At 43.5% G+C, this 219,523-nt stretch overlaps 2 protein-coding genes across 3 annotated transcripts; one reads left to right on the plus strand and one right to left on the minus strand.

Moving 5' to 3' along the window:
* Positions 1–8,683: 8,683 nt before the first annotated feature.
* On the plus strand, positions 8,684–31,868 carry UPK1B (uroplakin 1B). Of its 2 annotated transcripts, none has more exons than XM_081908058.1 (8): positions 8,684–8,959; positions 19,670–19,757; positions 20,602–20,802; positions 22,264–22,338; positions 24,523–24,645; positions 26,929–27,108; positions 27,933–28,016; positions 30,663–31,868. In XM_081908058.1, exons 2-8 carry the CDS (start codon positions 19,689–19,691, stop codon positions 30,711–30,713), a joined length of 783 nt encoding a protein of 260 aa, XP_081764184.1. In that variant the 5' UTR covers positions 8,684–8,959; positions 19,670–19,688; the 3' UTR covers positions 30,714–31,868. The 2 variants fall into 2 exon arrangements, with proteins under 2 accessions (XP_081764184.1, XP_081764185.1); XM_081908059.1 differs by lacking the exon at positions 8,684–8,959 and adding an exon at positions 15,370–15,411.
* Positions 31,869–39,572: 7,704 nt separating this feature from the next.
* ARHGAP31 (Rho GTPase activating protein 31) lies at positions 39,573–133,424 on the minus strand. Its single transcript, XM_081909294.1, has 12 exons — positions 133,304–133,424; positions 68,983–69,085; positions 67,857–68,001; positions 61,791–61,873; positions 60,601–60,708; positions 57,030–57,175; positions 55,188–55,386; positions 52,597–52,721; positions 51,541–51,600; positions 49,545–50,165; positions 47,788–48,077; positions 39,573–43,739 (listed from the first exon to the last, which is right to left on the minus strand). The coding sequence occupies exons 1-12, from the start codon at positions 133,401–133,403 to the stop codon at positions 41,307–41,309; spliced, it is 4,413 nt and encodes a 1,470-aa protein (XP_081765420.1). The 5' UTR covers positions 133,404–133,424; the 3' UTR covers positions 39,573–41,306.
* Between the last annotated feature and the right edge of the window lie 86,099 nt (positions 133,425–219,523).

Consider the following 219,523-nt stretch of genomic DNA (forward strand, 5'->3'; position numbering starts at 1 on the left):
AGGAATTTTTTTTGTTTTGACTATGGCAGACCAACACGGCTACCTATCTGTAACTTAAAAAAAGGAAATTGACTCAGAATTCACCCAACCAAATTATGGACGAATTTTCTAAAGGGACTTCACTCCTCATTTCTAGCTTTGTGCTCAGGCACGGAATGCTTCAGCAGGTCCATGGCCTAATCATACACAGTATGAGGGGAGAGAGAGTGTCACGACTAAGTTCGTGCAGCACGCAAACCTCAGGTGTGTTCTGCTCAAGTCATTGGCTCATAGGGCGACGCCTGCCCCATGAAACCAATGAGCCCTGGGCAAAATATGTCACTCTCTTTCTCTCCATATGTCTAACTGCTTGACTACTTGTGTGTTTTCATAGCACCTGACAGAAAAGAACAGGCGTGGAAAAGGGAGGGGAGGGAATGCAGAAATAGACCTGTGAGGGACATACTAGCCAAGCTTGAGAAATTGCCTCCAGGCATGATTAGCGTTATGATTATCTAAAGCTAAGTTTTGAGGTTGGGCAGCATCAAGAGCCGCCACAAGCTCTATGAATAAAACGGTCATCTTTCACAGCCGGTTTTAGAAATCTCAGACAACCCTTTCACAATCTCTATCAGGGTAGGAGGAGCACAGGGACATAGGAACTGCTTCATATATCCAAGTGAGGTCATGGGCCCATCTAATTTAGTATTGCCAACAACACTGACTGGCCTCCTCAAGGTTTCAGGCAAGGGCCTCTTTCAGCCCTCCTAGAGATGCCAGGAGCTGCAGCTTAGCACAGGGGACCTGTATTTTTATGGTCCTCATAAGGTCTTGTGATGCCAACATGGTCCTCCTATTTGGGTGTTCGTCCTTTTGTAAAACAATATTTTCCTTTAGAACTGGGTGTGCAGAGCTGAAGTCACCCTCTACTCTCTGGGTAGCTTCATTTTGCTGCCACCCGTTTCCTTATTGCAGGGAATAATTGTACATCTGTTCATATTGTTGCATGCACACACACCATTCTCAGAGGACTGAGAGACTCCAGGGATTCCAGCGCATCCCCTAGGTCTGGTTTCCTTGGAATGAAGGTCAATAAAGACTGTGGTGTTGTAAATATATGAACTATTTGAAAAGCAATTGTAATGAACAGATTACGCTAGTAGGGCTTCAAGAAGTTCTGTAAGGAGGACTATTTGAAATATTACAAAAAAGACTATGAAGAGAACTATTAGTTAATGATAATGAAGAGTAATAGAGAAATTAAGAAATGCAGAATAAGTGATAAAGAACAGAAAATCATCAGAGGTGGTTGATGGAAGTCTAAAACATTGCATTGTATAAGATAAGAAGTTATGTTAAATGATTGTTGGAAAAGATATGTTAAAAAACCAATAAAATGTGTGTGTGTGTGTGTGTGTGTGTGTGTGTGTGTACATACTGTGGTGTCTTTAGGATATATGGTTTTATTTACACATATATACAACGTGAGAGTAGGGTGGAAGGGCTCACAGCATGAATACTGCAGCAGACCTGTCTCAGAGATGGAAAGAAAATACAGTTCCTACCAAGGAAGAATGGCAGATAAAACTGATGGACTATGCTGAAATGGCAAAACTGACCGGAAGAATTAGGAACCAGGAAGAATCAAATTTTAATAAGGAATGGAGAATGTGTATAATGTATCTGGAAAAATATTGTAAACAATTAAAATCATTAGTAGGATTGATATGATACTTGTAGTTAAAAAGCTGAATTATGGATTATTTTAAAGATTTGACAAAATTGGAGTAATAGAGGAGATGCAGGAGAAAATTTTTGGCATAAGGATCCACAAAAGGTGAGGAGGGAAGTCAAAGGTGATTTATAGATTATACTTTAATTGGTTTCAGCACAGAGCAAGCCAAACCTCTGTGTCTCAAGCTTTCAGCACCAGCCAAAACACTCTCTCTCTCTCTCTCTCTCTCTCTCTCTCTCTCTCTCTCTCTCTCTCTCTCTCTCTCTCACACACACACACACACACACACACACACAGTCCCTCTTGGCATATTGTTCTCTATTCTAGGATGAGGTGGCATCCAGCCAGGTGAGATGGGGGAAGTCCTACCCATTTGTCTCTATGGCAACCTCTTTGGACATGTAAATGGCAGCACTTAAGTGGGCAGCTAAGGCCGTTATCTTACAAATAAATGATCCAGCAGGTTCAGCAGGTTTCCTCTTACAGATTCTAACCTCACAGTTACAAGTCACAGGTTTGGAAGGAAGCCACGGCTATCACCCAGGCTGATACCCCTATAATGCAGTTGCTGTGTGCACAGGCCTGTTGGAGATACATCTAGCCACTCTAGTGCTTTGAGACTGTTCATACAACTTCTTCTCCTGGGACATCATCTACTGTACTCACCTTGATCCTACTATCCAACTATTTGATAGTAGCCCCTTGCAGGAATCATGGCTAAAACCTACATACAAGTAGGTACAATGGGGACGAGCACACAAAGCTCCACCCCATTTCCAACCCATGCTGGATCAGGGTCAGAAATCGTGCATGGATCCTCCAGGAATAGGAGTCAACTGACAGTCATACTCTACGAATTTGGGAGTGATGAGTATGAAGCTCAGTGCACTCTTCCTGCTCACATGTAGATTTTTATGAACAAGACTATTCTATTTTTAATATTGTATCATATATGTATGGACACCTTTGCCACCTGGAATAATTTTATACTTAGATGAAGAAGTGAAATCTATCACAATATCTATTGGCAATAAAACTCTAGATATGGAAGAAGGATCATTGTGATTACACCACTGTAATGTAACCTGAGATGATATGTTGCACTGAAGCTTTTCCTTGATAGCCACTTTGTGACTTTCATTTTCTGCTGCTGAACTAGATTTACCTGTAGGGAAGAGATAACATATGTGTCACCCAGGATATTTTTCAGTTTATCTTTTTACCGGCAGCATCATACCCTGCATTGCTTGGGAATTATGGGGGGGTGGAGGAAATCAGTGCAGTTATGAAAGGTTCGGTCCACCATTCAAAATGGCATCCAAACATATCCAAACATAAGTGGAAACCTTGTGCTTGATATCAGGGGCCATCATGCAAGAATTTGGTTATGAAATCTGAAGAAGTGTTCAAGTGCATTGCTCACAAACATTTCAAAATGCAAAGCAGAATATATTTTATTTTTATTGTTTGATAATTGTTCTATATTGTTATTTTGTTTGCAGAATAAATACAGTGGCACCTTGGGTTAAGTACTTAATTCGTTCCGGAGGTCCGTTCTTAACCTGAAGCACCACTTTAACTAATGGGGCCTCCCGCTGCCGCCGCGTCACCACCGTGTGATTTCTGTTCTCATCCTGAAGCAAAGTTCTTAACCCAAGGTACTATTTCTGGGTTAGCAGAGTCTGTAATCTGAAGAGTATGTAACCTGAAGCGTATGTAACCCGAGGTACCACTGTATATAACAAAATCTGAAATAGGTTGGAGTCAACTGACAGTTAACAGCCTTGATCAAGATCAAGGGTCTTTTACCACACTTTTTATTCATCTCCATAAAACAGGATATTTGTCTCTGATGGAGGGAGGTCACATATTACTTACATCTACACAAAACCCAGTCAGTGAAGTAAGAGTTTCTTTTCTGAAGTGACAGGTGATGCTCAGCTGCAGGAATATGCATACCTGAAGGTGTTCAAAACACAAACTAACAAAACAAGGGGACACAGAAAACTTCCAATTGAAGGAGATGTTTGTTGAAGGTGGGGGAATGATGTCTTTTTTAAAACACAAGGGGCCCGTGGCCCATCTAGTCCAGCATCTTGTTCTCACAGTGGCCAACCAGTTGCCTATGGGAATCCGGAAGCAGCACTCCCCAGTTATAGTTCCCAGCTACTGGCATTCGGAGGCATACTGCCTACAAGACTGAAGATGGAACATAGCCAACCAAGTAACTGGTTCAAGTAAGGAAGCCATTCCACAGATATCCTTGCTCAAAAGTAAATCCTATTGAATTCAATTGGGCTTACTACCAGCCATGTAAGTACTCTTTACAGTCCTGTTTAGGGAAGTTTTTAATGTTTAATGCTGTATTGTGTTTTTAACATTCGGTTGGGAGCCACCCAAATTATTATTATTATTATTATTATTATTATTATTATTATTATTAGTTTGGACTGCAGCCTTAGGGAATGAGTAGTTAAAAAGGGGCCATAGCTCAGTGGTATATCTAAGTGGGTGAATAGTGGGAAGGATAGATGTCATTCACAATGTCCCGGTTTCTATCCTTGACATTTCCAGTTTAAAATGTATTAGGTGAGCAGCAGATGTGAAAACCTCTGCTTGAAATCTGCTGCCAGTAGACAATATGGGGCTTGGTGGACAAGAAATCCGATGCCATATAAGATGGCTCGCGATGAATATGGCTGATTTATTTGGCATATGTTTTCATAGCTAGCAGCCGACAGACTGTATTAGAGACACATAAAATGGGATAGCAAGGCTGCTTCCCTCTCTTAAGCAAAAGTAATTTTTAAAAACCACCGCTTGCTTTGTAAACCTGGGCTTCTCCATTCATCACACTGCCTGCTTGTCAAGCCAGTTTGGCAGAACACGCTCTCTTGCCAAGGAGCACTGGCAGCTGAAGAGCAAATTCCATTCCATCTTCCACACCCTGCTCCGCTCTGCTCATGGAGGGGATTAATTCTGAAAACCATCTAAAACCACTTGAATATTATTAGACCAGCAGCGAATCCTGAGAATTAGCAAGGATTCCTTTTTGTATTGGCAATCAAACCACATAGTCATCATGATTCACTGCCTCAGAATCAATGAAGTGACCAATGACTGGTAGTATCAGCACTGCGGGGCCAAGTTAGTCACATACTTGGACTCTCAACCACTCCCTTCGCCTGGGGTTCAGAAGCCATATTTGTGCATCAGCTGGATCCTTAAAAGTTGGTGATTTCACCTGTTTTGCAGGGGGAAGTTTGCATTCAATCAGATATACTACTTGAGATATTGTTTGTTGAACTGTGGCAACTGAATTCCAAGAGATGAATCCATGGAGAGCTATCAATGGCTACTAGCCATAATGGCTATATTCCACCTCCACTGCCTCTGAATACCAGTTACTGGGAATTGCAGGTGAGAAAAGTGCTATTGCACTCAGGTCCTGCTTTTGGACTTCCTATGGGCATCAAATTGACCACTGTGGGAACAGGATGCTGGGCTAGATGGACTTTGGCCAGACTCAACAAGGTCTTATATGTGCTTCACATAGATGCTGGTAGCTGTACAGCTGAATTTTGCATTAAACCAGGTTTCCTCAACCTCGGCTCTCCAGATGTTTTGAGACTACAATTCCCATCATCCCTGACCACTGGTCCTGCTAGCTAGGGATCATGGGAGTTGTGCGCCAAAAACATCTGGAGGAAGCCTGCATTAAACAAGCCAACAAACCTGAAAGGGGAATTGATGAGCTGAAACATGCGCAATTCAACAGGCAGTTATCACCGGTCCCCCATCTATGCTGATCAGAACGCAATAAAAAGGTTTAACCCCCAAAGAGGATTCTTAAAATTAACATTTCTGGTAAACTTTCTCTGAATGGCATTTAGTACGAGTGAACATTATAAGAGGATCTTAATCTTGTCTGTGCTCCGTTTGCTTTAACTTTTATTTCTTAAAGTCAATATTTTAAGCAAACATTATAGGAGGATCTTAGCCATGGGTAAAGTGCATTGCTGGTTAATTTAGCACTATATTAAGTGTCAAGACTCTGTTTTAATTCTAGTAGAAAAGGACTCTGATCTGGTAGCAACCTTAGTTTAGCCTCTGGTCTAAAATCATCTTACATGGCTGCCACATGTCACATAGCAGCTGCTATTTATATTTCCTCCTTCATCACAATTTCTCTACAATATACATTGCATGGAGAATCAGAGCAGCATTGCCAACTTTCCCCCCCAGCAGAGGTTGTGAGCCTTTAATACCCATGCTTCATATCAAACAGAAATTTAGCAGGTAAAACTTTGCACAGATGGCAAAGAGGGTTCCTGCCAGAAAAAGTTGGCAACCTTCCCTTGCCCCATTTACCTACCTGGCTATCCCTTTCATATAAGGAAACCATATCTGCTTGTAGATTAAGAATTGCATCCAACATAGTGTAATGATTTCTGCCTGTACAACAGGACTGCACCATTCTCCCCAAATCTGTTCCTTAGAGTTCCTCCAACGCTCTGGAGAAAATGGGGGAGTATGGGTGTGGGAAAAGGGAGAGGAGACCCACGGCACAGGTGGAAGTCCTTGGGCCAGCAGGACAACTATGTTAGATATGGCCCTATGTCCTGAGTGTGCAGATGTTCACATAATCTACACAAAGTTTTCTTGCGCAGAAATGATATTATCAGCCTCTGTACCATGGCTTTTAACAGCCAGTGTGGCAGGAGTCAGTGTGATATAGTGGTTTGACTGTCGGACTAGGACCTGGGCGACCAGGGTTCATATCCCCATATAAAGCTCACCCAATGACCTTGGGCCATCAGTCCCTCACTCTCAGCCTAAGCTAGCTCACATGTTTTTGCAAGAATGAAAAGAGGAAGGCAGAGGACTAGTTACACCATCTTGAGCAACTTGGATGAAAGGTGGAATATAAATGTAAGAAGCTAATAAAATAAAATTGATCAGCAGATGTTATTTTATTTTATTTATTTAACTTATTAGTCACTTGTCACCAAGAAGCTGCACAAGTAACTTAAAGAAAAATATACACTACATAATACCATGGCAGGGGAAAGGGAGAATTAGATAATACACAAATATTTCATATAACATAGCATTTATGGAAAAACCAAGCCAACACAATATAAATAGCAGCAAACATAATTAACAATACTCAAATGCTACAGTGATACTTCCAACCACTAACTAGAAAATAAACAAAAACCATTCACATTAAACCAACCATTTCCTCCCTTAATCTCTCCATCCCACCCTCCCACCCAGAAGTGTGGTGTCACAGCCAGCTGTAGCAAATCAGCGGTAGGTAGGTCCAGTGCTATCCAGGGATGGCTCAGTCTCTCTCTTCTCTTGTCAGCAGGGGAGCGGCAGTTAGTAGAACATGCTACTCCCCATGCTGTAAGAAAACATCATATGCCAATTTCTCAGGTGCAGCACCAGACAGCTGGTGCCTCTGAGCAATTGCCAATGGTCTGAGTCTTCAGAAGGGCTCCCCACCAAACTTGCTGCCAATACCAAATGCTACCCAGGTTTCAGTGACCACCCAAGCACCAGAGACCGGGCAGCTGTGAAGAAATTCAGGCCACTGAAACAATCATATGACTCATCTCCAAAATAAAGGCATTTGGAGGGAAGGAATTAAGTTTCCCCATTCTCTTGCTGCTTTTTATGGAGAGTCACCATATTAGTTATTTGACATTTGGGGGGTAGCCCCCCGGCAGGCTCCATTTGCTGCCCAGGTGTCCCTTTTTGGTTCTAGTCCTGTTGGCACTCACAGCCTGAGTTTGCTATTAGAAGAAATGATGTTGGAACATATATTCTTATCTCCTTGCATTGAGGGGTTAAAGGTGGAAAGGGAAGAAGAGATTGATTGGTGGTGATTGGAAATCCCTGCTCCCTATTCATGATTCTGCAGTAGAAGAATATCTCTTCACCATAACTTAGTGGTAATTCTTCCTCTTGACCCTGTAGTAAAATAGTAATTGAAAGGTTATCTCCACTATAAAGTATAGTCCTTTTAATGATGGAAGCAGGAGAAAAAGGTATTCAGGCAATGCTTAACCCAATTGCTCATTAATACAGGAAAGGCTTCAATCCTAAACATAATGACTATGGAACAAGCCCTGCTAGAGACATTGTGGCTTCTAAGAAAACATTGTGCTGGAAGTGACTTTAAACACAGTTCTTTATATTCGGCATTTATTGCATTTATTCCCTGCTTCCTTCAACCACCTCTGCTGAATTTCTGAGTGACTGCCATTCTCATGGCACAGGAGCCTGCCGGGGGGCGGGGGGGCGGGAGGGGGGGTAGACCACATAGCCATTTTCAGGCATCCATTTGAATGATTATTAACAAGTTAACAGACTCTAATGAGAGGTTATGGACTCTCCTTCCTTGGAAGGTTTTTAGGCAGAGGTTGGATGGCCACCTGTCATGTACAATCTAGGTGAGATTCCTGCATTGTAGGGGGCTGAACTACAGTAGATTACCCTCGGGGTACTTTCCAACTTTACAATTCTATGATTCTGAGTTATGATACAGGATTTTATTTCGTTACGACCTGTTCTTTCGGAACCTCGACAGTCTCACCTCTCCCCAATTGGACCTTATTGCTCACACTGCAACTACAAATCCAAGGACTTTGTTTATATAAAGCCTAAACATATCTGAATTGTGTCAGGACAAATAGAACTGGAGAGAGAGAACTTCAGCTGAGATACATGAACATTTTGAAGGAGGTAGGGAGACGAAATCTTAAACACAATTTTTTATAATCATCTTGCCTGTAGGCAAAACGCATTTTTAAAATTCTGCTTTCTTATCTCTTCCACTACGATGTCCACTTTTTTCTTCATGTACGCTTAGTAACAATGTTAACATCCCTTTGCACGTCTTTGTACATTATTTTTATTTGCCTATCCACTTTAAAGATTGCACATGGATGAGTCACCTGGTCACGCTTGACAGAATGAAATAACAGAAACACCACCAGCTTTGGTGAATGGGTTGGTGCACAACATTCCAGTACAATCGGAGAATCTTGGGTCCTCTTGCAATTGAAGAACAGGTCTAGCCAGATCAAGGACAATCTCATGTGATATGTGCGTCCACCAATCATAGGCGATTTTACTTTGTTGCCTTGGGCTCTTTTAAAGACTGATTGAGAGGGGATTTTCCTCAGTACTGTAGGTGTGTTTGGGGATCCAGCAGTGGAATAAGGAGGGTGCAAGGTGAGTTTTCTGTGTCTATGAATCACATTCCTTTTATGTCTTTGAATGCTAAGGTCCTTTATTTTAAAAATATTTATTAAGTCAATAGATGTTCAGACCTGTTGCTTATTATATTAAAACAATTCATCATCTCTTTGCTGCTGTTTGATGCTAAGTTGCAATTCTCTGCATGGCTAGTTTGAATTTCATGGGATTTGAGCAGTTTTTGGGTGGGAGTTTGGAACTTTTCATCTGTTTCCTATAATGATGATATCATTCTGTGTATCGCTGCTTAATGCTGATACCAAGTTAGGCTGCAATCATAACACCACTTACTTGGGAGAAAATACTGCTGAATTTGATAGGACTTACTTCTGAGTAGAGTTGGTTAGGATTGCACTGTTAAGAGGCAGGAGAGCAGTACAGGTGAAGGATTTGCATTTCCCTTCATTTTCTGTGAACAAGCACAAGATAAAAAAGGATGAGTTTCTCCCGGTTCAGTTCAGTTAATGAAAAATTGGTACACACACACACACACACACACACACACTGGCTTTCTGCCTAGTGGATTCTTCATAAAGTTCTTGTAAGGATTGTTTCAGTTTTTCCCTTGTAGTATTTTGAAGGAGGCAGCCAACAAAACAGCTTTCAGGAAGGAGTCTTCAGTGCATTGAGAAGCTTTGAGCTGTTCAATTAGGTTCATTGCAATCTTCTGACCTGTATGTTGAATTTGTGTTGTCTCAAGATGAGCCTCGTGTTTTGCTTGTGATATCTGTGTTGCTGAATCATAAGGGGAAATCCAGAGTGTAAATTTTTCAGATACTCATTATCTTTTTTTGGAAGCCCCCCTGAATATTATGGGGCTTGCTCCAAATAAGTGTGCGTCAGATTGCACCTTAGCAAACTGTGCTATGACACAGCTTTGCTCTGATCATACATCCCACCCCAGATGGTTCATTCCTATTTTTTAAAATGTGTTTGAGCACTGTTATTTCTGCCATATAATCTGCTTGTCTGGCAAGCCTGTTCTTATTTATATAATAGCATTGTGTGGATGGATAGCTGTAATTTTATGTTGTTGTTTTTTTAAAAAAAGATGTTCGAAAGCATGGGGGTGTTTTACAAAGAGTAGAAACATTGAAATTAATGGATCTCACTTAGTCATGTTCTTTCATTTCAGTGTGTCTACTCTGTGCAAAACTTAGCTGAATGCCACCCCCATGACTCCACCTACTTAAAAGGGTTGTATTTAAGGGTGTGTTGTTAACTCTTCCAATTACGTTGCAAATATTCAGATGTGCTCTCTTAAAATCAAGCAAACCCCACCCTTTTCAAGGCAGTGTTGATGGTCTTTGAAGCACCTCAAAATCTTGTTTGGAGTGTATTTGTGTGTCTGTGTGTTGCTGTGTTGGGGTGTGTGTGTATATATATATATATATAATGAGATAATATGTAATTATAGTACAATGGAGAAGTAGTATAATCACTTCCCCAAAACAGAATTGCCAAACCATCAGGCACAGTGTTTGGACATCATTTTCAGTAGATGAGGACAGGATAACCACAGGAAAGCATTCAGCCAAGTGCCCTCTGAAACCCCAAGCATCCTAGCTGATTGAAACTGGTCAGAAGAGGGTGGCAAGGTTGTGAACGCATTTTTGCATTTTTGGTGCTAGCCACCCTCAAGGAGGCAGTGGAGTGCCTGTACCTACTCTTTAAAAAGTGCAACCAGGATCCAACATTGTGCAATGACTACCAGCCAGTCTCCAGTAGGGTTGAGGTAGAGACTTGATTCTACTCTCATTTAAACACCAGCCTACCTAATTTGCACTTTCTGGGGGTGGGGGTGGGGAGTGAGAACAGAAACACAGCTATCCTTTCCAAATCCTCTGAATTCTGCACACAGTTCTTCAGCCAATAAGCATGCACAAAAATTACCTTTACCTATGCTGGTGAAGATAGTATATGAAAATTCATTCTGCTGTGGGATATTGCTCTGTAAAAAAATGTATATAGTAGACAAACTTGCATGCAAATATGTATATTAGGAGAAGTTCGTATGGAAATGCCAGTGAATATTCATGATGACTTTTTAAAATTACAAACTGCTGTGGAAATGTGAAGAACTGAGCTTAACTGTGGAAAAAATGAGAAAGCGAGACAACCCAAAATGTACAAAATCACCCACACCTGGTCATACTTCTTTTGGGAAGAAAGCAGTGGTGCAGCAACTGCCTGTGTTCCTGGAGAACTCTGATTTCTGGACCCACTTCAATCTGGATTTCGGCCTGGTTTCAGGACTGAATCAGCCTTGGTTGCGTTGATGTATGACCTTTAGCAAAAGAGGGAGAGGGGGAGTTGTGTTGATCTATCAGAGGTCTTTGACCACCGTTTCCTCCTAGGTGGGCTGTGTGAAATGAGTTATCAGAGACACAGTATTACACGCCTACCTGTGCAGTTGAGTCCAGATAGAGACACTGGGGGAGTGCTCCTCACCCTGTGGCACTTGTCCTGTGGTGCTCCATGGGACACCACTTTGTCTCCAGTAAATATTTAACGTATTTATGAAATCGTTGGGAGTTTTGGAGTATGGGGACCTCAGCGTGCTGATGACAGCCAGCTCTGTTTCTCTGTAACCTCTAAATCAGTTGAAGCTGTGCAAGCCGTGATTAACTGAATGAAGGACAATAAACTGCGTCTGAATCCTAGGAAGGTGGAGGCTCTGTGGGTAGGTGGTTTCTGTGTCTGGAAGACAGGCCAGTTGCCTGTTCTGGATGTGGGGTAGGAATAAAGCTTGGGGATACTCTTGGATATGTATTTGTCATTGGAAGTGCAAGAGACCTATGTGGCTAGGAATGCCTTTCACCAGCTTCATTGGGCATACCAGCTACAGCCATTTCTGGATCACGACCATTTGACCACTTTAGCCCATGCACTGGTAACCTCAGGACTGGATTACGGCAATGTACAGTATGTGGTGCTGCCCCTTGGGTTCAATATGGAAGCTCCAGTTGGTGCTGAATGCAGTGGCTAGACCGCTGATGTGGACAGGTAGCTGACCACAGGCAACACCTCTGCTAAAACGTCTGCACTGATTGCCTCTGTGCTAACAGGTAGAATCTGCCTGCCCATGAGGCAAGCTGAGGCAGTTGCTCAGGTGGCAGATCCAGCCTCTGAAGAGTATACTACCGCTGCATGTCTGTGCCCACTTGCCACCACCCACTCCTCCTCGACTTACCTTTATTCCACCAGCACCATCAGCATGGGGGATGGGGGAACAGCGGAGGAGAAACTCATAGTGGGGCTGCATTTTGTGTTTTGTCTGAAGCGGCAAAATGTCCTGGGTCAGGTTGGCTAGTGGGCCACGTTCAAGGCTCTTGTGATGATATACAAAGTCATGAACAACTTGAGTCCAGGATACATTAAGGACCGCTTGAACCCTTAGTTCCCAGTTTAGTCACTGAGATCATCTGGAGGAGAGCTGTTAGTCGTTCCCCATGCCACAGAGACCTAACTAGCTTTGACCAGAAGATAGGCATGTTGTGGAACACACTTTCAGCAGGGAATCGGCAGCCATACTCACTTTTAGCATTTATTGAAAACCTTTTTGCAGCTGTTTAAAACATTACAATACTGTTGAGCCAGACTGAAGAACCCTTGTTCTCTTAGAATGGCAATGGCGCCCACCTGAGAGGTGCCAGAATTGAGTTCCAGCGAGTTTTGGCTGGCGGTGGGAAGCCCTGCTGGTGTATAAGGTCTTAGTGAATACCTACACCATTGATACAATTGATAATTTTGATACTACTTTTAGCAGTATGGTATGTAGTGATGTATGGAAGTGAGAGCTGGACCATAAAGAAGGCTGATCACTGAAGAATTGATGCTTTTGAATTATGGTGCTGGAGAAGACTCTTGAGAGTCGCATGAACTGCAAGAAGATCAAACCTATCCATTCTTAAGGAAATCAGCCCAGAGTGCTCAATGGAAGGTCAGATCGTGAAGCTGAGGCTCCAATACTTTGAGAAAAGAAGACTCCCTGGAAAAGACCCTGATGTTGGGAAAGATTGAGGGCACAAGGAGAAGGGGACGACAGAGGACAAGATGGTTGGACAGTGTAGCATGAGTTTGACCAAACTGCGGGAGGCAGTGGAAGACAGGAGTGCCTGGCATGCTCTGGTCCATGGGGTCATGAAGAGTCGGACATGACTAAATAACTAAACAACAACAACATTTTAATGATGCACACTGCCCTGGTGTTTCACAATGTAGCAATATATAAATACTTTTTTATAAATAAAACCATTGCTGGTGCTACTTTTCTAGAAAAAGAGGTACTGGAATTTACCATGAACTCTTAGAGTGACGAACCCTTGTTCTCTTAGAATGGCAATGGCGCCCACCTGAGAGGTGCCGGAACTGAGTTCCAGCGAGTTTTGGCTGGCGGTGGGAAGCCCTGCTGGTGTATAAGGTCTTAGTGAATACCTACACCGTTGATACAATTGACAAAGCCATACTTTGAAGCCTATTTGGGCATTAAGATGCATATATAATCTGAATGATTGACTTTCTCACTACCACATCCCTACTGCTTTTGTAATAAAAGGTCCACAATGACAAATTCAAATCGACGTGGAAATGCTAAATATGACTATGAAACTGATCAATGATGCCATAATTAAAAGTGAAGTGTCTCCCCTTTCCCTAGATATAGATTTGTCATGGAGCCTTGGGGCAAAGCATTCTCTACCATCAGATGAAAAATCGTTAGAAAATTGAATAGGGTTCACTGAAGAAACAGAGGTGTGGTCCTTATGAAATGGCTTGAGGACATGTTACGGCATGGATGCGTCATGTCTTGGGCGAGTGCACAGGGTAGAAGAGCACTTTGCCAATCTTGAAAAATTTTCTATTTCTTTTCTTTTATGCTTCAATTCCTCTCAGTAGGCATATTGTATTATCTGGTGTGCCAATGTCCTGCCCTAAAAATTGGTTAACAGTGAGGTGAAACGGAGAACTTCAGTAAGCGCTGTTCTTGAACCAACAATCCTGTGGCAAAAGCTTTGGCAGACTATCTGAAACAGAGTGCAAAGTATCGATAAAGGTGAAATTCAGCCCCTGACTATGAAACACCTGTATAGGAACACCAATAGCTGAATATTATCTCTAAGGCAGCAATACATACATACTGGGAAGAAAGCACCACTAAATGTAATTGACTTCCTTCTGAGTAAACTTGCACAAGAGCATATAAAAACATTTCCAGGACCTGAAAGGCTGTAGAAAAAAAGCCTTTAAAAATAAAAATAAAAACCTACATTTCTTTTGAATGAACTCTTTGTGTAAAACACATAGAATTTCCCCAGATGCAACAAAACGTGTCTCTTCCAAATTAGTCTCTACAGCCGCACTGTAACCTTCAAGCAATTTTATTTTACTCCCAAAGGCTCACTCCTCCATTGTCTCCAGAGACAGATGGAATATCTTGGACTCCTGTAGATACCGTATAATAATCTCTCATGAAGGAGTGATGTCTGGACCACACATACCATGGCAGCTATTCATTCTTCTGATCTAATATAAACCTGGAACTGTCCTTTAGTGCTATCGCTGTACATGGCAATTAGACTGACATGACACTCAAAAGACAAAGCCCTTCCTATAGGAGCTTACAGTCTCTAAATTGTTAATGGAGAATGACACAGGGTGACCTGAGAAAGGGAGAGGCATGAGTAATGAGGACTTGCCTTTTATTTGGCTGGCAATGCATCTCTCACCTGCTAGTCCAATATGAGCAAGTATAGCTCTGTGAACTTCCACAAGTGGCGCACATACCAGACACCATTTTTTTTTTTAATTATAAACTGCTGGATCAAAAACTTCTCCATTCTCCAGGCTGCCACCTGGTCCACTTGTTTGCATAGGAATTTTAGACTGTGCAGTCCACGAATCCACAGGCAAGCATAAGAGGGTTCGATTTCCCACCTTGCTCATAACAATTCAGGACAGTTGTCAGTATGGAAGCCGCCTAATGCTGCTTTTCCCTAGATGTGGTTTAATGTGCATCAAGATCATGCCATAGAATTCTCTGTCTCCACCCATTATACACACCTACACGCCCAATAAACCTAACTGTCCCTCTTAGAATATACAAAAATGAAATAGGTCAGTCTTCCCAGACCTGATGCCCTCTAAATCTTTCAGACAGACTTACCTCTCTCATGATCTCTGACCATGACCCATGATGATGTGAATTGTAATCCAAAACATCTGGACTGTGGCAGGGGATGTCAACCTTCCTGGGCCAGTGGACTCCTTTGCGATTTTCAGTAATTTCTGTTGGCGCCAGTCACAAAATGGTTGCCATGGAGGCATGTAAGAGAGACTGATCAATCCAAAGAGCTACTGAGCAGAGAGAGAGAGCTGTCTTTCGTGCTTTGTGGATTTTCAAGGGGATGTGACCTTTCATATGACAGGTACATTTGGTGCCCATGGGTGCTGTGTAGGTGACACCTGGGCTTTGGCTACCCTTTTCTTCATCATGGCATCCTGTTGTACTTTTACATTCTACTTTTTATTTCATACCAGCTGCTTCCTTAATACGTGCATGGCTTCATTTCATTATCTGGACTAGACCTGGGCAAATAGCTGAGAGCAAATCAGAACTCCGGTTCTGAGAGCAAGCTTCCTGTGTGTGTGTGTGTGTGTGTGTGTTTGAGGACAATAAATGCATAAACTAACATGATATTAGTTCTGAGAGAAAGATAAAGAAGCCTGTTCAACAGGCTGAGGAACTGGTCTAAGCAGGGGCATTCCGGCCTCTGTGGCACGAAGGAAACTATTATCTGATCTCAATAATTTTAAGGGTAGTGGAGGCAGTGCAGATTTCACTTGCTTAGGGAAGAGTAGGAAGTTAAACATTTTAAAATTAAAGATTACAATCCCATGTATTACTACTACTTGGCAGTAACTGTGTTATTCAGTAGGCCTTTTGTCTGTCTATACATTTGTGGATTTGGAGTGAAACCTATGTTAGCCACCATGTAATGAAAGCATTCATACATAATGGTAAAGCATGGTTTAGCATTTCAAGAAAGAGCCTCAGGTTTGTCTCTCTTCCCTACGCTCTCTTCCTTTAGTATCATAGTGAGGATACTGGAAACTTCCACTTCTGCTTTAGATTCACCACAATGTTGAATTAACTTTTAACTTTAAACCATTGCTGTGTTGAAATAACTTTGAACTATGGTTAATCTTAACTATGGTTTGTGAAAACAAGCTGGCTCCTGAACTGTGGTTTGAAGTTGGCTTGTTTTCACTAATCATGGTTAAGATTAACCAGTTTATGTGGGCTTGGACAATACATCAAGCTGCTCTTCATCCTAAATGGAACCAAAGCTTCTGACTGCCTTGTGGCCAGAAAATAGTTAATGTGGTCAGAAAACTCTGAATATAATCGGAATATTCAAATCATAGCAATTATTTCTAAATTCACACCTGTAAAATAGCATGTGAAAAATTTGTGCAAATCTCAGTCCTCTTCTACCCTCTTTTCATGTGATGAATTTTCTCTGTTTGGCGGTGGGGGGTAGGTGTAATGTGATACTCTACCTATAGGTAGAGAAATGGGGACAAATGCAATTCACTTCTCATTTAAAGGCAAATCTACCAAATCCAAACTTTCCAAAACAATCTGTGAACCCAAACAGAGCCTTCTTTCAAAATCTGCACATCTGCAAATTGTGCAATTGAGTTTTATAGCCAAATATTGTGTATAGAAATGCATATAGTTGAGTAATACATGCATAAATAAGTTTGCAATAGTGAAAATTGTACACAAAACATCATATTAGTGCAAAGATGTGCATTAGACACAGTTATGTAAAATGTGACAATTGGGGGGAAATTGTATTAAAATGCTGGTGAACTTTCATGATAACCTTTTTTTTAATAAAAAGATTACAAAGTGATGTGGAAATGTGGAGAGCTGAACTCAAGACTGGAAACTTGAGAAACCAAGAGAAATGGAAATGGACAGATTTTCCCTTCCCTACCTGTGCAGCAACCTTTTTAGGGCATGCCTACTCTTCTTCATTAAAAGTGAGAACTGAATTGGTAGTGATGAAACAGCCTTCCCCAAATGTCTTCTACACCTTGTCAAAGACTGGCTTGGATGCTCTTACACCAATACCACTTTTCTTGCACTCCCCATCTTGTTCTTCAGTGTCTCCGTTGGCATTAACCCTACTGCAGGGTTTCCCAAACTTGGGTCTCCAGCTGGCCAATGGACCACTGAGCCTCTTAGATATACCCTGCAACATACTTCATTCACAGTATCCCTGCCATTTTAGTAGATCGGGTGATTGAGACCACAGTGGGAGTTGCCAGAAGTGGCATTAGGGCTGTTGGTTTGATTTAATGGAAAAGAGGATCTATATCCAACAGGATCAGCAGAAATTTGACAGGCCCCCCATAATTGTGTGTACTGGAATGGCTTCAGCTATTGATTTCAGCCTGTGGTTCAGTTATTAAAGGTGCAGAACTTCCGTCCATGAAAAAGGTGACTAGCATGATGACACATCATTCCTGCCCATGGCTGAAGGATGTAAGCCCTATTCAGATGTTTAAACCCATGCATTTCCCATTGTACAAGGGTGTGTTGTGCTTGCTGCATCACTGTGACCAACCTCACAAACCCTCCATGCATGGAAGGGTGAACTTCTAAGGCAGGCAGACTGCTGTATCCTGCAGGCTCACAACATGACTTATAACCCTGATCTGAAAGGGAATTGACACGAGTGTGCCAGGTTCGCCACTGCAGATGTTTAAACCCTATACACGAAGGACTGTGGGATCCAGCTGTCCGGAACATGAAGGAGGAGCTTGTCTTGCCCCTGTCTGTAGCATCTCAGAGTTTTGTGTTGAGGGTATTTGAATTCCGTTAAGAATTCCTGGGGTGCCCAGTCGAAATCTCAGAACTTTCAAAAATGCAACTGGAATGTGACTCTCCTGGTCTCTCATGTTCCAGCTACAACTGGCTCTTCACATTATCTTCCCGTGCCTCTTTTGTCACGGATGCTGAGGCATAGTTTTAGTGTCTCACATGGGTGTGACTTTCTCCCTGGGAAGGTTGGGTCAGACTCGCTGCAGGCAATCTGCGTGAAATGGGCAATGACATTTTCAGCTATGCAGCAGAACCCATAGCCCAAGGTAGAAGGTGCCTCCTAGACTGGAAACGGGTGTGACAAGTTTATGAAAACACTTCACGCATGATGCAGCTTTAGACTTCACAGAAGTGGGAAGATGTACAAGCATTGTATTTTATTTTTATTTTTTAGAAGGTGACTGTAAATTCAAGCAGGGCTGCATCGGTCCTCTTGTTTATGATGTTTGGGTATGAGTACCAATGCTTATTTAGTCAAAATTCCACCATTTATTATTTATTATTTATTTATTGACTTTATATACCTCCCTATACCTGGGGGTCTCAGGGCAGTTGTGGGGTACCGGCAGGCTTGGGGAAACTCCAAGTTTTGAAGAAGTACAAAAAAGATATTTAGGAAACAAGCCTAAAGCCACACACATGGGCTTGTTTGGTGGCTACAGAATGCCGACCAGGGTGGAGGAGATGGCAAACCAGATGGAAAGGGCAATGGAATGGAGTGTCCCAATGGAGGGCATGGCCCACTGACTAGAACACTGAACAAGGCTATTCCTCACTGCAACATTTTGTGTATTTGTGTATCCTGTGTATTTGTGTGTGTGTAATCTTCCAAATGTGGTATTGCAAGAAATATAATCAGTCTGAACCTGCATTTATAGATCACTACACATTTACAACATCTGTGCTGCTTACTCTCAAACTTTGGGAATACACACACAAAAAAACAATCAATTTGAGTTGTGCAGCTCAAATTGGTTGTACTAGACCCAACATTTTTAAGCAATGTGGACTAAAGGGGGCCATCTGGGATTAGGACCAGAAGCTTAAACTTCATTAGTTTCCTAGTTGATCGGCCCCTGACCCCACTGAACAGTTCTCCTCAAAGGGCAGCTTGGTGACTGCAGCATCAGGTATAGCCAGATGCATTTTGTCTATTCTCTTCCTTCTGTGCCTGGCCATTTGGATAATTGAGGACACCTGTGGGATTCATGAAACTTTCTTTTCCTAGGTATGGTTTATACCAGGGATGGGGAAGCTATGGCTCTCCAGGTGTTCTTGGGCTCCAATTCCCATCAGTCCCAACCAGCATGTCCAATGGTTTTTAATAATATGGAAGCCCTCTCATTTCCCATCCCTGGTTTACACTGCGATCAGATTCATGTGTGCTCCGTTTCCTCTGCTTGCCCTTCTAGATAACTTTGAACAGCCTTTGGTCCAATAAAAGATATGGCCTCTGTTTGCTCTGTCTTCTACTTTTTTTATCAGTTCTCAAATGATCTCTGAGTTACCTTTTAAATTCCAGAAATGTATGCATACATCATATATATCTGTGATGAAACTTTCCATTTTCCATGGGTAGGTATTGAAAGAATGTACAAACCTGCTTACAGGTACACCAAATAAAAAGTTATGTGGATAGTTTGTTCTGATGTAATTTCCGAGGCTTCTTTCTCAATATATCATCGTAGTTTGCGCGTGCTTGTTCTTGCTTTCAAGGGCAGAGGTGGGAGGGCAGGCAGAAAGCTTTTGGGAGAACCTGCAGTGCTGATAAATCTGTAATTTGCTTCTAGGTTGCACAGCAAACTGAAAATGGCAAAAGGTGACACTGGTGCACGATGTTTCCAAGGCTTGCTCATCATGGGGAATGTCGTCATGGGGGTAAGTGGACTTGAATTGTATAGTGTGGGGGTTGGCTACTTCATGGATGCAGTCCCTCATAGATTAATTAAATGTACTTCTAGAGGGAAGCACTTTTCCAGTGATATGTATGTCTCTTGAAATTATCCCATCAATACATATGCGTAGTAGAAGGTATCACGATTATGGCTGCAAAGACAGATGAAAATATAGATCCACATTTTTGATCCCCAATAGTCTTGTCACATTTGAAGTACCACTGTATTCCCTCCTCTGAGGATTGTAAATGCAATTTTGTGTGTTGTGGTGTTTTTTTTTTAAAAAAAGCAACCTTGTTTATATATATATATATATATTTAATGCATAAATATATTTTTGTTGGCAAGGCAAGAAGGGTTGTCGAAAAAACCTTGAAGGCACATCTCCCATTTCATTCTTCAAAGAAGTAAAAGGAAAAGAATAGCAAGGTGTTTGTGTAGGATAGAGGTCAGCAAAATCTGGTATATGTCAGGTGGGGGGGCGGTGCTGGCACAGGAGGCATCAAGCAGCATTTAACTCAAACACAAGCAATGGACAATGCAAGAAAACTATTGCCATGTTAACTATTGCCTAGCTTCTTTGCAAATAAATCTGAAGATGGAGAATTAGCTGTGACAGGTCATGTGGCAGAAGTGTAGATAGCAATGTGTGGTTCTTGCAATCACAAACGTGTACGAGCATTGGATGATGTGGGGTGCCCTTAGTAGTAGGTGAGTGAGCCAAACTTTTGAATTGTGTATTCAATATGGGCTCAAGTTTTTGTCCTCAGGTCAAGCACACACCCTTGGGTTGACAGTCACATGTCTGTTTGGTTGTGTCTTCTCAGTGTTGTGGCCTTGCACTCATGGCAGAGTGTATATTCTTCGTGTCAGATCAGCCAACACTTTATCCATTGCTGGAAGCTACCGACAATGACGACATCTATGGTGCTGCCTGGATTGGGATCTTCACTGGCTTCTCTTTCTTTTGTATGGCAGTCCTTGGTATTGTTGGTGTCGTGAAGTCAAATAGGACAATGCTATTGGTGGTAAGTTGGATAGTCACCAAGAGTATTCAGCGTTCTCTAAGAGGTTGGTCAGTATATTTCTGACTTTCTGCACACAAAGGAATTTCCTAAACGGTAAAAAGGGTGTTGGAGAGAGTATTTCCTTGGCAACTTAGTTATTACTATGTGTGCAGAGTCTCAGAAAATGGAATAATCATGAGTGTCGGGGACATTGTGCACAAATGAAACTTAATGTTTTGTCTTCCATTCTGTTGCAGTTCTAGCACAGAAGAAGTAGAAACTTATTCAATTATAGATATGTGTGCATAGTTTGCTGTCAATCATTGTGAAAGATACGGCAGAAAAAGTGAGAGACATATTATTCTGAGTAGATACTTTGCATTATCATTCCACAAAGCACAACTGCAAAAAAGATTAGAAAAAAGGATGTCACCGTAGGAATTGTATCCATGAGTTTCTAGTCTGAGAGAAAAAAGGTTCCAGTTCACTATGACTGAAATCTTAGTGTAGTGTAAAGCAGTTTTCTTCAGCCTTGGCCCCCAGATACTGTCTACCTGCAACACCTGTCATCCATGCCCATGGCTAAATTGACTTATGATGATGGAAGTTGTCATCAGACAATATCTGGGGACCCCAAGTTGAAGGCCACTTGTGTAAGGAAACATCTCTTTTTAAAGGGATGATGTAGCTATTATAATCCAAGAATTCATCCTTCTTTAGGAGGAACTGTGTTGTTGTTGTTGTTGTTGTTGTTGTTGTTGTTTTAATACCCAAAACAGATCTTCCTATTGAAGATAGAGTGGGCATGAGGTGGAAATTACTTTGCAGTATAGAATCAAGATCTACAACTTTCTGCTATAGGATCACTGAGGTCTTTGTGGGAGTCACTGTAGGTGGTCTCCTATGACTTGGAGGCATGGCTCATTTGCACCAGGAATCGTGTGCTCAGAATTGGGGTGCCCAATTTTATGAAACTTACTTCCAGCTGAGCTCAAACAGGGTCCCTCCCAACACCTGTTGAAGGCATTTTTTTTTTTTAATTTATTCTAGCAGGTATTTTAATTTTTACCTTTCCTCTAGTGTATTTTCTGTACACTGCTTGGAAGCAGTTGTAGCTAAGCAGTATATAAATTGTTTAAGTAAATAAATAATGTGCGCCTCCACTCTTGGAGGCAGTATGCCACTGAATGCCAGGGGGGATTATGCTGGGATATGGGTGGTGTTCTTTTGCTCCAGTTCTGCTTTGGGGGTTCCTGTAGTCATTTGGTTGGCTGTTGTGATAAAAGGATGCTGGACTACATGAGTCTTTGGCCTGGTCTGGCAGGCTGCTCTTAATCTACCTTTTCAGAAGGAAAAAGTAGAAGCTTAGCAACCTACTCCAATAATCACGTGTTCCTTTTCATCTCAAGGATCTAAACCTGACCGCTAAATGTACATAGCATCCTTTGTTGACATGCTGTTGTGTTTTGGGCTTTTTTTCAGTATATCATCCTGCTGATGATAGTCTTTGCCTTTGAAGTTGCCTCCAGCATCACAGCAGCTGTGCACCGAGACTTTGTAAGTACTCTGTGCTATTGGTTTCTCATTCTTTCAGATCTTCCCAATTTCATCCTTGAGGTGAAAAGGATAAAATATTTGGCGGAGGCCCTTCTGATGGTGCTTTCCTGAGCAAAAGTACATCATGAATGTTGGAAGGGGAGGCCGTTTTCTGTAGTGGGGACCCAACTTTGGAAGGACTTGCGCAAAGAGGTTGAACTGGCACCAGCATTAGAATCTTTTTGGCATGAGGACAAGGCATTTTGATCTGCCCAGACATTTTAAATCAGGCATCCCCAAACCCAGCCCTCTAGATGTTTTGGGACTACAACTCCCACCATCCCTAGCTAACAGGACCAGTGGTCAAGGATGATGGGAATTGTAGTCCCAAAACATCTGGAGGGCCAAGTTTGGCGGTGCTTGTTTTAATGGCTGTGTTTCCTCTCCATTTACAGTTTGTAAGAAGGCGTTATGTACAAAAGTATTTAGTATGGGTGGGTTTTATTTATTTCTGTCTTTTTGTACACTGACCCCAAATCTTGGTTGGTTTAGCAATAAATTAATAAAATTAAAGGGACACAGGTGGCGCTGTGGGTTAAAGCCTCAGCGCCTAGGACTTGCTGATCGAAAGGTCGGCGGTTCGAATCCCTGCTGCGGGGTGCGCTCCCGCTGCTCGGTCCCAGCGCCTGCCAACCTAGCAGTTCGAAAGCACCTCCGGGTGCAAGTAGATAAATAGGGACTGCTTACCAGCAGGAAGGTAAACGGCGTTTCCGTGTGCAGCTCTGGCTCACCAGAGCAGCGATGTCACGCTGGCCATGTGACCCGGAAGTGTCTCCGGACAGCGCTGGCCCCTGGCCTCTTAAGTGAGATGGGCGCACAACCCCAGAGTCTGTCAAGACTGGCCCGTACGGGCAGGGGTACCTTTACCTTTACCTTAATAAAATTAAAATGGCTTGGGACTGGGTTGCATATGGCTCTACAAGAATGAGGCTCTAAGCAGAATGAACATGATGGCTAAGAAGATATATGACTGACGATTTGTTGTTTTTTCTCTACAATTTATTCAATGTTTATGATATTTTATTATGTTCTATCATATTATTTATTGTTTGTAAGCCACTTTGGGATTCATTTGAGTGAAAAGCAGCATAGAAATATTATCAGTCAATCAATATGTGGGAGACTTGCAAGCATTTTTAATGGAAAAGAGAGCTTCCTGCCCACACCTGTGGCCTCAGAAGTATTATTAGGTTTTATTAGATTATATAAATTATTAGATTATCAAGTAATTTGGAGATCCTTAATTTTAGTATTTTGGCCATTTCCTAACAAATGTTTAGGCAGCAATGAATGGCAAACTGTTCATTATTTATTTCCTTGAACTTTCCTCATGATGTAATCCTCTGTCAAAGTCTGGTCAAGGGTATCTCTGCATTTACACAGCAGTTTATTCCATTTTCCTACTAATTCCCACATTATATTTGAGCTTTCATACCACGTAAAAGCCATTCTGGAAATCAAGTGGAAGATAGTGCAAGTTTTGTTCTCATTCCCCTGTTGTTTCTTCCTCCTTCTCCTTCTCCTTCTCCTTCTCCTTCTCCTTCTTCCTCTTTAAAAAAAAATTAAAAAATTGCAAGCCTGTAAACCTGGAAAATCAGGGGAGTTTTGCAAAGAGCTGTTGACTGGATTCAGCCAAGGCCTTACAGGATCATTCCCTCCCCTCAACAGCTGCTGAAAGGAGGTGGCAATCCCAATTTCTAATGTTCCTTTCACACTGTAGTAACCTACTGGTGTGAATAAGATTTAATGTGACATGGTGTGGTATACAGGTTCTGCAGTGTGAATGAAATGTTAGAAATTGGGACAAGAAGTGGTACCATTGTACTTAGTAAAACAAACACAATAAATACCATGTCTGGATGATGATGATGATGATGATGATGATAGGCAGTTTCCAACAGGATATTAAAAATACATTAAAACATTAGTCATTAAAAAACTTCCCCAAACAGGGCTGCCTTCAGATGTCTTCTAAACGCCAGATAGTTGTTTATTCCTTTGACATCTGATGGGAGGGCGTTCCACCAGGAATGTAGCCTCCGTTGGTTATTACTGGGATGGAGGCTTCTGTCCTATTGAGAGTCTTTCTTTCTCCCAAAAGAAATCTGGCTGACATTCATACACCCCTCTCTCATTGTCATGCAGCTCACCCCCAATCTCTTTTTGAAGCAAATGCTGGAGAAATACCAGAATCCAGACCCCATCAACAATGACGACAAATGGAAGAGTGAAGGTATCACCAGGACGTGGGATCGGCTCATGTTGCAGGTAATGATGAGGGGTGCATTTTTGTAAATCTTCACTCCAGCCTTAAGAATACAGCTCTAAATGTTGTCAGACTCTCTAGTCTGGTGCTTCTGTAGGTACATCTTTCCTCTGTCCTGTGAGCAAACAAGTTTTTGCTGGACGGTTCCTACGTTTTGTATGAATATTAATAGTGAAATGCTGCTAAATCCCTTCTAAGGCTTCTGTTGGATTCTTAAGTGTATTTGTTTATTCTTTTATGTTGCTGTGCACACTTCCTTTGGGGAAGGCGAAGGGTTATGTTTTTGAGAGTGGTCAGTGTATTAACAATGACTTTCCACATCTTGCTACTGTCCAGTATTAGAAGCACCACATTTCAACACTTCTTAAACTCATATTATCCAGCTTCCGTATGTCAGCCCAGCTGTACTGATACACATTCAGATTTTCTTCAGATATAAAAATAATGGGTGGAATTCATAGTCGTGCTAAGGTGAGACTTCCACCATCACAGTAATTTCTGCTTACCAGACAGAACAATCTCCCCTCTCCTTCCTTTGCATGCTGCTATTGGGGTTCTCTTGACCCTCCCAAGCAGTTGTGGGAAGCAAAGTCCCATTGTGCCAGCAGGAAACGTTAAGCTGGCTTCTGCTAGCCCAACAACTTAGATGAATCTGGGCCAATGAACATGTGGTATAAAACAATAATAACTTTGTTTAGCACAGTAGTAGCTACACTTGGCTAAAACTGTAATCCTGGGATGATTAACCCAGCTGAACTCAGGTGGATGTTATTGCAAGTATACCCTCCAGGTATAGGGTGATATATAAAATCAATAATTTAATAATAATAATAATAATAATAATAATAATAATAATAATAATAATACATGTATTGGATTTGAACTGGCCTATAAATGGCTTAGAGTAGACAACTCTGTTTAAAACTCCTTGAGATATTTTACTGCTCTCTCTATGTCTCCTGGAACGATGCACCATCTTTCCACGCATGAATGAAATTATCTTGATCCAGGTTTAATTATCCTGATTCAGATTGAATAGTTGGGAATAATATAGGTCAGTTTTATTTTAAGCATGCCTTCCATGCGAATCCCACTCAGCCGAATAGAATTATGAAAAGGATTCATCCAAGACCTGAAGGCTTTTGAATGCAATGTATGGTTAGGCTCCATTTGTTTGCAACTATGTGATTCCGTTATGTTTTAGGTAAGCCATCTTAGGATGGCATCTGTGCCCTGGAAAGGTGGCCTAGAAATATCAAAAATATTTGATATCTACAGGTGAATTTACAGGATTTACTAGTCAGAGCAAGCTGTAATAAACATAGCCCATTGATGTGGTATTCACACTATGTTCTTATAATTTATATAAGAATATAATATAATATAATATAATATAATATAATATAATATAATAATAATATATTAATAAATCATATAACATAGGACAGTCTTTAGGTGACAAAGGCTGCAATCCACCCCCCACCTTCATGCCAGGACTTTATGAAGGTGGCACTGTTGCCAGGTAAGAAAGTTAAGGCTCACTACATCAATTTAGAGCTGGTGCAGCCATATGGTCAAAAGATTTTACTCAATGGCACTGTAGCCAAGTCAGGATCTCAGTGTGGCTCAGCCCTTCCCAGTTCCTGCCTCTGAAACACCCCATTTCAAGGCATTCCACCAGCAGAAGTCTTGCCCACACTCTTGGTAGCCAGGGTAGCTGGGAAAGCTGATTAGAGGGACATATCTGTAAACATCAGCTCCACCCACCACCCTACCCCGTGCCATGGGGGGCTGGATTGCTCAGTTACAATTACGTTTTAAAATCGTTAAAAACAACAACCATGGTGGAGGTGGGAAGGAAAATTTCAACAACCTAATAGATGAAACATAAAACACCAGCTTCCACCTGGGTAAGGGGAATGTTCTGGGACTTTTCAGCAGCCTAGTGCAGCACTAACATAAAGCTTTGTATCAGCTGGATGAAATTCCATGAAATACCCAAAGGGAAGGAGAAAGTCTTAAGCTGCTGCTCAGAGGTATGTCTGTGTTGGAGCCAGGCAGGCCTCACTTGGGAGGGCAGGAGACCACAGCTGAAGATTCCAGTAATATTCTAGTAGTTTCACTATTTGTAGAGCATGGGGTCCCTAACTGAATATCAGCCTATCCTACATTATTTTACATTCCTTTCCTTCTCAGCAAAGTTCTCTCTAGTTTTTGAATGTCGCACGAGGTGCTTAATTGCCTTAACCCTAATGAGCAACTTTCTCTCTCCTTCTTAAACCCAGAATAAGTGCTGCGGTGTGGTTGGCCCATCAGACTGGCAAACATATAGCTCTGTATTCAGAAAAAGGAACCAAGATGCAGATTTTCCTTGGCCACGCCAGTGCTGCGTAATGGATCTTCTAGGAAAATCAATCAACGTGGATGCCTGCAAACTGGGGATGGATGGCTATTACCATAAAGACGTAAGAATACCTTCTTTGTCTTACTTTTTGGGGTGATTGAAATGCTTATCTCAATTATTTACTTCCCAGAATGTTGGTGAAGTGCTGAAAACCAAAAGTGTTATAAAAGGCTGAAGCCCTGCAGCTCTATTTGGGGTGGGGTAATAGAAAGCACAGGGGCAGGGGAATAGGATGCAGATGATACCCAGCTCTACCTCTCTTTTAAATTGGAACCAGGCAGTGAAGGTTCTATGTGACTGCCTGGAGGCAGTTGGAGGATGGATGGCAGCTAATGGATTGAGGTTGAATTCTGACAAGACAGAACTACGTTTTTTGGGGGGACAGGGGGCAGGCGGGTGTGGGGGACTCCCTGGTCCTCAATGGGGCAGCTGTGCTCCTGAAGGAGCAGGTGCGTAGCCTGGGAGTCATTTTGGACTCACAGCTGTCCATGGAGGTGCAGGTCAATTCTGTGTCCAGGGGGAAACCCAGCCAGATGGGCGGGGTATAAGTAATAAATTATTATTGTTGATGTTGTTGTTATTTGTGGCTCATGCACTCTCATGTGCAGTGTGTACAGAAGCTGGGAGACATAGCAGCAAAGCTATGTGTGAGTGCTAATAAGTTTGTTTTCATGTTTTACAAAGTGGGCCCTGAAAGCATGTTTGGACTTCAGGTTAACTGCTGCAGTCCTCATTCCAAGGCTTAATACTGGAAACAGTGAGCTAACCTGAGGCTGTAGAGTTTCTAGACAAGCTCACCAACTCTAAGCTAAAGCCTGTGATGTCTGGAATGATGCCTTGGTTGCCTGAAACTGATTCTCTTGTTGGTTTGTTCTTATTACTTAGGGCTGCTATCCAATCATCTCTGGCCCAATGGACAGACATGCTTGGGGTGTTGCCTGGTTTGGTTTCGCCATTCTGTGCTGGACTGTGAGTATCTAATTGTAATGTCTTACATGTTGGGTAAGATACCTCTTATTTAGAAAAAGCATGAAACTGGTTCTGTATCTGTTGGGGACTCTCTCAGTTCAGAATGGTACATATTCAGGTGCTATGCCTGAGTTTTCAATTTTTAAAATGTGATATCTTAATTGTTTTAGCCTGCCCTGGGACTGTGGGGTGAAGGATGCACAAATCTCAATCACCATCATCTTCCTCTCCCCCACCCACTGGCTTCTAAGAATAAAGTTCCTAGACATTTGGACTTATTAAAATCCACAGTTTTCTTTATTGAAATGACAAAAATTAAGTTGTTGGGGTTTTTTTGCTAATTGAGCTTTTGCCTTTGCTTCCATGTTTTCAATCATACATTCACTTCATTTCCCTAAGAAAGCTTTAACTGCCATGAATGACATATTTGAACTAATACTGACTTCTGATGGTGTCAGAACCTGATGACTTTTGTAATATGTTCAGTGTAGCAGTTTATGAAGATGATGATACACAGTGGTTCTAGAATTATAGCTCCTAGTTTTCTCTATTGGTAGAAATCAGTTGGCAGGATTTTTACCTTGAATGACACAAACACACACCACAAACACACACCACAAAGCACAGTAGGTCCCTGCACAGACACAACAGCTAAGAGGAGGCATGTTAACTCCTTATTACTCATTCCCCTTTGAAACTAGTTCATCCCTTGTTACTCTTGCTGCCCTTCCACCCTCCTGCCATTTTAGAACTTGATTGTAAGCTACTTGAGGCAGAGACCTGTCTCTTCCTTCATATTATTCTGTACACTAGTGCTGTATAGCCAATGCCACTTGGTTATCAACGAATCATAGATAAATAATATGGCTTGATTACCTGAAAAACGTTGCTGGAAGAACTCTTAAAAATTTCTTCCTATTTTGGAACCATGCCTATGGGTTGATCAGTACTAAGCTTTTTGAGCCAGCTAAGGTCAAATAAGCCTTTTGCATCCGGGAAAACTTGTTTCGAGTACCCAGTTTGTTTGGACTATCCTTGCAGGACACTTGCAATACCAACCTATGTTTACATAGTGCCTAAACTGGTGTAACCAGCAGCAGTGTAAATGTGAAATGACCTCTAGGGAGACAGTAAAATGACTATGAATAAACCCGGGAGACAGGTTATTGCCTAATCACAGGCATGTGGACAGCACAGATTGGTCCGCACGTAATACAAAAACATGGAGGAGCCACTGCAAACTTTGGGTTGTGTGCCAGCCCCTTCTTCTCTTTGCATCCAGCACAGCTGAAAGGAAGAGACTGGAAGTTTCTGCTACCAATTTCGAGTAGCTGTTCACTCAAACCCTAAACTGTAGTTCAACTCAACTATGTTTTGTTAACAATAATGGTTTGAAGTTGGGGTTTTTTTAAAAAGCAAACCGTAGTTTAACCCCCGTTTGTTGTATTCAGATGACATGGCAAGACTTGGTTGATCTACAATAGAAGTGGAAGCTTTAGGATTCATCAATGCAGCCATAAAAAAGGGGGAAGTGGGAGTTTGTGAGCCCTTTGGGTGGTTAAGATAGTTCTCATAAGATTAAACTATAGCTTAACAAATATTTGCACCACCCATGGGGTATACAAATCACCTAAATCAGGGATGAAGAACCTTTTTTGGTCAGATCTTTATTAGATCCTATCAGATCATGGGTGCCCACTTGTCAGTCACCTGACATCACTTAAGTGGTCAGATGGGTGTGGTCTGATGAACCCCTTGGTGGGCCACGTTTGGTGCAAGGACCACAGGTTCCCCACCCCACCCTAAATGATAAGCACAGAGAAATAAAATCGTGAATTGACCAATGTGGGATTGGGGGTGGAGAGATCAGGGCTGAGCAGGAATATGGACCCGCAAATTAATTAATAGCTTCAGGCAACTGGAATAGTGTCTGTCTGTCTGTCTGTCTGTCTGTCTGTCTCTCAAATATTGTAGGATAGGAATCTAGCAGGAATTGGGCCAGGGTGTCTGTGTGGTAGAAGGCATCAAGAAAGAAGTATCCTTCTGGCACAATATCTTCTCCCCCCCCCCCCCAGCTCTAAAAGGAATGGGTCAGTGGGAAAGCACCTCAACCTGATTTCCACTCCACTTCCAAACTTTTGTTCCCTCCTTTTTGTCTTATCCAATGGGAAATGTCTTGAATGTTCTGAAAATAGATTGTAGCTATGCTGCAACATGGGACAGATAATTTTTCTGCTTTGGATGGAAACAGTGCTAAAATGTTAACATTATCAGAAGATGAACAGAATTGTAAAAAATAAATAGCCGAGGAGTCTTGGTGGGCCTCCTATGAAAACTTCTTGTTGCTGCTGCTTTTCAGCATATAGGTCTCCTTCTTTTTAATTCCAGTGCATTGGTTTTCATCTGTATTTCTCCATTGTGGTCAAACATCCCACAGAAACTGGGCCTCAGGGTCAAATATAGTAGATGCAGCCCAGAGTTACTTCCATTCCACATAATTATGTTGTTTGTGCAGACTGACTTCAGGCTGTCCCTCTGGCTGGTAGAGTTTTAGGGTGGGAAATCTGGGCAAGCTGCGTAAGTAAGCTGTTGCAATGGCACAAGGTGTGGTCCTTCCTGAGTTGTTGTTTTCTTTTTCCCTTGCAGACTTGGGTCCTTCTTTGTACCATGTTCTACTGGAGCAGAATCGAGTATTAAAGAAGCAGTATCCTACCAACCTGTCCTCCTTGGAGTTGACACTTTCTTTTCTTTAAAATGTGATGTCTATGTAATATATTTCTTTCTATGGAAGTTCTGATCTCTCCTCTTCACCACAATGCTCCCCACCCCCACCCCCATTTCAAACACAGCAGGTCTAATACCTGCAAGATGAAAAACGGGTAGTTGCCTTTTAATTTGCTCTGTATTCCAAAACTTTGGGTACATTAAAACATCATTGGATGGGTATGCTACTCCCAGAAAGAGCAAAAGAGGAAGAAATGGCTCCAAATGCATCAACTGATCTGAAGCCAGTTGTCTGGAACAAGTAGGTTTCAAGATGTAAGGCTCCATCAAGTATTATAATTTCCTCTGCTTTGTGTGTCAGATCTTCTTTCTTTTGTAATGTTTTGAACTATTTTAATGGACCATTGATCTCCTCACATGTTATACAGCAAACAACTTTATCCATGAACTAGTCGAGCTAGTCGGATATCACCCTTTCGCTATAAAAATTGAATTGGGTTAGCCTGCTTTGCTGTGGTGATCAGTAAACTACATGTGTGACGCTGTTTTCATAGCTACCTATTTCAACTGATCACTGATATTCACACCTTTTCCCGTGTTTCTTACCTCAACCAGCCCATGGAATATTTGTTGTCACTTTTGCTTTGGAGAGCTTTATTTTTAAAGCAGCGGAACCTGGCAGTGGAAGAATTTAACATTTTCTTCTCCTCTTGAATTAAATATGTTGTTCATGGAGTTCACTAGAAGGTTAAGCTTACTAACGTGACATGAGGGCAAAACTGGTTTTACAAGGAATATTTTTGAACTGGTCCATTCTGATACTTTGTTCTACATACATCAAGTTTTGCTCCTTTTTTGTGATATTTTGTTCCTTGTACAGAATGTTCTAAGATGAAAACTTCCTCTCTCTCCCCCCCATCCACATGTAAGCTCCAAGAACATACCACCTGCCCTGTTTCATGTATATTTTATTCTTCAAATCTTTAATAATAAAGTGGAGTTAAAAGATAAGAAAGACAGAAATGTTTAGGACAAATGGAGCTTTCTTTCACATGTGATCCAAGTATATTGGTTTTGTGTTCAAAAGCTGAAAAATGAGAACAAATAAAAGTTTATGCTGGAGGGAAACCTTCAAGGACAAAACTGGCTAGTTAATCCCAACAAAACATCTGCGGCTTCGCATTCTTGTGATGAAAATGATAGCATCCTTCCACAGTGGGATTCTCAAGCAACAGGACCTGACTTTGAATATAATTTTAATGTTATTTCAGCACCCAACACTGCCCACACCAGAAAAGTAACCTGCAGATTTAACAGCTAAATTGGTAACTTACAAATGAAATAGCAAGTCTGTAAGGCAGCCCTGATTTACTGCATGAAAACCTAAGCAGCTCTTATTACTGGGGACTTATCTAAGATGAGGTTGCTTTAGACCCTCTGTCTACTGCTGGAAAATAATGGGGAAATGTGCCCTTTTTAATAACATACACATACATACAAACAAACTTCCCATTGTTGTGTGCACGTGGATGTTTGCTTCTCAGTATCCCACCTTCACAATATCTGATCACTTGATCAACAACACAAGCTGTTTCTCTTCATTGCTGAGTAAAAACAGCTATACTGCATTTTTCCCGCAGCTTAAACAAGGTGGTGTGGTATTTGACTAAGCAGCCAAGTATGTGGTTGTCATTCTGCATAACTGGATTTTGTTATAAGTCCTCAATGGTCATGCCACTTCTCTGCCAGCTTAGTTCTTAACGAAGTTCACGATCTAATGCTATGTTGGCATAATAGAACAAGAATGCGTCAGTGCCCAATCGAACCTGTATGGTGTCACATTCTAATGTGTGTCCCAGTAACGCCTGGACTTTCTAGCTGGAATCAGTCTGGAGTGTTTTTCTTCAGCGTTGCAAGTAGGCAAGGAGCGCAAACATTTAGGATTAGATTGCCATTCGTCTTAATGTGAGGCAGGGACAAATGGTTACTTCCTGCCAGAGAATCACTAGGCTTAGTAGTGCTGCTTTTTAACAGTGAAGTTATGTGTACTTTTCCCAAAGAGAGCTGCTGTTTATCACAGAACTGTACTTCCCTTTGATCGCATACCAAAGCACAGTCCATTCTATGGCCGAAGAACGGGCTGGTGGCAGAATGCTGCCAGACAGGCTTACCTGGAGTTTGCACTGCTGGTTCTGGTTTTCTGGCCCCTGGAGTTATCACATTTCAGTCTTTATTGTCGTGTAAGCTGCTTCTACTCCTCTGCTGACTGTGGCTGTTGGAAATTCCAACACAGGGTGGGTAAAGGTCAGAGGAACAGTTGCAGAAAAAGGAAAGGGAGAAGCAATAAGGAGATCAACATGCTCATGCGGGATACATGAAGTTCCTCCTGGAAGGCAAATCTGCCATACCTGTGGTGCTTGTTCTGAGACAAAAGCCAGGTCTGAATCAGTCAACGTGACTTCCAGTATGCAGACAGCAATAGTTTTGAAGCAGAATACTACAGTGTCCTTTACAAACACCAGCTTGGCATCGGCTAGCCTTTATTTGGTGATCTGCAGCTCTAGATCTGCTTCGCTTTAGCAAAATTGTGGCATCATGCACCTTTAAACCAGGGTTTACAAAACTTGAGTCTCCAGTTGTTTTTGGACTACAGTCCCCATCATCCCTGACCACTGTTCATGCTAGCTAGAGATGATGGGAGTTTTAGTCCAAAAACAAGTTTGGGGAACCCTGTTTTAGCCTAAGGGTGAGGAGAACACGTAGCTCTCCAGATGTTGTTGGACTCCAACACCCAGCATTTCTGAACAGGTCATCCAGGACATCAGATCTTTTCATTAAGAACATGAGGGGATTTACTGGATGAGACTAAAGGCCCTTCTAGTTCAGCATCCTGTTCTCGCAGTAGACTGTCAATATCAGGCGTGAGTCGGCAGGCTTGAACTGTGGAAGAAGAAACAGAGTGGGGGGCTGAATGTTGGAATGGGTTGGAGAAGGGGGTTCTCCACTTTCCAACCCAACAGTCTCTTTGAAAGGGGTAGCAGGGACCCCGAGTCCTTCCCCCAACCTCCTTGTGGAGAGAAGAACCTCAGTGAAGGGTAGGGAGGGTTTGATCAGCTAGAAGAGGTTGAACAGGAAGCAGAGGCAGCAACTGAATAGGAGCCTGAGCAGAAAGGTGCAATCTTGTTGCCTAGAATTGGGTGCTACATTTGCAGATGGGAGCAGAACCACCCACCCCAATGCAGAACTTACTTACAATCATGATACTCCCACAAGGCGAGAGAGTCTCGCAGGTGAGCTCACCATGCCACGTCTTTAATTGTTTGGTGGGAGGGGTGGGGAAACTTGTTGGGACATCTTTGGTGCTTCCATCCAGTTTGGAACTTCCTGCCCTCCTGAATTGGCTTTTCTGAACTCTTTGTCTGCTTCTGAGCCTATACTGTTACTTGCCTGAATAAAAACACAATCATTTCTTGCTTTCAAGTACTAGTCTGTGTCTGCATGTGTCCCTTGACTTGACACTTCACCACTGGGAAATCAGCTGGGATTCCTCTCTTGCTTGTGGATGGGGTCAGAACCTGCAACATCCCAGATGTTCTGCTCCAACTCCCAACAGCCCTAGTCACCATGACCAATGGCTAAGGATGAGAGGACTCAAAGGCCAGCAACAAGCGGAGGGCACCAGATCCCTAACCTTCCTTTACCTGGAGATTCTGGAGACTGAACCTGGGCACAGTATACTTTCTATCCCTGTGTTATGCACTCTCTTCAGAAGCATCATTTCTTCCTTGCCAATTAAGTCTTTCATGGATCAAGCTGCTCACAAGCATTTGAGCTGGGGTTCTCACAACATCCCTACCTTTGCTCCACCAGCACCTGAGGGTATTGGAGAGTCCCAGACTCCTAGTTCATCATGACTTACATCCAAGACATTTCGCAAATTGATTTTGCAGCAGTAGCAGCTGATCCACTGAGGCAAAGCTGGACCCCAAATTTCCCGGTAAACTCAATCCCACTCGGAAGTCTTCTCTTCTGTAACAATAAAGCAAAGCCTCTCTGAAATGTGCTATATGTGTTCTGTGGAGAAAATCCTTTGCAGAACCTCTGATCTGAAGCATCTTTCTCAACCACCAGGAAACTGGTTGGATGATGCTAGGCTAGGTTTCTGAGTGGGTCATGAAGGCTTGTAGAAAGACTGGAAGGGGCTGGGCAGCCTGTAAGAGAGGCTCAGGTACCTAGTTGAAGCTGCGGGCACTCTAGGACACGTTGAAAAACATAAGGGCTCAATTGTGAGCATTTTTCTCATTGCAAAATTCCTAAGAAATGCAGTTGCCTCAGGCAACAGTAATGAGATACACTGAACCTTGAATGCTGTATATGCTTTTAATTCTTTTTTTTTTTTTAAAAAAAAGAGCCTTCTTTTCAGGTTCTCTGGATATTTCAGAATGAATTCAGCATCTGCTTTTTGTTTGCTCACTTAAGCTTTGCCTTTCAGAAACGGCTCCTTATTCAGGCTACGTTAGTTTATCCCCCTGCCCCTGCCTTTAATCCCATGGTTTATTCTTAAGAAGCTGCTGTATTTTCTTTGAAGTTCTAAGGTCTTTTCCTATGGACAGAATTAAATATTTCTGGATCAGAGATTTGCTAAAGCCAAGAGAATGTGTTGCAGTCCTTTGGTTTGTCAGCGTCACTGAGATTCTATCGGAGAAAATTAGCGTAACTATTGTGGCTAAGCATTAGGGACCTAAAAGCCAAGGCTGAGTTCTGTTTTTCACATCAGTTCTAGTATATATAGGTCCAGCTGTGATTTCCTAGCTGTTGTTTCCATTTTTGCTTTATGAATTCCATACCTGAAACTTTCAACTTAATTTCTTCCTAATCAAATCAAATTGCAACTTAGAATGTGCAGAAGCTTTTGCCCTGAACCACATGACAGCTGATATAATAGCAACGGCAAAGCCAGCACATTTATCTCCTACATCTTGTCATCTTGTCAGGCACTTTCTTTTGCACCTGGAGCTACTGTAAACATGAGATGCTATTTTGAGCAGGAAAATGGTAGACAAGCTACAAAACCCTGCATCTGTTTGCTTTTGTGTCTCATGTCAGGATTTCCAAGCAGAAGAGAAAGGATTACTTGTGTACGAAGGAAGAACATCGGCTGGTTTAACCTCTTTCACCAATGCATTTGTGGCATTTCCCCTTGTATGGACCCAGGAAAGGAGGTGTTGATAGCCTATGCATGACTCTCCATACGTTGTTGGTCTGCAACTCCCATCAACCCCAGCCAGTATGGCCAAAGGGCAGGGATGATGGGAGTGGGAGTCCAAGAACATCTGGAGGGCCACAGGTTTAACACCCCTGATACAGAAGCCCTGGCCCATTTCAAATCTTGGAACTTTAACAGTGTCCTACATCTGACAAGAGTACAAGAGCAGGCCAGGGTCCAGTCCCCTGTCCCCCCAATCACATGGCAACTTCAAATCCAGTGCTGGCAAGATTTCAGGAAGGAGCCGGAGGTTAAACCAATCCTCCAAGTGTGGTCCCAGAGTTCTGGTGTTTCCCATCCAAAATAGCCTTTGTAGAATTACACCCTCCCCACCCACACCCATGGCTGTGCTGCATCTAAGCACACAAGCAAGACACCAATGAATGCATTTGGTTTCAGAAAAGTAACAGGCAGCTTCTGAAAAAGAGATTAGAGAGCACTAAATCACTCCTATTCAAAAGCTGGTGTGACAGCAGTCAAGATGGATGCTTTGTATAAAGGTGTGAGGATCAGCTACCACAGAATGTAGCATTCGATTTATTCAGGTTGCTGTGGAAACAGTGACGAATGACATGCTGCTAATTTTCCTTCAGGGGACTATACGGAGGGAGCCAGGGTACCACAAGGAGCCTCAGTCCGTAAAGGACCGCAGAATTGCCACACAGACTAAGTGACTTTCCCTTCTCGGACTCCTGCCCACAGGTCTGTCTGAACAAATGAACCGCAATGCATCTCTGTGGCCGAGCATTCTGTTCACTGTTGAGGGCTAATAACTCTGTTCCAAAGTACTCTTCCTCTCACATTCAGAGAGCTATCTGTTCTCCCTAGGAAAATCCCAACCAATCAGGGAGCATGCAGAGTGATGGCATCATATCAGCCTGCATTCTCTTACATTTGCCTACATGACAATGGCACAAAGCGGAACACAAGTAAGAACAAGAAGCATTGCCCTCGTTCTGAAAAAGTTTTCTGATGGTGCCACATATATTTGGTTGGGTGAATAAAGGAAAAGTGAAATGGCTGAGGGGGAAGGTGCTTCCTTGCCTAACTTTGCCTAGACAAATGACTTTTTCCAAACAACCAAATGAAGCGGAGCTGCATTTCTGGAATGTTACATTTCCTAAGATGCAACACACACAAACACACATTTATTTCTAGGGAGATGCTAATTGATTCAGACCCATTTATTTTATTTACAAATTCCAGGCACATGCAAACCTTGTCGCCATCCCCCCCCCAAAAAAGAAAGCTGGGTTCTGAACATCTGGAGTCAGTTTTCTTGTATTATATAACTACTGATGGATCAGTTCCAAATCCCATGGTACTTTGGGCTAGCTAGTCAAATAATAGAGACCTCAACAGAAGCAGTTCTTTGCGTTTGCCGAGATTGCAACAAATAAGTAATCTTCAAACACCACAAGGACACATTTCATATGTTGTTGTTTTTAATTAAAAAAAACCAAACCTCCAGTTTAATCTCATGGTTGAGACATAGCAAAACTCCAAAGCAATAAAAGCGCTGAAACAGATAGCCTACAGGAACAACAATGAACCATGAAAACAATACCCACCAGAGCTACCAATGAAAACACAACACATTCATGCATGTTCCAGACCTCATTGCACTGTGATGGACTCTCTCTCTCTCTCTCTTCCCCTCCCTACATTGAATTTTATGGATATAGCAGGAACTATACACTTATCCTGTGCCTAGAAAGCATGGGTCAGACCGGTTTTCCCCTTGCCCCATTCCTTTCCCCCACTCTTTAGTGCTAAATCAGAGCAAATGTTAATCCAGATAAACCTAATTTGCTGTTTGCTCTGATTGAGCACTAAAGAGCAGGTTTTACCCCCAGGGAAAAGCAGTGGGGAAAGAGGAAGTGTGGATAAGCCATAGGTTTGAGCACCTTTTTCTTGGAATAAAGATATATATTTATCTCTTGACTTTACCCCTCCTCACTCCATCTCATGTGTGTGTTTGTGTGTGTGTGGTGTGCGCGCGCACGTGCGTGTGTGTTCAAATATTAGGAAGGCAGTGATGTGAAACCTGGGATCCTATAAAACTGCTGCCAGGCAAGAGTAAACAATACTAAACTGGATGGACATATAGTTTAACTTGGTATGAAGCAGCTTCCTGTGTTCCTATAGAACTCTAAAGGCAAGGAAAACCCTGAACCATCAAATGTGTTGCAGTGTTGTGTTGAGCCATCAATAAATATTCATTCTCGAGTACTGAACTTGGCAAAAAATTGCAGCAAAACCTATGCTGCAGCTTTTGGATGGATTGCAATCATTGTCCTACCATTAAGAAAAATGTGCTCTCATTTCATTGCAGAGAACCACTGGAAGGGGGAAATGTTGGTGTGCAGACGTGATAATTTGCACTTCTCCTTTCAGGATACAACTGCTGATGATAAACTTCAATAGATGATAGATGATCGATTCAATAGATGATAAACTTCAGTTACTGCTCAGCTGCTTGGTAGGCTCAAACTGCTATTAAGGGCAATGCAGGAGAAGGGACGAGCAGAGAGAGAGAGGGATTGAAATGCTGGTCTTGTGATCCCATTGCTTGCCTTCTATAGAAAAGTGTTGTAAAACTTGCACATAAGGAGTTTTCAATGAAAAAAAGTCATTTCTGTACATTGGATCCACCCAAGATTCGCAGGTGTAACGAATGCTGCTCGGAGACAATTTCTTAGTTTTTAATTACACTTTAATATATTTATATATGTTCTGTTTATATATAAATTTAGCACAATATTAATCAATACAGCTATTTCAAAACTCTGAAGAGAGGAAAAGCTAGCTATAACTTTTGGTTGCAACTTTTGTGGGGCAGGGGAGGGGGGATTGGTCAGTGGGAAGCTGCTCAGACCCTTCTGCATTTTCTTAACCGAAATACTCAAAAGCATTTTAACATACAGAAACACTGCTTTGGGAAACTTCTCTGCTCTTGGCAAAACAGTCAGTGCTCTAAGTTTTATGCAAGTCTTAGGTTTCGTTTAACCAAGGTGGTGCACTGCAGGGGTTAATGGACTACAACTCCCATCAGCCCCTGTCAGCATGGCCAATAACCAGGGATGATGGGAGTTGAGTCCAACAACATAAGGAGGGTACAATGCTGGCTACCTTTGGATTAGACGAAGGGGCAATTCCTTCCAACCAGATGAGTTTTGCACTACCTCCCTTCTCATTTAGATAAGTAACTCTTCTGCCACAATTTGAACCAGTGAACTCTTCCTGCTATTCAGATAGTGGAATGATAAACTAACCTACTTCCCTCTGTTCAGACCACCTGTTTCACTCCTACACTGATCCTCCCTTATTTCTACCAGAGAGCACAACCTCATGATACTACTTAAGCTACAAGAAACAACAGCAACAAAAACCAAACAATTCCATCTCTTCTTCCCCCTCTTTCCCAGATCTCATAAGCAGCATAGTGTGGCCCAGCCAAACTGGAGGATACAAAACCCCTAGCAGATGCCCCCTCATTTTTGCTCTATGCACAAACAAACTTGTGTTACCTTGTGGATCAATCTAAAAAGCCACAATACCTAGTAATTGTTTAGCCAAGAAGATCATTTTCATTTTAATAAAAATAAGCAAAAAGGAAAGGCAGCACGGACCTTTCCTTCTTTAGAAACAGGCAAACAATGCTCTGGGACTGATGGTGCTCAAATCTACTCTTACCATAATCTTTTAAATGCCCCCACAATGTTTTTGTTGCCAGGCAAAGTTAGGGTACCCCCCCAAAGGACATCTAGATCTCTGGAGCCTCAGAGAAGAGGTGCCCATTGTGTTTCATGAAGCAGCCATTGTGAAATTCAGTTCTTCACCATCAGGGTTGGAAATTCTAGGAAGAAACACATGCATCACAGTAGAAATTCATACACCTCCCTGTCACTATAGAATCCTGCCGCTCTCCAATACAAGCAAGGCTCCTCCATCGTGCCACCACTTCCATTTTGCATGCCGACATTCACTACAACATAGCTTATCTACATTTTTACTGCCTGTAGCCAACCTAAATGCACCCTGGGAAAATGTAACTCAAAAATGCAATGTTGTGACCTGGGCCCTGATCTATGAGAAAACAAAATGTAACGTTTTTAATTCGCCCAGCTTTCAGATGTTTTCAAGGCTCCCAGTTCCAACTTAGTGACTCACAATTGCGAATTAGCATGGGGATTTCTTCGCTAATCAGATCCTACAACTGTTTCTCGCCACCTACAGTCCTGATTATGCAGACTGAGTGGCAGCTTAAAGAACAAGCTTATTTTGAGCAAGCAGCAGCAACACTTCTTGAAAGAGAGAAGAAAAACCACGCTGTGATGTCTTCAAATAAAGAGCAGCACACTATGAAAATACAAGAAATGTGGTTAGGTTGCAGCTTATTGCGACTGCCCTGTCCATCTCTTGCTTCAGCAGCTACCAAGACCTGTGCCTGATACTGCAGAAAGACTAGCAGGAGGGTGGAAAAGCAGTGCTTTTTGGATAGGGTCAATAGAGACAGCACAGTGGTGGGACTGTCCCGGCTACCGGGTCGCTAACTCTGCCAATCACTGTGTGCCAGCAGGTAGCCTACATGGCTATTTGTACAAATCCTTGTAGACAATTAATATAAGAACTCTGCAGTTAGCTCTAAATTATCAAAAATTACAAAGAAACAGGTGCTAGGGGAATAGGACTGTAGACACAAACAGGTGCTTAATGGCAATGGCAGCCTATTGAAGAAAGCTTTAGCTCAAATGCATCACCATTCCTCTTAAACCACTTAGCTGAGTGCCCATTGAGCACATAACTCTCAGTACAGTAAGTCTGTGCATAAACAAGTACAAAGGGAAGGGAAAGCCTATAAGCTTTTAATACAGATGTGGACTGGAACCCCCAGGAATACGACATATCAAGATAAACAAGGAAGCCATTTCAGGAACACGGTGAGGAACGGAGCATTAGTTGCTGAGATGATTCTTGTGATTGTTCTCTGTTGCTGGAAAGCTAAAAGACGAGGAAGAGTCTGGAGAGGGTAGCTTTGGCTAACATAACAAGGATTGATCTCTTATTTTCTTTCCACATAATTTTGCTTTCATTGGCACACCTTTTGCCAAGGTGGACTCAAGGTCAAATCAACTAAACATTCTATCAATCATCAAAGTGACAATCAGTAAAATAAGGGATTGTTGGAAACGACAAAGGAAGTACTTTTTGAGTAGTATGGGTTTAACAATAATCATAGTTCTCCGTGTGACCACCCTATCTCATCCACCAGGGAAGAGAGGTGAAGGGAATGGGCCTTATTCTATCTGTCTCCCGCTTCTACCATCCAGAATCACAGACCTTCTCTGGGGTTGGTAGAAGCAGCTTGTGGAAGTCTCTAGTCTTTGGCCATTCTTTGGAATGGTCATCTTGTTCCGAAGTGTGACCCCCTCTGAAGCTGTCCCTGACAAATCACTGGAAATGGGGCTTGGAGAAGGGGTCTGTAAGGGGCTTCTTATGGGAGAAAGCAACACTCTGGAGTCTGCAGAGGAGGAAGGATGGTCCATGATGGGAAAGGGAGGACTAAATAGTATAAGACTCTGAGGTCTTCCTGGTCTAGATCTGTAAGAAGGCTTAGAAACCCCTGAAGACCTCTCCATTTTTGAGGACTGGGGATTGTCCCCTGTAGATTCCCCTTCAGAGCTGCGTTTCCGACGAAAAACTGGTGCATCCTGCGTGGAATTGTGATTGGCAAAGGATGGTTCTGCCTTTCTACTTGCCGTTGAATCTATAAAGGCTGCATTATTATTTTCCTTCCCCTTCCTTTCCACTGGTGGACTCTTTGGAGGCTGCAGCTGACCCTGAGAATTTTCAGTTGACTTGCGTTGACCTACATTGGCTTCTGTTTCTTTATTCTCTGGCGTCCTGCAGTTGGGGTTCTGTGTCTGCAGGGGCTGCGGGACCTGTGTGTATTGAATCTTAGGTGGTATAACTGGCACAGCTCTAGCCTGGCACATCTTAACCATGAAAGAGGTTCTCACTGCCGAGACGCTCACTGGAGCAGAGTTGCGGCGACCAGTGGTAGCATGAGCCATCATTATGTAGTCTAGGTCTACGTCTTGGGGGTCAAAGTGAGAACCCCAAAGGTCAGCTTTGTTTTTGCTCGGACAGGTCACAGGGAGTGATGGAACAGAGTCACTTGTCTTAACTTCTTTTTGCCCACACAGGAAGTGCCTGGGTGGGGTGGGCACAGAAAGACTCTCAAAATTAAAAAGGTTGGTTATGGGTAGGACGGAATCCAAATTGAGAGAAGAAGGCCTTGGCCTCCCTTTTCGTGGGATGTCTTCACCTTTACCGGTCTGTGACTCCTTGACAGAACATAGATCTTTTGTGGCAGAGGTTCCAGGACTATCAGCCTGTTGAATACTTGGTACATCTTTTTCTGGGCTGTTTAAACTCAAGGAACTGTTCTCAGTATTATATTGTGGCAAAGGAGACTCGGGCTTTGAAAATCCCTGGTCTTCTTTGTCCTCGTATGCTTCCTTCTCACCTGACTTTTTGTGAGCAACAGGGTAGACCCTGTCATGGCTGGATGACAGTTCTCTGGCTGCAAAGCCTGCTTCGTGGCTCAGAAGTCTCCTGCTTGTCTCATCTGGCTTAGAAAGCTCCTCTGGACAATTCAGCCAGGCTTCTCCTCCGTCACTTTCTCTCCACTCTGTTTGTGAGGGTTGCTTGACCCCTAATCGGATGTCAGCACAAAGATGCTCCACATCTGCGCTCTCAAAAGGCAGCTGGATAGCCCGGTGCCTCTTCACAAAGTCTTTACTGTCTAAGGAAAAGCTACGATTGAAACATGGCTTTTTGAAATGGCTCCTGGTCCCTCCTTGATTCAGTGGCTGAAACTCATGCAGTGCCTTTCCTTGGATGTCCTTGAAGGTAGGGGAGTGGAGTGGGCTGGTGACCCACTGGTGCTCTTCCCAAGGCTCCACCAGCTCTAAGCTCTGAACATGGTCCACCCACGTATCTTCCTCTTGGTGGTCAAGAGAGTCTCGAGCTTGATTCTTCAGTTTACATTCCTTGAGCTGGTGGGCTCCAACTCCACTTAAGGCAACTGAACTCTGTAGGCCTCGGCTCTCTAAAAGCACTTGATCATTTTTTGCTGCCTGGGTCACAGCAGCACCTTCCTTCTCCCTGTGAAGAAGCCATTCACTACTTTTCCACTCTGGTTGGTCTAGACTCTTTTCTTGAGCAAACGAAGACTCATCTCTCAAAAGAGCCATGTTTTCTTGTGGATCTGATGGAAGTTTCCAATCGTCGGGCTGAGATGGATGGACACACCTGATGTTCTCTGTTTCTAAACAGTCCTTTGGACAAGGTTTCCCACATGGGATATTTTCCAGTTTTAATGAAGCGGAAGAAGCACCATCTTGCTTTGAAGATAGTTCAGAATCACAAACAGGTGAGTCCTTTGATCCTTTGGAGGGAGGACTAAACGAATAAATGTGAGGTGCGACTGGTGGATTTCTCACCATGCTTTCTTCTTCAGGTGGTGTCACAGGCAGCCCAGAACTGCATGGCAAATTGATTGCTTCCAAGGATGAAATCAGTGAAGCACTGGGTTTAAGGTCTCGCTGTTGCTGGCCTGTCTCCAGGACAAGTGGCAGCTCCTCTTCAGATTCAACAATTTTCAGCTCTTGCTGAATTTCTGGCCACAGAGGTACCATTGAGGCACTGGAATGACCGCCATGAACCTGAACAAAAATAAAAATAAAACCAGCATTATTGGAAAAACTCTCTCTTGGCAGTTTGCTCTCCCTTTCTTCACAAACAATCACCTTCTTTCCTACATGCTGCATTCTGGGTAATAAATAAATAAGTTAATCTACACATATGAGCACATGCATATACAGAAGCACACCAATACTTACACACATGTGTAAACTAGAGATGGAGCTCAGATGAAGTCTGTTTAGTGATAGCATTGGCTATAGAACTGCCCTTCCTGGGAAACTCACTTGGCTTTGACATTGTTGGCTTTTTGGCACCAACATAAGACTTTTCTGTTTTCCCAGGTCTTTTAAGATCTGGTTTTATGTCCCTGTGACATGGTTAGTGGTTTTAATGTAAGTATTTGATGTAGTTCTATGTTCCTTAGGGTATTTTCATTTAATGCTGGTTGTCTCTTAAGCTTATTATGGTTGTCACTGTGGTACAGTTCTGTCGTTTTTAATCATTGTACAAAACCTACCTATCTGACTAAATCACGCATGCAAGACCGGCGCAAGACATTTTGCTGCCTGAGGTGAAAAACAAGATGGTGCCCATCTTGTGCCTGTTCTGTGTACAGAAGCTGACTGGACTGGCAGTTGGATCTTACTTCAACATGCTGGGTAGGGCAGCATCTTCTATAGCACCTAATGCAAGCAAGCTAGTTTAAGAGTTTAAGGACTGCAGGGTAGGCTGTGTGGCATACACAGCACTGATTTTCAACACCATTCCACATCCCTAGCATCTGTCGCCCAATGGTAGGGCCAGCCCTGAACACACACCATCTTGTTAAAACTAGGCATTCTTTAACATATGGATTTTCAAATGCAATTTACAACAGCACAGCAGTTAAAGCATGTACCATGCTGAAAGAAAAACAAATTTCCTTCAGGCTTTGCATTACACTTTTCTATTTAAAAAAAACAACAACATGCTGCATCAAACATCACATTAAGTAAATACAGACAAATTGAAGTTCATGCCCACTGACGGTAGAAATCTTAATTATTTGTCTATGTTGCTCTATTTGGAACCAAATGTTAAAAATGCAAGACATGTTGGGGAGCTCTGGAGGTAGGAATAAGTTTTGCAACCCCCACACACCTGAAATCATTTCCCCCAAAATTACTTCAAAGGGCACCACTGCCTCCAAAATGCATATATACTGATCCTGGTCTACCTTTTTCTGCAGCTTGGGAGAATAATTGCACCATTGTCACATGTTTATGATGTTAAAAACTTTTCACCTGCCTCTTTTCTAAACTAAAAAGTCACAAACCCTGCAACCTGTCCTCATAAGGGAGTGGCTGGATCATTTTGGTTGCCCATTTTTGAAACTTTTTCAGCTCCACAATATCCTTGTTGATGTGAGGATGGCAGATGAAGGTGATGGACTATATGGAACTGGTGGAAATGACTGGCAGAATCCGAGACCAGGGAGAAGAGTCAGTAGAAGAAGATTGGAAGAAATTTAAAGACTATCTACAGAAACACTGTAAAATTAAGGAATGCTAAAAGGATGTTGGAATGATGTAATGTGGCTTTTGCAGTAATGTTATACAGGGTTAAGGAAGAATGGATTGTTAACAGGTCAAAATGTAAAGTTACAATATATTAAGATAAATTAGTAAGATAAAAACAAGAATGGAAAGGATTTGCTGAAATAATCAATTGAACTAGAATACAAAAAAGGGAGGTGTGAGGAGGTCAAGGAAACAAGTAAATGAAAGACAAGACATGGAAAGATGGATTTCTTTTTAATTGTTTTTACTTTTTCTGTATTTTGTATTTTCTGTTTCTCTTTTTCTTTATTTTTGTAATTTTTTTGAAACTTTAATAAATATTATTAAAAGAAAAGAAAAGATGTGAGGCGACCAGAAGTGCACACAGTACCCAAAGTACAGTTGTATTGTAGATTTGTAGAATGGCATTATGATATCAGCAATTTTGTTTTCTATTACTTTCCTAATGATCCCTAGGATGGACAGAAAACATGCAGTCTTTTATGTCAGGCCATGACTCCAACACAAATCCTGACAGGGCTGACCCTATTATTATTATTATTATTATTATTATTATTATTATTATTATTATTATTATTAATTGAATTTATATACTGGCCTATATCTGGAGGTCTCAGGGCAGTTCAGAGTCAGACAGTATTGGCACATAATTAGACATTTCATTGTTAGACTTTCACTGTTAGACTTTCTGTTTGAGCTTACATGGTTTGTCCAAACATATTCAATTGCTTTTTTGTGATTGAGAGTTCTTTCCTTAACTTCCAAATGTGGGCAGGCTCCCCAAACCTGTCCAGCTCCAGAATTTAGACAGCAGTTTCCAGATAAACATTAGGCTAGGGCAGTGCGAACCACCTGACAGTTAGCATGCATTGCTAATGATCAGCTGGAAGCACAAAACCTAAAGACACAATTATTGACAAATGGGTTAATTCCATTTATAGCCTCCCTTTCTTCCACCATGGAACTCAAAAGTGGCATTCGCAAAATCATAGAATTGTTGAGTTGGAGGGGACCATGAAGATCATCTTGTCCAACCCCCTGCAATGCAGGAATTTGTTTTTTACCCAATGTGGGGCTCAAACCCACAACCCTGAGATTAAGATTCCCATGCTCTACCAAGTGAGCTAACAGTTTCTAAGCATTGGCCAGACCCAGATCTGCTTGGTTCAGCCAGAGGTTTTTCTGAATGGGACTTTAAGCCACATCTGGGGACAATACAGCAATCCAAAGAGTGGAGGCAGCATCAGATAAGCAAAGTTATTGTAACAGGGAGCACTGGAGGAAGACTTTAAGCCCAGGAGGCTTATAGAGGCTTTTAACTGAAAGAAGACAGGTCTGGGACTGCTTAGTAAGGGGTACATGCAAAGCAATGAACTATAAAGTTGACAGGCGCTTGGTGGAAGGTGGTACAATGCAAAAAAGAAGGTATTGCCAATGGGAGTTGCAGAGAAAACAAGTTTCTTAGCAAAGTGGTGAGACATTTCCCAACCAATTCAGATGACCATGCAATCATAGAGTCGGATGGGACCCCGAGGGTCATCTAGTATAAGTCCCTGCAAGGCAGGAATCTCAAACACGCAGTTCCCCATCCAATTTGCAACCATATCAGATCCTACTTAGCTTTGCGAATGTACAGGCAGTTTTATTGCTGCACCACCAGCTGGAGGGTGAGAGCCAGTGTGGTGTAGTGGTTAAGAGCGGTAGTCTCGTAATCTGGGGAACTGGGTTCGCATCTCCGCTCCTCCACATGCAGCTGCTGGGTGACCTTGGGCCAGTCACACTTCTTTGAAGTCTCTCAGCCCCACTCACCCCACAGAGTGTTTGTTGTGGGGAGGAAGGGAAAGGAGAATGTTAGCCGCTTTGAGACTCCTTAAGGAGAGTGAAAGGCGGGATATCAAATCCAAACTCCTCCTCCAGCAAGCAGAGAGGGAGGGGATTTTGGTTTAGCTTCCATTTTAAGGCAAGCCAGTCTAATGTACATTTCCCACAAAAATATGTGAGCCAAAACACAGCCATCCTTTGAAATTTGCAGTTCTCTGAATCTTGCACTGTACAAATTTTGTACTTTTTGTTCTCCAACAAAATGTCTATTTAAAATGTGTACAGTAGTACCTCTGGTTAATTTGTTCTGGAGGTCCGTTCTTAAGCTGAAACTGTTCTTATCCTGAGGTGTGCTTTCGCTAATGGGGCTTCAGGGTTAGTGGAGTGGAGCTTGTAACCCAAAGTGTGTTTAACCAGAAGGGTTCATAACCAGAGGTACTACTGTATACTAAGAGGGCACAAAGATACACATATCAGGGGAAATTGTCTGCAAATATGTGCATATAACTGGCAAAATCATATTTAAAATGAGAGAAATGTGCATTAAAATGCTAGTGAATTTTTGGGGGGGGACTTAATCTCCTGCCACAAATGGATGTGAAATGTCAGGAGCTGAATTTAAGAGCAGGAAAATGGGAAACTGAAACTGAAACCTGTCCCACCCCTAGGTTCAACACCTTCTTCTTACCTGCTCCTTTAAAAGTGATGTGTTCTCCACTTTATCCCTTGTCTCTTCCTGTGTCCAACAGCCTTGCTCTGGCTTGTCCTTCATCTCTGGTTGGTCCTGGCTTGCTTGGCCTGCCTGTGGCTGGCTTGTTGGGATCTTGACTTGCTGCTTTGGTTCCAGAGACTGCTTATCTTCTGACTCTTGGCTGCAGCTGCTGTCATTGCTCTTTGCCTCCCAAGTTTTCATTGTTGACTGAGAGGCATTTGTGGACTCCAGCTTGTTGCCTATTGTTGGTTCTTCAGTAATAGAATCTGTATCAGAAGCAAAAAGAAGAGCTTTAAAAACTTCATTGGGCTGGGGGTGGTGGACCCAGAAATGGTGTAAGTAAAAGGTGAAAATGGTCACAAGGTGGCCTGAGCTTTCAGCGTGGGCTTCTCTCAATAGCTCCACATTGACTTTCCCCCTCTTTTCTTTATTTTTACTGCAATAAGTTCAAAATAGACTAAAAAAAGAAAAAGAGATTTATGCAAATAAAATTTTGCAATAGCCAAGGCAGCCACATGCCTACATGAGAGCTATCCATGATTTCAATGGGTTTAAGAACACTTATGTCTATTCAGAAATAAATCTCATTAATTTCAATGGGTGAGTGTTCCTAAATAAGTGGGTTGGGTCTATTGCACCTCTTTTGAACTGAGTGTTCTGTTCAGTGATGTGTTTCACAAGAGACATCTGTACATTCATAGCACGGGGTTCTTCCCGACAGGGGATTAATTTGCAAGCTGCTTGGGGGCATCACTGCCAATGGCTCTGTTTTCCTTATTGGGTTTCCCCTGGAAAGGGAGAATCTGGATTAAATGTGGTGGGGGTGGGAATATGGGCTGACATTTTGGTGCCAATGTTGTGTGGGTGCTGCACAACACAGTCTGTAAGCTCTAGGGCTGGGCAATGTATCAATATATTGTCCAAACCCATTTTGAAGTCTATATTGCAATATCATTTTCATAATTTTAGACCTGGGAATATATCGCTTAATCATGGTGTGCGTGTGTGTGCACATGCTATGCAAAAATCACAATGTGGGAAAAATTACGAAGCCAACCAATGCTTCTCTCAATTTCTGCAGCTCCTGTTAACTCTGCTGGCTAAGCTCTCCCCTGCCTCCTACAGGAGGCAAATCACAAGAGCAGGGACCAGCAAAAATCATGACGTGGGAAAAACCATGAAGCCAGTCAATGCCTCTACATAGCTCCATCCTTATTTCAGACATTGTGATATATCAGTATGTTTAATCATTTCTCTTACTATGCTTTTGGAAGTGATTCTTTCAAAGTCCTTTAATGACTATGTGGGAATTATTATTATTATTATTATTATTATTATTATTATTATTACCCTGCACATCTGGCTGGGTTTCCCCAGCCACTCTGGGAAGCTCCCAACAGAATATTAAAAGCACGATAAAACATCAAACATTAAAAACTTCCCTAAACAGGGTTGCCTTCAGATGTCTTCTAAAAGTCAGACAGTTGTTTATTTCCTTGACATCTGATGAGAGAGCATTCCATAGGGCGGACACCACTACCAAGAAGGCCCTCTGCCTGGTTTCCTGCCACATCACTTCTCACAGGGAGAGAACTGTCAGAAGGCCCTTGGAGCTGGACCTCGGTGTCTGGGCTGAACAATGGGGTTGGAGACGCTCCTTCAGCCACATCCAGCTGTTCCTTTCCAGGAGCAAGTTCTCTGCTCAAATTGCTGCAGCCTTCATATAAGCTTACCTTCTACTGCTTTGGACTCGGGCTTCTTTTCTTCCTTGACGGTGGCATGCTCTGGCTTGCTGTGGCTGTCTGCTTCTGGGATTGTGGAAGCGGCGCTATCCAACCCCAAGAAAGAAGATTCCTGTAGGCTCGAGAAGGTGGGCTTCTCTTTAGCCGGCATGCGGCAAGGAGTGCTGTTGATACTGATGACGGCAGACACCCGAAGGGGCACCGACACAGCAAAGGGCTCTGAAATGTTCAGAGCTTTGCGCTGGTGGCGAGGGGAGGCTTCCAGGGGGAAGAGGGTCCCATGGAACCCCGATTTAGCCGTCCCATCATTGGAAGTGTAGAACATACGACACATCTTTGGGGAAGTTTGCTCATTCTCCGGGTCTTCTATGGCACGGAACACTTTCAGTTGCTCAGGAAGTGGTCTGACATGAGTAGACCGGGCAGCATCGTTCTGCCCACCATCCTCCAAACCACCTTCTGCTCCTTTCACAGCACCCTTTGGATCCCATTCGCTCTCCTGTTTGCTGAGGTCCGATGAGCTGCTTGGGCCCCCTGTCCGTGGTTTCATCACTGGAACGAAGAACCCTCCAGCCACGACGGTGCGCTTGAAGTGGCCCTTCTCACCATCTCCTGGAGAAGGGAGAAAGAGCAAAGCCACTGAGTATTGCCAAAGGTACCCTCATATTCCAAGCACATCTGGGGAAGACAGGGCAAGAGCCATCAGTCAGATAGAGTTCTTCTGGGTGCTTCTTCAAAGGTTTAGTCACTGAAGAAGCCTCTCTTATGAAGAGTTTCCCAAGTTTATAATGACTGAGAAGATACGGCCCCAGCCAGAACAGATCAAAGGGGTATCAAGACCAACATTCCCTTTCCTACGATGGCCAATAGCCAGTTGCCCATTGTAGGAAAGGACCTTCCATTATTTGGAAGAGGGAGGGATTTTACTTCTGGGTAGTACAGCCCAGAGACCCTGGTTTTGATTGACGGGATACCTATTTTGAAAGATCTGCATTGACTCTTCATTTCCAAGCCCGAGTTAAGGTGCTGGTAACTACCTTTAAAAGCCCTAAATTGCATAGGACTTAAATACACCAGGGAGTGCCTCTTCCCATAGCAGCCTGCCCATGCCTTATGATCTTTTGAAGAGGCCTTGTTCATAGTTCCCTTTTTAGTACAAGTACACTACACTTCTATGGGACACGGGTGGCGCTGTGGTCTAAACCACAAAGCCTAGGGCTTGCCGACTGGAAGGTCGGTGGTTCGAATCCCCACAATGGGTGAGCTCCCATTGCTCGGTCCCAACCTAACAATTCTAAAGAACGTCAAAGTGCAAGTAGATAAATAGGTACCGCTCCGGCGGGAAGGTAAATGGCGTTTCTGTGCACTGCTCTGGTTTGCCAGAAGTGACTTAGTCATGCTGGCTACATGACCCGGAAGCTGTATGCCAGCTCCCTCAGCCAGTAAAGCAAGATGAGCGCCGCAACCCCAGAGTAGTCCGCGACTGGATTTAATGGTCAGGGGTCCCTTTACACTACACTTCTACAGAAGAGAGGGCATTTTCTATGTTGGTGCCCTGTTTTTGGAATGCCCTCCCTCTAGGCTCATCTTGCACTGGCATGGCAAACCATTTAGTGCCTTCCTATTTGCCCTGGCATGTTAGATTGCAGAAGATTTTTTGGAATTGTGTTCTGTCCTGCTTTCTTGTATTCTTATTATACAAATGTGTTGCTTTTTAATTGCTGCAAGTTGGTTGGGTGACGAGCAGGAGGGGAGGCAAGGGGTTTGCCCCACACTCTCTTTGGCTGGGATTGGACTGGCTGTCTTTTGGTGGCCTTCCAAGCCTCTGATTCTGTGAACAGAAACACATTCACATACACACAAGAGCATGCAAAACTATTGGGATATTAAATAAACAAACCTATTACTGTGAACAAACATATACATTAAAAAAAACCCACAAAGGCCGCTTTAACAACCTCTCATGTGCATGCCAACAAAATCTCACCTTCTACTGGAAGTGAACACAAGGAGTCCATGCTTTTAGCTGGCCGAATGGTGACTTTTTCTGCAGAAAGAAAGGTTATAACACACTTAATTTAGTGCTCTGGGTTTTTGGGAGATTGAAGTGTAACTCCAGAATACAGTGCAATTACATGGAAACTAACTTTTCCAAGTGCAGTGTAGAAAAGGTTTTATTCTCCAGGGAAAACTCAGAGCAGCTTCATCTGTGATTTGAAGCTAAGAATGTCAGACTAGGGAAGAATGAACTCTTTCCTATTATTTCCACAGTTATTTTCCTACCTTGCTGAAAAGGGGCAATACATGTTTGGCATGTTTATCTGCCCAAATACAAGTGAATTTTTTATAGGGTTTTTCCAAACCACTAATTCTCCAACTTGCATAATTGTGCATGGTTCGCCATTGTGCATAGTTTGGCAGCTTCTGTTTGGACACATTTTGTTTACTGAAGACACATATCTGTAACTGCAAAGATGCAGATAATATCAGTTGTGTCTCTTTGCTATTTCATCTCAAGGGAGAATGTAGGGGACCTAGTATAGCATTAATGAGATGTTAATTTCCCCGTAAGTAGATCCCTAATCAGGAGCACAAATCAATACAAAGTGCAGACTCCACCAACCTTTCCCAGTATATTTTGGGACCAATCCTTGCTAAAATGACTGGCAGATACATATTCCTAGTAACAGAGCTCTGGCACAAATATTTGACCCCTCTAGCTGTTTGCATGTAGCTGGTTGAAGAGATGCATGTTCACCCCAGTACTATAATGGGGCGTATTCAGAGTCTTTTGCTATGACTGCCTCTCATTGTCCCACTGAAGGGATACTCCGTATGACGCATGAGGTTAAATATGCGATCTCCCCTCTGCTCCCTTCAAAAGTCTTTCTTGCCATCTCTGAAATCCTTCGAGCTTTATTAGCATGAATGCCCCCTTGCAATGTGGTGGAACATTTCTGTACTACACAAAGGAGGAGAGGCAAGGCTGAGCTAATGGAGGAAAGACAAGTCTCCCCCAGTGAGGGCCACAAACAATCCTTACCAGAGAGCTTCTGTCCTCGGACAAACACACTCCCATTTCGACTCAGTTTGGTCTTGGCTTCTGATCCAGACCGGCCCAGGTTGAATATTGACTTCCACTTCTTGGATTTTGTGGATAACTTTCTCCTGGAAGAGAAATTTAGTATGATTTCTATGAAAAGCAAGTAGGCTCAATGTGTTTGTCTTGCAGCTGTCTCCATTCCATTTTTTATTTATTGCATTCAAACATGCAAACCTTTGCGCTCTCTCTCTCTCTCTCTCTATATATATATTCATTGTCTTATATAGGCAAGAGTAGAGGCCAATTGGCCCCATCATTTTCAATCAGAAATAAGCATCAGCAGCCTTTAAAAATTCAAGCTTTAATATTACATCAGGGCATCAAGAATGTCTCTCTCACACACATATTGCATGCATTTGCATATTATATGTATTATTATTATTATTCTTTATTAGATTTACACCCTGCACCTTCCTCCAAAATTGCTCTGGGCAGCATATTTTATTCTAGTTCCAGGATTCAGGTTTTTCTTACATTTGGAGTTGACACAGCAGGGCTGTTTGTCATAAGGCAGGGCTATGTAACATGAAGGCAGCCTATCAGTTTTGAATAGTGGAACATAGGAACTCTCAATAGCCCTCCTGTTTTTGCTGCCTTCAGGGGCCGTGCACACAGAACACATTGCTGATGGGCTGCATTCAGTTTTCTCGGTTAAGAGCAGAGATATTGGAGAATTCTGACAAAAACAGGAGCAGGAATTGCTGGCGTTCACTTATTCATTCCATGTCTGGAACAAAAATGAATTGTAGTTTGCTAACGATATGTTGTCGGTGGCTTTCCCCTGTCCCCCATTTGCCCTGCGTTTCCTTTGCACTGAAATGAATGGCGCTGAATGAGGTAATGATAATGCAACAAATTATGTAGAATTTTGGCACAGTGGACAGCGAGTGGAATAGTGTCGTTTTTGTCTGAAGCCAAATTGCTGTGGCACAGAAACACAGCTGCATGCAACGAATACGGGGCGGAACAGAAACCAGAACCTCCTTAAATCCCTATTCACAAGTTGCCAAGACGTTCCATAAGGATTTCTACGATAATGTATGTGTAGTTGCTAAGATATTCTACAACATACTGATTATTAACATTCACGGTGGGAAAGACTCCCCCGGAAGGTGGTGGACTTTCCTTCACTGGAGGTTTTTAAACAGAGATTGGGTGGCCTCTGCCATGGATAATTGAGATTCCTGCATTGGACTAGATGACCCTTGGGGTCCCTTCCAACTCTACAATTCTGTTTCGATATACAGTGGTACCTTGGGTTAAGAATTTAATTCGTTCTGAAGGTCCATTCTTAACCTGAAACTGTTCTTAACCTGAGGTACCACTTTAGTTAATGGGGCCTCCTGCCGCCACCACCGCGCGATTTCTGTTCTCATCCTGATGTAAAGTTCTTAATCTGAGGTATTATTTCTGGGTTAGCGGAGTCTGTAACCTGAAGCATTTGTAACCTGAGGTACCACTGTACAATGCTTAGCTGGCCATGTGGGAGAAAGGAGAGTCTGACTGGAGCAGGCCCTGATGTTTTCTCTGCCTGCCTGACTCTCTTTTTTCCTTCCCATGGGGCAACTGGTCTCTTCAATTCAGGGCCAGTCACTTTCTCTCAGCCTATACTACCTCACGGGGTTATTGTGAGGATAAACTGGAGAGAGGGAGAATCGTGTTTGCCACCTTGAGCAACTTGCAGGAAAGGCAGGATAGAAATGTAAGACACAAAATAAGGTGAAATGACCTCAGGCCTCTCAGGACTAAATTCATCACAGCCTCTCATTCAAGCTAATGCTTCTTTGGATTAATAAGTTTCCTGTGATGGTCTTACAAAGATGTTGTTATGCAGCGGCTGTAAGTTATTGCACACCACAGATTTGATTGAATACCCTAGGCACAGTAATTTAAGTAACTTGAAAGCAGTGCTGACAACTCCACGGAGGCCGGATGACATAAGGCTCACGTTAGCACTTCTGCCATCTTGCAAGAGTCTCCGCATTGTGCACCTGGAATGAGAAGTAGGGCTCTCAGCTGCCCTTCACATACAAGAACAAATGTGAGGTACAGTAAGGAGAGAGAGAGAGAGAGAGAGAGAGAGAGAGAGAGAGAGAGAGAGAGAGATGGACACGGCATGTGTCATTGGGGCAGGTCACCAGCAGGTGGCTCTCTTACGACAGACGTCTCAAGAACCGATTGCCATTCAGCTCACATTGATCAAAACTTGTAAATGAAGGAAAGTGGGAAAAGCCATTTCTCCAAAACAAGCCTATATTCGTCTCTTTTTTTCCTGACTAGTAAGAGACATTTACACTGGTGGGGAGCCATAGCTCAGTAGTGACACACATGCTTTGCATCCATAATGCCCCAAGTCTCCACCGATAAGCAACAAAGAATGGAAAACAACTGGAAGGGCCACGGAGGATCACAGGGAGCACTGCTTGGCTAGAAGAGGCTCTGGTCTCCGCTCCCCATGTTCACGTGACAAGGGAAGCCTAGTCCATCTTTTGAGTCCAGCTTTCAGATAAGGGAGAGATGGAGCCACTTACTTGCTGTCAGGTAAGTCAAGGACGGTGTGGAAGAAGGAGCCTGTGACTGGAACGATTTCTGGTAAACTGTTCTCCCTCCGCTCTTTGCGGGCAGGATGGCAGGCGGACAGGCTCCGGGCCTGTGCTTCTTCCAGACTCACCAGCTTCATCGGCAGAGAGGTGGAGGGCAGTGTCAAGCTCTTCATAATGGGCTTGTTCTCTGGAAAGCGACAGGGATAGGAAATTGCAGAGCCCAGCCTGGTTTGAGGGTGGTGGAGCAGGATAACGGAAGGTCCTCAGTGGGCCCCTCAAGCGTTTTCTTTTCTGATTGAACCCTTCCAGCGAAAACATTTTTTGGGAGCGTGCTTGTTGGTTGAATTCTCCTCTTACATAGCAATCTAATCCATTGCCCCTGCCTTCCACCCCAGCAGGTCCCTGGTCACGAGCCAGACTCCATAGTGCTTTGGCACATATCTTCTAAATACGAGGCCTGAAGATCCCTGCTGAACTGAACTTTAGGACGGCTCAGCTCCAGCTCCGACCTTTGAGATGAATGAACTTTCTCATCCCCTCCCAATCACTTCAGGGGATTTGTTCTAAAAATTGCTGCCTCTTTTCCTATTTAAGAAATGACAAATCTTGTTAGCAGGAAGTGTCAAAGTGCCAGGTCTGGAACTGGGGGACAGGGGGGGGGTCTCATCCACACTTCCACTTGTCTTGTGCCTAGAAAGCACTTTCAAAGCATGGGTCCATGTGGTTTTCCCCTTGCCCCAGTAATTTCTCAGGGAAAACCTGCTCTTTAGTGCTAAATCAGAGCAAACATCAATCCAGAGAAAACCTGAATTGCTGATTGCTTTGATTAAGGGCTAAAGAGCAGTTTCCCCTGGGTGAAAGCAGTGCGACAAGAGGAAGTGTGAATAAGCCCAAACTCCTGTGGAGGCCATTTTCCAGAGCTGGTACTTTAGCACTTCTCATTAATGACAACAGTAGTCACTGATAAACAGAAAAGGCAATGGTTAAGCAAACAAACCCACTAAACTTCCCTTGCAGAAAAACGGGGAGAGGGACATTTTTCAGATGCTTCTGTGGGTGGCGGCAGGGGCACATGCCAGTGGTCAGTGTGGCCATAGGCATATGTTGGGGAGGCTTCCCACCCCTACAGTAAAATAAAGGGTGGAAACAAGCAAAACATAAGGAAACAAAGATGGGTTGGAATTAGGAGAAAAACAGCAGACTGTACCAAGCCAAGGTTGCCAAGGTCCATAAATTTAACAATGGGCTATAAATTGTAAACAATAACTACCGTATACTTAGGGTCTGTTTAGATGCTGTTAGGGCCATCACGCAAAAGCCATTTTAATTTGCTACTCAAGGCAACAGTTAGTATTGTGGCACCTCTCCTTTGGGTGCCACCACACTATGTAATATGTTACATATTAGATGGGTGTCATCTCTGTTGCCTTTTTGGTGCCTATTGAAGACTTTCCTCTTTCAATAAGACTTCTAAGTGGAGGTTTTTCTCCCAGTCTGTATCTGCATTACAACTAAATACAACTCTTTTTATATGTGGACTTGCTTTTTAATCACTTTTTACACTTTTCTTATTTCATGGCTGTAAAAAACTGTTTCATCTAGTTTTTTAAAAAATATTTGTGTATTTTATGGTTGTAACCCACCCTGGGACCCAATGGGAAAGAGCGGGTAAGAAATCTTAAATAAAGAAATAAATGCCTGTAGTATTATTATTATTTTAATCAAGTCTGTTTGCATGCTGCCCCATCAACACAATGTTCTCTGGGTGGCTTCTTGTGGATGTGGATTTGGTCATTTCTGACACGGAAGGATTAGCTCAGAAGGACTCACCCTCATTTTCCTTCGGTTTGGCAGGGATGTTGTCACTGAAGATTTCGCCCACATGGTTCAGTATGAACTCAAACACCAGCTGCTGGACTCGCACCTCCAGGAAAGCTGCGTCTCCATTGCAGCCTACAGCCTCAATCTCCTTGGACCTGTGACACAGGAAAGGAGGAGGTTGGAAGAGCAATCCCCAAGCCATTGCTTGTCAGGAACAGAATCATAGAATATCAGAATCCTAGAGCTGTAGAGTTGGAAGGGACACCGAGGGTCATCTACTGAAGTGTCAACCCCATTAAGCCTTCTCTGTACCTAACACACACACACACACACACACACACACACAATCTCCCTCTAACTAGATGTGATGTTAAAGGCATCCTTTTATTTAACACCCAGGGTTTTTTTTTAAAAAAAAGATGCAAGCTCTGTGTGTATGTGAGTATGTGAGTGAGTGTGCGGCTAATAGTTATCAGGGTGACAATAATTATCACGCTGGCTACCACAGAGGAAAGGTGGGATACAAGTATATCGTAAATAAATAAAGAAGAGCTGTTCTTTTAAAAGATACTAAACAAATAAAATAGAGTAAGATTCCCCCTCCCCAAAAAAAACCTAATGAAAAAGAACCACCAGCATATCAGCAGAAACAAATGCATAGGCCTAAATCATTTCAGATTACTTCAAAGAGCATTCTGATCAAATGCTTATCTGAACAGCACTCTTTTAACTTGTCGACTGAAGACAGAAATTTATGGCCCAGACTTATCAGCAATGAACCAAAGAAGAGATCTTTAGACTGCAGCACATTTCTTTTATTCTTTTATAGATTTTTTGTTTGCTTGCTTGTTTTATCCCACTTTTCTGGAGAATCTCATTGCAAAGCAGTGTCTATGGATTTTGGTGGGACAGCAACCCCAGGGGAAAACGAAAAGGGCAGGGAATGGAAGCCTGACTGAAAGCATGAGAGATTCTTCCATGGAACACTCTGTCTGGAAACGATACTGCTGCAAGCTGTCTAGGAGGCATTTTATACTCTCAAAAGACCTGGTGTTTTCCGAGGCACCGATGCGACACAGGACATTGGGACTAGGGAAGGGCAAATGTGTCCATTTCTTTTTGTAATCTTAAATTCAGTTCACCACATTTCTGCAACCGTTTGTGCATTTGTTTCATTTTTTTAAAGTTCATGAATATTCACCAGCATTTTACTGCACATCCCTCTTACTATACCTATTTTTGTGTGCAATTTTACTTGATATTCTGTATTTATGTATGAGAGTTTCGCAGATGTATGCATTTCAATGCATACTTTCTCACAATAAATGCAGTTACACATGCATTTCTGTCATTGATAAACTGTAACACAAAATTCGGAGAAGTGCAAAATTCAGAGAAGTGCAAATTTCAGAGCATGACTGCATTTCAGTTCATGGATTAATTGATTGATTGATTTGCTTTCTCTAGTTTACTTGTGTCCAGCCTTTCCTCCATGGAGTTCAAGGTGGCATGTGTGGTTTTCCCTCTCCCCATTTTATCCTTACCACAACCCTGCGAGGTAGGTTAGGCTAAGAGAGAATGACTGGCCCAAACCCATCCTGTGAGCTTCCTATCTCTCCCAGCTCCTAGTCCAGCACTCTAACCATGATGCCACACTTAGGTATACATTTGCATTAAAACACAAACTGAACTGAATTTATCCTCATCCCTAATTGGCACAAGGGACTTTCAGAGGGGCTGGGTCCACAGGAGCTGCAGATACCAGCTCCCACCATAAATAGCCTACCTTGCCAAGGGATTTCCTGGCAGGCCATTTCACTTTGCAGACAAAGCATGGTGTGATTCAGCTGCAGCAGTGCTAGTTACAGCTGGGGCTGGGGCAGCTTAAGCTAATCCTCAGGATTTAGTTTATCTCTGAGTAGAACCATCACATCAAAAAAACATCAAGTGGGGATGGAAGGGAAAGCATCAACTGTGAGCATCGCAACTCCTCTTGGTGAATTTTGTGGGCCTTGTGCTTTTCCCAAATGCCTGTTTCTTGTTCTCCATCGCCTCGCTGGTATGGACAAACCAATCTCTCCTTCCACCCACATCCCCCCTCCCGCCCCCAAACAGAGTAGCAGACAAACTGTTCCTTATCATGACATGCCAAAGTGTTACTGAAGACATTATCTCTGGGCAGCGAATCCTTTGTAAAGTTAATGGCTGGAGTGTGAGATAAAGCACAGAGGGGGCTTTTGCCGGTGGGATAGCCATGTAAGGAAACTACAGCTGTGCCTCCCGCTTCTTTCAAGTTCTCCTTGGGACCTATATTTATAAAGGGAATTAGACTCCCATCAAAAAAGAAAGAGGACCATAGATAGAATGAAAGATTTTGAGCTGTGGGTGTTCAGCAGATTTAACATCTCTTGCAGTTATCGTGGGACCTTTTCTGCCTTGTTTGCAGTTGCAAAGATTGAGAGAGTTTATCCACCCAGGACCAGCTGTTTTCTTTGCTATTTATTTTTATTAACAAAATTTATATACCACTTGATTTTTTAAGAAGTACCTCTAAGCAGTTTACAAAAGCTGAGGAAGTTTATCTACCGTTATTCAGCTAGGTGACAATGCTCCTTATTTTTTCTTATGCTATTCTAGTTGCCAGGCTATCGCATAAATGAACCAGGATTCCTCAACTGAGCTATCTTTAGCAATAGCTCACAAATGACTGTTATACATGCACTATGGATATCATTGACCAGGGACTTCATGTCCATAAGACCAGTTGAAACAAATATGACATGTGACTCTCATTTATTGTGTTGGGTTGTTATAAGTAGAAAAACCCATCAGATATTTCTATTTTTCATAAAACATTGCAAAACTTAATTCTGGGAACTGCTTGCGTTCCAATATAATATCAAACCATAGTTTAGTGCTACCCATCTGGTTCTGTTTTCAACCAATCACACTTTTTCTTCCACCCTAACCAGGACAATCCATGGTAAGTTTAAGCTACAGTTGAATTACAGTTGAACTGCTAACCTAGCAGTTTGAAAGCATGCCAGTGCAAGTAGATAAAAAGGTACTGCTGCAGCAGGAAGGTAAACAGCCTTTCCGTGTGCTCTGGCTTCCGTCATGGTGTTTAGTCATGCTGGCCACATGACCCAGAAAGCTGACTGTGGACAAATGCCGGCTCCCTTGGCCTGAAAGTGAGATGAGCACTACACCCCATAGTCTCCTTTGACTGGACTTAAGCGTCCATGGGTCCTTTACCTTTTTACCTTACAGTTGAATTAAGCAGTAGCTCATGCACAGGGTTGAAGGCAATGGTGTCATCCTGCTGGTGCTGTCTTGTTGGGATGAGGCGCTGGTGAGGTCAGATGGGTTCATCAACCCAAGCACCTCTGACTTTGCTCCCTTCCTGCCACAACCAATGCAGCGTTGTTGTCACTGAGAAAACATCACTGCTTCCATACACCCTTGCAAGCCACCACTGGCTGGATCACTCTAGCCAGTTCTTAAACTTATCGCAAACTCCAATAGACATTCTTAGTGCTCCCCGCATTGCGATGTGAAAGAATCAGAGCGTCTACTGTACCTGAGGAGATTAGGTGCCCACACTAAAGCGAGGTTCCTGGTGTGCATGTTGGTCGTGCTGCTGAAGGACGCTAAGTGAGTTAGGTGCTTGCTCAGGTATTCCAGGGTCCTGCAATGGTGTGACAAAGATAAAAAAAAAACACTCACATTGATACTTGCACATGCGGTTATGTCTTGGCCAACTGGGTCTGTTCAGAGAAGACAGGTGCCCAACATCCCCAAGCACCACATTAAATGTCTTAAACGAGTCAAGAGCTACAACCCATGACACTCATGCTAGCCCAATAACCTCTCCCCACTTGCATCCCTATTTTCCCTCTATCATCCCTTGCTTCTCCTCCTGCCAGTCCACCTGTGCCCCCTTATCTCTTCCCTTCACTGAGTTGCCCAAAGACCATGTTGCTCCTTCTCACAATTCTCGACTCTTTCCATCGTATCGTGTTTTTGAAAGGAGATAAGGAAGAAGCAAAGATCATCTACCCTGAGTTGCCTGGGAGCCGCACATGGCCAGCTGCTAGTGCTGCTATCCGCCACAGTGTCTACAGATGTGATACTCGGAAGCAGATCTACCAGTAGGGCAGAGCCGCAGCAACAACCTCCCAGCAGCAGCACTGCTGCCACTTACCGAGACAGTGAAGGTTGGAGCTGGTGAGAGTGCTGGACTGGTGCACCATGCATGCAACTCCAAGCTCACCACTCCCTCTTTGGGTAAGTGGCAGTGGCATTGCTATTCAGAGGCTATTGCTGTGGCTCCCCCACCAACACAGCTCCTGGTTACAAAGCAGAGTTCTACAATACAAAATAAATAAAAGGGTCCCTGACGTCTTTACTGTTAGAAGTGAGTGTGACAAAATCAGCAATAGCCTCCCGGCAGGTACAAGCAACTGCTAACACCCGAGTAGCTCTGAAACATAAGATCAGCCTTTATTATAGGTAAGACCACTGCACAGAACTTATTCACAATTTGCCATGTGCATTCTGTGGGTTTCTGGGGAGAAGAAGCTTCAAAGATAGTCATCTTTCCTTGAACAGGTGAATCAAGTCTGGCTAGTGCAAATAAAGAAAGGTGAAAATAAAGTAGTTGACTCACCGGCTGAATGCTTAGGTAATTCAGGTAACTACCATTAATCATTACTAAGATTGTCCCTAAAACTTAGAAGCCAAGGCTTAGAGGCCAGGTTTCTCTTTTACCTGTAATGAGATGGCGGAAGTTCCTGGATGGCATTTTGAATTTGGGCCAGCTGGTCTTCCTCCGGGAAGCACGATACTGCCTCCTGAATAATAGTAATAATAAAATAATCATAAAGTCAAAGACCTGTAGGACTGAAAAAGACTTCAAGGGTTAATTAGTGCATTACTTCCCGAAAGCAAAAATCACAAGTCAACTATCTCTAAACCAGGAAATTATGATTAATGCCTTCAGAACACAACAGGATATCAAGGCATCTTCAAACCATGGTTTATTATGCTGGCTTCTAAGCATCATTTTGCTGAAATGATAAAATGATAGTTCATGGGGAAACTTCCTAACTTATTTGCTCACTTGTAGCAAGGGAGGAGGGCAGAAATTGGGTACATACCCAAAAGGCCTCTTAAGTTGAGACATGATTGCCTAAACATGGTCAACATCTTTCTGGCTTCTTCAACTTCCCCCGCCCACTGCACCTTCCATTTGGAGACACCCCTGAGTACCAAATATAGGAAACTCAATGGATTATGTGTTCACTTAGCTCACTGTTGTATGCTGCAACTGGCAGAACTCTCTATAGTCTTAGGAAGAAATCTTTCCAATCAACCTTATGAACTAGAGATGCCATAGACTGCTGCTGAAACCACTTGCGCTACTACTGAGCTATGGCTGTTCTCCAGAGAAGTGGCAAGAACCCCCACCTAGGGTACCAATAGGGGATTTTCTCTATTGTTGTTGTTGTTGTTGTTGTTTCTGCCCTTCACCAATAATTACAACAGGTTATAGCAATTTAAAATTAATAACAGTTAAAACAGATTACTCACACGAATAGTGTGGTCCCTGAAAACCAACATCTCAGGTGTCAAAAGCCAGGATAAAGAGGGGCTATGCAAAATAGCAGCTTCAGAGGAAGGATTTCCCCCCTTCTCGAGGCATGTTCCCCATACTTACCACCCCCTCCCCTGTGAATACTGTTTGCATTTAAAGGAATATGCACGTTGAAGACAAAGGTGCCATCTCACATCCTGCCTAGTTGAATTGCTGTTCTCTGAGCATGTCTCCTGCTAGGAAGAAGGCACACTCAAAGCAGTGACTCATGCAGATACATGGGTGGCAGACGCACCTGAGGGCATGCAATTCTGCTGCTTCTCTGCACCAGTTGTGATTAGAGGTCCATCATATTTGACTCATCGCTGCTCCGCTGTGGGTGGATACTTTGGGTTTCCTAATTAATTGCTCATAGCACATTAGCACGTCCCTTGCAACGCAGTCATGGGAAATGCTGTTTGTTCCAAGCCAGACCAATGATTCACCCACCTGGTGCTAATAAGAAGATGCTGGTTCCTTAACTGAAGCTCACACTGAACCTTTCACATTAGTGGGGGGAAACGGGTTGCCCAGAGACAGTCCCTTATTTGCAAAAATTCACTTCTATAAATCCTCTCTCTTTTATCAGTTCTTTCTCTCTTTGTTTCCTGTCATTTTCTAAACCAGGTATGTTTGCTAAAATGAGAGGCGGAGAGAAGGGGAAACAGCACAAACAGAGAGCAATGCATCACTTTGTGAGCATTGCAGGAAAGAAAACCCTGCAATGATTTTCTGTATTTTCATTGAGCTCTCTTATAAAGTGTGTCGGGATGAAAGGGAGCAGAAATCTATGCTGCATTAAATATTCACTACCATAATTAGGCAGCTGTATACAGGTAGTGTAATTTGTATGGCACAAGATTGGAGATACTTGCTGTAATAGCACCTTAGGAACGTGATTGTATAGTTTGACAGAGGTGGTGCATTCTGCTTCCCACACACTTCTCCCAGCATCCCATATTACTCAGTATTCCCAGAGTTTAACAAAACTCATAGTTTTCTCACAAGGCAAGCCCTTAATCCCATTTTACAGATGTGATGACATGGGATAAGCCAGTGACTTGGCCAAGCGCAGCAGTGCTGGGAGACTGAGAAGAAGATGGGGTAAAAAAAAAAGAGAATTAGTAGCCTCTGCCTGCCATTGGCTTTGGCTCTGCCTACTGTTGGCTGGCGCTGTGGGTTAAACCACAGAGCTTAGGACTTGCCAATCAGAAGGTTGGCGGTTCGAATCCCCACAACGGGGTGAGCTCCCATTGCTCAGTCCCTGCTCCTGCCAACCTAGCAGTTCAAAAGCACATCAAAGTGCAAGTAGATAAATAGGTACCGCTACGGCGGGAAGGTAAACGGTGTTTCCGTGTGCTGCTCTGGTTCGCCAGAAGCGGCTTAGTCATGCTGGCCACATGACCCGGAAGCTGTACGCCAGCTCCCTCGGTCAGTAAAGTGAGATGAGTGCCGCAACCCCAGAATCGGTCATGACTGGACCTAATGGTCAGGGGTCCCTTTACCTTTACCTTTACCGTTGGCTTCCTTTCTAGTAGAGAGGAAATTCTGCAGACGCAGGTGAACCTGACTGCAACACTGTGAGCCTTAGTTTTTAATCTGCGTATGACATCCAGTATACATTAGTCACTTTTGCAATAAATAAATAATTATGGTAGAAAACCAAGCTACTTAAAGCAACCTTTGCCAACCTGATGCCCTCCACAATGCCCATCACACTCCAGCCTGTTTTTCCTGGGGCTGGCGGGAGTTTTTAGCCCAACACATCTGGAGAGCACCGGGTTGGCAAAGGCTGCTCTGATTATGCCTGAGGGTAGACTGGGGGCCTGGGACCCTTCTAATTTCTGGATCCAGCAAGTGCATAGCTGTCAACTTACAGATTTGAAAATAAGAGACCAGCAGCCAAAATAAGAGACCTGCAGCCTCACCTGTTCCAGGCACTCCAGTCTTCCTGTCCTCCTGCAGTCTGGTCAAACTCCTGCTGGTAGCTTCGAGAACACTGTCCAACCAACTTTGTAACCAGAGGTTCAACTGAATAGAATCTGAATCACATGCACCACAAGGCCTATGCAGCCTCAACTTAAGATGGCTCCCCGGCCTGGCTTTGCACTGCAAAGTTTGCAGCAGCACGTGCAACAAAATGGCGTCCAGCATTCAAAAAACCCCTCAGCTTGTATTAACTAGCCACACACAAGGCATGCAAGCTCCGCCCCCCAGTTGTTCTTAGACTCCCTATTGGGTGAGCAACACAGCCAAGCAACACAGTTGGAGCCTCCCTCCTCTCTGGCCGGGAGGGAGGGAGAGGAGCTGCTTCCTTTTTAATTTAAGGGACATCATTTAAGGGACATCCATCAATAAGAGACAGCAGCGGGACATGGTGCTGGAATAAGGGACTGTCCCTTCAAATAAGGGACACTTGACAGCTATGAGCAAGTGTTTAAATCTAAGGAAGGATTCAAGTTGTCGTAACAGCCAGACACGTTTCTTGGTAACAGCCCCCTAAGTATAAGCCATTAAGGAAGTGGCTCTGTTCTAACTGGTGGTTAGAAAGACTAAGTTGGGAGTTGGTGTGCGTAACATAGAAGTTGGACACAGGCTGCAGGCCGAAGCCTGTGAGACAGAGCCATGCCTGATTTCTGCTGGAATGCAAAGCTGTGGCTGTGGGAGAAGCAAGACCTTCTTGGAGTGTTAATGCTGTGAGTCCCTCCACCATAGGCACAGGCTGCATATATGTGTAAATAAACCATTCTTAGGAAACTTAACCCTAGGTAAGCACCTGGGACACCTGGAATCTTGCACCTCTCAGAGATTGGGTTGGTGTGCAACAGCTGCCTTAAGAGTTGGTAGCAGTAAGACAAGGTGAAGTCCAAAGCAGTATGAGCTTACAGTTCCTTGGTCAATTCAAAAGTGACGAGTGAATAGAAGTGGCGGTTGATGCCCATTAGGAGTGGCAAGGTAGAAAGTGACTAACAGAAGGCGGCAGAGCCAAGTATTTCTAGTTTTGTCCCCACCTTCTACAAAGGCACTACTGAGACTCAGGGGAGGGAAGGAAGCAGGCAGGCTGTGCCACTCTCTGGACTGGATGTAAGGAAGAAAGCAAGCAAGTAGGAGCTAGCTGAAGGGAAACTAAAGTTGGTGGGGCAGTGCCCTATCTGCCCTGTGATGAACCAGCCTCCACTGGGAGAGGGGCCCTTGAAAGGGAAAGGTCACACCAAGGGACTGATGTTATGGTGATGGGCTGCATAGTCAGTCATGACAAGATGGAATGCTGCTCTCAGTGACAGGGTAGTAGAGAATAGAAGGAGGCAGAAGGCTTCAAATTATGCTCTTATCTCTGAGACCTCTTGGAAGGTGGTTATCCAAACTGCATTTGGACTCTACTGAGTGAGTTCCTGGCTGAGAAAACATCTGGTCAAACAACCGTACTGGTGTTAACTCTTCAGCTAATTGACATCTTGCCTCTGTAATACTTATGATAATAATTACATTTGTTGACCCTATTACAGGACCAAGGAACAGCTGCACAGTGCAGATTTTGACAACAGAACTTCTGGCCTATTGCTATGGCTCCTCCAACCTGCTCACAACTTTGGAGCTAATCTGTACTCATTTCCCCCCTCCTGAATCAAGTCATTACATTTTGCATTAAAGTTGTTTGAAGATTTCTGCTTGGACAGTTTCCACCTACACCCACCCTCTGCATTCATGGCATGACAATTTTGAACCTGATTTTCCACTGCTGTGCACCTTGACTCATTAACTTCAGCCTAAGCAGGGAGGAGAAAGTAGCTGTGCCACCAGAAAATATGCTGCTTTCACCCATTTTGCACTGGATTAAGTGACAGTAAAAGCCCCTGCTGATAAAATTATAATAAGAATCCACTGGTATAAGAATTGTGAAAGAAAGTTTTTTTTTTTTTAAAAAAAGAGAAGTTACCCAAGCCCTACTTGGAAAAAAATTATGAACAGAAATAGTGTATTATGAATTCCCAGAACTGAAGTTGGCTCTGGTTGCAAAAAATGTGTGGAGCCCAATTTTTATTTCATTTTTAAATCTTTGCTATTGCATCTTGTGACCATTATTATATGGCCTTTATAATTAACTGAAATTGTTTTTAAAGTATTCCTAAAAACAAATTGCAGGCAGTCCTTTATTAGGATTTTAGTGTGCTACTATATTCCAGTATCCTCCAACTTCTTCACATCCAAGACCTATCGTTAGTCCAAAAACAGCTGGAGACCCAAGTATGGGAAACCCTGATCTAGTCCAACCTCCTGCAATGCGGGAATCTTTTGCCCAACGTGGGGCTTGAACCCACGACTTTGAGATTAAGAGTCTTATACTCTGCCAACTGAGCTACTCTTCCTATAGAAGAATCCTGTCCAAAGAATCCTGAGAACTATAGTGTGTTAAAGGAGCCAGGAACTGCAGCTCTATGAGGAATAAACTACAGTTCCCTGGATTCTTTGGAGGAAGCCATGTGCTTTAAATGTGCTTTATGTATATGACACATGTATAAAGTGATTTAACAATCAATTCCTCTTCCCAAGGAACTCTGGGAATTGTAATTCCGTGAGTGTGGTTGGGGGTCTCCTGACAACTGACAGCACCATTAACAAGGCCACTTCCACCTTAAGGAGGAGGTGGGGTTGCAGGTACTCATGACCCTTCCATGTGCGTGGAGGAGGGGATGTGGACAGTTCCACGTGATTGGGGGGTTCCCAGTTGCGTCACTGCCCAGGCAACCAATCAGGTCACTCCAGGGGTGTGGCCTGCTCAATTTAAGCAGGATGCCGGTGGGAGCTCTCCCCTTTTCCAGGACTCCCTGCAGACAGGCAGGAGTCAGATATAGTAGGTTAGCTCCAATGCCTAAGCCAATACCGCTCACAATCTGTAACCGATAAAGTTGTAGCCTTTTTTAGCCCATTAACCTAAAATACTGGTGTCAAGTGTCTTTATTCAACTTGGGGGGGGGGCAGGACCTTTCTCATGCAAACTACAACTCCCAGAATTCTTTGGGGAGGCCATGAATGTTTAAAGTGATATCATAATGCTTTAACTGCATTGCGTGAACGTGGCCCTGGACTTCCAAAATGGCAGTACAGCGTATAAGGAAAGCCCAAAAGTGATAAAAGTTTAGTGTGGGCCAAAGAGTGGAAGAGGCCTGTCAGGAATGGAGACATAGCAGAAAACATCTCACCGTGAATTTCTTGTAGAGCTCATACGTGAGGAGGGGATTCGGTAGCTCCCTGAAGTATAACTTGCAGAGTGAGCCCACACAGTGAATGTCCTGGAGGTAAACTTCCCTTGTCAGGTCTGGGCATTGATCTGATCCAAACTCTTGCCTGAAACAACAGAGATGGAGGAGGTACAGTGGGTTTAACGAGCAAGAGATGGAATCAATTTGCATCTTGATTTCTGCCCAGACAAAGGCTAAAAAAGGTGTACTGATTGGGCTGCAAAGATCTGATAATGTATTACCTCAGTGACGGGGAACCTGCTCAGCACCGAGAATCACCATGGAAACCTATCATAACCTTGAGGGCTGTATGGATTCTGCATATGCTAGTTAGACATCATTTCCATGTTTTAACTGCCATTTGCATGAAGATTATCTACGATAAGCCACCGCCGAGCTGGTGGCCACAATTTTGCAATGGTCTTAGGGCTGGTTCACAGAAGGCCCAATTACACACGCTGTACACAAGCGCCTTTGCAGGAACAGCCCGTTCAATTTGTGTTCTTTCTCCCCCCATTTTTATTTTAGGAATGGAGAGAGACCTAGCTGAGTATATTCATAAGCAAGTCAGCACCGTCTATCATCATCCATTCACCCCTTTCCTGCAGCAGGAAACTTGAGTGAGGGTTTAACCTGTAACGTACATATATAGGACTTAGTTATACTTTAAGGGGGAAAGGAGCAGGGCAGGATTTATTCCCATAATCTAACACCTATAAAACACAGAAGCCATGAGGATAAACCTCAGGTAGATCTTCAAAAATAACGAAATGAGCTTTGAAGAAAGGAATGAGTTTTCTCAAAGCCTGTGCTCTAAGATCCAGAGTCCATCTGCACAGGAGGGCAGTTGGACACATTGGTAATCTGCATTGCAAATGCCCTGTAAAGTTCAAATGACTTAGTTCTGGTTATAAACTCGTTTATCGTGAGCTTTAAGGCTACTCTGGAGTTGGCTTGCCATAGTTGGGTTGCTATCTATCCACCAAAAGCCAGCCACCCTCAATCCAGGCATATTCATATGCTGTTCTAACACAATGGATGGTTAACACTGGGCCTTTCTTGCATTTGGTTCTCTTATTCACCTCACCTCAGTTTCTGGATGTTGGACGTCACTCCAGAAAGCCGGTAGATTCCGTCCACAATTCCGTGCGTCTCTATGAACTCTGCGCAGCTCTTCAGTACCAGGGGAACTAGAAAGAAAGAAAGAAAGAAAGAAAGAAAGAAAGAAAGAAAGAAAGAAAGAAAGAAAGAAAGAAAGAAAGAAAGAAAGAAAGAAAGAAAGAAAGAAGATTAAGCACAAAAGGGAGGTCTTTCCCTGGGGTCCTCAGCTTGAATTGCCTTTTATGCCATAATATAATCATTTACAAGGGTGGCGCTGTGGTCTAAACCACTGAGCCTCTTGGGCTTGCCAATCGGAAGGTCGGCAGTTCGAATCCCCGCAATGGGATGACCTCCCGTTGCTTGATCCCAGCTCCTGCCCACCTAGCAGTTCGAAAGCACGTCAAAGTGCAAGTAGACAAATAGGTACCGCTCTGGCGGGAAGGTAAACAGCGTTTCTGTGCTCTGGTCTGGTTCACCAGAAGCGGCTTAGTCATGCTGGCCACATGATCCAGAAGCAATTCCCTTGGCCAATAAAGTGAGATGAGCACTGCAACCCCAGAGTCATTTGCGACTGGACTTGAGGTCAGGGGTCCCTTTACCTTTTATGATCATTTACAATGGCCAAAAGCTGATGAATAAAGAACATAAAGCTTTATTATTTGTTGCATTCATATGCCACCCAAGAACAGAACAATCTCTAAATGGCTCCCAATAAAAGAGGGACGTCATTTATTTGCAGTATTTATAGTCCACTCTTCATCAAATGCTTTCTTATTAAAGTAATAAAAATAAACCCAGAAAAAAATATACAAAATAAAATCATATAAGGAGGTCCAATAGACAACTACCAGTAAACAATCATACAAAGGGATAAATAAGCAAAACTATCCTGCAACAAAAATATTATTTCCTATTTAACCAAATACTGAGGTAAAAATGAAGAAAACATTCAATGTGAAACAGATTAACCAACTGAAGCTTCCAACAATATACTTCATTAACAGAAGCCTACTCATTCCCCTGTCTCTTATACACTATTCCATACACACATGCACAACAACCGTAAAATCGAAGGAGATCTCCACACTTGCACCTGCCCAACATACATAAATATGAATTAATACCAAAATAAAAACGTGAAAACTTTGCAAAGAGGCTTATGTCTCCATGCACTCATTACGAATTCCCTGTATAATTAACCTGCAGTACAGTGGTACCCATGTCCACTCAGAAGTAATTTTGTTTGTATTTATTAGGGCTTGCTACCAGGTAAAGCCGTTCAGAATGGCAGCCTAGGCTTTGATTTACAGTTGGCATTTGGGGAAAGCATAGCTCTTGAGCCTTTAGCAGCTGTGTGGTAGGCAGAAATTCAACAGGCTAAGCTTTTTCTAAAAAGGAAATACAATTATGGGGAAAGCTTCACCCGCTCGCATTTAGGCATTCTATTGCATGCATGGCTGCTGGATTATATTTGGATCCTCCATTCCACCTGCAAAAGAGGACACAAATTTGCTTATGTTACAAAGCCTATGCAAATTGTATGCAAATTGTATGTGAGGGGGTGAGAGGGCCCAATCCACAAACAGTGCTGGCACCCTGGCTTTGGCACACAACTACAAATATTGGATCCAGCATGACGTGAAGTATGGATGGTGAAATATAGGTGCTCACATTGTTTCTTCTCGCATGTGGCTTATGCTGTCTGCATAAAATCTGCGTTTTCCTACATCTGTGTCACAGGCAGGAAAGAAAGGTGTTCAGGTTGTTCATTTGAGTCAAAGGTCTTGGGATATGCTGAATGAACATATCCCAAATGGAGGGGGGGGACCTGTAGGTAAAATCATCCTTAGATAATACCCTGCCAGCAAACACTACTCTTGCAACTGTAGACCTTGGCTTCATATTATTTCATTATTATTATTATTATTATTATTATTATTATTATTATTATTATTTCAGGCTTCAGTGAAACAAATGGAGTAGGTCAGCTCCATTGAAGATAAAACAGTTACAGATTAAGAGCTCAGAAATCCTGAAAAGTACATTTTATAAACTGACAGGATCTACATGCGACAGTTTTCTACTGTCCATAAACCTGTCATCCGAATAATGCGGCTATCAAGAAAGAAAAATAACAGTCACAAATCTGAAATCGTTGCAAATCATTTCTTTCCTTACAGGACTACTCGGTAAGAGCATAAATTCGCAGCAGGAAATGGGAGTACACTGAATACTGAAACCTCTTTATTTTATCTTATGCAGAACACATATTCTCTTAAGAAGCAACTTAGGTCAACAATACCCTCAAGCACTTTGAATGAACCTCACACAGACCAGTTTAAGGAGGCTATTTTCATCCACCCTACAAACAGAACCAAGGTAAGAGCCAGGTGGAATATACAAATTGCTTCCTTGAGTTTTCTTTCAGATGCTTGCATTTCCCCCTTTTCCTGTTCAGTAAAAACCAGCCAGATTTCCTAACTTGATCTCTTTTAGGAGGACACGCTTAAATATGCCACAAACCCTGGTCTGGAGCCCTGAACTATCCTGCTGTTTCAAGTACAGTGGAGGAAAGTATCCTGTCACCAACCTTGAAGTAAGATTCAGCTGCCAGTCCTGTTGTCTTCTGTACATGGAATGGGGAAAGGACAACATCTTGGCTTTTGCAGCAAAATTTCAGGGACTAATCCTGGCATCAAGGGACACAGGAGGTGCCTGGCACAACCTATAGATAACCCTGAAGCTACACTAGGCCTTGTTACGCAGGCAAGGGTACCGTGGGCACATTCACAACATATATTTAAAATGCTATGATACCACTTAAAATGCAATGATACCTGTCAGGGACTGGGCAGAAGAGGAATGGTGGAGACCGCTTTCCCATCCTGACCTTTCCAGGGAGGAAGAAGAGGAAGACAGTACAGTGGTACCTCGCAAGACGAATGCTTCGTAAGACGAAAAACTCGCAAGACGAAAGAGTTTTTCGTTTTTTGAGTTGCTTTGCAAGACGAATTTCCCTATGGGCTTGCTTCACAAGATGAAAACGTCTTGCGAGTTTGTTTCCTTTTTCTTAAAACCGTTAATACCCAGGGAATCCGTGCTTCGCAAGATGAAAAAACTCGCAGAACGAAAAAACTCGCAGAACGAATTAATTTCGTCTTGCGAGGTACCACTGTATAGATTTACAACAGGGGTTTGAGGGAGGTCACAGCTCAGAGGCAGATGAGGGGGAAAGTTGGGAAATCATGGGAGAGCCAGAGCAACACCTGGCTGACACGTTGTCATTAGAAAGTATTCCAGACCCTCCATCTCCCAGAACCCAGTGAGCCTTAAAAGTAGGAGAGCAAAGAGCTCAAAGACAGAGGACACTTAGCAGCACCTGTGGGAGAGATGATGAGATTGACAAATGAAGAAGCGGGTTGGAGATTCACTTAGGACAACACCATTATCCAAGAAGCTGGGTTCTATAGCCTCTCTCTGTAAAGATTGAAATAAAAAAGGACTGTAAGAAACTTTTCCTTGTCTTTATACATTCCTGGGCAACCAGCTGGGAGCCACTAACAGCATGCTGACAATACCACAAGTTATGGTTTGCCCCCAAAGAATGATCAGAGCTGTTGTTTGTTGACGGTGCTGAGAGTTGTTTAGAAGATCCCTGTTCTCAGAGAGCTACAATTTCTAGAGCTTTAACAATCAATACTTTTTCCCAGGGAATCCTGAGAATTGTAGCTACACCTCCCAGAATGCTTTGGATGACCATTCAAAGTGGTATCATAGCACTTTAAATGCCTGATGTGAAGCATTCTGGAACCACAAGTTTGGGGTGGGTTAGAATGGCATCACACACAAAAACTATATTCTCCTTTCCCAATTCGACGCTTTCCACTGCTCCCCTCCAACTTGACAAGAGAGATCTTTGTTATTCTGGTGCCAATTTACTTTGCTTTCATCATCCTTTACCCATCTTCTTTCTAGTTTGCCACAGCCTTGACCTGCAATGCCAAATTTGGCATTCCAACTCTACACTTCCCACACCACTGCAGCCAACTCCCTCCCCTAACTCCACACACACCGTTTCCTGCTCTCCCAGTCCTTGAACTCTACAGAAAACAGCCTATTTTGTCAGACTATGCAGTGGTTTTGTGATGTAAAAAAAAAAAATTCCACCAGGGACTCGTTTTTGCTTCTGACCAAAAATTACAGTCCTGACCTCAAGTCCCTGGAGATGAAAGGGCTATGCATCAATTTCCTGCAGAGCCCAGCTCCTCAGTGCATTGATTGTACAAACGAAGAATACAAAAAAATGTTCTCTTTCAGGAGAGCCGAAATCCAGAAGTAGCTTTGCTCTGTGACACATTAGGTAGTGCTAGCAGGAGGTAGGGTTAAGATGGTAATCACTACATGGTAGGTCCTGAGATAATTTATTTCTGATTAGTCTGCAGAGGTCCTGTGCGGAAAGAAAACGAAACTCAGATCCATTTGCAGCAAGATCCGCACATGATACGTGTGGAAATGTAAATGGAAAATTCTTGAACTTTGAATAAGAACTTTTTAGTTGTTTCTTTGGGGGGGGAGAAGAAGGAGGAAAGCATATGTAGGCAGCGGGGAGGGAAAGGGATGGAGCTGGATGTCCCAATCTTCTCATGTCTATAATTGAAACCATATTCAAGGCTTGGAAGTTGGAAGAGGCAGCTGGTGTCACACAGTTTCTGCTAGTTGTGCCAGGCAGCCAAAATGTCCTCATTTTACAACTACAATAGAAACCAGATGTAGAAGAAAGGGAGAGTGTGGACCCCCGGCATCAGCTGGGAGGGGGAAAAATGAGTTGCAGTGAAAACATTTCTTTCTTTTATTAAAAAAATAAAATCCAAAAGTTGACCAAGTGTCATAGAAACACTCCCCCAACCTAGGTATTGTGTGATAACACATGTATCATAAACAGGTTCTGTTAAACCCAAACATTTCCCACTCTTGTCTATCTTCTTCCCATCTCCTTTGTGGTATGGGTGCATTTAATATTCCACAGCCTCCTGCTTAACAATGTTAGATAGCATTTTTCACTTGTTTCCCTCCTGTATACAAAAAATAAAAGAACTTTCTGTAAGCTGCTCAAATCTGTATTGAATTGCCAGTTTCTAGAAGCTCGGAGTGCAGGGATGTAAGGAGGCCGCAATTTCTGTTCTGGACTGCATTCATCACCATCGGTGCTGCTTCCGTTCAGCTGCAGTTTGGTTCTTGCCAAATACTACATTATTCCTCTTGCTGTCTGCTATTTAATGTAAGTCATAGAACAACAGAATATTGGAGGTGATACCAAAGTTCATTTAGTCCAACCCCTGCAATGTAGGCATAATAACAATAATTTTATGATTTATACTCCGCCCATCTGGCTGGATTGCACAGCTCAGTGTAAAGGAAATGTCAAAACAATGTTTAAAAAAGTAATTTATTACATATCATTTGTGGACTTAGAAACAACAACAACGATGATGATGCTGTGAATGAATACTGATCATATTTGCTGGACCAATTTCTATCCTGACCGTAGACACACACACACAGAGAGAGAGAGAGAGAGAGAGAGAGAGAGAGAGAGAGAGAGAGAGAAGCGCACAAACTGCAGCAATTTCTCTTTACTTCCTTTTCAGAGTTCTCTGACATTCCTATTTGAGTTTGCATTTGATTAGGCCCTGGCTGGGCAGCTGAGCAAAATATTAAGCATATAAACTATGAGCAAAATATTAAGCACCTGAATGATCTCATTAGGATCCAGGTTTCTTACATTTAATGTTAAGCAATTCCAGCAAAGCATGGAAAGAAGCACCGCTCTTGTTGCAGACTTTTCAGGGTGCGAATGGCACCCTGGAACAGATTGTGTCTGCAACTAGATGTACCACTGTATATATTAATCAACTTTTAGTTTCAGAAGTCTTCATGGAAGTCTTCATGTCTCCCATGTGGTGTAGTGGTTAAGAGAGGTAGACTCGTAATCTGGTGAACCGGGATCGCGTCTCCGCTCCTCCACATGCAGCTGCTGGGTGACCTTGGGCTAGTCATACTTCTTGAAGTCTCTCAGCCCCACTCTGAGCCCCAGTGTTTGTTGTGGGGGAGGAAGGGAAAGGAGAATGTTAGTCGCTTTGAGGCTCCTTCGGGTAGTGATAAAGCGGGAAATCAAATCCAAACTCTTCTTCATCATCATCTGCAATATTGCACCCGCTTTAACATTTCAAATTATATTATAATGTGTTCTGAGTCAATGTGGCTTTTGTGCAAAAAAAAATATTTCACTGGTTATGAAGTATACCTCCACTTACTACTACCATTGGTGTGCCATCTTTCAGGAACAAGCCCTGCTCGAGAAATCAGGCCTATGTCCTTGTAGCTCGCTCAACCAAAATCCCAAATCTAAACACACACGCCCACACTTACAGTAGGACATAAATCAAACCTTTATTGCCTATTGATGATAACCTTGGGACGAGAACCTTGTAGTAGAAACTAGGAAGCAGGCGTCCAAACAAAATGTTATCTCCACATTTTCTTATGCAGTTTACTGCACCATGGTGATATACATCCATTTTACTGCACATGTAGCAACTTCCTTGCTTTAGCTTCTTTCTTTCTTTCTTTTAGAAGAAAACAGGGATTTGTTGCAAGCAATAAATATTGCATCAACTAGAGCTGGAAACTTCACATATTTACTTCCTAATTTGAAGGTCCAAGGACAGTTTAACCGAGAATTGTCATGAAAATTTACCTTTGGTCTTACATCAAGACAGCACACCCAATGGTGTGTAATGCATTTAAAAAGTGCAAATTCTATAATGAGGCAAATCAGATCCATTGCATGAAACAGGGAACTGGTGACCTATAAACCACTATGCCTTTTTGCACTAGAACAAATTATTTGGAAAGGCCTTCAAAGTTGCCCCATAAAAGGTATGCCTGTTTATGATGAATGTTTACCTATTGTAGATTCACACACACTTGGGAGGAAGATACATAGCAAAGGTCCTTATGGGGCAGATGAGAGACTACTAAGGACTGGATATGTCCCGTTTTCCTTTTAGACAGACCCACTGAGATCAGAGGATGAGACATGTCAACAGAACAGTGCGAGCGGATGTCTGCTCCACAGTGCCGTATGCAGACAAAGGCCTTCGTTCTCCACAGCTGTCAAACCAACACCTCTCACCAGCATTGCATTTAGTTTCTAAATGAAGGGGGGGAATAACATGGACCAGCCCTCCTCTGCCAATGTTTACTTTGGCTAGGGTGGCGGGGCTGCTGGAAGTCCCAGGCACCTGTGTTTGAACAGGGAGATAGCTAACCAACATCAAACGGATTTAAAAATGAATCTCCCTTTTAAAACTTCCATGTTCACTTCCACTTCTGCTTGGAAGATGAACAGACAGGTCGACACTGCTGTGATCCTGGACTAGCTATGTAGCAGGTACTATTGCATCAGCCGCCTGTACTTTCCCACTTCATTTTGTTGGGCAAGTTGCTACAACACCGTGAGGCTTTCTGCAAAGGAAATTGAGCCGTTTATCCCAATACTTAGATGGCAAGTGCTAGAATTCCTGCTGCTCCACCAGCAAAGTTATTTTAAAGCACAAGTCTAATAATGTCCAGCAGACATGTTCAAGTACTTTATTAGCTCTCAGGGCTTGCCCTAGCAATAGGGGAGAAATTCGACGCCATTCAAATCCAAAGGCAAATCTACCTAATCTGCAATTTCCGAAACAATCTGAGGACCCAGAGGTAACCATTCTTCGAAATTTGCACATCTCCCAATTTTGCCATGCTGTTCTCCAAGCAAGCAACGGGTACAAAAATGCATACACAGGGATGAAGTGTGTGTGAAAGGGCATACATCTGTGAAAAGGGGAAATGGCTTTGCACAAATGTGCAAAATTGGCAAAATTGCATACATGCATGTATATATGAGAATTTTATATCAAAATGCTGGTGAATTTTCATAAAGACTTTTTTTAAAAAAAAAAAAAAAGCAAAGTGATGTGCGAATGTGGAGAACTGAAGATTGGAAAAATGTGAGACCATGTTTGACAGATTTATCCATCTCTTTCTTGACCGGAAGATTCAGGGGTTTAACCTCCTTCTCAGAGTCTCCAGCAGAAAGGTCAAGGGGGCAGCCATGTCCTCCCCGTCAACTCCCTCTGGGAACGATGGCATGTCATCAAGTCCTCTTGTTCCCAGAGGCACTTGCTATAACATCGTTTTGAACATGTGTGGTGGTGGCGGCAGCACTAGCTAGGCACTTGTAGGCCACTGCAGTTGCTTTTGAAGGCAACCAGGAAGACAGAGTTGGAGAAGGATCCCTCAGGTCACTTTGCAACCCATTAAAGGATTGTGCACATTTCTCCTGTTAATCTGTATGCAAAGAAGGTAAATCTACTTTTAGCCCTGTCCCATCCTGAACCAGGATGTGCTGGATTTTGCTCCTGGTGACATCCTACTGGGTTTCATGGGCATTTAGTGACAAATTGCTTGTTGTTTTTATTCCCACTGTATTTTTATTTGCTCTAGTGTTTCTAGTGTTTTATGTAGACACTCTACATTTTAACTTGACACTTGCTCTGAAATTGTTCACAACGAAGAGTGTGGTTGATGAGCTTTTCGTAAAGGAATAATAAATATATAAATCAGCAGAAAATTCTACCACGAAAGTGCAACCCCAGGCACGATTCCAAGGGGTTTCAGCTCCATCAAGCTCAGTGGGGCTTTCTTTACATGCTGATGACTGCACTACACATTAGCCTGGTTGCTAAATTTCGGGTCATCACATCACACTCACACTGGGGTGCATCTGGGGCACATTTCAGTTATATTAGAATCAGAATTGGCAGGCTATGAAGCAGGCCTTAAGGAACAGTGCTGGGGAGACGCTCTCCCCAAAATGTCTGCTTCTGTCCTAATTGATTCCTTTGCCTAAATTCAGCCTCTGGTTACACCACCTGTTTATGTCAAGAACTCTTAACAAACTGCTTCCTCTTTTTCTCATTGCATGTACATTGCTTCCTTTCGGTTAAGTCGCCATAGTGACCCATCGTTGCTGTACCACCCTCCCACCAGATCTCCCACACGTGTTATCCCATTGGTCTACATCATTATAGAACTTAGGAAGGCTTGCTCTGATAAAATTTCAGAATGATACTTGACGAGTTCAGTTTAAACTTCCAAGGCACTCACAGAAAGAAGTAGCAAAAATTGGAAATGCACACACAAAGCAGCAAAAGTGAACAGGGGAAATTATAGTTCCGGAAATTTAAGAAAAGCAGGATTTTCCCATTCAATTACATGCATAGCTAGACCTTTAAATACACCATTCTGAAACATATCTATACTAAAGCTTTCACTAGAGTATTTGAATACCTAACTAATACTTGGAAGTATGGAGCCCAGCTTTTCTCCCACTGAAATCCCTGCTTTCCCCTGGACACTGCTATGTGCTGCGATTTGTTCCTTGTTTTGTTTTCCGTTTCGCAGACCACAGGCACAAAATCTATCATAAGGGAAAACATGGCCTTTTCTCTCCCCGCTATCTCTGCTCCATGTCAGACCAGGTAGCGCTTATCATTTCCTCTCTACCACACACAGCAGCGTATATTCATTTCCTGCTAGCTAGCTCTAAATTACTGGCAGACATTGTTTCAGAGAGCTCTCTCTCTTTAAAGCAGCAGTAGTTGGGCTGCCCAGGGCTTCCTGTTGATGTCAGGTCCCACTTCCTCTTAAAGCAATGGAACTTCCTGTTAGCATATGTAACCTTTTCCATGAGAGCCATTTGCCTGCAGAGGAGATAAATAAATAATAAAAGAAAATAGTGGAAATAGTAGGTAGGTTTGACTTGCCTTACATTTTCACAGGAAATCGATGGCTCCCCCCTGTTAAGGGAAAATGATAATATATCCAGAACAGAACAGCTATATCTCTGTGATACCCGTGCTTACGAGTGATTTCCTGTGATGCAGAGTCTACATCAAAGACTGGTTATAGTCATTGATTTCTCACTATTACAGAATGCAGGAATTACAGAGTTGCCAGTCAAAGGGTTAGTGTTACTTGTATGTAAATGTTTTTTTTTACTAGCATGACTAATTCTCTGGTGGTTCCCAATTAGCCCTTGTTTTTCAAAAGCCAAGCCATAGGCCCTCTACTTTTGAATATTTTGATATCTCTGTGGTAGTTTTTGTTATGTGAATGGTGCAACAGACACCTGGGAGGGTTACCAATGGGGAACCACTGTTATAGAGTATTGGCGGAGAATCTGTGCCCCCCCCAGTTACTGTTGGGTTACAGTTCCCATCACTCCTGATCATTGGTCATACTGACTAAGGGCTGATGGGAGTTGGAGTCCAAGGATATCTGGAAGGCCATAGGTTATCTGACCATTCTAGAGGCTTCCAGTTAATTCTGTGGCTTTAAAAGTACATGCACAGTTCTTCAGGGAGCAAGGCCACACATTGCCATGCTATTAGAGTCCATGTTGCCACGTTGAAAAGGGTGTAGAATAACGTTCACCTACACATTTTTGCATCTGCAATAGCAATATTTCAGAAATCTCAAAGCATGTGAAATGTGATTCTATGGCTTTACACTTTTGGAACAATTCAGGATTCTCCATTTTTTGCACAGAAGTGGGAAAAGTGGGATGAGTGTATATACACACCATTTTCAAAGGGCTTTGAGCCCTTTGAAAAAACTAAGGTCTGCCGCAATCCCAATATGCAACTGCGAATTTAGTTGGTAAAACACCAGAAGAATCCAAAGTCATTACAGAAGCACATATCCAGCATCTAGGTCCCATCAGAATAAAGAGATGGCTTTAAGCTGTTAAAACAATTGACGTGACCTGTTCAAGCAAGCAGGCCCAACAGAAATTCCAAATGACTAATGGTCTATCCCAGCCTGGGGAAAGCGAGAGTATGCAATTACTGGTGATAGGGCTACTGCTGATTTCATGAACAAAAGCGGACAAGGAAATCAATCATGAAGTGCAAGGTAAATTGAGAGAGGCAATTGGGATGCCAAGTGTGGATGCAAACGATACATCAATCTTCACACTAACTGAATTAGAAGTGGTTCTGAAGGCTTCTAAGGCTGAAAAGGCACAAGCACTTGATAAAACCCATTGCAAGTTTCTTCATCATCTTCGGCCCCATGTCAAAATGCACCACATTTCTTTAGCTTCCCTAACAGGTGCTTGAAGTACTGTATTACTCCTGATATATGGTAGAAAGGTAAAATTGACTGCAGTACTCCAACCTGGCTAGACTTTAAATGACGCACAAAGTTATTATCCAGTTGTTCTATTACATTGGTTGAAAACTTAAGAGCAGAAGCATTTTCACAGCTTGCCACACATCTCCACCAACATCTAATTTCCCCCTTACTTTGGTGAGGCTTGGGACACCGACACCAGGCATCTAAGCCAGAGGACCTGAAGCTATTTTTATTTATTAATTCTACATACATACACCTAAATCCCACCTCTCCTCCAAGCAACTCAAGGTGGCGTACATAGTTCTTCTCACCCCCTTTTTTATCCCCAAAACAAGCCTAACTATCATCTAAGCCAGTGTTTCCCAAACTTGGGTCTCCAGCTGTTTTAGGACTACAACCCCTGACCGCTGGTCTTGCTAGCTAGGGATGATGGGAGTTATAAAAAACAGTTGGCAATCCAAGTTTGGGAAATACTGAATTCTAAAGCTTTTGGAGAGACCGAATTCAGGCCCGTCTCAGAGGTATGTGCCTATCTGTTCAGGCACCGGCCGAATTCCTTAGACCTCCCTCCGGCGACTCCCGGCAGGAATAAACATACTCGAGGTCCGTTCCGGCGATTTTCCTCAGGCTGTGAGGAAAACACACCAACTGCTTCTCCTCCTCCCTGCTCCCTGCATGTCCCCAGGGAGGGGAATCAGACACAGACAGTAAACGTATCTACATGTCTTTATTTGTGTCTTTTAGCAGTCATACAGTAAAGATGTCTGCTCTCTTCAACAAAACAGAGAGAAACTCCGACTCCACCCATGTACATCCTGTACAGGTCATATGACACACACACTGAGCTAACATCCGGTGCTCAGTACAGAATGGACTGCCCCTTTGTTCCCATGGCAACAGTCACAAACTTCCTGTTTGGCTTTCCAGCCACAAGCAGCAGACTTGGCTGCTATAGCCTTTGCTTGCTGCCGCATTGCTGCTTTAGAATAACACTATGGTTATTATAAGCAGGTCCTAAAAAAGAGTGATGCCAACATGGAAGAGTCACCTATTATTTCACCTATTACTGATGTTCAGGCTGTGAGTGCTGTATCTTATCTATCCAGCACGGCACCACCCAGTAGGGTTGGGGGAGTGATGTGAATCAGTTTGCATTTGCAGGCAAATCTACCTCATTTGCACTTTTCAAAAGAATATAAGAACCAAAACATGGCATCCTTTGAAATTTGCACTTCCCCGAATTTTGCAGAGCAGTTCTCCAGCCAAGTGACATGTACAAAAATGCACGCATTGGGGTTAAACTGTGCATAGATTGAATATATCTGTGAAAGTAATATACGGAACTGCAATATTTCGCTTTGTGAAAATTGCATATTAGGCCAAGTTGCATATGAACATATGCATATTAGGAGAATCTGTACAAGAATGCTGATGAATCATAGAAAAGTTGGAAGAGACCCTGAGGATCACGCAGTCCAGCCCACTGCAATGAAGGAATATACAGACATCCCATACAGGGACTGAACCTGCAACCCTGGCATTATCAGCACCATGCTCTAACCAACTCAGCTGTCCAGGCTCCTGGTTAAAAAAAATTGCTTTAAAAAATGCAAACTGATGTGGAAATATGGATAACTGAACTAAAGACTGGAAAAATGAGAAACTGAGCAAAACAGAAATAGACAGATTCATCCATCGCTGCCCGCTATCCACAAGAGGGTGGGATCAGCAGACTTGGGGGAGCCCCAAGGTTTGCAGATGTATGGCACATCTTTAGAGAGGGAAACCTAAGTGGAGAGGGAACCTCAAAAACTGCCAGTGGTGACTGAGCTTGCCTAGTAGCCCTGGAATGCTGATTGACTGTTGGAAGAGAAAAGGTGGAGGAGGAACTCAAAGAGAGTGGCTGGAAACCTGAAGAACAGTTCCCCCTGATGCTGCAGGTTCTATTGTTGTTGTTTTTTCCATTCCTCAAACCAGACACTGTGAAACAAAGACATGTCTGGTGCCAAACTTCAATAGGTCCTTGGCATGGTGCTACAGATGCCTCTCTAGACCTCTGGTCCTCTGCTACGGCTTGTCACACACTTCTTTGAGATGTATTTATCTGGTTGGCAGCTGTGATGGCGTTGTTTGAATGGGAGCCAGGCCTTTGCTTTGATCTGTTTTGAGCTGTCATCATCTTAGATTGCCCAAACTGCTGTGCTTGGGGCTAGGCACGGCATTTTAGGCAACCTAAGAAGGAACTGCCTACAGCAGAGCCCGCCAGCAGCTCAGTTCCCATCCCAAAGCTATGTGGTTGCCTGTCCAACAGGATAAGGTGAGTGACTTCAACCCTCAAGATCCCCAGGTAGCACTGCTGCTTGCTGCCACTGCCAGTCACTCAGCTGCTATGCCTTGAAGTGAGGGTAGTGGTGCTTTTGGATGGGAGGAAACAAAGCCACCACTCAGCTCTGATGGGTGAATGGCTGGTGGTAGCAAGCAGCAGCACATGGTATGGTCACAATGGCCTTTGCAATGCCAGGTGGTGGTCCACAGTGTTTGGGTGAGTGGGGCTGGACTTGACTGCTCAACTACCCCAGGGCCTCACCTGATGTCTCCTTCCAAGTCCCAGGAACATCAACATGTGCCCAATCATGCCAGCTTTTGATGCCAAGGCTGAAGACAAACTTCAGCAAGAGAGAGATCTACTAAGTCAATAAATCTATGTACAATAGGCAGGACTTATGCGTCAACACTACAAAAAAGCAACTAGAGATAAACAACAGGGAGTGGAATCACCTTCATTGCTTTTAAGCTTCCAGGGGTTTTTAAGCTTCTTGTTGGTTACTATTAGAAACAGAATGCTGAACTCAATGAACTGTATATGCTTCAGCAAAGCAACTCTTAATTTTTGCCAGGCTGCCAACTCAGGAACCTTTTAAACTATGACATTACAAGCGCTGATTTGCCCTTCTCGGCAGGAGATGCATTACTATGCTTATCAAGCAAAACTGTGAGACAGAAAGCCCACTAGATGCTGTGCAAGGGGTTTATGAGTTTCTAACTCTACCAATCTGCTAGTAAATTGCTCTAACAGACCCGGCATTTGACAACAATGGATTTACATTGGCTCATAGAGCTGGATCATTATTTTATGTAACAACCATATTCTCCATCCAGCTTTCCAACCACACCTAATCCTAGAATTGTAAAGTTGGAAGGGACCACAAGTACCATCTAGTCCAACCCCGTTCACTGCAGGAATCTTTTGCCCAATGTGGGCTCAAACTCACAACCCTGAGATTAAGAGTCTCATGTTCAACCAACTGAATTATCCCTCATCGTGAAAGCAATATGATAAAAGTATATGAAACACATACAATTGCTTGGTTCATACATAACAGGAAATGATGGCTTCCCACTATGAGAACAGCCATGGTGAGGCTTCAGGCTTGCTGGCTCCTCTCTTCTTTCATGATGCAGACAAGCTTTTGGTTTCAAACTATCCACAGTTGCCCACAACATCTGAGCTTGAAGAACTGTGGATTGTTTAATCAATGCTTTCAGAACAAGCTAAGATCTGAAACCATGGTTTCATGTTTACTTGTTCTCAAGAGAACTAGGTAAAGGTAAAAGACCCCTGGATGGTTAAGTCCAGTCAAAGGCAACTATGGGGTACGGCATGATCTCGCTTCAGGCTGAGGGAGCCGGCTTTTGTCCACAGTCCGCTTTCCGGGTCATGTGGCCAGCATGACTAAAATGCTTCTGGCACAACAAAACACCGTGACAGAAGCCAGAGCACACAGAAATGCTATTTACCTTCCCGCCACAGCAGTACATATTTATCTACTTGCACTGGTATGCTTTTGAACTGCTTTTTGAACCATAGTTTTAAACTATGGTTAGTTTAAACTGAATGCAAAAGCTTTCAATCTTCTTGTAGAATTGGGAGGCAGGGGATAATCCTGCCATTGCTCATTCATATCAGAAAACCAAGGTTTCCCATAACATCTAGGCAGAATCAATGTCTCATTGCTTCTAGTAGGTACCAACGACTTTATTACAAAGCTAAAAGAGGATCTCTCTCTCTCATATAACTTTTGAAAACATTAATTTCCATTCTGCATGAAGCTATGGCAAAATTTCATTTGCCAGGGTTACCACTGGCCAGATCAAAATTCTTCACTGGAAAAATCACATTCATAGGCAGCCAGCTACCCATCCCTATCTTTTCATTATTTTGGCACCTCCAATTATTATTTTTTAAAATTCAGGATGACTATAAAATCTTACTGATATATAGATATAGAAATTATAAATGCTGGAAAAACAAAAATAATTTGTAACCATTTTGAGGAGAATTTTAAAAAGAAGCTAAATTAGTCTGCTCTCTAACATGATGCCAACTACTGTAAACAGTCGTCAGCGCTCATCATAGCTCTGGTAAAGAGCACATCATGTCGATCTTTAGCACAGACAATAACATAGTCTAAGAGGTGCCAGTGGTTTGACCGAGGATGCCTCCATGAAGTTTTTAATTTATTTTTCTGTTGAAAGGGTGTGTTGGTAATAGCAAGGTTGTGCGCTGCACATATCATCAAAAGTAAGATTCCGTTCTGGTTGCTGTTGCCAATTCCTTCTTTCCCAATAGTCCCAGGCCACAGCCTGAAATCTCACCCAACTTTTGCATTAAAATCACCCAGGAGGATAATTTTAAATTCCTTAGGCGTCTCTGATAGGACGGTATCCAGCTGAGAGTAATATTTTTCTTTAATGTCTACACACCTCAACACAGGCTTCAAGGAAGGAAACCAAGGTGCAAAATGAACACTCAAGCCCTTCAAGATCCCATTAAGTGGGATTGCTTCCAAACGACTCTTAAGGACCATCTGCTTTCAGAATTCCCTGATAACATAGAGGAACACTGGGCCAAGCTAAAAACATCCATTATTGCAGCCTGTGAACAAACTATTGGATACCAAACCAAGAAACACCAGGACTGGTTTGATGAGAATGACAGTGAGATTGAACGCATGATTGACAAGAAAAGGAAGGCCTTTTAGATCTGGCAAAGAGATAGAAACTGTGCCACTAAGAAAAAACCTATGCTAATGCTAAGGCTGAAGTTCAAAGAAGAACCAGAGAACTAAAAAACACCTGGTGGATTAAAAAAGCTCAAGAGATCCAGCACTTAGCCGACACTCATGATGCACAGAGTTTCTTTAAAGCCACAAATGAGCCAATAAATCATTGCATATGTCCCCTACGCTCAGCAGATGGTACCACACTTCTAAAAGTTAAAGAAGCTATTGCACTGCACTGGAAAGAACACAACCAACATCTCCTTAGCCACAACTCCCCCGTAATTGCTGAGGTCCTCTCACAAATTCTGCAAAAACAAGTTAGAGATGAGCTTGCAGTATCTCCAAATCTGGGAGAGTTGTGTACAGCGATTAACCAAATGAAAAACAACAAAGCCAGTGAACCTGATGGGATACCTGCCGAAATCTTCAAAGTGGGTGGAATTGAACTTACACAACAACTTCACAAGCTCATCAAAAAAATCTGGGAAAGAGAAGCGATCCCAGAAGACCTTAGGGATGCCAAAATTATCAATCTCTTTTAAAAAGGTGACAGAACTGATTGCTGAAACTATCAAGGCATCTCTCTATTAGCAGCGGCCGGCAAAATTCTTGCAAGAATCTTAGCAAACCATCTCTTAACAATATCCAAGGTGACCCTTCCTGAATCCCAAAATGGTTTTCGGCCTTCTAGGAGGATAGTGGACATTATTTTCACCGCTCGACAGATTCAGGAAAAATGCAGAGAGCAAAACCAACCTCTGTATATGGCGTTTATCAACCTGACTAAGGCTTTCGACACTGTAAATTGTAATGCCCTGTGAACTATCCTTCTGAAAATTGGCTGCCCAAATAATTTTTTAAACATCATTCGGCTCCTCCATGATAATATGACAGCAACAATCACAGATAACAATGGCTCTCAAAGTGAACCATTCACAGTGTGATCAGGTGTTAAACAGGGTTGTGTTATTGCCCCAACTCTATTCATTATTTTCATTGCCATGATCCTACACTTTGTTGAAGGGAAACTCCCCACTGGGGTAGAAATCGTATATCGAACAGATGGAAGCTCTTCAGTCTAAGCAGGCCGAAAGCAAAGAGTAAGGTTACCGTAACTTCCATCATAGAGCTCCAGTATGCTGATGACAACGTAGTGTGTGCACGCTCAGAGGATGACCTTCAAAACATCCTAAATATCTTTGCAGAAGCTTACGAAAAGGTTGGCCTGTTGCTCAACATCTAAAAAACCGAAGTGCTGCACCTGCAAGTACAAAATAACCCCTCTGCAGTGCCACAAATCCAACTCAATGGTGTAATGTTGGAAAATGTCAATCACTTCTCCTACCTAGGCAGTTATCTTTCCACAAGGGTCAACATTAATGCTGAAATCCATTAATGCTGAAAATTACGAGACTTCCGGTTTGGATCGCCACCGGGAAGGGAGCGCGGAGAAATCTCTCCGAACTACATGGGGACTTTGAGGGGCGACGCATAGGCACTGCGACCCCTAATTAATCTCAAGGGGGGCCCCCTTGAGAGAAGCGCAACCAACGGCGTCGGAGTGATCCGCAAGCTTTTGGAGGTTTTTTTCTCTCCATTTTTTGGGGAGGAAGACTCGGAGGCAGCGGATCGAGAGACGCGCATCGGCAAGGCCTGCGAACCCCATGCAGTTATGCCTCAAGCTCCCACCGAAGTTGAGCGACAAATTTCTGCAACCTTAAAATCTGACGTCCTTGATACCATATGATAACCGAAGAGACAAAAATTTGAACGAAAAGGTTCAAGGAACGAAGGATGCAAATGGATTTTGTTGAAAGAGCCTGACTTGATCCCTGGATTTAAGATGGCGCTGGACACTAAATCGTAAGTTCTGAAATAAAGAGACTTAGTCACTTACCTGCTGTAGCGAGAGAGAAGTGAAGTCCTTGCTAGCGGTACTGCAAGGCAGCGGACAATCGATAGAAAATTCGGGACAAAGAGTAAGCTTTTAGAGACTTTGTATCATTTGGGCAGTTGCGATAAGAACAGGAGGGGCTTGGAAAAGACGGAACGGAGGTTCAAACTAGATCGGAGGTCCAAACTAGATCGGGAGACAGGAGGGGAGAGGAGAAAGAAAACTAGAAGGGAAGCACTTCACCTCCCCCCCGTCACGGCTGGGTCTGAAACAACTAAAGACCCACAAACCCCCTCCTCTTTTAGCCTTTGGAATCTGCCGCCTCCCGCTAGTGACTAGCAACGGGAGAGAATATCTGCGGAAGATTGCGTCCCTACGGCCAGCGGGCAGTACATCCATTCTCCTTTTCTTTCTTTCTTACTTGCAACAGCGAGACGGGACACACTCTTTATAACAGTAGGATCGGACATATTTTATACTATTTGGGGAAGCCCGGAAAGATATAATTGGAGATCTGGGAATCCCACGGGAACGGTAGAAACGCGAGGACACTACAAGCGAGGGGCCTGCTCCCTTGGCCCTCTGCTGGAAGAATATAGAATTGCGTCCCAAAGCCGTAGAGAAAGAAGGCAGAGAAAGAGGGTCGAGAAATCTCTCGCAGTAACGAACTCCTTTCTACACTCCCTGCGGATCAACCCCGGAATACAAAGAGACAGAACTATTTTTTACCTTCTGTGAGCTTGTTGTTTCCGCGCCCTCCTTTGCTCCCCCCCCATTTTGATTGCCTCCTCCCCTTGTGACATCCCTTGTCCTCCCCCCCTTCTTTTGCCCCTTTGCCCTTTCTCCCGCTTCCTTCCCCTTGCCGCACCCCCCCAGCCCTCTTTCCCAATCACTACTTCTGACTTCAGTAGGAAGACAACAGATGGCTTCTCCCTGACAAAGCCCTCTGATATATAAAAACGGATTAGGCCAGACAAGTGGCTGAAGACTTATCATCAAAAAAAAGAAGAAATAACTGGTACCTAGTTGAAATTTAGAGAATTGGAGCAACATAATAGAGTCCGGTCTTTGAACATATCCACTCCCCCCCCCTATATAATTTCTAGGAAATCTCCACGACACGGTCCCCTTACTCACTTAGGGGTTTCACCCCTTTCCATCAAACTCCTCTTTCTTTTCCCCCGAGCATCCCCCCCATTTTACCTGCCCGTCCCTACAACTCCCTTCTGAAGAAGTATTGGTTATAACTGCTAAAGGGGCGGTGGTGAAGTGTGATCGCCTGAATAATTAAGTGGTTTTTATAAGAGTGTACGCCCTTTATGGGAGAGCTATAAAAACGTAAATTTACTTTGTTTGTAAATATAGGAAGGGGAGGATGGCAGGAAAGGATGGGAAGAAATCAGTGGGCAGAGAGGAAAACCTCACGTCACGAGGAAATTAAAGATTTAGATATACTCTGGCTGAAAATAAAAGAAGAATTTAAGCAGAATGAGATTCATATGGAGGAGAAGTTAGGTGAGATGCAGAAATCAATAGATAGGAAAATAGAAGGGGCAGTAGGAGAACTGTCAAATAAGATAAAAGATTTAACGACTCGAACCAAACTTCTAGAAGACTCAAATAAAAAAACACAAAAAGAGATAAGAGACCAGAGGAAGGAAGTTGAGAAAATAAAGGAGAACTTGGGGGAAGTAGGTAAGAGTCAGGAGCAAATTTTGGACAATCTGGCAATGATGGAAATGAAACAAAAACAGTTAAATTTAAAATTCCGAGGGGTAGGGGAGGAAGTCAACGAAGATGTCAAAGGGAAAATGATAAGAGAACTGGCAAGGTGGTTAAATTTGAAGGAGGAAGAAGTCACACAAGAAATAGAAAATGCCTTCAGAATAAAAATAAAACCTAAACAAAATAGAGCAAGAAAGATCCCAGGAGACTGTCTGGTAATCTTCAAATCGACAGAGTTGAAAAACAAGATTCTAAGAGAAAGTTTTCAGAAGAAATTGGTGATAGATGGAAGACCAATTATCATTTTCAAAGAAATTCCAATCAGACTCCTTCGTAAGAGAGAGGGCTACAAACAACTGGTAAATATCCTAAGGAAGAATGGCATTCAACATAGATGGGAATTCCCAGAAGGGATCTCCTTTTTTTATAAAGAAAAAAGATTTAAAATCGCTGAAGGTCAGGAAGTCAGGAAGTTTCTACGAAGATATGAGAAAGAACTTGGCAGGACGGGGGAGGTGCATGGGGGTGGGGGTGGAGAGGGGGACGGGGGAGATGACAAGGGTTTGGGGGGGACTCGGAGGGGGAGGGGGGAGAGGGGGGGAGGGAGAGGAAGGTGAAGAAGCAGAAAGTAAAACCACTCGAATCTAAACTATCAGAAACTTAAATCCGCAAACTACTGTTTTATAAGTAAGTAAATAAGAATGAATTTAAAAATCCTAACATGGAATGTAAACGGTGTGAACGATAAAGTGAAAAGGAATAAAGTTGTAAATGTTTTGAAAAAGAAAAAATTGGATATAATCTGTATACAAGAGACTCACGTAGCCAAAAAACATAATCGGGTATTAATAAATAGGAATTTAGGAATGGAATTTATAAGTTCCACGGCAGAGAAAAAAAAAGGAGTGGTAACATATGTTAAAGAAAAATGGGAACCTAAACTGATTTATAAAGACGAAGAAGGAAGGATATTGGGGGTACAAATCAGCTTCCAGGGGGAAAAAATTAATGTGGTAAACATATATGCCCCAAACTCAAACAAACCAGAGTTCTTTAAGAAACTAGAACAAGTTTTAATAGAATTAGAAAACAACAGGACGATACTGCTTGGAGATTTCAATGCTGTGCCAATCCCAGAAATTGACAGACAAACAGAAAAGGGGAAAAAGAACCAAGGGAAGCTGCCAAAGTCTTTCCAAGATTTGGAAGAAAATATGGATTTAATAGACATCTGGAGACATAAACATCCAATAGAAAAGCAGTTTACCTTCTTTTCAGAAGTACATAAGAGTTGGGGCAGAATAGACCAAATTTGGACGTCAAGAGAACTCTCCTTAAGAGTTACGAAATGTGAAATCCATCCGAGAACTCTTTCAGACCACAACTCAGTGACACTGGAAATAAAAAGTGAACTACAAGGAGGTTTTAGATGGAGACTAAATGAACAACTTTTAGAGGACGAGGAAGTCATCGAGAAAGCTAAAGTCACCTTAAAAGACTACTTCGAATTGAATCTTAACACAGGAGTTAGTTCAGAAATAACCTGGGACGCCAGCAAGGCGGTGCTGAGAGGCTTCTTCATTCAGCAGAACAGTTACAAAAAGAAACTAAGGCAACAAAAGAAAGAAGAGATCCTAAGTCAGATAAGGCAGTCAGAGAAAAAACTGACAGAGAACCCAAAAGACATACAAAGTATACAAGTAATCAAAATATTACAGACACAATATTCGATGCTAATGAATCAAGAAATTGAATGGAAAATCAGGTTAATGAGGCAAAGATATTTTGAATCAGCCAATAAAACTGGAAAACTATTAGCTTGGCAACTGAGGAAAAGACAAAAACAAAGTGTGATAAACAAAATAAAAGTAGAAGAAGAAACAATAGAAGACCCAAAAAAGATACAAAAAATCTTTCTGAAGTTCTATGAAGGGTTATATAAAAAAGGAGAGGAGGATGCAATACTAATAGAAAAATATTTAGAGAACTGTAAAGGGAAGACTTTAACGGCTGAAGAGAAAATACAATTAAACAAACCCATAAATATAGAGGAGACTCAGAATGCAATCAAAAGAATGAAATTGGGGAAGACTCCGGGCCCGGATGGCTTATCGGCAAAATACTATAAAGTCCTAGGAAGCCAACTTGCGCCAGTCCTCTGTGAGGTAATGAATAACATTTTAAAGGATGGGAAAATACCGGGGTCATGGCGGGAGGCATTCATAACCTTAATTCCAAAATCGGACACTGACAAATTAAACATTAAAAATTATAGGCCAATATCTTTACTAAATAATGATTATAAAATATTTGCTGATATAATGGCGAACAGATTGAAACAACATCTAACGGATTTAATTCATAAGGATCAGGCCGGGTTTCTGCCGAACAGGTTCCTGAAAGACAATGTTAGACATGTCATAAATGTAATTGAGTATCTGGAGGTTAATAACAATGTACCGGCAGTATTGATGTTTGTGGACGCTGAAAAGGCGTTCGACAATGTATCATGGACGTTTATGATAAAATGTTTGGAGAAGGCGGGGATAGAGGGTGACTTCCTGAAAGGAATACAAGCTATATACTCAACTCAATCGGCCAAATTGATAATAAATAATAACCTGACAAACCAATTCAAGATAGAAAAGGGAACAAGACAGGGTTGCCCTCTCTCCCCGCTTCTATTCATTATGGTTTTAGAAATATTGGTGAATAAAATTAGAACCTCATCTGAGATACGAGGAATTAGAATAGGACCGAAGGAATTTAAGCTAAAGGCCTACGCAGATGACCTGATATTATCCTTGGAAGAACCTCGAGAGAGTATTGGCAAAGCGTTAGAGATCCTGGAAGAATACGGCAAGTTATCCGGCTTTAAACTAAACAAATTGAAGACAAAAATGTTGACAAAAAATCTGAAAAGTGAAGAAAAAGAAGAATTAGAAAGAAATTACGGAATAAAAATTGCAAAAAAAATAAAATATTTAGGAATCTGGCTCACATCAAAAAATATAAACCTAATTGAAGATAATTACTCGGTAGTTTGGAAAGAGATCAAAAGAGACCTTGATGTCTGGAATAGAGTCAATTTATCGTGGCTGGGTAGGATGGAGGCGATAAAGATGGTCGTGCTTCCTAAGATGTTGTTCCTTTTCCAAAACATCCCAATAATCAGGGGGTCTAAACTGTTTAAAGATTGGCAACGGACTCTCTCCAGATTCATCTGGCAGGGCAGAAGACCAAGGATTAGATTTAAAATTCTTACGGACCGGAAGGAAAGAGGGGGCTTCGCCGTTCCGAACTTAAAGTTGTACCATGAGGCCGCATGTTTATGCTGGGTCAAAGATTGGATCACGCTAAAAAATAGTGACTTATAGGACCTGGAAGGGGCAGATAATAGATATGGCTGGCATGCCTATCTATGGCAGAGCAAAGGGAAGGTGCATAGGGGATTTTCGAGTCACATCATTAGAGGCCCCTTGTATGAAGCCTGGGAAAGGAATAAAAAACTACTGGAATGGCGAACCCCCTGGTGGCTGTCCCCAATTAATATTATAACAACTATAAATATAAATACGGGAGTAGAGAATTTAACATATGAGGACCTATTGGTAAGATCGGAAGACACGTGGAAATTAAGACCGTACGAGGAACTGAAGGGAAAACTGACAGTTTGGCTACAATACTATCAAATCAATGCCTTATGGGCGGAAGATAAAAAAATTGGAATGAATGAAAAAAATCGAAATTCCAGATTGAAATAATTGAAGGTGATTCTAAATTATTATCTAAAATGTACAACATACTATTGGAGTGGGACACAAAAGATGAGGAGATCAAAGAAGTCATGGTCAAATGGGCAATAGATATAGGACATAGCATAGCCTACGAGCAGTGGTCAAAACTGTGGGAGAAGGGAATAAAATTTACGGCGTGTGCCGCAATCAGGGAAAATATAGAAAAGATGATCCACAGATGGTATTTAACACCAGAAAAACTGAACAGGATATATAAGATTGGTAGCGGGGTCTGCTGGAGGTGTAAAGTAAAGGAGGGTAATTTCATGCATATGTGGTGGGCCTGCGAGGAAATTAAAAAATTCTGGGATACTATATACAACGAGTTAAAAAAAATATTAAAATACACTTTCCCAAAAAGACCAGAGGCCTTCCTATTAGGCATCATAGGAGAGGAGATTAGGAAAGAAGACGTAGTTTTGTTCCAGTACTCAACAGCAGCGGCCAGATTGCTAATTGCTCAAAAATGGAAAGGCACGAGCACCCCAACGATGATGGAATGGCAAAATAAACTATATGACTTCTTTGAATTGGCAAACATGACGCAGAAAATCAGAAACCAAAAAAATACAAAGTTAAGGGACGATTGGGCTAAATTTATGATATATATAGAAAGAAATTATGAAAACATACCAACTATAGTAGGTTTATTATAAAACTTTCGATGTTTCAAGTTATTAAACTACAACAGCTGTAAAAATGGAATTTTGTAAAAATTAGGAATCCGGAATCAAGAGGGATGGAAGTCGAACTGTAAATGTAATGTGCTATGTTGTCTTGTTTTTTCTCTATTTTTTTCCCCTCTTTTTTACTTTTTCCTTTTTTTCTTTTTTTTTCACATCTATTTATTTTGTCATGTGTATGCATCAAACGAAACTTAATAAAAAGAATTAAAAAAATAATAATGCTGAAATCCAGTATCGCCTGAGTTCTGCGAGTAATAATAATAATAATTTATTATTTATACCCCGCCCATCTGGCTGAGTTTCCCCAGCCACTCTGGGCGGCTCCCAATCAGTGTTAAAAACAGTACAGCATTACATATTAAAAACTTCCCTGAACAGGGCTGCCTTAAGATGTCTTCTGAATGTCAGGTAATTCTTTATCTCTTTGACATCTGATGGGAGGGCGTTCCACAGGGCGGGCGCCACTACCGAGAAGGCCCTCTGTCTGGTTCCCTGTAGCCTCACTTCTCGCAATGAGGGAACCGCCAGAAGGCCCTCGGCACTGGATCTCAGTGTCCGGGCTGAATGATGGGGGTGGAGACGCTCTTTCAGGTATACAGGACCGAGGCCGTTTAGGGCTTTAAAGGTCAGCACCAACACTTTGAATCGTGCTCGGAAACGTACTGGGAGCCAGTGCAGATCTCTCAGAACCGGTGTTATGTGGTCCCGGCGGCCACTCCCAGTCACCAGTCTAGCTGCCGCATTCTGGATTAATTGCAGTTTCCGGGTCACCTTCAAAGGTAGCCCCACGTAGAGCGCGTTGCAGTAGTCCAAGCGTGAGATAACTAGAGCATGCACCACTCTGGCGAGACAGTCCGCGGGGAGGTAGGGTCTTAGCCTGCGTACCAGGTGGACAGCTGTGAGTCCAAAATGACTCCCAGGCTGCGCACCTGGTCCTTCAGGGGCACAGTTACCCCATTCAGGACCAGGGAGTCCTCCACACCTGCCCGCCTCCTGTCCCCCAAAAACAGTACTTCTGTCTTGTCAGGATTCAACCTCAATCTGTTAGCCGCCATCCAACCTCCAACCGCCTCCAGGCACTCACACAGGACCTTCACCGCCTTCACTGGTTCTGATTTAAAGGAGAGGTAGAGCTGGGTGTCATCTGCATACTGATGAACACCCAGTCCAAACCCCCTGATGATCTCTCCCAGCGGCTTCATATAGATATTAAAAAGCATGGGGGAGAGGACAGAACCCTGAGGCACCCCACAAGTGAGAGCCCAGGGGTCTGAACACTCACCCCCCACCACCACTTTCTGGACACGGCCCAGAAGGAAGGAGCGGAACCACTGTATGACAGTGCCCCCAGCTCCCAGCCCCTCTAGACGGTCCAGAAGGATGTTATGGTCGATGGTGTCAAAGGCCGCTGAGAGATCCAGCAGAACTAGGAAACAGCTCTCACCTTTGTCCCTAGCCCGCCGGAGATCATCAACCAGCACGATCAAGGCAGTTTCAGTCCCATGGTGAGGCCTGAATCCCGATTGGAAGGGATCCAAATGGTCTGTTTCCTCCAGGCATGCTTGGAGTTGTTCAGCAACCACCCGCTCAATCACCTTGCCCAAGAATGGCAGATTTGAGACTGGGCGATAGTTGGCCAAATTGGCCGGGTCTAAAGATGTTTTTTTAAGAAGCAGTTTAATGACCACCTCTTTCAGCGGGTCTGGGAAGGCTCCCTCACAGAGGGAAGCATTCACCACCCCGCAAAGCCCATCGCCCAGCCCTTCCTGGCTCGCTTTTATCAGCCAGGATGGGCAAGGATCAAGGAGACAGGTGGTCGGTTTCACTCGTCCAAGCAGCCTGTCCACATCCTCGGAGGTAACAGATTGGAATTGATCCCATGTAACAGGACCAGACAGAACTCCAGCACTCTCCCACCCTAGCCCTGCTCCCACGGTGGAGTCTACCTCCTTCTGAATCTGAGCGATTTTATCTGCAAAAAAACTTTGCAAAAGCATTTCAGGAGATCTTGGGGTCCCTACCAGGCCCCGGTGGTACAGGTGGTTCCGATAGACTGCGAACCACCTGAAAAAGTCTCCTGCTGCTGTTTTCTGCAGATGCAATGGAGGCGGCGAAGAAGGCCCTCTTCGCCGTCGCCATTGCCACTTGGTAGGCTCGACGTTGAGCTCTAACCCATGTCCGGTCTGATTCAGAATGAGTTTTCTGCCACCGGCACTCTAGCCGTCTCAACGATTGTTTCATCACCCTCAGCTCCGGGGAAAACCACAGAGCTGTCCGGGCTCCATGCAATCGGAGAGGGCGCTTCGGAGCCAGTGTGGCTTTCTCCCGATTGAAGTGCAGAGTGTTTGATGACCGGGACATTCACAGGGAAACCAAAATGCTTGTTTACAAAGCTATTGTACTACCAACCTTACTGTATGCTTGTGAAACCTGGACCACTTACAAATGCCATCTCCAACTTCTTGAAGGATTCCATCAACGGTGTCTCCAAAAAAAAACTTACACATCACTTGGGAAGACAGGCGAACTAATATCAGTGTACTGGATGAAGCAAAGATCACCACTGTTGAAGCAATGATTCTTCAACATCAGCTTCGTTGGACTGGTCATGTTGTGTGGATGCCTGTCGTCTTCCAAAGCAACTACTCTATTCCGAACTTAAAAATGGAAAGTGTAATGCTGGTGGTCAACAAAAGTGGTTTAAAGACTATCTCAAGGCAAATCTACAAAAATGTAGTATAAACACCAACAACTGGGAAACACTGGCCTGCGAGGGCTCCAGCTGGAGAACAGCCTTTACCAAAGGTGTCACAGACTTTGAAGACACTCAAACTCAGAACGCAAGGGAGAAACATGCTAAGAGGAAGGTACGCTTGGCAAATCCACACTGTGATCAACTCCCATCCAGGAACCAATGTCCCCACTGTGGAAGGACGTGTGGGTCCAGAATTGGCCTCCACAGTCACTTACGGACTCATTGTTAAAACCGTGTTTATGAAAGACAATATTACTCGGCTAAGAGTGATCGCCAAAGAAGAAGAAGAAGACTGTAAACAGCCCTATGATCTCCTAAGTATCACCAAAACATAGGCCCCAAAATACAGTTATACGTGCCTGAGGACCACTTGTGTCTACAAAACCAGAGGAAAGGAGATGCTGACATCACTAGTTGGTCCTTTGGAAGATATTTCAGATTCCGTGGGCTTGCTTAAAGGTCTCCATCCGTTTCCATCCCTGGATATGCTATTTTGTTGTGGGTACACACATAGAATTCCTGCACTGTGTTCCCTCCCACACACGCATACCTCCCTCCTCCTCTGCTATACTGGGAAAGAGGTAGGGCAATTTAATTTTGAACAACTGACAGCCTTCCATTGATATTTTTGTGTTTTGTTCTGCACTTGTATGATTTCATATTGTTATGAGTTTGCAGTGCCCTTCTAATCCCTGAATCCAGCAAGTCACCTGGTGAAGTGTAAGGAGAACAAATGAAGGGGTTATGTGGGGTAAACATGAACAAGACAACCCTCTTCCCAGAAGGAATGTGGAGCGAGAACCTTTGGCATTTTTCTTTTCTTTTCTGAACATTGTATAATACATAGCATTGGTTCTGAACAGAAACAAAGAATAGATGCAAACAAGTTTGCCCCCGATCAAGGTTCCACTCCTCCCCAATCAAGATTCTTCCCTCCTCCATTTCATCGGAAGAACTGGTGTGCTGAAAGATGGAGTGCTACTCAGCAGTGTATCATGTGGAGAAGAGTTCAAATTCTTTCTTTTTTAAAAAAACATTATCTGGATACAATCTCAGAGCGTTTCATGTTCAATAACACCACTTAACAGGTTTTGTACAGAAAGGAATTCTGCTGGTCAGGGCCCTGACAGCATCTTCAGATCCTACAGGACAAAACTTCACTCAAGGCGAGCAAGCCATGCCATTCTTGTTCCTTGTTAGAGAAAGTACATATATGCTTTGAAAAAATGTTCTACAAAAATAGATCAGCAATTACCACAGAAACTCAGTTTTTCCTTTCGCTGGCACTCTCAGATTTTCTCCCTACTTATTAGTACAGTTCCCTACCCTTGAATGAATTACCTCAATCCCTTCTTAAACAGCATACTGGCCAGGAAACGGGTGTGAGGATTATTAATGGAAAAATCCTTGAATCCTTTAACCCAGTGTTCTGTCTAGCTGCAGTTACAGGGAGAAAAGCAAAACAGGATACCAAGCTGTTTATGCAGAGGGCTGAAGCTGTGAAGACCTAAAACTTAAAGGAGCAACAAAAGTAAATGCAAAAATAGGTGCGCAATAGAAAAAGGAGGAGAAGGAGACTTTGGCTGTGTATACACCATAAACTGAAAGCACATGACTTCCCCCAATTGCTGAGATTCCTGAGATTCCTATAGATTCCTGAGAACTATAGTTTACCCATCACAGAGCTGCAATCCCCAGATCCCTTGACAAACTACTGTTCCCAGGATTCTTTGGGGACAGTCATGCATAGCTGTCAACCTTTCCCTTTTTTTGTGAGGAATCCTATTTGGAATAAGGGAATTTCCCTTTAAAAAAGGGAAATGTTGACAGCTATGGTCATGGGCTTAAAATGTATGGTATGCACACAGGCCATGTGTTTGTAGGAAATGTTTTGTGGGTGTAATAGTTGCATTTTTTGTAGGTGTTTGCCCTGTATCTGCTGGATAGGATTAGTTAAGGAGAAATTTAACTGCTACACAAATATGGACACTCGGGAACAAGAGAAAACTTTAGATTTCAGTGTGGGATAAGAACTTAGAGCAACCTAGTCTAGTTTCCAGGTGGCCAAACTAGAAGCCCACAAGCAAAGCAAGGTGGGGACTGCCATCCCTTTGAGCTGGCCCCCAGCTCTGAGAAATCAGGGGCATACTTCTGCTGAATACAGACTTGCATTTTAGCTGTCCCATTGCAGAAACCTATTTGCTCGGGCCGCAAAATACTGTGCTCAGACATCCATATTATAAGTTTATTGACCAAATGTCTGGCATAGAGTTTTCCTATAACAGAGAGGAGGCTGATAGGGCGATAATTGCTCGGTAGTGAGTGGATGCCTTCTTAAATAATGGTATCAGCATTGCATTGGTCCAAGAGCCCAGCATTAAGCCAGTTTTATCAATTATTGTAAACAGAGCTGCCAAGAGATGGCTCACCAGTCCAGAACAGCTTTAAGAAACTCCATCAGGAATTGCATCAGGACCCAAAGCCTTCCTAGATATTAACTGGACATTTTAGCTGTCACAGAAAATTGCCACTGATAGGCCTAGCTTCCAAGCATTTGTCTAGTCCTTTTAAAAAGTCATATTGAATACTGAAGATGAAACTAATTCCCTCCAGAACAGGCACCCAAACCTGTGTTGCAGATGTATGCACCCTTACTTTTGATGAAAGTATTGTTAATTGCTGTTGGCTATGCAACCAGAGTATCCAATCCACCAGTCTTTTATGTATTTAGTATCCGCTGTCTTTGGGCCGATCAATTGCCTTGACTGTTTCTTGTCAAGGTTTTTCTGGCTGTTAATCTACTCCAGATCTTCATTCATTGTTCATAGATCCTGTATCCATCACATGACATCAGCTAAGAAGAAGATCCAGCTGGAAGTTTAACTCTTCTAACTGCAGCAAGAAGCAATCAAGGCAACTAGCTGGCCCAACCAGAGAAGATATTCATTGAACAAAGGGCTATTTGTGTCAGGTGGTCTTGGTCACATAGTTCACAGTCTCAGGTAGACACAAAGGAGACCAAAGGCTTGATTACCTAGTTCCTCCCCAGGTCAGGGGATGTGGACATAGCTAAGCCCAGCAGGACAGCTTATTCTATGGTATTAACCCCTTCATGCATTAATTAGACTTCGGCATGTTGGTTAGATGAGGCTGGTTATCCCACAGATATCAGTATTCAATTTGTAATACATGTGAGCATTACAAGCTGGACTGAACCTAAGAAGAGACCCTCTGGATAAGATGAAAGGCTCATCTAGTCCTATATCCTATTATCAGAGTGGCCAACCACATGCCAATAGGAAGCCTATAGGAAGTGTTAATATGTTTTATATGTGTCTATAGTTTAAATTTAATCAATGCTTAATTTTTTTAAATTATTATTTTTAAGCAGTTCTTATTTTCATCAGTAAGCTGCCTTGAATCCTGTCAGGGACCTGACAGCAACAGCAGTCTCCCCACTTGTGTGTCCCAGTAACTGGTAAACTGAATGAGATAACTGCGAAAATTTGGGGACATAACTAAATCTATCCTAGAAGCCATCACAGCATCTTGGAACGAAGCAGTGTTTTCTTTCAGAAGTTGGTAAACAAGGTGTCTAAATGTATTTTTAAGACTGGAGGGCCTCTTTCTCTTTTTTCAAAAAGCAAAACAGTGCTGGAAATCAAGGCAAGGAATACCACATCAGGAACTAGAGGATTCAGAAGGAAGGAGCTAGCTACCCATCTGCTCTTCCTGAATTGGCCCTGACAGGTGCTGATGTTGGTGGCATTTCCCAACTGCTGAATAAATACAACAAATAAGCACAGAAGTGGACCAAGAAACGAACCCTGAGATTGTAAAAGACAACACAATAGTTGAGGAAATCCCAGGAATTTATGAATCTGGCATTACTGCCTGTGACCCAGGACTGCACCATAAATCACCTCAAAGAAGCCACGCTGGCTGAGAGAATACAACAGCTAATAAAAATCCAGAGAACATCTATTATATGCTTAGTGGGTGACATTTAAAGCCTGTAAAGTTTTACATTTTATACATCAACTTTGTGCATTCAGAACATATGCCTGAATGCAATGCTCAAGAAGAAAGTACGCTGTGTGTACTTCACCTCTTAGGGGAAGTTAGGTCAGGAATTTTCTCTTCCCCTGCCATACAAGACGAAGAGTGCCACAATTTTACAGGCACAGTCGGTGAAGAATTTATTCAATATTCTGGACATTCCTCCCCTCCAAAAAACAATAAACCCAAACAAGCCTTGCATTTAATCACAATGCAAAAAAATGGGGAGGGGGTGTTTTGGAACCCACCTGGTTTTACACATAAAGGATCATTGCTGTCACCTAAACTGCTTCCCTGTGATCCCTTCCCTCTCCCCATAAAATCTAATGTTAGAAAACATCCAACTACTTTTCTATTAAGTAGTGGGTGGACATAGCAGACGACACAGAGATTTCTCCAAGTAGTTCTTTATAAGTAACCTGGAACTGAACTGAACTGAACAACAAACAGCTCAGCCAGGTGAATCTTCGTGCAAGCTCAGAATACCTTGCAAGATCTCAAGAACCTCCTAGGACCGGTGTGCTTAGTAGGTCTTGCTCCCTGCTTTTATAGGCAGCCGGCTGTCAACATTGTAACAACAACAGCCCAGGGTTTTCCGCCTAAATTAAATTACGTGGACCTGAGTGAAAACTATATACACAATACCCCTGGTGGCCAGGGTGAGAACTTCAATACATAACATTTTCTTTCTGGGCTGATGGTGCCAGTAGTCCTACTGATATTAGTCCCCTTCATATGGTACTCAAGTGATGAAAGTCTCATGCAGTCAAGAAACAGTGTGGGCTGCACAGCTTCCCCCGGCCCCAATCCTAACATCCATGCATTAGAATGGGTGTCTACAGCAGCGAAGATCTATGTGTAGATCCCAGGTTCCAGGGAAGACTATATGTGTAGAGCAGCGACTGAATCAAAATGTTTAGCACTCAGCAAACCACATATTGAGTGCTCCTTTGAGATTCTCTCTCATGTGTTCCTGTTCTCACAACAACCTTATAAGGCAGGTCAGTATTATTACCCCTCTCTTAAGAGATGAGATGGGAGTTGATGCTGTGAGACAGCAGCTTGCCTACAGCAATTAGTTCATTTATAACAGAGGGAGATTTGATCTAAGCACCAGGATGAACTTTCTGGTGGTAAGAGCTGTTTGACAGTGGAATGGGCTCTCCTTCATTGGAGATTTTTAAGAAGAGGTTGGGTGGCCACCTGTCATGGATGCTTTGGGTGAGATTCCTGCATTGCAGGGGGTTGTTATTATTATTATTTATTAAACTTGCATACCGTCCTATACTGCAGGTCTCAAGGCCCTTCACATGATAAAATCACAATATAAAAACACAAAATATATCATCAAAATAAAAACAAAAACAACCCACTAACACACACCCCTAACAGATTTTAAAAAGGCATTGGATGTCAATCAGCCAAAGGCCTGGTTAAAGAGAAACACTTTTGCCTGGTGCACAGAGGGGGTTGACCTAGATGACCCTCTGAGTCCCTTCCAACAATTCTATGATCCTGTGATATGACCAGGGGACTTCCTGATTCACAGGTCGTTCTGCCATCCATTCTGCTACACGCCTGTCCTCCTCCTCCCCTTTCACCTGTATTGACATTTACAAGGAGTATAAGGGGGAAGTCCCTGGTATGGTGAAGTCTTATATGAAAGCACTTGAGGATGACCTTTGGCTGAGTACATTTAGAAAAGAAAAGAAAGGACAAGACAAGACTTCAAAGTTTTTCAAAATCTACTTTCAGATGAAATTGGCAGTTGGTTCATTCCAACAGATTGCCAAAGACATCAGGAAACACAGCCAGATGAGGCAGCAGGAGAATCCCTGGACTCTTTCTTTGTTGTCTTTATTTCTGGGAAGGAAAGCCAGTGCTTCAGATGCTGAACAAAACTGCAAAACTCCAGAAGAGTCCAGATGTGTTGGAAACACCACACTATGGCACCTTAGAGACTAAGGGCCAGTTTATAAATAACATCCACACAGAAAAAGCTCTTGCAGATGTTGGCTGCCCATATGGCCGGCACCAGGTCTAAAATATTCTTACTCTGTGCACCAGTTTGTATATCTGCAGCTATCTGTGGCCCAGGCATGAATCTAGAAGCCTTTCATATGTTGGATAGCCTTTCAGACATGATGCCAGTAGAAGTCAGAGCCGGCTCAGGTGAGTGTGTGTTTGTGGTCTCCTTGTGTCCATTGTTATATTGAACTGGAGCATTCAGGTGATATTAGAGTTGTCACTGCTTGCCATACACAGCTTGTCACCCCAGCCCAGCCCCCATCTATTATAATAATAATTTATTATTTATTCCCCACCCATCTGGCTGGGTTTCCCCAGCCACTCTGGGCGGCTTCCAACAAGGGTTAAAAATACATTAAAACATCAGTCATTAAAAACTTCCCTAAACAGGGTTGCCTTCAGATGTCTTCTAAACGTCAGAAAGTTGTTTATTTCTTTGACATCTGATGGGAGGGCATTCCACAGGGCGGGTGCCACTGCCAAGAAGGCCCTGTAACTTGGCTCTCTGATACATTTTGGTCCAACTGCCTTTGCCTTCGCCTTGGCACTTACTATAATACCTGAGAAAAGACAAAATTACCTCCCAGATGTGTAACCACCAGCATTGCCATACACATGTGTATATTTTAATGTGACAGTTGCAAGCACTCATTGGATAACGTCCATGCTAGTAACATGCTCGCCTACTATCTGCACATAGAGTACATTTTGATGTTATTGTAAGTGAAGTCAGGGCTGCAGCTTTAGAATTTTGTTGTACTATTTTACCTTGACTGCCTTTTGGGGTTGTCTTTTACAAGAATGGTGGGTTATAAAATTCTCACAAATAACTTAAAAATAATTCATGATGAGAAATGAATAATAGCAACAGTGATATCTGAGAGGACTGCGTGAAACCTAAGTTCAATACACATAGAAAGTCCTGGCCAAATCAGGGTCTTTCCTCCAGTCCTCACCAAGTTGAGTGGGAATAATAGGGATCTACCTCTCAAGGATAAGGGACACGGGTGGCACTGTGGGTTAAACCACAGAGCCTAGGACTTGCCTATCAGAAGGTTGGCGGTTTGAATCCCTGCAACGGGGTGAGCTCCTGTTGCTCAGTCCCTGCTCCTGCCAACCTAGCACGTCAAAGTGCAAGTAGATAAATAGGTACTGCTGCAGCAGGAAGGTAAACGGCATTTCCGTGCGCTGCTCTGGTTTGCCAGAAGCGGCTTAGTCATGCTGGCCACATGACCCGGAAGCTGTACGCCGGCTCCCTTGGCCACTAAAGCGAGATGAGCGCTGAAACCCCAGAGTTGGTCACGACTAGACCTAATGGTCAGGGGTCCCTTTACCTTTACCTCTCAAGGTATTCTGGTGCCAAACCCAGTAAGATGCTACAGTGCTGTGTGAAAAGTAAAACTGTGGCAGGTTGTTTTTTGTTTTACATAGCAGTAGTACTAGTAAGTAGTATGAAATTCTGCAGAAACAAACATTTCCAAGGCGTTCTTCAAAGCAGTGCTATTTTCTTTTACAGCAGAGCTTTCCAAACCTTTCGCATTAGTGACACACTTTTTAGACATGCATCATTTCGCAACACAGTAATTCAGTTTTACTAGCAAACTGGAGGTTAAATTAACCTCTTTCCAGCCCAGGGAGGAGCGTGGGGAGCGTTTGAACGACACACCTACACACTGCAGCCGACACACTAACGTGTCGCAACATACAGTTTGGAGAGCTCTGTTGTACAGGAAAGGTTGCACACTGTCTTCAACACTTCTGAAACCGGATAGATTGCCAACTGCTTCAACATCCACAAATAAACAGTCTCTCTCACATGGCTGCCTCTGTACTTTGGGTCATTATCCTGCCAGCAGAATACAAGAAAACTGCCTTGGTGCAGGCAGATCTGGGCTTGTCCTCTCCATTACAAAGTGAAAGAAGCATCTGTTGTGTGTGCTGCTTTCTGAACTCTGGAAAGGCCCCAGCTGACAGAGGCTGACTGATGCATTTTCTCTGATTAAAGGCCAACTGTTTGGAGATCTTTTTCCTGTCTCTTATTAAGACCTAAAAATGCACAGACACTTAGGGTAAGGGCGGGATAGCTGCTAAAAGAAAAGAAAAGAAAAGAAAAGAAAAGGTTACGACCTTGAAACCACGCAAATCCTCTGCTAATCCAGAAACACATGGTTTTCTATGCCCTGGAGTGCATGTTGTGGTTGGCAAGGGGAGGGGGGGAGTATATTTTGCCTATTCTAAACAGATCTCTGGTGTGTGTCCTGCAACTGGGGAAAACCCCACCTTTTTATTTGTTTGTCAGCATCATAGACACATTAAAAACTATTGCAGTTAGATAGAGAGAAAGAGAGAGAGATAGAGAAGATGTTGCAGAAAAATGCAAAGATCTCACTTAAGCTTCCTCATATGTTGAAAGATTTACACTTGATGCATTTAGTGAAAGAAATTCCACAGCACTGCATACTTCCAGCATTCAAAACAATGTCAAACTTCTAAGGAGTCTTGGATACAGAATCATATTTAAAATTCGACAGCTATTTCAAATGATGGATTTTGCCGCAATAAAAGCTAGGCCTTTACTTCTCTGTTGCATGTAAACAGCAATTTATTATTTTTATCTATTTGTTGGAAAACAGCCATTTTTCTAGAGCCAGGCAGTGGGAACAGTACTCATCTGCAGCTTCTGAACAGCAAATGAGGAAATGGGAGATCTCATGCTCTTGTACTGACTGGGGAATGGTGACAGGGGCAGCATTATACAAGCGCATAGCTCCTCACTGACCAACAGCACCCCCTATGGATTAAGCCTACACCTCAGCTAGGCCTGATGTCAACAACAACAACAGTGAATAAAACTCCAGAAGCCCTCTGAAGACAAGAACCTCACTGAGCATGTGCAACTCCAAGTATTATTCCTGTCCATTCTTAAAAGTCCATAACCCAAAATTATACATGCAATGGTCACTAATTTGCCTAGATGTTCTCCCGGGAAGCAGTCTCACCGAATGCAAATCATGGTTTTCCAATGCTCAAACAGCTAACAGAATTCCACGGGGAGAGTGCCATTACTGAGAAGGCCCTGTTCCTTGGAACACTCTTCTGGTTTCTGAAAACTGATATGCTTGGATCAGGGACTGTGCCTGTGAGCAAAGTGAGGGGGGGAAGCAGTGGCGAAGCTGCATGCTCCACTACCGGGGGCAGAGAACAGGTAGGGTGTGGCTGGCGCCCCCGGGGGACATGATGCGCCCCCTGGGGTGTGGTACGTCACCCGCGAGGGCATGGCACGCCACCCACAGGGGCTTGGCACGTGTTCTGGGGGTGGGATGCGCCACCTATGGGAGCGTGGTGCCCAGCACACGGGGGTGTGCGGCGTGTGTCCGGGGGGCCTGCCGCAATGCCACCCTACCGGAATAGTGGTGCCAGGGGCGGTCCGCTCCCTCCCCACTCCCGTTCCTCCACTAGTGGGGGTAAGGTTCCTTAAGATATCCCGGTCCAAGACCGCTGAGAGCCGAGAACAATAAAAACCAGTGCTTTGAATTGCATGTAGAAAATCACGGGGAGGCAGTGAAAATCTCACGGCATAGATGTAAAGCACATTCTGCGGCCATTAACTGGGATGTTGCCTTTGGAACCAAACATAGTATCTGCCTGATCAACAAAGTCAATGCCACATAAAGAGTTTGTCCATGAAATCTGACATTTTCTGAATTGGGAGGAAAGGTGTGGTGAGGTGATTGTACGTGTGTGTGCATGCATGTGTGTGTGCATGTGTGTGTGGTAGATGTTTTGTATTTTTTTTAATGGTACAATGTATCTATGTTCAATAATAAATTGTAAGTCGCTTGGAGACCATAACAAGCAACTAACAAATATAATAACAATAATAATAATAATAAAATAAAGCATAGGGACAAGTGTGGTGTGGTTGTTCAATGAGGCCTTTAAAAATATGACAAACTATGGGCAGTAAAAGAACACTATCAGACCATGCATAACAGGGGGCTGGCCCTTCCTCTCTCACCCATGTTTATGTTTATGCGTAAGTGGGATGGCTATATTGAATGGTGATTTTTATATGCTTAGAGGCAGTATAGACCTTCGGGTATAGGGCGGTATAGAAATTAAATAAACAAATAAATAAATAATATTTTATCAGTGCAACGTCCAGACACAGCACTGCAAAATAGTTGCAAGCAACTAAGCTCTGATCTTCTCCAGATTCTTAAACAGATCAGAGCCTATTTTCAGGGATTTGATCTACAAACTTTGCAAATCTAACATGAGGCCTTCCATGCCTCGCTTTAAAACAAGACAAAATCAGGTTGTTCCTCTCCGCCACCGCACAACACCATCTGGTTGGTTCACAACCCTTTCTCTAGCATTTTGTCTAGCCAGATTGTTCACGCTCCGTTTCTTCCTACTTTCATTTCTTCTTTAACCAGTCTTCAGATTTCTCTCCTTTCTCCATCAGCCCTGCTTGCTTGACTGTTTGGGATTTCATCCGCTTTCGCCACTAATGACTTAACTTGGTCCTAGTGGTTAGGCGGGGGATTTTGAAGAAAAATCCAGGATCTGATCTGGGTGACTCAGCAGCTCCAACCCAACTGGATGAGTCACTGAACCACAGCCCCTTTATCACTATGTCACTATGGAGCCCTGAATATTGTAAAGTGGACAAAAAACAGATACTGCTCACTGAAAGCCTTCCCTATTCGCAAGAGGCGAGGCAAACAGGATGGAGCCTTGACAGTGGATATTTTGGCATGCACTTGTGTTCAGCAGGATCTGTCCTGGCTGCCGAATTTATGGTGTTAGTTTAGGCTTATAATATATACTTGTTTCTATATAGGCCGCCCTGTGCAAGCAGGGTCTTGATCACTTGTAGGTGTGGCTCCCTATGCAGTGACACAAGGCAGGGCCTTCCCTCCTGTGGCACCCTGGCTGTGCAAGGCACTTTTCCTGGAGGCTCGGATGGCTACAACTTTATTAAGTGTCTGACGCCTGGTTAAAACGTCTCAGGCTTTTGGTTGGTTGGTTGGTTGGTTGGTTGGCTGTAAATGGTCAAAGGCTTTGTCTGCCCACCTGCTGTTGTTCGTTTACTGCAATTGTGTGTACTGGTTTTTGGAACTGTGTGGTTGGCTTAGCGTGTTATTTTTATTTCATTTTTCATTTTAAAAAAAAACAAATTCATTGACAGCTTTACAGTATAAAGGCACTGAAGTGGTGAGCATGGTAAAAAGAGAGAGAGAGGGAATAAAGCATAGAAACACTGTTGTTGGAAAGTTCAGTGTCATTACTACATAATGATGGGTGGTTTATAACTAGAGTTTAAAATAATAAATAAATAAGCACCTCAACCCAATTTCAGGAATTTCCTTCTGCTATTTCACTTAAGGCACTTGGGAGGGTTTTCTTTTTAACGTTATGGGCCAGGTTGCTGTGAAGCATCTCGCAGTTCTTTGAGTTAAAATATGCTCTGTCTTTGTCATGCTTCAGAGCAGTCACTGACTGCCAGAAGGTGAAAAAGGATTCCATTAGGAGGTCTTTATTAAGTCTGTCCCAGTCGGCTTCCCATAAGCTCCTCTAGAATGCTGAATGTAAAAGGAGAGTGAATCTGAGAATTCGAATGGAGAGAGCTAGATGCTACTAGATGCTAGTGATAAGAGCTTTAAAAGAGGACTAGACAATTTATGGCTACGAAACCTGATGGATATGTTCTACCTGCACTGCTCGAGACAGTATGTTTCTGAATACAAGTTGCTGGAAACCCCAGGAAGGAGAGAGCACTGTTGGAGTCAGCTCTTGCTTTGTGGGTTTCCCCCAGGCATCTGGTTGGCCACTGTGAGAAAAGGATGCTGAACTCAACAGGCTACTGGCCTGATTCAGCTGGCTCTTCTTACGTTCTTAAAAACTTTATTTTAAAGCCATGACTGGTCCTTCTTATAAGGTATGGCGAGATCCTCCCTAGTCTCAAAGCAACGGTATTTCAGTATATTGTTGAATGGAAGCAAATTCTCAATTATTTACTTTTTAATTAGATGTTTACAGCCATGCCGGGATCCATTAGGACTTTCTGCCTCAGTCATGGGCTGCCTTTTGGCTAAGCTGGGCAGTCATAAATTGTGGGATTGTGGGGACAATCAGCTGCTGGAAGGCCCCGTTGCCAAGCAACAGAGAGGAGGGGGACGAGAGGAATGAGGTAGCACTCACACTTGAATTATTTAATTACTTAATTTTTAATCCACTCCCGCCTTCCTGCCAAATTGGCACAAAAATAAACTTTAATATCCATTTGCCCCATTTCAGAATTCCTCTCACATGGAACGGCAGGGTTCACACCATGGTCAGGAAGTTTCTCCACTCTCCCCCCAAATAAACAGAAGGCCATTTTAAGAGGGGGGGCACAGGCAGTCCCTGAGGGGGCAGACAGACTCCCTCTGCCTCAGACAAGTAGCTCCCAACCCACCCCAGTTACTGGAGCCCTCGAGTTACTCGAAAAAGCACTTTTCATGTTTACATTATAGATGAATCATCAGCTGGAAATTAAAACAAGACTACGGTTTCCTAAGTGTGCTTGCTTAGTTAACGCAATCTGAATCAACAGGACTTCATTGAGAGAAATGTATGCTTTTGTGGGAAAGTTAATTTGAAAAAATACCGTTATTTCTCTTTCAGAAAATCTAATGCAAGTTTTCCCTCTTGGCTGCCCCATTCTTTTTCTTTCTCTTGTGCTACCACTGGTGTTTTGAAAAGGGAGGTATTCCCTGATGGCAGAAAAAGCTTAAAAAGGGACCAGTTTGAGAGGTGTGGGAGTCTGCACAGATGTTTAAAATTGACTGCAGAGAGTTTGCAACTTCCAGGCTGTCACTGTTTTCAGGAGGGATTCAGTTTTCAGGGATACCAGCAAATTCAGATTTTCTACTCCTGTGCAACAAACCCATTTCCCCCTCAAAAATTTAAAAAAAAAAAAATCAGGGGAAGTGGGGACTATGATATGCACCATAGGAGAATGCACCATAAAGTATGGCGTAACACTTGCTTGATGCAACATCATATCAACTCCCCACAAACAAATCAGAATGAATGCTTAGGTCACCTGGAAGCGACCTGAATCTCAAAACCCCATCCATACCAGTATCAAGACTTCATCTGCACTATACATTTAAAGCAGTATCATACCACTTTAAACAGTCATGGATTCCTGGGAAGCATAGTTTGTAAAGGGTCTGAGAGTTGTTGGGAGACCCCTACCCCCCTCCCAGAACTGCCATTCCTAGAGTGGTTTAACAACAGGGACTCTGGGAATTGTAGTTCTGTGAGGGGAACAAGGGTCTTTGAAGAACGCTCAGCACTCTTAACAAACTACAGTTCCCAGGATTCTTTGAGGGAAACCATGGCTGTTCAAAGTGGCACCATGCTGCTTTAAGTACATAATGCAGTTGGGGGTTTTCTTCTCAAACTTAGCACAGGCTTAAAATCCCAACTGCTGTTGGCTGGAGGCCTGTTCCAAGTTTGTTGCTACCCCTTCCATCACTTTGGCTCAGTTCTCAGGGGTGGCTGTGCTTTAGCTGGGAGTGAAGATGCTCCTAACACATCTGGCAATTTTGCTTTTGGTAGCTGGGGCAGGGGGGCTCAGCTGAAATTGCTGACACGTCTTAAATTCCCCCCCCAAGCGGCATTGCTGGCCCAAGCCAAGTGAGTTCAAGGAGCCATTTGGCTGCGTTTGCAGTGTCCACGCGCCAGCAGCCTGCTCCTTGCTCCCTAAGCTGGGATAATTGGACATTGTTTAGTTACTGAATTGACGCTCTGTAGGTCTGCGTGCTCCTGCCGTAGAGCTGAGCTAATTAACATGCAAACCGCTAAAGGAAGGAGCAGGTCAGAGAAGGCCCTATCTCCTCCCTTTCCCAGATAATAAAGAGAGGGATTATACATGTAACCAGAGCTCCTGTTGATGCTGCAAAAGGAATGCCACTGTGAAACATGCTCTATTTCTCTGCTTCAGAGGCATCTGACTTGCTAGCTGGAAGCCCGGCACTCAAAATCCACATCAAATTCACCAAAGGCCACGCAGACTTTTGCTCGACTTATGATCCAATCATTATATATATTTGTCACCAACTTCTGCAGAGGATCAAGGGTTGGGTGGGTGGAGGGTTGGCCTCTCACTTGGTGTGAACTTTGGAAAATGTCAGTAGCAATGCAAGTACCTCTCGCTGCTTTTTTTGACCCTCTCTCAATTTCTGCTGCAAAGAGACCATTTCTCACTGTTTCTGCCTCCCCCCAAAACTCAGCATGTAAAGAATCCTTCATCCAGGTTCAGTCCACAAACAAAGGCATCAAACCCCCTTGGTACAGTTCAGCAGTTCCATGTTGTAGTTCCAGTCTGACTACTAACTTACCTTTTTGCCCTGCTCTTTCCAGGCAGAGGTCCACACTTTTGATGCTCTGGGTCCAAGCGTGGGTTTTTTGCCCCAAGCTTTCCCCCTGAAAGGCAGCTCTTCAAAGCTGAATCAAAGCAAATGGAGACATTCGCTCTGATTCAGCTTTAAAGGGTGAGTTTTTGTGGGGGGAACTTGGGACAAAAGAAAGGGTGTGCTCAGACATGGAGCTTTAAATCTCAAGCCATGCCTGGGAAGAGTAGAGGAAAGGTAAGATTGGATAAGCCCTTACAGAGTTGCCTGAGCTTGAAATCTTTTACCGCTGGCCTTCTGAAAATTGCCATTTCAAATTTTCTGGCAAAGTGAGACTGCGATGTTAAAGTGCTGAACTACGAGACATCAAGTTCAGTGCTATCAACTGTGAACTGAACCAAGACAAAGTATTTTTACTGTATGTGTTCATTTGCTTACCAGTGCCAGAATGTCTGTGTTACCAAGAACTGTTCCGTGAAGTATCACTGGGAAAACCTCATAAAAGATTGGGGAGCATAAGGAGAGGGGAGAGGGGAAGGAAGTCCCATTGCACAGGCAGAAGTCTTTGTGCTAATGGGATGCCTTCATTGGATACAACTCTCTGTTAATTACTATCTGTACTTTTCTGGATTGCATTTCCCTCTGACCTCACTATGACTATATATCTATAATTCAGTGTAACCCTTCATGCATCTGATGTAGCTTCATGCATATGATAGCTTATGCCAGAATAAATTGGTTAGTCTTTTAAAGTGCCACAATACTCCCTGTTCTTTTTGCTGCAGCACAACTATCCTTTTGGAGGGGGAGGGAAGGACACAGAGGAGCACAAAGCTCATTCTAATTATTTCTGAACCAAGTCATTATGTCTATCTATGCCAGTATTAATTTCATTTTCAAACTTTTCTTGGCAAATCTATAAGCCTTGCAGTTTCATCTCCCTCGAAGCATTTCTCATTCATTTAGTCTCACTGGGCTTGATCTGCTTCCTCACAAAATGGGGCAAGAAACAGCATAAGCATGTTAACTGGCTCCTACAATCAGAACGTGAATTTTGGAAGTGGAGAGATGGAAAGCACTTCACAGGCCGGGCTACAGAAATTAATAGCTAGCAATACAGTACTTCACATTTATGTAGTGCTTTTCTGAGTGTCAAAAATGTTTAGCGCACAGTACCCCAGCAGGCAGCAAACACTGTAAAGGTAGATTGTGATATTATTATCATCCCCATATTGCAGACAGGGTGGGGACTGAGAGAGTGCCTATTTCAGATATTAATATTGCACAGCTTGAAGCAATTGGATGCATAAAAACTGACTCCTCTTGGAATAAAACGTTGTCCAGAACCATTAGTACTGTTCAAAGCTTTACTAACCAGAACTTTTTCAAAAAAAACAGGTACAAAACATCAATGATATATCCAAATAATTCCATACAATCATGTGCACGTCCAGCACAGGCTCAGCTTCTTATAAAATACTCCAAACAGATCTAAAATCAGTGGTCTGCCTTTCGCCACAGCCTCAATTACAGCCTGGAGAAGTTTTCCCTTTAGGAGAGACCTCATTATCGCATCCTTTGTCTTAGCTGCTTGATAAACACTCAACAGGCAACTCCCTTCAAGATGGCGATCTGCAATTGAATACCCTCACATGATCTAAGGTGAAACACTCACATGAGTGCTAGCAAAGAGCAAAAAAAGTTAAGTATCAGCACAGTTAAAGAGAACTCTTTTTGCTCTTCTTTAGCTTCAGTGGAAATTTCCTGTTAAACCCCAAGTAATATACGTACATACAGGCATTCTCCATTTCAGTGTGCAATTAAACAATTATACTTAACAGTGCCATGGCTAAAACCACTCTGTGAGTCCATCTCGGAGGTAAGATTTGAATTACAGGGTTCTTAATTTATAGCTGAATCGATTAGCTGCTTTGTTATAATTCTAGCAATATCATTCCCCACGATGAACACTGGGTTCAGTTGCAACAGATGCCTTGGGTTTTGTCCGTTTTTGTTTGGATAAATAAATACCCATGAAAATGTTGCTTGCTTGCAATGGGCCCAGTGGAGACTGGTCCATTAAGGCACAGGGGGCTCTAAGTCTGCTCTAAGACACTCCCCACCTCCCTCCTTCTTACTTACCACCACCTTAGGGGTGGCACTGCCTATCAGGTTCCTCCTCATTAGTCTAAGTCAGGTTTTCCCACACTTGGGTCTCCAGCTGTTTTCGAACTACAGTTCCCACCATCCCTGACCACTGGTCCTGGTAGCTCGGGATGATGAGAGTTGTAGTCCATAAATCAGCTGGAGATCCAAGTGGGGGAAACTCTGGTCTAAGTGTTGCCCTTGTAGAACTCAGTAGGAAAGAAGATAAGGAGAAAATGAACTGGGTGGCTCCACCTATCATTGGCTCTGGCTCCATCTACTGTAGGTCTCCCTGTCTTCCACCCTACCAGATCCAATGCGCACCAGCTAGCACTGATTGGGCTGGATAACCCTGCATTTCCTTTCAGACTACTGGGATCATCCATAGATTTAGGGAATTTCACTTCTAAATCTTCAGATACAGATCCACGAAGAATTTTGGAAACTAATTCTTAAGGGCTAGTTGCCTGCAGACCTTATTGCCAGCTCCCCTTGCTGTTTTACTTACCACTCTTCCCTTTTCCCATACTGTCATTTTCTTTTCCATTCGCTTTATCTCTTTCCCTTTCTATCAATCTGGATATCACACGACTGATAGCTGTCTTAGAAGGAGGGTGAAACGTGCAGCAGAGGGGTGGGTGGGCCGTAAGCAAGAGAAAACATATTAGGACTAATCTCTTTCTTGTTAATTATTTCTGTTTGCCCTTACAAATAATTATAAAGATTTTAAAGCTTACCAGAAGCTTATCAGGAAAAACATTATTGAAAGACATACTTTCGGAGAGTTTGTTTAATTGATTGCAAATGCTTATTAGAGTTTTCCCTCCAGACTACAGCAAAGGGACATTCTCACCTCCGAATGCTCTCATTATGCTAAGGAGAAAGATTCTGAGTCATCAACATCCTATTTCCTGCTTTTCCTTAGAGAACACCCATCCAAGGACCAACCAGCCGTGGCTTGTATAACTAGTGCTGCTCGCTTCATAGCCTCCAGATTACGGCGCTGCCATCTTTGTGTGTGCATGTTGGAGTAGGGTCATTAATCTCCCTTATGCTGATTCTTCTGACAGAGTGAGTGGCAGCCTGCTATTTAAGTGGGACAAAATTTAGACCTAATTAGAATTCGCCACCTTCCTGTCTGCAGATTAGATAGCTCCTTCTCCTCCTTTGAAGCTACCTAATTGATAGTGTCAAGGAGGGGGCTGGCTGCCATTTGAGGTCGCTGTTTCCACTGGCAATGCAAAGTGATGAGGCTTTATCCAAAGCAACGTAGCCTGGGTGGAAAAGCCCGCTGCTCGGTCCTATCTTCGAGAGTCCATACTGAAACCTGTCTCTGCTGTCTTGAGTCTCCTCATCCAAATCCCACGCCTCGTATATCTTGCTCTTTCATCTCCAGACAGCACATACATAAACAATAAAACAGTCTCTGGCAGGCACCTGATTCCTCAGAAAATGACAGCAGCAGACATTGACACAGTCAACCCATCACTCTCATTTCTCCAGCTAGATCTGCCCTTAGCACAAGAACCTCACAGAAGATTTGACCTGGTCAGTAATTGTACTGAGATGAAAACAGCAGCCTCAGGAAGGAGAAATTATGTATTAGGGGTGGGTGGGTGTATTCGACAGCATTCAAAAAGATTCCTGTCAGAGTTAGCACATCTGGAATTCATGTCTTCTTTTTACATCTGCCCCCGTGCTTGAAATGACCTCTCGTCTTCTAATGACCAGGCTGATTTTCTATCACTCTTTCAATGCCTCATCAAACCATTTTGTCTCTCGCTCTGAGTCACTTTACACTCCAATAAATGTTATCTGGCTTCAGTTTCCAACCTGCAGAAGAGGGGAAAATATTGTGCTCTTGTGATGGCAAAGACATCAAGGTCACCAATCACTGGGTGGATGCGTGGGAATTATGGGCTCCAAGAGCTGAGCTGAAGCTCTGTTCCTTGAGCCACTGCAATTCTTGGAGAAACTTTGACTTCCAGTGCTTCCAGACAGGAGTTTAGTTTGGAATCAGGGCAACTCGTGGTGTGTTACATCCTCATGATGTCATCATCAAAATGCCAGCCCCTACTTTTTGAACATTTAACCCAGTTATCCTCATACTGCAGAAAGCCCAGTTAAGTAGAACTAGCCTGTTATGCATCTGCAATCACAGTTGGTGTGCAAGCTCATAAGCACATCTTTTCTGGTTGGTGGTTTGTCACGTGTGGTGATGTTTCAGTGGGCAGGCTCTGACATCTACTTCCACCATCTCCTTACCTAAGCACAGCCCAGCCATTTTGTTTCTGGCAGCCAAATGCCTATTTCCAACAGTTGCACACTCAGATTTTAATAATCCAGTTAGGTTAGAGCTTTTAATTATCAGTGTTATTTTGAACAGATGTCTTGCGCAACACCTCTTTATCACTTGGTCGGGTAAATATCACTCCTGCCAAAACTTCAGTATTTCTTTTTTAAAAAAAATGTTTAAACCATGAAAGTACAAGCCTCCATTTTGCCCATTGTGAAACATGATAACTAAGGCCACATTCATACAATGGATATAAAGCATTATGATTCCCTCACTTTAAACAGTCATGGCTTCCCCCAAAGAATTCTGGGAGCTGCGGGTTGTTCAGGGTTCTGAAAGTTGTTAGGAAACCCCTTATTTTCCTCAGAAAACTGCAATTTCCAGATGCCTCTTCAGAGGGATCTCTGGGGACAGTAGCTTCCAAGATTTCTTGGGTGTTTCTCCCAAGTAAGAGGTTCCAATTTTCCTTCAGATTTTCACTAAAAGGGTCTCATTTCAGATCCCCCAACATACAAAATGACCAGCATGTTTGTTGTGCTAAGGAATGATAACCTGAAAAGACCCCCAATCCTACTATACAACTACAGTGGTAACTGGGTTCTCAAACTTAATCTGTTCTGGGAGTCCATTCGACTCCGGAAACCATTTGAAAACCAAGATGTGGCTTCCAACTTTCTGAAGTAGCTTCCTGCACTCAATTGGAAGCCGCGTCAGATGTTCAGCTTCCGAAAAGCGTTTGCAAACTGGAACACTTACTTCTGGGTTTGTGGAATTCGGGAGCCGATTTGTTCAACAGCTAAGCCGTTCAGGAACCAAGGTACCACTGTACTTTTGTGGCTGAGTGTCAGCATCCTGCCTAGATTTCCCCTCCAGAACAGGGGTTGGACTAGATTACCTTGGGGTCCCTTCTAGGATTCTATCACAGGGGCAGCCCTGCTCCAAAAACACTTCGACTGACGGAGTCATAATTGGGAGAGCAGCGACTTAGCCCAAGGACTAAAAAGTATTTTTTGTCTGGTTGTTGTTGTTGTTTTAACGTGCATGTATTATTTAAAGAGAACGGATAAAACTCCCTGATTCCGACAGATGCCGCTGGCCTGAAACACCATATTGGACAACGGTATCTCCAAAGACGGCTGGAGCTGCTCAGCCTTGAACATGGAAGAGGGCAAGGAGTGAGAGAGGGGAGGAGGGCAGTTGTGTGGTATTGAGGGGGGGCAGCTGAGGATGAATGGAAGTGAACTCTGCTCAGATGCAAAGGCAGAATTCTGAGCCTCGGCAGGCAGCTGAGAATCCAACAGCAGGACAGACATTCCTCCTGCCTGCCTCCCCTCTTGCCTCTGCAGAGCATGGTGTATATAACAAAGCATCTCCAAAGGAGCCTCTGAACTCTCTGTATTAGATGCAGGCATGCCCAGGATCACATTACAGCAGAGAAGAAAACAAATCCAGGACTAATTGGGAGGGGAGGCTGGTGCAGGCAACTCACATTGTTTGCCTGAAATTCATGTGTGTGTGTCTGTGTGTTTTGGTGGAAGTCCCAAACAAGTTTGTGAAGCATGACACATTGACCACGGCTCAAGTCTTTGAAGCCGCGCCACATTTAAATAGCTGCTGTACCATTTATTTCCCTTAAATTGAGAATAAAAGTGAAATACGAGGACGATGGCCAGCCTCTCCCATCAGGAACACTGGAATTCCCCACTTCACAAATTGCCATTCCTTGTTATTTCATACAGTGGGGTGCCCAAGAAAGGAAAACATCTTTTAATATAGCTGCTAGTGAAAAGGAACATTTCAATTGTTATTAAAAACAGCTAAGGTCAGTAACTTAAATACCATCATCTCTGTGTGTGCTGCTGCAGAATTAACAGAGTGGTGGGCTACTCGTCCGTTGGATTTGGAACTCAAGAGCCCTTTATTCAAGAATCCATTGCAAAGTTTCAACACATTTGGTGACTAAGGGTGTTTTGGGGTGGGATTCAATCACACGCTAGCAAATTCAGGTTGAGCGATTATAAATAATTAGGAGCTTTGATGCAACTAATCCGTTTCCCCCCAAAATAAGGAAAGTGATGGGGAAAGTCACTAGAAAATGTGCGATCACACTTGCTTTGACAAAATGCCATCTAACCTCTGCACAAACAAATCAGAATGAACACTCATTGCATAGTCAGCATCGCCCAATGTCCTTGAAAACAAAAAAGAAGGACTGGTCAATAAACAGGCCATCTGGAAGTGTCCTAAGAGCAGACTCATGCACTGTTCTGTGTCAGTCTTGCTTGATGCATGCAGGGCACCATGTTGGGGAAGGCTGCTCACGGTGGAAACAGCGCACATGCAAGCAGTAATTTTGGGCATATAATAATGAAAAAAGCAGCTTTTGGCAGCAAAAGATCATAGCACCCACATAACTTGAATTCCCATGCAGCTTGTTCCATAACCCAGTCAAGTTGGAATACCTAATTTGTTTTCATTAAATTGGCAAATCCATCCATCTTGGCAGAGCTTTCCATCTTAACTGGACTGTGGAGACCAACTACTAAATATTTATTTACTGAGCCAAGACATCCATTTAATGGGGGGGGGGTGTTGGCATGATATAATACAAGTTGCTCAGGAACCACAGAATACAGTATCTTCTGAACTGATAAAACGCTTGTTTCATGGAATGGGGAGATCCATTGAAGAGTCTCTTGCATCCCTTTCACTTGGGCCCTTCGATGGCTCTCAGACCAAATCTGCAGATGAGAATCTTTGCATTCCACTTCATGCTGGACCCTGTTTAAAGAAAACATCTGCAAAGCAATTCCCCAGTGACAGGCTTAGCAGACTGGAAAATCTGATGCATTTATGCTGAGTTCATTATGGGGAGTTTTAGTCAGTTAAATATGAAAACTAAATGGCTGCCTTTTTTTTTAATGAAGTGCAGAACAGTTTTACATTTTCTTTATGCTAATCCTTTCTAACTTTTGCATCAATAGGCTATTAATTGCCAAGGAAAATGCAAAATAACAGAGAACGGAGAGCGGGGGAAGGGGTTGTGGAAGAAAAAGGAGACAGCGTGTTTGGCACCCAAACTACTACAACAGTAAAGTGCAGTTACCCTGGAGAAGAAGAAATTACTGTGCTAAAAGTACCAGTGAATATTGTATAGATTTGGTTTTTTAAAACAGGTTTCAGAATAACGGGAATATTCACATCACTGACTGTGTTCCTAACTAAAGCTCATGGCAGATAATATGGGTACTATACCTGAACAGGAAATATGAATACAGTGGTACCTCGGGTTAAGAACTTAATTCATTCTGGAGGTCCGTTCTTAACCTGAAACTGTTCTTAGCTTGAGGTACCACTTTAGCTAATTGGGCCGCCGCGCCGCCACCGCACAGTTTCTGTTCTCATCCTGAAGCAAAGTTCTTAACCCAAGGTACTATTTCTGGGTTAGTGGAGTCTGTAACCTGAAGCGTCTGTAACCCGAGGTACCACTGTACAAGTAGGAAGCATAGGGCTGCACACACCACCAGGCGTGTCCCTGTCTGCTCAGTCCCCAATCTTACTGTGTTCAATCTGGGAAGCAACACAGGAGTTTCCATTCATGTTCCTGTTGAGCGCAAGTAGAAGCCTCTGTTTTACCAGGGTTCATAGAAACACAGGAAGCTGCTTTATACTGAGTTAAACCATTGGCCCATCTAGCTTAGTATTGTCTACCCTGACTTGCAGCAACTCTCTGGTATTTCAAGGAGGGTTATCTCCCAACCTTACCTGGAGACGAGAAGGACAAGCCTGGATCTTCTGAATGCAAAGCAACTGCTCTATCACTGAGCTATGGATCATCCTGATTGTGCCAGGGTTCTAGTCATGTTCAAGTGAAGAGGAGGAGGTAGCTATTGACATTTGGGTGCCAGGAGCCATTTTGAATCACGGTGGCAGACCAAAACATGACTTTGGTGTGACTCCACCAGTTTTTTAGCAAAGGTTCTGCTGCCTCTTGAGATATTGTCATCGTACTCAGTATGAGGGCTGCTGAACTGGGGGTGAATGTATACATCGCCGTGTGGGTTCTGAGAGCCATTTTGCATCAATATGGCAGACCCAAACATGACTTTGGTGTGATTTCACCTAATTTCTTGGCTCACAAATGACACACTATCCATTTCAAACTCACAATGTTGGGGGGGGGGTGGTTTCTAGAAATGCACAGGCAGTGTCGGGCACTCCACGCTGATAATAATAGTGATAAATAAAAATAAGTTGCATTTGCAGGCTCTCCAGGGTAAAACCATGAATCGCTTTGAAGTCTAGGCTGGAGAATGAAATCAGGCCACAAAGTATTCCATTACTTCTTTGCCTCATGTATCTGCCTTCACTCATCTAAGACGTCTGTACTTTTTACAGCTGAAATATACTACATGCTCCAGAATACACACCCACCCACCCCAACTCAGCATGTATCTGCTGTAAGAAACCGTTGAAATGATGGGGGTGGAAATGCCTTCCCTTTGAAAAAATGTATCCTTGTAAAATCTGATTTGGAGAATATGCTGCCGAAAACATGTGATTTGTTTAGCAGCCCGGGAAGAGGAGAAGGGGGCCCAGTGCATTAGAACGAGATGCGTGCCTCACGCAAGGACTGCAGAGGGAAAATGTAAAACAGGATATGCAGCAGAGTGAAACGTTTTGTGGTGTTGTTGTTTCTGTTGTTTTAAGTTTGCTAAAGGAAATGCAGAAACAAAGCCGAGAGCTGTGATAGCACCACGAATGTTCAGCTGCAGCGACAATAAGCCACAGCTCCCAGGAAACAAGCAGCAGATTGAGGAAATAATGAAAACATAATCTCAGACGAGAACGGACAGCAAAGGAACAAGAGCAAACATATGGCTTCCGCTCCCCGTGATATCAGTGTTAATACATGGCTCTGATTGACAGGGCTTGTCAGTTTTCCCTTTGAGGTAACCAAATTGCTGAATCTCCAGAGGAGATGTTAGCTAAAGACAAGGGGGGCGGGTGGAGGGAGGGAAAGAGTCTGCTGTTATAGATTCTTGTTCTCTGCTGCTCTGCAAAGACTGAAGGATGGATTTCATGCACCTGTGGAGACTGAGAAAAGCGCTGAAGTCCCCACTCCCCAAAACTGAATGCCTGATATCTCTGAATATCGCCAAGCAGTTCTTCTCATGCACTAATTATAGCAGGCCTGTAAATAGCTGTACATCTCTGATTGCCTTGGGCCAGTCCATCCAGGTAACCAGGCATCCTGCTCTGTGTACATCAGGGGATAACAGGTGTTCTGATGCGCTAAGAGGGCAGGCAGATGCACATAATTTTAGCCAGAAGGCTACTGTGGAAACACAGCCACCATATTTCAAGCACACGTACAACCCACAAGGGAAACCCGTGCTTCCAGCTTTCGGCAGAAGCTGGCTTCGCACAGCACTGATTGGCTGTTCCTAGTGTGAGTCATAAAGCCACCTCCCCCTTTTTCAGAGCAAGGCTGTGGACAGTGCTAATTGGCCGACCCTTGTCAGTTACATATGCAACTACCACCCTGTTGCAACCTTCTCAGCTAAGTAAAGTAGTAGTAGTACAGTAGTAGTAGTAGTGGTGGTGGTGGTGGTAATGTTGAGTAGGAAAGAAAGGAAGATACTGAAAAACTTAAGACAAAGTGGAAAGGCAGGATGAAGAATGAGAAGATCAGATAGAGGATAGTTTGTGTGGGTTTGCAGGTATTGTGTGTTACAGGAGCAGGGATAAGCAAAGGTCAGTTCACACCATAAATCTGCATTGCTTCTGCTTGAAGGTATGCCTAGATGCTGCCTAACTGATGTATTTTTTTATGTGTACAGGTTAATTTTTATCAGCTTCAGCCTTGCAGATAATTTTCTTTCCAAATAACTTATCCTCACATTTGCCTTCCAAGGGCTGCCCCCAGTACAAGGGAAATCTAGGTGGCTGCTTAGGGGCACATTTTTTAAAAGTGTGTGCCTCTTAATGCAGCAGAAAGTAAAGACCAAATGCTGCAAATAAAACTTGTCACTTATTATAATGCATTACTTAGTTCACATTCAATCACACCTACATAGTCATATAAATATTTGTAGCTTTTGAATATGCATATTGTGCACACATTTTGTCCGCTTCCAGGCTAAAGATATGCAAATGGGGCTAGGAGAGAGAGAGAGAGAGAGAGAGAGAGAGAGAGAGAGAGAGAGAGAGAGAGAGAGAGAATATAATAAAATATTGTGCATGGATGCTGTAGTTGAGATTCCTGCATTGCAGGGAGGTTGGGCCAGATGACCCTCAGGGTTTTTCCAACTCTACAATTCTATGATTGTATGCTCAGATGAACTCTCTTTATTGGTTTAGCATTGTTCCGCAGCACAAATACAGTAACCAGGAATGAACTGCAGGGAGCCCTGGCTCACAGAAAGCCCAGCTTAGAGTGCCAGAATGCCTAAAACTATCCTGAGCCTCCAACTTTAGCAAACACTCAAGCTAGACAATTTCAGTTTATTAAAAGCTCAAACAGCCAAGCCAGGTTTTGTTTTTTGTTTTTGCCCAGCAAGAAAAAAGCCACATATATGAACTTACAGAGATATTTTGCACATATGCCAGCATCTACCGCAGTCTACGCCTACAGACCGTGCTTATTTCAGTATACACCACTATTTGCAGCCTGCTACGTTCTATAAATAAGGACTCATTTGCCTGGACATTTTGCTCATCACATAGCGTTCCTTCTAACAGAGAAGCGGGTGGCACCATGGTGACCAGCGAAGTGGCAAAACTGGCCTTGCAAGCATGGGGGAGCAGGGTGTTCTGCATATCTGATAGAAACCCAAATATGCAAGAAAATATTAGTTTAAATATTAAATAAAAGAGAAGCCAAAGAAACACCAAGCTACTAGAGCAATCATTTGATGTTTTGGTTAGAGTGTCGGACTAGGACCTGGGAGACCCAAGTTCAAATCCCCACTCAGCCATGATGCTCACTGGGTGGACTTGGGCCTATCACTCCTAGAATCAGAGAACTGCAAAGCTGGAAGGGACTATGAGCGTCATCTAGCCTCAACTCCAGCAATGCAGGATTTGTTTGCCCAACGTGGGGCTCAAACTCACGACTCTAAGATTAAGAGTCTCATGACCTTTAGGTCCCCTCTAACTCTACAATGCTATGATTCTATGCTCTACTGACTGAGCTACAGTGAGGGGGGAAAGTATTTGATGCGCTGCTAAATTTGTCCGTTTGCCCTCTGATGAAGAAATGGCCAGTCCATAATTTTAATAGTAGGTTTATTGTAGTAGCTATACATCAGCCTTGAAATCTTACTGACTTGGAGAGGATCTGCAAAGAGGAATGGGACAAAATACCTCCTGAGATGTGTGCAAACCTGGTGGCCACCTACAAGAAACTTCTGACCTCTGTAATTGCCAACAAGGGTTTTGCCACCAAGTACTAAGTCATCGAAGACAGGAGTGCCTGGCGTGTTCTGGTCAATGGGATCACGAAAAGTCGGACATGACTAAACGACTAAACAACAGCAACAACACTAAGTCATCTTTTGCAAAGGGGTCAAATGCTTATTTCACTCATTATAATGCACATCAATCTCTGACTTTTGTCTTCTGGGTTTCTGAGGGTTTTCTTGTTGTTATTCTGTCTCTCACAGCTACAATAAACCTACCATTAAAATTATGGACTGGTCATTTCTTCATCAGAGGGCAAATGGGCAAATTTAGCAGCGGATCAAATACTCCCCCCCCCTCGCTGTATGTTCCTTAAACTTTAAAGTATCTGGGAATGAGTGGAGCTGAGATTTGGATCAGGTTATGCACAAATGTAGGTGTGCACCCTCTGCCTTCAATTTCCCCTGAACTCTCACCCATTCTAGCCGCATGTCATGGCCCCTCCGGTCTAGGCCTGGCTGGATGTTGTGCTGTAGGAGAAGCGCCCCTAGCCTGAAACACCACCACTGTGTGCTACATATGAAATTTTAGGGCTGATTGTGCCGCATGCTGCATAGCCTGTGTGGAGCCTGGTGCTGTAGCACTATAATGCAAAAACTGAACACTCAGCCCCTATACTGCCCACAGTATGAATTGGGGAGCAGGAGAGGTAATCAGCATGGAATCATACAGGTCATAGACATAGCTGGCAGGTTCCTCAAAGGTCACCTGGACAAATCTGCTTCCAGTGCAGGAAATCTGCTATTACTGCATCCCTGCTAGGTGATCATTCAGCCCTCGTCTCATACTGCCATAGGAAGTTTGCTTCTGAATGCCAGTTGCTACAGGAGGGAGAGAGTCCTGTTGCACTTGGGTCCTGCTTGCAAGCTTCCCACAGGCATCTGGTTGGTCACTATGAGAACAGGATGCTGGAATAGCCGGGACACTGATCTGATCTACCGGGGCATATCTGACGTTGTTCTGCTTAAAGGACTCTAACAAAGGAGAAGTAGTGACCTTCTGAAGCTGTCTCTTCTGCCATTGAGCAGCTCATACTATCCCAAAGGTCTTTCTGACGTTTTGTCAGAATTCTCTTTCTTGTCATTTGAACCCATTGGTTCAGGTTTTCCTCTGAAGCAGCAAAAAAACAACAACAAAAAACACCCCAATTTCATTCTACCATTTATGTGACAGCCCTTCAAATCTCTGGAGATGGTTATCCCATCACCTCTGAATTGCCTCTTCTCCTCATAGGACTCAGCTGCCTCAGCTGTTCCTCACAGGACTTGGTCTCCAGGTTTTGGGATGTTATCAATATGCACAGATCAAATTCAGCTTTAAGTCAGTGACAGACTAAGAGAGAAACAGTAGCAGGGGTCTGCTGCTTGGCCAACCTTGCTTCTCCAAAGCTTTACATACCTGGCTCCAGACAGGAAGTTAATGGAAGCTCTGTGTGTAAGAGAGGGGCGGAAAAATGTTTGAAGACATGTGGCTTTATTTTGGTGTGTTTCTTTCCTCTTCAGTCGCCTGGTATGGTCGCCTGATTAAAACATTATCGCTACGTGTGTTGTAACTGTGCTGAGTGCACTTTGGGCTACCTACTAAATTTAAGTCTATCTGTCCTTATTTGTGTAACAAGCCAATACAACGATGTACACAAGGAAAAATTTCAAAATTCACTCACTCCCTCGTACACATATGTATCCAGAGAAGAACATATCACACTGTCAAAAAGTCTATTAAAATACAGGCATGCGCATGCAGTTAGGGGAGGGGGGAGCCACGATAGAGACAACCCAAATTCACATCTGGACAGCAGGTTTGGAGTTTGGCTCAAAGAGAGCTTCTCCTCAAATCAAAATGCAGACTCCACAGAAAGTATCAGTGTTTGGCAGAACAAAGAACAAAAGTACAAACTATGCAGCAAACAGCATGAAGACCCAGTTTCCTTCTCACGTGTGCCTGATGCCCAGATTTCAAAATCTCTCCTAGGGAACGTTTGTGGAGGAATAGATGGAGACCTGGATATTTTCCTACATTTCTCTGACACTAAGTGTTATGCTCCTCATATGTAAAACAAAAACCAAGGGCAGCTTTAACATTTTCATCATGTTATGAGTCACACAGGGGACTGTTGGTGCTGAGCTTTAAAGCCCTAAACGGCCTCGGCCCAGTATACCTGAAGGAGCATCTCCACTCTCATCATTCAGCCTGGACACTGAGGTCCAGCAGCGAGAACCTTCTGGTGGTTCCCTTTGCAAGTGAGCTTATAAGGAACCAGGCAGAGGGGGCCTTCGCAGTGGTGGCACCCGCCCTGTGAAATGTCCTGCCATCAGTTGTCAAGGAGATAAACAACTACATAATTTTGAGAAGACATCTGAAGGCAGATGTTTTTAAGTTTGATGTTTATAATTTGTTGGAAGCTGCCCAGAGTGGCTGGGACAACCCAGTTAGATGGATGGCATATAAGTAATTTGTGGTGGTACATAGGAATTTGTTCTATATTGAGTCAGGCCAATTATCCATCCAACTCAATACTGTCTACACCGCCATCATCCCTGACCATTGGCCATCTTGATGGGAGTTGCGGTCCCAAGCATTTGGAGAGCACCAGATTGGGCAAGGGTGATCTACAGCTCTCCAGGATTTCAGACAGAGGTGTTTCCCAGCTGTGCCAGGAGATGCCAGGAATAGAACCTGGAAGCTTTTGTATGCAGAATAGATGCTTTACCACTGAGCTATGGCCCATTCCCTAATGTTAAGGGATTTGTAGCACTGGGGAAGAAAAAGCTTGGTGCGCCCCCTCCCCAATACATGTGGCAGCTGCCCAATGCCCATAATTTATACTTTATAATTATGCCAACAGAACCTTAGCATTCTTTCTTCTATATGTGAGTGAGAGAGTTTGTTCTCAGGAATAGAGAATTATTCTTCATGGTCTTGTCCCTAGTCAGTACGGGGGCCACAATGGCCAAAACAGTTCTCCTACAGCAGGCTTAGATGATGCTCAAGACACCTCCTCTGAAACTGTACTGACTACGGCAGCAATACTGGGACAGCGTTGAATGAATTAATCCTCAAGCACATTGTAAGTGAACTGAAGGCTTCTGACCGTCCAGATAATCCCAGTTTAGTGCGAGACTTTACCAGCCCACTAAGTACTCTAAACAGCTCTGCTGGGTGGCTACTTGAGGATGCAGTAGTAGTGGAGAGGCAAGCTTTCTCCAGTGCCATCACCACCACACAAGAGGCACAAGTATGTACAGTAAACTCACAATTTACAGGCTTCTGCCAGCTTTACATGCTTGGCAAAAAATATAGAAACAAATAGAAAGGGGGGCGGAAAAGGGGTGGACTTTGAGGAAAAAAAGACATTGGCTGTCCAACCCACCATTGCACCCAATGTGTTTTGACTGTACAGGATTTTGGCTTTTCCCAGAACATAACCCCAGCATAGGTTGTGGGCTTACTGTACTCTAACTTATCATCAGTTGTGTTTGCTGTGAGCTTTCAACCACTTGCATCCCAGGCATTGTTGAATTGGGTTCATTGTCCAAAGTTCTCTAGAAAAACCAGGGTGCCCTTTGGGCTCTACAGCACAGGAGAGGATACTTAGGAGTAGGGATGAAGGAGAAATTCAGTTTGCTTCAAATTCTAATGCGAAACTGCCCAATTTGCACTTTCTGAGAAGCGAAACACAGCGATACTTTGAAATTTGGACTTCTGTGAATTTTGTGATTTATTCTTCCAACCAAATAATGTGTGCCAAAATGTGTATATGAAGAGGAAAGTGTGCCTTAAAAATGTATATATGGTGAAAATAACATAGAAAATGCATACATTAGACTCACTTTGTTCACAAAAATATGTATTTAATATAATTTTGCACTAAAACCCTGACTAATTTTAATAAGGTTTTTTTTAAAAAAATATGCAAACTGAACTTAAGACTAGAAAAATAAGAAATCTGAAACTGTCAAGATTTGTCCAGCCTACTCAGGAATGATCCTGTTGAGGCCAAGGTTGTTGGCAGGGGTAATATTCATGTCAACTGGAAAATTCTCAAGAGAAATAGTTTTTTATACTATTTTTAAAAAATAAAAATAACAACTTTAATTGTATGGTTTTTTAAAACATAACAAAAACAATTCTCTGTCCAGTGAAATAAAGTTACAATGCAGATTCCAGTACCTTATAAAAGGAGTTCATTTATCTAACAAAAAAGCTGATGTGATAAATGCCATTTGCCGTTTTATAAGACAGTGTAACCTCATTGCCTTGCCTTCAGTTTGTGATCCATCAAAGACCCTGGATCCTTTTTGGCAGTGCTAAAATCTGGCTGGTATCCCATTTTCTATTTGCGGCTGTGAATGCCTCTTCCTTCTCTTCCTTGATCTTTCATTAAACTGTTTCAGGCTGAGCTCAGTTTACATTCAGTGTTGGGTTTCAAAACTATACAATGGGAATCTATTAACGTCAGCCAGAAAGAAGACCCCCTGTGTCTAATGAAGTTTACTCTCAAGTAAATGCACACAGAACTGCAGCTGCAGGCTATGCAAAATGAGATTTACTTCTGACCCAACGTGAATAGGATGGGACTGTGTGTCTGTTTGCTCAGTCATCATCCAACCACCAAATTCTAAAAGCCTGACTTAGCATAAATGCCCAGAGAGTTAAGTAAGTGTTCCCTTTGCTTGAGGAAGAAATTGTGGGCTTGGCGCTGAGCGGACAAGGCAGCCCAAGAAAAAAATGTGCTGTTTCCAGAGTAAGCTGCAGAACAAGGAATTCCAGTTTACATTGCTGATGTCAGGGATTAATAACATTTTGTTTTTGTTTGGTTTTTTAAAAAAGGAACTGACAAAGTTTCCATCTCCGGTTGCAAAAGAAAGCTTGAGAAAGTATCTGCTACCACAAGGGATGCAAAGAAGCTGATAAATTTCCTTTTTTCATTTAAAGGAGAGAGCAATGGAGAAAGGGTGCCAAGGTGTTTTAATCATAATAAAACTTTACGTCGCTGTAAGAAATCCCTAAAATAGTGAGGGGAAACACCTCTGGGAGTTCACGTGGTTTCAAAGAAAATGAGAGGGTGGATGCTCTTGTGGCATAACCAGTATGCCTCCCTTTGACCCTTCTGCTGTTGTGTGCAAGGGGGCGTATTTTAACATTCCTCCATGGGCAAGACACATGGCTACCAGCACAGCTGCTGTCTTGCACGTAATTTGCACCAGAAATGCAAAAAAGAAAAGGCTGGTTTGTGATGAGTTGTGTGCACAATCCTTTTCACACTGCACAACACCCCAAACTACACTTCGAAGCCAAGCTTGCTAGCAGCAAGTACTTAAAAGGTAAAGGGACCCCTGACCATTAGGTCCAGTCGTGGCCAACTCTGGGTTTGCGGCGCTCATCTCGCTTTATTGGCCAAGGGAGCCAGCGTACAGCTTCCGGGTCATGTGGCCAGCATGTCTAAGCCTCTTCTGGTGAACCAGAGCAGCAACACCATTTACCTTCCCGCCGGAGCGGCACCTATTTATCTACTTGCACTTTGACGTGCTTTCAAACTGCTAAGTTGGCAGGAGCAGGGACTGAGCAACGGGAGCTCACCCCGTCGCAGGGATTCGAACCACCAGCTTAAAAGCCACTTCCTATAAGGAAGGAAAAAGGAGGGGAAAGAAAGCTCATCATGACCTCTTCTCAAGGCGCTCTAGATTTCCCAACCTCTAGCTCTTCCACTTTTGAAATCCTCTTTCACATTCATTGGTTTCTCTTCTTCCTTTTGTAACTCATACATTTTGTAATGTATGAACAGCCAAGTGAGTGGCTGCTTTCTCTGTTGGTACACACTGCTAGCAGCCAATAAGTAGCAGGGCAGAGCTTCATGTAGTAAGAACATGTTTTACAGCAGAGATGTTGAACCATCAGCCCATGTGCCCATTCTGGCTCACCTAGACTTTTCTGCTGGTCTATCAGATCCTCACCCATTTCACCAGGTCAGGGTGTAGAGGCATCAGCAGTGGCAGCACCTTAAACATAAAGCATTCAGGCTCCTGAACCAATGTGCCAGCTGCAGCAAGGAGCATAGCACCATTGTTCCCTGGCCACTTTAACATTGCAGACTGGAACACTCTTTCCTGTTTCCTGAGCATTCCAATGTTTTCCACATCCTGGGAATGACTAGACGGTTGCTTGGAGAAGGAGAAGGAGAAGGAGAAGGAGAAGGAGAAGGAGAAGGAGAAGGAGGAGAAGAGACTTTCCTTGGTTATTCTTAAGGGTGCATCATGGTGCAGGGCTGGGTTAAGAGACATTTAATGTTCTGGACCCAGCCCAGCAAGGGACGCGGGTGGTGCTGTGGGTTAAACCACAGAGCCTAGGACTTGCCGATCAGAAGGTCGGCGGTTCGAATCCCCGCAACAAGGTGAGCTCCCGTTGCTCGGTCCCTGCTCCTGCCAACCTAGCAGTTCAAAAGCATGTCAAAGTGCAAGTAGATAAATAGGTACCACTCCAGCGGGAAGGTAAATGGCGTTTCCATGTGCTGCTCTGGTTGACCAGAAGCGGCTTGGTCATGCTGGCCACATGACTTGGAAGCTATACGCCGGCTCCCTCGGCCAATAAAGCGAGATGAGCGCCGCAACCCCAGAGTCGGCCACGACTGGACTTAATGGTCAGGGGTCCCTTTACCTTACCCAGCCCAGCACTGTGATGGCAGGGAAAATAATGCCCTCTTTACTCTTCAGGACCATTATCTGAAGAGCAGAGAGGGTGGGATTTTGCTTCCCATCTCAATGCTGGGCTTGGCAACAGTGAGGAAGAAATTGCCCCTTTCCCTGCTCCTCTGCTGATCTGCACAGATCACATGAGAAATCTCTGTGCACCCCCACAGATGCACACGAAAGAGAAAAAAGAAAGGTAGAAAACAAAGAAAAGTGAAACGTGGTGATTGTCTGGATGCAATCCAGGAGGAGCAAAGTAGTTTGCTATGGGAGCCTCATTATCCAGGTGAGCAAGTCATGATAGTGTCCATGCCACTATCAGATGACTGTGTGCCATTCATTTATTCTGAAATCCTCCACAAGCCTGCTCATCGTGCTTCTCCTTCACCTGCCAATCATCAGAGCAGGAACTGTTTGCCGCAAACAGTTTCACCATGCCAAAGCCCATCAGCCTCTGCAGTAGGGGCAAAAGCAACATTTGTGTTCTTCAGTGGCAGAGCAGGTATGAAGTTAGATTGACATCTCAGCCAAAAGTAAGCAGTTCTAGCAACCCAGTCTCTCCCCCCTCCCTTGCTGCTTTACATAAGCCAAGGGTGATTGCTAAGAGATGACCTAGAAGGAAGAAAGCTGTATAGAACTGCCAAACCACTTCCTGTGACTCCATCTAGACATTTGTTTTAGTTGGGATCTCTCTCCCAGCCACCAAACTACTAAGTGCCCTTCCCTAAGTCACAATGAGAGCTGGAAGTATCAGTGCACAACTCAATCAAGGGGAGAAACTGGTTTGAGTGGAAGACTCGGGACAGGCAAAAGAAAGTACCTCTTCAGTTTGAAACTCACTTTCCCAAGAAGTAAGGGGATGACTTTCCATAGAAAAAATAACTACCAAACTTTTAGAAGACAGCCCTGTTTAGGGAAGCTTTTAATGTTTAATAGGTTATTGTATTTTAGTGTTTTGTTGTTAGTGGCTGGGGAAACCCAGCCAGATGGGCGGGGTATAAATTTATTATTATTATTATTATTATTATTATTATTATTATTATTATTATTATTATGTTGTTGTTGTTGTTGTTGTTGTTGTTGTTGTTGTTGTTGTTGTTGTTGTTGTTAGACTTCAGCTTCCACCAGGCTCAGCCAGCAGAGTTAATAGTCAGGGGTGGTGCCAGTTCAACAACTGGAAGGTCACAGGTTCCCCACCTCTTCCTCACAGAGCCCCACATCTGAATGCTTTACTCTGAATAAGAAGAGGAAACGCTCTAGCCCAGTGGTTCCCAAATGGTGGTCCAATTGGCACCATTCACATTAACAAAAACTACTGCAGAGATAAAGTAGGGGGTCCATGGCTTGGCTTTTGAGAAGTAGGGGGTTCGCAGCACTTAGCTAATTGGAAACCTCTGCTCTAGCCCCATATCATATGTTCAAGCTCCTTGAAGAAACAAAATCTCAAAGGAATCCTAAAACCGTTTTTTACCCAAAAAAAGCAATAAAATAAAATAAAAAATAGTGGCCAGATCCATCTGTATTGTCCACCCTTTCCACACAGGAGGCAAAGTGAATAACTGTAACAGGTAGAACGCTCCCGCTTTCAAGGTTATTGCTTGGCTCCCAATGGTGGGGAGGGTCTGAACAAACGCTTTCCCCTGATAGATGGTTGCCCATCACAAATGATGCCATTTCAACTCAAGGGCTCCAATTAGGGTAATTTGGAGGCTTCTAAGTCTCATGCTAGTGACATCTGACCCCCGCCTGCCCTCACAGCTACCTAGAGAGCAGATTTGTCTTTAATATTATTCCACCTCCTTGCCTTGCCACAGAACAAAGGAATAAAAACTCCCACATCTCTTCTGCTTCTTGTTATCGTTAAGATTTAACCTACACCCTATGATCTAACTCACATCCTTCTAATGGCTCCTGTAACAATGGAGTCTTTCATTACTAGATCACACACTGCTGGCCAATGGGACATGCCATTCAGCAAACATGAAAAGGAATTCACTTTTGCCCATTTTTGCTCCTCACAACAGACCACGCTGGTAGACCAAGCCATCTTGCAAAAGAAGCTGATGACAAAGTCTGCAGTCGATGGAGAATATACAGGATCTCATCATGCCTTTCTTCAAAATAAATAAAAGCTGCCTTCTTGTTCCTGTTTTCCTGGCTACATTGAATCGAGAAGGCAGCGCAACTGGAGACCCACAAAGCCATGTATGGTGGCCACAAGGGACCAGTAAATCTTCAGTATTTGCTGCCCTTCTGAGACTGCAAAAACCCAGGGCGGGAGGAGGTGGGCGTCACACAGAAAACAATACATTTATTTATTAAGACACTTTTCTCTCCACGTTTAGCCCCAAGGGCAGCTTACAACCGTTAAAGAAATGCTTTATAATAATAAGCAAGTAAACAAAACAACTAAAAACCATAGCCAGTTAGAAAATACTCACATAGGAAGCTGCCACATCAAAACAGGCCTTTGGCCTATCTAGCCTACTGCTATCCACACACAAAGGGTGGCCAGTGTTGAGCTCTCCAGATGTAGCTGGACTACTCCTCCCATCATCCCTTGCTGGCTGATGGGACTGGGATGTTGCTGTGTGGGTGTTGCTGTTGTTGCTGTCCAGGGACCACAACTGAAAAGACCCTGATTCTAATCCCGAGTTGCAGCAAGCCCTCAGAGGAACAGCGCAGTAGGCAGGCAAATCGCGTAAATCCACATTTAACATGGCTGGTGGACAATGCTTGATTTTGTGGATCCCAAGTTGCTGAGGCCTGATTTGGGAAAACTTAGACCTCCCCCTGCAGTTCATCCTTCAGGTTCCTCGATGAATGGGCCTGAAGTATTGCTATGGACAGCCAAATGAGAAAAACAGCAACCTAAAAGTGGCTGCATTTAGGCAGCAGTTGCAATGTACACAGCGACACAAATGCCATGAACATTTGTCAAATGAATTAAGCTTAGCTTGATGGACTGATCTGGGGGGAAAACACATGCTCTGTATAATGTGCCTGTGTAAGAGAGGAAACACGAGAACAACGTCATGTACTCTGGCAGCCCACAACACTGAGTAACAGCAAAGTCCCTTAGTTTATTATGAATACACTTCCTTTCTGAGGCATCTGTAATGACTGTCACCCACATTTATTGAATAAACACCCTAATAATGTTGCTCAAGGAGCCGCCTCGCCCGGAAAGTCTGAGTTTTAGGAAACCAAATAAATCTAAACTGGGAACGTCATGTGGATGCAGACGGAAGGGGGAAAAATCCTAAGTGATTTCTCATCAAATATTAGTTTCCAAGAAGAAGGTGGGAGGAATCCTTCTACCTTCCAAAGACCCGGCAATATGTTTCGCGTCACCCAGCCCACTTTTAAGAAATGTTCTCTGCTTCTCTCTCCTATCTCGTCCGCTTGAAAAGCAGATTGGCACTGCCACCTCCCACGGTCTGACACATCATATGCTCGTCTGAGAAAAAGGACTGTAGGCAAGGGGTGGGGGTTTCTAGTAAGAAGCACCAGCTGCTGTGCTCCCACTTTGGTGGACCCTTCTCCCACATCCCTGTCTCACAAGTAAGAAAATTTGGGGAGCCTTGCTTGGGCCTAAGAGCCACCATTACATCTTCATTACAACTTTTATTCTGAGAACTGCTGTCTGTCTTCCATCTCCATTGATTCTGTGGCATCCTGTGGTTGGGGGCAGGGAAAGTCTTGCGAAACATGGAAGGGCCACATCCTAAGGAGCAATCCTGAAGCCTCGTGCTCATGCACCCCACCTCTGAGTAACTGAAAAGTATCCTTTCTCTGTGTGCCTCAAGTTAAGAGACTTGATGGCAAATAGTTAATCTTCCTCTCTCTCCCACAGCAAAACATTTCCCTGAACTAAGCACATTGCTAGTTGGTCACTGACAGAACAAGACACTAAAGTCCTATCCACACCAGATAATCATTCCCTGCTTTATTTCTGTAGACAATTAATCCTCCCATTCAAAAGGCACTGCAACAGACCCATCTCTAGAGAAAGCAAGAATAAGGCCTTGGTTGTTGTTTTAAAAATAAATATTACCATCTTGTCCCGTGCTCTCCAGATAGTCTGTCAGATCACAGCCGAAGACGTTTGTGGCTCCTTTCCTCTTGACTTTCGGCTTTCCTCCCTTGTTCTTCATGAGTTGGTTCCGAAAAGAGCCCCCCTCCTTCTTTTCCCCCCCCACCCCCTCGCTTTGCACCAGACAAGTGCAAAGCTCCCCCACTCCCTCAGACCCTCGCCGTCGCCCGTGTCCCGCTTCCGGTCAGCCACATCGAAAGTCCAGAAGAACTTCCAGCTGGACGTCTCCACATTAATTCCCACCAGATGTGAAGCTGCTGCTGCTGCTGTGGCTGCTTCTGTTGCAGAAGGGAGAGGTCAGGACAATGCGGAGATCTCCAGCAGGCAGCAGCAGAGAGATCATAGCCCAAGTTCAGGAGGCATCTGCAAAGAGGGAGGCGGATGGTGGTGATGAAGCAATGCCTCCAGGGAGACTGGTAGCAACGGGGCAGATGTTAGCTGAAGTTCCCTCTTCCTTTGCTGTCAAGTCCCAGGAAGCTCCAGAACCAATCCAAGCCGGCAATTAAAAGTATGTCAAGATGGGTCCTTCAGGCAGTAGAGATTGCAAAATGATTCTTCCATGAACTTGTAAAAAGACAGAGAGGGAGGGAAAAGAGCAGAATGACAGAGAGAAAGGCAAGCCCACTACTTTTTACACCCCTGGGTGTTTTTCTCCACCCCCTGCAGCCACTGGACAATGTTAGGAGAAACAAGGGCTGGGTTCCCTAAGTTAGTGCCCTCACTCTCGCTCTCCCCTTTCCCCTGTTTTTACAAATCCTGGGATTATCCAGCTCAGGAAATGCTGGAAGGAAGTTAGCTGAGGAGGGGGCGGAGGATGGACTTTTTTGGCAGTGAAGAGAGAGAGAGAGAGAAGTGTAGGAGTGGGGGGAGAGGCAGAGAGTGAAGGGGGCTGTTCAGAGCAGGGAGAGGCGGGGACGTCCTGCCAACTAAAAGGTAACGGAACAGCCTGAAAGGAAATAATTCCACTCAGTCAGGCTGCAGCAGCTAGGAGCTCTGACGTTTCCTGTTCCACAAATGGTCAGCTCTGAAAAAGGCCTAGGGAGGGGCTAGAGGACCGGGGGGGGGGGAGAGAGAGCATAACTGGTTTCAATAAATGCCCAGCTCTACTTATTGGGTTGTTGCTGTTGTTGTTTTGCCACAGCACCACTCTCAACCCAAATGCATCTTACGTCATACTTGGGACAGAGTGCTCTTCTCTCTCCTGCGCTGTGTGCAAAAGGGGATCGGGCAAGCAAAAAGAGTTGTGACACAAGTAAAGAGAAAGGTAAATGCAGCAAGAATATTCTCTCTGTCCAGCGCCTCTCCCCAGCCCCCGCCCCCTGCAACACTCCTTCAGATCAGAAACCAGCCATCAATTACCTCACAGCCTGTCCCTCCGCAGTATGGATGCAGTGTAAAAAAATATATCATTTAGCAAGAAGCAATCTGCTACCCTCTAAAAAGTATGGATATTACTGCACAGCTTTCATCCTCACTTTTCTAAAGTGTGTTCAGCACCCAAACAATAATATTATATTGTTGCACACCAGCATAACCTCCGAGCGGTGCAAGATTCCAGGGGATTCCTGGTGCTTAACCAGGGTTTGTGTTGCCTCTGGGAACGAGGCACAGTAGAAACTGTGGTGTCTTTATGATATATGGTTTATTTACACATGAGCCTACGGCGGAGGGGTTCACAGCATCAACACCCCCAAAAGGTCTTATTTATTCCATAGCTGCAGCCTTGGATTCAAACAGAAACCAAACATTGCTCTGATTCTCTCTTCAGCTTGCTGCTTTTCAGCCAGCTCACATCACTGCTTACTCTCTGCTTTCAGCTCTGGCTTTTTCTGTTGAGGGAGGGGGCCCCACCTACAGCGGTACCTTGGTTCTCAAACTTAATCTGTTCCAGAAGTCCGTTCCAAAACCAAAGCGTTCCAAAACCAAGGCATACTTTCCCATAGAAGTAATGCAAAACAGATTAATTTAACATAAAACAGCAATTTAACATGAATTTTACTATCTAATGAGACCACTGATCCATAAAATGAAAGCAATAATCAATGTTCTGTGCTATAAAATAAATAAAACAGTATTGTAGATGATTAAAAAAAAATTTTAATCTTACCTGCACTGATGGTAGCCATTGTTTGGATGGGGGGCTTTTTATCCATTTCCACAGTCAGTAGCTGAACTGGGTTCCACACAGTCACAAAAAGAAATTAACTGAGAAAGCCTCAAAAACAAAAACACAAAATAAGTAGCAAAAACAAAGCGCCAAACTTAATCCATTTCAGAAGTCAAATGGACTTCTGAAATGTTCAAAAACCAAGGCACAGCTTCTGATTGGTGCAGGCGGCCCGGAACCAATAGCTGACAGCGCATCAGACGTCTGGCTTCTGAAAAACATTCGAAAACCGGAACGCTTACTTCCAGGTTTTCGGTGTTTAAGAACCAAGGCGTTTAAGTACCAAGGCGGTTGAGAACCAAGGTACCACTGTATTTGCCATCTCACGATGAGCCCCTTAATCGCCCATCACCTCACCAGGAAGCTAGCTTGACTATATCTAGGAATTAGAAGGCTTGATTATCTTATAACACTTGCTGGATCCAGGGATCAGAGACATCTGTCATACAGTTTAACACTCACACCCCAAACTCATAACAATGCATTTCTGTATTTTTCTTTTTTTAATTGAAGAATGCAGAAAAGCATTTCAATAGGTGGGGCCAAGCATCAGAGCCTTCATTTCATAGCTGTGGGCATGAAGGCAAAGAGTCCTATCTTACAAGCTGCATTGTTTACTACTAGTCCAGTTATTTTTCTATCCCTTCTTTGTTTATAAATTAAAACCAAGGCTGCTTACAGTGTTCAAACTACCAAGATGCCAAATGCTTGAAATGTTATCATTAAAACATCCAAACATTTTTTTAAAAAAATAAAAAAGTATAGAAGATACATGAACCATCTTCCTATTCATCTTTGCAATCTCCATGCTCACAGACAGGTATGACTCTAGAGATACATTTTCTTTTCCTGTTAATCATTCCTCAGAAGTCAGAGATAGGATGGCAGTAAGGCACTCTGCAAACTAAACATCTGGAACATAGAATTTTGGGGTTTCTGCCATTGCTACCATCTTCCCTGGGATTTTTTTTTAATTTTATTTTTTATTTTATTTTTGTGCAAAACATGTCAGAGTCTGGGTATTTTGAGCTTCTTAAGTCAACCATGTTGGGCAATCACATGAGTCCTCGCGGACCTTATGACATACAATGTCATCACTGATGGCTGTTTCACCAAAGATGGTGAAATAGCCTTCTAGTGGGAAGTCTCTCGTGTACTGTAACTGATGAGGAACAAACTTCAAAAGGGCCAGACGTCGGATTCAGACAAAAGAGCCCTAAGAAGCAGATATTGCTCTGAGCTTTTTCTTTTTTAAAAAAAGAAATAAATGATAGCAGCTAGACAGAGACTTGCTTTTGTAAGACAGCAAATAAATCTTACTTCCCACCATGGAGAGAGAGAGAGAGAGAGAGAGAGAGAGAGAGAGAGAGAGAGAGAGAGAGAGAGAGAGAGAGAGAGAATTGCTGCCTCTTGGCAAACTAAGAAACCACCAACCATACCCATGCAATGTTTTGCTGCACAGCTTCATTTGTATATACTAATTGTGTTCCCAGTTGTCCAAATGCTGGTCCTTACTTAGTTAAAACAGCATCACCAAAGGACAAGATGGAAGGGGAAATCTAAAGAGGGACACACAGAAACCAAAAGTAGCCCAATGGAGACTTTGTACATGCTCAGCAGCCACACGTAATGCTGATTACTTGGAATGAAGTATTTGTGAAAAGGGCAGAGAAGGATGGATGGCATTCTACAGCTGAACATTTCACCCCACTTGTTTGTACCTATATTGGGGTCCTTGCTTTGCTACCGCATGAAAAAAGACTAATAGCCATCTTAAAATTACAGGAGACAGGAGTTAGGTTTCATTGACAAACCGGGGGGAAGTGATGCAGAAAAGGGTAGTTCTTTTAAAGCGTTAAGTTTTCCAAAGTAAAGTGCGACAGTTAATAAGGCTCTATGGAAACGGATTGCTCATGTCTCCAAATTGCTAATTTGATATGGGTGTGTGCATGTAAAATCACTAAGGGCTTGCGGGGTTGGTGGGGGCCTGAAAAGGAATGTGCACCCACAGTGGTAAACACAATAAAGAACAAACAAACTCTTGTTGAATCGCATCACCATAACATTGGAATATAAGGCTATTCCACAAGGCTGGAGCCATCTTACGCGTTTGGAAATGGCATATATATAAAAAGCTGCTTTTCAGCCCAACAAGTGCTTTTACAAACTGGGTAGTATATAGTGCAATCATACACTATGACTGAGAGGCCATAGAATCCAACAGAGGGCAAGAAATATTAGGAAGTGAAATATAAAAGCTAAGAGCAAAATGGCACTTTAAACCTAGGGTTGTGGGTGCAACAACAGAATGTCTAGGTATGCTTTTTTATAACAAGAATACAAAGCTGAAAATGAATGAACGGCAGCTAAAATATTATGTTCATTTTTCACATGGTCTAGTCCTTCCCTTGCCCACCCCCCTAATATTCTTAAGAGGGTCTCTTCTGCAGTCTTCAGAGAGTAGCTGGAAGTGGGGAAGCAGAAAAAGGTCCTCCTTTCCTTCCACTCTGCAGTTTTAATCTGAAATCTTAGGTGCAGTGCTGCACCCAGAACTCTGAGTCTGCTTGCACTAATGAAATTCCCTGTCGCAAAATGCGCCTAGAACAATGGGAGTTTCGAACACTGAGTGTGAGATACACTGGAGACACTTGCCTTCTATATACCATTTTCTGGTTGTGTGTTTTTCCCCTCCCTTCCTGAGGTGAACAGAGCACACACAGAATGCAGTAGCTATTCTACAAGCAAAGCGGTGATGTTTTGCCACCTCTAGCCCCAGTGTATAGAACTAGAGTCGAAGATTGCTCTGTAAAACTACACTCATAAAACACTCATTAGGGAGCCATCCCTCTTGAATACAGCAGAACTTACTGTTGTGATGTTACTTGCAAGGTTTTGCAATTGTTGGCAATCAGCTGATCATTGGCACTTTGTGCCTTTGTCCACAACAGTTTCATTTCATGCCACATAGACAAAGGAAAACAGATCACTTGATATCACAGTGACATCAGGGGCTTGGCCCCGCCCACCTGCCAAACCAGATCATCAAGAGCTCCGAAAGCTGGTTTGTCAATCTATCAGCATAGTGGTCAAATACCTGACCTGAAAGGTCAAAGGGTTTGATCCAAATCAAGTTAGTCCCACTTGGTACCACTGAAATCAGTGTAAAATTACTCACAACTAATGTATGTCACACTAAAAACAATGGGACCTAAAGTACAATTAACTTGGCAAATGATGTCTGCTTCTGAATAAAGCAAACAATCACCAATATTGCCTCTGTTTTCAAGCCAGCCTAAGGTTCAATTTGTGGATAAGAAAGTATTTTGTTTTGTTTTCAGATGGCACAAAAAACCTTCAAGCCAGTTAAATAAGCATATCTCGGATGCCCTTCACATTCATAAACAGCTGAGAGTATGCCTATTTTTATCAGAAGGCTAAATTAATTCATGAATATCAAATGCTACGGGTCTTTCTGTATGGACCATGGAACTATCCACGACCCAGAATTTATTATTGTTATTGTTATTATGTATTTATTTATACCCCACCTTTTTTCCTGACAGAGAGTCAAGGAAGCTTACAGATAAAAATAAGAACAGCTAAAAACATAGGGAAAAACAATTAAACATTGACAGAATTAAAAGTGTATATACATTAAAAATATATTAACAACATACAAATAATTACAATAAAAAGAGCACGGTGCCAGTCACGGTGTATAAATAGTAAAAATATCATTATGGAATGGGACGCCCCTATTTTCATTGGAGAAATGTTGCATACTGTACTTTGAATGGATTGAAAGGCCTGCTCCTGCAAGGAGAAGTGAGCCTGCTTACACGTGTCACTTAAAAACAACTTCAACTGCCTCTGCTTTCATGCTTTTAAGACACAGTAACATTTTTTCATGAGGGTTATTAAAACTACAGTGGGCCACTGAGGAAGACTAAGGCAGCCGAAACATTAGACATGAGAGTGTGTTATGAAGGAAGTTACTCATATTGATTTGCCTTAGAGAGCTGTCCATGGCTGTGTTTGCTTTCCATGCAGCAATTTGTGTATATTTATTGTGGAGCGGCTTATAGGTAGCTCGTTTGCTTTTTAATTTTTGTTGTTAAAAGAACCTTTTTTAAATGGATTCGTAGGTGCTTGTACAATGTAGAGTTTTGCATTTGTTTAATACTGTTTATCCCTATTTGTTCCCTGTACTTTGAGGCCCTGATGATACACACAGGCCGGGTTCGCACACAACACTAAGCCGAACGATGGCTGAGCATGCGCAATCAATGCTTGGAATCATGGAGAAGAGATCACAGGTGAATCTGAATTTGACACTGAATTGCCCGTTTAGACATGAGCATTGGCTGAAATGGCTATGAAAAGCTGCATATAAAAGATGGGTGCGTTTCAGATCTTTCAAAAATCACAAGCTGCATTGAGACTAAAACTGGAAAGTTAAAAATAAAAAAGCTACAATCAGTCTGGTGATTTTCCCCAAAGGACTAATGCGGCTCCCTTACTGAAGCAAAGAGGGAACAATTGGGGTGAAAAGGAATTAACTGTAGTGGGAAGAACAGCCTTTATAAAGCCGTAAGAGGGGTGTTTAGAAACAGTTGTGCGTCTCTAAAATCTTTATTGTTGTGCTGCTTTGGAACATGAAAAGGGTCTGAGAATGCACATTTGGATTAAAATCACTGCACTTGTTATAAATTGTTTCTGGTTTTTAAAAATCCATCACGGCACGGTATAGATACTTGGACTGTGCAAAGCACACACCGCCCATTTAATTGAAACCTTAAGCATTTGCGTAAAGCTAGAGGCATAGGTGGAATTAATCAACAACACAGAGAAAATACAAGCAATTCCTTAAGTGAGAGACAGTGTGGCATATTAGCTCAAGCAGAGGTAGCCCTTCAGCTGCTGCTGAACTACAATACTGGTGATGTTCCCTGAAGCCGATGGGAGTTGGTGGCCAGCAACATCTGGCTGCCCCTCAGCTAGAGACTTGGGCTTGATTGTGGAAAACACAGGCTTCAGTCCCCTCTCAGTATCTGTCAAGGATGCTCTCCAGCCAAAGGAATGCACACGGCAGACAGTTGCTTAGACTAAGCATTAAGAGGATCTTTAGAATCTTATTTGTAAACCACTGAGAGGGTTTCTGACAGGTAGCTTCACCCCTCAGAGAGTTACAAGGCCCAGCAACCCTTGACAAGCTACAGTAACCAGAATTCTTTGGAACGGGGGAATGTGTTTAGAATGTGCTTTAAATGTACGGTGTGTACACAGTATGGTCCCTTCACTGGTGTGGGGTTGGGCTAGAAGATGGCCGTATATGTCATATCCTCCACCATGAGCATCCTGTAAAAAAGACGTTGACAGGCCCACTCGCCATTGAACCCAATGTGTTTTGGCTATGCGATTTTGGCTTTAGGTGAGGTCCATTTGTAAGTTGCGGAGTTACTGAAGATAAGTCATTCTGTTGTCTTTTGTGCGCAACAAATATTCCCCCAAGCCCAAATATTCCTTTAGTTTGTAGGAAGTACAGTTGCCTGGGTGTAGGAGGCGTTTTAGAACCCACAGACAATGCCGATTTTAATTTACTCACATGTGTCATCCTGTGGTAGAAGCTGTGATGTGTTTCGGGAGTTGACAGGAAACTGAACAAGGTGTGTAGGGGTGTGTGAGTGTGTATAGGCGGAAAAGAAAGTTGGGGGCGAAGTTGAAAGGGGGAGGTCATATGGAAGGGTCTAACAATGAACTGTGTGTGTGACAGGAAAACAATCCTCGCAGCAGAGCTATATTTAGGGGAGTTCTCTCTTCTTTTTCCTGTAGCCTGGCCCCTCCCACTTCTTTTCCTCAGCCTGGGAGGTAGGTGAAGACTTAACAAGTCATAGATGGATATGAGTAAAGATCAAATGCATCATGCTGTAAAGGAAAAACAACAGGGGAAAGGAGGATGATGCTTCCCCGAAATAGGTTTGGGAGAGTGCCTTCCCTCGGCTCCAGAGGGGAAAGGCAGATGCCAAATTTTGCTCAGTTTTGTTCGAAACAGATCATCAGGCCCGCTTCCCTGTAGATACCTAGGTTGGCAGATTGGCTTATTGGGTCAGACTGCTGCAATTATTAGGTAGCTTGATGCCAAGTTGTGCTCCTATGATAAATCCCATTTCACTCCAAACTGCAGCACTGCAGCCCATAGTCTTGGCTTCTACCTAGCAAGTTACTGATCCAAAGCCTCCAACATTTCTCTGATGAAAATAAGGATGTCTCATTCCATAATGATAATTTTGCTATTTCTACCCCACATATCTTACTGGGTAGTCCCAGCCACTCTGGGCAGCTTCCAACATATATAAAAATAATAATCAAACATTTAAATAAACTTCTCTATACAGAATTGCCTTCAGACAGCTCTATAACCTCCAACATTTCTCTAATGAAAATAGGGACATACTAAGGAAAAGTGGGACATTCCAGGATCAAATCAGAAACTGGGATTCTCTAAATCAGGGACATCCCTGGAAAATAGGGACACTTGGAGGGTTTGGAACTGTGAAGAGTAAGCTACACAGAGGTGGCCATCATGGTGCCCTCTGCTTGGGGCTGGACTACAATTCCCAACATCCTTTGCAATTGGCCATGCTGGCTAAGGCTGATGGGAGTTTTACTTTAGAAACATCTGGAGGGCACCATGTTGGCTACCTTGAGGCTCCACATAAGATGACTATCTGTTTCTCCTTCCTGGCTGAGGCCCCTCCCTTTCCTATCAAAGCCCAGGTGCTCAGTAACAGGAAGGGATATCTCTCTCTGCATTCAAAGTGCATTCATGTCTTCTCCAGCTGAAACCACTTTCCTGTTTCCCAGAATGATATCAAGTTTGGGGTGAAACCCTCCAGCTGATTTCTTGCACACAAGCAGAGCTGAAGCACTCCCTTTTTTTGTGGGGAATGTCACCACAATAAACTGCTTGGATCATGACAAAACAAAATAAATCCACAAGCAGGGCTAATTGTGCCTCAGTTTGGCCGCACAGTAAGTTTTTGAGAGACCTAGAACAGGTTTGCCAGCCCTGGGTGGATCATTTCACTCTTCTTCCTGCCTTGCTCATCATACAAAATATTAGCCCTTCCCCCTACATCACAACAGGGCTGTAGTTCAGTGGTAGAGAACATACTTTGCATACCATGAAACCCCAAGGTTCAATCCCAGTGTAACACATCCCTATTCCAGCTAAACTGGCCTAAGCCTGAGCCTTTAAAACAGAGCTTGATTTGAACTACCCTTTCAGCCAGTGCAACTTCTGCGGAGTTGCTAGATCATGTGACTGAGCTGAGCAGATTTTGGAATGAGTAAGTCCCACTCTTGCCATGCCCCCTTTTTGGGGACTGAATGGAGGACTTACACCAGTGTCTTTATGGCTGAGATGGCATTTCCACAAAAGAGTGCAAAAAAACCAACAACAGTTGGGCAGATCCACACCACACCTTTAAAGAATACCCAATGCACATATAAATCACATGGCATGCCCCCAAAGAATCCTGGGAACTGTAGTTTGTTAAGAATACTGGGGGTTGCAGATCTGTGAGTGGGAAACAACAGTTCCCAGGATTCTTCGGGGGTAAGGTATGTGCTTTCAATGTGCACTGGGCGGTACATTAAATGTGTGGTGTGGATCTACCCTCTACATCATGTGTTGCTCTTGTGTTGCTTCACGGTCAACCTCTACAAGATAGCTGGGCTGGGTTTGCAGCTGTTTTGGACTCTGCTTGAGCTTCCTTTTAGAAAAAAGCAGTGGGGTTTTATCTGTGGAGGAAGCTGCAGTCGAGAAGCTTGGCTCCCTGACGCTGCCTCTCTATTTTTAGTCCTCGTATGTGCCCACCCAATGCTGTTCCCCTTGTTTGTTTCCTACCAAACAATGAGACCTGAAAGAATTGCTTGGAAAACAGCCAGCCTTGATGGCGGAGCTGTCAGCTGCCAAACCTCGGACAGCTTTCTGCAACCCCCAAGGTAGTATGAAATAGGATTGAAATGTTAAGTATGCTCTTCTGTTCCACTTGGAACAGTTTTCAGACCATAATGGCTTTGTCTGATTTTATAACTGTATGCTTGGGACTTCATGGGGGCAAGACCACTGACAGAACTTCCACAGCGCTTCATGTCCCCTCAAACACACGTGTTTTTCTGTGGAAGATGCTCACTCAGGCCATTTGAAACTCTCATCTTGGAAATACTGCTGAAGAAGAATCGGTACAGAAACAGCGGGCAGTCGTTATGAATTCCCTCCACACACAAAAAATAATAATAATTGAGAGTCTTCCCCTTCTTTTAATCTGTTCTAGAATACCACATTTAGGAGCACGAAAGAAGTCTGCAAGTCTGACTCTCTTCTTCAGTACACCCAAGAATCATGTCTATGTCTGTGGCAGACCTCAAGTTCAGTGCTGTTATGAATAGCTGCTTTTCAATGCCCAGCTAAGCACTGTGGAGACACTGCACACTTTTTTCTGTGCCAGAGTGTCTCCTCACCTACTCCTGATTCAATACTTCCAGTGTCTGAACTATTCTTGTTTTAATATACATTTTTATTAGTTTTTACATATATCTTCCAAACAGAACATATCATCTCATCTCATCTTATACAACATTCTGGCTATTTTAGCTTGAGACTTCCATCAACCGCGTCTAATGATTTTCAAACCTCATCTCTTAATCTTACATTTATTATCCTATTACTTTTAATAATCCACAACTTAAAATCCATTCTCATAAATCTTTTCTGCAATATTTCATATAGTTCTCCTTACGAAACTTCTTGTAGTCCTACAAGTGTAGTCAGTTGGTTACAATTGTCTTTCAGATAACTCATATATTTACTCCAATCTTTCAAGAATTTCTGGTCCCACTGGTTTCGAATTCTCCCTGTCATCTTATCCAAATCTGCGTAGTCCATCAATAGTTCTTCCTGCTTCCATTTCTGTGCTAATAATACTCTTGCTGCAGCCAGTGCCTGAACTTTTCAAACTGTCCTTGAGTCTCCAGAGAAAATGTATAGAGTACAATACTGACGACTTACACAAACACAAAACACCCCTCAATCCCCCCCCCAAAAAAAAACCCTGGGAGAAAAGCAAACATCTTAACAAAACACTCATACACATGAGAAATCAGGTGATAAAAATAAGTCATAATTGGCTCCTGACATCCTAAGGCTGAGGAGGGATGGGGGACAGGACAAAATAGGTTTGTTATTTTTCCCTAGCTTCAGTTCTGAGTTGTCTTGTTGCTTTTGTGGATATTATTTTAGAGCAAAGTAAAGAAAACATGATAGAGACAGACAGGAAGCTGCCTCATATCATGCCATATATGAACTGACCAGGACTCTGAGACCAAGAGGAGATTTTATAGCCATCTTCAAATACCTCAAGGCTGTCACATGGAAGATGGAGCAAGCTTGTTTTCTCCTGCTGCGGAGGGAAGGGCTTATTTCATACTGATATCTGCAGGGTTTCTATTAACTAACATGGTTAACTTTATATACAGAATGTGATGGATCTGACCCGGCTGAGTTTTGTCCATATCAGACCTCTTCCACTGAGTGCCCGCTTATGTCTGAGTCACTCGCGTATTGCGAAGCCAACTAATTTTATAAAAACCAGCTAAATATATATATATATGGTGTAATATGTATATTAAATGTATAATACATATTAAAAGTCACACCCCAGGCACTGCTTTATTTCAGCTTCATAAGTAAATAAGTATTCATGCACAGGTATTTTTATACAGTCATATGCATTATTCTATGTATCTATTTATGTGCTGGCTACTTTAGAAAACCTGGAATTGGATGTGCGTAAAATATACATATAATAAGAATTATTCAGAGTTGGGAAGTCCTGTGGGTGGCACTGCGATCTAAACCACAGAGCCTAGGGCTTGCCAATCAGAAGGTCGGCAGTTCGAATCCCCGCGACGGGGTGAGTTCCCGTTGTTCGGTCCCTGCTCCTGCCAATCTAGCAGTTTGAAAGCACGTCAAAGTGCGAGTAGATAAATAGGTACCACTCCGGCAGGAAGGTAAATGGTGTTTCCGTTCGCTGCTCTGGTTCGCCAGAAGCAGCTTAGTCCTGCTGGCCACATGACCCAGAAGCTGTACGCTGGCTCCCTCGGCCAGTAAAGTGAGATGAGCGCCGCAACCCCAGAGTCATTCACGACTGAACCTAATGGTCAGGGGTCCCTTTACCTTTGCATCTTATATTGTTTTGTTTGCATTTCTTTTGCCCAAGTTTGTCTACCTTCTGCTTATTTGGGCAACACATCAGAAACTTACTTTTCTTGCCTCTGCCAATTAACCATGCTGGCATCCTCCTGCCTCTCCCTTCCCTGATGTGTGAGATCTCTGCAATAATTGCACTAGTGTACACTGAACATGACAGGGCCTTCTCAGTAGTAGCTCTTTATTTATGAAATGCCCTCCCTGCTGAGGTGCATCTGACTTTCTCATTATGGATATTCAGGAGGAATTTAAAAACAGTCCTGTTCACCAAGGTATTGGATTGCTGAAATATACTTTGACATTATTGGCTATGAGGATATGTGACTGTCTTAAAATGTTTTTAGACATCTTTAATATTTTTAAATCTTAAAAAATATATATATTATTGTATCATGCTGTTGTCAGCCACCCTGTGCTTCTTTGGGAAGGAGAGCAAGATGGAAATTTGATTGATTAATTAATAAATAACAAATAAAACGACAAGCAAGATTGCAGTATTAGTTCCATACTTTATCGCTCTCTTTCTGCTTCCGAAAAGTCCAGAAAAAAGTTGAATTAATGTGTTGATTCACCAATATTGGCATCCTTCTGCTACTGATTATTTGGAATGTGTTTGTATATGATTTTCCTTGTGCTTTTTATTTGAAATTACTCACAGGAGCATTTTTTTTCTGTATGTGTGTGTGTGTGTGCGTGCGTGGGACTGCTGAATGCTGGCCATTTCCTGTTTAAGCTGGCCTCCAGTTAGATTTAACTGGTTGTTTTTTTCTCGATGAATGTACCCTTGTGTGTAACACTATTAGCTGGTTTCTATAAATCCTCTCAGCATTTAGAAATTCTCTCTCTGAGAAAGTTTGCACTGGCACATTTTTGAGCAGTTGAATATCCGCAGATGACGGCAGTTACCAATTCTAAATGGATCGCTGTTGAAGTAATTCAGAGGCACATCCACCCTCCCCATGTCTACTATTATATTTATCAATTCAAATATATCACATCTTTTGACTTCCAAAGCCCTCAAGGCAGTTTTGAAACTAATTCATTTAAAGCCTAGTAAAAAGTTAAAACCAATACAAAAAGCAAAAAGAAAGAGAGAGACCTTAAAACACAATACCAAAAAAACACACACCTAAGGTTGTAAATGATAAAGCCAGATGTTAAAAACAAATAAATGTTAAATAAATATTTATTTAAATACAGTTTGAAATATAAAAGACCGGGACAGTTTTCTCCTGGCCCTCTAGATACCCAAGTCCTGGGCCATTTGGGGTTGTAAAAGTCAAAGCTAACCTACTAATGCAGGACAGCAAGCCTCTTAACATTGATTTTCTTAAAATTCCCTTCTGTTTTCCCTTTGTTTATTATATCCTACTCTTCATTCAGTTTTAAAAATAAAATAAAATTGGAGTTAGGAATGAGTTTGTGACAAGTGCAAGGGATTCTTCTCTCCTTCTTGTCTCCTTGAAATCTGATGGGAGGGTGTTCCACAGGGCAGGTGCCACTACCAAGAAGGCCCTCTGCCTGGTTCCCTGTAACTTTACTTCTTGCAGTGAGGGAACTGCCAGAAGACCCTCATCGCTGGATCTCACTGTCCAGGCTGAATGAGGGAGTGGAGATGCTCTTTAAGGTATCCTAATTATTATTATTATTATTAGTATTATTCTCAGCAGTGCCTACAGTTTAATAGATGAGACAGGATGAAAAGAGAGATGAGGGACAATGTGTGTAGTGGAATGTAAGAGAAGCAGGTGTTTCCTAAGCAACCATTGAGTAAGTCATATTTTCTTGCAGCTTTGTGGACAAGCATCTGGATCCCCCAATAACCAAGCAAAAGCTGTGTTGTTGTGCTTTTTCTTTTCTTCACAAAAAGGTGCCCTTTGCAGATGCAAAGGCCACTTGCATCAGTTGTAAGCAGCAACTTCCATAGCCCATCCAGTCTCCTTTCAGGTATCCGTTTCATCCTGTATTTTATGCACTGTGATGAGCCTGTGCTGGGCTCATCCACACCACATTTTGTCCACACGATAGCACAATATGACACTTGGTGAGAATGCAGTCTTGCTGCTTACTGCCACTCTCGCCATTTAGTGCTGACAGTGTGAAGGATTTTGTACATAATACAAAAGTGGCAGGACCCTAACCTGAGGAGATTGTTGTAATTGAAGTAGGACAGACAGGACAAAGGTCAAGCAGGGGACAGGGTATGAAAAGAAGTAGCTACTGCTAGAATATGAGCAAGGAAGGTCACAGTTGGACTACGTCTCCCAAGTGCTTCTTTCAGACCTCACTGAGGTCACATTCACACCATCCATACACTTAAAGCACCAACCCTAACACTTGAGCAGGCATGAAGAATATGGGGAACTGTAGTTTGTTAGGTGTGCTAGCCTCACAGAGTTCCCAGCACCCTTCACAAACTACAGTTCCCAGTGTTTTCCCTATAGAGTGCTTCAAATGTATGGAGGTGACATTAACTTGTTACAAAACTGCAACCATTGGGTTATGAGAGTCATCAGTGTCTTCTTTTACCACCTGCACATACACAATTTGGCACACCTAAAGCATGTGCACATATAGGGCTCTTCCGGATGACCTGTTGGTTTATTTTTATTTTTATTATTATTATTATTAATGAGCACGCATCTGGGTTTCTTTTCACTAAGTTTGCATGCAGTTATATGGCATCAAGCAATTGTTATTCCACATGGTCTAGTGCAGGCACATCCAACAGGTAGATCATGATCTACTGGTAGATCACTGGACGTCTGTGGTAGATCACTCTCTCCCCCCAAAGAAGCTCAACAAGTTTGGTTCGCCTTTTTTGCCCTGCACCCCCAAAAAGGGGGTAGATCACTGCCAGTCTTCCTGTTTTTGGGGTTCTCCCTGTTCTCCCTGTTTTGGGGTTCTCCAAGTTCTCCCTGTTCCATCTTCACTCTCAAACTGCCCTACAACACGTGAATGCCAGCAACATGTGAATGGGGAGAAGGTGTACTTAAGTCACACAGCCTGATGCCAGCTTTTTATTAAATTACGGTAATTGCCTGGTGCAATTAATTGATATTGTTTTTAAATTATTTGCCTCATGCTCAATCTGCAAAGGAACCACCACTGAATCCTTGATAAGTACTTGTGTTCAGACACTTAGTAAAGACTCAAAGAACTGTAGAGTTGGAAGGGATCCTGAGGATCATCTAGTCAAACCCTTTGCGATGCAGAAATATGCAGCTGTCTCAAATGGGGATCAAACCTGCAACCTTGGCGTTATCAGCGCCACAGTCTAACCAACTGAGCTATCTAGGCATTCAATAGTATAATATATAATTATAATATAATGACAATAATAAATGCCACAAATCTGTTCCCTGTCATTGTCTATTTTTTAAAGTCTCTCTCTCCAAACTCCACTTAGCTTGGAAATTCTCTCAAAACTTAATTATGAGGTGCAAATCTTTTTAATATGCTCCCAGGATCCGCGTGTTTCCAGTGCTTGCGGGAGCAGCTGACGTTCTGTGTGCTCGTTCTGTCCAACAACTCTGGGCTGCAGACTCTACAATGTCCCCTGCCTCTTATTTTGCTGGAGTAGTGAAGGGAATTTAACTGGAGGCATCAACAGAACTGACTGCAGACAGTAATTGAGGAATGGCTGGCTGGGGTGAGCAGGGGCATCATTAAATTATTATTATTTTTTTGTAGCCTGCACAGAAATGGCACTGGCAGCCATAACTAAAGCCACTTGACCATGTCAAACACTTTCTGCTGGGAGAATATAATGGAATCACCCCTTTCACTGAAAGGGCAACTACAGAAGCAGGAAGATACCTCCTAAGATGCTCTTTGAGGGAGGCTGGGAAACTGGGGCAGAGGTTGACATCTAGTGGTAACAAGCTCTGTAGGGATTGCGCATGGAGCCTGGGAAATTAGCCACAGAAGATGCTGTGAAACAAACCCTGTGCTACAGCTGTAGACAAATACCCTTTCAAAATTCCCCACTTTATTTGTGGACAGAGAAATTGGGGGATCTACGTATTTCACGAGATTTCTTCAAAGAGAGGAGAAATTCTCCATCCGTTTCCATTGGGTTGGGTCCACCAGCAGCAGAGGGAGTAGCACAGCTCCTTTCAGGTGGTCCATGGATTTGTTGTTGAAAACAGAAGGCTGCATATCAACTGCATTAAATATGCTCTTTGGTTGTATTTCTTCTTCTTCTTTTAGTTCTTACACTGCTGTCTTTTATCATATTGCACTACCGTTTGAATTCTGCAGAATGCAAACTGCAATACAATGAAATAACATTTGAAAAATAAACAAAAGAAGCAATTAAATACAACTGCAATCATCCACCACCCAGCACAGAACATTTACAAGTGGTCTGTCAGGACCCTCAACAACTTTAAAGCGCGCCATGAAGGGAAAACTCTAGGGACCACTGCTCTGGAGCAAACCTTCTTATGGGGCATTGTGGCAAGGTGGGGGGAAGAACAACAACTACACTACCAAAAAAAAAAGATGAATAATACACTGAGGAAATTCTGCAAAGCAATCTTCTTCTATGAGCAGTGGGGAGGGGAAGAAAATTTCAGAAATCTTCCCAAAAAAAAATGAATTATGATAAATTTCAGAGAGTCACCATGAACTGGGCCTACCTGCTTTGAACATGAAACAGTTCAGAAACATGGATGAAACCGGCTGAGGCAGTTCCTTCTCAGAACACAATGTTGTTATGGACAGATTGCCTCAGGGCTTGCTGTGAGCTGGGCTGGTTTATTATGCAAGAAGTTCCCCTCTTTTTAGTTTCCCTTAAGGCTTTGGGTGGCCTGGAGATCACTGGGAAGCAACCAGTAGTCAGAGTTGGTCACAGCAAGAAACACTTCTGGAATGCACCTGTGGGTGGGTGGAGGTTCGTTTTGTCTGGTCTGCCAAACTTGCTAAGAAATTTCCGGAGAAAAGCAATGTGTGAATGCAAAGGTTAGCTCCATACCCTCCAACATTTCTCCAATGAAAATAAGGACGTCCTAAGGAAAAGTGGGACATTCTGGGATCTTATTAGAAACCAGGACGGCTTCTCTAAATCAGGGACGTCCCTGGAAAATAGGGACACTTGGAGGGTCTGTGGTTGTGCTTGCTTTACTCGCCAACTCCATCTACCTCCCAACAACCACCCCTTGCCCTTTACACCTTGCAGAAATCCCCCTCCCCCGGAGCCCACCCAAAAAACCCTCCCACTCCTCTTAGACCTCACTAAAGCATCACCACTCACCTGCCTGCTTGCCTGGCTCACATAGCTGGCCTCTCACTCTCTTGGTCTGTCCGCTTACTTGGGCCACCTGCCCACCTACCCACAAGTCCTCCTACCTGTTTGCTTCCATCTCTGGTTCCCTTCTCTCACACTCCAACAGGGGCAGAGGAAGGGGGGTGCGGTGGGTGCAGGCCACCCCAGGTGTCACCGCTGAGGGGGATGACAAAATGCCAATCAGCACTCACCGTGGGGCCTGCAGCACGCCTGCACTGACTGTCAAAATTGGCTCTAAACATGTGATCTGTTTTCCTAATGACTAGGGAGTTTGCTTTTGGAGTTTTGACAGTGTTTGTCCCAGGCTGAAAATTTGAGGGGTTCCATGCCAGATTTAGATGCTAACTAGTTTGAGACAATGAACTGAATTTTTTTTGTCATCCATCTGGTGAAGAAATATGTTAGAGGCACAATTGTCACTGGAGAAATTGACCGTTAACAAAACTAAACAATAGCAATACCGTTAGAACGTGTAGCTAGGCTTGTTGTTTAAAACGAATAGGAGACAGGAAAAAAATGTTTTGATATTTTGAAAAGGACTCATAATCTGCAAATATTTGATCAGTTCATTACTTCTAAATGTATTATAATGGACTACTGGTTAAATTTTAAACACAGCTTTTCTAGCATACATGTTTATAATTCATGTGATGCATTCATGAATTTGTGATATGTTATTTGGTATTCATGAAGTTTGGGTTATGAACCTTTGTTTAAATAACCTGTGGCTTGCCCAGGCTGCACTCAATACCTTCAAATAATTCAATTTTGTGTGTACGTGTCCATTAAAGACAAAAGGTTCGCTTTGATTTTATTAAAGTGGGAGAATCAAATTAAGTGCAGTCAGAGTCACTGACATTTAGTTAAACAGTCTTGAGTTTGCCAAAGTGAATTAATTGAAGTCAGAGTTCTAAAAGGACATACTTTTGAACTCAAAAATATATTAAAGACAATGAAGTCTCATGTTTGATTTGCAAATGTTCAAAACACCCTCCCCACCCCCCGATATGCTAGGAGTCCAACTCATGAACTCTGTAACAGGAGCACACTAGAACTGCCTTTGGTGATTTGCTGATCAGGTAACTTCACCCAAAACAATCACCTTAGAATTGTTCTCCTTCGCCAGCTTTGTAAAAGGCAGCAGCTGGGTGAAAACTAGCTGAACCATATTGTTGCAGACACAATAGGCTATGGAGAGATAAATCAAATTATAGCTTCTGTTGAGAAATTTCTGCTTTGGCCCTGACCTTCTCTCCACTGCTTGATTTCGAAATAAGCTCAGTTAGGATGAAAACAAATGTAATTTTTTTTTACAGAGCAAGGTAGTTTGATAGTGATGCTAGTGGCATTGTACTACAAAAAAACACATACTGTTTCTGCTGTACAATAGAAAATGCCGGCTCTGCATTCTTTAACATGGTTCACTATGAATAGGAGAAAATCAAACCAGGGCAAGCACTTATTGGCCAATGTCTGTAACATTATCAACAATCTCAATACAGGAAGTGCCCTGATCTTGTGTTTAAAACTTTTTCTTTCTTTTTTGCCCAGCTGCAATATCAGCGAAATGCAAGATCAAAGTAGTGTGGGGCTTCATTTGGCAATATGTTATCTTCCCAAGTGTGGACTTTTGCACAGGATTCCCCACATCTGATGTGACCCCAACCAATAGAATGTGTTAAAAAGGTAAAAGTAAAGGACCCCTGGTTGGGTAAGTCCAGGCAAAGGTAACTATGGGGTTGCGGCACTCATCTCGCTTTCAGGCCGAGGGAGCCGGCATTCATCCGCAGACAGCTTTCCGGGTCATGTGGCCAGCATGACTAAACCGCTTCTGGTGCAACAGAAAACCGTGACAGAAACCAGAGCGCATTGAAATGCCGTTTACCTTCCTGTCACAGCTGTACCTATTTATCTACTTGCACAGGCGTGCTTTCGAACTGCTAGGTTGGCAGGAACTGTGATAGAGCAACGGGAGCTCACCCTGTCACATGGATTTGAACATTCCCATCAGCAAGCCCAAGAGGCTCAGTGGTTTAGACCAAGAGAATGTGTGTAGATGACTTGTATATAAAAATGGGCTCTAAACATGTGATCTGTACTGCAGCTGATACTGTTCCCCAGGCAGCAATAATGAGGTAGCATTATTGGGGAAACATCACAGAACAGAAGACACCCTCAAAAAAGCAAAGCAGCAGCTTGGAGGGAACCCCAGGATCTTCACTGCCAGTGACAGCAATCTTGACTAGAAAACAGAGTGGTGGGAAGCTTTTTGCTTATTTTAGTTGAATCTCCTTGCTTTTTCCTTGAACCTTAAATAAAATTAGATGGCAACCTTGCTATATGTACCTATATAATTTATTTAAATACTCCTGCTCCCTCTTACCTATCCTTACAACAATCTTGTAAGATAGGCTAAACTGAGAGATAATTTACTAGCCCAGGGTCACCCAATGAACTTCAGGGTCAAGTGTGAATTATCCTCAAGTCTCCCAAATCCTAGTGCAACACTCCAACCACTACCACACTGGTACTTTTTTTAAAAAAAAGAAAGAAAGAAAAGAAAATGTGGCTTATAATAAAAGATTGTGGTTTGGTTAGTGTCTTTTCAATGACATGAAAGTAATCCCTCTTAAGCGCAGCAGTAGTAGGATGCAGGGCATGTCTTTTAATATGCAAGGGAATATTTTCTCTCCATGAGATCCCATCTGTAAAATTATCATCACAGAGTTATTGTGGGAATCAGTAAGATGAGGACTGGGGTGGGTGGGCATTGTATTGCTTCTGGGCCTTTTGACCAAGTGCACATGAGCTTTGCAATGCTAGGATTTGCTGCATAAGAAGATGGGCACTTAAGATGGACTGCCACAGCACACACTATATGATGTGCCAACTCAGGTGTTCAAACATGGGATTAAAAAGTGCCTCGGAGATTTAAAAGAGCAATTCTGAGTGGCCCGCAGGTCCACCAGGATGCTGTCCTGGTTTTCTAATACACAAAATAATACACAGAATAAATTTGAAAGGCCGGTGCAAAAAGCTTCCAATGTAAAATTGGAAACTCCCTACCCAGGCCATGGGATGAGTCACCCTGCTTTACTCAGTCTCTGTGTGTCAGCGCTGCACATAGTTGTCTGGGGTGAACCAGGACCTGTGAGCCAAGAGCCATGGGACTAGTCAATAGTCAGGACTCCTGGGTCCTGGCACAGTGTACCCATTCCTAACCTGTACTCCATGCTCGGGTTGCTACACAGAGCAGCGACTTTCCCCCCTGGTACCCCTGCTATTGTCCATTTGAAAACAGCCAGCTTTTTCTTCATCCTCTTTCCTTTTGTGAAACGAAAGCTTTTTCTGCCATGGAGCTAAGCACAAAGATTTACTTGTCACATTTATCTGTGTTAGCTACAGGAGCAAGGGCAGTCAAAAGGAGCTTACGTATCCAGAAGGAGACTCAGTCCGGGGCTTTCCCCCATCTTTGATTATGTGTCTATGGAAGACAATATTGAATCGGACATCTGCTTCAGAATCTGATTTCCTTCTCCTTAGTAGGTTCCCTCTATCAAATTACTGTGCTTTCAAAAGGCTCCATCTTTCTCTAACTGGGTCACTGGAAACCTGCAGCTCTCCTTCATGGTCCTCAGCCCTGGGTTGTGCACTGCTGCTGCCTTTCGCTTCCGCAGGCAAGTTCCTCCTCCTCTCGCCCCACTCCTTGAGAGGAAAAATCCAACCATCTGCTCAAAGTCAAATGTCAAGCTCAGGGCGGGGGTGAAAATGCAAGCCAAATGACAAAGGAAAGGAAATGCTTGGGCATTTATTGAGTTGCCCCAAGACAGGATTCAGGCTGGTAGTTATTAAACGACAAGGTGAATCTACTCTGCAGCAGCAACTGGGTTTGGGTTATGTTAACGAAGGGACAAATATTTTCAGATACCAGGAAATTGACCGTGAAGAGTTTCCTGTTTTTAAAATACAAGAAATGGAAAATACAATGAAATGGAAATCTTCTTCTTTGGTGATCACTCGTAGCTGAGTAAGATTGTCTTCCATAAACATGGTGTGGCGATCACACAGGGTCCCCGGACATTTAACGGTCTATTGATCCCTGTGCCACCACTGTGCTCGCTTCCCTGCTGCCACCAACCAGTTACTCTCTGGTAAAACACTGAGTCCAGACGGTTGTTAAAAGTGAACCAAAAAAACCAAGTTTATTTTACAAACATTAACAAGTTTATTGTTTCTCCGATAATATTCCTGTCAGTACCTTAACTTTAGTTTCTTTAACGGCCTATACCTTCCTAATACCTTCTGACTACTTATCTCAACTGTTTGACTGACTCCTCTTAACAAATTCTCTCACTCTCTCACACCAGACTAGCCCAACCCACAGACTTATCTTATCTGTCTTTTCTAACTCCAGACTGTCTTCTCAACCACCCTAGCTCTAACTCTCTCCTCAAAAACCCCCACCTCTGTGCTTAAACCTTATACACAGTTAACTCTGCCCCCTGTGTTCCCATTGGTTAGTCATTTTACAATTAGTTAACCCTTTCCCTATGAACACAGTATGATGTCACACACCTTGGAGGGCCGACGCCACACACGGTTTTAACAGTAAGTCCGTAAGTGACTGTGGAAGCCAATTCTGGATCCACACGTCCTTCTGCAGTGGGGACATTGGTTTCCAGGCAAATCACGGTGTGGATTTGCCAAGCGTGCCTTCCTCTTAGCATGTTTCTCCCTTGCGTCCTGAGTTTGAGTGTCTTCAAAGCCCATGACACCTTTGGTAAAGGCTGTTCTCCAATCAGAGCTCTTGCAGGCCAGTGTTTCCCAACACTCTGCAGAAGGGGCAAGCCAGCCAGCCTTGTAGCAGTAGCATAGGCACTGACTACAGTATGTGGGGCCTTGGGTGCCTGAGCACCCAAAAATTTTAAATGAAGGGGCCAGGTTCCCCCAAGGTTCCACTCTGTAGACACGCCCTGGGAAATGGAAATGTGCAGAACTGAACTTACAATGGGGAAAATGAGAAACTGGGATTAACTGAAATGCACTGGTTCATCCATCCCAACTCACATGTCCTTTGAAATGAAAGGTGATGGAGACAGCAGCCACGTCCCCCTTCACTGTGTAAGGCTAGACCACACTGAACTGGGGCAGAGATGGTAAGAAAGGATGGCAGAGAAAGAGGCAGCATGTGTTATAGAGAGGGAGAGGGAGAGAGGAAACCTCCCATGCCATAAGATCTACAGCAGCATTTCACAAACTCTCCTTACCACCACCACTTGAAAATTACTGAGGGTCCTGGTCAACCACTTATAATTGTTTTTGTGTTTGTATTCACTGGGCAACACCTCGGCTGGGAGCTTGTCATCATTTTAATCCATTTCAGTGCTTCTGATATTACAATTTCACATGGTAGTTTTGTACATAAGAAAATGCAAACCCAAAAAAAACCACGACAACCCCAAATATAGCTGCTTTATTTAAATGCTTGAAAATAAAGTCCTATTTTCTTCAGGAAAATTCAAAAGACTTAAGATGCTTTTAAAAGTCTTTAAAGATAGGATTCTTTATATGAATCATTTCAAAGCCGATTTTCATAATTTTAATGTGATTGGTAGTTGAGCTTTTTAAATATGTAAAATATAAGACCAAATCTTCGGAGAGAACCCTACGAAGACCGGTTTTAAAATGATTAATTCTTATTAGAAGTTAATGACATGAACTACAGAAAAGTAGAGTTCAATTTCATCTGCTTGGCAGGGGGCTACATCTTTGCTCTTTGGATTTCCTTCTAACTCCCAAGTAGCGGCCAGTGCTGGTGGAAGTCTACCCAAATCCCAGTGCAAGATGCTGAAATTTCAGGTGTCTCTGCTGTCCTTTCTTAACAACATTAAAACCATCCATTCATAGTATTTCACTGCCAGTAGAGCAACATGAACACAAGGCACCATAGCACCATCAGTCATGTGCTACGCTGTGGTTATAACAGGACAGTTTTTTATATTAGCATAAGCATAAAGTAAGGATGGGGAGATACTGAAAGACATGTTGAGGTTTCTTCTTAATTCTTAGTTGTGTTTGGTTTTCAGTTGAATACGGGTTTTCACAATACAAGTTTTCACAATGTATTGGAGGGGGGTGCCTCCGGGGAAATTTAAATAATAAAAATATGTTTTAAAGGATATGTTCTGGAAGAGATGCTGAAAGATAGATTTGTGTGTGGTGTTATTTGAGGTTATTAAAATTCAAAAGCAATTCCTGGCTGGTGGGTTGACCTGGGATAAAGCTGTAAAGGTGCCAACAGGCATGGAAACAGCAAGCAGAAATTCACAGGTTTTGCATCTTGACAATAAGGACCCTGAAAGCAAGACTAAGACCCTGAAAGCAAGACTAAGTGCACCACTCACAACAGAAGCTTAGAGACCTGGAGAGATGCTGTTATGGAGGAATGCATTCATCCTCTTGGAGAAGCAGGGATATGTTTGAAACAGAAGGAACTCTTATTTCTTATTAAACTACAAGACTAAGACTGATAAAGAGGGAATTCACCCATGGCAGGCAAAGTGTCTATACTTAACTGTTCTCAGTCTCTGGAGGCTTGTGACCAGGAGATCATGAGCAGGACTAGTAAACAGAAGCGTTTGAAAGGGATTCATGGAAGACACAGAACAAGGTGAGCTTTTGTCTTTGGGATTAAGGCTGGTGGTTTGTCAGAGTTGTTAGGAGGGTTGCTGTGTATTTTGCTGTGTGCTCTGCTAGAGCACATGCTCCGAGCGGAAGGGGCTTCTGCTGCCTCATGACAAAACTGGGAGACAGGCAAAGAAAGGCTTTTCAAGAATCTAAGAAGCTAATCCAATTCAAATGAAACTCCAATCCAATTCATATCCACACAAAAAGTATGAAACAGGGGTATTTTTAATACCTGTACTTGGAGATGATTTATTATTTATTTATTTATTTATTTATTTATTTATTTATTTATTTATTTATTATTTTTATATTTATTTAATTTATATACTACCTTTAATCTGTAGATCTCAGGGTGGTCCACAAAGATATGGATGGAAAAATCTGTAAATGCTGGTTTTTCTCTGTTCACTACAATTTTTGCATCCGTTGAATTTTTTTATTTTTAAAAAAGTCTTCACAAAAATTCAGTCGCATTTTAGTACACATTCCTCCTAATGATGCACACCTTTTTATGTGAAACTGGTCCAATATACACTTTCCCCCAATTTTCCTCAAAACAACACATTTTTGTATACTATATTTCTAATATATGAAATTTTGTGTGCACTTTTCTCAAATATACATTCCTTTAATATATTTTTTTTTACATTTTGTGGTTGGAGAACTACATTGCAGAATTTGGAGAAGTATACATTTCAAAGGGCATCTGCACTTTTGGTTGGCATCTTGGTATGTGAAGTGTGAATTAGATAGGTCTGCATTAAAATAAAAAATCGAACCAATGCTGTCCCGCTAAACTGCAAGTCCACCAGACTTTCTTGCAAGTCTAATATATAAACTCAGTTGGAAAGAAAGCCCACAAATCCCAACAGAGCAGAAGAAGGTTGATAATGATATATCACCAGCGTATAATTATTATTATTATTATTATTATTATTATTATTATTATTAAAATTTGTATACTGCCCTTCATTCGAAGATCTCATGGCCTTTCGCAGCATACATATACATGAAAGAAACACACAAAAAAATAATCAAAACAAGAGGAAAAAAACAAAACAAACCAATAGCCTCGCTACACCCCACCCCATCCCACAAAAACATCTAAAAGGTTATTGGATAATCATATGTGAGGCAGGATAAAGGCTAAAGCATCAACCCCATATTTAACAAATGTGTTACAAAGAAACAGTGCTAAAAGGCATCCTTAGCTGGACTCCTTGAAACAGGAAAACAATCAATACACCCTCCATTAGTCTTTGATCCAACCTGCCATAGATTATGGCAGTAAACAATTCCAGGGATGAACTGAAATCTTAAATCAATGCGCAGATCTTTAAACTTTAGCCAAGCCTCTTTGTAGTTTATAGAATCAAAGGCCCCCTCCCGATCAATGAAGGCACCATGAAGCCTTTTTGCCTTTCAAATGATTGAATTAATAATGGTTCAAGGATTACAATACAAACTGGAATTAGTCCAAATCTGCCTGCTCGATCACTGGTAAATTGGTGTAAGTTACCCAGCTTCCCAAATTAATATTTTTTCTTTAAAAAAAACACACACCCAAAAACCCTCCTTTCTGTTCTCTCACTGTAGCACTTAGACTAATAAGTCCACCTCTGGAGTTTTTCGATTCCTCCCTCCTGCCTTAACTTCCCCATGATACTATTTAAAAAGTAGTGATTTAATGCTGGACACAAGCCTTGGGGCTCATCCACACTTGTTCTTGATCCTTATTTTGACCGTGTTGTGTTCTGATTAATTCCCCCAAGGACCGAGAACTGTTTCCATCGTTGCATGGCTGCGCCTTGAGAAAATCTTACCTGCTGAATCGGATCTTATAGATGCATGGAAAATCTGAAGAGAGACTGTGCTTAACCAAGCTTCGATTCAGCAGGCAAGATCAGATTTTCGCGAGGTACAGCAAAACATGCTCTCAGACCCTTCAGAGAGCAACAGTTAGAATCAGAGGAAGCTGCGACAAACCAGATCAGACCTTTGATCCATCTACAGTGGTACCTCAGTTTCGAATGTCTCAGAAGTCAACCGTTTCAGTTTTCGAACGCCCAAAACTCGGAAGTAACTGCTTCAGTTTTCAAACGCTTTTCGGAAGTCGAACAGTCTTCTGGAACGGATTACGTTGGAAAATCGAGGTACCGCCGTATTTCAGTATTATTTGCACTCAATGACAGTGGCATTCCAGGTTTGCAGGTGGGAGACATTCCCAGCTCAGTCGCTAGAGCATGAGACTTGTAATCTCAGGGTTGTGAATTTGAGCCTCAGGTTAGGGAAAAGATTTCTGCATTGCAGGGGGTTGGACTAGATGAGCCTCGTGCTCCCTTCCCACTCTACACTTCTGTGATTCCTTGTGCACACAAAACAGATGCTGTACCACTGAAGATATCACCCTTCCCTGAATTTCCAGAGTTCCCTGAGAAGAGAAACTGATTCTTAAACCATTTGGGGAATTGAACCTCTGGGATGGAAATAGGCGTGTTCTAGCAACTCTCAGCGCCCTTAGCAAACAGAGTCCATGATTCTTTGGTGGAACAAGCCATGATTGTTTAAAGTGGTATGATACTGTTTTAAATGTAGAATGCAGATGGGGCCATAATCAAGAGGCAGGAGATTTCATTACCTGAGAGGGTTATAGCAAACGATAGTTCAGCTGACTGAAGTTCAGATTGTTAGATTTATCACTAGAGACAGAGGTGTAATCCATTTTAAATGGATTGATACATGGAATTTGGCAGGTTCTGACCAAACTGAGCTTTATCAAAATCAGACCCTCCTCTTATACAGGTGAGGACTGTCATGAAAAAAGCATGGCTTCTCAGCATATTCGGCCAAATGTCCTTAGAAGCCCACCCCAACATATCCTCCAAGCATCCCAATTTCCCAGGGACACTCTGGAATTAATGAAGCCATCCTGGCTTCTGATTTGATCCCAGAATGTCCCTGTTTCCCCTGCAGGTGCCACCAGCACGAAGCTCAAGGAGGAGGAGGAGCAGACACTCGTTTCGAGCAAAGGCGGCAGCAGCTGTGGCAGCTATAAGAGAACATCCTGTGGCCTCTCTGTGGCCCCTCCCTGGCCATCACTGCCAGCCTCCTCCCTTGGGGCAGCTCATATCTGAAGGAGCGTCTCCACCTCCATCGTTCTGCCCGGACATCGAGGTCCAGTGCCGAGGGCCTTCTGGCGGTTCCCTCACTGCGAGAAGCCAGGTTACAGGGAACCAGGCAGAGAGCCTTCTTGGTAGTGGCACCCGCCCTGGGGAACGCCCTGCCACCAGATATCAAAGAGAAGAACAACTACCAGACTTTTAGAAGACATCTGAAGGGAAGCTTTTAATGTTTGATGCATTGCTGTATTTTAATATTTTGTTGGAAGTCACCCAGAGTGGCTGGGGAAGCCCAGCCAGATGGGCAGGGTATAAATAATTGTTCTTGTTGTTGTTGTTGTTGTTGTTATAGCAGCTGATGCATGACAGAATGGCTCTGATGTGCAGGCAGGGAACAGGGCTGCCCCGGATGGGCGGAATGGGGGCTGCCCCGGATGGGCGGAATGGGGGAATAGAGATCTTGATTTTTTTAAAAAAAAATGCTTTGTGTGTCCACATCTAATCTTGCCCCTTTCTAAAATTCATTCATTGGTGTGTGTTTTTGCAATCTACCCAATAATAAAATAAAATCGGGACTGAGGGGTTTTCTCAGCACAGTGGGAAGTGTGTGCTCTGTGCCCCATCAGAGGGTCATTTAGGGGAAAGTGAGAAATGTCCCTATTTTCATCTGAAGGACGTGGGAGGGTATTTACTCCAGTGTAGTGGGTGGCAGTAGCACAGGTGAGGATGTACGGGTGCCAAATGTGCCCTGCTTCTATTGGGAGACACCCATTACTAATTAGCTAAGTGAAAATGTCAAGAGGGTCCTTTTGCAAGTGTTTGTCTCGTGAGCCTTGAGCGCTCTGTCGATAGCTAAAAGTTTCCTGGACTGGGAGGGGAAATGCAAAGAGCTGCTTGCTCCGACAAAGGAAGTGCCTCCTTTCTTGGGGAGAAAGCAAATAATGGACAAACTACGCATGGCTGGAGAGAGCAAAATAATTGCATCTCCTGCCTACACAACCCTGAGACACCATATATTATGCTCGAAATGCATCCCTCTTTTTCAAATAAAAAATCAAAAAATCAGCAATACAGTCACGGTATCTGCACGTCCCTGTTGCTTTCCCACACAGCTAAGCTGCAACAATCCTTTTAAATTTCCCACTATGCTTCAGAGGAAAACAATCTTTAGATTGCTGGTTTGAGAGATTCCTTGCAGGAAATGGGTTTCTGAGTTAAAAGGAGATAATTAAAATAGAGAAAATTGCTGAAGTGAGTGCTATACAGACTGTGTGGGCTGCTTTAGGAAGAGAACGGAGTGGTGTTGGTGTCTCTCTGGAAGCAAATGCTTGTTAAGCCCCTTGAAATGAGGGTTGTTCCCCCCTTTTTGCCTGGAGAGACTGTATAAAGCTCGGAGCCTGTTTGGGAAGCTGATTAGCGGGTTCACCCAGTGCTGGCCACCAGGGGGCAGACATCCCAAAAGGACTCTCAGCATTATTCCCATGATAATCAGAGTGATTTTTTTTGCTTAGAGAGGAGTATAAAATCCCATCTACGTTATGACACCAGGAAGGAAGGAAGGAAGGAAGGAAGGAAGGAAGGAAGGAAGGAAGGAAGGAAGGAAGGAAGGAAGGAAGGAAGGAAGGAAGGAAGGAAGGAAGGAAGGAAGGAAGGAAATGAAATAGTATGGCAATACACACACTCTTCAGTAAGACATTTTGGGTGCCCATCTACAGTGATGGTATGGCTGGAAGGAATTTTCCCCAAGAGATATGACAGCCATTACAAAAGATCGTATATTTCCCATATCATGGAAGCTTTAGCTGAGATTCCCTTGGGGTCCTTTCCAACGCTCTGATTCTAAGATTCTTTGTCAAGAACAAGGGCAAAGGCTGGTGATTTCAGGGTTTTCAATATTCATAACTTTACATGCAACAGTGTCCAGGCTGCGTATGTAACCCAGCATCACCCTATTAATCTGGTACCCCTGGGCTGGATGGATAAATACTCTGACCTTGATGTGGAGGGATCACAACTCATTGCATATGCTTTGAATGCAAAAGGTTCCAGTTTCAATCCGAAACATCTCTGAGTTTGGGGCTTTCATTTTTTTTTAGAAAAAGAATAACAGGTAATATAAACGAAAACCTCTGCCTGCTGCCCAGTCATTCTGGGCAAGATGGACAAGTTTCCTGACCTGGTATAAAAGCACATTCCTGCGTTGGTGTGACAAACCAACTGTACCTAACCCTTCTACTTCTCAGGCAGAGTTTAAAGTCTACTTAGGACAGTAGGTGCATATGATTGGATGTGACGTCCCTCACTAAGGAGATGAAGGCAGAGCAGAGCTCACCCCCACACTTCCCCATGGGGCCTTGGCCTCCCAGTGATGTAGGAAGTAGAAGCATGCGGGGAAGAGAAGTGCTGTTATGCAACAGCATCCGTCCCACCCCACAGCCTCCCTCGTGCCCCTTGACCTCTCTGTCCACACACACACACACACACACACACACACACACACACACTGCCTACCCGTGATCTTCATTTTAGTATAAAGGAATCTTTGTTTCTTCTTCTTCTCCAGGAAAAGAATCATTTCTGTAGGGAGATACCATGGTCCAGGAGCTCAGTCTTCACAGTGGGTTCTAGATCCACAGAGGCAAAGAAGGGATCCACCAGGAGCTATCCTCTGATTGGACGGCATTGTGGTACTCTGATGCTGAAAATTAAGGCCCCTGTATATTTCTGTGTTGCTGCTGTTGACTTTTTCCGCAAGAAAAAATAACACCCGTTGCCATCTTTTTCTGACATTTGTAGCACTAAAAGTAGCTGAAGATCCCCAAACTGCTGAAAGGTCCTTCCAGGGTAGAAGCATTGTAATGTCCCGATATGGTTTTTAAAATGACTCATTTTCTCTCCACAGGAACCTTATAATTCTTCCTAATGAAGCTAGTGGCTGCTCTAGTTCTGATTCTCCCTGCTCAGCTTGAAAGCGATGTTAGCATCCCTTTGATCTACACCCAAGGGCCGATGGGAATAATGAAGGCTGTGATCAAAAAGACCAAAATGAGGAAGGAAGGAATCTCAGCACTAAATGAACTCTTTCTCTCTGCTTGTGTGTCTGCGTTCTGGGCCTGCACCCAGGTTAACATACTCTCAGGTAATTTCCTGGACATATAATACGTCTCTTTCTGCGATGGCAGGATAATATAGCTCCAACCCTCAAGTGCTTCATTACCTGAGACACAGTAGCCACATCCATGCCATACCTTTAAACATTATTATACCACTTTAAGAATCCTGGAATCCTAGAAAGTGCAGTTACACCAAGGTCAGTATATTTAGCTGCCCCAAACAGTAGCAGCACTCAGTCCACAAGGTGTGCTCCATAATCCCCTGCAATACCTACCTCCATGGTCAGACACAGTGTTGCAGACCCTCCAAGTATCCCTGTTTCCCAGGGACAATCCTGGATTTACAGAAGTTGTCCCGGTTTTTTATTTGATCCCGAAATGTCCCACTTTTCCTTAGGATATCCTGATTTTCATCGGAGAAATGTTGGAGGATATGGAGGTATGCAACCCCCAAGCCAAGGAGATATGTTACCATACAACCTTTAGAAGACATCTGAAGGCAGCCCTGTGCAGGGGGGATTTTTTATGTTTAATGTTTTCTTATGTTTATATATGGTATAATAATAATAATAATAATAATACAACATTTATTTATACCCCGCCCTCCCCAGCCAGAGCTGGGCTCAGGGCGGCTAACATCAGTAAAATTACAGTAAAAACATAATAGGGGAAAAACCCAATTTAAAATACAAGTTAAAATGCAATTTAAAAAGTAGCCTCATTTTTAAAGTAGCCAATAAATCAAATCCGTAAGGGGAGAGAAACAGAAGGGTCAGACTGAGTCCAAACAAAAGGCCAGGTGGAACAGCTCTGTCTTGCAGGCCCTGCGGAAGGATGTCAGGTCCCGCAGGGCCCTAGTCTCTTGTACTGTTCCACCAAATCGGGGCTAGTACTGGCCCTAGTTGAGACCAATCTAACCACCTTGCAACCTGGGACCTCCAAAGTGTGGTATATATGTTGGAAGCCACCCAGAATGGCTGGGGCAACCCAGTCAGATGGGTAGGGTGGAAATGACGGTGAAGATGGATGATTGAATAGGACATTCTTATTTTCATCAGAGAAATGTTGGAAGGTATGGTCCTGCCTTTGAATACCAGCTGATGGGAGTCACAGGTGGGTAGTGTGCTCAGGTTCTGTTGTGGGCTTCCTGTGGGCATTTGTTTGCTCCTGCCAGCACAGAGTCCTGCACTCGATGGACCACTGGCCTGGTCCAGCAGGCTCTTCTTATTGGCTACTCATCTGAGCTGGCCCTGGCCAAAGAAACATCTTCCATTTCAACCAAAACAGAGCCCAGCCATTGCCACTTCCACTTCCAAAGTCAGTGAGCAGCCTATTAAACTAACATTTGGAAAGATGAAAGTCTGCTGGGTCTCGGAGTGTAGAACATTGAGCTAAGGGAGGCTGACTCATTCCTTAGCATTACTTTATGAACACTTTAGATCCTTAAAATAAAATAGAAGCTGACAAAATGTGCAGCGAGACCAACGAGACGCCGTAAAATCAATTAAAGCCGTCAAATGAATGGAGCCACACATACACACGAGAAACACAAAAGAGACAGCGAAAGGGTGGAGGAAATATATAGGTGGCTTCTATGCAAAAGTTAGATGTCAAAGAGTCAGTGTGGGTGCATTGCAGCGCCTGGCATTTAAAGGAGAATATAGGCAATAATAAGCATATCAGAAACCTGTTGAGACAATTAAAATCAATGGGATGCCAGGATCCCAGGGTACACAAATTTTAAGGCAAAGGAAGAGTAGGTTTTTTTCTGGGGGTGGCTTTATCCTATATGCTAAAGAAGGCACATCATCTAATAAGAAAAGAATTAGAAATCTGAAACAGTAAAATCACTTTGGGAGGAAATTTCTGGGTAAAACAGGAGCGGAATGTTAGGGATATAGCAAAAAGGTTACAGTGATTTTCAGTTAGGATGGGCAACACACACATTTCAGCTGCCCACAGAGATAGGGAAACAGAGAATTGTATTCATACATTATTGCACTAAAATTAATGTTCCATCTGCACAAAGATTTTTCCCTTGTGCAAGGGAATATTCTCTCCATCTCCTCCCACCATGTGCCCCCTAAATTTGTTCTGGTGTTTCCTCCCAACCCTCTAGAGCAGTTGGGGGGGGGTGTTGTAGGGGAGAACAGACGCAGAATTTCCCTTGTGCTAGCACAAAAACGTAGTTGAATATTGCCATCAGATCACAAAGTACCTAATTCAGATCCCATAAACATATTAGTTGGCCTGGTGTGTCGGCAGCTGCCTTATACAGAGTCAGACCATTGGCCCATCAAATTTAGCACTATTTACACTGACCTTGTCCATGGAGTTTTCTTGGCAGGGATACTGGAATGGCTTGCCGGTTCCTGCTCCAGGAGGATCACTTTGGTCAGAACTCTCCACTATGACCTGTCCCTCTTGGGTGCCCTGCTCGGCATAGCTCCTCTGAGTTATTCAAGCCCCTTCAACAGCCACAAAATTAAAAGACGCCTGCTTCTTGGGAGAAAAGCAATGACAAACATAGACAGCATCTTAAAAAGCAGAGACATCACCTTGCCAACAAAGGTCCGTATAGTTAAAGCTATGGTTTTCCCAGTAGTGATGTATGGAAGTGAGAGCTGGACCATAAAGAAGGCTGATTGCTGAAGAATTGATGCTTTTGAATTATGGTGCTGGAGGAGACTCTTGAGAGTCCCATGGACTGGAAGAAGATCAAACCTATCTATTCTTAAGGAAATCAGCCCTGAGTGCTCACTGGAAGGACAAATCGTGAAGCTGAGGCTCCAATACTTTGGCCACCTCATGAGAAGAGAAGACTCCCTGGAAAAGACCCTGATGTTGGGAAAGATGGAGGGCACAAGAGAAGGGGATGACAGAGGACGAGATGGTTGGACAGTGTTCTCAAAGCTACCAACATGAGTTTGACCAAACTGTGGGAGGCACTGGAATACAGGAGTGCCTGGCGTGCTCTGGTCCATGGGGTCACGAAGAGTCGGCCACGACTAAATGACTAAACAACAACACCCACCTTTGGCAGCCTCCTGTCCTCTCTATATTTTGGACTACATCTTCCATCAGGACCTGTGGACATGGTAGACGTTTACAAAATGATGGCATGGAGAAAGTGGGTAGAGCAAAGTTTTTCTCCCTTTCTCATAACACTAGGACTTGTGGACATCCAGTGAAGTTGATAGAAGATTCAGGACAGATAAAAGAAACTACTTTTTCATGTAGAGCACAGTTAAACTTTGGAACTCACTTCCACAGGAAGCAGTGATGGCCACTAGCTGGCTTTAGAGGAAGAATAGACAAATTCATGGAGGAGAGGAAGACTATGATGGCTTTGCTCTGCCTCTACAATTGGAGGCAGGAATGCTTCTGAATATGCTCGAATCCTGCTTACGGGTTTCCCACAGGCATCTGGTGGATGCCTTGACTAGATGCTGGACTAGATGGGCCATTGGCCTGATCCAGCAGGCTCTTGTTATGTTGTTATGTACTACATAGTTCTTATGCAACAGAATCGCCTTCACTTCGCTATAAAATGTTATGTTAAAAATTAATAATGAAGACGTTCCTCCCCCAAATGCATGTTTGGACTAGGGGTGGGTGCTGGATCTGGAAAGTATGCAGCCTGCTGCCACAGAACAAGCATTAGAAAAACGTGTGGAAAACTCCCTTACCAAAGACTCATAAAGAAAAATGGCACCCAGTGTGCTACCATGTGATAACTGTAATTATCACATGAATAATGCATTTTTATTTAATTTTTTTTTGCCAAGAAAATGAGTAACAGCAAAAACCTTTGATGGTGCATAAATCTGCTTTGGACCAGATGTTCCGCAAACGTTCATATGAAATCAAAAGAAACTTTTGTATGAATGCTCAGAACTAGCAGATAAAAAAAAAGGATAAAAGGGATGAGCAGAGCAGCTGCTGGAGAGTTTGAATGAATGGACTCAAATGCAAATCGTATTTTGGCTGGATCATTTCTGTTCTCATAAAAGTGTGTGTATCTGAATGGACCAAGTACAGAAGGGGGCTGTATCAAGAGTCGTAGGCTTTGGGTTCCTTTTCTGGTTTGTTTACATATGGGTTTTGCTTGTTGGACTGGCAGGGTTCCTAATCTATCTACTACAGTTCAAGCTTTTATTTGGCCTAGCAGGAAAAAATGGGCCTGGCAAACCTCCTCCTTTAGGAAAATTTTCATATGCAGAAACCAGCAAGCTTTTAATGGATCATCTGCTAATTGCTCCAGATCAAACTGCTGCTAAAGAGACAGATGGTTCAAAAAAATTGCATCTCTGATCATAGGCATGTGCAGCACATTTCATTAGGGTGTGGACCCAGGGATTTCCTCCTTCCCCCCCCCACACACTGCAAAGTAAGGTGAGAGGATGACAAGACAAACAAATAAGGACAAGGAAGTGGTAAAGAAGCAAAAAAGCTAACAGAACAACAAGAAGAATAGTCAAGAAGCCAAAACATCATATTTTTCCTGCAGAGGAAAAAGACCTATACCAAACTGACCAGAGGTAGGGTTAGGTTAGGGTGGCTTCTCGTCCTCCTTGCTTGCACATCACAAAAGCAGCCCGTCACCCCACAGATCTTGCTCCAAAAAAGATGGCCAGTGAAGCTTGGATGCAGGTAAACAGCCTTCACCAAAGGTGTCATGGGCTTTGAAGACACGCGAACTCAGGACACAAGCGAGAAACGTGCTAAGGGGAAGGCACGCTTGGCAAATCCACACTGTGATCAACTCCCACCTGGAAACCAATGGCCCCACTGTGGAAGGATGCGTAGATCCAGAACTGGCCTCCACAGTCACTTACGGACTCATTGTTAAAACCGTGTTTGTGGAAGACAATCTTACTCAGCTACGAGTGATTGCCAAAGAGAAAAGAGAGCAGGTAGAGCCATGAGACAGAGACAAACACAAGCAGAAGGAAAAGGCTGGGATGGATATGCAACTGTAACTTCTCCTCCGTTCCTGCTGCCGCTGGAACCATGCCGCTGGTAATACCCCACTGCCATTTCCAGAGACAGATGCAGGCAGAAGCTGCAGATCCATTCCAGATCCAGTCCAGCCTTTTTATTCTGCCTGTATCTCTCTCTGTAAGAGAGTAAGCTCCGTTAGATATATCACTGCATGGCTTAAGATGATTTTGTATCTGGATGGTTGAGGGCCTTGTCTTCAGGGAGCCTGTAGCTTTCTTACTGTGGTCCATTTGGCCATGCTGTCTGGGTCTGATTGGAGTCAAACAACATCTGTGGGGATGGGGTGGGGCACAAGTTCTCTGCCCCTGCACTGGAGATAGAGGATTGTGAGTGACCTTATAAAATTGGTGTTGCACATCAAAAACTCACATGTCACCTGGTCATCTTGGAATCAGATCTAGAGTCAAACCAAGGGAAACCAGCTATAAATACACAAAGGAACCTAGTTGTACATGGAGTGAGTTCCCACTCCAAGCATTATAGCTGTATAAAGCCTCTCACAATATAAACATAAAGCTGCCTTATACCAGGTCAGACTATTTGTGTATTGTCTACACCATGGAAGCAGCTTTCAAAGATTTCAGGGCAGGGTCCTTTCTGCTCACATGCTCTCTTACCTTTTTTTGAACTGGAGATACCAGAAATTGAAGCTGGGACCTTCTGCATCTAAGCATGTCTTCTGCCATGGAGCTGCCATCCTTCCACAAGTTTGTATACTTATATACTAGCAGCCTCATACTAAGCATTGCTTGGGAATTCTTCACACAGCCTAAAATTGGTGCAGTTTTGAAATTAGTGGTTAAAATCAGTGCTGTTTTGAAAGGTCCAATCCACTCTCTTGATCCAAAATGGTGTCCAGTTGTCCAAAAACAGACATAAATTTGCTCCTTGATCCCAGGAACCATCATGCACAATTTTGGTAAAATCAGTGCAGTTTTGAAAGGCTCAGTCTGCCACCTTGCTTCAAAATGGGGTCCAAATGTATCCAAACATAGATGAAAGCCTACTCTCAGGAACCACCAAACCAAATGTGGTTACAGTATCTTAAGAGGTGTTTAAATGTACAGCCAACAAAATGCTTTTCAAAATACGGAGTAGAAGATTGTCCTTATTTCCTGGTCTTCCTCTGAGATGCCTCCCTTTCATATAGTTCCCAGGAAGATATATAGTTCCAAGCATCTTATTGGCCCCATATATATTTCCAATCATCTTATTGGCCCAAGCCCAGACTTACGTACCTTCAGAAGAATTGTGTCAGGCATTTCCAGACTGCTCTCTGGCGACCAACAGCACTTTGCATCAAGCCCCCAAAGGCATGCTAGCAGCATTTTTGAAGCAGAGGCATTTTGTTCCGTCCCTTCTCCACTCCCTACGGGTGCACAGTGACCATTTAGGGATTCACAGATGGCTTGTCACAAATTGCCACTTGTGGTATGAATTGTTGGATTTAAGCTCCAACGCCACCTGCTCTACCTCCTTTGCTTGTAAATCCTCCGTCTGCAGCTGCCACTTCTAATGAATCTGGATATTATGAGAAGAGCGCTGTCAAAAACTTTTAGCATTTGGGCATGGTGTTGAACTGCAGACACCGAGGCTCAAGGGGCCCATTCAAAGATTACATTTTGATGGCCCTTTTCAGTAGTGTACCCAGAGGAATGCCGATTAGTAATGGGAACCTTTCTCCTCCTACAGGTATTATGCCACATGGTGAAAGTAGCTGGGTCTGCTTCGTGATTCAAATTAGATCCTACATTGCTGTGAGCTTGATAGGCAGGAAAAAGGAGCGAAGTAAGAGGCCTGGGGACCATAGCAAGGGCACAGAGCAGATGTGCACTAAAATACATAGGCCGGGGATTGCCAATGCAGCACCCATGGGCATCATTGTGCCCACCAGTACCCCCCTTTGGCACCTGAGAAAGGTTCCAGTGCCCTCAAAAATCCACAGTGCAGAAGAGACTCGGTTCCTGTTTGCACTGGCTCACCCTCTTCTACTTTGAACACACTCCATTGAATATGACCATATTTCACTGGATGCCGAGACTGGATGCCCACCCTCCCATCCATCCTGAACAGAAGAGAGGTGCAAAGGGTTCCTCTTTATGAATGAGCATGGCAGTGGCTGATATAGGTGCCTTTTTCCCACTGAAGGGCAGTTTATGGTAAGGGACATGCCCACACCACTTTGTGATCCTGTTTCTTTTTCTGCTCTTTTAGGCAGCTATTTTGCCATACCCCACAGCAGCCATTTTGTGATACAGTGGTACCTCGGGTTAAGTACTTAATTTGTTCCGGAGGTCTGTTCTTAACCTGAAACTGTTCTTAACCTGAAGCACCACTTTAGCTAATGGAGCCTCCTGCTGCTGCCGCACCACTGGAGCACTATTTCTGTTCTTATCCTGAAGCAAAGTTCTTAACCTGAGGTACTATTTCTGGGTTAGTGGAGTCTGTAACCTGAAGCGTATGTAACCTGAAGCATATGTAACCTGAGGTACTACTGTATATGGTACCCTGTGGGCGCCATTTTGTATCATATCATGCCTTGGGGCAGCCATTTTGTGTTGTGCCATGCCCTGTGGCTGGCACCCAAAGCCATTTTTCAAAATTCCAAATATGCCTACTGGCCCAAAAGCTTAGGCCTATTTCCCTACTCTCCCATTGAGAGAGTGTGTTTTATTTCCTGGTCTTAGAGAAAAAAGAGTGAATTAGTGCAAATTAGGACTTTCCCTCCTAAGCACCTGTCATGCTGGCAGGTTTCTCATAGCTATTCTGAGCTGTGTGGGGAGCAACCTGCATTCTGATCTCAATGGGGGGGGGTGCAGAAATAAACCTCTCCTTCCCACACATTGACTTTGCAGCAAAAATTGGACTCCTCTATCCCTATAATTAGTTAAAGAAAAACAAGATACGTATCTCGTTTGGCTCAAATTCTCTATCCCCTGCTTGGGTAGGCAAAAGAAGCATTTGCAAGAATAAAGCAGATTTTATTTCCACAAGCTACATGAAGAGGTTGTTAATTCCTGCTTTGCCCCTTGCTCACCTCTCCCATTATATCTAGACATCTCTCCCAGATGCACAGAAATAATTCACACACACACACACACCATTAAAAAGTGTGTGGGAAATTTATGCAATGTGGTTAGATAATTTAATGGACTCTTTTATGACTGACAGCCTGCTCCTAACTCAGAAGGCTCCTTTGGTTTCAACAGGACATTTTTCAAGCTACATGTGCAACCTAAGTCATAAAAATCATTATTACACTGGTTCCCTTCTCTTTCATATTTGTCAGAATTGAAAATCCCTGTTCACAACAATATGTTGTGGAGTACTGTATAAGAATAGGCAGGGGTATAGCTAACTGCTCCGGCACCCGGAGTGGTGGGGGTCCTGCTGTGATCCGCCCAGGGGGGTGGCGCAATGAGCTGCCCCACGCTGGTGTTTTGGGCATCACAGGGCCCGAGCCACCACGTCACTCCCAGGAGAGACCTGTGGCTCAGGCACGCTGCAGGCCAGGTCCCACAGTAAGTACTGCCTCCCACGGTGTGCCATTTTGTCACCCCCTCAGGGATGACACCCGGGGCGGCCTGCACCCCCTGCACCCCCTTCCTATGCCCCTGCTTGAAGAGAGGCATGGGTACTGTTTCTGGCAGTATATCCCCCCCAAAAAAATATTTTGATACTATACTATTACAGTGGTACCTCGGGTTACATACGCTTCAGATTACATATGCTTCAGGTTACAGACTCCGCTAACCCAGAAATAGTACCTCGGATTAAGAACTTTGCTTCAGGATGAGAACAGAAATCGTGCTCTGGCAGCGTGGTGGCAGCAGGCGGCCCCATTAGCTAAAGTGGTGCTTCAGGTTAAGAACTGTTTCAGGTTAAGAACGGACCTCCAGAACGAATTAAGTACTTAACCTGAGGTACCACTGTAAATGTTTCTTTTATTTTCCTTGAATCTTCCTGCCACACTTGCCATCCTCTCCTGCCACACTGGTTCCTTTGAGAACCATCTGTAACATCTAATTCTCTTTGCTACCTAGACTACATATTGGCACTTTGCTTATTTTAGTGTAATTTGAGTTATAACTGTTGGCTGATATACCACAAGAGGAGAGACCAAAGGGGATGCTTTAAGCTGCAATCCTATCCACACAGAACTCTGAGCAGACACAGCACTGCTAAGTACACTCCGATGCCTCGATTCCATCAGTCAAAATCCTGCTTGTTCATGAAAGATTCTCCTGGGTACAGAGCTCAAAGTAAGCTCAGAGCTACAGTTGATAACTGATAGGGCATACATGCACCCACTCCACAGATGAAACAAGCACAGCTAAAGAGAAGTTGCTCTTTATTTGTTTATGTACGTCTGAAGTGCCCAAAACGATCTGAGCACTGTGCAGAATTTAAAAAGACAGTCCCTGCCCACAGGCTTGCAGCCTGAAAGAAGCAAAAGGAGAAGAGAAGAGAAGAGAAGAGAAGAGAAGAGAAGAGAAGAGAAGAGGATACATCTCCTTAGCAATCCATGTTTCTTATAGCCAGGTGAACGGAAGTGAAATTGTAGCATTTCAAAGAATAAGGGGCCTGCTTAAAAACTGGCACAGTAGTGAAAGAGTCAGTAGAGATAACAACAAAGGGGCTTATGGCAGCTTAAACAGTGTAACCATCAGTGCAGGATTTTAGGGGAGACATCCAGGGCCCCCACTAAGAAGGATGAACAGGAGTTTCCCCACCCACCCAACACAGCACTAACTGGTGTGCCACATTTTAAAGCAAGTGAAGTAATACACGTTACCATCTCAATGTTGGTGGGTGGGAATGAGAACCCCAGCAGAGATTTAAAGTCACAAAACATGTAGCAAAATAGAAACATTGGGATAGAGGCTGCTAGACCTTTACAATATGCTCTTCCAAGTGAGTTCCAAAATTGCCCTCTTCCCCCAGCATAGGAAAAGATCACGTTTGTTTTGTTTTGTTTTGTTTGTTTTGTTTTGTTTTTAAGGCTTTAAAAAGGAGGCAGGAGGACTCTAGGACCCTGTCAAAGCCTCATGTCTCCTTCCCAAAGCTCAATGCCTCGCTACCAGGCTTTGAGGTGGCACCCACCTCGGTTCAGTCCCCAATGTGTGCACACTGTTTGCACAGCCCTAAATCTACTCCTGCTGGAAAGCCAGGTTTCTGATGGGGTTGAAGAACTTCTGGAATTGAACTAGGACCTGGTTCCATATGGGAAATAAATGGAAACCTCCAGTGCGGGGTGAGGTTTTCACCTGCCCCATTCCATCACAAGCCTCCAGGCATGTGCGGTGTAGGTCTAATGCATACTAGACCATCTCCAAGTTGTGCTAGATGCCTGTCTTGCATGCCCATTGTCCTCTGATGCAGAAACTGGTCACAGTAGAAACTCTACTTCCATTTCATGAAGATGTGAGAAGGTAGCCATGTATGTCCCAGGACGTCCTTGGGATGCCAGGGTGCCATTTCAGGTGGGAGATTTGAGAGCCTCAGAACATGCAGAGTAGCTTTCTAGAGAGGCCCAGGACACCCCTGAGATCTGCTAGACCCTACAGACACTTAGGCCCGGAGTTTATCAGCCCAGCTGGCCGCAGTATGTATACTAGAAGATGGCATTGTTTTCTAGGAACAGCAGAAATAATCAGAGGGGGCTCTGATTCTTTTTAAATTAATGCTTTAATTAAAGGATTATTCAGTCAGTCAACCCATCAGCCAATCATTTGGTACTTGTTCTCTCCTTGCATAGCTGCCAGAACCACTTGATACCTTGGCTTGATGCTTTATTCTGGGGTTCTCAACTTGCTTATGGAACAGGCTCCCTCGCCAGGCTGCACTAAACTGGTAGCTCTGGCTAGCTTCCCTCAGCTGCTGCCAGTTAGATCAGGAAGTTGGGTCCTTATTTGAAGGAGGAGGGATGGCTCAGCTCCTGGGCTCACCCAGTTCCAATGAAAGTAGATTTTCAATTCTTTCAGTTACAGTTGTTTGGTCAATGAGCAGTGTGGCTGCCTTTCTTGTGGTATCAGAATTTGCTCAATATGGTTTGAGGAATGAGGAGACTCATTATATTCCCAGTGTGCTACTTTCGCATCTTTTTACCAATAAGTCCTTTTCTACATTGAGCTGTGAGTTTTGTTTTAAAACTTCCTCTCAAAATGCCTTCTCTGGCTTAATTTCAATCCTTTTAAAGACTAAAACATTTTCTAAAATCCTACTTAGGTCTTAAAACATATTTAATTGGTGCTCTCTCAAAATATGCATATAAATGTGTCTTTCTGTGTGGTTAATGCAGCGCTTCATTAAGTTTCGGGGTTACACGTTAATACAGCTTTTACCATGGTGGAGCTGCACAGCTCAGCTAACCTCCCTCCAGCTGAGTCATTGCTGCATACCAGGACAGAGCAGAGGGAAGGGCAAGGTCAGAGCAGTGCAAACATGCAGGGGTGTCAGATTGGTTCTGCCAATGTGTCTCCACTGTGCCAACCTCAGCCCCCCTTCTCCATTCCCATATGCAGCAGCGACTCTGCCAGAGGGAGGTCAGGTGAGCAGCTTGGTCTGCTTCTCGTTTAAACAGTGTAAACCACACCTTCACATTTTGAAAAGTGTGAAATCAAATGGCTAGGTAAGATCCAATGGGCATATTAATCTGAGGTCCAGACCAGAAGTGGCATTTGCCTATGTTTTACTCAGAGTAAATCCATTGAAATGAATAAAGTCTACTAATTTTAATGAGTCTAGAATTGCAGAGATGGAAAGGACCACAAGGGTCATCAACCCTCCACAATGCAGGGTTCTTTTGCCCAATGTGGGGTTCAAACCTACAAACCGGAGTTTAAGAGTCTCATACTCTACCGATGAGTACCCTGGATAAAATTCTGTTGGCTGACACCTCAGGTCACTTCATATGGGAATTTGCAAAGACTAGATTTCTCCAAATGTTTCTAATTTGGCTTTCTTGCAAAATTATGTTTGCTTTCTGTCTTCTTTGATATTGTGTATCTGACAGAAGCCACTGCCTACTGCTTTAGAGGAGATGACAGGAGGGAATAGAAGCTCCCCATTCTCCTTATGCATTTTCATTTACAGTAGTTCTACCCTGAGAGGAATTTCCTTAATTCGCACCTGCTGATGAGTTCATGGCCTGGAGCAGGAGGATGGCAGGAAGTGGCTGAGCTTTTTTTGCCTTGATGGAATCCTTGTGTGTTCTGTTCCTGTTGACAAAGTTCTGGTGCTCACCAAAGCTTTGCTGCCCCTTGTTCTCTGTTTTGTACACAACATTTCATCCCTCGGTTCAGCATATGCAATCTATGTACACACACACACACACACACACACACACTTAAAAGTGGACTTGTTGTGCTAGAACTTCAATCCACTATATTTGCAGAAACCATAATTGCAGCATGTGCAATCTTCCCTGTGTAACAGTAACAGCCTGGTGGCAACCACAGATAGTTGGCTTGAGGAATAGATGGATTTGTGGTGAGATAGGTTTTTCTTTAATCCAGTAGGCAAAACTACACTAAACTGGCTAGCATGGATTTCCAGAACTGGTTCATGTGAAGGTAGTGATTGGGTAGGGAGCATTGTTTTTGCAAGTGAAAAATGACCAGAGTGAGGTGGGGATTTGCTTAACCCTTTCCAGTGCCACCAGTTCTTTGCTGCAAATGCCTTACTCTGGACAAGTTTCTAGCTTCTTCTGGTCTCAGAGCAAGGCGGGGAGATAGGGAACAGTAAAACTAAATACATAAGCATACTTGCAAGGTAGAATCAGGGAAGCAAATGGTGGGCTATAAATGAATCGAAACAAAACGAAATGAAATGGAGGATAGTTCTCACAATGCCCATGAGCTGTGATAGTTTGACAGAACTTTCGTGTTCAGAAGTGTTATGCTGCTGAATAGCAAATGATGGAGGCTAGGAATGACAAAAGCTGTTGCTTTGATGCTCCCACTTGTGAACTTCCTAGACACCTAGCTCTTCAGGACTGGAGTCAGAAGACTGGAGGAGACAGCCCTCTATGTGATCCTGCAAGGCTCTCACAACTTCATTCGCACCTGGGCATACTTGATGCTTTGTTCTAGTCAGTATTTTCAATTCCACTCAGCCAAAAATATATGAAAACAGTGGTGCTGCCCTACTCCTCAACCGTCTTGGTTTGAGAGGGACATCCTGGAATTACCGAAGACATCCCACAGATCTTTCAGTGGTTAAATGAAACTTCCATATCCAGAGAGGGAGCGTGCCTTTGACTATCAAATTTGGGGAACAATTGGGAACGTCTGTCCCTATCATCATGCCCTTTTTGTGACCCTTTCAAAAAGCCGTCAGCTGGCTCCTCATGGACAGAGAGCTCTGAACCAGATGGACCTTTGGTTGAGCGAAGCACAGCAACAACAACAAAAAATGATGATGATGATCTGAAATATCAGCCCTGTCTTGGGAGTTCATCTCAGTGGCTTTCTCCTCGCAACCATATGATGCTCCTAAAAATACACTGGAAGTTCTCCAGCGTCCTTAACACCCCTCTCTTAGGAACATTTTCTTCTCCACTGCCTTGTGAGCATGGCAGTCTGATACGGTGCCCTGTAGCCAGGAGACCATATGTGCAGGAAAGATGTGAAGCCTGATTAGCATGCCTGCCTTGGGGAGAGAAAGGCTGAGTAAACTGCAGAAGGGTTATGGTGCCTCTGACTTCTAAAGTCCCGCTTGACTCTGTAATAACAGGAAGCTGCTGGATCCTCCGGCTATTTGACAATCGATGTGGAGAGAATGGATTGATCTCTGCACAGGCCAAGAACCTTTCCCCCTCTCAAGACTAAGCGAGTTTCCAGCTTGGCTTGGTGTGTGTGCATGATTACCTCATTATTACCCAACAGTCTTTGTATATTTAGGACAAGGCAAGTGTTGGGCTTGGGGAGTTTGTTTTATTCACTTTTGTCCTAATCTTTGCAGGCTTGAGGGACAGATATTTTCCTATGAAAGACTGTTTGAGTTCTGAAACGTTCAAAAACTGAGGCGCAAAGGGCTGGCTGCAAATGCAATTGAGAAAATTGGAAAACACGCAGCAGAAGCCGTTCGACTTCCGAGGCACGTTCGGAAACGGAAACATTTACTTCCAGGTTTTTGTTGTTCAGGTTCCAAAACGTTTGTCAAGGGATCCGTTCGTGAATGGAGGTACCGCTGTATCCACATCTCTCCTCTCTCCCCACCCCCATTAAGAAACCCATAATAAAATCAATAGGATTATCATAGCAGGTGGGGGGATTTTCTTGGGGGTAGGGAATGGTCCCAGAAAAGCACTTACAAAACATCTGTTATGCTGAGGGTGCATAGGCACATAAAAACCCAAGAAGAGCCTACCAGATCAGGCCAATAGCCCATCTAGTCATAGAAACATAGAATTGCAGAGTTGGAAGGGACCCCAAGGGTCATCTAGTCCAACCCCCTAAAATGCAGGAAACACATTTTAAAGGATCCCTGACAGGTGACCATGCAACCTCCACTTAAAAACCTCCCATGAAGGAGAGCACATGTCTTTCAGATGGGGAAATGTTCCAGCAGGCTCTGCAAAACATGGAGTCCATTAATCAATTTGAGCAAGGCTCAAGGCAAATTTAAATTCTGGGACGTGAATTGTTGGAACCCAGAGCAGGGACTAAGCTGGTGGGTGTGGCGATCACACAGGGTCCCCAGACGTTTCACCGTCTATTGATCCCTGTGCCACCACTTTATTTCTCGCTGCCACCACCCAGGCCCTCCCTACCTGGGACAATACTGAGTCCAGTCAGGGTTAAATTGAAACATAAACTTTTGTTTAACTATTGCAGTTTAACAAGTGTGTGGTTTCATAAACAGCATCAGTCAATTACATTCATGGGGTGCCTATCCAGACCTATAGCTTTCGCTACCTGCTCTCACTCACTAAACCACCTCTCAGATATTTACTTGTCTGCCTAGCCCCTCACTGTTCCTGACTATTTCGTTACACTAACTCAACCTACCCACAAACTCTAGCCCAATTCACTCCCATTCCAACCAACCTCCCAACGAACTTCTCAACCAACTCCCAACCCCTCCCAGAGCTGGTTTTATAATCCCTCTGACTCCACCCCCCTGGGTTCTGATTGGGTAACCTGTTTAACTATTTCACCTCCAGCACTATCTCATATGTTAACATCACAGTGGGAACAAAGGATACTACCTTACATCAGGCCGGACAGTCCAGCATCTTGTTCTCACAGCGGCCAACCAGGTGCCTATGGGAAATTCACAAGCAGGACCCATTTTCTTTGAGTTTTTCTTCTTCAAGCGACTTCTCCCAGAGGAAGGTGGGGAGGGCATATGCTTCCTTCAACAATCTCAAAATAATATAGCGTTTTAAAACTGGATCCAAAGTTGTGCCCAACATTCATGGAGGCTATTTCAACAAAACATTTTTGAGTGAGAAATTTCTAGAACATACATAAAAGGAGATATCGCATTTAGAGGGGGATGAACAGCTTTCGAAAAGCTTGTAGCAAAGAATGACATGAAGAAATTTTCAGAAATATATCAGCTTGTCGGGGTGAAGAATTGTGCTTGGCGAAAAGCTTGTAGGTTGATGTGGGATAAAGATAAGCACAGTGGAAAAATCAATGCTGATATTTGGGCATTACTCTTTATAGTTTTCAGTCAGCTTAAATTTAAGAGGGAGCCTTTCTAAGATGACAAATCATTGGTACATATAGCATCATGGAAGATTCATAACATTTATAAAAACTAGCTGTGGAGAAACCTGGTCATGAACCTTTAGGGCTATTTCTTTAATCTTTAATGGAAATGGAAATGGGCTCAGAAATGCTGGACAAGAGGGAGTTGGAACAATTAATGAAATGAGGAATGTCAGGATCTACAGGTGCCTCCATTAAATTTCATTTTAAAATGATGTACAAAGGCAATTAACAAGAAATGGTGCTAACCAACCTTATTAGTCGTGCAAGGATAATGCGTGCAAGCCACCAGAAAGGACAAGAATTAGCCAAATGAGAAAGGATGGCTGCTGAAGAAGTGAGGAATTATTGAAATGATCAAATCTATCAGTGTTTAAGATGTCCCATAGCAATGTCTGTTATAGCAGAAATCTGTTATGAACATAGCTACCAGATATTCACTAGACAATGGTTGGATGGATTGGCGAGAAATGGTGATAACTTCATCTTGTTTGCATGAAGAGTTAATGACAGGTGTCTCCCTCACATGTCCACCCAATTGTGTCATTTGTGTTTCTGCATTTTTGTGTATTAAAAATTTGTTTAATTAAAAATACTTTCCAAAGAGATGGCATTAACCCTTCCTTGCTCTAAGGAAGGGCAGATGCCCTATAACAGTCAGACCTGTTTTAGTGACAGCTCAAAGCAAATGATGACATGCAGAGCTGGTCCATAAATTGCTTGCTCCCACTTCATCAACAGAGCTGTGAATTAACTATTACAGACCAAACACGGGATATTCCTAGCATCTCAATGTCATGTCCAAGTGTTGGTCAGGCCCCACAGAAAAAAACTGCAAGTCAGGTTTGAACCAGCGGAAACCCAAGACTAACTTGGAGGACTCTTTTTAAAAAGCATATCGTTTCATCTCTACCAACTATGTTTATTAAGGACAGTGCTTACATTTAAAAACAACATTATCCCTTGTCAGACTATAGCAGCCAGCTTCGTCCTATAGGTGGACAATGTCTTATCTGCACTGGCATATGCCAAGACAGATAGACTGGAAGCTCCGTTATGTCAAAAACTTCAGCCTCAAGTTCTTATAAGAGCAGAAAAATCCCAGAGTCAGCACCAAGGGACTGCCAGTGGTTGCCCAAGGGTGAACGCAAGGGTGCCCGCCTTGGTGCTGCGATGAATCATGATGAGCAGAGAAACCGCCCCTGCCCCAGCATCTTGAAGGCTGACAAACCTCTCTTGTTGCTTTGCTTTTCTGTTTGCTCTTTCAAAATTTGTCGTGGGGATTCCTTGGCATCTTTCCCATTGGAAAAGCACCTAAGGACCGGACTAAGACTGCATGTTAAAAGCATGATTGCATTCCATTTGTAGGGTTTGTTTTATTTTAAATAACACAGTCATTCATGTGGGTGCTGGTCAGGACTGTGGTGCACAGCTGCTGGGGCTGCCGCCGCCAGTGGTAAGTTCCTTCTTGTGAGGAATAGTAGCTTGGAGGTGAGCAATTTTCCCAGGCCCATGATAGGAGAAAGGGATAACTGACTTCGCTGTGTCTCCTGATCCCAGTCTTGACTCCCCTTGCTACGCTCCCTGACTTAAAAAAAAAAAAAACTAGATACATTAAATGCAATCACGCATTAATTTTTTTCATCTTGCTTGCCCTTAAGCTCCAGTGCTGAGCTAAGCAAAGATGCAAAAATAACTTGCGGGTCCTCGCATATTAATGGGATGCACCTGCCAACAGGTACAAACGAGTCAACTGCAGCAGCATCCAAACTCCGTCACCTCAGTCCCCAGAAGCAGAGCGCCGTTGGCAAAAGTACCCTCCTCCTGGGGTACCTGGCAATGAAAGATCATGCAACTGGCCCTGGGCTTGAACTTTATTGAAGGCTTGCCCTGGTCTGCTGAGCAGCTAACCTACTTTTCTTAACTGCATGAAAGGGTTATTGTTTCATTTTTCTTGTGATTAAAGTATTTTTTTTATTAAAAAATTCTTTTTGTTTAAAGATCCCCAAGGATTTAATCCAGTGAAACACAGTACGAGAGGCAGTGTGATGGCATGGATAAAAGAAAAGTTTTGCATCCTTGAGAGTCCTGCGTCAATGTGTAGGTCCATAGCCCCAAATATCACAGATTTCACTACCATTTAAACATCACAATATTTGTTTTTAGAACTCCAGGGCAGTGCCTGGCAATTTCTGCTAGTTTTCTTCTATTTCTAAAGCATTGTACAAGTTATGCTTGATGGCAGAAAGTAAGGAAGAATTAAAGAACCTTTTAATGAGGGTGAAAGAGGAAAGTGCAAAATATGGTCTGAAGCTCAACATCAAAAAAACCAAGATCATGGCCACTGATCCCATCACCTCCTGGCAAATAGAAGGGGAAGAAATGAAGACAGTGAGAGATTTTACTTTCTTGGGCTCCATGATGACTGCAGATGGTGACAGCAGTCATGAAATTAAAAGACGCCTGCTTCTTGGGAGAAAGGCGATGACAAACCTAGACAGCATCTTAAAAAGTAGAGACATCACCTTGCCAACAAAGGTCTGTATAGTTAAAGCTATGGTTTTCCCAGTAGTGATGTATGAAAGTGGGAGCTGGACCATAAAGAAGACTGATCGCCGAAGAATTGATGCTTTTGAATTATGGTGCTGGAGGAGACTCTTGAGAGTCCCATGGACTGCAAGTAGATCAAACGTATCCATTCATAAGGAAATCAGCCCTGAGTGCTCACTGGAAGGACAGATCCTGAAGCTGAGGCTCCAGTACTTTGGCCACCTCATGAGAAGAGAAGCCTCCCTGGAAAGGACCCTGATGTTGGGAAAGATGGAGGGCACAAGGAGAAGGGGACGACAGAGGACGAGATGGTTGGACAGTGTTCTTGAAGTTACCAGCATGAGTTTGACCAAACTGTGGGAGGCAGTGGAAGACAGGAGTGCCTGGCGTGCTCTAGTCCATGGGGTCACGAAGAGTCGGACACAACTAAACAACAACAACAAATATTGTAAGCTGCTATCTGGAGGTCATTTGCCTTGAAAAGCTGGGCAGAAATACTTAAATTAAACAAATTCAAAGGGTTTTTCAAATGGGCTTTTTATTGTATTGATTTTTGTAGTATTTTATGCTCTTCCCCTCCCCACTGTGCACCACCTTTTAGGTAGAAAAGTGGCTTATAAGTGCTAATGTCAAAATCATTCAAGGTGTGCTGAAGCCCATAATGACAAAATGATGTGACTTCCTTGCAAATTTCAGCACATGCCTACACATATAGGAAAGCTAAGCATATCTGGCTAAGACCCAGAATTAAGCAAGTTGATTCATGGGTGATTGGCAGTGTGCTAGATGACCCGTAGCTCCTTTCATTCCCATGATTTTCTCACAAATTGCTATTCCTTACCCATGTAAATTAATATTTGTATTTCATCTTTAACTGAATTTTGTTAGGTCCTGATAAAGGAGGCCTTTTCCATTTGAAAAATATAATAATTCTGATTAGGAGATACAAAAGTCTTCTATCAGACAATCACTCAGGTCCCTGTGCCATTGCAATGTATTGATGCATTATCTTTTTGATTGTTCATTGTAGGATAAAGAAAGGGTGAAATGGATTCTGCATTTTTCTTTCTTGTATGGGGAGAAAAGATCATTACTTACTGGGGTTTTTTAGAAAATAATAATTATATATTCAATTGCTTCTTCTGCCTTTCTCTCTAGTAATATAGGAATTAATTGGAAATATATTTGAAAGCATTGTTTTGCTATTCCTCTTTACAGGGATATAGGTTTTATTATCATTTCTCTGCTTCAGGTTTTGAATATCTCTTTATGCATATCCATGACTTTTTATTATTTCTGGCACCAGTTGGGGCGAAAAATAACCAACTAAATGATAGAATATTCCTTTCCCATTGCAATAAATGTTTAAAAGCCTCGTTGAGATGTGAGAAAGGATATGAAAAACAGGAGGATGCCTGGGTAGAATATAGAACCTTTCTTCACCAAAGCAGTGCAGTACACATTTCTCCTATGTATTAATTGACTGTGCTCTTTTCACTTATTCTCCTCAGTCATTTCGGAAATCTTTACGTTGCCTCCCTACCTTCAGGCATTTTGTTTCCGTGCCCAAGCATGTAGTATCTCTCTCCCTCTCCCTCTCCTTCTCTCTCCCCCTCTCTGTCTCGTTCATCATCGCATGCTTTGCCTTCTAAAATACTAATACCGCTATTAGGAAGCTGGCATTTTGCAGTAGGTATGTTTTGACCCAGGCTAGAGTTCTCACCTTGATAAGACTGACAGATTCTCAAAGTGTGTGATTTAAAGCAACCAGCCCACCATTGCAGGAAGCAAAGACACCACTCTGATGAACTGCAGAGAGAAGAGATGTTCCTTATCTCAGGTTCGATACTCCTTTAACTTGGAATTCGGTGATTCTTCTATCCAGTGCTTCTTTTCGGGGGGGAATGATGTTTAGGGGTACTCTCATTTTCCTACTCGTTTTCCTACTCATATTGAAATGCTGCCCCTCAATGAGGCCAAACTTAGATTCACAAAATGTTTAGCATACCCCTCATACCCCCAGGGGGGGAAAGCACTGCTTCTACCTTTTTTAACCAAGAGCAATCTGGGATAAGGCAACAGCTGAGCGGAAGCAAGACTGGTGAGGAGAGACTGCATTACCCTTTACCCTCCAGCCATTTCCCACTTCAGACTTACTCCAAGCTGCTTTTTCACTCCTGGGTTGAAAGTCAGGGCACAAGGTAGAGGGACTTTTTTATTCTTTGTGGGGGAAACCGGCTTAGGGAGGCTGGTTTCAAGCTGAGAGAAAGAGTGGAGGGGAAAGGATTAAGTCTTTCCATACATTCACCTTTTCAGGCATCCCCAGGCTGCTTTGGGTTAGAACATACGGAGGAAAGAATCACAGAATTTCACATAACATTACAGATGGGTGAATCTGCCAGTTTTTATTTTGTTTTTGAGTTTTTTTAATTTAAAAAGCTGCATGAAAATTCAACAGCATTTTAGTGCAAATTTCTTCTCATAGGCATGCTTTCGTATGCAATTTTGCATCATGTGCACATCCTTGCAAAGCCAGTTCCCCATCTGTAATGTGTGGGGTTTTTTTGTATGTCATTTTCACAAACATATGCATCTTCATGTGCATTATTGGGCTGGAGTACTCTCTTGCAAAATTTGGAGATTTGCAGATTATGAAGGATGGCTATGGTTCAGTTCTCCTGACGTTTCAGAAGGTGTGAATTGCTAGGCTCACCTTTAAATGCAAACTCAAATCAAATTTCTCCTCCGTTCCTACATAACATGCAGGCAGAGCTGTCAGAGCCTTGGCTTTTATATTGCTACTGTTGTGAGGGAAACTTCCAATTATAAGTTCCGTCTTCCTGATACAAAGGCAGATTAAAACTGAAGGAATTAAGGAAGTAAAATTTCTATTTTTTAGACCTTTTTGGGGGGAGATGTAAGGACACTTTACATTTCTAATTACTCTCAACTTTCTATCTGCTCCAGAAATATTTTGACAACTTCTGCCAGTAAGTGAATGAAGACCACAGTCACCTGTCATTCACTGTCATTAATATTGTTCCATGCAGCCCCAATCTCTGAGCAGTGAGAGATTCCAGGGGTTTCAGGTTGTTCATGTTTCCTTCAGAATGAGGTACATTAGAGATGGTCTTTATGATATATGGTTTATTTACACATATATACAACCTGAGCCTATGATGGAGAGGTTTTAACCTTTAAACCCAAAGAGGCTCTTGCATCACCCACAACCACAGCCTTGGATGCGAGCAGAAATCTGGCATAGCTCTGTCTCTCTCATGGGTTTCTTCCCCCAGCTTCTAGTTTACACACACACACACACATACACACACTCACACACACAACTCGACTATAGCCTTTGTCTTTTCTAACTAACTACCAGTGAGTTGAAGGGGGGTTAGGCATCCATTTTCCATCTGGTACAGAGCTCCTTTCTTTGTTACCTTAACGACTTATATTTAGAGGGCCATTATCAAGAAGCTTATCTGGTTATTCCAATAATTTGAATCCTTCCTTAGATATTAACACGTGCTGGATCCAGGAATTAGAAGGGTCTCTGCACACCACCAACTCCCACACAATCCCCCCCCCCCACAAAAACTCATAAAAATGAGAATCCTCTTTGTCACATGCCCTCAGTCAACACATCACCAGTGCACAGCATAATCACATAGCCCCCCCAGATTTCTCCACCAGGGAAGGGATTCATTCCACAGAAATGAAAGATTAGCACGAAGCCGGTTCTTGCTAATGGATCTTTCCTGCAAGAAGAGCTGGGATATTGCAATCCGACATAACTCTAGTAAGGATCCTGCCCCGTAGGTTAAGAACGATCTGCACATCCGAGCCATCCTGTCCACTGTGGTTGCTCCAGAAGGAGCAGCCAATTTCAGCATCACTCCAGGAACCCCCGGATTCATTAGAGATGTGCTCCTCCTAGACCGCACTGCTGCGTGACGATTTGCCTCTGGTGCTGCTGACAAACTGGCTGCAATTAATGCCATTCAGATGGAGCGGGGCTCTCGCTGAGCCTTAATGAGCAGGCATCGCTATGAAATGCCAGGGGAACAGCTGGTGTGTCACTTCCTTTGATAACACAGTTTTTTTAAGGGCTTGACTCAGCAGAGAGGTGACCAAGTGTGTCCTGGACGAGTTTCACTGGAGCTATTACAACAGTGCGTCAAGCGCCAGAGATTGACAGAAAAGATAAGATGCCTTACTCTGAGGCAGAACACTGCTTCATCTCTCACATCATGTGCAACTGATATACAGAAGAGGCTTTACAGCCTGAGAAAAGAGACAACGCATATCCTTTTGCAAATCAAGAAAATCTTAAATAATAATTATGAGTAAATTTAAAAAACATTGTTGACACTGACTTGCAGCAGCTCTTCAGAATTTCAGAAATGAGTCTCTCCCAGCCTAGAGATGCTGAATTTGAACCTGGGACTTCAGCACACAATGCATGGGCTCTGCCTTTTGTTGTTGCCTTAAGACTTATAAAACAATGGTTTCATTATTTGTTCCCCACCCATCTGACTCAGTAGCCCCAGCCACTCCGGGAGACTTCCAGCTATACAAAACCATAATTAAACATTAGACATTAAAAACTTCCCTATACAGGGTTGCCTTCTTATGTCTTCTAAAGGTTGTATAGTAACTTATCTCCTTGACATCTGATGGGAAGGTGTTCCACAGGTGTTCCACTACTGAGGTCCTCTGTAACTTCTCACAGTGAGGGAACTATGAGAAGGCCCTCAGCACTGGATCTTAGTGTCTGGACTGAACAATGGGGATGGAGACGCTCCTTCAGGTATACAGGGCCAAGGCTGTTTAGAGCTTTAAAGGTCAGCACCAACACTTTTGAGTTGTGCTTGGAAATGTACCGGGAGCCATGCAATGTGGAGATTAGACATTGAGTGAAAATTTGTTTGATATAAACAGTTACACTTGTTTTAAAGAAATACATGTCCCCTTGTGTTAGTTTCTTTCCTGCCTCATCTTCTCTCAGATAACTCATAACACCAGAAATGGTGGGAATCCAATGAAGCTATTGTCCATCATGAGACTTACGACAATTTAGTAGCTCAGTAGGACCCAAGTTTCACCTCAAGCATCTCATAGTAGGGCTTCGAGTATCCTCTGTCTAAAACCTTGGGCAGCTGCTGACAGTCAATGTGGACAACCCTGAGGTAGATGAACCAATGGCTTGACTCACAAAAGGGAGCTTCCTATGTTCCTAACAAGTACTTAAAATGGTGGCTGCTCCTGCAAACATCGGGAATCGTTTTGTTCTCACTTGTGGCTCAGACACAAATTTTTCCCATAAAGTCCACAGATCCTTTTCTTTAGATGGAGTGAAAGGCGTGGGGGGAATATCCATCCCTGACAAACAGCAGCTGCTTTCCGTTCACTAAAGACTCTCACTTGCAAGACTCAAACCTATGATTCATTCATACTATTCCGACAATGCCAGTCAGGCTCCTGAGAGGGTGAGGCATTGTCAGCGATTCCCAACCTCCTAACAATCTCTGACCTGAAGCACCTCATTGGAACAGGAGAAACAGCCCGGTGGAAATAAATACACAGGAAACGGTAGATATTGGTGGCATACAGTGACGAAGGGGATTTATCTATAGAGTCAAAAGCATCCTTGGTGATCTGATCACGGTGTACCTCTTATTATACTGAGTCAATCTCATTCTGAATGTTACAACTTGCAGTGCCGCTCTCTGACTACGATTCAGATGTTTATACCAGTTTTTCATATCCCATCTTAATGTGCCAGGATAGTCAAATAAAGCCATATTGATGGGCTTGCAAAATGGCTATGCCTGGGCTACTTCCGGATACAATGTTAAGTATAAGTCACACTTACAGGCGGAGATGAATGTCGGAAGTATTAACACCACCAGTGGTGGCCACAAAGTCCAGCATTTCTGAACTATATACTCTATATACTATATACTGTGCAAATACTCTTCCTTCTTTTTTTTCCTTCATGAAAAACTGCCATTAGGTGTGGTGATGAGGAAAGAAATAATGAAGGGAAGGGATGCTTAGCTTTGCATTTGCCAGTCATTTCTCTTCTCTCATTTGCCCCCTTCCTTGCTTTTTCCTTCTAGGGAGAAAAGCAGCTTGAGGGCAGCAATTCTGAGAGGAGAAATGGCCTTTGGGGAAAGGGTTGAACGTCACATACACACACCCTTCTGTCCTTCTTCCACAGCCCCTGGGAAATACTTTATTTCAAATGTGTGGGCCGAATAACAGGATTTTTCTGCATCTTGAGGCTCCCACCTCCTTTGTCTCAACATAGGGATCAGACTATTATCACCATGCCATTGCAAACACTGCAAAATTGTTTTAAAAACCCACAGCAACAACCTGAATGCAGAAACTAGTGTATACTAATACAATACAGCAACAAAACTGCTCATTTCCTCCTAAATTACCCTCCCCCATAACCCATAACTACAAACTTAACAATATCCAAAAGCTGGAATGGGGTTTCTTGTTTGTTTGCTTATTTGCTTGCTTGCTTAAGAAAGATGAAGAGGGTGAAATGTTTTGTAATAGAACCAGCAGAAACCTACCCACACAGCATCATCAGACACCTACAGTACCTTGGGGCAAGCTCCACCTACTGGCCATGGGCTACACTACATGCTGCACTGTTGTGGGCATGTTGGGAGTTACCCATGGCATTGAGTTACTGTGCCACCATGTGCCTGGCTGTTGAATTGTACTTTGGGAAGGGTGATGGGATAGCACCCGCCCTGCACCTAGTTTTCAGGAGCATGTCAGGCCATGTAGCGCACACAGTTCAGAATTCCACCAGACAAGAATTGCCAGGGAGATTCTGCTACTGTATCCCAGCATCTGATGCCTGAGGCATTTGTCCCTATTTGCCTAAGGACAGGGCCAACCCTGCTTCAGCTACCTTACACTGAATGTCAGGTAAGTATGCATTCCTCTGAACAAGGGATGGGGAACCTGTGGCCCTCCAGCTGTTGTTGGGAGTGGAAGAAAGATCACTGGTCACACAGGCTGGGAGCTGATGGGAGCTGTAGTCCAATCACATCTCAAGAGCTATGGGTTGCCCATCCCTGTTCTATACCTAGAGAAAGGAGAATGTGATGATGTGCAGTACACCTGTTAGAAAGTCAGTGGTTGTGGGTCAGTGTAGAGTGAGAATGCGGATGCAAACCTGGGTTTGTAGCGACGTAATGTGTGGATGGACGACGTGGGTGGCACTGTGGGTTAAACCACAGAGCCTAGGACTTGCCGATCAGAAGGTGGGCGGTTCAAATCCCTACGACGGGGTGAGCTCCTGTTGCTCGGTCCCTGCTCCTGCCCACCTAGCAGTTCAAAAGCACCTCAAAGTGCAAGTAGATAAATAGGTACCGCTCCGGCAGGAAGGTAAACGGCGTTTCCTTGCGCTGCTCTTGTTTCGCCAGAAGCGGCTTAGTCATGTTGGCCACATGACCCAGAAGCTGTCCAATAAAGCGAGATGAGCACCGCAACCCCAGAGTCGGCCACGACTGGACCTAATGGTCAGGGGTCCCTTTACCTTTACCTTTAATGTGTGGATGAACCCATAACAGGTGCAGCAGTGAACAGTACCGATGGGAAGTGATTTGACATACTTTTATTTTGTTTTTATTTTAAAGTTACTTCAGTTGTCTCAGGACTATTTTTCTGCCACTGAAGCATTTGTTGTTCAACGGATGGTTACTTTTTGCAGCTACTTTATTGCAAATATGACATATACATTTCGACAACAACCTCCAAACGCAATCATTCAATTTGGGTTTGGGTTGTTTGTTTGTTTTTTAAGCAAACAGAATGTCAGCAACTATTTCAATGGCATCATTTGCAATGTAGGAAGTGATTTTTGTCAAATTGTTTCCTGAGAATGGCACCATTGTTTATAACCAGCACTCCTCCATCTGCTTTGGGGTGGGGGGGGGACTGTATCATTGAGGTTAGAATGAATAGATTCTGCTGTAGTGCACTACACTGATCTTAATTTTTTGAAGGAAAAAAGCCAAAGGGGAAAAAAGTTTCAATTCAGCTGCTGAATGTAAATCAGATTCAATGCCTCAGCATTTCCATAGCAGTTACAGGGTCTTCTTAGAACTGTGCCTCAATTTAATGAATCAGCAACATGCTTTTATTTTCTTCACCCGATCTTCCTTCCTGCCTTTGTTTTCCTCCATCTTCGGTTTTCCTGCCTTGCTCTCTGATTTCTCAAATTCTCTCCTATTTCTTTCTCTCACCCCCCCCCCCAATGCTCTCTGCAAAATAAGGTTCATTGTAACTCATGCACTGGTAACTGTCAGGAGCTGGTCAGCAAGAAATCACATGGAGGAAGTGAAGTTAGCTCTTTATTAAGAAACAAGGTCTGCTCAGGAATGCTAAACCTGATGAGCACAACAAGGCAGTTGGGGAGACTGAAGATCCCTGCCTTCCCCCAGCTGAGTCTCCTCCTCTCCTGGGTCCTTCCCAAGCAATCTGAGACTATGCCGGTATTCCTGTTTGTGCTCCTCCCACTTCATACCTCTTCATACCTGGGAGACCAGAAGCGAACATAACTGATTACAGCAGGAGGGGGAGACACCCTGGCTTCTTCAGCAGCCTAACTCGTCTCTGCCTTGGGGGCCTCCTGCTTCTGCCTCTGCTTCTGGTCTGCTCTCTGCCACAGCCTCTTCCTGCTCACTAAACCCTGCTACCTCTTCAGCTTCCGACGCTGCCTCCTCCCAATCTTTTCCCTCTGACCACTCATCCTACCAGCAGCTCTGAGCCTACTGGGGGTTTGCCAGCTGGTGCCTCCCCACCCAGGGCCACTGGCTCTGATTTCTCCACTGGCCTGGAGACCTAATAACATGAAGGGTTAATCATTCATCGGCGCATCCACATATTTGCTATACGGCATCACCCGCCATTAATAACCGTCAGTGGTTTGTATATAGTCTAAGCAGCACAATCTCTGTGCGAGGGAATGAATGAGCGCAAATTTGACATTAAAAATAGGAACGCTCTGAAACCTGTAAAGCGGGAAGCACTCCAGCCTTTCCTGTCTCCTATCTTACAGTTGCAACTTAAACAGAAGAATTTTAAAGGTCATTTGGGAAATGAGACTTCAGCCCTGGAATCTGATAGCAAACCAGATAGCGTTTCTCGGGATTTTAATGAGGACTATCTTAGGTCTCTCAATACAAGAAAGTAAATTGCCTTCCATTTGACATTTGATGGAATACATTTTTAGTGCTCCAATAATCAGGGTGGCTTCTTTTGTTAATCCATGTTTCATGAGAGCTAGTACAGTAGATTGTGAGTTTCTGCTGTGAGCTGTGACACCCCAGCTCAGACTTCGACTCAAGGCGTGAATTGACGAGTGGGTCATTAGGCAAGCCCCTAGATCTGCAATATGGGGGTGTGATAATCCTAGTCTATAGGATAAAATGGCTGTAAAAATCACTTCGGCAATGTATGTGAAATCTCTGGACACCCAAAAACACAACATGAATACTTTAAATATTTTATTGTGGCTTAAGCTATCTAATGATGTGGACTCTTGCCCTCTGGCAGCTTTTCTTCCTATATACATTAAAAGGTCGGGCTGTCATCACACAGCCCCCATTGGAGGATTTGTAAGGCTGCATCACAATCCTGACTTTGCATGAAGAAAAATCCAACTCTAATGAGTAACATGGCAAGTGGGTGACAGAGGGGTTGGCAAACTGAGCGAGCCAGGGTGCAGTCCCTAGTACAGTGGCACCTCTGGTTATGTACTTAATTCGTTCCTGAGGTCCGTTCTTAACCTGAAACTGTTCTTAACCTGAAGCACCACTTTAGTTAATGGGGCCTCCTGCTGCTGCCGCCATGCGATTTCTGTTCTCATCCTGAAGCAAAGTTCTTAACCCAAGGTACTATTTCTGGGTTAGCAGAGTCTGTAACCTGAAGCGTCTGTAACCTGAAGCTTCTGTAACCCGAGGTACCACTGTAAATGCATCAGCCTCTAAAGTGTCACTGTGTGGCACAGAGTCACTACACTATCTTCTAGGCAGTGATTGTTGCTTAGCGGGAAAGGGGGCAGAGTAAGGGCAGCATGCTGCAAATGCCCCAGCGGAGCCAGTCTATCACTCCTGGTAGTGTGTTTGCCCCATGGCAACCTCCCCACTTCCTTGGCCTTCCCAGCAGGCAACAACCCATGTACTGTTGCTAGCTTTCTGGTTCTGCCTCACCCAGCAAGCAGCTCCCGGGCGCTGCGGGACTCTTTTTTGATTTTCGATATACCAGACTAGCACAGAGCTCCCTCTGGAATATAACTGCTAAGTGCTATTATGTGCACGGACACAGATGTCTTATAAGTGCATCATCCCCTGTCTATCGCTTCCCTGTGCAGATTTATTAGACTGAGTAGGCTATTTCTTTGAAAGCTCATGCTGAGGAAAGCCAGCCAGGGTCCTTTGACACCACAGCTACCAAGGCACGGCTGTTGAGGAATCGGACGAACAATCGTTCCAAATGTCACATAGTATCATGCTATAGTTGGGGAAGGGTCATAGCATCTTCCTAGAAGGTCCATAGCATTTCCTGGAAGGACTGGGAGAGACTCCTGCCTGAAACCTTGCAGAGCCAGGCAGTGTGGACAGAACTGAGCTAGTTGGACCAATGGTTTGACTCGCTATGAGGCAGCTTCCTATGTTCCCACTGTATCTTATACAGCATCATCCCCTTATGATTTTTCTATCAAGTCCTGCTCATCAAAGGTCCTCTGCAACTTTAATTAAAACCTCCCTTGTGGCTTCTGCCTCTAAATATTTCCTGCTCAGCACGAGTGTATAACTGACCAATCACCTCTTAATTGCCTGTAAATCTGCTAGTTTTTGTTCTGAGTGGGAGTGGTTTTAATTATTGGTATCTTGTCCACTCTTTTCATTCATTTAAGTAGTGCTGTTTCACTCTCAAAGAATGAAACGGAAGGATGGTCTGAATGAAAGAGCTCTTCCTCCCCCACTGGCTCCTCCTCTACGTTTGGGACTCAGCTACCTTGGCAAAGAAAAAGCCCTTTATATGCATCATAAATGCATTATAGCACCGTGACACCTGATGGCGCTGTGGAGTTCTTTTTTTGCCAACCTGGTTTCTCATACAAGTTTACAACGTGTTTAACTGAAATGCTTCTTTGATGTGTCTGGATCCAGCCCTGGGTTCCCCAAAGCATTTCACCCCTGCACCCTTTGTTTCCTGTTTGCCTGCCTCTTTTCTGCGGTGATCTGCTTCCCTTGGCATTTTTGGGTTATTTGGGTGTCTTTTTAGATGAGGGCAAGATGCAGCTGCCAAAAGTCAGGCTCCTGGACATTTTGTTTCCTCTCACCCAATGGCCTTCAGACATGGATGCTTCAGCTGAGATTCCTGCATTGCAGGGGGTTGGACTAGATGACCCTCGGGTCCCTTCCAACTCTAAGATTCTGTGATTCTATGAATTCAGTTCTCAATAAAGCCTATTCACAAGTTTATCTTTGGAACAGGGGTTTAGTGGGCTGTTCGACTGAGTTTACCCCATTGAGTTCACCCCAGTCTTGCCTAGACACACCTGGAGTTTATCAGCTTGCCCCTCACTTCTTTTAACTTCTTCCCCCATTTTTTTTTTGCATCTCTCTCTTTCCACTGTTCCTTAATTTTCACGCTTCCCTTGCTGCATCTTTCCCTCTTGGCCTATCCCTGCTGCGTTTCCTCTCCTCCCTCCCTTTCTTCCTTGAGTACTGAGTTCTGACACCGGGGAAAAAAGTAATATCTTGCTAGAAAATAATAGAATCGTAGCCCCAAGCTGTTTAATGGCAGCCAGGGGTACACTCCAAGAATGGCTTGTGAGTCCCCGAGGAAGAGGGAATATTTTGTATTAATATTTGATATCTTATTTAGGTTGTGAAATCAGAAGCATGAAACCAATAGGGAGGCCGTGAAAGCAATTCTCCATTAAATAATACTGTGTTGCAGCTGGCCTCCCCGGCCCACCACTCGCTTGGAGCCTGACCTCACTGATAGCAATCCGAGCAGACTCAATCACGTTTCTGCGGCACACAGATTGATGAAAATGCTGGTGGTGGTTACTACAGAGACGTACACCACTACTTTTATTAAGCACTGACTAGCTAAATGCCTGTCAACATGGCAGGTGGGGTGAAACTGGAGCAGGGGCCTGTATATTGCAGCACCCCTGGGGCGGGTACAAGGCACCTCTTTACTTCTCGGTCCCTTGCAGTGAGAGCCAGGTTCCTCTCCATAAAGGCAGAGAGAGCACAATGGCCGCATTCACACAATATGTTGAAAGCACTATGGTGCCTCTTAATGGCTTCCCTCAAAGGATCATGGGAAGTGTGGCTTGTTAAGGACCCTGATGAGAGGTGTTAAAAGACCCCCTCTCAGAGCTACAGTTCCTGGAGTTTGCTGTGAAGGTTGGTTGTTAAACAGCTATGGGAACTGTAGGAATAGGGGTCAGCTCTCATCGGCACCTTTAACAAACAACAGCTCCCAAGATTCTTGCTGAAGTTCTAGACTGAACCCCGAAAGAGGGCTTTCGCCTCTCCTCCTTCCATCACTACATCCTTTTCAGCTTCCCCCCACCATCCCACCCTGCTCCTTTCCCTCTGGCTCTGGCACAACAGGAAGTAAGGCCGAGGGCCACATGAAATTAGGCTGAGGGCCAGATGGTGGTAGGTTGTTAAGAATCAGCTTTTATAAAAAGTCAAGGCTGAAACCAAAGGAAGTAGAACCTTAAAAGAAGCTTAATTCTATACCCAGTTGAATCTGGCCACAGCTGCTGTCCGCCCCCTCCCCCCAGCCAAATGGCTGCTGGTCATTTTTATTCAGCATATAAAGAGTGACAGATGCAACATCCACACAGTGAACAGATGGAGCCAAGCAGCTTAGCACTGCTATTGCTTTAGTTCTTTCTGTCTTTCTGCAAGGGATATTTGGCTTTCCTGTTTTATTGCGCTTCTTCCATTGAACTCCCTTTCCTTGAGGGCTGCGGCAAGAAACGATTCCTAAAAAGCCCTGGGGTTGCCATGCCTACCTTAACGAGGGGCCACGAGGAAGACGGAACAAGATCTGGCACAGCTTTGGCAGGCGCTGTGATGTGTCTGCGGACATGCTTTATTTAGGGTTGCAGAGATTCAGAGTTTGTATGTAGAACTGGAAAGGGGCTTCAGCAGAGGTGATGAGCGCAGAGAAAATTCGTTTCTGTCTGCTGCAATTGCCAGCAGATGGAAAGAGCAGTTGTGAGAATGTCCAAAGAAACGAGGTTTTGTTGGCTTCCATGGATTATCAGTCGGCCAACTATGGGTTGATTTTCCTGAAGGCGACAACTAAAGGACACAGCCTTGGCCAAATATGGTCGCTTCTTGTCAGTTGTCCAGTCTTGGGTTTTCAAAGCCTGGAGAATATATATATATGCGCTTCTTCAGCTCAAACACATTCTGGAATTATTATTTTTTGGGGGGGTCGCAAACTACTTTATTCTGCCCTTACCCTTTAAAACCAAGCCATCAACTTGGTTTTAAGGGAAATTTAAAGAAGTACAAATCTGAATTGGTGGTCCCTGTTACATTCCCTAATCCCCTGCCAGATAAATGCTGCTGGTGAGGTGGTTTTGAGGGGGGGGGTGGGCAGGGAAATAGTGGGCAAAGGAATTTTAAAGAGCCTATTTCCCACTGCTGGGTTTCCACTTAAGACAGGAGATCCATGGAACTGGCCCTGTTACTGGTGCCACATAATACCCATTCCACGTTTGTAAGAAATCAATCTTTTAGTGTGACTTTGGAACTTCTTGCCTATTGACATCAAAAAGGCGCCTTTTGTCAATCTGCTAAAAACAAGCCTACCCAGATATGCAGAATGTTGATGTGTGTTTTAATCAATTTTTAATTTATCACTGATTTTTAAGTAATAGTTGTTTTTAAACTTATTTTATTTTAAGAAATAAATAAATAACGAAAACAAATCTAGAGGGCAACAGGTTGGGGAAGGCTGATAATGACCTATGGTGGCATACATAAAGTTTCACTCTGCTGATGGGTGCCACCGACACTGATCCTTATTATCACGCACCCATAGTGATAGTTACTTAAATCAGCCCCCAGTAGGTTCTTAGCTTCTCTGTGAAACTTTCAGACTCTCTTAAAAAGCTGGTGCAATGACTGCAACAGAGTGCATCTAGAATTTACTTCTGCCATTCTCCTGCATGCCGGCTACCCCAGGGAAACATTTTCACTTCCCCACCTCCCCTGCGGTTTGCCTCACCGAAACCAAGCAAACTGTTTCCTATAATAAAGATGGATATTTTCTTGCTTTTCATTTTCATTTCTGGCACTGGCTGGCCAGAGAAAAGAGAGAAAGAGAGACTGTGTTGCAGCACCCTAGAATAATTTTACTTCAGAGTCTTGAACTGGGATACCAGTTATAGTATTTGTTCAATCTGTTTTAGACATTTCTATACAGCTCTTCACCAAGTCAGATTCTAGAGTGGTGTCTTCACAAAATAGATCAGGTGCAGGGAATCCTTTGGCCTGCCAAGTGTTGCTGAACTACAACTCCCATCAGCCTTGGCCATTGCCCATGCTTGCTGAGGCTGATGGGAGTTGTAGTCTAGCAACATCTAGAGGGCCACAGGTTTTCCCTCTCCTGACACAGACCACACATTCTTTTATAGAATCATAGAGTTGAAAGAGACCACAAGAGCCATCGAGTCCAACTCCCTGCCAAGCAGGAAACACCACCAGAGCACTCCTGACATATGGTTGTCAAGCCTCTGCTTAAAGAACTCCAAAGAAGGAGACTCCACCACACTCCTTGGCAGCAAATTCCACTGTCGAACAGCTCTTACTGTCAGGAAGTTCTTCCTAATGTTTAGGTGGAATCTTCTTTCTTGTAGTTTGGAACCATTGCTCCGTGTCCGCTTCTCTGGAGCAGCAGAAAACAACCTTTCTCCCTCCTCTATGTGACATCCTTTTATATATTTGAACATGGCTATCATATCCTCTTCTCCAGGCTAAACATGCCCAGCTCCCTTAGTCGTTCCTCATAAGGCATCGTTTCCACGCCTTTGACCATTTTGGTTGCTCTCCTCTGGACACGTTCCAGTTTGTCAGTGTCCTTCTTGAACTGTGGTGCCCAGAACTGGACACAGTACTCCAGGTGAGGTCTGACCAGAGCAGAATACAGTGTATTACTTCCCTTGATCTAGATGCTATACTCCTATTGATGCAGCCCAGAATTGCATTGGCTTTTTAGCTGCCGCGTCACACTGTTGGCTCATGTCAAGTTTGTGGTCAACCAAGACTCCTAGATCCTTTTCGCATGTACTGCTCTCAAGCCAGGTGTCACCCATCTTGTATTTGTGCTTCTCATTTTTTTTGCCCAAGTGCAATACTTTACATTTCTCCCTGTTAAAATTCATCTTGTTTGTTTTGGCCCAGTTCTCTAATCTGTCAACGTCGTTTTGAAGTGTGATCCTGTCCTCTGGGGTGTTAGTCACCCCTCCCAGTTTGGTGTCATCTGCAAATTTGATCAGGATGCCCTTGAGTCCATCATCCAAGTCGTTGATAAAGATGTTAAATAAGACCGGGCCCAAGACAGAACCTTGTGGCACCCCACTAGTCACTCTTCTCCAGGATGAAGAGGAACCATTGATGAGCACCCTTTGGGTTCGGTCAGTCAGCCAGTTACAAATCCACTGAGTGGTAGCATAGTCAAGACCGCATTTTATGTTTGTTTGTTTTTTAAAAGAAACTGAATACAGTTCAATAAAACGTGAACATGGATGGTTGGATTAGCAGAACAGATGAATGAGGAATGGAGTGAAATGAAATTGGCAGAATTGTCCATGCCTACTCAGAGCGCTGCAACCCCAGAGTCGATCACGACTGGACCTAATGGTCAGGGGTCCCTTTACCTTACTCAGAGACAAACACTGTCATGTTACGTCCGCAGTGAAGTAGAGGGTGGGTTTTATACACAAATGGCAAGTGTGGGGGCGCCAGTTCAGATCAGACATCTAGCATTTAGCCCTTTGCCCTGCCTTTCTATGCTTTGAATCCAGATTGTGGGCCCAAGTTGTATGGCGGTAGAGGGAAACTCCCACTGATGCAAATGTCTACAGACACAGAGGGTCCAATCTGAATAGAGATGACAGCAGGCGGTAAAGGATGAAAGCACCCCAATCCAGAGATGATCCTCTGAGCTGATGATTTGTGTTTTAAAAAATCCCAGTCAATCTGCATTAAAAGTTACAACAATATGGTAAAGTTCACAGTTTGGCCCCGAGTATCTCTTTCCACTGCTTTCATCTCAATAACCTTTCCCGTTTCATTATACTGGCACTCACTTTTCCTTGGCAGAGTATTTCCTGCTTGATACTGAAAATCGATGTCCTCTTACTAGGGAACAGGGAAGAGCCTAGGTTTGTTTTATTTATTTGCTTATTTTGTTTATATGCCACCTTTTCCTCCAGGGAACTTAATCTGATGCACGTGGTTCTCCTTTCCCCCGTTCAGTCCTCACAACAACCCTGAGAGGTAGATTAGACTGCGAGGCAAGGGCTGGACTAAGGTCACCCAGAGAGTTTCATGGCTGAGTGGGGATTGGAACCCGGATCTCTGGGTTATAACCCAACATAGCACACCACACTGGTTAACACAGTTTGGAAGACTGTCCAAAATCCAAGAAATACTTACTAAAACAGCTTCAAGAGACCAGCTTCAAATCCAGATGGGAATCTGAGGGACAAATCCTGTCTGCCCCTTGACTGAAAAAGAAAAGTCCAATTGACAGATAAATTTGGCATTGAGTCTTAAACATGATGAGGCCGGACCGAAACCCTGAGTCTGATTTGAACACCTAAAATTGAGGTCAGGTGAAGCAAGACCACGTCTAGGTCATATTTTAACAGAAGCTGCTTGCTCGTCTCCAGCCAAAGCGACAGAATGTAGAAACGGCTGCCAACTTCTGCTACAGACTGTCTCCCCCGAAGGCAATATCATTTGATGCATTTAGTTCATTTACTGCAAAGCCTCATTGAGTGGGAACATGAAACCAATTCATATAAATGCGGCTTTGGAAAATTACAGGGATTGTCAGATACCACGAAGGTGTCTGGCTCCTTTTGCAGGGGTTCCAATTCTGCAAACCTCACCTTAAGATCGCTCTCCTCCTCCAGAGTTTGTTCCGATTACTGTCAGTAACAAAACAATCCCCTGTGGGCATGCATGGAGTCGCTGCAGTCCCATGCACTATCTGCATTGACCAGGTAAAGGTAAAGGTACCCCTGCCCATCAGAGCCAGTCGTGACCGACTCTAGGGTTGCGTGCTCATCTCGCTCAAGAGGCCGGGAGCCGGTGCTATCCGAAGACACTTCTGGGCCACGTGGCCAGCGTGACAAAGCTGCATCTGGCAAGCCAGCGCCGCACATGGAAACGCCGTTTACCTTCCTGCTAGAAAGCAGTCCCTATTTATCTACTTGCACTTATGGGTGCTTTCGAACTGCAAGGTGGGCAGGAGCTGGGACCAAACGACGGGCGCTCACCCCGCCGCGGGGATTCGAACCGCCGACCTTTCGATCAGCAAGTCCTAGGCTCTGTGGTTTAACCCACAGCGCCACCCGCATCCCAATTGACCAGGTAACTTCATTTTATTACCTTTTTATCCCCCTTCTCCTTCAAAGAGCTTGGAGTTTTGCCCATGTCCCTATCCCTTCTTTGTATGCCAATGCTGGCCCTATCTTTAGGCAAATGCAACAGTTGCCTCAGGCAGCAAACATGGCAGCCAGCAGCAGTCTATTTCCCCCAAACACCCCATACATTGTCCTGTTTTGGAGATCAGAGCTCTGGTGCTCCTTCTGAGCCAGACCATAAGTCCATCAAACTCAGTATTTGTCTATAATGATTGGCAGCAGTTCTCCAGAGCTTCAGGCTGGAATATTTCCCTAGAAACATCAGGAGCTGAACCTAGGACCTTCAGCATGCAAAGCAGATGTTCTGCTGCTGTTTCCGTGGACCATTTTTCTCACCGACAGAGACAATGCCTGCTACTCTGTCTTTAGAAGCATCCTTTACTGTTCCTTCAGATGCTCCAGTGCTAATGCCTACTGAACCCTGATTCCAATTAAGCCCTGGATCCTCTGCCACAAACAGTCTTCCAGTCCCCAACCACCCCCTGCTCTACACACACATACACACATTTTCCTGTCTCCCAGCCCATTTATCTTCGCTGAGAACTGAACTGGTAATTTGGCATGTCAAACACATCCTCTATTCAGACAAACCAATTTGATGGCTAATTGCAACTCTGGTAATTGAGGTTTTTACTGTTTTAGTGCTTTTATTTAAAGCAGAGCAGGAGATCCTGGGTGGCTTCTAGCCAGGTCACACATTCTGCACCCCGATGGGATGCCAAGCTGCCAAGTGCAGAATCTCCTCCTGTGCCCCCCCCCCACCTTCCAGGGGTCAGAGGCCCTTGAAAATAAATAGCAATGTGCATATAGGCCTGGCTCTGACATCAAGAAGTACATCCTTCCTGCAGCTTCACCCAAGACTGCATTTCAGAAAGCAGCTGCTGCTTATAAAACAGCAAATAGATGCTTCTTTCATTGTTATTACTGAGGGTCGCTTTAATGAGGCGCCATGAAGAATGCAGAAATGGGCAGAAGGACCTCAATGGATGCTTCTTAGACCAGTGGTTCCCAAACTTTCTGGTTCCATAATCTCATCCTCAGTGCCTGCTACCCTGCGCAATAAAAAATATTGTTCAGAATAGCCGTTTGCATGGCCCACTAAGGAAGATGAGAACTCAATAAAATGCAAAACAGTAACAACTAATTGCACATTTCCCCCCACAATCCAATTCAAACTAGCTTAATTAATTCAACAAAGCTGATGAACTTGATCCAGTGATACCAGCTTTTCAATGTCTGATAGTCATTTACCACCTCCCATGCCCCCCCGCTGCCCCCTTGCCTCTTAGCACCCTGCTAGGTAACCCATCCCCCGGGGGGGGAGTACTGCCCCACTTTGGGAACCACTGCACTAGATGGTGTGGGAGGGACTCAGGCACATCCTGAGCATAGCTGTTAACTTTCCCCCTTTTTTAAGGGAAATTCCCTTATTCCGAATAGGATTCCTCACAAGAAAAGGGAAAAGTTGACAGCTATGATCCTGAGGTCAGAGCCACATATACGTTTAAACCACATGGCTTCTCCCCAAAGAATCTTGGGAACTATAGTTTTTTGAGGGGGCTGGGAATTGTAGCTAAGGGAAGGCTAAACAGAATTTATTTGGGGAGAACTGTGCGTTTTCAACAGTGGCAGCCCACCCCACTTCACCACCTGAGGCAAAACAGGAAGGAGCCCGGTCCCCTGCCGCTGCTCTCCCAGCATGGAAGCCTCACTCACCCGGGTCACGTGGCTGCGGATGCAGCTTCCGGGTTTCTATAAGATCTCATGAGAGGTGCACAAGATCTCACCTGGAAAGCGCAGCCACTTGCTTCTCTAGTGGCAGCAAGGCAGGCGGAGAGCCCCACCACCACCACAGGAGAAGAGAGAAGCAGCGGCGGCAAAGAGATCCCATAAGATCTCGGCAAATGCAGTCAGACACCACCTTGTGGGGCATGGAGCCGATGAAGTCACTGTTACATTCCTGTGTTCTATTTAAAGTATTTTTGTTCTGTTTATAGTATTGGAATACAATGGTACCTCGGGTTACATACTCTTCAGGTTACATACGCTTCAGGTTACAGACTCTGCTAACCCAGAAATAGTACCTCAGGTTAAGAACTTTGCTTCAGGATGAGAACAGAAATCGTGCTCTGGCGGCACGGCAGCAGCAGGGGGCCCCATTAGCTAAAGTGGTGCTTCAGGTTAAGAACAGTTTCAGGTTAAGAACAGACCTCCGGAATGAGTTAAGTACTTAACCCGAGGTATCACTGTATGGGGTTTTGCATGTTGTTGTCTCCCCACCCCTTGTGTTATTATGAAATTGTTCTCAGGTTATGGTTTTGCTATGTTGTCAAGAAATGGTTTCTGTTTGAAATGCACTCCTGTTTCCTTGTCATAGGTCGCTTGGTTGTGTGTGGAAAAGCAACACAGAGATAAAACAAACGGATGAACGAAATACTCCCATCTTCCTCTTTCACCTCCAGCCTTTTGGGTGAAAGGACTGTGAGCTCCGATCAGTTCTGGTCCTCAGAGCAAATTCCCTGGCTCAGAACCTGCTCAGAGACCCCCTGCTCTTTATTTCTGTGTGCCTTTTGCAATTGGCTCAGGGGTGGTAGATTTAGAGGTTCTAGGAAAAAACCTAAGTAGATCTGTGAAACCTGAAATCTGCCTGTCCTCCTCTGGGTTGGGCCCATAGCCAAGTGGTGTGGAATACATGCTTAGCATGCAGGAAGTTCCAGGTTTGGTCTCCAGTAACTCCAGTTAAAGGATCAAGTGGTATCCTGGAAAACGCCTCTGTTGGAGAGCCACTGACAGCTTGAGTAACGATAACTGGATATACCAAAAGTCTTGAGGTTACAGCCACACTATACATTTAAAGCACATGGCGCGCACACACCCCTAAAAATAATTCTGCAAGCTGTGGTTTGTTAAGAATCCTGGGAATTGGGGTAAAGTACAATTCCCAGGATTCTTTAGGGGCAGCCTTCAGCTTTAAATGTTCTCTAAATACATGGTGAGGATCACTTCCGGTGTACAAACTAAAAACCAACACCAGCTGTAAAAAAGAAATTATTAAAATTAGAAATCCGAAATCAGTAGGGAAGGAGGCCAGGTGACGTGTATAAAAAGTTACGTGCACCAACTCTTTTGTTCTTTTTTCTTTTATTCTTCGGCCTTTCTTTTTCTATTTAGTGCTTTTTCTTTTTAACTCACTTTATTGTGTTTAGTGAGTACTTTTTGTTTTTTCCTTTTGTCTAAAATGCTTTTTTTCTTTTTTCTTTGTATGATGCAAGAAATTTAATAAAAAGAATTAAAAAAAATAAATACATGGTGAGGATGTAACCTGACTTAGTCCATGTCAGTTTGCATTTCTTAGTGCAGAAAGTATTGATCTGATGTGTAGAGATCTTTCCTATTCTAATTAATTCAAAAGGGTTCTGGAAGCTTTTCTGTGTGAAAGAAGCAAGCAGAAGGTTCATGATGTTTGGGTTATACCTTCAGAGAAGCTGAGTACAGCTGGCTTAAACCGGTTCTCTTATCTCTTTCTGCCAAGGTCATGCTGACCAGAGGCCAGAAGGTTTCACTTTTTCTATCTCTTTTCTTTCTGGTGTGGTGTTCTGTACATAGCATGCTTAGTGTTAAGGTTTAGACTTATTATAAGTTACTGTATGTTTAAATTATGTCTGTTGCAACTGGATTTCTTATTGGTAGTGCCAATCCTGAATGTATTGGATTTGTGACAATTATGCTCATTTGCCTTCAGTAGCCGTAAAGCTCTGCTGAATGAAATACAATTGCCTCTGGTCTATTTTTTGGGAATCCTGCAACATGTTTAAGTTTTTACTCTGCTAGCTATACATTGGAATCTGCTCTGGATCAATACTGAGTAGAATTTCAATTTTTTGTTTTTTTGTTTTTGTTTTACCTGAACCTGACTGTAAAATAAAGGGTGCTGCAAGGACCTGCCGTACAGGTGGTTAGTACAGTCACACATCTCTCTTTGTCTTAGTTGCCCTCATGCGGCAGTGACTGTCTTGATGGATTGAGCCCCATGTTCATTAGTGTCTTGGTAGAGGGGGAGCATGATGCAGCCATCCCATTTCAGGCATCAGAAAGTCTTGAGCCAGCTCTTTTAGGGAGATGTGTTGGCCTTTTAAGACAGCAACCCTCCCCGTCCCCCCACCCATCAAATGAATCAGGAGAAAATGGGAAATGAGATTATGTGTGAACTCAGCAAATCACACCCACCTTTCCCTGACCTTGCACAATAGCAGCCCTTTTGCAGGGCCTGTGTGGGAAAGATCCTTGTCACTGAAGAAACAGGGCGAAAACTGAATTGCCGTTTCAGCTGCCTACACAGAGTGGCCTCGTTGGTACCCAAAAGAGGTCACTGGCAGGACAGCCACGGGAGGGGAGTGACAGAAAGTTGGAACTTAGGAATGGATAGTGCTAAGTCATTGTGGCTTTTCATGCAGAATTCCATCCCGTTGCATTTTGAATTATAAGGCATTCAATACATAGAATGGAAGGGACGTGGGTAACGCTGTGGGTTAAACCACAGAGCCTAGGACTTGCTGATCAGAAGGTCGGCGGTTTGAATCCCCACGACGGGGTGAGCTCCTGTTGTTCGGCTCCTGCTCCTGCCAACCTAGCAGTTCAAAAGCATGTCAAAGTGCAAGTAGATAAATAGGTACCGCTCCGGCAGGAAGGTAAACGGCGTTTCGGTGTGCTGCTCTGGTTCGCCAGAAGCAGCTTAGTCATGCTGGCCAAATGGCCCAGAAGCTGTCTGCAGACAAACGCCGGCTCCCTCGGCCTATAGAGCGAGATGAGCGCGCAACCCGAGAGTTCGTCACGACTGGACCTAAAGGTTAGGGGTCCCTTTACTTTTACCTTTACATAGAATGGGGTGGGGGGAGAGAGAGAGGCAGGCAGGCAGGCAGACAGACAGACAAATTGATAGAGACTAACTTGCTGTGGAAAAAACCCAGTGGGGAGACGTGCTTTAAATCACTGGTCTTCAACCCACTCACTAATGGGTCACAACAGGAGCACTACTGCCATGCAAATATATGGTAAAAGATTAAGAAATGGGTCCCCAAAGGCATGTTTGTGGTAAAAGTGAGCCCTGAGTCAAAAAAAAGTTGGAGATACCTGCTTTAAATGTATTGTGTAAGATCGGTATCCACTAGTTGGCCATGTGGGATATTTAAACTGCAGTCAAAACCAACAACTCATGTTTTGCTAGATAGACACATGATAGCAGCTGAAGTTTTCCTGTAAGTTTGCTAGAGAGAACTCTGTGAGAGACACTCCCATTTTGCCCTGACATTCGGATTGTCATAGCTAAATATATACAGTGGTACCTCGGGTTACAGACCCTTCAGGTTACAGACGCTTCAGGTTACAGACTCCACTAACCCAGAAATAGTACCTCAGGTTAAGAACTTTGCTTCAGGATGAGAATTCTCCTACCTACCTGGGCACATCTTCTTTTTGCTCTTTCTTCTCTTACCTCTCCATCTCATCACCAAGCCAGAAACGTGAAGAACATTAGGCTGTGTCTAAGCTCCAATGCTCAGACACCATTTTAAACTAAAGTATGCCTTTATAACCGAATTACCATTTTAAGCCTGCCTGAACTAACCTGCTGTATCTGTTACTCTTCAGCAAGTATTCTGAACGAGTAAATGTTATTTTAAAGCTTTTGCAGGACTGTTTATGTGATTATTGCTTTAAGGAGGAGAAAAGGGGGGAAATACCAGGAAACTCCACTGCCTTAAAGCATCCTTGATTCCTTCAACTAAAAGGCTAAAACTAGCCTAAGCTTCCTTCTAAGTTGCAAAGGGATGTACTCTGCTGAACTCACAAATGTGAGGAAGGAGGGATAATATCTAATAAATTTATCCTCTCCTAGCATCTATTGACATCCCCACAGGCCTGATCAACCAACTAGTGTGTTTTAGGTTTGCTTAAATAAACTAATATTCCTTATTTGTTAATACTAGATATATAGCGTTAGGATGTGTGCCTTAGGAACCTCCATGAGTGTGTCTGCATTGCATTGTATTAGACGTGTGCCTTAATAAAGCACTGAAAAGGCCATTTGATTCTGTTTTCTCCTTGGGTCAGCTAGGAAGTCTCCATGGTCTCTTGGGCTGTTCAAAAGAGCCCAGAATTGAGCCAAGTAACACAGCAATGCTATATAAGGGCAGTTTCAGCCTTTGCATGCATATCTGTTTGACCCTTCTTCAGTCTATTCATTCCCACCGCACAAAAGGCAGTCTTGTTTAAATCCATTTTGATGAAAGCCATTGAGCAGAAAGGAGCTGGGGAATAGAGGCTACTTTCTCAAACCTCAATGCAACTGGGTGACAAGCGCCCTCTGTTTGGATGCTTTCCATTCTCACCTCCCCTTTGGAGCTGTACAAAGGATGTGGCATTTTGTAAACGGGGGTGAAAGAAGAATTTGGCATCTGCGCAAAAACAAAATCATGCATGAAAAGCAGCTTAGTTCCCATAATTGCATATATCAAATTAATATTCCCTTTAATAGTTGCTGTGACAGCAATCTGCATAGATTGGATCTGTCAGCATGTAAGCTGGGTCTACACTGCTGGTTCCTGAAGGAGGGGCTGGGGTTTTTTCTGGTCTATGACACCCGACTTTTTGTGGTGCTGCGGTTCAAGAGCATGCGGCAGAATCAAGCTGCATACAAAAATAACCCATTACTCTGGTTTAAAATTATTTATTTATTTATTTGTTCACAGTACTTACAGCCCACTGTTCATTGACTATGAATTGTTGCCCACAAGCATCTACAATAAGAATCTCCTGCCCCTTATTCACAGTAGCAACAGAGCAAAAAGATGATTGGCCTCTCACAACACCTCTGCACAGAGTTTTCAGCACTACACCAGAAGCACACAAAGCACTCTGGGAGATTTCCTTGACACAGAGAATACTTCTCCCCCAGAATCAGGGTCGTGTCAACATCCTTCTGCAATGTGGAGGACTACCAGAAAAGGGCCAGCAATGCAGGCACATATATGGCAGCCAACCTAGTGCCCTTCAGCCCCAGCCAGCATGGCCAATTGTCAGGGATGATGAGCATTATAGTCCAAAGTGCATATCTGACTACAGTCAACTTTCCCTTGCCTCTGTATTATGAAACCCAGGAGATCATGGACACTTCCTGTCAAGTTTCCAAGTACTTACACTTTGTCAATCAGTTCTTCCCTGTTGGTGAGGACCAGGTCCAAGATGGATGATCCCCTTGTTGCTTCTTCCACCTTCTGGGAAATGAAATTGTCAACAAAGCAATGGAGGAATTTGTCAGACCTTACATTCTTGGCAGCATTTGAGTCCCAACAGATATCGGGGAAGCTGAAGTCTCCCATGACTACTATATCTCTCCATTTTGAATGTTTGGTAATCTGCCCTAGGAAGGCATCATCCAAGTCATCAGTCTGTCTTGGAGGTCTATAGCAGACACCCACAGTAAGGTCACTGTTGTTTCTCTCTCCTGCAATTTTTACCCATACACTCTCAACCTGCTTTTCATGCTCCAGGTCATGGATTTATTCACAGCTGTACACATCCTTTACATATAATGCTACTCCTCCACCCTTCCTGTTAAGTATATTCCTTTTGAACAGGTTTTACCTCTCAGTTCCTACATTCCAATCATGAGTCTTCATCCCACCAGGTCATATTTGCCATCCTGTATTAAAAGCTCCAATTCGTCTTGTTTGTTTCCCATATTCTGTGCATTTGTGTAGAGACAACTGAACCATGATTTGTTCCCTCCAGCTGCTTTCTTCTTGTAGTTTCTTGGATCAATTATATAATCTTAGAATTAGATGTCTTAACCCAATTCCCAACCACAGATTTGGACTACCTCATCTACCAAGCCTTTGTAGGCCAGTCTATAGCAGGTCTGTACAACCTTGAGTTCATAAACTGACCATTTGACTATTTGATACTTCCAAGGGAAATTCCACATACCTATTATATGTGGTCCATTCCTACCTATAACCGACACTGACCTGGTTCACCTGGTTCAACCTGTGCATTATTCTGTTTTTAGCCGGGGGGTCCCCTTCCAATTTTTTCTCATTGTAGATATTTATTTGTTGGTTTTAAATTATATTTTATGTTGCATGAAGCTTATTCACAGTCTTGTGCACTGCCCTGGCATCTTTTGAGGAAGGGCAGCTAATAAATATTGTTAAATGAATAAATTAGGTAGCTTATCCTCCAGGCTTTTAGGATAACAGGTGCACAAGCAATTTGTCTCTAGATCATATATGCACCTCCTGCCCCCCCCCCAAACAAGATCATATATGCACCTCCTGCCCCCCCCCCCAAACAAAATCTTTGTAGTAATGGAATGCCTCCAAAGCATTTAAAAATAGACAGAACAATAACAATCTCTCCCCATCACTCTCTCTCTCTCTCTGTCCCCCCAGGCTGTAGCAAAAATAGCTTGATTGGTGTATAGATCTGTTGCTGCTAGGAGGCAAGGAAAAGAAAATGCAGAGCTTAGCTTGCAGAACTGGCTTTCGAGTTTCTCTTTAAATTGCAGATGCTAGCTACCTTGGCATAGCAGCTCATACCTTTTGCAGAATGGCAGGTTTGGAAGATCAAGAGCCAAGCAACTTAGCCAGCAGTGAGAAAGTTAATGTCTCCAGTCAATTAGAAGAGGTGATGGGCAATTAGTATTCCTGGGTATTCTCTCTCTCTCTCTCTCTCTCTCTCTCTCTCTCTCTCTCTCTCCAACTTCACTGTGTGACCTTGACCAGATCTGTGCTCATATTTAACATGCAGTAGTTCCTCCCTTAAAAATTAAAAAGAACGATAGTTCACCACCTTGCATGTTGGTCTGTATTTCACATCTAGATGGTTGAAAATGCTTTTTTAAAAAAAATATTAAAAAGGTACGCAACAATGTCATTAATGAAAATACAGTAAAAGAAGTCTGTGAGAAAGAAAGCGAAATGGAACAGTGGGATAGTTGCAGGTGGGGACGCATGCTATTCTTGAACAATGGCCTCTTCCCACAAAGGAACCATTCCGCATTAAAATGCTCGGTTCAGTTCAATGGTTTATTTGAACTGCAAGTAACTTGGCCCCTCTGATTATGGCACACTATATGTGGGCTAATGTTTTAGAGGTGCCTCACTGAGTGGTTCAGGCAGTCTTTTAGTGGTAATAATCACATCACAGGAGAAGAGTCATCACTACTTGTCAGGGACTGGCTGGATGACAAGGAGTGGTGGGAGGCTCCAGCTGAGGAACGGCTTAGGGAAGCCACAAGGAAGAAGGCTCAGACCCAGGGGACTGGTGGTGGGACACAGAAGACAGATCAGAGAGGAAGCTGAGAGGTGGAAGACACAGAAGGCTTGAATGAACAAGAAGAACCAGAGGCAGGGAGCCCTCCAAGGAGAGGACTGGGTGCAGAGGCACACACTTCGATCTCAGGATCTAAAGGAGAGGACAGGGAGGAGCCAGGTGTTGCAACAGCTTCACAGCAGCTGCCCAGTCCCTCTGCATTGAGCTCCCCTCCCCCTTTGACTCTGAGGTCAGGTGGAGCTTTACACACAGCTGAACAGAAAGCTAGAAAAGCCCAGGGGTCCTCCTCCAAGTAAGGAAACATGCAATATATAACTATCTCTTGAATTCTTTCCTTGACACTTCTGCAGTGAGTTTCGCCTCTTGCACTCTTTCTGATGTCCTACCACAGATGTGCTTCCTACCTGGCAGAGCAGAACAGGAAGTTGGCAACAGACAGCTAGGAATGGGAGCTCCACTCCCTGCCTCTCCGTCGTAAAATAGTGAAATATGCTATGCAAGCTGCTGTGCAGTAGCCTGGAGAATCCAGAGGAGAAGACAGATACTGCAAAGGTAAAGGCCGTGCTCTAAAATAGCAAACAATGAGTAGCTCGTTGCAGAAATGCAAACACCAAACCTTTCCATCTCCCCCATCTTTCGGCTCCACAATTTTCCATTTTAGGTTGCAAGAGCTCAAGGTACAAGAGTATCCAAGTCAGAACAATCCAATGGACAGACTATGGCCATTTTTGTATCCACTCATTTGTAAAGCCACCCCTTTTCTGCATTAACCTGTGTTTTTCTTTTTAAAAAAAATCCACATGGAAAACCACATTTAAATGTTATTTTGCCACAAAATAAACAATGTGCATTTTTTTAAAAAAACATATCCTAAAGTACAGCTTCTAAACACATTTTGGCACAATTTTTTGTCCCTCACTGCTGGACAAAGAACTCAAATTCCCAGTTCTGTACCTGCAAAGGCTTTAATGTATAAATCAGATTGGCACAGGCTACAGGATGAAGCCTGTATAGATACATGGCTAAGTGCAAGCTAAGACATTGGTCCAGCTAGCAACACACCCCTACTACATTTCCTTTTGAAGAGCAGAGTCAGGAACATAGCTAGGGGTTAGTTGGTTGGCCCCTGCGAAGGGTCCAGTCCCAGGGGGTGCAATTGTGCCTCGTCACTCTGGCTTGGAGTGGCTAGGAGCCCATATGCCCATCAGACTGATGGACTATAGGGGAGGAGGAGGAGGCAGGGGGGAGGCAGAGATGATCAGACCTGACCCTTGAGGCCATTGAGGAAGCCACTGGCAGAGCAGGAAAGGCAACAAAAAACGAACCTTTTGAGTTTCTGGTCCATGGTCTCTCCCAGCTTCAGAGGCGCCGATACAGCTCCTTGCCAAAGACACAAGGGTACCTAGGTATGCCTCTGAGTTGGGTGGGCACATCTTTAGCACAACAAGTGGCCAGAATCCCATGACTGGGCAAGCAAATGGGCATTCTTCCAAGTGGGTTGGGTCTGCTAGTACTAGCATCTGTGCCCTTGGAGACAAAGGTGGTGCCAGCTCCCCATTTGATTTACGGTACTTCTCAGTCAACTTCTTACAAAGGAGAGTCTCCTCACTGACAGGAGGAGGGCCCAGGGTGGCTCCACAGCAGGAGGCATCTAACTAGGGTGTGTCATGGGGTGGAATACTCCTCTGCCAACCTGCTTTGTTTGCCCCCCTCCCTGGGTCCAGCTCTCCATTTCCCAGATTCTTGGGAGGTCCCAATTTCACCTCCCCTATCCCACTAGGACCCTTCCCAGGGTTGTTCAGCTCCATCTCATTGAGGTTCTCCCATTGGGGATCCAGCCATCCCCACCATGGTATCTCCATGAGACTCATGACACCAAGAAAATTCGGAAGAGATGCAAAATCTGAAGGATAATTACTTTCCAATCCATGTATTGGACCAAGAAATGGAATTTGGTTGGCCCAATTAAAAATGTGGATGGGGAAAAATCCTCTGGGCAGCTAGAAGGTATAATTGTAAGGTGTTATCCAGTGCTTTTCTTTTGTGAATGAACGAAGGAAGTTTTTTGGATGCTCTTAATTATTATTAGATAATTCAGTAATCACTTGCAGAACTTTTACAGCAACATCTGACAGCTGATGGTCGACCAGACCCTTAAAAAAACCCAAAACCTATTACTCACAGTTTTCTATCTGAAACCACACAGTGAAAGAATGTGTATTTAAAAATATTTGATCCCTAATAAATTCAACTTCCTCCTTTCTCAGCCCATTCAGCCTTTTCTCATAAAACTACCCCTCTCCTTCAAATGTCTTTCCCCTTACCCACCCACCCAAATCTTAATCTCAGAATGCCAAAATCACATAAGACACACTTTAACTAAATTAACAGATATATAAAATGAGTGGAGTGAAAGAACAGAGGGAAAACTGGGTGGGGGGGAGGGATGTTTTCTGAGATTCTCTGTCAGCTAATCAGAGGTAATTAGAGGCTCTACACATCCTCTGAACTCCCAGAGACATTGAAGGTATCTGACAGGGCTTCTTCAAACTCATCCACATTGGTGGGCGTTCCACAAACCTTGTGGTGGCCTGTGCATGTTGGTGACACTTTCTAAGGAACGAGAGGAGGAGTGGAGAAGAAACAGCGGCAAACTCTTCCTGCTGCTACAGCAACATATTGGCAGAGCTCCAGTCCGAAACAAGGCAGTAGAACAACTTGCAGGAGCTGCACACAGAGGAAGATGCATGATTTGTCCATCGTTTGACCTTCTCATCTGATGAACTTGCAGTTTTTAGTTTTTATTTCTTGCATTGATCCGGCAGGGCTACGTGCCCAGTGAAATCGCCCACACGCCACCCACAGCCCTCACATCAGACACCCAGCTTTTCTTTGGTGGTTTCCCACTTTCCAAACTCTGCTCCCCCTCATACACACTTGTTGGTCTACTCCAGCCTTCAACCTACCTGAAAGGGAAGGAACCTCATGCCCCAAACCTCCTCCGTCTACCACAGCCTCTTGCTTGCTGACAACTGTCTGAATATGGGAAGAATGAGTTCTAAGAATCTGGGCTCCAAATAGCTCCCTAGTTGCTTCTTCTGCCAAAACACAGGCAGCAGCTCCCTTTATCAAATCCAATGGTATGCAAGCATAGGTTGCTCTGAATCTGGGGGTGTCACAGTAAACACAAAAGTAAACACATTTGGGGGGGCAATTACGTGGATGTGACAAACAGGCATGTTAAACAGATATATTTGTCATGGGGGCACTGTTATACAGTGCTTCCGCTCCTTCCTCCTGGGTCGTGTTCAGAAAGTGGGGGGGATGAGTGTTCAGGCCCCTGGGCTCTCACTTGTGGGGTGCCTTAGGGTTCTGTCCTCTCCCCCATGCTTTTCAACATCTACATGCAGTCGCTGGGAGGTTTGGGCTGGGTGTTCATCAATATGTGGATGATACCCAGCTCTACCTCTCTTTCAAATCAGAACCAGTGAAGGCGGTGAAGGTCCTGTGTGAGTGTCTGGAGGTGGTTGGAGGATGGATGGCGGCTAACAGATTGAGGTTGAATCCTGACAAGACAGAAGTACTGTTTTGGGGGGACAGGAGGTGGGCAGGGGCAGAGGATTCCCTGGTCCTGAATGGGGTAACTGTGCCCTTGAAGGACCAGGTGTGCAGCCTGGGAGTCATTTTGGACTCACAGCTGTCCATGGAGGTGCAGGTCAATTCTGTGTCCAGGGCAGCTGTTTACCAGGTGCATCTGGTACACAGGCGGAGACCCTATCTGTCTCGCCTCTGTCTCGCCAGAGTGGTGCATGCTCTAGTTATCTCTTGCTTGGATTACTGCAATGTGCTCTATGTGGGGCTGCCTTTGAAGGTGACCAGGAAACTACAACTAATCCAGAATGACTGGGAGCGGCCACCGAGACCACATAACTCCAGTCTTGAAAGATCTACATTGGCTCCCAGTACGTTTCCAAGCACAATTCAAAGTGTTGGTGCTGACCTTTAAAGCTCTAAATGGCCTCAGTCCAATACACCTGAAGGAGCATCTCCACCCCCATCATTCTGCCCAGACACTGAGGTCCAGCGCCGAGGGCCTTCTGGCGGTTCCCTCGCTGCGAGAAGCCAAGTTACAGGGAACCAGGCAGTGGGCCTTCTCGGTAGTGGCACCCGCCCTGTGGAACGCCCTCCCACCAGATGTCAAAGAGAACAACAACTAACAGACTTTTAGAAGACATCTGAAGGCAGCTCTGTTTAGGGAAGCTTTTAATGTTTAACAGACCACTGTATTTTAATATTTTGTTGGAAGCCGCCCAGAGTGGCTGGGGAAACCCAGCCAGCTGGGCGGGGTATAAATAATATTTTTTTAAAAAAATGGTGCCAGGATTAGTTGACTTTCTCCCTGAGTGGATGTTTAGTAGCAAGGCTGTGTCGTGTGCAAGATGGCCCAAGGATATAAGCAGTCAGCAGAAAATGGCATCACGCTTTTTGCTTTGCCAACTGCTAGATATCCCCTATATGTTACAGCTTTATAAATGTCATTTTGCCTATAAAATCCAGTTTGATATCTTTGACAGCGTTCTCAATCTTCCAGGCTCCCCAGAATGGCTGGTATCAAGTTAACCTTGCACGATTTGTTGTGTGTCTATGTGTAGGTGGGTGTGTACTTTTTTCCTGTGAGTCAAACCCACAACCTAGAAAGCCTATTTGTTCAAGGTCACAGTGAGCAGAATAAACCTAGGCCAGATTTGCTGAAAGATGCATCTCTGTGGGGAGGGCGTTTGGAAACTTAGGGGCTGCCCCAGAGAATGCCCTCTCCCAGGCCACCCCTGCCCTGAACTTCCAAGGGTGGTTGAACAACCAATAAAGTCCCTTCTGCCAATCTTAACATCCATGGGTCTGTAGGGCAAGAGGTGGTCTTTCAGATATTTTGACCCTAAGTAGTTTAGGGCTTTAAACACCAAGCGTACCCTCCAACATTTCTCCGATGAAAATAAGAACATCCTAAGGAACAGCGGGACGTTACAGGATCAAATCAGAAACTGGGGTGGCTTCTTTAAATCCCAGACTGCCCCTGGAAAATGTGGGCCCTTGGAGGATCTGCTGACATGAACACCTTGAATTGAGCTGAGGAACCAACTGGCAATGCAGGAGGTCACTCTTGTTTAAGCAAAGAGATGTATACCTTTGGCATGCATAGCTTACATGCAGTTCAGTTTGCTGGACCATAAAGAAGGCTGATCGCCGAAGAATTGATGCTTTTGAATTATGGCGCTGGAGGAGACTCTTGAGAGTCCCATGGACTGCAAGAAGATCAATCCTATCCATTCTTAAGGCAATCAGCCCTGAGTGCTCACTGGAAGGACAGATCCTGAAGCTGAGGCTCCAATACTTTGGCCACCTCATGAGAAGAGAAGACTCCCTGGAAAAGACCCTGATGTTGGGAAAGATGGAGGGCACAAGGAGAAGGGGACGACAGAGGACGAGATGGTTGGATAGTGTTCTCAAAGCTACCAGCATGAGTTTGACCGAACTGCAGGAGGCAGTGGAAGACAGGAGTGCCTGGCGTGCTCTGGTCTACAGGGTCACGAAGAGTCGGACACGACTAAACGACTAAACAACAACATGGCAGCATGGGTCAGAAATGCAGGTACTCGAGGAAGACACTCTGGCAGGTTGGCTGGGTGTGAGGACAAAGAACCCTAGGCAATATCCCACAGCCCTTTGCTTGGAAGCAGGCAAGAGGAGCAGATGGTTTTTCAGGCAGTCAGAGCAGATATATATACACTGCCGCGTCAATGATGCCTCTTTGCCTGAGCCCAGCAAAGCAAGGCCAGAGGTTAGAGGCAGGGCTCTGCCTCTCATTACACTGCCCAGCAGGGGCTAGGATTGGATGGATGAGGGTGTTGAGGAACCTTGCCCTGATGATCCTGTTGGGAGCTGCTTCCTCCAAGCACGAGTGCAAATGCAGCGGGCAGAAGGAAAGAGGGCACATTGCTGCTGGCAAGGACTAAAACCATCAGAGAAGGGACCGAGCAGAACCAAACCCTGGTTGTTCAGCAGTTCCTCTCTCTCTCTCTCTCTCTCTCTCTCTCTCTCTCTCTCTCTCTCTCCTCTGTATCCTTTTCTCCTGCCTAGAGAAATGACTGGTAAATTACACAGCAGCTTTGGGAAGCATCAACTTCTGTAGGTGTTCTCCTGCAACCAGGATTTCACAGAAATTAATTGCTCACGGCTGCCGCAGAATGCAAGGCTTGTGCTGATTAACAGTCCGACCTAACAGAAGCCGGGTCTGTAGCAAGCTCTCTCCTCAGCTACAACATTTAGTTGATTAATCCTTTAGATTAACATTCTAATTGATTAAAAACAAGCACACAACTAATTGGGGCAACCATTTTTTTTAACCTGGTAAAAATAAAAATAAAATATTATTCCTGTGCTCTCCTCCATGAGCTCTCTTCTAACTTGACATTCAACAGAGCAGTGGGAAGGGGGTTGCTCAGAAGCACATCAGCTAGAAAGCTGCTAAAATGCTGAATAGAAGAGGGTGAGCCAATAGGCCAAACCTAGGCTCCCCTCCTTAAAAAAAAAAACAACCCTCTAGCTTTCCACAACTGCAAGTAATTAATTTATCTGAAATCCTGATTGCAGAATGGCACCTAAATCATGTAGCAACATGTCCCACTCATTTTAAAGGTGATAATGGCTGGCGAATGTTCTAAGAACTAAGTATGCAATTTTTATTCAGATCAATGCTGTATTCATATGCAAATTCATTCAAATTTAATCACGTAATTGGCTACAAATCACATTACTAGTCAGAGATTTCTTTAACTGGGAAGCAGCTCTACAGTTTACGCATTTCATATTCTGGCTTGCTTGCAAACAGCTGCTTTTACCCAATGCCAGTTAGCACTGACCAAGACGCAAGGTAGGTGTGTTCAGCTTGAAGCCCTACAGTTGCTACTGGATGAGATCTCCCATCGTGGCTAACCATTGATATCTAACCATTGGCCATACTGCCTTAAGTTAATGGGAGTTCTGAGTCCAGCAGCCTCTGGAGAGCCAGAGATGCCCAGCCCTGAAGCAGAAAAACGGGTACTTTTAAGAAAGGGTACTGTTTAATATGGGAGTTTGGCAGTACTGCTGCTGTTTAAATGCAGTAATGGGTCCATCACCAATTTGAGCTAGGAGTGATCAGCAATCTGATCAGTTCAGTTCTACACAATTTCAGAAGCATTTTATCTGGAAGCACCATTATTCTCTCTAGAAACAGCAACTGTCTATAGAAAAATAAAAGATTTAGGGTGCTTCCAGGTGGATGTTTATTATGGGATTGATGTTGCTCATGCATTATTATTATTTTCAGTATCCACATGACATCAATGGCAGCAAAATGGCAGCCCACATACACACACACACCAGTTTAATCTGGATTTCTCCTTTCTGTGGAAAAGTCTGATAAGATAAACAAGGGGAGCGGGCTATTGTCAAAGTGATGCCTGAATGACTACATGCAATATTAAGCCTCTATCAAGAAGTATCCTAATATATGCATGATGCAGCTTGTAAATTTACTACAGAAGTAAAACAATAGTCTTGTGTCACCATAACACGTGACAAATTTTATTATGGCCTCAGCGTTTGTGGACTAATAGATGCATTTAAGATGGAGAATTAAATCATACTCTTTGTTGTGTCAGCTGCAAGAGACTAACCCTTATGAAATTAAAGGTTGCAGTGTGCATGTGTGCGCAGGATTAGTATCTCGTATGAGAAAAGGGCAAGCAAAATTATCAAGAGAAAGAAGCACCCTCCTATAAGAAAAGGCTGCAGCATCTGAGAAAAATATGAGTTTGAGGCAATATGACAGAAGTTCATAAAATTGTGCGAGGCATGGAGAAGGTGAATAGAGAAGTTCTTCTCCTGCTTTTATAACACTAGAATTTATGCACATCCAATGAAGATGAATGTAGGAAGATAAGGGACAGATAAAAAGAAGAGCTTCTTCGCACTTAGTTGCTGGCATCCGTCTGTCTCAAGAGACAATGTGCTCCTTTGCAGGTGGAGTCAAACTGTTGGAGAGTTACAGCGCCTGCAGTGGCTGTAGAGACCGATATGGGAGAGACATGTTTTGCTGCAGCTGGGGCATATGAAGGCATCCAGTTGAACTGCTGCAGATGCACCATGGCATTTCTTCTCTCTGTGCTCCTCCCAGTGGTCATTCCTTCTCTGGTCACTTAGACAATGGAACTTCCTCCCACAGGAGGCAGTGATGGCTTTAAAAGTGAATTAGACCAATTCATGGAAGGATGAACGACCCATGGCTATGTTCTGCTTCCACCGTCAGTATGCCTCTGAATACCAGTTGTTAGGAATCTCAGGTGAAATGCTCTTGTGCTCTTATGTTCTTATTTGAGCTGTACAGGACTCACAGTCACTCGCACTGGACCTGAATGCTTGCAAATGTTCAGAATTCATACAATTCCCCATTTCAGCAATTCTGCAATTTCAGCTCTCCTTATACCAGCCTCTCTTTCTTTTTTTTTAACAGATCCCACTGGCAGGTTGCTGGCTCAGTTGCACAGGGATGTGAAAAAATGCAAAGCGCACTTGAAGATCACCTAACGAGGATTAGTATAACGTTGGATTAATAACAGTGAGAGCTTTAGTCAATTGATTAATTAAATTGCATATATTTGCATATGAATAAACAATAGCTTTGGCAAAAATACTTCCTTTGTTTGTAGATAATGCAACATGTCTAAGATGGCAGGCGTCTTAGGCATGCCATTATGTGTGTGTCTATGTGAGGGGGGAAAGGCAAGGTCTCTTTTAAGACAGTATCTGCCACCTACGTTTTTGCATTCTATAAAAACCCTGTATCTAAGCTTTTTTTAAAAAATGCCTGATTAAAGTTGTTTAGAACTGGTGATTGAAAAGTTGATCGAATGATCCAACCATTTATTTAATGATATTTCAGCATCAATATAACTGCTAAGGGAAACGCTTTAGTTGGCATCCATCTGTCTCAGAAGACAAATGGAGAAGTGTGCATTTGGGAGTGAGCTCAAGCTGTCAATGGGAAACACTGGAGTTGCATCAAACGTAAGAGCCTTGCAGGATCAGACCCAAAGAACACTCTTCCACTTGCACTCCCCAACAATGGGTTTTTAGAAGCAGACTGCCTCTCATAGCGGAGGTGCCATCCTAATGAATAGCCACTGGCAGACTTGTACTCAATTTGCCTAGTCTTCCTTTAAAGCCATTCAAGTTGGTGGCCATCATCACTTCTTATCTTAGAGATTTCCACAGTTTAACTGCGTGCTATACTGAGGGGTGTGCGGCTCTGGCTCGCCAGAGCAGCGATGTCACGCTGGCCACGTGACCCGGAAGTGTCTCCGGACAGCGCTGGCCCCTGGCCTCTTAAGTGAGATGGGCGCACAACCCCAGAGTCTGTCAAGACTGGCCCATACGGGCAGGGGTACCTTTACCTTTTATACTGAGGGGACGGCTTTCTTTGGCCGGCCTTGAATCTTCCAACGTTCAGGTTCACTGAATGACCCCAATCACGAGAGAGAGAGAAATATTATCTATATGCATTCTTCACACTATGCATGCTTGTATAATCTCTATCACGCCATCCCTCTTTTTTCTAAGCTGAAAAAAGCCTTTCAATTGTTGCAACCCTTCCTCATTAGGGAGCAATGCATATGTCTTCAAGCCCCCTGGATAGGAGGGATGGGCGATTCTGTCACTTTCAGTTTTTCATTTTTCCAGTCTTAAGTTCAGTTCTCCACATTTTGACATCAGTTTGCAAATTTTTGTTTCAAATGCTTATGATACTCAACAGTGTTTTAGTGCAGATGTCTCCTTTTTTTAAAAAAATTGTGCAGTGCTGCCTAATATACACATTTTTGTAAGCCATTTTTTCCCTGATCCAATGCACTATATACACTTTTTTTGGACACTTCACCCTAGTATATACATTTTTGTACACATTGCTTGGCAGGAGAATTGCATTGCAGAATTCAGAGAAGTGCAAATTTCAAAGGATGGTTGTGCTTTGGGCTCATGCCTTGTTTCCAAAAGTGCAAATAAGATGGACACACCTTTGAATGAGACTCAAGTTTTCTCCCCTCTCCCCTCCACCCCTACTGGACACACACATCTACTAACCATGAATGGCCTAC

This window comes from Podarcis melisellensis, assembly GCF_964234715.1.
Source record: "Podarcis melisellensis genome assembly, chromosome: 4".
Classification (NCBI taxonomy): Eukaryota; Metazoa; Chordata; class Lepidosauria; order Squamata; family Lacertidae; genus Podarcis; species Podarcis melisellensis.

Coding starts and splice junctions, on each gene's coding strand:
- UPK1B (XM_081908058.1), top strand. CDS start 19,689: ATGGCAAAAGGTGACACTGGTGCACGATGTTTCCAAGGCTTGCTCATC. Junction 20,803..22,263: donor ATAGGACAATGCTATTGGTG/GTAAGTTGGATA, acceptor GCTTTTTTTCAG/TATATCATCCTGCTGATGAT. Junction 24,646..26,928: donor GGGATCGGCTCATGTTGCAG/GTAATGATGAGG, acceptor TCTTAAACCCAG/AATAAGTGCTGCGGTGTGGT.
- ARHGAP31 (XM_081909294.1), bottom strand. CDS start 133,403: ATGAAGAACAAGGGAGGAAAGCCGAAAGTCAAGAGGAAAGGAGCCACA. Junction 50,166..51,540: donor GTGTTCACTTCCAGTAGAAG/GTGAGATTTTGT, acceptor TCCCTTCTCCAG/GAGATGGTGAGAAGGGCCAC. Junction 43,740..47,787: donor CATCACTTTTAAAGGAGCAG/GTAAGAAGAAGG, acceptor ATTTTTGTTCAG/GTTCATGGCGGTCATTCCAG.